Below are 288,358 nucleotides of genomic sequence, written 5' to 3' on the forward strand. Positions count from 1 at the left end.
TCAGACCCCGCGGTGACATAAAATGAAGCAGAGGGATTTCACCGGAAAGATACCGGCTGCGAGAGGGCGCCCCTAAATGACAGCCGGGCGGGCCACGGGCTGGCGGCTCCGCCGCTTGGGGGCGCCCGGCGGCCGGCCCGCAGCACTGGCGGCCAATGGCTGGCGGGGTCGCGGGCGGGGCTGGGCGCGGGGGCCGCTGCGCTCCAGCGGCGGGGCGGAGCCGCGCGGGGAGGCGGGGCGCCGGGCAGCAGCGGCGGCGGCGGCGGCGGCGGCCACAGCAGCCTTGGCGGCGGCCGCGGCAGAACTGGCAGCGTCGGCGGCGGGTGAGGGGCTTGCGGCGGTGGCAGCGGCGGCGCGCGGGCAGCCTCGAGGTGGGGGCGCAAGGCGTCTGCGCGGAGGGCACGGGATTGAGGGGCGGCGCCGACTGCCCGGCTCTGCGGCGCCGAGTAGCGGGAGATCCACCTGCTGGTAACGGAGCCGCCGGCGCCGCGGCCCGGCCGGAGCTCGCGCGCGTCCGGCTGCTGCGGGGCCGGCTCGGGGCGCGGGCTGGCAGGGCCTCGGGGTGGGGCGCGGGCCGGACCGCCCTGGGCGAGCGGTCAGCCCGGCTCTGCCGCCGCCACCGCAGCCGCAGCCCTTCGGTACCGCGCTCTCCCGGTGGCCGGCTGGGCGCCTGGTGCGATCTCGGCGCTCCCCGGCGCGGCGGGGCTCCTCGACTTTGGGGCAAAGTGGAGCAAAGGGGGCAAGGCTTTGGGAGGTTGCAGAGGAGAAGGGAGAGCTGCCCTCGGGACCCGCTGCCCCAGGGCGCACGCCCATTCCTGAGTCCGCGGCGTTCTGGGCCGCGGGGCAGGTGGGGCGGGGGCGAGGCGGAGGGGGCGCAGGGCAGGGGCTGCTCCCAGGGGTCGAGGTGTGCATCGTCCCAGCGAATTTTTCTACCAAGTGGAGACCTGCGGGTCCGCGGTGCAAGTGCACCCCCAATCCTCAGGCCTCAGTTCCCTCTTAACAAGGAAGCTGCAGGCGGGACCCCCGGGTTGAGTCCGGGTGATTGCACCGAGTGTACCAGGTGACATCACGAAGGCGTGTTTTATGAGCTGGCAGTCAGACCACTCGAGCGCCCGCTTTTTTTATGTCTCGCAGCGTGTGTTTTTCAGGAGTCGGTTCATAGCTTTACCATCCAAATTGTGAAATATAAGCCGGCGCGGAGTGTGTTCTCACGGCTTTCCGTATATTTTGCTGTTGTGCTTTTGCTGCCGAGCGACTTCTGATGAAAAGAGAATGACAGCGTCGTTTGTTTGAATTTAGAACCTAAATTTAGAAGTGACTTATACGCGTTTAATGGTTGATATTTATTTTTCTGAACTTTTAAAAAAAATTGTTTCATAAAACAAGTTATCCTAACAAAGGTTTCTTTAGCCCCCAAGTGTAAATCTGAAAACGGACAGGACGATGAAGTTATGTAAGCTGTATTAACGAAAAATATAAATCCTTTTATAAATGTAAAACCAATGAATTTTAATATAATTGAGATGTATAAAGTTACAGGACTAACATCTGGATTTCATGATGGCACCTTCTTCAGGCACCTCCGTCTATAGGATGGTAACTAAGCAATATGTCAAGTGTTTCAGCCAGAGAACATATTGAATATTTCAGCGAACACTTTAAAATCAAAGATTATGTAGGACCGCTGCCCTTAAAGGGCTGTTAGTAAAACAGATTTTTCAGTCTGAGATCTGGAGTTGAAAGTTTTGTTCATCTTTGTCAAGATGGAAAGATGATCGGTAACTTTAGCCACTGCCCTTTTTTGTTGTTAAGGATTCAAATGTGTTAAGTGTTAGTCTCAGAGTGGTAAGGTGGTAGACTAAAAATTTTACAAGTGTGGACACTGATTAAGAAAATACACATGGGTTACTTCTGTTGCTTTAGGTTGTCAGTCAATTTAGAGGGCTCTTGTTTGTCCAGCCTGGGAACACCATCTCCTGGTTTGAGAGCATGGCGATCCTTGGTTTTGCTCATGTCTGGAATCTTCACGTGTATGTGCAGTTAAACTTCATTAGTGTGGAAACCCTAATTAAAAATGTATGATGACATTCTTACCGAGCAAAATGCTGTCATATTTTTCTTGCAGAATTTCAGGTTTTATTGGTTAGTTGAGTTCATTATAAGTATTTTTTTTCAAACCAGAAATGATGAACTTCCTGGATCCAATATTTACTATTCCTTTTGCTTTTCACATGTTATCAGTCGTAATCTAGAGTCTACTTTGATTGTAGAAGAGTTCATTTACTTTTACTTGTTTCTTTCCCCATTTATACTGCATTTTATCTTATGGGACTTATTTGTATTAAATAAACCTATTTCACAATATCCTTTCCTTTATGAGTCTCTGCTTATCTACTTCCCCATGATTATTGATTGACTGTTTACTCTGATAACCCATATACTTGAAGATCTTTTACCAGGACAAAACCCTTCTTGTAGTACAGGTAGGGCTAAGGATAGAGCAACAGAAAGTTATATGCATTGTAATATGATGCCACAACAGGATTAAAATTCTTCGTTACCTAATCCACTGAGTTATCCCTTCTCTTTTTATAATCAGTCATTATTGAGTGCTTATTGAGGTACGACAATACATTAGGCATTTTATGGAATTGAGTTGAAATTCCAGGATTTCGCCATGAAGATGGTAGACACAGGCTTATTAAAAGGTGGATAACTTTGGCTTTAGAAAGCAGTCTTAACTTGAATGTGAGACTGTCTTTGGAGTTCCATGTTTGCGGAGAGTAAGGGGAAGCAAGAAAGTAGGGGGAAGGCCGTGCTTCTAGAATATTCCACAGAGCTGCTGGCCAAGGAAAATTAACAGACTGCCTGGGTAAGAGTGGGGGGAGGGGGTGGCCTAGGCGAGGGTACAGGAAGTGAGAAATCCGTTTAAAGCTTTAAGCTGAAATTTGACATTTCCTGTGCATTTTGCAGTTTATTCTGTCATAGATCCATGTTCGTCGGAAAGTAGAAATTTTTTTTTTGAATTCATACTTAAACTGCTGGGCGAAGGTAGCACCCAGGGAAGGTTCTCTAGTGTAACCTGAGGCTTGGAGCATCCCTGGCCCTTGCTTCTCTTTGTGGGGCCCCCTGCAGGCGGCCTAGTTTAAGAGGCAAAGGATGGGAGATGGGCGCTTGGACTTTAGAGTCATGCAAATCAGGTTTCTGTCTCTGGGTTCATTCACTTCCTTGTGTGTAAAGCAGGGTGAGCAATGCCTGCTTCATGGGAGTTTGTGAAGCTTTAGAACCTGTGAGGGACACAGGAAACGCTCACTGAGTAGGAGTGTCTCTCATGACTATTATGAATCTTATGCCTTGGTGATCTTTTTTCACTAGTGGAGGTTTCTAGCAACGTTCACTTTTACAAACCAGCTGAGAGAGTAGTTTCTGAATTGCCTACAAATGGCCCCTTTAATCAGCCACACTCTTCACCAGTGGGAATTGTCCCTAGGCTTCCCAGCAGGCCATTTTGGAGGTGCATTAAGGCACCCCACCGAAGTGTCACTTAATGTATTGCCAAGTCCATCTCACAGTCCCCCTGAGGCCACCAGGAATCAATGCACATCTCAGAGTGCCTGACTCGCCCCGAGGGAATGAGAATAACTGGGAGTGGCTGTGTACAGAGCCTCCTGAACTGGTAGTGAGTGGCTGGATGCAGGGTTTTTTGGCTTGGTTTGTTTGGTTTGGTTTGTTAATACAGTTCACATTTATTGAGAACCTGTTATGTGCTGGGTGACTGTGTTTAAGTACTGCTAAGAACTTGGTTTCATTCCGTTTTCTGAACAGCTTTGCTGGCTGGGAGGTGATCTCCAGATTTCCTGAGTTAAATCAATGTTAAGTGATATATCCTGGCTTCTAGTGTTGCATTGTTGCATTTTCTAAATGCCTAAATAGTCCCAGTTTACACCCGGGGTGGTGGTGGTGGTAGGGTTAATCATTGGGAAAACTACATCTATTTTATGATGATGACCAATAGGCATCATAACTGTAACTTTTTTTTTTTTGCTTTTTAGGACCGCACCCACTGCATATGGAGGTTCCCAGGCTAGGGGTCGAATCGGAGATACAGCTGCCAGTGTACACCACAACCACAGCAATGCGGGATCTGAGCCTCATCTGTGACCTACATTCCAGCTCAGCAATGCCGGATCCTTAACCTACTGAGCAAGGCCAGGGATCGAGGCCCGTACCGTCATGGTTCTTAATTGGATTTGTTTCCTCTGCTCCACTACGGGAACTCCATAACCATAACCTTTTTATTCATTATGAGAACCAGAGGAGCCAGCACGGGTAATGATGTCATTCCGGGGGCGGGGGGGGTGAAACCACAAGGCTGAGATAAGTGACATGCCCGAAGTCACATAGGTAATGATGGAGCTGCGTCTAGGATCTAGGGCTTTTGACCCTTGAAAATTGTAGTCTGTCAGTTTTCTTGAACAATTTGAAAATATTAACTATTTACTTATTGTGCAGTAAAAGGATTGAGGAAAGTGAAGATGATGTCACAAGGGATCCACTGAGTGATCTTTATAGAGTTCTCAGCTTGGAATCTGTGGCTTATTATTTAATGAGCCTCAGCACTTCCCCCTTTGCATAAATAACGAGACCTTTATCTCCACAGATCAGACCAAGCCAAGGAGAGTGTATAGTTGGAAGCTTTTTGCTCTGGAGGAAAACAACCATATCATTCTCATATATTAAATGAGTCCGTTTCGCCCAGCCAAAAATCTGTTTATTACAGTGACTCATAAATAAAGAAACCAATATTTTGCATCAAGCAAGTTTTTCTTTCTCTCTTCCCCCTGAATAGGAAGAAAGAAGCCTGAGACATCCACCTATGAAGACTGTACGACAATCCTGACTAGTAATTGTGGATGGTGTGGCTGCCAGACTTAATTCTGCCCAGCATCTGAAATGAAGCTCTCCTATTGATGGTTTTGATTGGTCTAGAGCCAGGAGAGCTGGATTTAGTTGACTTCAAGATAAAAAGAAACAGTCTTGGTTATCATCATAAACATTTGAACCAGTGATGGTGAAATGAGATGAGGCTCCGAAATGGAACTGTAGCCACTGTTTTAGCATTTATCACTTCGTTCCTTACTTTATCTTGGTATACCACGTGGCAAAATGGGAAAGGTAAGGAAAATATCTCCAAAAATGTGCCTGGAATGTCCTAGGTTTTTTGCTTTGTCAAGTGTGCACCAGTGCTTAAGTTAAATGCCCCTGCAGTCTGCATGTTGCATGCTATCTGCTGGCAGCCTGCCAGTTTCTTTCTGACACAAAAATGAAACAGTATTCTTGGACAGAGGAGGCAGACTTTCTGATTTGAATGGGCTTTGTTTTGTTGTGGATTTTTTGTAATTGCACTCAGAGAAACATGCTCATCAGTGGTTTATATTATAAGCGGCAGCCAAGTTGAATAATAAAGACTTTTGTTTGGGCATTTTATTTCTTATTATTAAACATCATAAATGTTTAATAAGCTTCCTTGCACCGGATGTTGTACAAAACACTTAAAAGGACACAATCAGTGCCTTCAAGAAATTTACATGCTGATTATACTAATGATTAGGTGCTGTGTAGTTAATGATTTAAACCGCATGTGTTGACAGATTGCTCTTTAGGCAAAGGTATTTATGAAGTGGGTGAGATGGAATTTGGATTTGAAAAATTTTTTTAATTTAAATTAATTTTGTTTAGACTATTAAACTGTTTTTTTTAAAGGAATGTTATTTGTTTAGTGATTGGAACCACATTCAAGAACAATGCAGTTGGCTTTTTTGAAGAGAAAATATTTGCAGTAAATTCCTACCCTTCCTTTTTATGTCTCCTTTCCTTATGTTAATTTAAGGAACATTGTTGGCAGGAAGAATGGAGGTTTATATTTGGTATTTTAGAGTTCTTGTCACCTGGTTATTTGAAGGCGCTATTGCTGGCCTTATTTTATTGACTTGTATGAAGGTAACAAATGATGTATTTATAACAGTTTTTTTCTTTGTGTGTGTGTGTAATATAATCTGATATTGGTAGAAAAACATGCTCTGTGTTTTGAGCAAATACTGTATTCTTTTTCTCTTTTCTCTGAGTCGGGCTCTAATTTTGGAAGGAACTCTTTGGGGAAGAATGAATGAAAAACCTGTTAAAGACTTTCCTTCTTCGCAGACAAATATATACATCTTAGATTTTTTAATTGTTCCAAAAGGGGACAACTTATTTAAGAAGAATTTTGAGTAGTTAATCAAACTATTACTTGTCAGAGTTCCGTGGTAGTGCAATGAATTATGGATCTGGCACTGTCACTGCTGTGGTTCAGGTCGCTGCTGTGGCGCAGGTTCAATCCCTGGCCCAGCTGGGGAACTTCTGCATGCTGTGAGTGTGGCCAAACAACAAAAAATGGAGAACTATTACTTGTCCCTGACATGAACAGAACAGATGACTGGCCTTAAAAGTCTACTTAGGGTATGAGAGAAATGACCATAGAAAGAGTATATGGATTTTTTTCTTATCAGGAAATTTATCTATTCAGAGAGCTATGGTAACAGAGAAACTTGACCCTTTTAAACTGTGTCTTATTTAAAGGATTAAAACTTTTGGAACCTCCCATTCCATTTATCTTTTTTTCTTAGATAAAGACATTATAAGCATTATGTGTGTGTGTGTGTGTGTGTGTGTGGTGTGTGTGTGTGTTGTCTTTAGAATCTTGTGGTATTAGATACACACACAAAAAGCCTCTTTGATTATCACTCTTTGAATGGTTCTGTCATCTTGCGCATACTCTACTGCTCTGTGTTTCTGCTCAGTTTTTTGTCCAGACTCTTTCAGGTATCAACCGAGGTCTCCTGTGGTGCTTATGTAAAATCCCCTGTGCTTTAATGTCATCGTTTATGTAACCACTCTAACGGCTCAGCATTTGGATTCTTTCTAGATCATTCTGGCAGTCAGACAGCCAGGATTTTCCAGAGCCAACCTCATTTCAGATGTTTAATTCTTAGATACTCATAAAGCACATGCTCTGCTTTTTATATTAAAAGTAGGGTTTCCATAATCATGGGCGTTGCTGGACTAATAGTTTATATTTTTCATTCATTCATGAGTCCCTTTCAAGTACTTATCCTGTGCCTAGCACTGTGTTATAGGCTATATATTATATGCTATGAATATAAAAATGAAGAAGAAACTTAATACCTTTAGGAAGCTCAAGAGCCAGCAGGGGAAGGTGCATGTAAAAGCATGTGATACCCTCAGATAGATTAAGATAGACACTACTGCTTTTACATTTAAGTGGCTTTTAGTAGATGTCCTTTTTCAGGTAAAGGAAGTTTCCTTCTATTCCTAGCTTGCTGAGTGTTTTTATAATGAAAGTGTTAGATTCAGTCAAATGTTTTCTCCCATTATTTTTTCCTGTTACTGATTTTTCATTCTATTCCATCGTGCTTAGAAGACACACTTTGCGTCATTTCTATCCCTTTACATTTATTTGTATTTGTTTTATGACTTAGCTCATGGTCCATTCCTGTTGAATGTTCCATGTCCACTTGAAAAGGATGGACATTCTTTTGCTTTTGGGTGGAGTGTCCTATTGATGTCTGTCAGCTCCAGCTAGTTTATGGTGTTATTCAGGTTTCCTATTTCCTTGTCGACTTTTGGTCTAGTTGTTCTATACACTATTGACAGTAGAGTATTTAAGTCGCCAGTTATTATTGTAGAATTGTCTGTTTCTCTCTTCAGCTGTCAGTTGTTGCTTCATGTATTTTGGTGTTCTGTCATTGGTGCATACATGTTTATAATAGTTAAAATTTCCCCTTTTATCTCTAGTTGCATTCTTTTGTTTTAAAGTCTGTTTTGTCTGATATTAGTATAGCTAACTCTAGCTTTCCTGTGGTTTCTAAGACTTGATAGATCTTATTCCATACTTTTCCTTCAGTCTATTCATGTATTTAAGTCGAGTGTGTCTCTTAAAAATAACAAGTAGTTGGATCATGCTTTTTTATGAGACCGATGCATTACCTACTGCGCTAACGAGGCAGCTGGATCATGCTTTTTTAAAATCCAGCCTGACAGTGTCTGCCTTTTGATTGCACTATCTGCTTATGTTTAATGATATTGATATAATTTGATTTACATCTGCCATCTTCCTTTTTGTCTTTCATGTCTCATGCCTTTTTGTTCCTGTATTCTTCCTTTATGTTTTTGCACTGATTATTTTCAGTGTTGCATTTCAATTTCATGAATTACTTTTTTCACTATTTTTTGAGGTTTTCCTTAGTAATTATTCCAGGGTTTACCATGTAAATTTCAGCTTATCAGAATCAGCTTTCAGTTTATACTAGTTAATTCCAGTAATTTGTAGAAATGTTTCTCCTGTAGAGAGCACTGTTCTCTTTCTCCCTTATATTGTGGCACTGCTGTTATTACATGTGACATCTTCTAATGTTACAAACCTAACAATACATTGTTATAATTATTACTCTACCACCTGTTATTATTTCCTTAGTGCACTACAGCTTTATTCCCACCTACCTTTTGGGGGGATGGTATTAGCAAATATATTACATTTCAATGTGTTACAGATTCAACAATATATTTTGTACCTATCATTTTATAAAATTAATTAAATAATTTAATTGTTCTCTCTTGGCCGCACCTGTAGCATATGGAAGTTCCCAGGCCAGGGATTGAATCCAAGTCAAAGCTGCAAGCTCTGCCACAGCTATGGCAATGCTGGATACCTAACCTCCTCTGCCAGGCCGGACATTGAACCTGTGCCAATGTGGAAACAACAGCAGATCCTTAACCTGCTGCACCATAGCAGGAACTCCTAAAATTTATTTTTAAATCAGTTGAAATAAAGGAGAAAAATGTGCATGAATGGCGTCTGTTATAATTATCTAGTTACTGATGCTGTTTGTGTGGATTTGAATCACTAGGGTCACTTGTTTACAGCCTGATGAAATTCCTTTAGTGTTTCTTGTAAGACAAGTCTGCTATTAATGAATTCTGACCATTTTTGTTTATCTTGGAATGTACATATTTTACTGTCATTTTTGAAAAATACCTCTCCTGGATGCAGGATTCCTGCTTGACAGAGTTTGTTTTTTTGGTTTGTTTTTTGTTTTATAGCATTTTGTGTTATCCCATTGCCTCTGGCCTCAGGTATTTCTTTTGAGAAATTGCCTCTTAATCTTATTGGGGTTCCCCTTGTAAATGAAGTGATGCATCATTTTTCTCTTGCTGCTTTCAAGATTTTCTTGCATTTTACTTTCATCCTTTTTATGATGATGTGTCCTTTTGTGGGTCCTGCTTTCTAGACGTGTAGGTTTTTGTTTTTTAGTAATTTGGGGAAGTATTCAGTCCTCGTTTCTTCAAGTATTTTTTTTAACCTTTCTCTCCTCTCCTGCTGGTATTCCCATTTTATGGAGGATGATATTCTTTATGGTAGCCCAAATTTCTCTTAAGAAGAATTTTTTTTTTTCCCTCTGTCATCACTTTATGTAATCTCTATTGATCTGTCTTTAAGTTTGCTTATTCTTTTCTTTTGCCAGTTCAAATTTGTTGAAGCCCTCTAGGGAGTTTTTTAAAATTTCTGTTATTGTCCTTTTCAACTCCATAATTTCTGTTTGGTTCTTTCTTAAAATTTCTGTTTCCTGATAGTCTTTTTTTGTTGGAACATTGCCATACCTTCCTTTACGTCTTCAGTGAAGCTTTTCTTTAGTTCTGTTTCTCATGGCTGCTTTGAAATATTTACCCGTTAAAACCTATGTCTAGTTGTACTCAGAGACAGTTTCTGCTACCTGCTGTTTTTCTGGCGTGTGGGCCCTACTTTCCTTTATCTTTGCATGTCTTACAATATTTTTTTTTGAAACTGGACATTTTAGGTAATGTATTTTAGCAACATTAGGTACTGCCCTCTCTCCTCTCTGGTGCTTGTTTATTTGCTTCCTTATTTGTTTAGTGACAGGCTAGATTATTTTAGTGAGTCTGACCTCCTTCTTACCTCCTCAAGGTTAAGTCTCTATTTTTGCTCCTGGGAGGGGTGGGCACACAGGTGGTTTTTTTTCTCGTTTTTTGTTTTTTTGTCTTTTTGCCATTTCTTGGGCCGCTCCCACGGTATATGGAGGTTCCCAGGCTAGGGGTCGAATCGGAGCTGCAGCCACCGGCCTACGCCAGAGCCACAGCAACGCAGGATCCGAGCCGCATCTGCAACCTACACCACAGCTCACGGCAACGCCGGATCGTTAACCCACTGAGCAAGGGCAGAGATCGAACCCTCAACCTCATGGTTCCTAGTCGGATTTGTTAACCACTGCGCCACCACGGGAACTCCGCACACAGGAGTTTTGGGTATCCCACGTTCATTCTGGGATGGCCATTGTTCCAAGTAAGGTTCTCTTCCACTCTTCCAGTGACCACTACACTAATTGCTGGCTGATTGTTCCTTTGTTTACAACAATGCACTGGAGCATAAATACTGCCACAAACCAATCAAATTGTAGTTCCCCTGAAGAAACTGTTTCTGGCCTCAGTGTTTGATATTTCTCACCCAGGAAGGTTCCTCGGGGCTGTCACTTTCCTTGGTTCACAAACACCTGCAGGGTAAACTGCCTCTTCCTTAGATACATGGTTCTCCCAATTCCCTTCTCTGCAACCTCCACTGTTTTTCAGAGGGCTCTGAGTTTAAACTCCTCCATGCTCTGCTGCAAACAAAGCTGGTTCCCGTGGGAGCTATTTGTTTTATGGCCTGATTTCCTCCCTCAGGCAAAATTTCTGAGCCAGGGCTCTGGGTGTGGGGGAGGAGGGAGATGACAGGTTTCTGCCTGGGTGGTACCCCCAACTCTAGGAGCTGAGCTGAGCTCTGGGTAAGAGGAAGGAGCCATAGCCTTAGGTTCTCTTAGCTTTGCCTCTCTTGGTGTGGAACCACCACCTCACTAGCTGGAGGAAGGGCTGTCAGGGCCCCAGTATTCTCAGTACACTGCACGCAAGGTAGCGCCTCTGTGCCTGAAAAGATCAGATGTCATATCCTGTTTGGTATAAAAATACAGACCCTAAATAAAGCATTTTATTAAAGCTGTGGCTCTTACTGTAAACTCAAACAGGGAACAAAAGCTTGTAGATTTTTAAAAGTTTTTCTTTACGGAAGAAGCAAACTTCCTCTCAAATAGAATGTGAAGAAAGTTAATAGTAAATGCAGGATTTGGGCATGCTGTTGTGGTTCTGGTTCACCAAAATTGTGTAATTATGTTTGAGTGCCTTCTCTGTATCAAGCGCTATTAAAAGTTTGGGTGACGTGAGTGCTGTATCAGAGAAAAATTCCGGCTTTAGTGTTGGGAGGGGGGTGGAGGCAGCTAAAAAAGAATAAATAGGTAAATTTAATAATAATAATATGTTTTTTTAAACTTTTTTTATTTTGAAATAATTTTAGATGTGGAGTAAATTTTCAGAATAGTACACAAAGTTCCCTTATGCCCCCTAATATAAACAGCTTATGTAAGCACAGACTACAATTCTAAACCAAAAATTAACTTTGATACAAGACTGTTAACTAATTTACAAACCCTAGTTGAATTTCACCAGTTTTTTCATTAATGTCCTCCTTCTGTTCTGGGATCTAGTCCAGGATCCCACATTGCATTTAGTTGTCATTTTCCTAGCCTCCTTCATTATGAGAAATTTCCTTACTCTTCCTATGTGCTTTATGTCCTCAGCACTTTTGAGGTTATTTGGTCAGTTATTTTGTAGAATAGCTAATATGAGTTTGTCGGATGGTTCCTTGTGCTTAGACTGGGGTCATGGATTTTTGTTCGGAATACCACAGACATGACATTGTGTTCTTCTTCCTCGAGTATATCAGGAAGTGCAAGATGCTGATGTGTCTTATCACTGGTTCTGTTCACTGATCACTTGGCTAAAGTGCTGTCTGTCAGGTTTCTTCTCTGTAAAGTTTGTTTTTTCCTTTGTAATTAATAAGTGTTTTGTGGAAACATCTTTAAAACTTAGGAGATAGCCTGTTTCTCATCATACTTTTGCTCACAAATTTTCATGTGTATTGATGATTTTTGTCTGCAACAGTTTATTACTGTGCTGTTTGTCAAATACGAAATTCTGTGTCCATCATTTCTTCTCCATTTATTAATCGGAACTTTGCTGAGAGGAAGAGATAGCTCTTCCCCCTCATTTACTGCTTATTTCTTATTTCTTTATATGAGTACAAATTCATGAATATTTACTTTGTTCTGTGAGTTATAATCCTTTGCTCTTGTTCATTATTTTGTTGTTCGAATTGTCCCAGAATGGCTGTTGGGAGCGCTTCAAGTAGGCTTCTGTGCCTTCAACATTGTCCCATCTTTTGTTTTTTTTTTCATATTTTTGGAGGTGAACTTCATGTGCCATAAAATTAGCCATATTAAAGTGACCAGTTTAGTGGCATTTAGTACATTCGTAGTTGTGCAACCACCACTTTTATCTAGTCTCTATTCATTCGTAAGCAATGTTGAATTTCCAGTTGCCCTAAGCTGCTCTAGGTGCATCTTGCATTTTTCTCTACCCCAGCCCTGGAAAGCATCGTTTCTTCAGGGAGCCTCTAGTTCCTTTGAAGAATGGAATCTTGGCAAACTCATTCCTCCTGGGATGGCTACACTTCTTATCCCTCTCAGTGGGGATAGATATCCCTCTCAGGGCAGGGAGGTGTGTGTGTGTGTGTGTGTGTGTGTGTGTGTGTGTGTGTGTGTACACCCACACACATCTGTATCTATTTCTGCGTCCATTTGTATGTATTGAAAAAACCACCATGCGTTCATGCTGGTCCCTCTGACTTTAATTCATTGCTGTAGTGCTCATCCTCCTTTCCACATTTCTCTGTCTCCAAAGAAAGCTTGGCTGTTAGCATCCCAGTATAGTAGTTATTTGCTCAGTTCGTCTGTCTACATACAGCAGTTTCAGAATTGCTAGCCTGTATTCAAGTGAAAAGTAAATGTAAAGGGGGACAGTGTTCGTGCACAGTTCTTTTTGTATTTGCTCTCACAGTCAGGTAGTTAAGTGCTGTTTTACCAAGTTCCTGAGCTTATTCCTTGTCTTAGTCACTTCCTCTTCGGGGTGGTGTACTTTTTATTTATAACCCATATAGGTCCACTTATTACCGTTAGTATTTTGTTTTGGGTTTCCCCCTCTCCTGTGTAATTGCCATAATTTTTATTTTGGGTATGAGAAACATTATCTTGGTTCTGAGATTGACCAGTCAAGAAATAAAAATGTTCTGAGAGAGATGTTCATATTTCTTTTGCCCCATTTCCACTTCTGTCAGCTTTCTCTGCAAGTCCTGTCTATCCCTCATAGGTATTCAATCCCATATTCTGTGTTTTCCTTCCTCTTTGTCTTGTGGCACAAATTGAACAGACATTTTTTCATATCCTTTTCTTTCTTTCATGAAGAATAGCATCCTCTACATACCGTTTTATATGTTTTTTTTTTTTTTTTTTTTTTGCATGGCTGTGTATCCTGGAAATCACTCTGTAGAAATCTTTTTTTTTTTTTTTTTGTCTTTTTGCCATTTCTTGGGCCGCTCCTGCAGCATATGGAGGTTCCCGGGCTAGGGGTCGAATCGGAGCTGTAGCTGCCAGCCTACGCCAGAGCCACAGCAACGCAGGATCTGAGCCGCGTCTGCGACCTACACCACAGCTCACGGCAATGCCAGAACCTTGACCCACTGAGCAAGGGCAGGGATCAAACCCGCAACCTCATGGTTCCTAGTCGGATTCGTTAACCACTGCGCCACGACGGGAACTCCTTTTTTTTTTTTTTTTTACTTTTACAACTTCATAGTACTCCATTGTGTGGATGTACCAACATTTAGCCAGCCACCCTTCTCTCTAGAAGCATTTTGAGTTTATGCATAGCCCATTCATTCAGTATTATTTTGGTACATGTTCTCTGTCAGCCATCGGGCTGGACCTTGAGTATTAAGCAGTGGAAATCTAGTTTACAGGGTTGTGTTTGTTTGTTTCACTTGAGCCTCAATTTTAAGACCCAAACCATGTGAAATCAAGATCTTAATTTTTGGGAAGAAAACTGTAGAAAACATTTATGTTGTAGACATGAAAGTCTGGGAATAGAATTGATGTAATTAACATTTAGTTTGAAATAACTTACTCAGGAAAAGTAGATTCTCTCTCTCTCTCTCTTTTTTTTTTTTTTTTTTTTGCTAAAGTATTTTTTGTTTGCCTATGGAACTTGATATTTAATTTTAGTTTTCAAAACCTAAAGGTAAAAGGTAGGCCAATTTTTTAAAAGCTCTATTCTATACGTTTTCTTTCTTTCTTTCCTTCTTTCTTTCTTCCTTCCTTCCTTCCCTCTTTTTTCCTTCCTACCCTCCCTCCCTCCCTGCCTGCCTTTTCTTTCTTTCTTTCTGGCAGCCTTGCAGCAGATGGAGTTCTCCAGCCAGGGATAAGATCCCAGCCACAGTTGCTACCTAAGCTGCACCTATGGCAACGCCAGATGCTTAACCCATTGTGCCAGGACAGGCATTGAACCTGTGTCCCAAGGGCCCCCAAGATGTTCCTGATCCCATTGCACCATAGTGGGAACTCCTCTGTACATTTTCGGTAGGAACCTAGAAGGTAACTTAAAGCAAATTGCAATCATTATTCATTTTTTTAAAGTTTACTTTAAAAAAAAAAAGGTAACTTAAAGCAAATTGCAATCATTATTCATTTTTTTAAAGTTTACTTTAAAAAAAAAAAGTAGTAAATATTCACAGGCTGAGCATTTTACTTTCTCCACAACTGAGAGGTCATGATATGATTTTCTAGCCAAGAGGACAGGGAGTTGGCATGTATATCCCATCTTTGGTTCAACAGGTTTCATATTTATTGTCTTCAGAGCAGTTTGTTTTTTTTCAAGTAGATGTTTTAAGGTATACATATAAAAAGTTCATAGTTGTCAGTGTGTATCTCTAGGAATTGTCACAAAATGGACACACCTGTAACAAACTCTAGGAGGTGACCATTTCTGGACTACCTGTCTTGCTGTCTTTAGGCATTTGACCTAGAAGTTGCCATATCAGCAACCTCCTTTTAAAAAGGGGTCTTTCTCATGGCACAAAATCTGAAGGAGCCAGATTTTGGATTTTGTTTCTAGCAGTTTGCATTTAACCTTCCTACCTGCCTTTTCCTGGCATTTATAGAATGCTGTGTGTTTGCCTATCTTATACTCAGTAATGGAAAGGCAAGGATGATTAAGACACATGCTTTTTGAAGGAGGTCAGTTTCAGGGGCGAGAGTAGTAATCAGATTCAGCATTCTTGTTCATGCTTTCATGGAAGCGTGGACACAGGGCTCCGATAGCATCACGTAAAAATAATTCATTCTGATATAAGGGGTTCTGTAAAAGATTCTTATGAGAAGTGTCATTTGAGTTGGTCTGGAAGATAAGTAGGACTTTGAGAGGAGAAGTATCCTTTTTTGTTTTGTTTTTTGTTTTTTTTGTTTTTTTTTTGTCTTTTTGCTATTTCTTGGGCCGCCCCTGCGACATATGGAGGTTCCCAGGCTAGGGGTCAAATCGGAGCCATAGCCACCGGCCTACGCCAGAGCCACAGCAACACGGGATCCGAGCCGCATCTGCAACCTACACCACAGCTCACGGCAACGCCGGATCGTTAACCCACTGAGCAAGGGCAGGGACCGAACCCGCAACCTCATGGTTCCTAGTCGGATTCGTTAACCACTGTGCCACAACGGGAACTCCAAGAGGAGAAGTATCCTTTGTGATAATGGAGAGGAGGGTGGGTGTTGGGGTGAACCAAGGTGTATGCAAGCAGTAGAAGCCTTGAAGGGCAGTAGCATTTGACCTGATGGACCAGAAGTTCAGATGCATAGAGGCTGGAAGGGAGGCAGGAAGAGATGTAGGGAGTAAGGAGTCTGGCTGGGACTGGAAGATTCTCTCAGATCGGATGCAGGTGCCTTAGGAAGCGTGATGACAGTCAAGGTGGTGAGGCATCTAAAGGACTAGGGAGCAGTTCCCGCTGTGGCTTAGTGGTAGCGAACCCGACTAGCATCCGTGAGGACGTGGGTTTGGTCCCTGGCCTCACTCAGTGGGTTAAGGATCTGGCGTTGCTGTGAACTGTGGTGTAGGTTGCAGATGCAGCTTGGATCCCACTTTGCTGTGGCTGTGGTGCAGGCTGGCAGCTACAGCACCTTGTTCAGCCGCTGGCCTGGAAACTTCCATATGCTGTGGGTGTGGCCTGAAAAGGGGGGGGAGGGCGGGGCTAGGGAGGAGTTTGTGATGAAGAGTGTTGTTGTCTTAGTACTTTTTCTCAATTGTACTTCCAATAAAATATCCTGTCTCTTTGGATTTGGGTACATTTGAGGGTATAGGTGCTGTCAGGACACTTATGCATGTGCATGCATGCTTTTTTTCCTCATAATTTTGCTTAAAAGTACAATTATTTGGAGTTTCCACTGTGGAACAACAGGATCGGGGGCCTCTCTGGAGTGCTGGGATGCAGGTTCAGTCTCCAGCCTGGCACAGTGGGTTTTTCCAGAGTTGCCACAGCTGTGGCATAGGTTGCAACTGCAGTTCAGCCAGCCCAGAAACTCCATATGCCACTGAACGGCCAGAAAAGGGGGGAAAAATACAGCTGCTTCTGTTGAACTTCAGATACCTCAATCAGTAGACAAAGAAGTTACAAATATTGCAGACCTTACTATCTTGTTTCTATTTAAACTTTTCTGAACTCTCAGTACCATAGAGTTTCATTCACTTCTTTATTTTCTGAACCTTCCTAAGATTACAGTTAATTCTCATTTTGATACCTTTCTGACGTTTTAGAAATCTCACTAGGCTGGGAAAAGAGGTGAATGTCTGCTGAGACTGCTTGTGCCAAACAACGATCAGTGTTATAACCTAGAGAGTTTTAAGTGGGGAGAAGACCTGCTTGCCTCTCCCAAGATGATTTAAATCTGAGCTGCTTCTGATCTAATTAGGTTCTTTTTTTTCTTTTTTGCAGTTCAACTTAACTTGTCAGGTTCATAAAGCCTTTGAAGCACACTTTATTTATACAGATCTTAGTTTTTTCCCATGCTGCTAGTTTCCCTCTGGAACAGGATTCTTGTTTTTTGGTTTTTTGGTTTTTGTTTTTGGCCAATCCATGGCATATGGAGCTCACAGGCCAGGGACCAAATCTGCAGGGAGCTGCAGTTGCGACCTAAGCTGCAGCTGGGCAGCGCCAGATCTTTAATCCACTGTGCCAGGCCAGAGGATCAAACCCATGTCCCAGTGCTCCTAAGACGCTGCCGATCCTGTTGTGCCACAGCTGGAACTCCTCAAATAGGATTCCTTAATTGTCCTCTTGTCATTACCCTGACCTAGCCAATGTATTGCAAACTTAAGCAGGCTTTCTTAGCATCTTCTGATTAGAAGACCATCTAGAGTTTTTTTCCTCTGAGATAAAGGATCTAGTCTAGGAGTGTGATCATTTTAGGACACGTTACTCTTTTCTTACTCGGTTTCTTTGTGTGACCTTGTTCTGATCATCCACGCACCCCCCTCCCATTCTTGTTACACTTCTGACTTTGTTCAGAAGCTTGGGCTTGCACAGAAGGCCCCCCACCCCCACCAGTTTCCTGGTATATACAGACAAATATGCATTTATAGCTAGACTTTATAAGGAGGCAGGCTTATTAGAGGGTACAATTATATTGACAGTCTATTATTTAAATTTTAAAAATTTAACCGCATTCTTTACCTCTTTTTTTTTTGCATTTCAGCTTTTTTCTGGATATTTTTCACTTCTTCAGTACCGTTTCCAAAACAAATTTATATCCACTTACTATAATTTTTTTTCTTCAAATGTCCACACATTGTCACTACTTGTCTATAGGAGGTCCTTATTTTATTTATTTTTAATTTTTTCTCTTTTGCCTGCCCCGTGGCATATGGAGTTCCAGAGCCCAGAATCAAATCCCATCCTTTAACCCACTGTGTCAGGCCAAGGATCGAACCTGCACCCTGGCATTGGAGAGATGCTGCCGATCCATTGTGCCATAGCGCGAACGCCATGGAGGTCCTTTTAAAAAGGCTGTTGTTTATCTCTTTGGAATTCTCCCTGACATTTTTGAAAGCATTCTTGAGTTTTTATGCTATTTCCATGCTTGTAGACTCGTGATTTTTTTTACCCCTCTCAGAAGACATGGAATTAATTATGCCTCAAGAGTCCTAGTTCCTTTCGGTTGGAATTATATTAGAGATCAGAATTTCAGTGCCCATGAAACTCCATGATGGACAGAAGTGTTGATGGTGTTCAGAGGAAATGGTCATTGGCCAGTTTATCCCGTTTTCCCCATGATGTGCTATACCCTCCTTTCCTTTCTTTGTGAGGTTTCGTCCATCATTAAGACTTTGTTCTGTGTTGATGAACTCTGGCTCTCTGAAGAGGCATTCTAGTAGGATTGAAGGGTTTTTTTGGTTTGTTTTTGTTTTTGTTTTTTTGGTGTTTTTAGGACTGCACCTGTGGCATATGGAGGTTCCCAGGCTAGGGGTCAAATCGAAGCTGTAGCCACCAGCCTATGCCACAGCCACAGCAACAAGGGATCCGAACCATGTCTGTGACCTGCACCACAGCTCATGGCAAAGCCGGATCCTCAACCCACTGAGCAAGGCCAGGGATCAAACCCACGTCCTCATGGATGCTAGTCAGGTTCGTTAACTGCTGAGCCAGGAAGGGAACTCCCGGATTGAAGTTTTGTAGGAAATCTGGAAGCCTGGGACTTATTACTTAAAGGAGAATGTGAAAAGTTGTGTGGGATGGGAGAAATTAGCCTACTAGTTTCTCTCTCCCTTCACACAGTGGCAAACGGCCAGATGTTACTTTATCTTTTTGTTAGTCCTGGCAATCCTCGTTGTAGAGAAACTTCTGTTGGCACCTCGATTGCTATTTTACAGTACTAAAAAAAAAAATGCTTTTTAAAAATTTCTTCCCAAATCCTGTGTATGAGTTATGGAAAAAAGGAGGTAAATGTTCCAGGAAATATAATATCCCTAAAATGGATGTCTTTGGGCTTGTGGCCATGATAGAATTTTCCCTGGCACCATGTTGTTTTTTTCATTAAGTCAGTGGAGGTTAAGTTTAAAAACCTGACCTTCGGAGTTCCCGTTGTGGCTCAGCAGTAATGAACCTGACTGGTATCCATGAGGATGCAGGTTCGATCCCTGGCCCTGCCCAGTGGGTTAAGGACCTGCCGTTGCCTTGAGCTGTGATGTAGGTCAAAGATGCGACTCAGATCCTAAGTTGCTGCGGCTGTGGTGTAGGCTGACAGCTGCAGCTCCGAATGGACCCCTAGCCTGGGGACTTCCATAAGCCACAAGTGTGGCCCTAAAAAGACACACACACACACAAAATCCCTGACATTCAAGATTTGTGTTGTAAAGTTTCTTTTTAGTCTCTCATAATCTGGACTTTATCTTGTTGTCGCTTTTGTAACTCTGCAGCATTCCTCCAAATCTTTTGTCCATTCCTCTTTTTACTTTTAATCTGTGTTAAGGTTCTATTAGTTTGCAAACAATTTTGCAGAGAAATATTAAGACCAATTAGACCCTGGCTATTGCTCTATACTTCTGCTGCTCTTTTAGGAGAAATAAGCCTATGGCTTCAAAACTGAAGGTAAGCCTAGGGTTGGTAATTGGAGATGTTGAAAAATACTATTTGATGGTCTCATTTAGTCCTCACAACAGCTCTAGGTCTTACACCCCTGTTTGACATGAAGACACTCAGGCAATTAATAAATTACTTAATCCCACTCTGTTAAATATGACTAGAGAACAGTAGAGTATAAGATCCAAGCCCAGAAGTGTCTGCTGCCATGGCTTGTCTTCCCTGAAGCAGGTCTTATACTGTCACCTGCAGTAGAGTGGTGTGACCTAAACAGGGTCTCCATAGAGGAGCTTCTGGAAGTCCCTTTTTGATGGTCACTTAATGTGATTTCTTCATAATGCCTTTCCTAAAACAGTAGGTTCTTGGATAATATTTAATCATATGTAACCCTATTCATTTATGTTGTTTTCGTTTTTTGTTTTTGGAGTATGAGGTTTCAATTTTTAAGATATTTTGAAAGAGAATCCAGTTTAATTTTACTTAGGTTAAAAAGCCAGTTTGCTCTGCCATTCGTTAAAGGATACTTAAGTCATGCAGATAATCTGTGGCATACTTGATGCAAGTTGCCTTAAAATTGAAATGTCTATATTATTGGTTGCTGATAATTCTGGAAAAAGTGTATACTAACTTGAGTGATAATGGTGGGGCTTTGTTTTGTTACAAAGCACAGCCATGAAAGTGTCTTTCTAGCAGCATGTTGCCATAGTTTAAGATGGATATAACCTTTTCTTTTTCCCAGAAATAACTACACAGAATATTAGACCTTCAGAGTTTAAGTTTATTGCTTTAAGGCAGAGGAGGACACATAAATCTAGTGGCTTTTGATTAAAATAAAACACATAATCAATAGCTATATCAAATTTAGTGTGCTTTCTTTTATTATGGACCTAAAAAGCAGGCTGTTGTCATGCTCTCTGAAATAACCTTGACATTGAGTAAATCACAGAGGAGGATGTCATAGGCTTGACTTATGTATTTTGGTCTGTAACTGAGTTGATTAAGGTAAACCAAAGGCAGCTGGCAAAATATTTATAGGTAGTTAGAAAATGTTAGGTTTGCAGGGTGGAACTTCAGTTAATTTGAAACCATTTTCAGGGAGTGAGTTATAGGGAAGGTCAGGTGTATCGTGGAATGTGTGAAATTTTGACTTCTAACAGATGTTTAAATATTTGGATTAAGTCACAGTGAAGGTCCACAAAGAACTCCAGAGATTACAAATGACCAGCCTTGCTCAGAGAGAGCAGGACTTGATTCCCTCGTAGATGTGAAAGGCAAGGTGCACGTACAGGTTATTAAAGTCTTTAAGATGCCATTGATGGTTTTCTTTTCCTGAGGAGTAATGGCAGAATTATCACTGGAGAAAAATAGGAGCCTAGAGACCTTGGTTCTCTTAGAGTTTGCTCTTGGATTTTGGGAAAGTCACTTCAGTTCTCTGAGGCTGGCTTTGTTAGTTTGCCTTGGGTTTCTGTTTTGCGGCGGGGGGGGGTTTGCTTTCTATTTCCCTTTTTTTTGCTGTGGGTTTTTTTGTTTTGTTTTGTTTTGTTTTTTGGTTTTTTTTTTTTTGGCTTTTTAGGGCCACACCCATGGCATGTGGAAGTTCTCAGGCTAAGGGTTTAATTGGAGCTACAGCTGCCGGCCTACACCATAGCCACAGCAACTCGGGATCCGAGCCATGTCTGTGACCTACAGCACAGCTTCTGGCCACGCCGGATCCTTAACCCACTGAGTGAGGCCAGGGATGGAACCTGCATCCTCATGGATCCTACCTGGGTTTGTTAACCACTGAGCCATGAAGGGAACTCCCCATTTCACTGTTAATGATCATGGAAGAATTTTAAAGATCGGGAAGTGCCTGAAGACAATGTTGGCAAACATAATTTTTTTTTAAGTACATGAAGCTGGACCCTGTGAATTATAGAGCTTGATGTTTAGGGACAGACATTAGTTGGGTACTTGGAGAGCATGAATATTTATAAAAAGAGGCAGTGACTGCTGGCAGTCAGCAAAAATGAACTAGGATTGAGTCTAGACCTTGAGCCTCTTAAGGACAGAGACCATGTCCCTATCCCCACTGTGCCCCATTTTTAGAATTTCAAAGTGTACAGAAAAATATGTGAATGATATAGTATTATTCCCCTTCAATTTTCATATTCATTTCCATTCCTTTCCTTTTTTTTTTTTTTTTTTTTTTTGTCTTTTGTTTTTTAGGGCTGTACCTGTGGCATATGGAGGTTCCCAGGCTAGGGGTCTAATCGGAGCTACAGTTGCTGGCCTACACCACAGCCACAGCCACGTGGGGTCTGAGCCATGTCTGCAACCTACACCACAGCTCACGGCAACGCCGGAGCCTTAACCTGCTGACCGAGGTCAGGGATCGAACCCGCAACCTTGTGGTTCCTAGTCAGATTTGTTTCTGCTGCACCACGACGGGAACACCCCCATTCTTTATATTTTTAACAAATGAAACATGGCAGACCTACTTAAAAATCTCTCACCCATTTTTCACCTTGGCCTCTACTGTGACTGAGGCAAACTATATCGTGTCTGTATGCTCTTCTAGTCTACTTTTTATATGTTGATTTATGCATATAAATATCCATAAATTATATGTATGTAATATATAAACTTCATGTTTTAAAACATTTGCATAAGCTGTATTATGCTCTATGTAATTGTACTATGCAAGTATTTATATATATATAGAACATCTTGCCTTTTTTTAAACATCATTTCACAGAGGTTCTCTTCACACCCTGGAGGTCCCTATTCCACTGTTCCACCGTTCTCACAGATATTACTCTGTGGCCAGTTTATCCTTTTCTCCCCCCTTTTTTCCTCCATTGTCTTAGCAAGATTGGTCCAAGTTCTTCTAAACTGGCTGTATAACATTTTCATCCTTGTTCATTCAACAGCTTGCCTTTTAGGGTTTAGGTAATGTCATGGTCAGCATGACATTTTTGTCCCTACATACGTGATTGATAACATTTAAGGCACAATACTTTGTTATTATTAATTTTATGAGTCTCCTCAACTTCCACGTTGTGTTCCTCATTTTCACTGTTTGAGTACACTTAGTTCTTGGTATTGAGTCATAGGAATTTTATTGCTAGTTGATTTTCATTAAGGTCAGGCTATTCCATGATCACGTAACAGTTTTTTGACTACAGATATTTTTAATGGATGTCATTTATTGCCTCTAAAATTAGGGTGATCATACAATTTATTGGCCAAACTGGAGCACCCAAGGGTAATTATTGCTACTAGTAGCAGTGATGCTGGGGTAACAGTTGTAAATTGGACTGTCCCCTAAGCAAAAGTAAGTATGTAGTCACCCAATCAATGAGCAGAGGACAGTGGTAGATAATGACTGGCCGTGTTGGACAGAATAGAGAAACTGACCTGCTTGTGATGGGAAATGAAACCCTCAGTGATGAGAATTACTGTGAACCCATGTACCTGAGAGAGTGCGTGATGCAGGGCACTAAGGCAATACCTGCAACTGGCCCAGGGTTGCAGTTAATTCCTTAAGAAGGAAATAGAAGCAGCAAAGCGGAGGAGGAGGAGGAGAAAATCATTCCCTGGGTGGTAGCAAGCTTCTGATGAAGCAGTAATGAAAGACAGTTACCTTTTAGTGTGATTAAGATCTAGAAGGTTAATAAACCCTCTTCTCGAGGGAAATAAGCTTTGCCCTTTCTGACCTGATTAGACGAGAGAGGAACGATAACTTGGGTTTCCTTATCAGAAGACTAAGGTTAAAGATAAGGCAGAAATAGGACCCTGAAGGTGTCCCCTGTCACCTTCCTTAAGGAAAGTTTCTTCCTGCATGTGAACTGTGTGTACCTTCTGTGTTCTTCTGACACACTAACCAGAAATTAATACGCAAGTGATAGCAAGGAAATTGAACAATGCCTCCATCAGTCTTACTGCCTCAGCTGCTCAGTGATGAATTCCATCTTGAAGGAAATGTACTAACCCCAGGTATAGGAATTGGTGCTATGATTTGATTTGTAAGTAGCTTTCTTCATGTTGCTCCTTATTTCTCTTTTTGGATCAGTTAATTTATTCAACCTTCTAGTGGTTTTTGAGCATGTTCCAGGCTATGTTCCACTAGGCATCGGCAATAGAGTAGTCACTGAGGCAGGTGACATCCTTGCTGCCATGGAGCCTATTTCTAGAGATGCTAAGTGGTGGTGGTGGGAGGGGTTACACAAGAATAGCTGAGCAAGTGAACAGACGAGACGATTCAGATAGCAGTGCATACTGAGAGTAAAACATGCTGACCTGACAGTGACAGAGGTGTAAATGAAAGCTGTTGAGATACTGGGAGTCAGAGAAGCCTTCTCTGAGGACGTGACAGTTGAATGGAGGCTTCAATGATAAAGCCAGAGAAGCAGGGCAAAGAGGAGCCCCAGCAGTAGAAATAGTAAGTAAGTCAAGAATGAGCTTGGTGTGTTGAAAGAACACCAAGAGAAACATAGTGGGAGAGGGGGGTGTTGGGAACATGGTGGAGGGAGGGCATTGTGAGTTCTGCAGTGAGTGTGGGATGCTTAGACTGGAGAGAGAAGTGTCGGTGTTATTGGCATGTAGACAAAATTGGAAATCATGGGAATGGATGAGAACACTTAGAGGGTTGAACTGCCACACTCCATCACTGAGGTCAAGTAGAGGAAGAGAAACATTAGTGAAGCAGGAAGAGTCTGAGGGCAGTAGGATGCCCGGGAAATCCCTGGAGGAAAGTGTTCCCAGAAGGAGAACTGTGGGTCATGTGGAAGGTTGCATAAGATGAGGACAGACTGGTTTATGGATAGTTCTGAGTTCCTCTTCCTGACATCTCAGTGGTTTCCCGAACCCAGCTCTCTTCATTGTCTAAGTTATCACCGCCCCGAGTACTTAACATTAACCCAACACTGTCAGCTCTTTTTGCTCTTGCGAAAGTTCTCCCCTGACCCTCTCTTCTCCAGCCTTATCTGTTCCATGGGCTCTGGCTTCAATGACTCAGCCCGTCTCTGATTTCTGGCTGTCCCTTTGACCCTCATGGCACGTCCCTGCCAGTGTGTCAACTCACAACATGGTCTTAGAACTCAGTACTCAAGTAGCCTCAGCTTCCTCTCAGGGTCTCCAGGGATGTGGCATCTTGGTCCTTCTTCACCCCCCTCTTCTCATGCGCTCAGTTCCCCTGAGTTCTGCCATCATGACTTTTTCCTCTTTATTTCTTCTGGTACTCCTGTTAGTCAGAGTGGATCGTCTAGTACTGTTTTCTAGGTCCCTTACTTAAAGCACTCTTATTGTTGTATGTTTATATGTTGTGTGCTTTTATTATAATTTTTTTCTATTTCTGGCCACACCTGTGTGGCATATGGAAGTTTCCAGGCTAGGGGTTGAATCAGAGCTGCAGCTGTAGGCCTGCGCCCCAGCCACAGCAATGCAGGATCTGAGTTGCACCTGTGACCTACGTTGCAGCTCATGGCAACACCAGATCCTTAACTCACTGAGTGAGGCCAGGGATTGAACCCTCACTCTCATGGGCATTATGTCAGGTTCTTAATCCACCGAGCCACAATGGGAACTCCTTGTATGCTTTTAGGATAGGATTGCATGTCTTTTTTTTTTTTTTAATTGGTCTTTAAATACCTAATCTTATTTTTAAAATTTTTATTTATTTATGTATGTATTTTGGGCAGCCCACTGCAAATGGAGTTCCTGGGTTCAGAGCCAAGCCTCATTTGGGGCCTGTGCTGGATCCTTAATCCACTGTGCTGGGCCAAGGATGAATCTGCATCCCAGTGCTCCAGAGACATGGCTGATACTGTGGTGCCACAGAAGGAACTACTGCTTTTAAATTAAGTAAAATATCCTCATAGTTTAAAAAAATTTTCTTTTTTTTTTTTTTTTTTTTTTTTTGGCCATGCCCATGGCAAGTGGAAGTTCCTGGGCCAGTAACCCAACCTCAGTCACAGCAGTGATGATGCTGGATACATGACCTGCTGAGCTGCCAGGAAATTCCCTAAAAATTTTTGAGGACACTGAAAGATTATATTGAAAGAATAGTGTCTCTTTGTACATTCCTAATCTCCTGTCCCAGAAGGAGCTGTGTTCCATTCTTTTGACTTTTTCTCTCTCTTTTTTTTTGTTGGTATTTCCATATTTATAAATTATGTCTATATATCTATACTAAGTTTTCCTGACTTTTGCTTCACTTTTCGACATCATCTATGGACTTCCTGTTGTAAATGAAAATGTAGTTCTTATTCCCGATTTCCTTCCCATTCTTCCAATCTAGTTCCATCACCACTTGTAGCTAAGTCATGACTCTGTATTTACGTGGTTGTCACCGAGTAAATACATCTTACTCTTGAGCCAAGTATTGTGCTTGCATCTTTTCTTTCTTCTACAATGTTCTGTTTCCCTAGTATTAACGGTTCTTATTCTCGTATAATTTTCCACATGCCTGTTTCATTCCAGTCGGTTCTCTGTGCCGTTTGTCTACCAGTAGTTCCCTCCAAACACTTTAATGCATCAGATCACCTATCCGTTGTATTTTGTCTCTAGTTTCCTCCTGAGACTCCTGTCCTTGTCCTGGCTGGACTGGTCTCAATCTGGGCCTCTGCAGAGCTGGCTTCTGGGTCTGCAGTTGACTTTATCCTGGGAGTTCCCTTTGTCTCCCTCTTGGGAGTGTTTTCCAGATCCTAAGATTTTCTCCTTCTTGGCTTCTTTTCCTTTATATATTCTCCAGTAGCTTCCTGAAGAGGTACCTGTTTGAATATTTTAAAGTCCTGGTTTCACACTTCACAGATGGCTGGGTAAAGAATTTTTTTTTTTTTTTTTGGTCTTTTTGCTATTTCTTTGGGCCACTCCCGTGGCATATGGAGGTTCCCAGGTTAGGGGTCGAATCGGAGCTGTAGCCACCAGCCTACGCCAGAGCCACAGCAACACGGGATCCGAGCCGTATCTGCAACCTACACCACAGCTCACAGCAACGCCGGATCGTTAACCCACTGAGCAAGGCCAGGGACTGAACCCGCAACCTCATGGTTCCTAGTCGGATTCGTTAACCACTGCGCCACGACGGGAACTCCTGGATAAAGAATTTTAAGTTGAAAATTGTTTCCTCAGAATTTTTTAAAAATGTCTGCACTGTCTGCTGGCAGCCAGTGTGGCTATTGAGTCCTATATTCTCTGTATATTACCTGTTTTCTCTACCCCTTTAGAAACTTTAAAAATTTATTTTGCCTTCCTCTCTCTCTTTTTTCCCTTTCCTTCTCTCTCTTCTCTCCCCGCCCCACCCCTCTTCTTATTGTAACTGGCTAGAAACTCCAGTGCAACACTCAATAAAAGTGATATGAGAAGTTCCTGGTGTGGCTCAGTGGGTTAAAAGTCCGACTAGTATCCATGAGGATGCAGGTTTAACCCCTGGCTTTGCTCAGTGGGTTAAGGATTCAGTGTTGCCCTGAGCTGTGTGTAGGTCACAGATGTGGCGTGGATCCTGTGTTGCTGTGGCTGTGGTGTAGGCCTGCAGTTGGAGCTCCGATTTGACTCCAGCCTGGAAACTTACATATGCCACAGGTGTGGCCATAAAAGGGGGGAAACAAAAAAGGTGACATGACGTGAGTGGACATCCTTCCCTTGTTCCTATGTGAATTACAGGATTTTTAAAATCATAAACGAGTGTTGGATTTTGTTAAATGCTTTTTAATTCATCTCTTGAAAAATAAAGAAAAATCATGTTTTTAAATCCTTTATTCTATTAATATGGTGTATTAACTGATTTATTTGTTGAACCAGACATACATTTATAACCATCTGAGCCTGAGTTTTTTTTTTTTTCCCTTTGGGAGGATTTTTATAAACAACTAACTTTTGGCTTTATTGAATTTTCTCTATAGTTTAAAGTGGGAAGAACTGACATCGTGAAATACCTGTTTAGATCTTTGATTTCTTTCAGCAGAGATTTGTAGTTTTCTGCACCTAGATCCTAGACGTATTTTAGAATTATACCTAACTTTTGGGGAGTGCTTATGTAAATGGTATTGCATTTTGAATTTCAAATTCCAGTTGTTGCTGCTATATAAGAAAGCAATGGATGTTTGTATATTAACCTTATATCTTGAAACCTTGGTATATTTGCTTATTCCAGCGGGTTCTTTTTTTTTTTGGTGGTGGTGTTGACGTTTGCAGTTTTCTACATAGACAGTTGTCATGGTGAGCAAAGACAGTTTTATTTCTTTCTTCTCAATCTGTACATTTTTTATTTCCTTTTCCTGTCTCATTCCAGTATGATGGTGAATAGAAGTGGTGAGAGCAGACATCTTTGGCTTTTTCCCATCTTAGTGGAAAGTATACCATTCCTCTGCAATACATGCAATGTTAGCTGTGGCTTTTTTGTAGATGTTCTTTCTCACATAAGTTCTGTTCCTAGTTTCTGTAAAGCCAATATTTTTTAATACCATAATTCACATATTTTCTCTCTCCTTCTGGGTATTCTTGATGGTAACTCATAGTATGAGGCTCTGTTCAGTTTTCTTTCAGCTCTTTTTCACTCTGTTCTTTAGAGTGGATAACTTCCGGCGCGCTAGCTGCACGTTCACCGATTCTTTTGCCAACCAGAAATCTGCTGTTGAGCCTCTGTAATGAATTTTTCATTTTAGTTACTGTTCAACTCCAGAATATCCATTTTGTTTCATAACTTCTCTCTTTATTTTCTCTATTCACTGAAGCTGTTTCATCACACTTTGCTTCAGTTATTCAAATGTGGTTTTATTTAGTTCTTTGATAGTAGCTGTTTTGAAATCTTCATCTGCTAAATCCAACATCTGGGAACGCTCAGACATTGCCATTGACTGCTTTTAAATTTTTTTTTCCCCTTGAAGTGTGGGTCACACTTTCCTTTTTCTTTGCATGTCTTGTAAATTTTTGTTGACTAGTGTTTTGATGCAGCTCTAGATTCTTGCTTCTTGAAGGTGGTGGTTTCCTGGGCTCATTGGTTTAGTAACTTGATTGGACTGAATCTCTAGAGTCCGTCTCCTCTGTTGTGTATGATTACGAATGCTCTGCATTTTTGTTTTCATTTTTACGCCTGATTATCTCAAGGGGTTGCACCTGTGTCTGCCCAGCACCATGTTCAGCCCTAGGTCGGTCAGAGGTTGTAGTCAAACCCTTGAAGCAGGAAGGCTCCCTCCTTGCTGATGTGCATATGGACCAGGCAGCTGTTGTACTTGAGGTTTTCCTTTCCTCTGGCCTCTTTCAGCTCCTCTGTGTGTGGGCTTGGGTTCTGTTGGCCAGGTGTGTATGGGTGGCTTGGGCCCTCCCTGGTCTCTGCTGGGCATGACCATAGCTCCCAGTCCACCTGGGATGTGCAAAGGGCTTTTTAAGCCCCGTAGCTGTCTCACTCCCTGGAACTCCCAGTCAAGTCTCTGGCTGGTCTGCAGTGACGAAGTCCATTGCGCACCCCACACAGGACAGCATCCTCAGGCTGGCTCAGCCATAGGCCCTCCCTATGCCTTTGCCTCTGGCTTGACCCACAACTCTCAAAGTATGTGAGTCCTGCCTGAGAATCATCTGGATTCGAGACCTGCCTCTGCCTCACTGAACTTCTGATAGAGCTGGGGAGGCTGAGGGCAGCTACTGGTAGGAAGGCTCAGACTTACCCTGTTCTTGGCCAAAGTGCAGTTGTTTTCATAAATAAACACTTCTCACTTTGTCGTATCTCTTTGGTGATTTCCAGAGTACTGAAATAGGTTTTTTTCCCTCTTTTGTCCAGTTTTATAGTTGCTTTTTGGGAAGGGGATTTGAAGGCCTCCTAAAGTCTTTATGTCACAAGTTAGAAGTCCTCTGAACATTTAAACAGTGCTCCCTGGGAGTTTCCCTCATGGCTCAGTGGTAACGAACCCAACTAGTATCCATGAGGTCATGGGTTCAATACTTGCCTTTGCTCAGTGGATTAAGGATCTGGCATTGCCATGAGCTGTAGTATAGGTTGAAGATGCAGCTTGGATTCTGTGTTGCTGTGGCTGTGGTGTAGGCCGGCAGCTGTAGCTCCAATTTGACCCCTAGCCTGGGAATCTCCATATGCTGAGGGTATAGCCATAAAAAGATGAAAAAATAAAAATGCTCCCTCAGGTGATTCTGTTATGCAGCCAGCACTGAGAACCATCCCCCTAGGATTCTTTAAGCTCTAAATACATACACGTAAAAGCATAGTGTAGCCAAATTTTTGCCATACTGAATTTCTAAAAAATACCATCTTGAATTTCTTAAAAAAAATGTCTTTACTGTCTGAGGTTTTCTAAATAAGGGCCTAATTATAAAACAGGACCTAAAGAGGGGCCACAGTATAGACCTATTTTCTGCCAAGTTGGCCAGCAGCCTTTCTTGTTTATGTATTAAAGTTGGCAGGTTTAGCCCTGGACTTGCTATGCTATTATTTTTATGTACAGCTTAGTTGGCTAGCATCCATTTCCTAAAACAGTTTCCTAATCTAATTTTTCCAGGTTGGAAAGCTTTTTAAGCAGTACATGTGCTCTGCTCAGAGGTTGTCTGGAATCTATGCTTGATGTATTCTTAACTCTGAAAGGATATTATTCATGGCTGACATATTAGCAGAGACTAAATCGAGAACATTGGGTTATTACAGAACATTAGCTAACTGAATTGTGTGTGTGTGTGTGTGTGTGTGTGTGTGTGTGTGTATGTGTGTGTGTGTACTGCTTTAGAAATACTGCCAGTCAGATTTTGAGGATAGGAGTAATTGTTCGGCTCTAGACTCCATAGTTTGATGAAGTAAATGGATAAAGGTGCCACTGGATCAGTAGTGGACAAAAGTAGCATAAAAAAAGATTAGTAAATCAGTCTTAATAGAATGTAAATGCATGGAAATCTTAAAGTGCCAGTCAATGGAATCTAGTAGTTAGAGCAATGTTTGGTATATTTTCTTTCATTTTTCTGGACTGGTAGTTCTCAAAGTTTGGCCCAAGGACCCATGAGAATTCCTGGGACCTCTTTAAGAGGTTCACAAAGACTGTAATAATACTGGTATGTTATTTGGTTGTTTTCTTTGTTCACTCTCTTAAATAATAGCAGAAGCAGATAGAATTTAGCTGCATTTTTATTAAGCTAGATATTAAAGACATTTGAGCAGATTTCACGCTACTAAATTTTTTGTTTTAGAAAATAGGTTTTTTTAGGAGTTCCTGTCGTTGTACAGCAGAAATGAATCCGACTAGGAACCATTAGGTGCGGGTTCGATCCTTGACCTTGCTCAGTGGGTTAAGGATCTGGTGTTGCTGTGAGCTGTGGCATAGATCAAAGATGCAGCTCAGATCTGGCATTGCTGTGGCTGCGGCATAGGCCAGTGGCTGCAGCTCCGATTCGACCCCTAGCCTGGGAATCTCCACATGCCGCAAGTACAGCCCAAAAAAAGACCAAAAGACAAATAATAATAATAATAAAATGTGTGTTTTTTTTTTTTTTTTTTGACACGAATGGGTTCTAATTCACATGAGCAAAAGGTCTTTAAGGTCCTTTAATTTTGAAGTTCTGAGACTGAAAAGTTTGAGAACTACTGTATTAAATATAAATGAAATATAATTAACATATTGTACATGTTGAATAATATGTACACAGCATCTGAAGTTGCCCATCAGCTATGAGGAAAACAAAGAACCTGGCTTTTAGAGGGGCAGAAGCGATTCACTTCACTTCACAGGCCTTTTCTGGAGACTGACAGGCCTTGGATCTGGTCTGCAGAACCTGGCCCATCCGGCGCCCCTTCTCTTCCGAAAAGCAGCGGCCACAACCAAGCCTGCCTCAGTGCCCTCAGACCGCGCCCGGCACCGAGCACCGCCCAGCCCACCTTTTTTTTTTTTTTTTTTTTTTTTTTTAAATATCACAATGTTTTAAAATGAATTTTAAATAAATATTTTGAATATTTTTGGTTTTAATTTCTACTATGTTAATATGATAGGTATAATTCACATAAATGATCTTTGTAGTCCTTTAATTTTTCAGCATATAAAAGGATTTTGAGACCAAGAAGTTTAGGAATTCCTGTACTAAATATAAATAAAATATAATTGACACCATATCGTATATGTTGTAAAACATACATTTTTGCTTAATATGTCATAAATGTTTCCCATATCATAATTTTTAGTAGGTCCATAATATTCCATTATATAATTGCCATCTTTAGCTTAACCTTAAATATTGTTATGACAAAATTTTGATCAGTTTCATATGGGTTTTTTTTTTTTTTAAATTTAAAGGGATTTGGAAGTTCCCTCATGGCTCATGGGTTAAGGATCTGGCATGGTCCCTGCCAGCTATAACTCTGGTTATAGCTGTGGCCAGGTTTGATCCCTGGCCTGGGAACTTCTACATGCCTCAGGTGTGGCAAAAAAAAAAAAAAAAAAAGGATTTTCCTTAGTTCACTGGCACTGTTACTTACTACCAGGCATTCTACAAGGCATTGGCAGTTACAGAAAAAAAAAATGAAATGGGATTCCTGCTGTAAAGAAGAGAGTTAACAACAGATCTGAGATGCTTGTTATTAGAAAGATCTGTTTACAAGGTTGGCCGTTGACTGCTTTCTGGGAACTTGGCTGGTAAACACAGATATGAAACTTTCCCACATGGCAGAAGTGGCTCACTGTGCCTAAATTATTTGTACAAGCTATTTGGTTGATGCTAAACACCTGCTTTCCTTCTTAGAGTCTGGAATTTTGGTATGTGCTGAGTAGAGGCTGCTGACATGACCAGCCTAGCCCATGGTGACAGCCTTGGCACTGAATCTCTGAAGCGCTTCCCTGGTCGCAGCACTTTGAATGTGTTGTCGAAACTCATTGCTAGAGGAATTAAGTGTGTCCTGAATCACTCCACAGAGAGACTTGAAAGTTTGTGCCTGGTTTCCTCCAGATTTTGACCCAAGTGCCTTTTCCCTTTGCTGATAGAGCTGTTACTGAGTCCCACGAGTTCTTCTAGTGAATCACTAAACCCGGCTGATCTTGGGAATTCCTGGCACACCTGCTATTGTGGATCACAGAGTTTAGTGGGGAAAAGGAGCCATGTATGTCGTTAGAGTACAGTGTAATTGAAGCAAAATGGGACTGTCTTTAAGATAAAGCCTAAGATAAAGAGGAGCTCAAAGGGAAACAGACATCAAAGAGAGTTTCATAGGGAAGACAACCAAGAGCATTTCGAAGGATGACTGGATTTTTATCAAATGAGGAAAGAGAAGGGTGTGTCTGATAAGCAAACTGCCTGAGCTGTGGGGGATAAAACCCATGGTGTGTGTGGAGAACTCTAAGCAGTTGGGCAGTTGGGTAGCATTGAAGCAAGAACTGCTCCTGCGCAGCAGAAGAAATAATATTGGAGGGTTAAACTGGGAGACACTGAAGGGTTTCTGGTTTCAGAAATGAGCTATGGGATAGTCCAGATAATAGAGGGAATCCAGGCAGTCATGGAAGACAGTTAGGTTCTCATCCAGGTGAAGTATAAAATGAGGGCTTTCTGAAGAAGAGAGGTAAGCAAATGTGCTGAAATTCCAGTGCTTGAAAAGCTTCAACATTCAGAAGGCTGGGTGGGTGGGACCTGAGGAATTTTTGAGAAATGGATTTCATCCTGTAAGTGAGAGCTCCAGGGTGTGTGTGTGTGCGTGTTTGTAGCATTCTGTGCCTCCTATCCATTTGAGGAGGGCCACCCTCTCTGTCCTCCTTAGCTCACCAGATGAAGGAGAATTGGCTTAACATTGTAGGTGACCTTGTAGGAACTGTTAGAATGGACCACATCGTGAGATGCTTGGTGCACTCACTGATCCTTTCTTCCTATGCAGCATGATTCTAAAGACTAGACCCCCAGACAGTGAGGTTTGCTCTAGACAGTGTGGGCAGGGGTGACTGTGGATGGAAGGAGGTAGCAATTTCCCTAAACTCATTCTAAAAGCCTTCATTATACCAGGACAAATAAGACATCAGTGTTTGCCATCTGGGTCCCGTGGACACCTTTTATTTATCTTTATTGTAAGTAATTTGATAAATAATGCAGAAATAAGAATAAAGGAACAGAGGGGGAGGGAGTGAGATGGACTGGGAATTTGAGTTAATGAAAACTAGAGACAGAAAGGGTAAGCAATGAGATCCTACTGTCTAACACTCTATCCAATCCCCTGAGATAGATCGTGATGGAAAATAATATTTTAAAAAAGAATGTAAAAAAGAATAATGGGACAATGAGAAACAACTCTTTTGTAAATTTTAAGAGGAAATTAAATAAAGCAAAGCCAGATTCTTATTTCACATATGTCTGGTTCGGTAGGTATGTCAACTGAAATGGGCCGTGTTCTTTCACTACTACTAACTGTTCACTATCAGGCATGAATTGGGACAAATTCTGCTTATAAATTCTAGTTCCAGATTTCAAGTCCAGGTCTAATGGGTTCTAGTTCATCATTATCTCTAGTTCTTCTGTACCTCTATCATCAAAACACAAAACTTTTGAAAATATTTATAGCTCATAATTTTGTTGAAGCCATCTTCTTTGCTCTTTGACTACAAAACATTTGTTATTGAATCTAAAATGATTGATCCAATGAAGTGTTTTCATTTCTACATCCTTTTTCTAACCACTTTAGTATGCACATGAGCATTTATCATTTGTCTCTTTATGAATCTAGCCAGTTAATCCTGTTGCACAAATACATCTTAGACAAAAGAATACTGTTAGCCACCCTTTTAACAAAACAGGAAGTTCTGAGTTCTTACAGTTCATTGTGATGAAGTCCTTCCAGTCAAATGACTAACTTGACGAAAATGCTGTGTTTCCTTTTGGTCTTTAGAAATTATTATTCATTCATTAATTCTTTTTTGTTTTGCTTGTTCAGAATCATCCATTCTTTTGTTGTTGTTTCTGTTTGTTTTTGTCTTTTTAGGGCCACACCTGCAGCATATGGAGGTTCCAAGGCTAGGGGTCAAATCAGAGCTATAGCCGCTGGCCTACACCACAGCCATAGCAACGCAGGATCCAAGCAGTGTCTGTGACCTACACCACAGCTCACGGCAACGAGGGGGGTCCTTAACCCACTGAGCAAGGTCAGGGATCGACCCTGTGTCCTCATGGATACTAGTCAGACTCATTTCCACTGAACCACGACAGGAATTCCCCATTCTTTTTTATTTTGATTTTTAAAAACTATTTAAAATAATTATAGAATTATAATTAATTCTGTAAAACAGTACAGAGAGATACAGTGTAACTTTCACCCCTTTTCTTCCATTGATTATTGTGGTAAGTTATATCTATCTATTTTCACCACGCCACTAATAAGATGTACAAAAAAAAATTTTATCACCACAAAAATCTCCAGTTGTGTCACCCCTTTATAGTCATACCTGCTCTTCCATCCTCCACTATCCCTCTCTCCTGACAACCATTAATCTCTTATCCATCACCATAAGTTTGTCATTTCAGAAATGTTACATGAAAGGTCCTGACAACCAATAACCTCTTATCCATCACTGTAACTTTGTCATTTCAGAAATGTTACATGAAAGGTATCATAGTATGTGACCAGTTGAATTTGACATTTTTCACTCAGCGTAGTTGAGGTCCATCCAAGTTGTTGGCTGTTCCAGTAGTCCATTCCTTTTTATTGCTGAGTAAGATTCTATGCTATGGATGTCAGCCTTGTAGACAGCATATAATGGGATTATGTATTTTAATCCACTCTACTAATCTCTCTTTTAACTGGTGTATTTAGGCTATTTACATTTAATAGGAGCCATGATGTTACGCTTAATGAAGTCTGTCATTTTATTTCTGTTCACTCTTGTTCCCTCTGTTTTTTGTTTTTGTTGTCTTTTTCATGACTTCTTATGGGTTTTCTGAACATTTTTAAAGAATTCTGGAGTTCCCGTGTGGTGCAATGGAAATGACTCCAACTAGGAACCATGACGTTCTGTATTGTAAAAGATGTTTTTCTTTTGGGTACAAAGCAATACCTTATGGAAAGTGTCTGCTAACGAGTTTAAGTCCTTAAAGAAGATGGTTAATAACCATCTGATAATTTTAACTCCAAGCTTTTTGTGGCTTGTTGAATTTCAAAAGTTCAGGTTGCATAAATTCATTTTTATATTTTTTAGAAGTGAAAAACTGTTCCTATGGCTGAGTAGACTTTCACGAACATTATTCTAGATTATGCAAAGTATTGTTTTTTCTTCTCACTTCACAATGAGAATGGAATTTGGGACTTGATGATAAAATTACTAAAAAGAGATAACCATGTCTTCAAGGGAAATCAAGGAAAATGATTGCAACTCTTTAGATTAAGAAAATATTTCTAAGAGAGGGTATAATAGGTATATGCAGCATTATTTGATAGCTTAAGGTAGTGCACTTTATAAGGTCAGTGGGTAGATTTTAACTTATTAAACCTCTCCCTGGGAAGTTGGTTGTGAATGGCATCGTTAATGATTGTATTACCTAGGGGACAACTTGCAAATTGTGACTGTGTTCCAGAAAACTTTTCAACCGTAGCATATCTGGTATTTATGGCTTAGGGTAAGTATAGTGAAAAATGTCATGTAAAGGAACAAACAGAATTGTATTCTTTGTTTTAATGTAAATAAAGTGTATGATTCTATACATCTATGAGCCCCCATTTCCCCTTTTGAGTTTAGAAGGGTTGTAGTTCTTTTCTTTTCATAATCCATGCTTATATCATGGATCCTGCTTGAAATATTCCAAAAATAGGAAATGAACTTTTTGATTCCACATAACTCTTAAGAGACCTTGGAAATAGCTGTCTACTGGATATTTCAAAACCTTCTCTGGCCCAAGTATAATCTTAAGGGTTATGGACCTAAACATTTTAATGAACCCCTCCTGTTCCTGGACCTGCTAGCCTCCAGTCCAGAGGAGAGAAGGAGGCAGGAGAACAGAACAGCATGTATTTCCAGGCTGCTAGGCTGTAGATTGACATTGAGGATAGTACTGGCTACCTCAGTGCCATTCAGTGAGTGGCTTGGCATCACCTTGGAGTCTGTTAGAAATTCTCAGGCTCCACGTCAGACCTACTGCATCAGAATCCTCAGAGGTGAGGTCCAGAATTTTGTGTTTTAACAAGCTCTTCTTGGGTGTGTGTGTTTTTAGGGCCACACCTTCGCATATGGAGGTTCCCAGGCTAGGGGTCTAATCGGAGCTGTAGCCACCAACCTACGCCACAGCTACAGCAACACCAGATCCGAGCCACATCTTCGACCTACACCACAGCTCATGGCAATGCTGGATCCTTAACCCACTGAGCGAGGCCAGAGATCGAACCCGCAACCTCATGGATACTAGTCAGATTAGTTTCCACTGAGCCATGACAGGAATTCCTGAGCTACCTAGTCTTGTTGCTAATTTATAGCTCCCCATTCTCATTGGAATTGTCTGTTCAGATTCTTTCTTTCAACCTATTTCATTAGGACGTCCGTCTTTTGGCTTTTCTAGGCTGTCATTCTCCGAAACCACCTTCTGAATCCCGTTCTTTTAGTTTATCTTTAAGAGATCTGTAACTGGGAAATTGTCCATAATTTTATCTAGGCCTATTTAAAAATGGTTTCATAAGAATGGTGAATGTGAAACAAAATTTTTTAAAAGGCAGTGACTTCCTGCAGTGTACAGTTTATTAAATTTTGGAATCTATTACTCAAGGAGTTCTTCATATTTAAAAAAATTTTTATCTGGATGAAATAGTTCAATGTAGAACTAAAGAACAGAGGGAGGGATGGACCACATGATTTGTCAACATTCTTTCCAGTGCTAGAATTTTATTTTTTAATGAATACTTAAAGTTAAGAAATTTAAAACTGGACCGCAGTTCCCACGGGTGGTGGCCACATCCGCGTTCCTGGCTGTGGTGTAAGCGCGCTCGATCCTAGCGTTGGTCAGCTCGTTGACCCAGCTGGACTCATATGCAGCGCCAGAATAACGACAAAAGAAAAAAAAAAAAAAAAATTAATAATGATTAGATTCACTGTGCCACAGTGTTAAGACCTAGCTTGTCAAGCCCACGTGGACAGGCTATGAATGGTGTTCCATTGTTCCCTGGCCTTGCTCAGTGGGTTGAGGATCTGGCATTGTCGTGAGCTATGGTGTAGGTCACAGACGTGGATTTCCTAGCAGGACTAGGTATAAAAAGGCTTTTCTGCACAGAGTCTCAGCTTTCTAGGTGGCCTGTGGACTTGCTCTGTTGTCATGGAGAGAGCACTTTTAATAAGGAAAGGTGTAATTTGAAGTCAAGGATGGGTGTGAGAGAGAGATGGGAAGTGGCACATTCTGAGCCCTTCATTAGCTGTGGGCTCGGGATTAAGAGTAGCAGCTAAAAAAAAAAAAAGAGAAAAAGAAAAGGAGCTCCCACTGTGGTGCAACAGATTTGGCGGCGATTTGGGAGCTGCTGGGATGCGGGATGCAGGTTTGATACTTGGCCTGGCCCGGTAGGTTAGGGATCTGGTATTGCCACATCTGTGGCTTAGGTTGTGACTGTGGCTCTGATCCCTGGCCCAGGAGCTCCATATGGCCATGGAGCAGCCAAAAATAACAAAGGAAAAAAAAAAAAAAGTAGCAGTAGCATCTGAGCCTGAAAGAAAATATCTGTGATGTTATCCAGGAGTCCATGGGCCCAAGGGATTTTTTTCAAAAGCATGGCCAGGTCACCTCAAAGCAAGGGGGCAGTTTGGAATTTGGGGTGGGGGCATTTCTCTCCTGGCAGTGGCTGCTCTCCCTGCTGGGTGAGCCTGGCCTCTGGTAAAGTGGTTTCCAAAAGTACCAAGAAAGGGGATGTAGGGCAGAGACTGCCTCCGACCTGTATCCCTCCTGCCGTCCAAGAGCTACTAAAAAACTGAACCTATTGCCATCCCGTCCTGTTTACTTTTAAAAAAACTTTTTATTGTTAAAAAAGTTTCAAATGAAAAAGAGTTATAAGGATGGTACACATAACTTCTCTGCACATTTCACATTTTATGAATATTTTGCCACTGTCATCTTTCCATCTCTAGATATTTCTTTTCAGAACCATTTGAGAGTACATTACAGAAACCATGGCTTTTTACATCTAAATACATTTATTTCCCAAGAACAGAGAATTCTCTTACCTTATGACAATTCAGGTGTCACATTGAGGAAACTCACCATTGGCACAGTGTTCCAGGCCTTGGAGTCTATCTTACGGTACCTTTGTCCAGTGATGCTCTTTGTAGCCTTTATTTTTTTCTGGCCCAGGATCAAAATGAGGATTGTAGTTTGTGTTTAGATGTCATGTCTCCTTTAGTCCCTTAAATCTGGAGCATTTCCTAAGCCTTTGTCTTTGATGACCTTGACATTTTTTGTAGCCCAGGCTTTTTGTTTGGTCCATTGTTGCTCACTTTGGACATGTCTGATGTTTCCTTCAGATTAGGTGCAGATGATGCATTTTTGGCAGGAATTCCACATAAATGAGGTGCGTCCTCTGCGCATCGCATAAGAGGGAGCAGGCGTGTCTGTTCCATTGTTGCTGATGCGAACTCTGATCACTTAAGATGATATCTGCCAGATTTCTCCATGGTAAAGTTAGCATTTTTCCTTTTCTAAATTAATAAGTACTTTGTGGGGAGATACTTTGAGATGATAGACATATTCTGTTCCTCATCGAACTTTCACTTAACTATTTCAGCATCCACTTAAAAAATTGTTTTTGGAGTTCCCTGGTGGCTTAGTGGGTTAAGGATCTGGTGTGGTCACTGCTGTGGCTCTGGTTACTGCTGTGGCACAGGTTCAGTTCCTGGCCATGGGTGTGGCTAAAAATAAATAATTTACTTAAAAAATTTTTATACAATTACAAGGTTACTTTCCTTATAGTTATTTATAGTCATTACAAAATATTGGCTATATTTCCCAGGTAGTAAATATATCCTTGAGCCTTTCTTACACCTAATAGTGTGGAACTCCCACTCTCCCACCCCTTTATTGCCCCTCCCCCTCCCCACGGGAAAGCACTAGTTTGTTCTATGTGTGTGTCTGCGTCTTTTTGGCTATATTCACTAGTTCATTGTATGTTTTAGATTCCACATCTAAGTGATGTCAGATAGTATTTGTCTTTCTCTGCCTTGCATCCATTTTTGATTTTTGCCTGAATCAGTTATTGTTATGACAATTAGCAAAGGGGTGATTTTCTAACAGTCATCATTCTTTCATCATTTGTGGACTGGCATTCTATTATAAGAAACACTTTTCTCTCATCTGTTATTTTTTTTTTTTTTTAGGGCCACACCCATGGCACATGGAAGTTCTCAGGCTAGGGATTGATTTGGAGCCACAGCTGCCAGCCTACACCATAGTCATAGCAATGCCAGATCCAAAGCTGTGTCTGTGACCTATGCCACATCTGCAGCCTACACTGAAGCTCATGGCAACACCAGATCCTTAACCCACTGAGCAAGGCCAGGGATTGAACCTGTGTCTTCATGGAGCCTAGTCTGGTTTGTTACCACTGAGCCACAACCAGAACTCCTCATCTGTTAATTGTTATTTATTATTATGACTCACAGATTCTTATTTATTCAATAAGTTATAATCCGTTACCATCAATATTTCTTGTGGTTCTTAAATTGCCTCAAATTTGGCCAGTGGGAGCCATTCAAGTAGCTTCCTGCATTCTTTTGATACTGCCTTTTTAAAAAATAACATTTTCGGAATTCCCATTGTGGCTCAGTGAGTTAAGAACCCAATAAAGTGTCTGTGAGAATGTGGGTTCAGTCCCTGGCCTCTCTCACTGGGTTAAGGATCTGGCATTGCCACAAGCTGCAGCATAAGTTGCAGATGCAGCTTGGATCCACTCTGGCTGTGGCTGTGGTGTAGGCCAGCAGCTGTGGCTCCTATTCGACCCCTAGCCTGGGAATTTCCATGTGCCGCAGGTGTGGCCCCAAAAGAAAAAAAAATTTTAAATAAAAATAATGTTTTCTTACTTGATACAAAAATGTTCCAGGTTCATCTTAGAGTTATTCCTCCAAAGGGTTCTAATTCTTCTTAGTGGCAGATGTCTGGAAACCACCGCCTTGGCACTGCCTACGTGCTAAGGGGTGAGGAGGGAAAAACTCCAGGACAGTTGACTCATGCTAGCCTTGGACAGTCCACTTGGTGTAATCAGACCCTACCGCCAGTATCTGGACCTGGCAGTCAACATATGTTCATTTCTATAGCCTCATACTATGTTCTTATCTCAGAGAAAGCTTCCTCTTATTATTTGACCCTTTTAAAAAACATTCTCTCTTTTACATGAATTTTAGAATCATGTGTCTAAAGTCCAATTCCAAAAAGAATCCATTTTTGTTTTGTTTTGAAAGGTCTTCAGTTTACTATTTAGCTTAGGACAGGATTTGCCTTAAAGAAATTTTTTTTTTTGTTATACTTTTTACATTGTTCTGTCAATTTCTGCTGTACAGCTAAGTGACCCAGTTTTTCATATATATACATTCTTTTTTTCACATTATCCTCTATCACGTTCCATCACAAGTATCAGATATAGTTCCCTAGGTTATAGAGCAGAATCTCATTGCTGCTTCCCGCCACCCTCCAAGATTGGGTGTTCCCACTTGGAATTAATAAATGACTTCATTTTTTTCTTTTCTCCCAGGCTTCCGGAAAAGGGGTATCACATAAATCTTATGTGTGTCTTATTGTAATTGTTCTAGTATAATTGTGTAGAGTTTTGTGTTTGTGGATGATATCCTTTTAACATTTCTTTTACTGGGAATTGACATGTATGGAAGAGGGCCTAAATTATGGATGTGTAGCAATGCATTTTATTTCACTGCTAACCAGGTAGATAAATAGAACCTTGATTGCACCCTGCCTTTTCCTAATCACAGTCCCTTCCTCCCTCCCTCCTAAAGCCAGGAAATTAAGGGAACTAGAGCTGCTTACGTTATTCAATACAAGGAAACATGAAAGTGCCATAAAATTCTTGAGAGATATTTAAGATAACTTAAATGTCTTAAATAGAGATACTTAAGGGCTTTTAATATATAAGGGACAAGGAATACTGTAATTGACTGTTTTTAAGTCTTGCTTTATGAAACATGAACATTTATTTTGTTCAGTAAGTCTGTTCTTACTGAGTCCATCCTTGAATAATGCAGAGATTACAGTGTAAATTAAAAATAGTCTTGGAGTTCCTGTCATGGCTCAGCAGGAACGAATCTGACTAGGAACCATGAGGTTGTGAAAGTTCGATCCCTGGCCTCGCTCAGTGGGTTAAGGATCTGGTGCTGCCGTGAGCTGTGGTGCAGGTCGAAGATGTGGCTCGGATCTGGTGTGGCTGTGGCTGTGGTGTAGACTAGCAGCAACAGCTCTGATTAAACGCCTAGCCAGGAACCTCCATATGCCTCGGGTATGGCCCTAAAAAAAAAAAAAAAAAAAAAAGAAAGTCTTTCCAAGTTCTGTTTTGTTTAGATGTCAAGATAGTAGCCTTGAGATGAAGTTGAAACTGTTGTTCTGACTTCATTTAATGAGGTTATGGAAATTGCTCAGACCACTTCCCCAGACTCCCTACCTTTCTGAGCTGCAGACCAGGATAAATGAATGGTTTCTTTTCTGCTATCTCTTAGATTTCGGTGTCCAGCTCTGACCTGGCGCCTCTGCTCTCTGTGCGCTTTGTAACTGAGCTATCTCATACCATTGTTCCGGTGCCTACATTTGTCCTCGTCACATCCACATTTATTGCCCAGGTCAGCTTTCCTGACCTGTGATTCTCTCAAATTTGGGTAGTTAACTTTGAGGGTCATCTTCCATCTACCTGGTTCAGTTTTTAGAGATCAGGAAATTTGACCAAAGTCTGGCCTTGGAAGGTTTTTGCAGAATAGGAAGTACAGAGGAAACATTTAGCCTGTGGAAATGAATTGTTACACTATATATTATGTCATATTCATTACATGATTACATATATTACCATCGTATTATCATCAGTACTTCATCTCTCTGTCTTCATACAAGTAGGGTCTTATAGTTGTTTATACTTTTGAGAAATGATGTTGGTATTATGCTTAAAGTGGTAATTCCCAAAACTTGTCTTTTTCTGCTTACCTTTAACTTTCTGAAGTGCTCATCAGAGGTACTGACATGCTTACAGATATCTGTAGCACTAAGGTAGTGGTGGCTTTGTCATGTAACTAATCAGGGCTCTTTCAAATTTTTAATTCTGTAGCAATTCATAAATGAATATCCATTTTTGAAAAATGTGACTTTAAAATAGCTCCCCTTACAGTTCTGTTTTGATTATAGTGTATTTTAAAAATATATATATACACACACACACATATATATATATACACTAATAACTGTTGGTTTTGCCTCTAGAAAAACTGATTGCTTATCAACGAGAATTTCTTGCTTTGAAAGAGCGTCTCCGAATAGCTGAACATAGGATCTCCCAGCGCTCTTCTGAACTAAATGCTATTGTGCAGCAGTTCAAACGCGTAGGAGCAGAAACCAATGGAAGTAAGGCTGCATCGAATAAATTTTCAGGTACGGGTGAGACTTTTGGTTTTATGGAAGGATTATATTTTCAAGGGATGACGTGAATTATCCTATTCGACAGTTGCTAGAGCAGCTTATCAGCCAGTGTCTGTTATCCTTTACAAAGAGAAAAAAATCACCCAGAAAACTTTTTCTGTTACGGCACATTATAAAACAGCTTTATTAATGGCTAAATTTGATGTAAAGAGAGTAATATTCAAATAAATTTCATTGACAATAGTGAAGAACCAGCATCTTTAAAAAACATTCCAGGAGTTCCCTGGTAGTCTGTCAGTTAAGGATCCCATGTTGTCACTGCTGGGGCATGGGCTTGATCCCTGGCCCAGGAACTTCTGCATGCCACAGGTGTGGCGGCGGGGGTGGGGGGGGATTCCGAATGATACTGATATTTAACTTGGTGTTTATACATGTTTCTGTTGTCATTTGTGCAGACTTCAGATGGACTCGGGGGGATTTTTGAGGTATCTGAAGTAGTTAATGCTCTTAAATATGACTTTTAAGACAAAAAAAGACTGTTTCATCATGGATACTTTTGGGAGTGTCTGAGCTGTTCCCTCTCTGAGAAATTCAAGTGAAATGAATGCCAATCATCTTCTGTTTCTTTGCTGTTCTTCTTCTAATGATAAACTTGATATATGTAGGTAATTGTCTGAAAATCTGTGTAATCTTCCAAGATGAATACACTTTTTCATGTAGCATTAGCTGTTATAATCCTTCACCATTAATTCCTCTCATCTTGGGATTCGCAACCTTCCCTTCCTTTATTTTTAAGGATTCATGTTCCTTTCTTCCCCTCCTGATTATAAAATTTGTATTATGGCACAGTAACATTTAAAATTATGGAGTGATTAACATTCCTGGTTTTCTTCTAGTCTTTTTCCCATGCATATTCTTCTTCAAAATTGTGATTGTGTGTTTTATGGCCTTATTTTCACTCTTAAAATTATTAGAGCAGTTTGCTATGCCATTGAATATTCTTTAAAAATACCATTTTTAACTGGCTATATAAATATGTCAGCTAATCATAGACCATAATAGGTTAAATATTTTTCTACATTTAGGAGAATAAGATTTTTCTGGATGGCTTTTGTCCCCCAGTTTATAACTGTGAAAAATATCTCTCTATATAAATCAATTAAATTTATGGTAGGCTTTGAGTTATTTTCATTAGATTATAACGTTCTTAAAAACATAATCTATGTTATGATGCCTGCTGATTTCTAAACACATGGTACAGTTGCTGGAACAAAATAGGTAATCACTAAATAATTATTGGATGCATAAAATTTAAATTCCTAAAAGGAAAGTTACTTAATAATAGGTGAGGATTTTCAATGTTGTTCTGAATAGCTGAAACATCGATCGCATTATCACCCAAATTTAATATGATCATTTAATCTGCTAGTTTAATTTGATAGGTGGGCGTTGGCTTGTAATTTGTAGTTGTTTCTTTAACATAAGAGTAAACTTTAATTTCATGTGTGGTCATTATTTTCCTTTCACTTGAGAACTTTCAGATCTGAATTTTTGGAATATTTTAGTGGAGTTTTCATATTGTTCTGTATGAAATTGTTGAAGCTACAAGTCCTTACTGCTAACCTCTTTATTTAAAGGTTTCAGTTCTGGTTCAGTGGAATTTTAAAACAGCATTGCTTATCCTATCAAGGTTTTATTTTATATTAAATGGTTCATTGGTCCCTCTCATAAAAACTGAAAAATGATTTGAAAGTTATGAACTGTACCAAACATTCTCTACTTGTGCTCTTTAACTTACTGTACTTGAATTTTAAAAAATCTTCTACGTGAAATTTTGGTAAAATTTGATAGCATCAAAAAGTGCTGCCAGTCATTGTAGTTGTTGTTATCGCAATTTCATGAATGGATAGTGTATTTGGAGTCTGTTCCGTCGGGCTTGAGTTCTGACACATTATACAAGAGTGATTCATACCCCACCTTCTCCTGGTACTTTGGCTGACCTTTTAACTTCATTCAGACTGTTCTCAACATTATGACTCTGTGAGACGCTGGTTGCACAAGTGTCAGTGGAAATCCCATTCATCAAAGCATGAAAAGAAAATTCTTTCAGTTCTCATACATTTTTACTGCTGTGTTTGTGAAACCAGCAATTTCTACAAGTAAAATATTACCGTGGGTTGATGGATGTTTCTGTGTTTCAGATGATACCCTAAAGCTATTAAAGGAGTTAACAAGCAAAAAACCTCTTCAAGTGCCAAGTATTTATTATCATTTGCCTCATTTATTACAAAATGAAGGGAGCCTTCAACCTGCTGTGCAAATTGGTAATGGACGAACAGGAGGTAGGTTTATTTTATTTCTTGTTGTGGTGGCATTCCTGGTCTCAATTGGGTCTTGGGAGTATTACATTGACCATTAGAAGTCTGGCAGGTCAAATAATAAAAATTCTTGACCTGTGCCTAGTAACTTGAAAGGAGTTGGACAGTTTTCTCTAAAGACCAGAGTAATAGTGCTGAAAAGGCTCAGGAGACATCTAGTTCAAGCTGTATCACTAGCAAAACAATGTTTAACCTTTCTATTTAAAAAATGGGTAAGGAGTTCCTGCTATGGCGCAGTGGGTTAAGAATCTGAATGCAGTGGCTGGGGTTGCTGTGGAGGTGCAGGTTTGATCCCCTGCCCAGCCAGTGGATTAAAGGATCTGGTATGTTGCAGCTGTGGCTTAGATTTAGGCACTGGCCTGGGAACTTCCTTATGCCGTGGGTGTGGCCATCAAATAAATAAATAAATAATAGGGAGGTAGAGAAATGATTTTTTTCTCCCTCTCTCTCTCTCTCTTTTTTTTTTTTTTTGCTTTTTAGGGCTGCCGCCTCAGCATGTAGAGGTTCTCAGGCTAGGGGTTGAATCCGAGCTATAGCTGCCGGCCTATACCATAGAGCCGAGTCTTCGACCTACACCATAGCTCATGGCAATGCCGGATGCTTAACCCACTGAGTGAGGCCAGGGATCAAACGTGCGTCCCCATGGATGCTAGTCAGATTCATTTCAGCTGAGCCACGACGGGAACTCTGACGGTTTTTTTTCTTATATCTTATTTCAATATTAATAGCTCTTACAGTCATCTCAAGAAAGTTTTTCATGCATCTGCCTCTACTTTTTCTTACAGAAATAAAGATATATCATCACTTACATTTAACCTTTCATGGAATAATACAAGTACTTTGGTTTGCTTCTTTTTTCTAAAATACCAAAAAGATAATTTATAGCATATGTTTTCTTCCTCTTGTTAGAGCCGCCAGAGCTTCTAGAGTTTTTCTTGTGGGACTTGTTTACAATTCCTTTGTACTTTTTATTTCTTTCTTCATTTTGTCTTTGTTAATCTTTTATTTGTAGATTTTAGGATGTAGAGATGAAAATATTTTCGTCCCCTCTAACAAATGACAAACTGACTACTTCATAGATATTGAAATACATCTTTATGTTAGTATTTTTGAAAAGTTGATTTAATCTGTTATCTAATTCAATAGGATTCTTGGGTACGCTACTGTTTTGGGAGGGGGTAAAACATTTTCTAAGTTTAAGTTAAGGCCAGATCCTTAACCCACTACACCACAAGGGAACTCCTCAGCCTTCTACTTGGAAAAAATGCACATAGAAAAAGTAATTTTGTATGTAATGTCTGCAATTTTTGTGGAGCCCTAAAACCCACCTGGGCACTTTATATTAAGAACTTTTATTTTTTTTAGATCGGAGAAAACTGCTTTTTGCTAAAAATTCTGTCCTTCAGTGGTCAGGCTGGCTAAGGAACAGCACTCAGACCACCTAAGCCTTCCTAAGAGTAAGGAGGGAGAATAGTGCTTAGGGCAGCTACTGACCCTCCAGAGAGGGGCTGGGATTCTCACATGCAGAACAAAAGGTTCCCACCTACATTATATCTGAATCCTCCTACGCATTTACAGAGGCAGGCTGCAGCAAATAGAGCAACTATGGATGGGTAAAAGGCCATCTTGTCCAACTGGGGTTCTCAGGTATTTAAGAAAGCCAGCACCACAAGTGATGTAATGATTTATAGAGCAAGCAGAATATAAAATAAAAATAAAACAATACACTTTTAGAAGGATGAGAATGGAAAACTCGTAGGTACCTATTTTATTTATTTATTTATTGCTTTTTAGGGCCACACCCACGGCACATGGAGGTTCCCAGGCTAGGGGTCGAATCAGAGCTGCAGCTGCTGGCCTACACCACAGCCACAGCAACATGGGATCCAAGCTATATCTTCGACCTACACACCACAGCCCATAGCAATGCTGGATCCTTTAACCCACCGAGCGGGACCAGGGATCAAACCCGTGTCCTCATGGATACTAATCGGGTTTGTTTCCCCTGAGTCACAATAAGAACTCCCTGAAGGTACCTCTTTTAAAAGCATGAGTTAGAAATCTTTGTGTTTTTATTTCAATGATTATATTTAAAGTGAGCATATAAATGGACTGATAAGCAGAATAGACATGGCTGAAGATCAAATTAGTGATCAGAAAGGTAGTTCTTCCAGAATGCCACATAAACGGCGTAAAGAACAGGGGTAGACACAAATTTTAACATCTTCCTAATAGGAATTTCAGAGGAGAGAACAAAGATAATAAAGGGAAGAAATAATCACATAAGTAATAGAAGAAAATTTCTTTGAGTTGAGGAAACATGAAGGCTCTTCAGTTTAAGTGCTGAGCAGGATGGCTGAGAAAAGGCCCACCGCAGGTTATCTACCAAAGTGGTATTACTGCACAGTAGAAGATAGCAGGTAATTCTTTAATATTTACTGAAGTGAAAAAAGAAATTGGAGTTCCCGTTGTGGCTCAGTGGGTTAAGAACCTGACGTAGTGTCTGTGAGGATGCCTTGCTCAGTGGGTTAAGGATCCACTGCTGTGTGAGCTGTGATGTAGGTCACAGATGTGGCTTGGATCTGTTGTGGCTGTGGTGTGGGCCTGCAGCTGCAGCTCTGATTCAACCCCTAGCCTGGGAACTTGCATATGCTGCAGGTGTGGCTGTGAAAAAAAAAGAGGAGGGAAGTACTTTAGTTTTAACCAAAGGTCAAACAGTTGAAGACTGAGAATGCCAAATGAAAAATTTTCCTAAATTGTTCATGATTTTAAAGGAAATAAGTACTAGACTTTGAAACCTTCCTAGGAAAGTTGAAGAAAACTGAGATAACAGTTGATAGCTCTGTCAAATTATAAACAGCAGAAGGGCGTGGCCTTACTTATCTTACAACTGTAATTTAGATGATCTAGTGCAGAGGAGAGTAATTACAGATGCCCAATTAATGCTTGAAAACCTTGGACAGTTAATCAGTGGAACAAAGTACTTTACCCTTTGGCTCTGTTGTTTGGGCCCTTCATCTACCTGTTCTTCCTAAAGGGATGACATAGCCATATTGTCCACGTTGCCAATGTATGTCTTCCAAACTCCAACCCTTTAGGGTGCCTACATTTTCTAGGTTGTAAGCCATAGAAGAGGACAGGCTGGGTTAGGCAGTGGTAACTAAAAAGCCCCGAATCTCAGTAATCAAAGTAATTTCAGGTTGTCTTATTTATTTCTGCTCAAAGGATGTGTTCATCAGGGTCAGCAGTGGGCTTTGTACACCACTGACCACCCAGAGATCCAGGCTGACAGAGCAGCCACCACCTCAGATGTCTGCTCTGTTCTGCTGAGGAGGAAGGATTTCATAATTCCATATGCTCAAGCACATGAATTACACGTGATGGTGACTCACTGCCTGTTACGAGTCACATCCCCTCCCCAAGGGGACCTTACCATGTGCCCCAGAGGCAGGAAGAACTGTCTTTTTTGTGGCATTTTGTGAATTACCGAAAAGATGGATATTCTAATTCTGTAGATCTAGCTGAAATTAGTACTTTCCTTTTTAGTGCTTTTGGAATTCTTGAGTGCCTGGTTTAAACTAAAGAATTTGAATTTCAGCTCCAAAACAGTCTATTTGGGGGGAAAAAGGCGTCTTCTCTGAAACATGCTATCTAAATGTGACAAAACAGAAACAGAACAACCTAAGACTGTGATAGGAAATAAGGAATTTGCATCATGACCTCATGCCATTTTTCTTTTCATATGCTGGTGTCAGCAGGTCTGCAGGTATTTTGCATTTTCTGTAAACAAAGTTTTTCTTTTCTTTTTTTTTCTCTTTTTTTTTTAGGGCCTCACATGCACATATGGAGATTCCCAGGCTAGGGGTCAAATCAGAGCTGCATCTGCCGGCCTACACCACAGCCACAGCCTCAGAAGGGCTGAGGACGTGGCCAGATCTGAGCCACGTCCTCGGCCTACACCACAGCTCTGGGCAATGCCAGATCCTTTAACCCACTGAGTAGTGCCAGGGATCCAACGTATGTTCTCGTGGATGCTAGTTGGATTCATTTCTGCAGAGCCACTATGGGAACTCCTAAACAAAGTTTTAAAATTTCTTATGTGTTAGCATTTCATAGGAATACTTTATGTCATAGTTCTTACTCTTTTAATCTATACTGTAAATATTTTTTAAAAAATTAAAATTCCAAGGTGCATTAAAGTAAATGGAAATTTGCTTCTGGGGTAACTCATCCTGACTCGTGGCACCTCAGAATGATCAAAACATAAATCTTGATCTGGAGCCCTTTCCTCTGAAAGTCTGGTGTGCTCAGTAAAAGATTGCCCATCCAAAAAAAAAAAAAAAAGACGAAAACAGAACGAAAGAAAAACAACCACCTATAACTGTAATAAAATTCATTGAGTAAAAAAAAAAAAAAAAGATTCCCATCCTCCTTCTCAATCCCCCTCTTCCCTTGTCTGCCCCATCATCAGCCCCCTTGGTGGGGGTCTCCACCGTGTATCCCAGATCTGCTCACTCATCTCCGTCCTCAAACATCCTCATTCAGACCACCACCTTTTCCTTTAATTACTGCAGTAACTTGCTTGCAGATCGCTCCAAAATACTTTTATGCTTTTAACACTTTTGTGTCGATTCTCCACAAAATTGGGTTATTTTTAAAAATTACAAATATGAGGTGTTCCCTGGTGGCCTAGCAGATAAGGATTTGATGTTGGCATTGCAGAGGCTCAGGTCACTGCTGTGGCATGGTTCGATCCCTGGCCCAGGAACTTCCACATGCCTCGATCTCAGCAAAATAAAAAAACAAAATAAAATAATAAAATAAAATGACAAATTGCAAATTTTCACTCCCTCACTTACAGCCTTACAATGGCTTTCTCTTCTGCTCAGGAATAAAACTAAACTTAAGGTGCTATGTGATCTGATCCTGCACTAATTCCTCTGAATCTAGGTTTGTTCCACCTTAGATAGGTCTTATTCTTGCTGCTGTTTGGTTGTATTAAGATCCTTCCTCTTCAGGGCCTAGCTGCTTCCTCCTGTTTTTCCTTGGCTCTTTCTCAGCTTTAATTCCCATCTTAGTTGATATCTAAGTCCTTCCATGACTGTAGTATCTATAGTTACCGTTCCTTCCCCATCCCCCACTCACTCTTTGTAATATTGCCACCTTTTAATTTGTATAGTGCACATCACCCTCTGAGATGATTTATCTTTTCCCTGTTGGAGGATGTAAGAAAGTTCTCATGAAGACAGGGACCTTATCTATGTTGTTCTCTATTATATCCCTAACACCTAGAATAGTGCCTCACATTTCATAGAGGTTCATTACATCTGTTCAGAACAAATATAGCATGTCCCTTTTTGAGCCCTTGAAAACTCCTCATTCCAGAATGGAAGAGGGGAATGTGGCATGGAAACTTGGGGAAATCCATTATGCTGTTTGGACCTTTGTATTCTGAACCCCAGGGTCAATGGTGGTAGCTTCATGGATCCACAATCTTTAAACTTCCTTCTAACTTTAGAATTCTATGACCCCTAAGTATTTTGTCATATCTCCAATAAATTGTCACATAATTAAGACATTTTTAACATTTGCAAAATGCTTCTTGATTAACATATAACACATAGGATACTTGATTTTTCTAAGATGTTATTTTTAAAAACTTACTGTGAGGAGTTCCCGTCGTGGTACAGCGGTTAACGAATCCGACTAGGAACCATGAGGTTGCGGGTTCAATCCCTGGCCTTGCTCAGTGGGTTAAGGATCTGGCATTGCCGTGAGCTGTGGTGTAGGTTGCAAACGCGGCTCAGATCCTGTACTGCTGTGGCTGTGGCGTAGGCTGGTGGCTACAGCTCTGATTAGACCCCTAGCCTGAGAACCTCCATATGCCTGGAGAGCGGCCCAAGAAATGGCAAAGAGACAAAAAAACAAACAAACAAAAAACCAACCAAACAAAAAAACTTACTGTGAAATACAGTCCTAGGAGTTCCCGTCATGGCTCAGTGGGTTAAGAACCCAACATAGTGTTCATGAGGATGCAGGTTCAATCTCTGGCCCCACTCAGGAGGTTAAGGATCTGGTGTTGCCACAAGCTGCATTGTTGGGCACAGATGCAAATAACTACTATACTGGGATGCTCAGATCCAGTGTTGCTGTGGCTGTGGTGCAGGTCTGCAGGTGCAGCTCTGATTCAACCCTTAGCCTGGAAACTTCCATATGCCACACAGCTGTAGCCAGAAAAAGAAAAAAAGAAGAAATACAGACCTACTGTAATGTAATATTTGTTCCTAAAAATTACCATGTGATGTAAAATTGTGCAATAAAATGAGAAAAATGGGGTTGGGATCACAGCAGTCAAAAACTTTGTCAGACATTAAAAAAAAGATGAGCTAATAAAAACAGTGGCACAGTTTTGCATGTATTAAATGATTGAGAACTGCATAAATACTACAATAAATATATGGTAGTCTACTTTGAAAAAGACTAAAAGTTTGCTTGTTCAAGTGGGCTTCAGGGGGACTGCCTCTTGGAAACTTTCTGTGAAGTGGTACAAAGTGGGTTATCTGAAATCTGGCAGAGAGTCATCACCAAATGTGGATAAATGTTGTTACAATGTGCAGGGAACTGAGGCGGCTGGTCAGTGTGGGGGATGTGTGTGCATTTGGGGTATTTCTACATGGCTTGGTTCAGTTTTCTGAACTCACTTCATTTTTTTTTTTTTTTTTTTGGCTTTTTGTCTTTTAGGGCCGTACCTGTGGCATATGGAGGTTTCCAGGCAAGGGGTCCAACTGGAGCTGTAGCCGCTGGTCTACGCCAGAGCCACAGCAATGTGGGATCTGTGCCATGTCTCTGACGCCACAGCTCATGGCAGCACCGGATCCTTAACCCACTGAGTGAGGCAGGGATCGAACCTGCGTCCTCATGGATGTTAGTCGGGTTCGTTAACTACTGAGCCACGACGGGAACTCCTGAACTCACTTCAGATGGGTGCAGTTTTTTATGTTCACCTAGTGAGTGAATGTTCCAGGGGCAAGACGGTAGGAGAGCAAATGCGAAGTCCATGTTATGCTCAAGTTGTTCTCTAATGTATTAATTATGAATGAACTATTTGCATTTCAAAATAGGCTTTATGGTAGAACTGACTGAAATTGGGGGCTTAAAAAAAGTTGCATGAGCCATACAGTTTCCATATAATTCCTCAGTTTCATAAATGTGCACAATTCCTGTAGCTTTAGTACAATGATCAAAACCAGGAACTTAACACTGAGGCTATGCTTTTAACCTTAGATATTATTCAGATTTTGTCATTTTATTATTATTATTGTTATTCTGTTCTTGGATCTTTTGTTTTCCCCAGTCAGGGACAGTCCCTCATCCTTTCTTTCTTTCTGTCTGTCTGTCTCTCTCTCTCTTTATTTTTAATGGCCACACCTGCGGCACATGGAAGTTCCTGGGCCAGGGATTGAATCTGAGCCATAGCTGCAGCAACACTCGATCCTTTAACCCACTGTGCTGGGCTGGGGATCAAACCCACACCTCTGCAGCAACCCAAGCCACTGCAGTTGGATTCTTAACCCACTGTGCCACAGTGGGAACTCCTTCTTATTCTTTCTTTGTCCTTCCTGATCTTTGTGGAGTATCCCCCTAATTTGGATTTGTCTGACACTTCTTCATGGTTAAATTGAAGTTATGAATTTGGGAAGAAAACAGCCACAGAAGTGATATGTCCTTCTTAGGTTACCTTACACGATGTGTAAGATGTTCATTTTGAGATGTGTTCTAAGTTTTTACTCGTATAATAAAATCTGTTGTTTATACTTTAGCATCGTTTGTTTTTAACATGCAGTTTAGTGTCTTTCATCTTTATCAGTTGGTTGACATTATTTCTTATGGGTAAGCCAAGTGGAAAAGAATTACGATATGATCACTATGCCCATATCTTTGATTACATTTCTTTCTGAAACGTACAGTAGTCTGTTTTGACCCCCCCTCCCCAATTATTTCTGTCAATTTGAGAGGGTATAATATGTTTGAAGTATTTTTCTGTTTTTCTGTATTGTCTTTGTAAAATCTTTTTATATAGTTGCTATCATTATTTTGTTTCAGTTTCGATAGTAATGGGAATTCCCACAGTGAAGAGAGAAGTTAAATCTTACCTCATGGAAACTCTTCATTCTGTTATTGATAATCTGTATCCTGAAGAGAAGTTGGACTGTGTTATAGTAGTCTTCATAGGAGAGGTAATTATTTAACTGTTACTATTTTCTACCACTTGTCATTGCTAACAGTTGAAACTATATTTTGAATATATTATTAGAAACCTTTTTTATAAAATGCGTGATGAGCAAAGTTAGATAATATATTCTACCTGATAGTTAAATGTAAGTCTAACTTGTCATGTTTGCGTTAATTTTTCTCCTGCAGTTACAATCCAGGAATGGTAGTATCTGTTGTCAGTAGGATAATGTTATGTACTTAAAGCTTTACAATGAGTCCCCATTTCTAGCTCTTTGACCTGAATCTGAAGATTTGCAGTGATGATATTTGGAGGTTTTTGGTTCATTTTTCTTTTTAATGGCTGCATCCATGGCATCTGGAATTCCCGGGCCAGAGACTGAATCTGAGCCACTGCTGTGGCCTATATGACAGGTGCGGCAACACCAGATTCTTTAACCCACTGCACTGGACTGGGGATCAAACCCACACCTCCACGGCGATTCCAGCCACTGCAATTTTCTTTCTTTTTTTTTTTTTTTTTTTTTTTTTTTGTCTTTTTAGGGCTGCACCCTTGGCATATGGAGGTTCCCAGGCTAGGAGTCCAATCAGAGCTATAGCCACCAGTCTATGACACAGTCACAACAACATGGGATCTGAGCTGCATCTTTGACCTACACCACAGCTCACGGCAACACCAGATCCTTAACCCACTGAGCGAGGCCAGGGATCAAACCCACAACCTCTTGGCTACTAGTCGGGTTCGTTAACCACTGATCCACGACCAGAACTCCTTTTTTTTTTTTTTAATAATGATTTTTATTTTTTCCATTATAGCTGGTTTACAGTGTTTTGTCAATTTTCTACTGTACAACAAGGTGACCCTGTCACACATACTTGTATACATTCTTTTTTTCTCACATTATCCTTCATCATAAGTGACTAGATATAGTTCTCTGTGCTATACAGCAGGATCCCATTGCTTATCAATTCCAAAGGCAATAGTTTGCATCTATTAACCCCAAATTCCTAGTCCATCCCACTCCCTCCCCCTCCCCCTTGGCAACCCCAAGTCTGTTGTCCATGTTCTTTTCTTAATTCAGTGAATTGTATTATCTTTATAGTTGTACAACCATCAGCACAACCTAATTTTAGAACATTTCCATCCCAAACCCACAGATTTTTAATCCACTGCACCATGGCAGGAACTCCATCTTTGGGAGTTTCAAAACCTGAGAAAGGTTTAGACTCTGTTGGGGTTTCATCGTCTCTTTATTCTCTCTACCCCTTCTCCGCACTTCCAAGATGCAACCACATTATTATTTTAAAAGTTAAGGTGCTACCTGGTGGCTTAGCAGGTTAAGGATCCACCGTTGTCACTGCTGTGGTGTGGGTTCGATCCCTGGCCCCAGAACTTATGCATGCTGTGGATGTGGCCAAAAAAACAGTCAAAGTATCATGTGAATAAGAAATATTACCTTTCTTTATTGTATTTGCTTCTTTTAATCTCCTCAAAAGATATAAGGAAAGAGTAAATTTTTTTTTTTTGGTCTTTTTAGGACCATACCTGTGGCATTTGGAAATTTCCAGGCCAGGGGTTGAATTGGAGCTGCAGCTGCCGGCCTACACCACAACCACAGCAACACCAGATCTGAGCTGCGTCTTCGACCTATACCACGGCTCATGGCAACACCAAATCCTTAACCCACTGAACAAGGCTAGGGATCCAACCCATGTCCTCATGGATAGCAGTCGGGTTTGTACTGCTACTCCACCGGGGGAATTCCTGGAAAGAGTAACTCTTGAGCAAGGAGCTTTTTTTTTTTTTTTTTTTAAACAATAGGAAAATATATATTTATATATATATATATATTTCCTTAATTATTATAAAGCATTTCATAATGGGATGGGATTTAGAACCTCCTCTGGTTCTGATCCACCGATTCCCAACTTTTCAGTGTTTGTTGTCTCTTTTTAAATAAAAATATTCGTATGTTTTCTTTTGTAGACAGGTAAACAGATGTATATTGTTCCAAACAATTATAGAAATATATATTGGAAAATTACATGTAATTCCTCTCTATAGATATAATACTATTGCTATTCTGAAATACATATATCCTAGGAAATTTTTCCTATGGCTTGTATCCATATATGTAGATGGAGTTGTTTTGTATATTTCTTAGTAGCATGGACATTTCTCCATGCTAAGATGAGTAGCTATCAGAGCATCATTGTTACCACCACAAAACATTCCATTGTATGGTTTTAACATCCTTTATTTAATTTCTGATTGACAGGCTGATTCAGGCTGTTTCCATACTTCTGCTGCTCTTGTCACACTGCATTGAACACTGCTGTAAATAAGTGATGGTGCATATGTGTAGTTCCTGATGTGGGATCAGTTTCTAAATGTGGGATGGCTAGTAGAACCCACCCACATGAAGTGTTCACACCTGGGCAAGATGCCTGCATGTTGGACCAGTTAATACCCCCTCTTCCAGCAGGGCCCTGCCCCGTGCTCTGTAAGATATTTGCTTTGGCCGATTTTATGAGTAAAAAAATAATACCTTGCTTTAGTTTAATTTGGGTTTCTTTATTGAATAGAATTAGATGTCGGTTTATATGTATTTTGGCCATTTGTATTTATTTTTATAGCCTCAGCTCATTTTTCATTTGTCATTTTTGAATTTGAGAAATTTTTGTATATGAGAGGAATGAACTCTTTGTCATTAACTCTTTTTTTTCAGTTGAACTTTTTTTTGTTTTTCAAGTATAGTTGGTCTACAGCCTTGTGTCAATTTTTGATGTACAGCAAAGGGACCCAGTCATTCATACATATACATTCCCTTGCTTATTTTATCTTCTGGCATGCACTATAGAGTGGGACCTCATTTCTTATCCATTCTAAATGTAATAGTTTGCATCTACTAACCCCGAACTCCTCGTCCTTCCCACTCCTTCTGTCTTCCCCCTTGGCAACCACAGTCTGTTCTCTATGATGTTAACTCTTTAATTAACTCTTTTGTCCAGTTTGTCTTTTGTATGAACTTCTTTTATGATGTTTTTTGTCTTTTATAGACATTTTACATTTTAAGTAATCCCCAGTTTGTCAATCACATAATTGTATGTCAGTAGAAATTGGTACAGCCTCTTTGGAAAGCGGTTTGGCAATAGCTGTTGAAATGTAAAGTTTACTCTGTGATCCCACATCCTGCTTCTAAAAATTGATCCAGTAGAAACATTTGCAAGTATGTAAATATATTCAAGCACCTCACACATTTATATAGCTCCTAATGTGCATAATGAGATGAAAAGAGAAAATGGTCTTGTGGGTTAAACTCAAGACTATTAGTAGCAGATACCTTGAGAGTTGGGGTTATGAGGGAGATACCACTTTCCATTCCATGCAGTTTTGTAAAATTAGATTTTTTTTTTTGCAATAAGAGTGTATTGATTTTCATCAGAAAAAAAAAAAGCCTTAAAATTTTTAAATTACAAATAAAAAAAAATATCCTTATGGGTGTTCCCATTGTGGTTCAGTGGGTTAAGGACCTGATGTGGTCTCCTTGAGGATGTGGGTTTGATCCCTGGCCTCGATCAGTGGATTAAGGATCTAGCATTGCTGAAAGCCACAGCATAGTTCAAGATGTGGCTCGGATCCAGTGTTGCCGTGGCTGTAGCATAGGCCTCAGCTGCAGCTCTTATTCAACCTGTAGCTTGGGAACTTCCATGTGCTCATGAAGATTCAAGATCGTCTTGCTGAAGCCATTTATCTGATCACTAAGATGTAATAAACACTGAGTTTGGAGTCACATGATCTGTATTTAGGGTGTGGATTCTGCCACTAGAGCAGGTCATTTTCTCTTTCTGCCTCAGTTTCTTCATCTCTAAAATGAGAACAATGCGACTGAGACTTTTGAGTTCAACACTGTTGTGTGAAATGTGGTGAGACCACACTTAGATGGATTTTCGTTGACTCTAGTACCAGCTATTGAAATCTTTCCTGGAGAGTTCCCTTTGTGGCTCAGCAGTTAACAAACCCTACTAGGATCCATGAGGATGTGGGTTTGATCCCTGGCCTTGCTCAATGGATTGAGGATCTGTCGTTGCCATGAGCTGTGGTGTAGGTCACAGATGTGGCTTGGATCCCACATTGCTGTGGCTGTGCTGTAGGCCAGCAGCTGCAGCTCCGATTCAACCCCTAGCCCGGGAACCTCCTATACGCCAAGGGTACAGCCCTAAAAAGCAAACAAACAAACAAAAAAAGAGAAACTTTTCTGTTTTGTGGCTGTCAATGTCGTTTTTTGTTTTTGTTCATAGGTTTTGTTGTATCTCTCCCTTTTTTCTTGTTTTTGTGTACTTCTGTGGTGGTTGCTTCCTTATGAATCATCATTGAAGGAAATGGCTTTTTTTCCCCTAGGCAGCTGGTTTACAGGGGAGGAGGAACTGCAGAGTGTTTCACACTCTTAGGGTTTTTTTGATCAAAGATTATGTCTTTGTAGCTTCAAAGACTCTGGCTGCTTCCTGCAAATAGAGCTAGTCTGCACGATCCTACGCATTAGTTTGGGTTATTGGAACCAAACTGGATTCCTTTTGAGCTTGAGAATTTTGGTTAGTAATACTTGTCTTACTGAAAATAGAGTTTTCAGTTTTTTATCTGTTTCTCTTTGATGGTTATCCATAATGTCAGTGCTGTGTCCTGGGAGGAACTCTGTATGTGGGGTTTCATCTTTTCTGGTTAGACACTGTAGTGTACTTCCTTCCAGCCAGGTGTTAGTTAGCTGTGTTTTGGACCTTGTTCCACCCCAAGGCACCTGAGTAGTAGACTGACTTCGGAAACAGTAGCCCTCTCTATATATACTGATGTTTTCTTCAACTCTCATAATTACCTGTTCATCATCTGTTTAAATAGAGGCAAGAGAACAGATTTCAGATTTCATTCTAAGTGTTCTTTCACTCACTGAACTAGCATTTATTGAAGTGCTAAAATGAGGAAGGTACTGGAGGAGATTAAACATCTTAAAAAAAAATCCTATTAGATACTAGGTCATGCCCATAACTTGTAGTCTGTCATTACATAGGAATATGTTTTTCTATATTTGTCTCTTTTTTTTCCCTCCTTTTTGAAAAAAATATTTCTTAGTTATATATGCACATGGCTAAGAGTCTAATAGTTCAGCAAGGTTTATGATGCTAAACAGCAGTCTCCTGTCTTCATTCTTCCTACTCCACCCCCATTTCCCTTTCTTTTTCTTCCACAATTTCTTCCCCCTCTGAGATTTTTTAGGTCTTTCAGCTCCAGCTCTCTGGCCATCAGATAAAGTAGAAAAAATTCATCGTGATGCTATTTAATTGATGATCATTTTTTGATCTTTTCACAGAACCAACTTTGTTGACTTTATCACTTCTCTCTTTTTCTATTTCATGAACTTCCACACTAAGTACTACTTTGGCTGCTTCACATAAATTTTGACATGTCAAGTTTTAATTTTTATTCAGATCAAAATACTTTCTAAGTGCTTTTTTCACTCATGGTTTATTTTGAAATGTGTTGTTTAATTTATACCCATTTGTGTGTTTCCCAAATTTCCTTCTCTTGTTTGAGTTCTAATTCAGCTCCATGGTAGTTAGAGAACAGACTTTGCATAATGTCAGACCTTTTAAATTCATAAATACTTATTTATGGACTCGTATATGTTCTATCCTGAATGAGGGTCCATGTGGCTTAAAAAGAATGGATTCTGCTGTTGACAAGAGGAGTGTTTTAGGAATTCCCACTGTGGCACAATATGACAGGCGGCATCTTGGGAATGCTGGGACACAAGTTTGATCCCCAGCCTGGCGCAACAGGTTAAGGAAGGGTCCAGTGTGGCCACAGCTACACCATAGGCTGCAGTTGTGACTTGGATCTGATCCCTGTCCTGGGAACTCCATATGCCGCAAATGCAGGGTAGCCAAAAATAGAGGGAAAAAAAAAAAAAAAGGGAGGAGTATTTTATAGATGTCCGCTAGGTCAAGTTGGTTGATAGACTTGTACAAGTCTTCTACAGACTTGCTGATTATCTGCCAAGTTGTTAGTTATTTCTGTTCTTTATTTTAAATTACAGATTACTGTCTGGTGTTTCAGTAGTATTTTTGGCCTACAACTTTTTTAGCAGCTAAATTTTTAAGATGTTTGCTTATGCATTGGTTATCAATGACACAAATGCCAATCAGGAATAAATTTTATACTTATAACATCTTATGAAATTTGCTTGTAATTCAACAAATATTTACTGAAACAGTGGTAAGTATTAGACTGTCACTGAATAAAACAAAATCTCTGCCAAATGAGACTTACTTTACAGAGATGGACAGATTAAAAAATTTATATATGGGAGTTCCTGTTGTGGTGCAATGGAAACAAATCCGACTAGGAACCATGAGGTTGTGGGTTCGATCGCTGGCCTCGCTCAGTGGGTTAAAGATCCAGTGTTGCCATCAGCTGTGGTATAGGTCGCAGATGTGGCTTGATCATGCATTGCCGTGGCTGTGGTGTAGGCTGGCAGCTGTAGCTCCAATTAGACCCCTAGCCTAGGAACCTCCATATGCCCCAGGTGTGGCTCTAAAAAGCAAAAAAAATAAAAATAAATAAAATAAATAAAAAACAAATATATGTTGGATGGTAATGAGTGCTGTGGAGAATAAATCAGAGTAAATAAGGAAGAGGGAACAGGAGTTCCCATCGTGGTGCAGCGGAAAAGAGTACAACTGGGAAACCATGAGGTTGTGGGTTCAATCCCTGGCCTTGCTCAGTGGGTTGAGGCCCTGGTGTTGCCATGAACTGTGGGGTAGGTAGCAGATGTGACTAGGATCTGGCGTTGCTGTGGCTGTGGTGTAGGCTGGCAGCTGTAGCTCCAATTAGACCCCTAGCCTGGGAACCTCCATATGCCATGGGTGTGGCCCTAAAAAAAAAAAAAAAAAAAAAAGAAAGAAAGAAAGAAAGGGAGAACAGTATTGCCAAGGGGTGGTTTATTAGATACTTGGACAAAGCCCTGCAGGATGCAAGAGTTGGACAGTCTAAGCAGAGTCACAGTGTGTGCAAAGGCCCTATGGCGACAGCATGGCTTGGCACATTTTGTGAAACAGCGAGTAGAGGCCAGAGTAGCTGAAGCAGAAAAGGTGAGGGCCACAGCAGTAGGAGACTTGCAGAGAAGGAGTGGGTTGGGCCCGATCACTTCGGCACCGAAGGCCATTGTGAGAACTTTGCCTTTGCCCTCAGTCAGGGGACTGGCAAAGGCTTTTGTTTTTGGGTTTTTTGTAAAGGGCCACATGACACATATTTTACCCTTTGCAGGCCATGCAGTCTCTGTTGTAGCTGTTCAGCTCTGCTGTTGTAGCCCCCAAACAGCCAGAAACAATATGTAAATGAAAGGATGGGATTGTGTTCCAGGAAAATTTTACTTTTTAAGAGGAAATAGGTCTGTTTGGAAACTGTGATCTAATTAAGATGGAAAGAAAGCCAGGTGAGGGTTTCAAGTAGAAAAGACACTCACTTGACTTATGTTTTTCTTTCTTTTGAGGTACTTTAAAACACTATATTTTGAAATCCCACCCTGTTTTTCTGTTTCGGCATACAACCCAAAATATCACATTGCGTTTCGTTGTTCTCCTTAGTTTCCTCCTGTCCATGACAGTTCTGCAGTCTTTTCTTGTGTTCCCTGAAATCATTGACTTTTCATGAGTACTAATCTGTTACTTTGTAGGGGGTCTCAATTTGGACTTGGATGATTATTTTTCTCTTGGTTAGATTGCAGTTATACATTTTCGGCAAGGATAACATGAATTACTGTTTAAAAGGATCAGAGTGGCTGCTTTGGAAAAGGTATAAGCTAAGGGAGTACTTAGAAAACTGGTGTCATAATTCATATGTGGCTTGGACTAGGATATTCATGAAGGTGGTAAAAAGTATTCAAATTATGAACATATTTGGATGGTGCTCTAATCACAAAAACTTGAGAACTGTTGCTGTAGCATCAACAAACTGTTTAGGAGAAGGAAAGGAAGAAAGGCTATGATAGATGTATTGCAAATGATGGAGTTCCTGTCGTGGCTCAGTGGTTAATGAACCTGACTAGTATCCATGAGGATGCAGGTTCGACACCTGGCCTTGCTCAGTGGGATAAGGATCTGGCACTGCTGTGAGCTGTGGTGTAGATCACAGATGAGGTTCAGATCCCAAGGTGCTGTGGCTGTGGTGTAGGCGGGCAGCTACAGCTCTGATTCTACCCCTAGCCTGGAAACCTCCATATGTTTCGGACATGGCCCTAAAAAGATAAAAAAAGAAAAAAAGAAAAGAAAATGAAAAACTAGCCCCTTTTTTCCACCATACCTATCCTCTTAACTTCCTCTTTCTTACTCTCTTCTTTCAACACCTTGACTACTTTAGAAACTGAGAGCTAACGGTGGCATGTGTTAGCTTTTTTTGGTACATCTGCATTGAATTTAAAGTCTCATAAAATTGGAGTTCCCGTCGTGATGCAGTAGAAACGAATCCTTCTAGGAACCATGAGGTTTTGGGTTTGATCCCTGGAGTCGCTCAGTGGGTTAAGGATCCGGCGTTGCCAGGAGCTGTGGTGTAGGTCACAGATGTGGCTCGGATCTGACGTTGTTGTGGCTGTGGTGTAGGCCGGCAGTTACAGCTTGGAAAAGACCCCATCCTGGGAACCTCTGTATGCTGCCAGTGTGGCCCTAAAGGACAAAAGACAAAAATAAATAAATAAAGTATCATAAAACCAAACAAGAGGTGGATAGGAGTAGCTTTTCCTTGGACCCTAGGGAAATAAAATTTATTATGAGCTGCCAGGCCCATTCTGGCACATGCCTGTCATTTTAGCCCTTTGATTTGTCACTGGTACACATAATCTCTCTGGAATTCTCTTTGGTTCTTTATCATAAAAAGTGGCATCTGTTTCCATCCCTGATGGAGTTAATAAGGACCAGGCAGATTTTTCTGCTATAAGCAGTGAAAAAGCTAGATCAAATATATGATGCAGTTGTTCGCAGACATTGGACAGCAGACCAGGCAAGATGTGATTCCTTGAGGGAGTGAAATAAATGGAGTGGGCAGTGCAGTTGCTCCAACTTTCTTTCTGCCTGGAGCTGTATTCCAGATCACGTTGCAGGAATCCCAAAGACAGCAGCTGGAAATTGCACCACAGAGTTCCAGAAAGAAGACTCCTATACAGGGAACGATGGTGCCTTTGAGTCTTTGTTGTACTGGATCACATACACTCAGGGTGAAGTGCCACAGCTCTGGGAAAAGAATGATCAGGGAGCTATAACCTGAACGAAATCCCGTTGCTCACATAGGATGAGGGTCACTAGCCAAAATGGTAAGTCCATGGTGATCATGCCAGGTATTCGACAAAGACTCCAGAGGAGCTGAACTATCCTTGAAGTGGTTACTCTAGACCCACCCCAGCTAAGCTTAGAAAGAGGCTGATAGGAACCAACTGATCCACAGAAAGCTACCTGCTGGAATAAAGCTCAGCAGTGTCTAAAAGAAGACAGCAGAATCATGACACTCAACAGTGTCCACATTAGGAGTTCCTGTTGTAGCTCAGTGGCAACAAATCTGACTAGTATCTATGAGGACTCGGATTTGATCCTTGCCTCACTTGGTGGGTTGAGGATCCTATGTGGTTTTTTTGTTTGTTTGTTTTTTGATTTGCCAGTATTTTATTGATGAGTTTATATCTGCATTTACAACTCAGGTTAATCTATAGATTTCTTTTTGTGCTAGTTTTTTTTTCCCTCAATGAACTTTATTTTAATTTTTGAAATTACTCAATGAATTTTATTATATTTATAGTTGTACAATGAACATCACAACCCAATTTTATAGCATTTCCATCCCAATCCCCCAAGCCACCCCCCAACCCCCAACCTGTCTCCTTTGGAAACCATAAGTTTTTCAAAGTCTGTGAGTCAGTATCTGTTATGCAAAGAAGTTCATTGTGTCCTTTTTTTAGATTCCGCATGTAAGTAATAGCATATGGGGTTGGTGTCTCACTGACTGACTTCATGTAGCATGATAATTTCTAGGTCATCCACGTTGCTGCACATTCCACTGTTTCTTTCCTTTTAATGGCTGAGTAATAGTCCATTGTGTATATGTACCACATCTTCTTTATTCACTCCTCTTTCGATGGGCATTTAGGTTGTTTCCATGTCTTGGCTATTGTATATAGTGCTGCAGTGAACATTGGAGTACGTGTATCTTTTTGAGTCATGGTTTTCTCTGGATAGATACCCAGGAGTGGGAAGGATCCAGTGTTGCTGTGAGCTGTGGTGTAGGTTGAAGCTGTGGCTCGGATCTGGCATTGCTGTGGCTATGTCGTAGGCTGGCAGCTGTAGCTCTGATTCGACCCCTAGCCTGGAAACTTCCATATGCTGTGGGTGTGACCCTAAAAAAAACAAAAGAAAAAAAAAAGTCCATATATAATGTCCAGTATCAAATAAAAAACCATTAGTATTCCAAGGAGCAAAAACCAAACCAAAACAAAAAAAGTGACTCATAACCAGAAGAAAACTTAGCCATTAGGAGCAAATCTATAAATGACAGAGGTGATAGAACTGACAGATAAGGACAATAAAACAACTATTATGCACATTTCAAGTACTTGAAAGAAATAACACAAAGAGGAATAGAATGGAAGACACAGGTTTCCCCTGCTATCTGAAAGTGGAGCATTCCTATGAAACTTTTGTACACCAAAAATGGCTTAAAGTGAAGCAATTACCTGTTTTTTGTAAAAGCAAAAATCCCCTTCAGATTTCTTTTGCTTAGCAAAAGCGAGTACTAATATAGGTCTTTCATCTAAGTGAAATGACATAAACCAAACTTTTGAAAAGGGAGGGATATCTGTGTATAAGAGAATTAAATGAAACATATAGCAGTGAACAGTGCAATATCTGAAATTAAAAATTTACTCTAAAGGCTTAACAGCAGATTACCTGCTGCAGAAGAAAAGGTCAGTGAATTAAAGAAAAACAATAGAATTTATCCAAAATTAAGTATATAGTGAAAAAGACTGAAAAAATAAAAGTACATCAGCAACTTATAATTAACTTGTCTGTAATATGCAAAATTGGAGTTCCAGATGAGCAGAGAAAGAAGGGATAATGGCTGAAACTTTTCCATGTTATATTTATTTATTTTTATTTTTTGTCTTTTTAGGGCTACACCCACAGCATATGGAGGTTCCCAGGCTAGGGGTCTAATTGGAGCTGCAGCAAAGGCCTACACCAGAGCCACAGCAATGCTAGATCCAAGCTGTGTCTGTGACGAACACCACAGCTCATGGCAACACTGGATGCTTAACCCACTGAGCAAGGCCAGGGATTGAACCCACAACCTTATGGTTCCTAGTAGGATTCATTTCTGCTGCGCCATGATGGGAACTCCCGTTTTCCATATTTAAAAAAAAATATAATACCTCGGATTCAAGAAGCTCACAAACCCTAAGCAGAATAAACATACAGAAAACCACTTCATAGTGTGTCCTAATCAGATTGCTGAAAACCAGAGTTAAAGAGAAGATCTTAAAAGAAGCCAAAAAAAGACACACTATGTTCAAAAAAAGAAAGTGGAGCTTCCTCTGTGGTGCAACAGGGTCAGTGGTGTCTTGGGAGCCAAGGACGGGGGTCTGTCCCCAGCCCGGCACAGTGTGTTAGGGATCCTGTGTTGCTGCGGCTGTGGCTTTGGTCAGGACTGTGGCTCTGATCCCCGGCCTGGGAGCTCCATATGTCATATGCCATGGGGCAGCCAAAAATGACCAAAAAAAAAAAAAAAAGAAAGTACGAATACTACATATTTTCAAAAAGAATGCAAACCAGAGACAATAGCATGTCTTTAAATAGCTTGGGAAAACTGCTTTTGGGTCTTTTTTTCAGATGAACTGTCTTACACTTAACATTACAACTTTTCTTTTTTTTTTTTTTTGTCTTTTTGCTATTTCTTTGGGCCACTCCCGCGGCACATGGAGGTTCCCAGGCTAGGGGTCGAATCGGAGTTGTAGCCACTGGCCTACGCCAGAGCCACAGCAACGAGGGATCCGAGCCGAATCTGCAACCTACACCACAGCTCACGGCAGCACCAGATCCTTAACCCACTGAGCGAGGCCAGGGATCCAACCCGCAACCTCATGGTTCCTGTCGGATTCGTTAACCACTGCGCCATGACGGGAACCCAGCAATACAAACTTTTCATGCTGCCTAGAACTTTATACCACCTGGGTGTGTGGGTGTCAAAGGCAGGTACTCCAAACTCTGTCCTTGTATCAGTGGGCAGCCCAAAGGCCCATTAACAGTGCTGCTTCCCTGGCCTCCTGCTACTTCGTAGGCTGAGGACCATTGACCAGTGGGCTTCTGAGTCCTAAGCAAGTCCTTTCACAGCCTTAAGATTTCAAGTGTAATTTTTTCCAAGAATGGGTAGAAGGAAGATGAGCAAACATAGGGACACCTTGAATAATGTTATCAAGCCTAAGCCAGAAACCACCTTCTGGCCTCTTGGGCCAGTTCAACCTTTCTGTCTCACCAGGACTTGTCCAGGACTGCAGTGCGAGCCAGACTTTCCTGCCCAGCCTCCCACTGGTCATGTCTTTCCCATCTGTACATATGCGTTCGAGTAATAGCATATTATACCCCTAAAGTAGATCCAAAATAGAAAATTTTGCAGTATGATCTAGTCCAGTGGATCATCTTGCATATACCCTAAGGGCAGAGACAAAGCCCTAATTAACATATCCATTAACTTAAAATATTCCTTTTAGTATTTTCTGTTGATTTTTATAGATGTGACTAGAAATATGTGTCATATTTGAGTCCAAATGTCAAGTCTCCAGAGACTTTGACTCTCCTTTTATTAGGTTACTTCTTTTCCTTCATTATATGCTAATTATACAGCACTTAACAAATATTTATATACGTATATGTTTATAGATATTATTTTAGGGTTTTTTGTTTGTTGGTTTTTGGCCATGGTATGCAGCAGCTTGTTCTGGAATCTCAGTTTCCAGACCAGGAATTGAACCTGGACCACAGAGGTGAAAGCCAAATCCTAACTATTAAGCCACCAGGAAACTCCTAGTGTTGGTTTTTGTGTTTAAAAATTTTTTTTAAGTTTTATTGATGTGTAGTTGATTTATAATGTTGTAATAATTTCTGCTGTACAAGAAAGTGATGTAGTTATACATGTACACACATCCATTCTTTTACAGATTCTTTTCCCACACAGATTATCACAGAATATTGGATAGAGTTCCCTATGCTCTACAGCAGGTCCCATTGGCCAGTCATTCCATATACCTTGGTGTGCATATACTAATCCAATACCATTTTTTGTTTGTTTGATTTTTGTCTTTTGTCTTTTTAGGGCCACACTTGTGGCATATGGAGGTTCCCAGGCTAGGGGTCAAATCAGAGCTGTAGCTGCCAGCCTATGCCACAGCCATAGCAATGTGGGATCCTTAACTCACGGAGTGAGGCCAAGGATGGAACTCGTGTCCTTATGGATGCTAGTCAGGTTCATTAACCACTGAGCCACGATGGAACTCCCCAATGCTGTTTTTTTTTAATGGATTGACTCTTCCACGAATTTTAAATTCCACAAGACAAAGATCTTGTCTATTTTATTTACTAATCTGTACTCAGAGCTTGATGATAATAGATATGATACATACATCCCAGTTTATGGTGTAGACACCAAGTGAATATTCGTAGAATGAAATGATTAGTAAACTTACATATAAATGGTGTTTTTTTTTTTTTGTTTTTTTTGTCTTTTTGCCATTTCTTGGGCCGCTCCTGTGGCATATGGAGGTTCCCAGGCTAGGGGTTGAATCGGAGCTGTTGCTTCCGGCCTACACCAGGCCACAGCAACGCAGGATACAAGCTGCGTCTGCAACCTACACCACAGCTCACAGCAACGCCGGATCCTTAACCCACTGAGCAAGGCCGGGGATCCAACCCGCAACCTCATGGTTCCTAGTCGGATTCGTTAACCACTGAGCCATGACGGGAACTCCGATTTTAACTTATTTTTTAAATTGAAGTATAGTTGATTTACGATGTTGTGTTAATTTCTGCTGTACAGAAAAGTGATTCAATTATATATATGTGTGTGTGTACACACACATATACACACACGCTCTTTTTAAAAAAATTCTTTTCCATTATGGTTTATCATAGAACATTGAAGAGAGTTCTCTGTGCTATGCAGTAGGACTTTTTCTTTATCCCCTCCAAATATAATAGCTTCTATCTGCTAACCCAGCCTTCTCCCCCTTGGAACCACAAGTCTGTTCTCTGAAGGATATGGTCTTAATAAGAGGTCTCACTCCTAAGTCTTTAACAATAAAAAATAGAAATTACTTTGAGGTAACAGAAATTAAAATTTAAATACTTTTCCAAAAAAAAAAAACCTCCTCTAAAACAACTTTTTATGATTCAGTACTTTTGTAATTTCCAGGGTTAAGCTTTATCTTTGTTGGTTTGTTTTAGTTTCCTCAGGTATGAGGTATTTTGGTAGTCTTTACAGCATATATCATACTAGATATATCATTGATTCCTTTTAACAGTTGGACATTTTAAGTCATCACTGTATTTAAAATTGGTGGGGAGTTCCCTTGTGGTACAGCAGATTAAGGGTCTGGCCTTGTCACTGCAGCAGCTCCGTTGGCTGCTGTGGTGCAGACTCAGTCTCTGGCCCAGGAGCTTCCACATGCTGTAAGGGCAACCAAAGATTTTTTTAAAATGGTAGGAAGCATTGGCTATTCACTTGTATATAATTTTAAAATTCATGGGTTCCATAGAGGTTTATTTCTGGCTGATTAATGTGCTCTTGACTTGGATTCTCATTAACAGCCTAGTGATAATAATAACAATAGTAATAATAATAATACAGAATAATAGAGCTTTTTATTACATAGCTTCATCATCTAATGTCATAATATCTGAGGTATTATTTCCTTCCATCTTTTTTTTTTTAATTAGATAGGAAACTGAAGCTTAAAGAAGTGATTTGATTTAAATTATATAGGCCAGTAGCTAGAGAGGCAAATCTGGAACCTAGGTTTATTTTTTAATTTTTTTATTATTATTTTTTTCTTTTGGGGCCGCACCCACGGCATATGGAGGTTCCCAGGCTAGGGGTCCAATCGGAGCTGTAGCTGCCAGCCTACACCACAGCGGCAGCAACGCAGATCTGAGGCACGTCTCCATCCTACATCACAGCACATGGCAATGCCGGATCCCTAACCCACTGAGCGAGGACAGGGATCAAACCCGCATCCTCATGGCTCCTAGTTGGCTTATTAACTGCTGAGCCAGGAAGGGAACTCTCTGAACTAGGTTTTTGATTCAAAGTAGAAAAATTTTCCCCTGTAGCATGCTGCATCTGTTACTTCGTCACTACCTACAGTTTGGATATTGCAGAAGTAGAAATAGTTTCCATGCTTAGTTTTTTTTCTATTGAATTGAACATAGACAATTGAAAACCATAAAACTCATGGATCTGCTTATTGTATTGGTAAGTACTCAGTGAAATATAGCTGTGCAATAAAGTAAAATACAGAACTCTGATCCCCATAAGTTGTCTGAAAAGTCAATATGTTTTCAGTGAATGTTTTCATCATTTACTTAATTTTGAGTTCAGAATTAAAAGTTAAATAAAAATACAACATGAATGTGGGTACAATTTTTTTTTTCTTTCCCAGACAGATATTGATTATGTACATGGTGTTGTAGCCAACCTCGAGAAAGAGTAAGTTCTTAATTATGCAAATTTGTTTCTTGGCTCTTTTGCCGAAAGAAAATGCCTTCTTTTATGGTTCATTTTTCTGTGGAGTTCAGTGTTCACTGGAACACCTGTCATTGGTCTTTTACCTTATCATAAAGTTTTCATGTATATTTCAAATTATCTGAAAGGACTCATTGGTGTATTTCATTATAGAAAAGACTTGAGTGTCATATATATGTAAAACTATCAGACAGCAGTTTTAAATCTTGAAGACAGTGAATAGAGGTTCATATGAGCTCACTTAAATCTTTTACCCTCTGTTTATCAAGAAAAAACTTTTACTCTGTCAGGGCAGATAGGTTTCAGTTTCAAACCTCAGTTCTAAACTATGTCTAAAATCTGCCAAGGTTTATTAGCAATTAACTGTGAACTGGGCATATAGCAGGTAACAGATGGAAATCTTAGTAAGTTGCAGGTACTATTTGTTTTTATAAGATTGCCTTTGTAATTTTAATAGTGATATCATGAAACTTAATCCTGATAGGAGTTTGTTCATTGGAATGCTAACTGTTTTTGCTTCCCAAAGGCATATCTTCTACTTAAAAGACAAAAGAAAAGCAACAGTTATTTGCCAGCTCTAGGTCAAAGATAAAATGGCTCTATCTTTGTCGATCAGAGTGCTAAACCCAGAAATTTTTAAAAATGTGTGCATACTTCAGGATGAAATTGTGCATTTGTTAGATTTTTTTCCTCAAGTGCTCAATTTCTTGGCAGCCTTGATGCAAACACAAATTGGTAGAGAATCCTTAAATATAGAAAGGAGGCAATGATTACTAGACTCTCTTCCCCCAAACCTATGGGCAGGTCCATGGGGCTCCTGCTGTTATTCTGTTAATTCTCTTTGTCCTCAAAGTGCAGGAAAACAAAGCCACCCGCCCCTGCCCCCGCCCCACCCCGCCCCGCCCCCAAGTACAATGAAGCACTAGAAACATTTGTGCACAAGCAGTTAATTGCACAAGCATTTTTTTTGGAGATTTGCAAACATGAGCTAAGGGAGAATACATATGTGAAACAAAGTACATTTAAATCAGCTAAGATTGATTTTAAAAGCTTGACAACAGTTTTTCAACCTTGGCACAAACGTTGCTCAATGTCCTCAGGGGACAAGATTGCCCCCAGTTAAGAAATACTAGCTTAGAATGACAGATGGTCTATACCTCACAACTAAGCCTTCCTGAAAATTGAAGAACTTTTATTTTTGCATATATATGTATATAGATATAAACATAGTTCATTAGTTTGTTTTTCTTCCTATTTTCTTTGACCCCTTGATTGTTCTTTTTTAAAATTCTGATACTTTTTAGAAATTTAATACTGCTATTGGCCTAGGATTTCTAAACTACTCTAAGGTTTTAGTATTTTACAATGTTTTTAAGCGTTATTTAAAAAAAAAAAAAAAAAAAAACCTGTGCTATTGGGGAAAAAAAATCTGTATTTTCTGGCAGATAAAATCAATGATGAGCTGCTTCACGTAAGACATTGTGACAATAGCGTATACCTTACAGATTTTTTTTTTTTTTTTTTTTTTTTTTAGGGTTGTACCCACAGCATATGGAAGTTCCCAGGCTGGAGGTCAAATCAGAGCTGCAGCTGTGAGCCTACACCACACCCACAGCAACGTGGGATCCAAGCCATGTCTGTGACCTACACCACAACTCATGGCAACAACAGATCCTTAACCCATTGAGTGAGGCCAAGGATTGAACCTGCATCCTCATGGATACTAGTTGGGCTTGTTGTCACTGAGCCACAATGGGAACTCCCAGTATTTTTATGTTAAACACAGTAGTTGATCATTAAGATATAAAATCTCACAGGACTTAATTTAAGTAATTCCGCAAACTTTTTTAATGATAGGTTTTCTAAAGAAATATCTTCTGGCTTGTTGGAAATAATTTCGCCTCCTGAAAGCTATTATCCTGACCTGACAAACTTAAAGGAGACATTTGGAGATTCTAAAGAAAGAGTAAGGTGAGCCTGTGGTGTTTAGAATGCCACATCCTTGTCAGTATATGTATCATATAAATGTCCTTCTTATTTAGTGAAGCTCAACTAACTCATTTGAAGTTTGTGCTGAGTAGTAAGAGCTAAGGATTTTTTGGTTATTTTATTGGAAATTCTGTGATGTTTCTGATGAGATGATGAGTTTGAATTTGGGAAACCTAATGATTATTACAGCTATGCTGCTCTGTGATGTTATACCTTTTCTTGAGAGTGTATTAATATAACCCAAAAGTTAGTCCAGAGAGATACCGCACATCTGTATATGACATAAAGGAGAACTGATTTAATAAAAGTGATAGAAACAATAATACTCTTCTGCACAACTACACTGCAATAAATAATTGGTTGGATTAATTCTCTCTAAATCTCTAAAATTAAGGAGTTAGAAACTTTCATTGTGTTATTAAATCAGAGTAATCTAAGAGATATTGAATGGAATCATTTTTGAATTTTTGTCTATAAGCAGAAAAAAAATTGGGGGAAGATATTTATTACATTTCTTTTTTTCTTTTTTTTTCTTTTTTTGTGTCTTTTTGCCTTTTCTAGGGCCGCTCTCTCAGCATATGGAGGTTCCCAGGCTAGGGGTTGAATCGGAGCTCTTGCTTCTGGCTACACCAGAGCCACAGCAATATGGGATCCAAGTCGCATCTGTGACCCACACCACAGCTCACAGCAACGCCGGATCCTCAACCCACTGAGCAAGGCCAGGGATCGAACCCACAACCTCATGGTTCCTAGTCAGATTCGTTAACCACTGAGCTACAACGGGAACTCCAGATTTATTACATTTCTTGAATTTTAATTTGTCACAAAGACAGGTATGTCCATATTTGGTTAATTATCTCTCAATAAATATAACTTTATTTAAAAAATTTAGGGTTGAATTTCATTAAAACAGACTAACAAAAAGCAATCTCTAGATAAACTCATTAAATTCAGAACAACTTGTAAGGTATTTTCTGGAGAAGTTTAGTTAGTCATTCAAAACTTTCATTTTGTTGTTTTATTTTTAAACTGGCTTTTGGAAAAACCACTTCTCAGAGTTCTCTTGCTGTGGTACAGTGGGTTAAGAATCCGATTGCAGGAGTTCCTGTCATGGCGCAGCGGAAACAAATCCGACTGGGAACCATGAGGATTCGGGTTCGATCCCTGGCCTCACTTAGTGGGTTAAGGATCCGGCATTGCCATGAGCTGTGGTGTAAGTCAAAGACTCGGTTCGGATCTGGCATTGCTACGGCTCTGGTGTAGGCCAGGAGCTACAGCTCTGATTAGACCCCTAGCCTGGGAACCTCCATATGCTGCAGGTGCAGTCCTAAAAAGACAAAAAGAATCCAACTGCAGCATCTGGGGTCCCTGCAGAGGCACAGATTTGGTCCCTAGCCCAGAGTAGTGGGTTAAACGATCTGGCATAAGACACAGCTGTGGCTCAGGTTCAGTCCCTACCCTGGAAACTTCTATATGCCATGAGTGCAGCCCTTAAAAAAAAAGACAAACCACTTGTCTTATTTATCATTGGTCAGTATGTTTCTGTAGGCTAGTAAGAATTCACCAAAAGGACTTAATATTGTAAATTTTAATATGATATTTTGGATTTTTTTAAGCATTCTATACATATTAATTTTTTACCTGTCTGGAAAGTACTAGTTCCCAGAGATATTAAGATGTTACTGAAAAAAAGGGCTGTTGATCAAGAAAATTTGGAAAACATGAAATTAAAAAACTTTTTTCAACAAATCTATTTACTGCTGAATTTTCAGTGCCTATAATATCCTAATATATCTCTAGAAGGAGTGTCCTTCCCATAGACTCCTACATATATATATATATTTTTTTTTTTCTTTCTTTTTAAGGCCATACCTGCCACATATGAAAGTTCCCAGGCTAGGGGTTGAATCAGAACTGCAATTGCCAGCTTAGGCCACAGCCATAGCAACATGGGAACCAAGCCTTGTTTGTGATTCACACTGCAGCTCACAGCAACACTGGATCCTTTAACGCACTGAATGAGACCAGGGATCAAACCCACATCCTCATGGATACTAGTTGGGCTCGTTACTGCTGAGCCACAATGGGAACTCTGAGAATATATTTTGATAAAGTCCTTGTTAGAGACAAGTAAATTTTTTTTCACTCTTTCCTAAGTGGTTGTATCACATTTGTCTCCCTGTCTATCTTTCTGATGTATAATACACACATTGAGAATATGTAATATATCTCATATCTATGTATATATTATAAACTATTATTATATATTATAAACTATTATACATTTACCCTTAGTTTGCTCAATTTGAGTCTCATTCCCAATTTAATTTTGAAAATTTGTATTTCAGATGGAGAACAAAACAAAACCTAGATTATTGTTTTCTAATGATGTATGCCCAGGAAAAGGGCATATATTACATCCAGGTAAGTGTGGGTTTTCCTTTAATGTTTTTCACACTTTTAAAGAAGTAATATCAAGGTTATATTTTCTTTTTTTATACTGATTTTTAATTTTTCCATTATAGCTGGTTTACAGTGTTCTGTCAATTTTCTGCTATACAGCAAGGTGACCCTGTCACACATACATGTATACATTCTTTTTTTCTCACATTATCATGCTCCATCGTAAGTGACCAGACATAGTTCCCAGTGCTATACAGCAGGATCATCAGAGGTATATTTTCATTAAAAAAAAGGTTTAAAAGCATAAACTCTCTAAGATGTATAGGATCATAACAGTGTACCAGAGAGCAGAAGGTCCTGTCACATCGCTGAGAATGTGGGCACTGTGGCTCCACTCAATAGTGGAGCTCAGACACTAGGGCTCCGCTTAGGGGGCCAGTGATGGATGGGTCACTTATCTTCTTCCTTTGCTCCATCCCTCCATCTTCTCTCATCCTCCCATTCTCCACTGTTAATAAGAACTAAGATTTAATTACTTGGAGGATTTTAGGGGTTCCCATTGTGGCTCAGCAGTTAACAAACCTGACTCACATCCATGAGGATGCAGATTTGATCCCTGGCCTCTGCCAGTGGGTTAAGGATCTGGCATTGCCGTGAGCTATGGTGTAGGTCGCAGAGTCAGCTGGGATCTGGCGTTGCTGTGGCTGTGGTGTAAGCCTGCAGCTACAGCTCTGATTCACCCCCTAGCCTGGGAACCTCTATATGCCTCGGGTACAGCCCTAAATAGACAAAAAAAAAAAAAAAAAAAAAAATTTGGCAAATTTTAACGAAGAATTTCCTCATAGCTATTTTAGTGGTCTCATGGTAGATAGTTTTTGTGTGTGTGCTGCAATACATTTACATTTATATTGAAGATAGTAAAGCTATCCTGTAGTTCTAATGCTTCAACTTTTCTCAGCATGGCTCCAAGAATAAGTCCATAGTGATACAGGTTAAGGTAGCCAGGTAGGCAACAACTTAAATCATTCCAGGAAGCTCTTATTTCTTCCAGATCTTATTTTCCTTAATACTCAAGCTTCAATTTCACCATTGGAATGTCACTTCTTTAACCAAAGGATTTTATCCCTTGCTCAGAATGTAATTCCCGGAGAGCTAGAACCCACAAAGTCTGTCAGCTGTTTTTTTTTTTTCCCCTGTATAAAAGTTTATTAGATCCTTTCCAGGGAGGTGCTTTGGATGAGAGTGGCAAGAAGCAGCCCTGGATCTGCTTGAAAAGGAAGGGAAGGAAATGGTTTGGAAGAGCTCCCGGGTGTGGGGGGAGGGGGGAGAAAGAAGAGACGCCATCACATGGAAAGGCGACTTCTTGACGAATATTGTCACCTTTGACATTGTACTCTGGGCCATCTGCACTCATGTGTGCCTGAACCTGTCCTTGGTTCACAGGATGGAAAATGTAAATGATGACGAGTCAAAACATGACCTTTTCTATAACAGGATGCACCACCCTAGATTTTGATAGTAGATTTCCTTTATTTTTTTATTTTTTATTTTTATTTATATTTTATTTTTTTGTCTTTTTGCATTTTAGAGCCGCCCCCGGGGGCGTATGGAGGTTCCCAGGCTAGGGATCCATTGGGAGCTGCAACTGCCAGCCTACACCACAGCCACAGCAACTCGGGATCTGAGCTGCATCTGCTACCTACATTACAGCTCACAGCAGTGCCAGATCCTTAACCCCCTGGGCGAGGCCAGAGATCCTTGAACTGCGTCCTCATGGATACTAGTCAGGTTCGTTAACTGCTGAGCCATGACGGGAATTCCCTATTTTCCCTATTTTTTTTTTTTTTATTTAAAAAAAAATGTTATTGAAGTATAGTTGATTTACAATATTGTGTTAATTTCTGCTGTATAGCTAAGTCATATTTCAAAATATCAATACACTACTAACAATGAAACTACTAAATGCAATTAAAAATTATTTTGTCCTTTTCCCCCCAAGAGTATATTCTGATATGGATATATAGTCAAAATTCCATGTTTGAAAGTCACTGGATGAAATTCTTCCTGTGTGACTACACTGCCAACTTGATATGAAACTAGGTTCATTCGTTTCCATTTTTTTTTTCCCATTTGTTTTTTTTTTTAGGATTTGTTTTTCCTTTTTAGTTGTAAAAAAACATAACATTCCCAGGAGTTCCCGTCATGGCACAGCGGAAACGAATCCTTCTAGGAACCATGAGGTTGTGGGTTCCTTCCCTGGCCTCGCTCAGTGGATTAAGGATCCGGCGTTGCTGTGAGCTGTGGTGTAGATCACAGACATGGCTCGGCTCTGGCATTGCTGTGGCTGTGGTGCGGGCTGGGGGCTACAGCTCCAATTGGACCCCCCCAGCCCGGGAACTCCCATATGCCGTGGGTGCGGCCCTAGAAATACAAAAGACAAGACAAAAAACACAAAACAAAACAAAAACTTAACATTCCCAAATCAAAACTTATGTAAAATAAAGCATATTTACAGGAGTCTCCTTTTTAGCCTTGTCCTTCTTCCTGCGTTTCCTCCTTCCCCCAGGGGTAACCACCGTTTTGATCTCTCCTTGTATGTTTTACAAATTGAAACGAAAATGCAAATATAATATTCTGCTTCTTTCTGATACTATGGTTGCATACCACGAAAGCAGTATTTTACACCTTGTCTTCTAGCTTCCTTCTATAAACTAGTTTTCACTAATGAGAGATATGTTAGATTTTTCAAAGAGTGGCCCTTTGTCCTGACAGAATGCTGATGTCAGAGAAGCACCTATGTTTACTCAAAGACCAGTACATGAGGGCTCATAGCAGCTTCATGCATAAAAGCAAAACCTGGGAACCACCCATATGTTCTTCAGCAGGTGCCTGGTTAAGCAACCTGTGATGTATCCATACCCTGGAGTACTCAAACATGAAAAGATTCGAACTATGATATGCACCATCTTGGATCTCAGAGGAATTATGCTCAGCTTAAAAAGGTGTTCTTAAAAGGTTACATGTAGGAAGTTCCCATTGTGGTGCAGTGGAAACAAATCTGACTAGTAACCATGAGGATGCGGGTTCAATTCCTGGCTAGTGGGTTAAGGATCTGTCATTGCCATGAGCTGTGGTGTAGGTCACAGACATAGCTTGGATCTGGTGTTGCTGTGGCTGTGGTGTAAGCCTGCATGTGGTCTAAGCCTGCAGCTGCATCTCTGATTCAACCCCTAGCCTGGGAACTTCTACATGCTAAAAAAGAGGTTACATGTAGATTCCATTTCTATAGAATTCTTTTTTTTTTTAATTTTTTGGGGGTTGCACCTGTGGCATATGGAAGTTCATGGGCCAGGGATTGAATCCAGTCTGCAGCTGTGACCTACACCATAGCTGCAGCAACACTGGATCCTTTAACCCACTGCATTGGGCCAGGGATCAAACTTGTACCTCTGCAGCTACCTGAGCCAACGTGATAACATTGCATGAAACTAAACACACACACACACACACACACACACACACACACACACACACACACACACACACATGACTGAGTGCATGTAAAACTGGTGAAGTTTGAATAAGATGGATGAAATATGTCAAAATCCATTGCTACTAGTGATATTGTACTGTAGTTATATTGGAGGATGTCTATTGGGGAACACTGAATTGAGGGTATTTGTGATCTGTGTTATTTTTTACAATTGCGTATATGAGTCTACAATTCTCTAAAATGGTCTTTTTTTTAAAAAAAAAAAAAGCAAAATTGTTTTGTGTGATGAGATGTGAGACTGGAGCAAAGCAGTTGTTCTAACAATATAAAAATGTGAATTTTCAGTGGTAACCAAAATTAGTGTACCGAATTTTAAGTAGGCATTTGCTTATTTCCTGTACACTTGTGTATATTTAAATTGGCTCCAAGCTTGGTTTTTAATCTACTTATTGCAAACACTTGGAATTGCCTGGTACTGGGATCGTCTTTCCTTTGGGCATCCACAGTCAAGGTCTGGGTTTAAGTGTGAGCATCTCTTCTTTGAAAAAGCAAGGTCAGGTGACTGTGTAGCCCTGTGCTTTGTCTGGTTTTCCTTCCAGCTTCCCTATGAGCTCTCAGGGCATGAAACATGTTTTTTCTGAAATTCCCATTATGGGACAGTGGTTAACGAATCCGACTGGGAACCATGAGGTTTCGGATTCGATCCCTGGCCTCGCTCAGTGGGTTAAGGATCCGGCATTGCCGTGAGCTGTGGTGTGGGTTGCATAGGCGGCTCGGATCCCATGTTGCTGTGGCTCTGGAGTAGGCCGGTGGCTACAGCTCCGATTTGACCCCTAGCCTGGGAACCTCCATATGCCACAGCAGTGGCCCTAGGAAAGGCAAAAAGACAAAAAAAAAAAAAAAATGTTTTTTCTGTTCACTGATGGGCTCGCAAGGTTTAGTACTGTGTCTGGAACATAATGAGAGCTCCATAAATATTTGACCAGTCAAAAACCATACCTTTCCAAATACTACTACTGTTTCTGCACAGGTAGAACTTCACAGATTGGAAAAAAGCTTATAGAACTTAAATACATGAAAATTTTAAACACTAAAGCAAGTGAACATTATTTAGTAGATAACAGAAATGATCATGTGTAATTAAGAAGTAGAATATTATGCTGTATAACACAGGGAACTGTACCTGGTATTCTGTGATAATCTTCGAGGAAGAAGAATCTGAAAGAGAATGGATGTGTGTACAGGTATGACTGAATCACTTTGTTGCACAGCAGAGATTACCACAACATGGTAAATCAACTATACTTCAATAAAACTTTCAAGGGTAGTTCCCGTCATGGCCCAGTGGAAACCAATCCAACTAGGAACCATGAGGTTGCTGGTTGGATCCCTGGCCTCGTTCAGTGGGTTAAGGATCTGGCGTTGCTGTGGCTGTGGCGTAGGTCAGCAGCTGTAGCTCCGATTAGACCCCTAGCCTGGGAACCTCCATATGCCACGGGTGCAGCCCTAAAAAATAAAAAGCAAATAAAATAAAATAAAACTTTCAAAAATGAAAAAAAAAGGTAGGCTGTTAAAATCATCTTGTGACTTTACAATGTTTTAAAAGGAGATGGGGGAAGAAGTCTGATCCTTGGTCTGTGTGGAACTGGGAAACATCCCAGTAACATGAGGGGTTAGCAAAGCACCTGGGATTAACTGGCTCTCTGAGTTGCTACAGCTTCCTAAGTATTTTGAAAATGTCTTTTAAAATATAAAAAGAGAACTTTTAGAGAAGTTCCCGTCATGGCTTAGCGGTATGAACCCAATTAGGATCCATAAGGATGTGGGTTCAATCCCTGGCCTCCATCAGTGGGTTAAGGATCCATCATTGCCATGAGCTGTGGTGTAGGTTGCTGATGTGGCTCAGATCCCTCGTTTCTGTGGCTGTGGTGTAGGCTGGCAGCTACAGCTTTGAATCAGTCCCTGGCCTGGAACTTCCATATGCCACAGGTGCAGCCCTAGAAAAGCCAAAAAAAAAAAAACTTTCAGGAACCTATCCTACAGAAATGAAATAACACTGCTACAAAGTATAAACATATCTATAGCAGCATTGTTTGCATTGACAAAGAATGAGAAACAACCAGGATATCTGCCTAGGAACAGTTGAATGATTTGTCCATCAATCCCAAGAAATATTATGCCTCTATTAAAGACAGGTTTTTTTAGAGCCACGCTCACAGCATATGGACGTTCCCAGGCTAGGGGTCAAATCACAGCTGCAGCTACCAGCCTATACCACAGCCACAGCAACATGGGATCTCAGTTCCATCTGTAACCTATACCACAGCTCACGGCAACGCCCTATCCTTAACCCACTGAGGGGGCCAGGGATCGAACCTGCATCCTCATGGATACTGGTTGGGTTCGTTACCACTGAGCTACAACAGGAGCTCCCTTAAAGAGAATACATTAAATATATGCTTATTAACTAGGAAAGGTGTTCATAATATATTAAGAGAAAAAAGCCGGTTTCGTTAATAGGGTCCCTTTTTTATGAAGATGTAAAGGTGAGTGGGAGCCTTCAGGTAGGTCTGGGTCTACCTGTGCTGTGTGTTCACAGAGAAGGTGTCAAGGTGCTCACCCAGCCTTTGACATCAGGCACCTCCGCCCACAGGGTGGAGGGCAGAGAAAGAAAGCGGCTAGCTTTTTTTTCTTTTGAAAAGAAACCAGGATATAGTATGAAATCATATTGGGCACCATGAAAAGACCAGAAGTCATGACTCATGGGTAGTATTGTTATTTCTCACACTAAGGATACGGTTTCGTGGACGTGCTGTCTGCATCTGCCATTTTATTTTCCTTGTTTTATTTTAATGAGGTTTATTTTTTATATTTTTATCATTTTCACCATTGTTTTCTTGATTTTCATTATAAAAGTGTGTTTGTGCCTTTCTATAATAAATCCTGTCCTGTCTAAATCTTCTTTTCTCTTTCTGATTTATTGATGTAATTATTCACCTTTTTTTGGTAGCTTGAAGATGATATTATTGTCAAACAGAATTATTTTAATACCATAAAGAATTTTGCACTTCAGCTTTCTTCTGAGGAATGGATGATACTTGAGTTCTCCCAGCTGGGCTTCATTGGTAAGAAAAGTATCAGATTTATCTATTTTTCTTAACTAACTGCGACTCTTAGAATCTTAAACTCTTTTTTTTTTTTTTTTTTTTTTTTTTTTTTTTTGGTTTTGACCTAAAGTTGTCTTTTAAAAAAAGGAAACCTCTGGAAATGGATTGCTTTTGAGGAAACTTGACTTAGGTAAACTTCCATGTATAGAGTGTTGAAAATTAACCCAAAATAGTATTTGGAGAGCTCTAAGATGGTAAGATGTACTCTGGAGCTCTGAAAGGCAGCCTGCTGGCTTTTGTTAAGTCTGCATAGAGCCAGCCCTAGTCCTGGGAAGCACATCTGGTTCCTTCTTCTCTGACACCTCCAATTTCTGTTTTAGAGCCCAGTGCTTCTATAAGATTGGGGTTCTTTTGTTTTCATTTTATTGTCTTTTTTAGGGCCACACCCATGGCACATGAATGTTCCCTGGCTAGGGCTCAAATTTGAGCTGTAGCTGCCCCCCATGCCATGGCCACAGCAATGCCAGATTCGGGCCTCATCTGTGACCTCCACCACAGCTCACCTCAGCACTCGATCCCTAACCCAGGATCGAATCTGACATCTTCATGGATGCTAGTCCTATTTGTTTACACTGAGCCACAACAGGAACTCTGATCGGGGTTCTTTTTAAATGAATGCCACACCATGGTTTTCCAATAGAAATTCCTTGTATTTGATGTAGAACACGAAGTTCTTGTTCAGTGATTAATTTGTATTCATGTGTTGCTTTCATGGATAAATCTGGGTGCTTAAGGTTTTTATTATTATTAATATTTTTTTGCCACTCCACGGCATGTGGAGTTCCCAGGCCAGGGATCAGATCTGAGCCACACTTGTGACACCACAGCTGTAGCAACACCCGATCCTTAACCACCTGTGCTGGGCTGGGATCGAACCTGCATCTCAGCGCTGCAGAGATGCTGCCCACCCCCTCACACCACAGCAGGAACTCCGGGGTGCTTGTTCTTAAAGTTTTTTTTTCCATTAAAATTCCTAAATTACCCAACTGAAGAGTATATTTAAAGTTGAAGAGTATATTTAAAGTTGAAGAGTGAACAAAATTTACTGGTGTTAAGAAACTCAGAATTGGCTCAGTGGTAACAAACCCAACTAGTATGATTGAGGACACGGGTTCAATCCTTGGCCTTATACAGTGGGTTAAAGATCTGGCGTTGCCATGAGCTGCAGTGTAGGTCATAGACTTGCCTCATATTCCAAGTTGCTGTGGCTGTGGTATAGGCCGGCAGCTGTAGCTCCAATTCTACCCCTAGCCTGGGAACCTCTGTATGCTGCACGTGCAGCCCTAAAAAGCCAAAAAAAAAGAGAAGGGATTCAAAAAGCATCTGTGACGTTTCAACGAGGAGAGAATTAGGAGTCCTTGGTTTTTGCTTTTATTGATTAAAAAGCTTTTTTTTTTTTTTTTACTTACACCTCTTAAGTTTCCATTTTTGTGGGAAGAATTTTAATAAGACATGAAGGAAAAACCTGTGGCTTGCTTCTTGAATCCTTTCAGCCAGTAGTTGTGTGATAGGTTTTGTAACGGAGAAAGTTGGGCATTCAGTCAGTACTTCCATTTACACCCAGCCAACGACTAAAAATGTTTAGCTCAATAAAGTAAGTTTGTTTGTGATAAGACAGATGGGGAAATCATTCACAATGATTTGTAGTTGAAACACAAGCTTAAGTGTATTTGTTGTATATTTAAGCTGTTTTGATGCTTGGTTTCTTCTTCACAGTTATTGACGAGGAATATCTTTTCAGGTAAAATGTTTCAAGCAACAGACCTAACCCTGTTTGTACAGTTCATATTTATGTTCTATAAGGAGAAACCTATTGATTGGCTCTTGGACCATATTCTCTGGGTGAAAGTCTGCAACCCTGAAAAAGATGCAGTAAGTTAATTTTCTGTACTTAGTAAACATGATGACTTTTAGGGAACCAGATTTTGAATGAACAGTTTAGTAGGTAGCTGAAAGAAAACAGGGTTTCCACTTAAGGGTTCAAGTCCTTGCCTTCTTTCTCGAACTGCAAGAAGTTCCTGGTTCAGAGGGACTTTGACATCAGGGAAGCTCACCTTTCTTGACTTGGGTGATGAATATTGATTGAGTTTTTCAGCTCAGATATTTCCATGCTATTGGCCATATCTGTCCTAGATTGGGGGTGGCGAGGGGGGGTCAGCGTCCTTCTGATTTTCTTAATATCCTCTGTCAGCTTGCTTTGTTCAAATATTTTGGGCACAATATCAGATCCCATCACACCTGGGTATAAGGAATAAAATTGAAGTCATATTTTATACCAAAACAATGACAAGTTTGCAAGAGACCTTATTTGTATGTTATCATGTGTAAGAAACCAGTATTCCTACCAGTCTGCTGACCTTTGGAATGTTGGTGGCAGCTGAGTAAACAGTGATTTTTGGCTTTCACTGTTCAAATACTAAGTTGACAGAAATCTTACAGTGAAAGGTAATTTGCACGTTTTCCATGTCCAAGCTGAATTGTTCCTCTGGAAAAAGTGTTTTTTATTTATTGGGTATAAGTGTAAATGGAATACGAATGAACACATTCTTAAAAATGAGTAGGTCAAGTTTGACACTTAATAATAAGAACATCTTTATTATAAGTGTATGTCCTTCTAGGGTTGGCATAACATTCATTCTCACACATAAACACTGAATTTGACTTCTTGACCTCTGTTCCTTAGAATAATGTGATCATCCTAGCTGCCAATACATTTTTAGGATACTATCTTCTGGTGTCTCTAAGGTCTTGTAGCATTCTCTTTGTGTGTGTGTGTGTGTGTGTGTGTGTGTGTTTAACCACTTTTTTTTTTTCTTTTAGGGCTGCATGTGTAGCATATGGAAGTTCCCAGGCTAGGGGTCGAATCGGAGCTACAGCTGCCAGCCTACACCACAGCCACAGCAACGCTAGATCCAAACCTCATTTGCAACCTACACCACAGATCAGGGCAATACCGGATCATTAATCCACTGAGCAGGCCAGGGATTGAACCTGCATCTTCATGGATCCTAGTCAGATTCATTACCACTGAGCCACGGCGGGAACTACCAGTAACCACTTCCTTGAAGCAAATCACGGAATATAATGAAATACGTTATCTACTTTCCAACAACAACCGAACACATAGATGGATTTGAACAGCTTATTTTTATGACGTAAGCCCTTGCATTTTCTTCGCAATTTACAGGAATTTTTATTGTAAGACTGAACAATTAATGTCGTCTTCACACTTCTACAACACACTTGCGTTTAATTGGTCTTGTGTAGTGTTGGCTAATGTATAGTTAGGTTCTAAAATGAACTTGTGAGGTGAAAATCTGTGATAGTAAAAATTGAAATCATGAAAACCCTTTAAATCATCTATAAGTTATAGTACATAACCCTTTGGAGAGTTTCACATATTCCTTTACACTCCTTCAGGCCACTTCACTCTTCTTATTTCTGTGGCCTGTAATTCTTCAGTTGTTTCCACTAGGATGTCAGGGAAGTTGTCCCCACACATTTCCTGGCCCCTAGAATAACATCCCTTTGACAGTGGTCTAGGAAACCCTTCCAAGCATTCTCACTTATTTCATTTAGCATAATATCCTCAAGGCCCATCCATGTTGTGGCAGATGGCATGATGTCATCTTTTGTATGTCTGAGTAGTATTCCATTGTGTGTATATGTGTGTGGGTGTGTTTGCAGACACACACCCCACATCTTTATCCATTCATCCATGGTGGGCACTTAGGTTGCTGTATCTTGGCTATTGTAAGTAATGTTGGGATGAACATAGGAGTGCGTGTGTCTTTTAAAATTAGTGTTTTCGGAGTTCTTGTCATGGCTCAGCAGTAATGAACCCGACTGGTGTTTCTGGTTTGATTCCTGGCCTCGCTCAGTGGGTTAAGGATCCAGCATTGCTGTGAGCTGTGGTGTAGATCACAGACGTGGCTTGGATCCTGTGTTGCTGTGGCTGTGGCTTAGGCCGGCAGCTGTAGCTCTGATTCAACCCCTAGCCTGGGAACTACCATATGCCACAGGTGCGGCCAGAAAAAGAGGGAAAAAAAAAGTCATTGAAAGTGGGAAGAGTTTATAAAAGCATGACACGGTGGTAGCCACGGCTGTCTTGAAGCACTTAGCTAGTGAATGCACACAAGAGTCCTGGCAGCACTGGTCCCAAAGGCTATGATCAAGTGAGAGGGCAGGTTGTCATCTGAAGTCTGGACCATGGTGCACTTAGAGTTGAACCACCGGCGTTCCTCAGCTCTGTTGAGATGGATTTGTCTGTTTTGATGTTGTTTACTTGCTTATCTTCAACTCATTGCCTCACATTTCCAGGTTACTTTCATGCAACAAAAGATGCCTTTTCTGATCTGTAAATTCTTCGTTATATTATTTACTTAAAGCTATTCTGCATATTTGAACCAAACCTTTAGTTTGTGCATTTTAATATAAAAAGTCATAGCTACAGTGACATATTTTGAAAGGTGGTTGAAATTAAACCTTTAACTCTCCACTTAGAATGTTTATTTTTCATTTCTGCATCATGTCTGTTTATCAGGTTGGTAGCAAATCTGTTTAATGCCTCAAGGGGACCCTAAAACACACATGACTTGGAATTATGAGATGAAGTTGGATTTACTTTTCAATATTTATTCTTATAAGAGGCTTCTGAGGACAAGATTTCACTTTGTAATGTACCACTAATTTTTTTTTTTAATGTTTAGAAACATTGTGATAGACAGAAAGCAAATCTGCGAATTCGCTTCAGACCTTCCCTTTTCCAGCATGTTGGTCTGCATTCTTCATTAACAGGAAAAATTCAGAAGCTTACGGTGGGTGATTTAATGTTATCTTTTCTCATGCACATACCATTTGTTATTTAGTGTATAATCATTGTTCTTCTTAAGTATAAATAAGCCATATGTGGTTAATATATTTTTCCTCCTAGGATAAAGATTACATGAAACCATTACTTCTTAAAATCCATGTAAACCCCCCCGCAGAAGTATCTACTTCTTTGAAGGTCTACCAAGGACATACACTGGAGAAAACTTATATGGGAGAGGATTTCTTCTGGGCTATAACTCCAGTGGCTGGAGACTACATCCTGTTTAAATTTGACAAGCCAGTCAGTGTGGAAAGGTTGGTCATTGTCAAAGCATATCTGGTCTTACAATTCAAAGAGATTATTCATAATGTGATTTACATTGGAATTTTTTTGTGTGTATAAAAAATGGGAGGAGTCAGCAGGTTCCAAATGATGGATTATAAAACACATTTCCTGCAACTCGGTAATAAAATGGGTGTGTTGCTTTCAGATATGATATCAGCATTTAGCATGTTTGATAAATTCTCTTGGTGTTCTGAATGTATATTTCATATAGGGTTTTTTGTTTTTTTTTTTTTAACACTTTGAGGTGAAATTCTCCCTCAAAATCTCAAATTAGTTTTCGTGTCTTTATTCTAGAATATCCCTTACAATTGGACTGAGAGCTCATGGGTGACCCAGCAGTTGGGTTGAAACGATACACTTGGCCACTGTGACAATTCCTAGTCAGTGGTTTTGCGAGAGCTGGATGATTTGTAGAACACCAGGGAGGAGTTTGCAGCCCTTCTTTTTTTTCAGCATTTCTGTCCACTTTAAAAAATTGGGGACTTTTTCTGCCCATTTTTTTACTTCATAGTCAGGATTTCTTCCATCTTTGCTCAGGGTTGGGTATGTCCCCCAGGCTGTCTGGGGCATACTTACTTAAATGTAATCCCCGTAACAGAAGCTAGTTCCCTAGCCTGTGGCATGTGACCTTATGCCTTCTTGTGTGAAGTCCATTTGTTTTGTTTTTCCACTTTTTAGGGCTGCACCTGTGGCATATGGAGGTTCCCAGGCTACCGGTCGAATCAGAGCTGCAGCTGCCAGCCTACGCCACAGCCACAGCAATGTAGGATCCAAGCCTCATCTGCGACCTACACCAACAGTTCATGACAACGCCGGATCCTTAACCCACTGAGCAAGGCCAGGGATCGAACCTGCATCCTCATGGATACTAGTCGGATTCGTTTTTGCTGTGCCACAAGGAACTTGCCCATTTGGTTTTTAGAATCCACCAAAAATCCTGGTGGAATAATTCTGTTTGAGGTGGTCAAAAGCAAAGCAGTTAATTTTAATTAATTACTTTTCTTTTGTTATTCTAAATGGATTCTAAAGAGGAATTTTAGTGTAAAAATGTTTTAAGCAATGAGAATATCACTGGAAAAACATTAAAATACTTTTGAGTAATATTTTGCACTTGAGTATATATTATTGGCTTTGTTATTACTTCATGTTCATTTTTATACTATATAGTGGTACTCTGCACTTGGAGGTGTTGTCTGTTACCCTTAAATAATCATTGTAGAGTTAGAAACAACAGTTTTCTTCACCTCAAGGACAGCCTCAAACCATGTTTACTGGTTTATTTTATTTTTTTAGATTAATTATTTTAAGTTTTACTGAAGTATAGTTGATTTACAAGGCTGTGATCATTTCTGCTGTGCAGCAAAGTGATTTAGTCATACATAGGCATACATATAGCCACATCCATTGTCTTTCAAATTCTTTCCCACATAGATGATCATAGATTATTGGGTAGAGTTCTCTATGCTATAGAGCAGGTCCCTGCTGGCCAGTCATACCACATACCTCAGTGTGCATATGCCAGTCCCAAAGCCCCAGTCTAGCCCTCCTGCCCCACTCCACCTATACCATTTGGTAACCATAATTCCATCAAAGAGTCTGCTAAAGAGCTCATATATTGGAGATCAAATTTATTAACAAGAAATACATTTACAGTACACCTCTGCAAAGTAACATTCACCCCACTGAGGGCACTTTGCTAGTAAAATGCAGTTCTTCTAAAATCCTAATGTCTGTGAATTTTCTTGGAGTCCATGGATAGAACGAACCTTCCTAGGACAGAGAAAAGAGATTATTTGATTTCCATCATAACTTATTTTCCAAGAGTGGAAAATGCAAAAGCGTTTTAATGCACAATGTGTTAATACAGAAGTGGTATTAGAATATTCTCTTATAACACGTGTGTTCATTATATGAAAATTTTAAAGTATGAAGAATGAGGAGGAGTTCCCCTTGTGGCTCAGCAGTTAATGAACCAAACTAGCATCCATGAGATGTGGGTTTGATCCTTGGCCTCACTCAGTGGGTTAAGGATCCGGCATTGCCATGAGCTGTGCTGTAGGTCACAGACATGGCTTAGATCTTGCATTGCTATGGCTGTGGTATAGGCCAGTGGCTACAGCTCCAATTAGACTCTTAGCCTGGAAACCTCTATATGCCATGGGCACAGCCCTAGAAAAGACAAAAAAAAAAAAAAAAAAAAAAGGAAAAACATCACAACCCCAAGGATGTCATTATGACCATATTGGCCCTTTTTTTCTTGGTAATTCTGTGTACTTTCTACCTTGAGATCATGGTCTACATGTAATTTTATATTTTATATTTTCCTCTATATTCGGTCATAAGTGATTCAAAAGCATTTTAATGGCTGCACAATATCTGGTTGCATGGCTCCACCATTAATGCATGTCTTCTAATATTAAACTTTTTAGGCGATATTGGGTTTTTCACTATAAATAATTACATAGTGAACACCTCTGAATCAGGTCTAAACTCAAGACTACATCCATGGGCTCTTTTCTTAAAAGTGTCTTTCCCTGTCCCATAATTTTGCATCTATTGCTGAGGGATTGAATGCTCATGGTTACATGGCTTTCCAAGTCAAAGATGCCTTTTTAAAAAAGTATATCTCAGAGTTCCTGTTGTGGCTCAGGGAAAACGAATCTGACTAGCATCCATGAGGATGCAGGTTTGATCCCTGGTCTCGTTTGCTGGGTTAAGTATCTGGTATTGCAGTGAACTGTGGCGTAGGTCGCAGACACAGCTTGGATCTGGTGTTGCTGTGGCTGTGGTGTAGGCCGGCAGCTGCAGCTCCGATTCGACCCCTAGCCTGCAAACCTCCATATGCTATGGGTACAGCCCTGAAATTAAAAAAAAAAAAAAAGCATATCGTATCTGAAAATGCTGGGAGTAATGTTTGGTGTAGTTTAGAAGAAGCTTCTTACTAGGGTCCCCTGACCTGTGCAACATTTGCAAATGAAGGTGACTTCTACCCAGAAACACCTTAAAGGTGACTTCTGTCCAAAAACACCTTTCACACTGTAACTGTATCATAACTATACCTTAACAATGTCTTGCTGAATATTGTTCACATGCAGGGTATTCTCAGTCAAATCTTACAGACTTTCTGTTACAACCATGTGAGGTAGGTGGGAATATCTACCTTGTATAGAGGAAACTCAGGCCCAGAAAGCTTAATGAAACTTGCTAAACAGGTGAAAATTCTAGTTAATGAGATGTAGAATTTGGATATGGGTCTCTCTGACTCCTGATCGTAAGCATTTAACCATTGAACTTCACTAAACTCAAGTTTTAGGTTTAGATTGAGATGGGCTTTGTCCCTCATCTACTTCCCACCCTCCCCCAAGTACTGTGCACATGCACACCAGGTTGCAGACTCTCAAAACATTAGAACATTATACTCATATCCAGAGAGTATTTTAGATTCATCACATATTATATACTCAATCATTATTCAACTTGTTAATATTGACAAATGGAATTATTCACGTGTTTGGCACTGGTTAATTCATTTTTCATTTACTAGCACTAAAATTAATTGTACTGGCTGAAACCAGCCATTGACCTGGCTGTGCCACATTGCTGTCCTAGTGAAAATTTTTTCTGCTATAAGATACAATAGTATTATATAATTGCTACAGTTATTCCTGTCACAGCTTCATATATTTAAAGCAGTATAAATAGCAATAAAAACCTCTCATCTTTGTCTTTGTGTGTGAAGTATGTTATTATGTTAGGCTGCATTACCTCTTCTGATAGGAGTTAATACATCACCCTTCGATTTTTTTTGGTTTTTGGTGCTGTTAGTTTTTGTTGTTGTTGTTTGGTTGCACCCCGGGCAGGTAGAAGTTCCTGGGCCAGGGATCAAACCCAGGCTCCTTAACCCACTGTGCCACAAGTGAAATCCATCCTTAGGTTTTTAATTTCCCTGTAGCTATTCAGATCTCATGATGCACAGTCATTGCAAACTCTAGTGTTGTTGACCTTATTCTGAGGTAAGGCCATCTTCTTGAATCTTTGTCAGGTGTAGCTTGACTCATATTATTCTTTTTATGCTTGTATTTTCAGTTATTTGTTTCATAGTGGCAATCAGGAACATCCAGGAGATATTCTGTTCAACACAACTGTAGAAGTTTTGCCTTTTAAGGTATGACTGTTTTTTTCCCCTTAATTTTTCTTGAGAACCAATATGAATAGACCTGATTTGAGGATCTTATTTATGAAAGAAAATTCTCATGATGGCAGGACCTCAGTGGTGAGGTGGTGAGTAATATTAACTTTTTTTGGAAATATGGAACACCTCATGTATTGTCCCATTTGCCTGATTCATCGAAAGAGCCTTTATTTTGCTTCCTGTTGGAAAATAACTTAAGAGTTTGTCCTGGGAAAAGAAATGAATCATTATTTTTACTTAAATTTTTACCTGCTGTTTGTATTTGGAGTCCCTGAATAACATATAGTTTTTTTTGTTGTTGTTGTTTTTGGTCTCTTGTCTTTTTAGGGCCGAACCCGTGGCATGTGGAGGTTCCCAGACTATGGGTCTAATCGGAGATGTAGCTGCCAGCCTACACCACAGCCACAGCAACGCGGGATCCGAGTCGCCTGTGTGACCCACACCACAGCTCACCGCAACGCCAGATCCTTAACCCACTGAGCGAGGCCAGAGATTGAACCTGCAACCTCATGGTTACCAGTCAGATTCATTTTTGCTGCGCCACAGCGGGAACTCCACCATATAGTTTTAATGCCTCTTGACTAACACACAAAATGAATGTATTGGTCTCTGAGGAATGCTTAATTTCTTTCAAGTTACTTCTCTCTATTTTTAATAGAAAACAGCATTCTGTTAAATTGATTTAAATGGAAATTGATTAAAATTTAAAATTTATAGCCACCCATATATTATATACAGATTCAGATGATGTTTTTTAAAAAAAAGCACTTATATTGATAAGCATTTTAAGGTTCAAGACTGACAAGGCATTTTCTCTTTTCAAAAATAGCTTTGCCACAGATGCCACTCGTCTATTTGTTAAGACATGCTTGGGAGTTTCCATTATGACTCAGCAGGTTAAGAATCCAACTAGTATCCACAAGGATGCGGGTTTGATCCCTGGCCTCACTCAGTGGGTTAAAGGATCTGGTGTTGCCATGAACTGCAGTGTGGATTGCAAATGCAGCTTGGATCTGGCGTTGCTGTGGCTGTGGCGTAGGCCGGCAGCTGTAGCTCCAATTCAACCCCTAGCCTGGGAACTTCCATATGCCACATGTGCGGCACTAAAAAAAAAAAATTCATAACCTAGATTTGTTTAAAGTAGGAATACTCATTTATAAGATGTTTTTGTTCTATTTTAGAGTGAAGGTTTGGAAATAAGCAAAGAAACCAAAGACAAACGATTAGAAGATGGTTATTTCAGAATAGGTAATACCTACTTTAACTTTTTTTTTTGAACTGCTTAAGGGCTATTTACACACTATTTATTATATTTAGTGTGAGTATTCATATGCTTCATTATACAAACGTAAACATGTTTGATGACAAGCAGCTGCCCTTAGACCTTGGAGAGAGAGTTATATAATAGGCAGTAATTGCACCATATTGCCCTTCCGAAATTTAAAAAACGATGAATTGTGAAACAGTAGGTATTAAAGTAATACCTACTTTAAACCCGTAAAATGTCCTTTTCTGGACTGAAGCCTGAAGTAATTTTAAGTTCTTTGCACATGTTAATCAGCATTAGGATTATAAATGCCAGTAGACTCTTAATTTGTTCTCATGTTCTGGTATAGACTTTTGTTATCTGGACCCAACTAGGATTTCGGGTCAAGGGCACCTTTGCTAGTTCCTTTTTCTTCTGCCATCTGCTCTTTTGTCCTTGTCACTGGAAGAGTGTCTGCTTCCAGCCACCTCCTGCAGCCTTGTGCTGGGGGCCCTTAGCTGGTTACCCTTGTTGTCTCAGCACCATCCATGTGACAGGGTCTGTGCCTTGAACTTCTGCCTCCCTCCTGAGCCGTCAATCTGTACTGAGATGACCACCAACAGGCTCCCAGAGGCCATGTAGCCATCTCGCCCAAGGGCCTGCAATATGGACATCTCTTTATTGGTGGCCACAGGTTGTGCTGTCACTGTTTATCTGGCTGTCTGACGTGGGGAGACACCCTGAACCTGCCGCTCTTTACTATCCATTAGCATAAACTAAGTCTCTTTGTGTCTGGGTGTGCAGTCACCCTCCTGCTGCTGTGGGACCTCTGCCTCTGCTCCCCGGCCCGTCCCTTAACCAGATGAGTTACCTTCTCCTCTGTTCTTCTTACCAAACTGTGTGTACCTTTTCTGTCTAATCACATCTCGTGGCTCAGTTCCACGCGCTCAACATTGGGGCAGGGGTTGCTGGTCAGGCATGTCCTGCAATTAACACAGGTCCTTGATAGATCTCAGCTAGTGAAGGGTTATGTATTTTCTTTTGTCTCTCTTGCTCTTTTTTTTTTTTTTGTCTTTTTAGGGCTGCTCCTGCGCATATGGAGGTTCCTGGGCTACAGATCGAATTGGAGCTATAGCCGCCAGCCTACACCACAGGCCACAGCAACTCAGGATCCAAGCCATGTCTGCAACCTACACCGCAACTCATGGCAACACCAGATCCTTAACCCCCTCAGTGAGGCCAGGGATCAAACCCACATCCTTGAGGATACTAGTTGGGTTCATTAATTGCTGAGCCACAGTAGGAGCTCCTATGTTTTCTTTTACTTAAATTGGAGTTTCCATTGTGGCTCAGTGGTTAATGAATCTGACTAGGAACCATGAGGTTGCGGGTTCGATCCCTGGCCTTGCTCAGTGGGTTAAGGATCTGGTGTTGCCATGAGCTGTGGTGTAGGTCGCAGACGTGGCTCGGATCCAGTGTTACTATGGCTGTGGTGTAGGCCGGTGGCTACAGCTCCAATTGGATCCCTAGCCTGGGGTCCTCCATATGCCATGGGTGCACCCCTAGAAAAAGACAAAAAAAAAAAAAAAACAACTAATGTTTTTCCTAGTGGTAGGCAGAAAAGACTATTGGTCATTAATTTTGTAGGTATATGGGCTAGATAGATTCTTATAACTCTCTCTATAGCAGTTTTATATTAGTTTTTGCTACCAGGCTTGTATAATCACCCTGCCTAATTCCTATGGAGTTTTAGTGGATAGATGACTTTAATTATTTTCTTATTTGGGTTCTGTCTTAGCCTGCTCAAGAAATGTACATAAAATTAGCTGAGAGTACAAGAAAGACATTTATTAACCCTGTTGCCTGGCAGTTACTTAATTTCTGAGAATGCTGTGTTCTGGGTTATGAAAGTAGCATAGGAAATATAGGTATTTATATGATTAAGTATCTCTGAAGTAATTTGAAAATAATGATCATCTAAAACATCAATTCATATGTACTTAGCACCACAAGAGACCTGGTGGGTGTTCAAACCTGGGTCCATGTGTAGTGGAAATGTACATCTGAAACAAGAGCAGCTGATCTGTTTTCAACTGAATGTTAAAAATGCAGCTTGCTTAAGTTTGCTTTAGTGAGAGCTCCCATTGGGCCTCATTTGTAATGAACCTGACTAGTATCCATGAGGACACAGGTTTGATCCCTGGCCCCAATCAGTGGGTTAAGGATCTGGCGTTGCTGTGAGCTGTAGTGTAGATTGCAGACATGGCTCAGATCCTGCATGGCTGTGTCTCTGGTATAGGCCGGCAGCTGTAGCTCTGATCCGACCCCTAGCCTGGGAACTTCCATATGCTATGGGTGCAGCCCTAAAATTAAAACGAAACAAAACAAAACAAAGTATGCTTTAGTGGAATGGCATGGAGGGGCTTCACAGACCTCCTAGTTAAACAGCCATTACTGGTGGAAGTTAATATTTTTTTTTAATAGCAAATGGAGAAACATTTACTCCTAAAGTCTGCATCTCAGAACATTAAGAGTCTGTGCCATTGGCTCCCTAACCCACTCCATTCCCCACAATGGCCAAGCTCAGTGAGATGGAAGCAGGTGCAGTCTAGAACCCCGAGTTCCTCTCCTACCAGCTCCCACTCCAGGGCTGTGGTGTCTCCACCAGGAAGGGCAGGCCACCAGCCCCTGTCATCCTCCCCCCCCTCCTTGGTGCAGAAGCTCTGTTTGAGACTGGAGCAGCTAAGAGACCTGAGGCCCCTTCCTCCACTTAACCCCCATTCATAGGGCAGAGCCTACTGCAGGCACAGCTGAGCACGAATCATCAGACATTCGCCTCCTCCAGGACAGACTGGGCTGCTGTTGCACCCCAGTGCTCTGCTTATAAGGCAAGGATTCCACTTTTGCAAGGAGGTTGGGCTGCTGTCCCTGCCCAAGGTCCTGAGCCTGAGTGGTGGTGCAGAGATTGTCTCCTGGGGAGAGGAAGCCTTTGGACTAGAGAGCCCTGTAGATTGCCGGAAGGGGACTGACTGACTGGAAACAGAACCTGGGGAAGTTTAAGCCTAAGGGCACCATGGACTATGATGGAGATTTTGGTGGTAGACAATGAAGAGGAGACTGGTAGCTATATTCAAGCTAAATTGTGGCCCATTCAGAAGTTTGACAGAAAGAACCAGAGAGAGAGAGAGAGAACGCGCTAACAGGAGTCCTCTTGGTGGAACGAGCCCTACAAAGGGGCTGGATTTAATTGGATCAGACTCAGCATCAATTTATGTCCCAATGCATGCTTGGAAACAATAGAAAACCAGCTGGGAATGGATGAAGACCTGATGGGTGAAGGTGGGGGAGGTTGGATTGGTTTGGAATGAGAGCTAAGGCCAGTCTTGTGGAAGAAATACTAGATTTATTCATAGGTTAAAGTTATGAGAAGGCAGGAGATGCCCTGGAAGAAGGAAGGGACTGCCGGCAGGGTGGCAGAAGGGGGTCCGTGGAGGGCAGGATCTTGGAAGTCCCTCCCAATGCCAGGGTTTGGGGATTCTAGTTGCCTTTTAGTCGTTTTCTCCTTCGTTTTCCTCTTTTTTCTTAAGTCCTTCCCCCGCCAACCCAGTGCTTCCCAGAGGCAGAGGCTATAATGATTCATATCCTTCTAGAAGTATCTATTCATAAATACAAATATGTGAGTATGTTCTTTAAATCACAGCCACACACAAATGATGACATACTGACATATCCCACACAAGATGTTTGTTTTACATCTTGTTTTTTTCACTGAACAAAATATATATGTTCATATGGAAGACAAACGTTTTGTTGGAGCAGAAAATCAAAGAAGAGGCAGGAGGCTGGAGTGCCGAGATGTCACGGGGTTTTATTGACCCACAGACTGGCCAGGAGCCCTGAGAGAGAACTCAGGCTCCCCGCCCCCTCCACTTAGGGAGCATTAGTTATATAGGAAAAGGGGTAGTTTCTGGGGTTTTTTTAAAATTTATTTTTTTATTAATGATTTTTAATTTTTTTCCATGTTAGCTGGTTTACAGTGTTCTGTCAATTTTTTACTGTACAACAAGGTGACCCAGTCACAGATATATACGTATACTCTTTTTTTCTCACATTATCATGCTCCATCATAAGTAATTAGATGTAGTTCCCAGTGCTATACAGCAGCATCTCATTGCTTATCCATTCCTAAGGCAACAGTTTGCATCTGTTAACCCCAAATTCCCAGTCCATCCCACTCCCCCCCCCACCCCCCGCATAGTTTCTGTTTTTAACACAGGTTTGTTCTTGGGCTAAGTCAGTATTCAAAGCTTAGGAGGAAGCAGTCTCCTTAGGATTGCGGGTAATGGATTGGGGTAGGGGGTGGAGAGCTGTTGTAAGGGAACATCCCATGAGGACTGTTTACGTTTAACTGGTCTCCAAGACACCTCTTTGTTCTGGGGGGATCAGCCGTCTTGGTTGTAGGTCTGATTAGAGTTTGGGTGGCACCTAGCAAGTTGTGTCTGATTCCCCACCTAGGACATTTTAAAAAATTGTAAATATTTCAAATGCACAAAAAGATACGACTGATACTATAATGAGTATTGGTGTATCCAGCTTAAGATTTGCCAATTCAGTCATTCCCTAATTATCTCCTTTTCCCCTTCCACCCAAGGGTAAGTACTGTCATAAATTTTGCGGTTACATTTCCATATGTGCTTTTACTACATATGCGTAACCCATAACCCTGAATAATGCATAGTCTTACTTTTGTTGTCTTTGAAGTTGATATAAAGGTTGTCATTCTGTAGTCTACAGCTTGACCTACTGTTTGAGATTCAGGCACATGGATGCATGTGTCTGTGGCTCATCCATTTTCATTGCTGTATAGATCTCCATGGATGAATGTATCACTGTCTAGTTGTGTTTGGTCACAAAGTCTGTTTCCATCTTTTTGTTACTGTAAACAATGCTGGTCTGAACACTTCCACACGCACGTGTAGGAGAGTTTCTCTCCAGTGTATGCTTTGGAGTGAAGTAAGTTACAACTGGATTGTCTGAAGCTTTATTACTTCATTCTTTTTTTTTCTTCATCTTTTTAACTGGCTGCCTAGTATCCCCTTATATCATCCTGATTTCATTAGCCAGTCTCCTGTTCATGGGCACTTAAAATTGTTTGAAATTTTTGCTGCCATCTATATAATCTTCTGGCACATGTGAGAGTATTGCTGCAGGATAAACTTGCTGGGTAAAAGTGTTTCAGTGAGGCCAGTTATATCATCTGCTAATTATTTGTCCGGTTAAATGAGCTCATCGATGACAGACTCAGATATAAGTTAAAATGTTTTAAGTTCCGCAGTATTCTTCAGCCCTGAATCCACTTCCTAACTCAGTATTAAATAATGCCTGTCTTGTAGCATGCACTCCTCTCCCCCAAGTCCAGCGCCAAATATGGACACACTTTTATGTCTCAAGAATTTTTTAATGAAAACGTTACAGTAAAAGTTCAAAAGCTGAATGTTTCCTATGCAGATGACTACAAGTCTTCTGCAGTATGGTTTTCAATGTGGATGTGCGTGATCTTACTTTGAGCTTAGTCAGTATATTGTGGGACTCTAGAATTGTTGCTTAATTTAACAGCACAAGGGTTAGCTAGCAAGAGCCCATGGGCTAAATCTTGTTTTTGATTGGAACTATGAGCACAAAATGTTGAAGTTTTTCCTTGTTTATTTTCATTTTTAAATGGTTAAAAAATTAAAAAGAATAGTAATATATCGTGACACGTAAAAATTAGAAAATATTCAGATGTCAGTGTCCATGAATAAAGTTTGTTTGGAGCACAGCCATGGAATTACATTTATATGTTGTCTGTGCGCTTTTACGATACAACAGCGGAGGTGAACGAGCAGTTGCAGTAGCGATGGAGGTGGTGTTCTCGTTGCTTTGAATTGCTATTCTGGGCACTGCAAATGACAGTGGTGCATTTATAATTGGACAGTGTTTAAAGTGCCACGCACTCACTCTACTGTGACATTGAAAAAAAGATTGCCAGTGCTTACCCTTCATGTCAAAAAAGAAAAGTGAACTTTGAATGTTGTGCTTTTTTAAAAACACAGTAGAATATGGATTGTTTTACACAATTAGATGGCACATCACCATGGTTATTGTGCAGTGACATGGGAGATGTGCTAAAGAATACCTTACTAGGGAGTTCCCATCGTGGCTCAGCAGTTAATGACCCTGACTAGCATCCATGAGGATGCAGGTTCGATCCCTGACCTCGCTCAGTGGGTTAAGGATCCAGAGTTGCCATGAGCTATGGTGTGTAGGTCACAGATGTGGTTCGGATCCCACGTTGCTGTGGCTGTGATGTAGGCCAGAAGCTGCAGCTCCGATTCGACTCCTGGCTGGGAACCTCCGTAAGCCGTGGGTTTGGCCCTAAAAAGACAGAAAAAACAAAAACAAAAACAAAAACCCAATACCTTATTATACTAAGAACTCACAGCAATATTCCCAACTCTCAGGGATGGAAGGATCAGAAAAATTAGATTTAAAATACAATATGTGGAGTTCCCGTCATGGCTCAGTGGTTAACAAATCTGACTAGGAACTATGAGGTTGTGGGTTCGGTCCCTGCCCTTGCTCAGTGGGTTAAGGATCCGGCGTTGCCATGAGCTGTGGTGTAGGTTGCAGACGCGGCTCGGATCCCGCGTTGCTATGGCTCTAGTGTAGGCCAGTGAATACAGCTCCAATTAGACCCCTAGCCTGGGAACCTCCGTATGCCACAGGAGAAAAGGCAAAAAGACAAAAACAAACAAACTAAAATACAATATGTCACTGCAGCAGAATTTCTTCACTAAAAAAAAAAGATTCACATGAGACTGTAACCAAAAAGAGTTGGTTTTTTTTTTTTTTGTCATGCCCATGGCATGCAAAAGTTCCCGGGTCAGTGATCCAACCCGAACCACAACGGCAACCCAACCTGCTACAGTGACAATACCGGATCCTTAATCCACTGAGCCATAGGGAACTCCCAGAATAAGTTTTAAAGTGGCTCATGTGGTATGCCAGGCAAGAATACCATTTACCAATTATGAGTTAATTAAATCATGTCTAACTGCAGCTTACATGTGTGCCCAGAAGATAAACTTATTTAAGACAATTGGGCTTCAGGCAATAACTCTTGCTTGAGGAGTTGGAGACTTTGGAAACAATATCAGTAGTCAAAAAGTAAAGCCAACTGTTTGAGCAGTTTCCTGGCCTCTTCTAGACAGGTTGATGGGTTATTAGTAAAACCAATCGTTTGAGTAGTTTCCTGGCCTCTTCTAGACAGGTTGACGGGTTATTAGTAAAACCAATCGTTTGAGTAGTTTCCTTGCCTCTTCTAGACAAGTTGACGGGTTATTAGTAAAGCCAACGGTTTGAGCAGTTTCCTGGCCTCTTCTAGACAGGTTGACGGGTTATTAGTAAAACCAATTGTTTGAGTAGTTTCCTTGCCTCTTCTAGACAAGTTGACAGGTTATTAGTAAACCTATTGTTTGAGTAGTTTCTTTGCCTTTTCTAGACAGGTTGACCGGTTATTACTGATACTGCCCAGCTATTCTTTAGAGTCCATGCCAGGTTTCATGTGATTGAAGAATTGGCCTCTGAACAGGCTGTAGTGTGATCGAAGAACTAGCCTTTGTAGTCTGAATAGTGCAGATAATGTTTTCAAACACGTTGAGAAAACGCAAAATCAGTACAACCTGAAGTGGAATCTGCTAGGATGTGTTACAATGAATGTGGTAAAAATATGTGTGGAGAAGGCCCCCTAGGTGGATAAATTCACAAAGCCTGCAAAAATGTAAGATGTAGGCTCGGATATGGTGTGGCTGTGGCTGTGGCATTGGCCAGTGGCTATAGCTCCATTTAGAGCCTGGTTACCTCCATCTGCCATGGGTGTGGCCCTAGAAAGACACACACACACACAAATATGTGCTTGTGGATTGATAACAGTAATTGGCAGAATCTAGGCAGTGTGGAAGAAAACATTCAAGATGAAAATATATCAAATCTCTTTATAGATCCACATTAACAGATGAACATTGGCAATGGATTTTGATAATAAGGAATACTAACTTTGAATCCCGGTTAATTTAAATGTTATCCTCCAAAAGGAATTACATTCTCCTTAGTACCCTTGTATTATTAGCAAGAGCACAACTTACTTAGTTGTTATTATATTTTGAATTTCACCCATTAAAATTTTGTGGAAATTAGTTTTCTCTTTTTTGATATACAAGTACCAACGTGATATCCTCAATTGCCCTCTTGACCCACAAAGCCCAGAGTATTTACTCTGTGCCCTTTTTAGGAAAAGTTTGCTGATCCCTAGCTTAGTGAAATGTGGCTTAGAGTAAACCATTTTCCTGTCACCTTTTTCTTTTTGTTCTTTTTTTTTTTTTTTTTCCTTCTGTCTTTTTAGGGCCGCACCTGCAGTGTATGGAGGTTCCCAGGCTAGGGGTCCAATTAGAGCTTCAGCTGCCAGCCTACACCGGATCCTTTAACCCACTGAGGGACCAGGGATGGAACCCACGTCCTCCTAGATCCTAGTCGGGTTCATTACCTTTGAGCCACAATGGGAACTCCTGTCACTGTTTTCAACAGCATTTTTGTTTTGTTTTCTCTTTCCTCACAGCAAGAAAAATTGAGTACAGAGCACATTATCTTTTATAGAAGTTCTTAGTCCTTATCCTTTACAGGAGGGATTTTTAAACTTGTCATTTCTACTGGAGTTTTTACTTTGGAACTGCCTTGAGAAAGAATCATTTCTAATTCCTTTTAGATGTGACTTTGGAAAGAAGACACTTAGGTTGAGCCCTTGCTCAAGGCCAGTCATTGTTATCGTGTCTAACTAAAGCACTGAGGTGTGTTGCTCTCAAAGTGGTTAGGCTGAGTGATGGTAGAGTATATTTTCTAAGATTTGTAAATTACACTTGGCTAAAAACTTGTATATCAGTTGATATAAGAACAAATATATTTGCTTTTTTTTTTTTTAATTTGCAATAAGAAAATGTATAACTACCTCTTTAAATAGGTTCCTTTTTTTTTTTTTTTTTTTCTTTTCAGTACCACACCCGTGGCATATGAAGGTTCCCAGGCTAGGGATCTAATCGGACCTACAGCTGCTGGCCTGCTTCACAGCCACAGCAATGGCTAGATCTGAACTGTGTCTGCAGCCTACACCATAGCTCAAGGCAATGCCAGATCCTTAACCCACTGAGGGAGGCCAGAGATCGAACCCATGTCCTCCTGGATCCCAGTCAGGTATACTTCCACCACACCACAATGGGAACTCCTGTTCCAACTGTTTTTAAGCATGCACTACTTCATGAAAAATTTAAGAGCTGAATAGGAGGGAGAAAAAAAAAAAAATCACCCATGCCCTCTGTATGAAAACAGCCACTAGAAATACTTTGGTGTTGTCTTTCCCTGTTCTAAGTCATTGGTATTTTATGTGTGTGTGTTTGAGTCCAACCAATAAGTATTGGTTTTTATTTTGAAGGGAAATTTGAGAATGGTGTTGCAGAAGGAATGGTGGATCCCAAGCTAAACCCCATTTCAGCCTTCCGACTTTCAGTTATTCAGAATTCTGCTGTTTGGGCCATTCTTAATGAGGTAAGACAACATATCAAACCAGTGACACATGAGCTTCTACATTTTTTTACAACATTTGGATGTCCTTTTTGGAAAGAAAATTGATTGCCATTTCATGCTCCTTACTGTCTTGTGTTTCAGATTCATATTAAAAAAGTCACAAACTGACCATCTCCTAAGAAACCAACACCTTATTTTCCCTTGTGAATTTGTTAAACACAGTTGAGCATGTACCTTTTTTTTTTTTTTTTTTTTGTAACTTGAATTCTACCTCTTGTGAAATCTACTGTAAATAAGATGATTGTCATTTCCACTTGGAAAGTGAATCTCCCATGGATAATTGTATTCATTCAACCTAAGCTGTCCTCCAGTTTTAACTTGACTCAAGCATTTTACAGTTACGACAGCCTGTTAATATGACTTGTACTATTTGGTATTATACTAATACCTAAGAGTTGTACATATTGTTACATTCCTTAAATTTGAGAAAAATTAATGTCAGATACATTTTATGAAGGGGGTACTTTTGAAGTTCATTTATTTTACTATTATAGACCCTCTTTTATAGATTATCAGGGATTCTATATATATATATATATATACATAAAATGTTATGGAGTTAATTTATTAGAAACACTTAAGAAGTACATATTTTTGTGCAGTAAATTTTTGAATCAATACTTTTTTTGAAAACCAGTTACCTTGCTTTTTTAAGTTCTTTCTAAATCTTTTCTTTGGAAATGCAGACATTAACAAATTAATGCCATTTTTCAAATGCACTGCCATTTAAGAATGAATATAGATTGATTTCCTAACTGAAGTACTTTTATAATCAGTGATTCTGAACAAAATCTTTTCAAAGGCATTTGTCATTCCTTAAAGCCAAGATTTTAAAGACCAATGTCCTTCTTGAGGGTTATTTTAGTATACTGTGTATGGTGTGTAGCCACAAAAAAATCAGTCTGATAAATTTTAATGTGCAGGGGTGAGGCCTTCAACCCGAATTATCACAGACTGAAGTCCTTATATTTCCTCTGAGATGTAAAAATGACAAACTTTTCTTTCCTGTTTTAATCTTTGTCTTTAATCCATGAATGAGAAGCATTTTCTCTTTTCTTGATGCTTTTCTTCTCTCTGTACTCATTCTGTGAGTCCTGACAATGTGTTTTCTAGGTAATGCTGTTGTATGAGACATGATTGGTTTAATTTTAAAGAAAAACAAAATTGTAATACTGGTTTTGGGTGAAAGGTATTGTAACAGTTGTATGTCTTTCCAAAATAATTTATTTTATTGATTCAGTGAATGAATATCTGAAGAGGACTTAATTTCAAATGGTATCACTACTGTAGACAAAAATATTGTCAGCCTTAGCAATCAGTGGTCTTCTAAAACTTTTTTACTTTTATGAGATTATGAATTCTCAACATCAGTTCCCAACCAGTCTGGTGTCCTCAGGTGGATGCAGGTGGGTTACAGGTGTGCTGTGCTTGAATCCTCTGAGCTTTCAGAATAGCCAGGGGCTGAGGCCGCAGGCAGCTAGAGGCTGGAGGCATGTCACTTTGTTATCCAGTAGGCTGAACAGATAGCTTCCAAACAGCCTCATTTTCTGTGCAGTTACACAGTGAGAAAGATAGGAGACACTGATAAGGTACAGTTATTTCTTTTACTCCATATCTGAATAATTCTTAGTTACTTCTCTTGATTACAAAGTTACATGTTGCTGGAGTTCCTGTTGTAGCTCAGGCTGCTAAGACATCTGACTAACAAAAGCAAGCAAACAAACAAATCTGACTAACATCCATGAGGATCCGGGTTCAATCCCTGGCGTTGCTCAGTGGCTTAAGGATCTGGTGTTGCCCCAAGCTGCAGTGTAGGTTGCAGATGTGGCTCAGATTCAGTGTTGCTGTGGCTGTGGTATAGGCTGGAGCTGCAGCTCCATTCACTCCCTAGCCTGGGAAACTCCATGTGCCATGGATATGGCCCTAAAAAGAAAGAAAAAGAAAGTTAGTTGTTGCCAATAATGATTTTTATGTCAAAGTTCAATTAAATTTTTTTGTTGGTTTTTGTTGTTGTTGTTTGTGGTTTTGTTTATTTTTAGTCACACCCATGGCATGTGGAAGTTCCCAGGCTAAGGGTCAGTTCGGAGCTGCAGCTGCTGCCTATGCCACAGCCACAGCAACACCAGCTTCAAGCCGCATCTGTGACCTGTGCCACAGCTTGAGTGTTTTGTTGATTTTTTTTTAAATTTCCTTATTATTTTAATTTGTTTTATTTTCTTCTGAAGTCTCATTGGCCTAGAGCCCAACAGGCAAATTTCACTGGAAAAGTATAACCTGATAAAATTTTGGCACCAGCTTCACCCACTAAAGTACTGCTATAAAGACTAAGGATCAGGAGGTAAAACCTGGAGGTGGGTTTAGAATTCCCCTTGTTTGCCCTGCTTTCCAAGTAGCCAGCTCTGAGTTGAGGAAGAAAGACCATGCCCTGAGAGTCTAGGGAGGTGACAGTTACTGAGGCCCTTTGCCATGTGTTTGGAGCATCTCAGTCTTTAGACCGAGCCTCATCCAGACAGCTTTTTCTGTTTTCATGCTCAGTCGCCCTTCCCATGCTTAGCTTATCCCTCCTGTTCCCGAGAATACTTTTAGCTGAATCTTATCCATCTTGCAAGGACTCTCCTGTGTTCACCTCCCTCCCCATAAATTTGCTACCAGTGCCTCCTCGAGCCTGGGATAGTGCCTGACATGTGGCAGGTGCCCAGGCAGAGTCTGGATGAGGGGACAAACTGTGCTAGCCTACTCACCTCTTTTTCTTGACTCTCTTTGCCTACTTTCCTCACTGCACACTTACACACACACTCAGCTGCCCAGTGTTTGACTATGGGGCGTGTGTGTGAGTGCATACATCTGTTCCCTCTGGCCAAACATACAGCTCCCAAGAGCAAGCCTGTGAGTGATGCTTCCTGTCTGTCCTCTGCCACATGCTTGCTCACACACTAGCCTCCTGTCAGCTGTGCTCTCCTTTCCCCCACTTTCCACTGGACAGTTGGAAGTGGCCATGCTTCCCTCAAGCAGGCAATTATAGTGGTTGCCCTTAAGTCATGTTAGGGTGTTAAGTATTGGGACAGAAGATTAGGGGACCCAGAACAGAGAGTTGCTAAGTACTTGACCTTGAGTGGACACTGAACCACTTTTATCCATTTGAAAAGTGTCAAATGGTGGGACGAATTTTATATATATATATATGGACTATATGACATGATGTCTCTGGAGCTGTGCTGTTCTATACAGTCGCCATTAGACACATGGTGTTCACTCCAATTAATAAAATACAATATTCAGCTCCACAGTCATGCTGGCTGCATGTGGCCAGTGGCTTGGATGGCACAGATGTACGACATCTCCATTACAGAAAATTATGTAGGACAGCACCATGTCAGGAGTGCTCATGTGAACATTTTAGAAGCCAGGATCATGAATTCCAATTATGAGCCTAAAAGCAGACATGTAGACTATATCATAATGATGACTATTTCAGGTGGGAAGAGGAAGTTGAGGACCTGTTTCCAAGAGTCTAAGATCCAATTTCTAAGTTCTTTGTTTTCAGTCTTAGGTGCCCTTCACAACATTCACTGTCCCTACGAGGTAATCAAAAAAGAGCACAACTCGAGGTTAAGGTCCCAAAGCTTGTGATGGATGAGCTTTGGAAAAAGTGAATGCGCATGGATTTTTTAGCACACAGGCTCTAGACATGTATGTGTAGGTTAACTCAACCACTGGAGATGTCTTCGAACAAAGGTATAGCTTTTCAGATTAATGATTGCATCAGGAAATAATTAGAAGGTGATATTTTTAAAATTTTAGCAATGCTCTGAAGGATTCTTCTAAATCTGTCATCATAATGAAAAAAAAGTCATTCCCCACAGTGCTGTCCTCAAGGACAAGTGTGGTTATAAGGGAACAGCATGTTTGGAGAGATTGCTCTAATTCATAGTCATGTGTAATTCTAACAGCCAGAATTCCACAAGTGACCCTCGATGACTTTGTATATCCTACCCCTATGAGTGTGTGTAGAACCTGTGATTATGACCCATAATTATGTTATGTTATACATTAAAAGACAGATTATCCGGGGATGGCTAATCTGACCATGTGAGCTCTGTATAAGCAGAGAGTTTTCTCAGGCTGTTTAGCAGAAGTCAGAGATTCAAAGCAGGACTTAAGGCACCAAGGCTGGTTTAAAATGAGGGTGGCCACATGAGAAGAAATGCAGTTCTTAAGGAAGTGAGAGGCCCCAGCTGGCAGCCAAGGGGATGGAAATGGCAGTCCTGCAGCCACAGGAACTGAATTCAGCCAACAACCAGAAGAAGTTTGCAGGTGGACCCTCTGGAGCAGCTAAGAGCCCCAGCCCTGCTAGCACCTGGATTCCAGCCTCGTGAGAGCTCGGTCATGCCTGCCTGGACTCCTGGCCTACAGAGCTGTCAAATAATAAATGGGTGTTGTTTTAAGCTTTTAAATTTTGCCGTGATTTTATGCAGCAATATAAAATGAATACATTAAAGCAGTGACGAGGAGAAGTCTTGGTACTTGATTCCCTCTGGCATGCTGGGTATTCCTTGATAAACACATGTCTTACACTAGCACATCATATACCCAGGCCACATCTGGCATTCTCTGCTGGAGATCTTGACTGATTATTACTGGAAGGTTTTTGGCAAAGACTTGCAGTGTCTTAGTAGCATTTCATGAGGGAACTACTAGCACAAGATTCAGTGGGTAGGGTCCAGAGTGTAAGGAATTGTTTTCCTGGAATGGGTGTCACTTTATGTTGATCTAGGCTGTTGCAAGCCTGTCACTGTATTATTTAAGAATGATGAACAGTGTTATTTTAAATTAGATATTAAGAGGAAAAAAAGTATGTCTTTATGGAGAGATCAAATAATCTATTCTGTGTTGAAGGACCTGATTTTTTTTTTTTTACCAAAAGCTTACTTTATTATCTAAGCACAGATCAAATCCTATACATGCTAACCAAATTTTTGTACCTTGGATATATTTTCCAAAATACTTCTCTGCTTCCAAGCTATTAATTGCTAATGAAGTTTTAATTTTGGTTTTTCCATTACTTTATGTGCTTTTAACCACATAGCCTTGATGAAAGAAAGGTTGAGCTAAAAGAAGGAAAATGAGAGGCTAAGACTGTCAAAAGGCCATAAATTGAAGTCATAATCAAATCTGAGGGTCCTAAGGGAACTCAGACATCTGATCTCTTTTCTTTAAAGAGGAAACTTTTCCCAGCTATGTAGCAGTGTTTGTAGCATGTAGAATTCAGTTTGATAGTTGTAAACTTTTAATTATTAATCTTAACAGATATGTGCCATGATAATATGCTTACTTTATTTCTTCAATGCATGTGAACCTACAGTGCTGAAGAGACCCCACCACAGTATTACTTAAAGAAAAAAAAAAAAAAAGAATCTATTACATGTATCCCCATATCATCAGTACCTATATAGAATCTCTTTTCTTACCTGAAACTTTCACCCACTGGACGCTAGCTAGAGCACATCCAAAAGAACAAGCCAGAAAGAGCAGCACTCTATAGTGTGTGCATGAGCTGAGAATTTAGAATGTTTTGATAAGTAAACTGAATGTTGACTGGCAAACACTTTGTGTGGAAGAGTATAAGAATGTTAGGAACAGTGGTGCTGAAATTGTTCTAAAATGAGGATTGTCTGTTGTGGGAAACATTCAATGCTCTTGGACGCTAGGGAGGCTGTTGAATGTGTCACTTGGTCTGAGTGGCTTCCCAGTATTCATAATTAGCAAACTGCCCTAGAATCAAAGGTTTGGTTCTTTAGTTTGATTAGCTTTTTCATTATTTATTCAAAATGCTCGTGTCTGCTGCAATTGGGGGAAAATGCCTTTTGAAGACACAGTCTCTGAGCCTTAAAAAATGGCTGATGTTAATGGTACCGTAAAATGCACTGCCAGCAGATTTGATAACTTTTCACTTCACTGTAGATGGTAACGTTTTCTAAGAAAGATTTAGAGCCCAGCTGATTAAACATTAACGATTGTTTCGTTTACGGAATGGAAATCTAAAGCGTTTCTCCTTGAGAACACAGTGCTTTGGGTGTTTGTGGAAGCACCTTTTGGAGAAGCTGCTTGAGGAGCTGATTTTCTGGGTTGTGCCAGATGCTCTTTTCTCCTTAAATGCATTGTACATATTTTCCTTACAGTGTCTTCATTGATTGAATGGGTAGTATCTGTAGTAATATTTTAGGTACCTGTTGGATTTTTAAAGGCAGGTTATTTATTTTCCAATGTGCTGCTGTAACTGAAAACCTGATAACTGGTCCAGCTGACTGTGCCTTCCATTGCTGTTGCTCTGTGCCACAACCGTTCATGTGTATTTGAAATAAAGAAGTTTAAGAAGCCATGTTGAATTCAAGACTCCTTCTAATAAAAATAGGTAAAACTTCATGAGTGCCAAGTTTTTTTTTTAGTAGTAGTTTTAACACTGATATAATAGTTGAATTATTTTCAGTTAGAAAATAGGAATGGATTTTTACATGTAGGTTTCAGAAAGTCTTTAAAGAATGAAAAAAGCTTTAGTGCTAAGACTAATTATCAATGCTATGCAGGTGGTTGCTGCTATGTATGCTGTATGGTCCCCAGAATAAGAGTGGCCACCAGGGGCCTCTTCAATCTTGTGTATTTTGTTTGTTGGGGTTTCCTTTTTTTTATGCAGATAGTACTATTAATGATATTTAGAGCCTGAAGTACAGTGATTCCTACTTGGGTTCCAAGTTAAGGAGACTTTTGAAGATGAGACAAGGATCCTATGGCTTATTTGAGAGTTTAAGATGCAGCTGCTAGAAATGGGGGTGGACCCTGTACCTTGTCAGTAACAGAGGGAGAGGGAAGGCAGATGATAAGGACCAGTTTCTCGTGTTCTCCAAATGGATGCTCTTTCAAAAGTAATACATATTAAAAAAGTATTACCTTTCTATTTGCCTCATGCCCTTAGTACACTGTATATCATAATGTGTGCAAATACTGAGTGAATAAAATACATGTTTTAGTTTGAAAAATATTTATTATAGAAATGTACATTTGTTTTAAGGAATGTACTCAACACAGTGTTAACATATGTATTTCTTCAAATCTTTAAACTTTACACCTTTAAGATATCTACAATGATCATTTATTTACATGTTGCACAAGAAATCATCACCCCCCCCAATACTGCTGATGCAGGGAAGGTGTAAGCAGCTCACGGTTTCACTTCACTCTGTACTTGTAGAAGGAGCACAGCATGTGGGTGAAATTCCAGCCCAGTGCTAGTGACAGTCCATAGAGCAGGATGAGAGGTGCAAATGGGTAGAGAAGAATCACTGTGTTTTTCAAAAATGGCAGTGCTGGAAAAGGAGCAGACCCATGTCAATTGGTGAGGAAAGTAATGGGCTGCTCAGTGAGCATCCTGTAAGACAGCCCCACCGCACAATGAGCGGCTGGGAAGGCACCCTGCTGTGAATCTCACTGACACTGCTGGACCTGTCTCAAGGACCCTACCATTACCAGTCTTCTGCGTTAGTTCCTTCTCATTCATGGTCATGAAGAAACTGAGCAGAGGTTTCTCAGCACAAAGGCTGAGTGAGACACAAATCCAGGGCTAAGGGTAAGAGTGAGGGACAAACATCACCAACATTAACGCACGCAGTAGTGAGTTTAAACCTGTGATGCTTCAGCAGACTCTTGTCTTAACATATGGATGATGTTATAGGAAAAAGCAGCTTGCAGCTATCTGAGATTTCCCGATGCAGAAAGCGTTACACCTCCACCTTGAGAATGTGAGAGCTCAACTAGTGCCCCAGGCTTTAGGGAAGGGAAGAACTGAAACTCTATAATATAAAATAGATAGCCACGTTTCTTTTTGCTCATGGCTTAGTGGGTCCCTATCCCATGCATTCTAGCCTAAATATTTCCTATACCAGTAGTCTTCCAACTGAAATTGGGCTGGGCTCAAAGAAACGTCTAAATTGTGGGGAGTTCCCAGGAGAGTGATCCAAAATCCACTTAAAGAAACCATCAACTGGCAGTGTGCTGATGACATCTGCAGACTGTCTCAAAGTGTGAAAATTCATTAGAAGCCTGAATACAACATGTTGCAAACATCTCCCCTGAACTAGAGAAAAGGACTCCCAATGCCCAAAACAAGGTATTACAATCTGGGGTGGGGAGGGAGTTTAAGTGGCCTCTGGCAGAGCAGCCAAGGGGGTGATGGGGTCACACATGAGTGTAAGGGGCTTGTACTTACAGTAAGAACCTAATCATCTAGAGTGACAGGAAAGGAAGGGCTAAAAAATATATATAATACTTATAAATCATAATTAAGATCTAGATTACACTTAGCTCTAGTTAATAAAGATTTCTTTATATCAAAAATAATGTAAATATGTTTCTCATCCATATGATGAAAAAATGAACTGACAGAAGGATTTAACAATAACCTCACATACCCTGACCTCAAAGCTGGCCCTGATCTTCTGTGATTATCTACAGAACCTCTCACCCCTACACTTCTCCAGTCCAGGAGCTGGCCTGGGACCTGGCAGTGGGCCTGTGGATGCCTCCCCATCTCTGCACCTCCAGTCCTGAGACTCAGTGCAGCCCAGGAGCCCCGCCTGCTCCTGAGCTCCACTATCTGCCTGTGGCCACTGAAGCCTGGGTGCTGTGTCTTAGGTCCAGTGTATGAATTGTGAGCAGGGTTCATCTGTTTTAAACACAGATGTTTACATAATGAAGAATATTTCAAACTGAAAAAAAAAAAAAAATCATGAAAATGGAAAATGAGCCAAGCTTTTAAACATGCTCATCTGCTGGACCCAAGGCTTTCATCACTCTGACTGCTGGTAACCCAGAACCCAAAAGCCTTTGAGAAAAGGAAGATAAAGCTGGTTGTGGGTTCCTGCAAGTAACCTGGAGAGCATCAATATGGTTTAACATGGTTCCTTGAAATTATTTAATCTGTTATATACCAGCTCTGTCACTTTCTAACTGCATGACCATGGGCAGGTTACTTCATCTGTCTGTGCTGTTTCCTCATTGGAAAAATGGGGAGAAGTAAACCTGTATCATAATAATCAGAGGTTAAACAAGAGATTTCATAAACAACCCTCAGGACAGTACCTGCAAGAACTCCACAAAGTAACTGTAAAATAACTGTATCACTGTTACAACAACTTTTCCCCTCCCTGTTGTGTTGTCAGTCACCCAAAAAAAGTGATTACTTACCACTGTATCCTAGGAAAGTCACATAGATATAATAGCCAACTGCAACCAGCCATAAGGTATTTCCAACTAAATAGCCAATGAACGTGTCTGTTAGGATAACATCTGCAGAAGAGATGCATGAAATGAATCTCCTTTCAGTGAATAGTATGAAGACTTTATGATAATAGGTTGAGAAGTAACTGCTACTTACGGTTGATGAAAAAAAGCTGGATAAAATGAAGAATGACGAGGAGAGGATAAAAAGCATTCAGATGCACATCGAAGGCATAGCCCCACTCCACATCATAGTCTCTGCTCTGCCGTTTCACTAAATACTTGTTAGAGATAAACCTGAAGAGCAAAGTTAAAATTTCTTTCATAATACAATACAATTCCTTCTGTGGATATTTATGGACTCCCTTCTACGTCCAAGCATTATTCCAGACACTGGAGATACAGTGGCAAACAAAACAGACATTTTGGCCTTCAATCCAGTGGGAATAGACAGACAATATAAACAGATGTCAGACGGTCCTGAGGAGAAAAGCAGAGCAGGTCAGAAGGATGGCAAATACAAGGCTGAATTGTTAAATATGGCAACAGTCCCAAGAGAGTAGCATCTGGGCAGGGACCCAGCAAGGGCAGTGATGGGGCTCCCAGGGCACAGCATTCCAGGTGGGAGGTGGAGCATGGGGAGGTATCAGGGCCACCCAGAGTGCCTGACATAAGTGAGAAGAGCAAGAAATGAAAGCAGAAAAGAAACGGGAGCTAGATCTGATAGAGCCTGTGGCCAGTGGCAAGTCTCTGGCTTTCGCTCTTGGTGAAATCTTATTCTTGGTGAAATCCAAGGTCAGCGTGGAGTTCCCAGGAGAACGTTTGACTCAGAGTTCTGACAGGGTTCTTCTGGCTGGTGGTCTGAAAAGAGACTCTAGGACAAGAGTGGAAGTCAAGAGCCCAGGAGGGGGCTGCTGCGAGTGGGAGGTAACAGGTAGCAGTGGAGGTGCTGACTTGGGGACCTGCTACAGCTGGAAGGCAGAGCAAGAAGAGTTAAGTACTAGACGTGGGTCCCAAGAGAAAAGATGCATCAGGGACTACTGAGAGATTTCTGCCTTAAACAAAAGGAAACTTGAGGCACCACTAACCAAAGTGGAAGAGAGAGGTCTGGGGGCAAGAAGAGAGTGCAGGGGTTTGGGTTTGGCCTAGTCATGCTGAAGAAGCCCTCTGGTCTGAGGGAAGAAGTGCAGGAGCCTGAAGTTTAGAGGAGAGGTGCAAACTGGAGATGTAAACCCACTGGTGTGTAGATGCTATTAAGTACCATGAATCTGAACAGGATCACCCAAAGAGTGAACAGAGACAGAGAACAGGGCAAATCTTAGACCTGGCTCACCCCCCCTCTCCAGCCCAGAAAAGGTCATGGAATCAGAAGGAACCAATAAGGAGAGAGTGGCCAGTGGCATCTCTAGCCACAAGATCACTCGAGCTCATGTCACTGTTCCACAGGCCTACTTGTTCCATAAAATGATGAATGGATGAAAAGATAGACATGTAGGTAATAGAACAAAGGATCTTCGAAGGAAAAGAACAGAAAGGATTATTTGTATTATAAACCCAGTTGTGGAAATTCAACGGATTTTCCAATGTGTGATTTCATTTCAGGATACTGTTAAAAAAATGCTATGCCTACAGTGGAAATAAAAAGAGAACAACTCCAGTGACAGGGGGAGAAGGTGATACAGTACGAAACAGTCTTGTGCTCAGTTATCTGAGGATGTCAAGATAATACTGCTCTGCTCGAACTTAACCAGTACACCTTCCACCGTAGCCAAGAACAGGTGCTGTGAGAATGAGTGCAACAAGCGTCTTGGTCCACTGCCCAAGTTCCCATCCTGTGGTCCTGCTGCCACTCCTACCCCTCTGCTTAGCCCTTAAACAGATGCTTTCTGGGCTTCCGGCTTCTGACTGAGTCTTCTAGAACACAGACACTCCTCCCGAGAGAGCTCAGAGACAGCTATGGTCTTCACCTCCCACCTCTGTATTAATGATGTGTGTCATGTCCTCATCTTGGCCAGATGTTGGAGCTTTACAAAGTTAACCACCCCAGTGTCTGCAGCACCTTTATTCCCACCAAACTTCAACAAGCCTCCTGAACTCCACGTGGCCAGCACAGGATGCTGTTTCTGCACCCGCCACTTGCTCCTACACCAGAGGTTTGGGCCATCCCAGGGGCCAGGGCTCCTCCTCTTCCACCTGCATCCATCCCCTCATCGGCTGTGACAACAGCACCAGCCTGGCTGCTTCTGCTACAATACGCACCCCACCATCGCATTCAGCCTCACCACCCTCTCTGGCTCCTCCTCCGCTGCTTCAGAGAAGATTTATCCTGAAGTGTGAATGTCACGGTACTTCTTACATTAAAGCCTCCAAGCCCCCCTCCTCTCTACCCCCTGCCCCTGCCCCCCAAGTGCAGCCCATGAGATCAAGTCCAACTCTTTTCTCTGAATTGCATTTAGGGCCAATTTCTCTAGTCCCATCTCCTTCATAGTCATCCAGTACCACCTGTATTCCCAGACCCTTCAAGCTGCCCACTTCTCTGCCTCTGCACATGGTTCCAGGAATCATCCCCCCCATCTGCCTAGACACCGCCTCATGCTGGCTTCTGTGATGCCTCTGGGATGACTGAAATTACTAAGTATTACTTCTATTTCTACTTCCTCACACAATTCACAGCATAATGTAGTTTCTCAAAAATATACTGAGTCCTTTTCCATTTAATTCAAATTATGGTGCAGATTCATACTAAAGGCACTAAACTCCCGGTTTCTGTGGCCCTGCAGATTCAATGCATTCAGGGCAGAATGCCAGCAACAGGCTATTTGTTTGAAAGCTTTATTGAAATTTTTCATATACCTTGTTTTTCACGAATATTTTGATAATGAATATATGACCTACATTAGTTAGTAGTATTCCTTTTTTATTTTGGTCACACCTGTGGCATGCAGAAGACAGAAGTTCCTGGGCTAGGATCAAGCCCAAGCCACAGCACTGACAAATTCTTAAGCCCTAGGCCACGGGAGAGCTCTAGCAGTGTTCTCTTGAGGCCAGATTTTAGAATTTCAGATCAATGATGTGCTGGATGCACTTACCACGTATAAAACCTATACTCTACTAGTCAGGTTATAAAGCAAAGTCAGAGGTTGGTATCGTCAGAGGTTAGTGTCTCAGAATCCTGCTTAAAATAATGACAGCTATCATTTACTGAGCGCATACTATCTGCCAAGGTGCTTTTCAGACCACAGTCATCTCAAATACCTTACAAATAGATGATTAGTGCCATCCCCCAAGACAGGAAATGGGGACTAAGGAGCTCACAGTAAGTGACTCAGCTGGCACTGGAACCCAGGTCTACGACCCCGGGTTCTAGCATTTTCTCTGATATACAGGCACCACCACTGGCCCCCTGCTGAGCTGGCTGGCACATCCACACCCTAAGCCCAGCATGCCAACCACACAGGAGCACTGCCCAGGGAGCAGACTGAAGAAACCAAACACTAGCTGTATACTCAGCATACTACCATTTTCACAGCAAACCTGAAGTCTGACAGAGAACCCGGTCAGTAAAACCTGCATGTGTGTCTCAGCAGGAAGGCACTGAAAGTTTAATAATAATTTAAAAAAAAAGGGAGTTCCCGTTGTGGCGCAGTGGTTAACGAATCCGACTAGGAACCATGAGGTTTCGGGTCTGATCCCTGCCCTTGCTCAGTGGGTTAACGATCCGGCGTTGCCGTGAGCTGTGGTGTAGGTTGCAGACGCGGCTCGGATCCCGCGTTGCTGTGGCTCTGGCGTAGGCCAGTGGCTACAGCTCCGATTGGACCCCTAGCCTGGGAACCTCCATATGCCGCGGGATCGGCCCAAGAAATAGCAACAACAACAACAAAAAAAGACAAAAAAAAAAAAAAAAGTCCTTTTTCAAGTGCACTTCACTTAATGTCCAAGGTTCAAAGTCAGATGCCATGACACAACCCTCATCTTACACATCTAGAAGTGACCCATGGACAAACGCAGCAGGAAATTGTGCCATCATCCAGACAACTTAAGCAGAACTGGCTAACTGCGTCTTATTTTTACAAAATCAGGGATTGTGTTAATATGACACAATCATTAGTTTGATTCACTTATTTGCTGCACTTTGACAAGGCAGATCCTTAGAGAACTTTCTGATGTAGGAACTGACACAGGAGGACAAGTTATAATGACCTTGGCTGCCAAAATGAGTGCTTTCAGTTCATCTATCTTGTTTCAATTTCCATTGGTTACTCTCTGAGGCGAGCCAACAGAGGCTCTACAGCAGCATCTGAAAAACCGAAGTTATGGTACTCACCACATTAACGTTGATATGAGCAGACCGACGCCTACGCAGTCTATGAACACAACCCAAAGGAGCAGCTTTATTGTCTCAAAAAATCCCATGTCCAGCACAAAGCCAAATCCTATAGTGGACACTGCAAGAAAGATTTATGAAATTCATTCAGGCACTGTGCTAGGTTCTGTGGATACAGGGCTTGTCTCTGCCTTTCAGATCCCAAAAGTATGTAATCAAAACCCCAAAAGTGTGTTTGATGTAACTGATTAAGAAATGCAGATCATCTGGGAACACAGAAGGGCCAACTGAGATATGTGAATTTTACCGAGGCCGCCCCCATCTGTCTATGGTTCACCAGAGTAGCCCCAATATACAGAACACCACCAGTGCTGAAAAGGCATGCATATACTCAAGTCCAGTTAGAGGTGAAAAAAATCCAACACCCCAAAGGTGGTTCAGACCCTTCCACTGTACCACAAGAGAACTTAAAAGTAGTTTCTCGAGTTCCCATCAGTGCTTTTACAACTCCCACTCTGCACTGGGCTGACCGCAAAATGCAATCTCTAAGCTCAATAGTCCTTTTTCACAGGAAGTTTGCATTTGGGTACCAGTTTCTTTATCATGGTAGTTGAAAGACATGGAACGGAGTGCCCGTTGTGGCGCAGTGGAAACAAATCCGACTAGTATCCATGAGAATTCGGGTTCAATCCCTGGCCTCACTCAGTGGGTTAAGGATCTGGCATTGCCATGAGCTGTGGTATACGTCACAGACGTGGCTCGGATTCTGTGTTGCTGTGGCTGTGGTGTAGGCCAGCAGCTGTAGCTCGGATTTGACCTCTGGCCTGAGAACTTATGTATGCCTCAGGTGCAGCCTTAAGAAAAAAAAAAAAGACATGGGGTGACTCTGTCCTCTGCTTTTCAAAGTTCTGAGGAAACAGGTTACTCTGGCATCTGCTTGGGACCTTCAGAACCAGGAAGAATACCACTTTCCGTCTTGTGAGATTTGTGAGGCTCCAGAAAGGCAGAAACAGTTTCAGAGATCCTCAAATTGTGACCTGTGACATGATGATAACAAAAGACTCTCGAAATGACAAGTCCGACCTGAAAGACTCAATTTATTCTTTAACTTTATTGCAAAAAAACTAACACTTACCACAGAGCCAGACACTTAATAGGACCAAGAAAGCAGGGTCATCTCTGGCCCACTGATCCTTTGTCTGCTTTCGGTAATGGAAGTTTCTGTAAACTCTCTGTGGGGACGTGAACAGGTAGAGCATTTGCCAGGCTGCAAACTCAAAGTCCATTTGCCGAAAACGAAAAAGCCTGCGCAGGTATTTGTAGCGTTTTGCTCCAGCTGTGTGCCTCGCTGCATCCCTGGAATTCAGTGCTCCATTCCCCTGGGATAGGGAATTCACTGAAGTACTTGGTAACATCTTCCTAGATGGAAGAGAAAAAACTCTTTTACAAGTTATCCGAAGGAATGGCTGGCTAGCACCCCTCTTCTGAATTATTTAGGTGGGAGATCACTTTACATTTGGGCTCGGATCCTTAAGAAGAGGGCTTAAAAGGGGATGCAGGTGGTTTTGAGGCCGGTTTGGGGGCTGGAGAACTGATTACACTTCAGGCAAGGGCTGCCCCACGCCCTTCTGAACTGTTACACGGTCCATCCATTCCCCACACTTCGCTTCCCTAGATCCTCAACCACGGTCCCAGCGAGCTACTGCTGAGAGCGACAACGGAGGCGCTGGAGGATGAAGTGACCCTCTTAAGAGCAGAGCTAGTGTTGGAAACAAACTTCCAACTCACGTACTCTGGCTCAAAATTCCACCCTTCAATTTTTGCTCTTAACCAACTAAGGCTTTTAGGGGAAAGCCTTTGCTTAAGCCAAACAGAAACCATGTTATGGACGAGGTAAAATAAATGCCCTATCAGACAGGTCCATCAGTGTATAACCAGCACGTAATTCATTCCCTAGAATGTGATGTCAAAACAAACCAAAACTCCAAAGTAAGTGGTTTAGGTGGGGAATGACAGCGTGGGAGTCCAGCCCCCACGCTCCGTGCCAGCAGCTCAGTGCCCAGTTTCACGCCCCAGGCCACCGGGACGCCAGCAGCGCCTTCCAGGCCCAGCTGCTTCCCGCTGACCCGGGCCGCGGATAGAACGGCCAGATTAAGCATAAAAACACTGGGCGCCCAGTTACATCTGGATTTCAAATACAGGAGTAATTTTTAGTATAAGCAGGTCCCAAACACTACGTGGCACATACGCATAGCAAAACATTACTGAATTATCTGAAATTCAACTGTAACTGGCCTCCTTGATTTTGCCTGGCAGTCCTACCACAGGCCGAGCAGCCGGACCTGGGCGCGGTCACTCTAGGGCCAGGTGACCCAGGGCAGTGAGACGGCAGAGGAAAAGGCCCGGGGCGAGCCCAAGACGTGCGCGGAACCGACGATCGGCAGGTCTCACCTAGAGCCCCGCGGCGACCTCCACCCGCTCCAAACTGACCCAGCACATCCGCGCAGCAGCCGAGCTCAGCAGCCGCTGGACCAACTTCCCTTTCAGCAACGTCGGCGACGCTGGAGGCGCACCACGTCACGTGACCCAGTTTCGCCGCGCGTGCGCAAGCGCGGCCTCTGGGTCTCGCCCTCCAAAGCGCGCTCGCCGGAAGTGGTTGCTGCCGGCTTCCGGTTCCGCCCTGTGCGGGGTCGCTGGCGTCTTACCGTGTCGGGCTCGGTTGCAGACTCGTGTGTGTCCCGGCCGCGGCGGGCGGGAGGCGCGGTCATGCCTCGGTATTACGAGGACAAGCCGGAGGGCGGCGCGTGCGCGGGCGTGAAGGAGGACCTGGGCGCGTGTCTGTTGCAGTCGGACTGCGTGCTCCAGGTAGCGCGGCCGGGGGCTCGGGGTGACCGAAGCCCGAAGCGGGAGGCGGGGCCGGCGAAGGGCCCCGCTCAGGCCGCTGGCGGTTAAAAGACGTGCCTCTGAGTTCTCCGACCTGGGTATTGAGCGCCGCAACAACTTAATGAATTTGGGCAAATCCGCTGTCTAAGCCTCACTTTCCAACGGTGTGAAATTGGAGATAAAGATACCTCCCTATTGGTTTTTGTAAAAGGGAAACCGTTTCAGTTGCGAAAATAGGCATTGAATGCTGCCACTCTGCTAGGTTTTGGAGGCATGAAGGAGAATAGACAGGTTTCCTATTCAACTGATAAGAATCAGTAAGTTAGAGCTTGGCACACTGTGTTGGCTAGTAGCTTCGTTTTTCTCTGTTCAGTTGTGGCTGAAAAGATACTATGTTTTGCCTTGTGTTGGTTAGAATTTGTTGTTGAGCTGGAGTTCCGTGCACTCCTGGGTAAGTTGTAAGCGCCTTTTCTCCACTTTGTATCTTAGAGCTCCCCCTACTGCTGGTTTTGTGCGGTAATGGAAGGTTATTCTCAGGTTTTTCCGTCACTACAGCCACAGCTCTTCTCAGGAGCCAATTTGAATGCAGTGGGTTTCAGAGCTGACGGGGGAGCTGGGTTCTGGCCTGAAAACCAATTAAAGCACAAAAACATTTTCCAATTAAAACAGCCTGGTGAGAGGGTAGTCAGTAATTATTTTTGCATTTGGAGATATGATTTCAGAAAGTTGCCCTCGGAGTTCCCATTGTGGCTCAGCGGGTAACAAACCCGACAAGTATCCTTGAGGCTCGGGTTCCATCCCTGGCCTTGCTCATTGGGTTAGGTATCCGGCGTTGCTCTGAGCTGTGGTGTTGGTCCCGGACTCGCCTCGGATCCTGTGTGGCTCTTGATTCGACTCCTACCCTGGGAACTTAAGTGTGCCACTCGTGGGGCCCTTAAAAAAAAAAAGAAGAAGAAAAAGGTTGCCCTTATTTCAAAGAAAAAAATAACTACCCCCAGAGGTTATATCAGGTGTTTCTACTGATTTCTGCTTTACGTTTGGTTCCCTGATTGGGGCGGTTGGCCAGACTGGCCTCCCGGTGTCTGGTAAAACTTCAGAGCAGATATGAATGTAAGAGATTATCTGTACAACTTGGTCATTCAGCTGAGGAGACTGAGGTGCCCTGTCCCCGGCTGTTTCCTTCCTGCTGCTTCATTGGTGCATGTATTCAGGCAGCTCCTAGTAAATACCTACTAAGTGGCAGCAATTATACCAGGCACAGGTGATGCAGAGATGAATTAGTTACAATCACTACCTGCATCGGCTTGGTCTGATGGGAAGAACAGATGTGTAAGGGGCTAACTTCCTGTGATAAGGGTAATGTAAGCAATTAGGAAATCTTGTTTAATGGGTAGGGGAGGAAAATGCCTTGGGCACCCAATGGAGAGCAACTTACTTGGAATTTGGAAACTTGTCACGGATGAGGTGATATTTGATCTGAGCCTTAAAGATTGAGTAGTGGTTTATTAAGTAAAGGAGTGGGGGCTGTGGAGGTTGTGGGGAGAATCTGAGAGAACAGCATTGCAGAAACAGGGAGGTGTGGGGGCGCTATGGGGAGCTGGCGCCATGCTGGCCTGTAGCCTGGGCAACGTGACCTGAGGCTTGAGTGGAAGGTCACCATGTGTGAAGGCTCTTGTGTGTCAGAGTGAGGAGCTCGGGCACAGAGCAGGACTGAGGAAGGAAACTCTGGAAGTGGCAGAGGAATACTGGTGGCTAGGAGAATAGGAAGTTGGTTTTTTGCCGTGACTGGTTGATTTAGCAAACATTTGAGTGACAAGTCTAATTCAGAGGGCACACAGCTGAATGGGACACATTTGCCTCTATGTAGTAATGGGATCTCTGGGAAGCTTGAAAGCTGTAGGCAGAGATAAGGACCAGGACACATGGCACAGACATTACTTTCCCCCATTGAGTGTGTGGCCTTTTTGTTGCTGAATTGGGTTGACTAGGAGAATGTGATGTTTAAAACAGTCTCTTAAATGGAAATGCATTTATAGTTTGTTAAATTCATCCTGAATGGTCACTTCAGCTGGACTATAAAAGGGCAATACTGAGGCAGTTCTTGTTATGCAAATCCAGGTTGATAGCCTGCCTTCTTGGATGGTGTCACTGGCAGCTCCAGCCCAGCACTTCCTACTAAGGATACATGACCAAGGGAGGTTCTGCTGAGGTTTGTGCCTGCTCTTGTATGGCCACCTAATTTATGATACATACGGTTTTTCGATTCTTCAGCTCCCTGAATAAAGAATTACTGTGATCTCTCGGCAGATGATACCAAAGTCTCTCCTGGACAGTCTATCCCACCTGAAAAGCTGCTGGACCATGTGTTAGGGAGGAATTCAATATAAACTGTTTAGTTCGAGGGCTGCAGTGAGAGATAGTCAAGGAAATAAAGGGGCTCAGAGAAACTCAGGGTAATGGTGATAGGGATGTAAACTCCAGTGGGGCTGGAGAAGAGAAGCAAGGAAAAAGCAGGTTCAAAAGGCATCTCTTGGAAAAACGTCTTTGATCTCACAGGATTTTATGACTCCTGGGAGATCAAACAAGTTAAACTATGCCCAAGGAACTCAGTTACAAGTTAACTCCTTTCTGTCTCCATTAACAGCTTCCAGACCTTTGGCTTTTCATCACAATCACCTGTAGATGGGGGTGGAGCACTTAAAAGTACAAATTCCTGGAGTTCCCATTGTGGCTCAGCGGTAACAACCCAACTGGTGTCCATGAGGATTCAGGTTCGATCTCTGGCCATGCTCAGTGGGTTGAGGATCTGGTGTTGCTGTGAGCTGTGGTGTATGTCACACGGCTCAGATTCTGTGTTACTAAGGCTGTGGTGTAGGCCAGCAGCTACAGCTCTGATTAGACCCCTAGCCTGGGAACTTCCATATGCCATGGGTGCAGTCCTAAAAAAAATACAAATTCCAACTATTCTCATCTCTCTTACAAATTAAAAAGTGGCCCAGGTTGACTTTGGGCACAGCCATGTTTGGGAACCACTGAGCTTGACCACACAAGCTTGGAAGTGTGTTAGTTAGGTTATAGGTTCAGATAAATGTTACAGAGACCCAGAATAACAGTGGTTTAAACAAGATAGAGAATTCTCTCTTTTGCTCCTGTGCCTATAAGCAGGATCTAGTCTAATCCATGGACACTGTTGATCTGTGGTCTCAGGGGCTACAATGGGAGGCAAGATGTTACTCTCACACCCATGGTCAAGATTGCCTTGCTTCCTCATCATCAGACCTAATAACAGGATGGAGGAAAGTGGGGCAAGCCACTTTCTATTAAGTACCAACCCAGAAGTTTTACATGTCAGTAAATATAAGGACTATTTTATTGGCTAGAACTTAGTCACATGACTACCCAGCTTCGAGGTGGCTGGGAAATCTAGCCCTGCCATATGCCCCACTAAAAGGGAAGCGTGAATACTAAAGGACAGTTAGCAGTCTGCCATCAGAAGTGGAGGTGAAGGAAGATGAAGTAACCTTTCTCTTAAGTTTGGTATCTAGATGGATCTTCCCACTAGGCAGTTGGCAGTATACCCTGAAAGCCTGTGAAAAAGAAACAGTCTTGGATATAGTTTGGGAAGCCTTAGTTTATAAATTACAGTCTTTTGTGTAGTTGTAGTCTTTTATCTGTCTCCACATTGTTCATATGGGCCACCCCCTTACAGAGTTTAAGGGAGGAACCTAATAATGCAAAGAAGCTTGCTACTGTTTTGTCCTGGTTCACTTTTGAGATTCCCTTGATGTGGATGACAATTCAGATCTAGGACCCAAGCAGACGTAAAAACTAGAACCAAGATTACCGGGGATCAGGAATGCCATAGATGTGGTACCCTCCAGCTTTTTTTCACGGTAAAAACTAGGAGTGTGGCACTTGCAAAATAAAAGTTTGGGGGAGCACTGCAGTGATAGAGTTGGGGTGTCAAAAACCTCCCTGAGGGGAAATTCCTGGAGCGGGGGTTGTGAGTTACATTTTTCCTGGTGCATAATTGCACCAGGTGTTTCTGCTTAGGTAGTACTCTAGCCAACCTCATTAGCATCTTTCTAAAGTGTTGAGAACCAGCACTAAATCTGTTGAGGTTTTAGAGCACCTGATTGTGGTTGTTTGAGCGTTTAAAGTTAACGGAACAGGGTTTTTATTCTCAAAATTGCTTGACTCTTTTGCACTGGAACTTAGCTTGAGTAGGAAGATTTTGTGGTCTTTTATATTGTCCAGCACTGCATAAAGCTAATATTTATAAGCAGTGTATGTTTTATTATTTCTTTAATAGGAATAAAAGGTTTTGATTTTTTCCCCTCATGAATTCCAAATCGGTTTAATGTCATTAAACCTCAGATGATTCAGAAGATTCAAGTTCATTCTCCTTTATCCAGATGTTGTTTTATAAGTTTACATTCCTGGGAAATAGAACCCCTTGAAGACCATTCCCTGTTCTCCCTCGTACCTCCTCCTCTGCTTTGTGACTTGCTCACATTGCCAGTGAACTTGGCAAGTGTACAACTTCTCCTGCTTGCTAGTTAAGTTCTGTGATGGCAGGAATATCTTGTATTGACTTTATAACTTCCCACTAAACTGATCTAGGACAGTTCTGAATTTTTTTTAAATCTTGTGAATAGAACATGAAACAATAAAGTCATCGACAATATGGATCGAAGATGTATATAAAAAGAAATACTCAGCATAAAAAAAAAATGCATTGCAGCAACATGATGAACTAGAGAATCTAACGAGAAAACAAAAAAAAGAAAATAATATGAATACTTATATGAATCTATATCCAGCACATAACATCTCAGAAAGATCATGGACTTAGAAGAGACTTGTGGTTGCCTGATGGGAGGGGGAGGGAGTGGGAGGGATCGGGAGCTTGGGCTTATCAGACACAACCTAGAATAGATTTATAAGGAGATCCTGCTGAATAGCATTGAGAACTATGTCTAGATACTCATGTCGCAACAGAAGAAAGGGTGGGGGAAAAAACTGTAACTGCAATGTATACATCTAAGGATGACCTGACCCCCTTGCTGTACAGTGGGAAAATAATAAAAAAAAAAAAAAAAAAAAAAACATAAACGGTGGCAACGAATTGGGCCAGTCAGAATTTCGGGGAAGCACACCAGATATCTGGTCAAAAATAGGAAGGACAAGCAGTTCCTGCTGCGGTGCGTGGATTAAGAATCCGACTGCAGTGACTGCAGCTGTGGCCTAGGCTACAGCTGTGGCTTGGATTCAATCCCTGGACCGTGAATTTCCATATGCCACAGGTGCGGCCATAAAAAATTTTTTAAATTAAAAAATAAGGGAAATGTTAAAAAAAAATAAAAAAATATAAAGCCTTGTAGTGTTTAGTTACTAGACAAGTAGGGTAGGGCTTTCAAAAAGAAATTTTCCAGCAGTTAATTTTTAATCTTGGCTCTTTGGTTTTTTTGGTTTTTTGTTTTTTAATCTTGGCTCTTTGAATTTTGAAATACACTTTCTGTAGATACTTCCATGTGTCTAGTATAGTTAAGTGCCTTTGTGTTAAGTTAAATTTATGGCAGTATATTTGTTCAAAATATTTTACAATAATGAAGAGGTAGTATTAGGATTTTTATCCCATGTTTCTCTACTAAATACTAAAATTTTAGCTCTTATTTTGCAGCTGTACTTTGTCTAGTCTGACATTTAAATAAGTGTTAAGTCAGAAATAAGCATTTCCCCCGGGGAACATTGTTGTGGCAATAGCCTGTCCCGATGGCAGAAAACGAATGGTTTAATCCAATTTTCTAAAGCTCTTGTGAGCTTTCACTGCTTAAAGATGATTTCATTTCACATTGGACCCAGGCACATCTTCCCGCGCCAGTATATGTAAGTTCTGTTCAAATCTTGCTTTCCTCTTCCAGTTCTTACTCAGTTAAGCTTCTCGATATAGTCCTTGACAGTGGTGGACAGGGTAAGAAAATGCAGAAATGTGTTGAGGTAAAATTGCTTGCATTAAAACAGTGTTATAATTGGAGACTTTAAAGCCACTTGATACCACCTTCCAGAACCAAACTTCCCATTCACCCCAGCGTGCCTGATCGCTCATGGGCACGTCCTCTCTTTCCCTCTCTGTCTGTCTCTGACACACACGCCTTTCTTCTCTGTCTTGAGGACTTTTTTTTTTTGCTTTTTTGGACTGCACCTGCAGCATATGGAAGTTCCCAGGCTAGAGGTCCAATTGGAGCTATAGCTGCCAGCCTACACCACACCACAGCCACAGCAATGCCAGATCCAAGCCGAATCTATGACCTACGCCACAGCTTATGGCAATGCTAGATCCTAAACCCACTGAACGAGGCCAGGGATCGAACCTACATCTTTGCGGATACTAATCAGATTTGTTTCTGCTGAGCCTCCACCGAAACTCCTAGATTTTTATATAACATTTTAAAGAAAAGTATCCCATGAAAGCCAGTGTTTTCAAGAATTCAGGGGCACCCTTAAGTGCCCCCAAATGATTTTTTTCATTCTGCCCCTTTCTTCTTAAGTACCAACAGTCAAAATGAATTACAAATTACATTTTATGTAATATACTATTTTCTTTTGTATAACTTTTTAAAAAAGAACTATTTCCAGAGGACAGTTATCTTGTACTTTGTCAATACACAAAGTACAAAGATTTCCCAGTTATTTATATTGTTTTATGTGTTGTAGGAAGGAAAATCCCCTCGACAGTGTCTGAAGGAAGGAAGCTGCAAAGCTTTGCAATACTCATTTTTTGAGTGTAAAAGATCAATGGTAAGTGGTTAACGATTTTTAAAAGCTTATACTAAAACATTAACTCTGGAGTGAAATATGTGACTTAGTAATTATAAATAGCTTGCAGTGATACCATTTGGAAAAAAGGATATATTTCTTTTTTCTTACCTAGTGAATTACTATTAGGTAATGTTCATGAACACCCACACTGATTAATTATTCTGTTACTTTGTCATTACGCTAACTATAGCTGCTAAAGTTCATGAATTTCTGAAAGAGTGAGCGTGCAGTCTTGGTGAGTGTAATAGGGAAGAGCTTCTGTCAGTCACTGTATTTGGGCCACTTGGTGGGTTACACACAGACCTGTGATGTGGGGCTCAGGGTGTATGCACTAGGTCTTACATGCTGCTGTGACTAGGAGAAAATGTGGGTGTCTGTTTGAATTTTTATTTTTATATTTTGCTTTTTAGGGCCACACCTGTGGCATGTGGAGGTTCCCAGGCTAGGAGTCAAAGCGGAGCTGCAGGTGCCTGCCTACACCACAGCCACAGCAACGGTGGATCCAAGTGCATCTGGGACCTACACCACCGCTCATAGCAATGCCAGATCCTTAACCCACTGAGCGAGGCCAGGGATCAAATCCAAGTCCTCATGGATACTAATCAGGTTCATTTCCACTGAGCTACAGTGGGAACTCCTGTTTGAATTTTTAAAGGGAGGATTGTGGAAAGAGAGCCTAAGAGAATGTTAATTAATGTTCTTTAATTTCAAAGATCCACAGAGATCTTTGGAATAGAGACTGAGAGCCTTCTCTTTGTGAATAGAAGATATGAAATCAGAAAAATGGAGATCCATTAAAGACGGCAGTAATTTGGACTGAAGCTGTTTTGTTTGTTGAGAAACAGCACTCAAGTCTCTTCCCTTTTTGGAGAGGAGCAGCAGAGAGCACAGGATATTGAGACCTGGGAGGCCAGACAAGAACTTGAGCTTGTTTGCTAACTAATCGGATCCAGGGAGGTGTAAATTCAGATTAAATTTGGCCATGTTCTCTTTCCCTTCTCAACTGACACAGTTCTCTGCCATACTTACCTGTCATTTAATGTAGGAAAGGAGGATTTTCTTGCCTTCTCTCGCATAGTTTTGTTATCCATGTGAAATGAAAGCCTTTAAATCTTCCAAGAATGTTAACTTATGTTTAATAATTGAGACGTCATAAAGTTATGAGGGAAGTGATGAGTTGTCCTTTTTAATCTAATGACTGAATTTGTAATAAACTCTCTGTAATTCCCTGCCTGAAGCTCAGTCTTTGATCTCCAAAGACCTTGAATAAATTAGAACATGTAAACATTTTCCACAGTTGATCTACCTTCTGCAGAAACTTGTAACAATCTTGAGTAAAAAGTAAAAATGCTTCTGACCATTTCTAAATATCAGTACAAGGTAGAGCTTCACTCATACTTTGACACCAGAGGGAGCAGTGCAGGGAACTTTTCAGCAGACTTAGAGGTTCTTGGAGCCAGGAATCCCCAAGACTGATTCACTGTCAGTCCTGTAGGAAGGTGGAGTCATGTCACACTTAACCAGTGCAACTTCAATTATGCACTCTTGGCAAAAACCTGAAACAAAGCAATTTAAATTGTGCTGGTGATTCTGCTTCATATTTCAAACAGCATATAACCCAGTGAAAGTGAGATGGTGAGTTGGAATCCGCTGTGCCCTCGTAGATAAGCATCTCACATTCTGCTCATGATTCTTGTGTTTGAATCTTACTTATTTATTTTTTGAAAATGTGGCTCTTAGCTACTTTATCTAGTGCTCAGGTGAAGAAATAGCCATCTGTCCGGAACTGGCTGTGTTGTTCTCATTAATGGCGTTTAGTTCTAAAATAGTCCCTGGGGAATGGTATGGACTGTCTGCAGTTTTGCCCTCTCTACTATACCACCCTTAAGAAGTGGCTGCACTGTGAGGCTTAAGTCAGAGGACATGCACCTGACCTAGGAATAGTAATTTAAGGATTTTTAACCCCTGGATGTCTGTGTGTTTTCTTAACATTTTTCAGGGTTCTTTCTTCTTTTCTCAGTTGCTGTTTAAAGATTTTAAATACACTTGAATATTAACACAAACGAAACAATTCGAAAGTCAAGTTTGTTGAAAGAACAGCATATATTATACTTCAGAGAAAAATGATGAATGTAATTTGGACTCTTTTTGAGAAGAAACTCCTTATTGTGACCTTAAAATGACTTTTGTTTTTAGTGCCATCTTTGTTATTTTTTTTTCCCTTGGTAGCTGAGATAAGTGAAACTAGGTTACTTCTCTCATGTAGTAACACCCCTCCAAAACATGACTTATTTGTATATTTATTTTCAGTTAGATGCCAGATCAAGATTCAGAGGAAGAAAAGGATATTGATACTGCTGTGTTGAAACCAAGATGAAAACAACAGAGAATTTCTTCTGGCCTTTGAAACAGAGAAGCCAAAATAAGAAACAGACTTTTCGTCACATCTGTTCTATTGAACCAGTTTTTCCCTCCTCGGAACACTAAAGAAAATGAATGAGTTCTGGTTTTCAGTATGTATAAAGTAAATGATTCTCTCTCTCTTTTTTTTTTTTAAATTTTAATTTTTTCCAATTCTCTTGTTCTAAATAATTTTTAGGAGAATTAATTGAACAGTTGTGGGCTGGGAACATCATAGATGTGTTTTAAGAATTGTTCTGAAGCACAGAAGATGGAAAGACTTTATTTTCAAACTTGACTCTTCAACCAGTTGATACAGTTTGTACATCCTTTGGGAATGCTGTGAAGGCTACTGAGGGGACTATTAAAATCAACATGGAGTCTGGTGAGATGTCTGTCTGGAAAGTTTAGGATAAAGCTTTTTTAGTCAGTCTGTACTATTTAGTTCTAAAATAAATTGTGTTTGATTTCTTGGAGACGAAATGCTTCATTTGCATTAATTCACTGAAGTACCTCAAAGTATTACTATCACGCATTAGGCATAGCTGGATGCAAAGCCTGGGATTATGATGTCAGGGCTCCCTGCCTCCATCTCTTGACTATTTTTGTTTCCTGGCCTTGTTTTCAGGCAGGCCTGCTGTACATAAAGGGAAAGAGGCCAGTGTTCTACAAAAGTACACATCCTTTAGATCTGTGATCCAAGAGGAGGAGAGATTGCCTCCTTCTCTAGGGTCCATGGGTCAAATCTACAAAAGGACTCTTGTCTTGCCTGGATCATCTGCTCTTATATTAGACCAATCTCTGTGGAAAAAGGGATGAGAACCTGATCTTGGCCAGGTCTGGGCCTTACGCCCTATATTTTGTAACTCTTGTCGGAATCACATTGGATGAATAACGCACCTGATCCTCAGAAGGATTCAGAGCAAACTGAAACAGTAGTTATTGACTGTAGAAGGCAAGACTGAAAATCATGAAATGCTTGAAAAAGTTTAGAATCATTTTATTCTGATCACATAGTACAGTAGAGAGCCAGATATGAAACTGAGTTTCCAGTTTTATTTTCAGTATTGAAGAATAATGGACGAGCCATAGCTGCTTCTTTAGTTCATTGGAGTTAAAGCAATCAAGTATTCCGTAGTTCACTTGCTTTCTTAAAGATTCACCTAAAGTTGTGAGAATTCGACTTCAGCACTGGTCATCATTGCAGAAAATCACTGAGGTTCACTGTACAGCTTTTTACTGGGAAAGGGGAAATGATGGATTTTTTTTCACTAACTTGTATATCTGTTTAAGTGGTACAATTTTTATTAAAAATAAAATTTGATAAATTATTGTATAGAACCTGATCCTTTTCTTGATTTCAGCTTTATCGAGAGCTCAATTTGGAGGACTTCAGGTACTGTAAAATTCACCCTTAAAGTATACAATTCAGTTTTTGGTTTTGTTTTGATTTGAGTAGAATCACAGAGTTATGAAACCATCACCACTGTCTAATTTCAGAACATTTAAATCACCCCAAAGAGAAGTCCCGTCTCCATTAGCAGTTACTTGCCTTCTCTCTACCCCCCTCCCAGCTTCTAGCAACTGCTGATATACTTTCTATGTCTCTAGATTGGCCTCATGTGGACATTTGATAAAAACAGAATTATGTAATATGTGTGGCCTTTTGTTTTTGGCTTCTTTCATCACATTTTCAAGGTTCATTGGTTTGTAGCACATATTTGTACTTGATTCCTTTTTATTGCTGAATAATATTCTGTAGCACAGATATACCACGTTTTATTTATCCATTTATCATTTGATGATCTTTTGGGTTGTTTGCACTTTGGGGCTATTATGGCTAACAATATGAACATTCATACATGAGTTTTATGTGGACATGTTTTATTTCTTTGGGGGTATATTCCTAGGAGTGGTATTACTAGGTCATATGATAACTCCAACTTCAACTGATAAACTGCCAGACTTTCCCACATCATTTTACATTGCCACCAGCAATTTATGAGGATTTCAATTTCTCCATATCACCAATAGTTATTATTTTTCATCTTCTTGATTACAACCATTCTGGATATGAAGGTATCGAGTGGTATCTGACTAGGATTTTGGTTGGCATTTCCCTAATTGCTAATGATTTTGAGCAGGTTTTCGTGTGCTTATAAGCCATTTACATATCTTTGGGAAAATATTCAGATATTTTGTCCATTTTTCAATTAAGTTGTCTTTTTATTGTTGAGTTATAAAGAGGTTTTTTGTGTATTATACTTACCTGCTCCTTCAAGACAGATGATTGGCCTTTGAAAACATGTTTTCTTTCAATCTGTGGTTGACTCTTTACATTATTGATGCTGTCTTTTGAAGCACAGTTGTTAATTTTGATGAATTCAGTTCTTCCTTTTGGTGTTATCTAATGGAAACCACTGACTATTCCAGGCTTATGGAAATTTATTCCTCTGTTTTCATCTGAGAGTTTTATGGTTTGAGTTTACATGTAGGTTTGTGATCCATTTTAAAAATAATTTCTGATACCTTTATTAGTAATTCAATTTTTGGTTGTGGTAAAATATACATAATGGAAAATTTACCTTCTTAACCATTTTTAACTACATAGTTCAGCAGTGTTAGGTAATTGACTTTGTTATGCAACCAGTCACCAGAACTCTCCTCTCATCTTGCAAACCTGAAACTCTCTACCGGTAAAACAACACCCACTACCCTGTTCTCCACCCCCTCGCAACCACTAGTTCTACTGATGCTGACCACCATTTTATCATCCCATGTGCTTGTTAGCCACTTGTGAATCTTCTTGGAGAAATGTTTATTCAAGTTCTTAGGCCATCTTTAAAAAAGATTTTTTGCTTTTTTGTTGTTAAGTTCTAGGAGGTCTTTTTATATTCTAGATATTAATCCCTTATCGCATATATGATTTGGAAGTATTTTCTTTTCACTCTGTTGATTGCAGTCTTTTGATATGTATTTGCAATTTTTTTTTTCTTTTTCTTTTTGGGCTGCCCTTCAGCATACAGGGTTCCAGCCAGGGATCAGATCCAAGCCACAGTTGCAACTTAAGCCAAAGCTGCAGCAACGCCAGCTCCTTAACCGGCTTTGCTGGGCTGGGGATTGAACCTGTGTCCCAGTGCTCCCAAGATGTTGCATGTCCTGTTGCACCACAGCGGAAACTCCTCAGATTTTGACGTAGTCAAAATATATCTGTTTTTCTTTTGTGGTTTTGGTGTCATCGCCAAGAAATCATTGTCCAATCCAAGAAAACTCTCCCCCTGAGTTTTCTCCTAGGAGTTGTATAGTTTTACTTCCATTTAGGTCTTTGTTCTAGTTTGAGTTGATGTGTATAAGATACCAGTCCGATTTCAGTTTTTTGCATGTGGATATCCAGTTTTCTTAACACTGTTGAGAAGATTATCCTTTCTTCACTGAAAGGTCTTATACCTTGTTGAAAATCATTTGACCATCTATGCTAGAGTTTATTTCTGGGCTCTTTATTGTATTCAGCTGCTCTATCTGTCTTTATGCCAGTGCCACACTGTGAAGTTTTTTTTTTTTTTTTTTGTCTTTTGTTGTTGTTATTGTTGTTGCTATTTCTTGGGCCGCTCCCCGCGGCATATGGAGTTTCCCAGGCTAGGGGTTGAATCGGAGCTGTAGCCACCAGCCTATGCCAGAGCCACAGCAACGCAGGATCCGAGCCGCGTCTGCAACCTACACCACAGCTCACGGCAACGCCGGATCGTTAACCCACTGAGCAAGGGCAGGGACCGAACCCGCAACCTCATGGTTCCTAGTCGGATTCGTTAACCGCTGCGCCACGACGGGAACTCCATACTGTGAAGTTTTGAAATCAGGAAGTGTGAGGCCTCCAACTTTGTTCTTTTCCAAGATTCTTTTGTCTTTGAGATCCCATGAGAACTGTCGAATGGATTTTTCTATTTCTGCAAAAAACATCAATGGATTTTGATAGGGAGTACCTTAAATGTGTACACATTGGATAGTACTGGCATCTTAATATAAAATCTTCTGATCCAGGAGTTCCTGCTGTGGCGCAGTGGGTTAAGAATCTGATTGCAGCAGCTCAGGTCTCTGCAGAGCTGTGGGTTTGATCCCCAGCCCAGCACAATGGGTTATAGATCTTGTATTGCCACAGCTGTGGTGTAGGTTGCAGCTGCAGCTTGGATTCAGTCCCTGGCCCAGGAACTCCCATGTGCCACTGTGCAGCCATAAAAACAAAAACAATCCATGTAAATGGGATGTCTTTCCATTTATTGGTGTTTTCCTTAACTTCTTGCAGCAATATTTTGTAGTTTTCAGTATACAAGATTTGTGTATCCTTGGTTAGGTTTATTCCTAAGTATCTTATTCTTTTTGATGGCCATGGTATGTGCAATTGTTTTTTTAAGTTTTCAGATTTTTTTTTAAGAAAAGATTAGCATGATGTTTATTGTTAAGTATCATAAATTACATAGGGTGTTTTTTAATTGAGGCATAGTTGATTTACAATGTTTGATTAGTTTCAGGTATACAACAGTGATTCAGAATTGTTATGGATTATAATACATTTAAAATTATTATATTGGGAGTTGCCATTGTGGCTCCACGGAAATGAATCTGACAAGTATCCATGAGGACACAGGTTCGATCCTTCGCCTCGCTCTGTGGGTTAAAGATCTGGCGTTGCTGGGAGCTGTGGTATAGGTCCTAAAAAGACTGAATAAATAAAACTATTATATTGGAGTTCCTGTTGTGGCTCAGTGGTTAAACCCAGCTAGTATCTATGAGGATGTGAGTTTGATCTGTGGCCTCACTCTGGATTAAGGATCTGACATTGTCGGGGCTGTAGTGTAGGCCAGGCAGCTGCAGCTCTGATTTGACCCCTAGCCTGGGAACTTCCATATGCTAGGAAAGAAAATTATTATAATTATAGGAGTTCCCATCGTGGCTCAGTGGGTTAAGGATCGGATGTTGCTGTTGAGCTGTGGTGTAGGTCAAAGACATGGCTTGGATCCCGTGTTGCTGTGGCTATGGTGTAGGCTGGCGGCTACAGCTTCTATTGGACCCCTAGCCTGGGAACAGCCCTAAAAGAAAAAAAAATTATTATAAATGTAAAATATTGGCTATATTCCCTGTGCTGTACAATATATCTTTGTAGCTTATTTATATGTAGTAGTTTGTACCTCTTAATCTCTACCCCTGTCTTGCCTCTACCCCCTCTCTTCACCCCACTGGTAACCCTAGTTCTCTATTTTTTTTTTTTTTTTTTTTTTTTTTTTTGTCTTTTTGTCTTTCTAGGGCTGCACGTGCAGTTCCCAGGCTAGGGATCCAGTTGGAGCCTTAGCTGCCGGCCTACACCACAGCCACAACAACACTGGATCCGAGCTATGTCTGCAGGCTACACCACAGCTCATGGCAGTGCCAGATCCTTAACCCACTGAACAAGGCCAGGGATCGAACCTGTGTCCTCATGGATGCTACTCAGGTTCATTAACCCCTGAGCCACAGCAGGAACTCCTCTATCGTATCTTTGAATCTAATTGTTTTGATATATTCATTTTTATTATTTGCATATAAGTAATAACATATTGTCTTTGTCTGACTTATTTCACCAAGCATAATACTGTCCAGGCCTATTCACTTTATTGCAAATGGCAGAGTTTCATTCTTTTTTATAGCAGAGTAGTACCCCATTGTGTATATATACCACATCTTTATATATATGTTAATGGACAATAGCCACATCTTGGGCTATTGTAAATGATACTGTGATGAACATAGGGGTGCATATATCTTTTTTAATCAGTGTTTTCGTTTCCTTTGGATATATACCCAGGAGTGGAATTGCTAGGTCTTATGGTAGTTTTATTTTTAGTTTTTTGAGGAGCCTCCATACTGTTTTCCACAGTGGCTGTACCAATTTACATTCTCACCAACAGTGAAAGAGAGTTCCTTTTTTTTTTTCCACATCTTTACCAACATTTCTTATTTGTATTTTTTTTTTTTAATGATAGCCATTTGTCAAGTGCGAAGTGATAGTTCATTGTGGTTTTGATTTGGTATTACTCTGATGATTAGCAATGTTGAGCATCTTTTCATGTGCCTGTTGACCATCTGTATATCTTTGGAAATATCTATTCAAGTCTTCTCACTTTTAAATCAGGTTTTGTTGTTGCAGCAGATTTTAAATTTTATGGCTGCTTCTGCAGCATATTGAAGTTTCCAGTCCAGGAACTGAATCCAAGCTGCAGCTGCAACCTATACCACAGCTGCAGCAATGCCAGATCCTTTTTTAATCCACTGCTCCTGGCCAGGGATCAAACGCTTGCCTCCGAAGCATTCTGAGTCACTGTAGTGGGGTTCTTAATCCACTGTGCCATAGAAGGAACTCCAATTAGGTGGTGTTTTTGATACTGAGTTGTATGAGCTGTTTTTAGATATTTAGATATTTTAGATATCAGCCCCGTATTGGTCATATCATTTGCAAATATTTTCTCTCATTCAGTGGGTTGTCTTTTCATTTTGTTAATGGTTTCCTTTGCTGTGCAAAAGCTTTTAAGTTTAGTAAGGTTCCATTTGGTTGTTTTTTGCTTGTTTCCTTTGCCTTAGGAGACAGATCCAAAACAAATATTGCTGTCTTGAGTTTTATGGTTTCCAGTCTTACATTTAGGTCTTTAATCCATTTTGAGTTTATTTTTGTATATGATGTGAGAAAATATTCTTTTCTTTTTTGCTTTTTAGGGCCGCACCCACGGCATATGGAGGTTCCCAGGCTAGGGGTCTAATCAGAGCTACAGCTGTTGGCCTACACCACCTCCACAGCAACGCAGGGTCTGAGCCGCATCTGCGAACTGCACCACAGCTCAGGGCAACGCCAGATCTTTAACCCACTGAGTAGGGCTAGGGATTGAACCTGTAACCTCGTGGTTCCTAGTTGGATTTGATTCTGCCACACCACAACAGAAACTCCATGATGTGAGAAAATACTCTGATTTCACTCTTTTACATGTAGCTGTCCAGTTTTTCAGCAGCTCTTATTGAGACCATTTTCCTTTCTCCATTATATATTCTTTCTCCTACTGTATATTTTTGCCTCCTCTCTCATAAATTAATTGACCATAAGTGCATGGGTTTATTTCTGGGCTCTCTGTTCTGCTTTATTGTGTTATTTGTCTGTTTGGGGGGGCAATACCATGCTACTTTAGTGATGAGCTGGGTAGTATAGTCTAAAATCAGAGAGCACAGTAACTCCAGCTCGCTTGATCTTTCTCAAGGTTCCTTGGGCTATTCAGGGTCTTTTGTATTTATACGGATTTTAAAATTATTTGTTATAGTTCTGTGAAACATGCTATTGGTATTTTGATAAGGATTGAATTAAATCTGTAGATTGCTTTGGGTAGTATGGTCATTTTAACAGTATTAATTGCTCCAGTCTATGCTCATGGTGTGTGTCTATATATGTATTTATCTTCCATCATGTTCTAACCCAAGAGACTGTACACAGTTCCCTGTGCTGTGGAGTAGAAGCCCATTACTTATCCGTTCTAAACTTAATGGTTTGCATCTGCCAACTCCAAACTCCCCATCCATCCCCTTCTCTCCCCACTAGCCCCTGGCAAACACAAGTCTGTTCTCAGTGTCCATGATCTGTTTCTGTTTTGTGTCATATTTTAGATTCCACATATAAGTGATATCATACATTATTTGTCTTTCTCTTTGTGACTTAGTATGAGAATCTCTAGTTCTATCCATGTTGCTACAAATGGCATTATTTTATCCCTTGTTATGGCTGAGTAGTATTCCATTGCATATATGTACCACATCTTCTTAATCCATCATCTGTAGATGGACATTTGGGTTGTTTCCATATCGTGTCTATTGTGAGTAGCGTTGCAGTGAACATAGGGGTGCATGTATCTTTGTGAATGAAAGTTTTGTCCAGATATATGCCCAGGAATGGGATTGCTGGATCAAATTGTTGTTGTATATTTGGTTTTTTGAGTTACCTCTATACTGTTTTCCATAGTGGTTGTACCAATTTACATTCCCAGTGCAGGAGGGTTCCCTTTTCTCCACATCCTCTGCAGCATTTGTTATTTGTTGACCTGTTAATGATGGCCGTTCTGACAGGTGTCAAGTGGTATTACCTCATTGTAGTTTTGATTCACATTTCTCTAATAATTAGTGATGTTGAGCATATTTTCATGCTGGCCATCTGTGTATCTTCTTTGGAGAAATGTCTATTTCAGTCTTCTGCCAAGTTTTCAATTGGGTTGGTATTTTTGCTGTTGAGTTGGAGGAGTTTGGAGATTTTGTATATTTTGTTTGTATATTTTGGAGAGTAAGCCCTTGTTGGTTGCATCATTTGCAAAGATTTTCCCCCATTCTATGGGTTATCATTGTCTTTTTTTTTTTTCAATAATAGTTTCCTTTGCCATGTAAAAGCTTTTGAGTTTAATTAGATCTGATTAGTTTATTTTTGTAATTATTTTCATTATTCTAGGAGATGGCTCATATAAGACGTTGCTGTGATTTATATCAAAGAGCATTCTGCCTATGTTTTTCTCTAGAAGTTTTATAGTATCTGTCCTTACATTTGTCTTTAACGCATGTTGAGTTTATTTTTGTTCATGGTGTTAAAGAATGTTCTCCTTTTATGTGAAGCTGTCCAGTTTTCCCAGCACAATTTTTTGAAGAGATTACCTTTCCTCTACTGTTTGTCCTTGCCTCCTTTGTCATAGACTAGTTGACCATAGATGCTTGGGTTTATTTCTGGGCTTTCTATCCTGTTCCATTGATCCCATGTTTCTGTTTCTGTGCTAGTACCATACTGTTTTGATGACTGTAGTTTTGTAGTATAGTATGAAGTCAGGTAGCCCGATTCCTCCAGTTCTGTTATTTTCTTTTCAATATTGCTGTGGCTATTCGGGGTCTTTTTTGTTTATATACAAATTTTAAAATACTTTGCTCTAGTTCTGTGAAGAATGTCATTGGTAGTTTGATAGGGATTGTAAAATCTGTACATTGCCTTGGGTAGTATAGTGATTTTTGACAATATCAATTTTTCCAATCCAAGAGCGTAATATATCTCTCCATCTGTTTGTGTCATCTTTGATTTCTTTTATCAGCATCTTACAGTTTTCAGAGATACCACCTCACACCCGTCAGAATGGCCATCATTAATAAATCGACAAATAACAAGTGCTAGAGGGGCTGTGGAGAAAAGGGAACCCTCCTGCACTGTTGGTGGTAATGTAAACTGGTACAGCCACTATGGAGAACAGTTTGGAGATACCTTAGAAATCTATACATAGAACTTCCATATGATCCCGCAATCCCGCTTTTGGGCATCTATCTGGACAAAACTCTACTTAAAAGAGACACGTGCACCTGCATGTTCATTGTAGCACTATTCATAATAGCCAAGACATGGAAACAACCCAAATGTCCATCGACAGATGATTGGATTTGGAAGATGTGGTATATATACACAATGGAATACTACTCAGCCATAAAAAGAATGACATAATGCCATTTGCAGCAACATGGATGGAACTAGAGAATCTCATCCTGAGTGAAATGAGCCAGAAAGACAAAGACAAATACCATATGATAGCACTTATAACTGGAATCTAATATCCAGCACAAATGAACATCTCCTCAGAAAAGAAAATCATGGACTTGGAGAAGAGACTTGTGGTTGCCTGATGGGAGGGGGAGGGAGTGGGAGGGATCGGGAGCTTGGGCTTATCAGACACAACTTAGAATAGATTTACAAGGAGATCCTGCTGAATAGCATTGAGAACTATGTCTAGATACTCATGTTGCAACAGAAGAAAGGGTGGGGGAAAAACTGTAATTGTAATGTATACATGTAAGGATAACCTGACCCCCGCGTCTTTAGGGTAATTCCTAGGTATTTTATTTGTTTTGGTGTGATGGTAAATGGGATGGTTTCCCTAATTTCTCTTGCTGATCTTTCATTGTTAGTGTATAGAAATGCAATCAATTTCAGAATATTAATTTTGTATCCTGCAGTTTTTCACCATTGAGAATGATGTTAGTGGTGGGTTTGTCATATATGGCTTTTATTACATTGAGGTAGTTTCCTTCTATGCCCACTTTCTGGAGAGTTTTTATCAGAAATGGGTGTTGAATTTTGTCAAAAGCTTTTTCTGCATCTATTGAGATGATCATATGGTTTTTATTTTTCAGTTTGTTGATGTGGTGTATCACAGTGACTGATTTGCAGATAGTGAAGAATCCTTGCCTCTGGGATAAATTCCACTCGATCATGATGTATGATCTTTTAAATATATATTTGGATGTGGTTTGCTAATATTTTGTTGAGGATTTTTGTATTTATATTCATCAGTGATACTGGCCTGTAGTTTTCTTTTTTTATGTTATCTTTGTCTGGTTTTGGTACCAGGGTGATTGATGGTGGCTTCATAAAATGAGCTACAACTCCAATTTGACCCCTAGCCTGGGACTTCCATATGCCACAGGTGCAGCCCTAAGAAGACATCCCCCCCCCCAAAAAAAAAAGAATCTGTCCATTTCTTCAGGGTTGTCCATTATTTTGGCATACAGTTGCTCATAGTAGTTTCACAATCCTTTGTATTTCTGTGGTGTCAGCTGTAATTTCTCCTTTTTCATTTCTAATTTTACTCCTTTTTTCTTGATGAGTCTGGCTAAAGGTTTATCAATTTTGTTGATCTTTTCCAAAGAACTAACTTTTGGTTTCATTGATCTTCTCTATTGTTTTCTTTGTCTCTATGTCATTAATTTCTGCTCTAATCTTTGTGATTTCTTTCCTTCTACTAATTTTGGGCTTTGTTTTTCCATCTCTAGATGCTTTAGATGAGGGGTTAGGTTTTTTGAGGTTTTTCTTCTTTCCTAGGATAAAACTGTATTGCTATAAACTCCCCTCTCAGAACTGCTTTTGCTGTGTCCCATATGTTTTGTATCTTCATTGTCATTTGTCTTTATCTTTTGATTTCGTCTTTGATTTCTTCAATGATCTCTTGGTTGTTTAGTAGTATATTATTTTCCAGAAGTTTGTGCTTTTTGATGTTTTTGTTTGTTTGTTTTCTTGTAGTTGATTTCTAGTCTCAGCATTGTGGTCCGAAAAAAAAATTTTTTTTTTTCCTTTAAATTTACCAAGGTGTGATCTGTGGCTCAAGATGTGATCTATCCTGGAGACTGTTCCATGTGCATTTGATAAGAATGTATATTCTTGTGCTTCGGGGTGGAGTGTTCTATAAATATCAGTTAGTCTGTTGATCTAGTGTGTCATTTAAGGCCTATGTTTCCTTATTGATTTTTTGTGTGGATGATCTGTCATTGGTGTAAGTGTGATGTTAAATTCCCCCACTATTATTGTTTTTCTCTTGAGTTCTCCTTTTATGGCTGTTAGAAGTTTTGCCTTATATATTGCAATGCTCCTATATTCAGTGCATATATATTTACAATTGTTACATTTTCTTGGATTCATCCTTTGATGATTATGTAATGTTCTTTGTCTCTTCTTGACCTTCTTTATTTTAAAATCTATTTTGTGTGATATGAGTATTGCTACTCCCACTTTTTTATGATTTCCATTTGCATGTAATCTTTATCACCACACTTTAAATCTGTATGTATCTTTAGATCTGAAGTGGGTCTCTTGTAAAGAGCATATATATTGATCTTGTTTTTATATCCATTCAGCCAGTCTGTATATTTTAGTTGGAGCAGCGTTTAATACATTTACATTCAATTTAACTATGGATCAGTATGTACTTATTGCCATTTTCTTAATTTTTTTGGATTGTTACTTTGTGTGGTTTTTGTTTGCTTCCTCTTTTGTTGTCTTTTGTGATTTGCTGACCATCTTTAGTGTTATGTTTGGATTGCTCTTTCTTTTTTACGTGTGTGTCCATTATAGGTTTTTTTGATTTGTGGTTCCCATTATATTTTGATATAACTGTCTTTATGTGTGCAGAATTGTTTCTGGTTGCTGGTTTCTTAATTTCAAATGCATTTTCAATGTTCTGCACTTGTCAGTGGGTGATTTCCTTCTTTTATGTTACCTTTGCTTTTACCAGTGAGCTTTTATTTGTAATATTCTTGTTTCTAATTGTGGCTTTTCCTTTTCTTCTTAGAGGAGTTGCCAAGCTTTTGATCTTGTCATCAAATATGCATAAGAGCTTTGCTGGGTAGAGTATTCTTGGTTCTCCTAGCTGGTGGGGGAAATTACCAAGATGCAGGGGCTTTTCCTCTACCCCTTAGCGGTGAAGGTCCCATCTTGCTTCTTTTCTGTTTCTTCTTTCTTTTGTCCTATCCAGTTTTGTGAAGTTTTTCCTGCTCTTTCATAGTCATTCATTTTATCAATGTTCAGCAATTTTTGTGTGTGAATAGTTCCACGTGGAGATGCATTCTCAGTGTATTTGGGGGAGTAGGTGAGTACTGTGCCATCTTCCTCTTCCTTCTGTTTTCTTAATTTCTCATTCTAAAAGTTTGTTGTTAGTGAATAGAAATGCAACATATTTGGCTGTTAATTTACTGAATTCATTGATGAACTGTAGTGGTTTTTTGGTGGCATCTTTAGAATTTTCTATGTATAGTATCATGTCATCTGCAAATAATGACAGTTTTACCTCTTCTTTTCCAACTTTATCTTTTTTTCTGTTTCTTGTCTGATTGCTGTGGCTAGAATTTCTAATACTGTTTTGAATAAAAGTGGCAAGAGTGGGCATTCTAGTTTTGTTCCTGATCTTTTAGCTTTTCACTGTTGAGTATGATATTAGCTGTGGGCTTATCATATATAGTGAGGTATGTTCCCTTGATAGCCACTTTCTGGAGAGTTTTTAATCATAAATGGTTTGGATTTTGTCAAAAGCTGCTTATGTATGTATTGACATGATCATAATGATTTTTATCCTTCTGTTTGTAAATGTGCTGTATCATACTGATTTGCAGATGATAAACCATCCTTGCCTCCTAGAGATAAAACATACTTGATCGTGGTGTATGATCCTTTTAATATATTGTTGAATTTGATTTGCTGGTATTTGTTGAGGATTTTTCCATCTGTTTTTATCAATGATACTGGCCTGTAGTTTTCTTTTTTGTGATATCTTTGCCTGGTTTTGGTATCAGAGTGATGATGGCTTTCTAGAATGAGTTTAGAAGCATTCGTTCTTTTTGGAATAGTGAATGATGTTAACGCTTCTCTAAATATTTGGTAGAGTTCACCTGTGAAGCCATCTGTTCCTGGACTTTTGTTGATTTTTTGGGGGGGTTTGTTTTGTTTTTTCCCCCTCTGTCTTTTGAGGGCCACACCTATGGCATATGAAAGTTCACAGGCTGGGGGTCAAATCAAAGCTGCAGTTGCTGGCCTATGCCCACAGCAATGCCAGATCCAAGCCACACTGGTGACCTTCACCACAGCTTACAATGCCACGTCCTTAACCCATTGAGAGAAGCTAGGGATCAAACCTGCATCCTCATGGATCCTAGTCAGGTACATTATTGCTGAGCCACAACGGGAACTCCTTTGTTGAGATTTTTTTTTTATTATTGTAATTAGTCTATTACTTTCTATTCTTGGAGGAAGTCTGAGGAGACTGTACATTTCTAGGAATTTGTCCCTTCTAGGTGGTCCCTGTCACTTGATGAGTCTGGTGAAAGGCTTATCAGTTTTCAAAGAACTGGTTTCATTGATCTTTTCTATCTTTCTGAAGTCTCTATTTCATTTATTTCTGCTTTGATCTTTATAGTTTCTTTTGCTAACTTTGGGTTTTGTCTGTTCTTTTCCTAATTCCTTTAGGTGTAAGGATAGGTTGCTAATTTTTAATTTTTCTTATTTCCTGAGGTAAACTATAAAGGTCCCTCATAGAACTTTTACTGGGTTCCACAGATTTTGGATTGTTATAGTTTTTTTTTTCTTTGTCTCCAGGTATTTTTTATTTCCTCTTTGATTTCTTCAGTGTCCATTGGCTGTTTAGTAGCATACTGTTTAGCTTCCAGGTGTTTGTTTTTTTGCAGTTTTTTTTTTTTGTAGTTGATTTGTCTCATAGCATGGTGATCAGAAAAGATGTTTGATGATTTTATTCTTAAATTTATTGAGGCTTCTTTTGTGGCCTAGCATGTGATATATCCTGAACAGTGTTCTGTGTGCAGTTGCAAAGAATGTTTATCCTCCTCTTCTTCAATGGAGTGTCATTGTATAAAGTCCAACTGGTCTAATGTGTCATTTAAAGCCACAGTGTTTCCTTATGGATTTTCTGTCTGGATGATCTGCCCATGGGTATAAATGGGGTGTTAAAGTCCCCTACTATTGTTGTTAATGATGTACCTTGTACCTTGATGTCTGTTAGTATTTACTCTTTTGTATTTAGGCACTCCTATGTTGAGTGCATTATATATTTACAATTATATGTCTTCTTGGATTGATCCCTTGGGCATTATATAATGTCCTTCTTTGTCATTTGTTACAGTTTAAAAAATTTTTTTGTTAGGTTTTTTGTTTTGTTTTGTTTTGGTCTTAAGTATTACTACCTCAACTTTCTTTGTATTTACATTTGCGTGGATACCTTTTCCATCCCCTTTCAGTCTGTGTTTATGTGTATCTTTAGATCTGACGTGAGTCTCTTGTAGGCAGCATATAAATGGGTCTTGTTTTTCAATCCATTCAGCCACTCTTTTGATCAGAGCATCTAGCTCATTTAAAGATTTTTTTTTTTTTTTTTTTTTTTTGCTTTTTAGGTCTGCCACATCTGTAGCATTTGGAAATTCCCAGGCTAGGGGTCGAATTGGGCTCAGCTGCAGGCCTACACCACAGCAACTCCAGATCCTTAACCCACTAAGTGAGGCCAGGGATTGAGCCCTTATCCTCGTGAATACTAGTTGGGTTTATAACCCACTGAACCACAGTCAGAACACTCTAAAGTAATTATTGATAGGTATATACGTATTTCCATTTTGTTAATTGCTTGGGGTTTTTTGGATTTTTTTTGTTCCTTTTGTTCTCTTCCCTCGATGGACTATTTTTAGTTATGTTTGGATTCCTTTCTCTTTTTTGTATGTATACTCCTTATTGATTTTTGATTTATACATAGCTATGTATCTATATACATACACACACACACATATGATTAAGTTGCTAACATCTTAATTTCAAATGTATGTAACAACCCTGCATTTTTTTGTTCCCCTCCCTCAATAATTATTGGTTTTGATATCATATCTTATGTCTGTTTTGTGAATCCCTTAACTATAGCTCCCCTTAACTGTGGATATAGATGATTATACACTTTTTTCTTTTAATCTCCTACTAGCTTTGTACATGATTTACTGCCTTTGCAATATATGTATTTTTGAGGGGAGCATGTGGACTTTCTCAGGCCAGGAATTAGACCTGTGCCACCGCAATGACGTTGCTAGATCCTTAACCACTAGGCCACCAGGGAACTCCTGTGTATTTATTTTTAGTAATGAGCTTTTATCTTTTCATAACTCTCATGTTTCTAGTAATGGTTTTGTCTCTTCTTAGAGAAGTTCCTTTAACGTTTCTTGTAAAACTGATTTTGTGGTGCTAAACTCTTAGCTTGTGTGTAAAACTTTTGATCCCTCCATCAAATCAGAAGGAAAGTTGCTGCATAGATTATTACTGGTTGTGTATTTACTTTTGGCTGGTAGAATTTCTGTGAAAAAGTCAGCTGATAGCCTTCTGGGAGTTCCCCTTTATGTAACATGTTGCTTTTCCTTTGCTACTTTTAATATTTTCCTTTTAATCTTGATATGTCTTGGGTGGCTTCTTTGGGTTGATCCTATTTGGGACCTATGGGCTTTCTGGACCTAGATGTCTGCTTCCTTTCAAGATGAGGTAATTTCTTTTCAGCTACTATGTCTTTACCTGTGTTCTCTGCCCCTTTCTCTTCTCCCTCTAGGACCTTTATAATGTGAATATTAGTACACTTGATTTTTTCCCTGAGGTCTCTGAAATTGTCCTTATTTCTTTTTACTCTCTTGTCTGTTCCATTTCAGTGATTTCCACTACTCTGTCTTCCAGCTTGCTGATCTGGTGCTCTGTTATATAATCTACTTTTGATTCCTTCTAGGCTGTTTTTTATTTGTTATTCTTCATCTCTTTGGTTCTTCTTATTTTCTTTGTTAACAACTACTCTGTTCATTGATTCTTCTCCCAAGTTCTCGGATCATTTATGATCGATTATTACCTTCCTCTCTCTTACGGAGACTGCCTACCACCACCTCACTTAGTTTTTCCAGAGTTTTATTTTGCTCCTTGGTTTGGAGCATGTTCCTTTGTTGCCTCATTTTTCTTAACTTGCTGTTTTTATTTCTCTGTATGTAGCAGGTCTTTTGTTTCCCGACCTGGCAAAGTGGCCTTTTGTAGGAGGCATCCTGTGCACCCTAGCAACATACTTCCTTTTCCTGGGCGAGGAATGTCCTCTAGGTGGGCCACAACTTCTCTGGGCTGTCTGATAGGTGTGGCTCCTCCCCGCAACCCAGCCTGCTTGGATGCTGGTACCTGTCTGGTGTGGAGGCTGCCCTGATCCTGGTAGGTGGGGCCAGGTCACAAGGTAGCTGGATGTGAAACCCGAGGGGTCTTGGAGCTACTGCTGGGTTCTGGGGTGGGTGGTTGCAGTGCTGAGGCTTCCTGGCAGGGAAGCTGGATCCTGACATGGCTGGCTCTGAGTTCGAGGGTGTCCCAAAGTTGGTGCTGGCCTGCTGGTGAGTAGGACTGGATTCTGTGGTAGCTGACTGAGGAGTCCAAGGTTATCCTAGCTGGTTCTGGCCTGCTGGTGTGTTGGCAGGGTTCTGATGAGGCAGGCTGTAGGGTGCCTTGGGGCATGGAGATAGGTGGTCCTGAGGCTGGTGCCCTCCACGGTGGGGGTGGAGCAGGGTCTTTGGGGCTATTGCTGGCTCACTGGTAGGCAGAGCCTGGTTGCAAGGCCCCAGGTCCCAGAGTTGATGTTCAACTGCTGGTGGGTGGGGCCGTTGTCCAGGGGTCCCAGTGCTTGGGCTGGCTTACTGGTGGGTGGAGCTAGGCTCTGGGCTTCTGTCCTGTAGCTGGTGTTGGTCTGCTGGTAGGTAAAGTCAGTTGCTGACACAACTGGCTATGGGTCTGGGGTGTCCCAAAGCTTGTGTCAGCCTTCTGGTGGGTGGGGCTGGTCTTCATGGCAGAGGTGAGGGGCCCAAGGTGTCTCAGACCTGCTGTTGGCCTGCTGGTTGGTGGGCCAGAGACCAGGGCTGGTGTCAGCCTGCTGATGGGCCTGCCCACTGGTGCGTGAGGCTGATCCCAGTATAGGGTGTTTCTGTAATGTTACCAATTCTCTGTAGAGTAGATCATCATGTAACTATCATCCATATCAAAAGAACACGGTCAGAACCCTCTGTAATGCTTGATAGTCCTCACAGGCCCTCCTGCTCACCCTGAAGAAAAAAACCGCTGTCCTGGCTTTGATATACTATGCTCTTAAGTTTGTCTTCTCCCTTGAGCATGTTGAATTTGGCTTCTTGTAATGTGTTTATTAAATGTGTGTATGTAATTATATAAAGAGAAACGCAATACTCTATTGCTGAAACAGGTAAGATTTCAACTTAATATAAAAACATCTTTGAAGTAAACTTTTTTGAGCAGCTTCTCTTTGACAGGCATTATTTACACTTGCTTTGTGAACTCGGTAACATGCTGGACAAAATAAAAGGCAAGTAAAATGACGAACAAGATAGATATCAAATATGACAGGCATATATCCAGAATGCATTAGGGGACATTTTTGCTTGTTTGTAAAGGGCTGGCTCGTTCTGTGGAGACTCTTCACCGCAGAGGAGGGCACACCTGAGACGGGCCTTGGAAGAGTAGGCTGAAGGCAGGTGGTCCCCATCTGAAGGACCATGGGCTGGGCCAGGGCTGTAAATGTGTGGGTGGGGAAGAGGGGAGAGGTGGGAGAAAAGAGACAGAGGCTGTCTTCGGAGCTGATGGGATTTGGGGCAGGAAAGTGACCCTGTGGTGGAAGGTGAGCTCTCCAAGAGGAGAGCTCGGCCAGCTTGGAGGAGGGAATGTGTGCCTGTGGTATGGACATGCTGCGCTGGAGACGCTGCCAGGAGAGTGAGTAGGATGTGGCTGGACTTTGAGATGGACCTGGACTGAGACAGTCATTAGCAATTAAGTGGTAATTGATTCTGTACGGATGATGTAAGCTTTTGCAGGAAGAGCATGTGAAGTATGATAAAGGAAGTCATGGACCGAAGGACCACCCTACAGCGTTAGTGCCAGGTGGAGGACAACCAGTCCAAGTGGGGAGGGGTGGCCAGCAGGAGGGTGAGCCTCTGACACCATGGGCGAGGAGCAGCAGCGTAAGTGATAAAGGGCCGATTTCTCACACGTCCCTCTGGCTAATAGAGATGTGTTCTTCCTAGCTCTGTAAACAGGCTCATTTCCTACCCTCTGCAGTCTGTCTCAGTTTTTGGTCTGGTAAAGGTATGGCAGAGTATGATAGTGACGTAACAGTTTACAACTGAATGCAGACCGGCCTGGACTGGTCAAAAAGGACCCTGGAAGCCTGGTGCAGGAGTCATTGCAGAGTAGTACTGAGGCACAGAGGGGCACAAGGGGGATTTGGAGTGTGACTACCCTGGGCTCACCAGGAGTCCGTGTCAGAGCTTGGGCAGAGTTAGCTATAATAAAGACAACAAAGTTTTTACCCCTTTGCCAGATCTTGCAGAGACTGGAGAGTGTGTCCTCCCGTGGGCGGCACAGGCTTGGGGGCTATGTAACTTGGGGCTGGAGTGGGCTCCTTGGTGGCCACAGCAGGCAGGAGAGGGCACCAGTGCAGGCAGGCCACAGGGCCCGGCTGTGGTTCAGAGCATGGCGAAGCCCCCACCTGTGCTCTCCACCTCAGAATCACCTTTGGGCTTCCACACACGTTGCAGGCTGTCCAGTGCCTTGTTACATGTGTTCTGCTGGAAGCAAGGCACTGGGCATTTAGTCCTGGCAATGCTGCTCTGCTTCCAGACCATGCTGGGAGAATGGAGTGTGCCAAGCAGCGGTTTCTGTCTCTCCCTCTGCCAGTGCCTGAGCTGTTTGGTGCTTATGGCATGAAACACTTTTTGGGGTGACAGAAACCTCCCAGGTATTTCATTTTGCTTTTTTCTTTCTTCCTTACTGCTCTCATATACTGGATTTTATCCACTGTCAATTCAGTAACTTTTTACTTTTGTAAAGGGCCTCTGAGAGGAAGGTATGTTTAAGACTAAAAATGATTATCAGTGCCTTTAAGGCACTTATGCCCCCCACGTAGTGGGCTGAGGTCAGGCAGTCAGAGCTGCCCCTCCCAGGGAACTTTTACTGTTGGACTAGGGTTTCATAAACACAGTGCACGCCTACACTACAGCTTAGTGACAGGGGCTCATTAGGGAAGACTTTTTTGGGAGGAAAAAAAAGTGTCCATCTCCAAAAGGCTTCACCAGGGCTTGTTAAAAGGGTGCCCAGAGCACAACAGGAGGTCCAGATTTGCCAGGCTCCCGGCACTCCCCAGACCCAAATAGGTGGCAGTGTTGGAAGCTCTGCCATGTGACTGAGGGGCCACCCTCTGCCTGGTGTGCCAAGGCTAAGGAAGCTCTAACAAGAAACCTTTAAAAACAGTTCTTGGAGTTCCCATCATGGCTCAGTGATTAACTAGCATCCATGAGGACACGAGTTCGATCCCTGGCCTCATTCAATGGATTAAGGATCCGGCATTGCCGTGAGCTGGGGTGTGGGTTATAGACTTGGTTCAGATCCTGTGTTGCTGTGGCTGTGGTGGAGGCTGGCAGCTACAGCTCCAATTTGATCCCTAGCCTGGGAACCTCCATATGTCATGGGTGTGGCCCTAAATACACACAAAAATGGTTCTTGGTTCCTTTTGCGGTGCAGTGGGTTAATAATCTAACTGCAGTGGCTCAGGTTTGAGCCCTGGCCCAGCACAGTGAATGGAAAGGATCCAGCATTGTCATAGGTCTCTGTTGAGGCTGGAATTCAGTCCCTGGCCTGGGAACCTCCATATGCCATGAGTGCAGCCGAAAAAATAAAAGTAAAATAAAAATGTCTTCCACCTGTTGTTTGATATTGTCATTAAAGAACAGAGGGAAATGTAAATTGTTACAGCAATTATGGAAAACAGTATGGAGGTTCTTTAAAGAACTGAAGTTACAATATAATCCAGCAATCCCACTCCTGGGCATACCTTTGGAGGAAACCATAATTCAAAAAGATACATGTACCCCAGCGTTCATAGCACCAGTTATACTATCCAAGACATGGAGGCAACCTAAACATCCATCAACAGGGGAATGGATCAGTATGTGTGTACACACACACTGGGATGTTAGCCATAGAAAAGAATGAAATAATGCCATCTGCAGCAACACGAATGGACCTAGAGATGATCATACTAAGGGAAGTAAGTCAGACAAATACTATATCATTTACATGTGGAATCTAAAAAGTGACACAATTGAAGTTAGTCACAAAACAAACTCAGATATAGAAAACCACCCTCTGATTAAACCAAGAGGGGAGGGCACAGGAGGGGTGAAGTCAGTCTCAGATTTGTAGACACTACTATGTAGAAAATAAATAATAGCGTCCTACTGTATAGCACAGGAAACTCTATTCAATAACTCACCTATAATGAACATATACAAGTAACTAAGTCACTTTATAAGCACCAGAAATCAACACAACATTGTAAATCAATTATATGTCAATTAAAAAATTATGAAACTGGGAGTTCCCGTCGTGGCGCAGTGGTTAATGAATCCGACTAGGAACCATGAGGTTGCGGGTTCGATCCCTGCTCTTGCTCAGTGGGTTAACAATCCGGCATTGCCGTGAGCTGTGGTGTAGGTCGCAGACGCAGCCCGGATCCCGCGTTGCTGTGGCTCTGGCGTAGGTTGGTGTCAACAGCTCCGATTGGACCCCTAGCCTGGGAACCTCCATATGCTTTGAGAAGCGGCCCTCGAAAACACAGACAATTAAAAAAAAAAATTAAACAAAACAGAGAGGAGAACTGTTAGAACAGTCTGTAAGAAAGTGATGGCCCTTTCAATAGCTGATCATTTTAAAGTCAACTATACTCTGATAAAATGCTTAAAAAAACCTGATCATTTCTGTCCTCAGCAAAATTACAAATAGGGAACTCCAACTGCCAGCACCTTACCTTCCTCCAATCCGAACCTCCCAGTCGCTGCCCCTAGAACCAAGCTGCCAGGCTGGATGGAGTCCCCCACAAGCAGAGGCTGGAAACCAGGATGGTGTTGAGGAGCTGTAGGAAGCACGTGGTGACCCTGTCTGGTGTTCGGGCATGTCTCCTCTTGCTTATCTTCAGAGAAGCACCACTCAGGCACGCTCAGAGAGTCACACCCCCAGAGCAGATTCTAAATACAACACGTACCTCATGCAAGATGATTCCAGGTGAATTGCTTTAAATGAAAAACTGATACCATAAAAGTACTAGAAATAAAACAATTTTTTTTTTTGTTTTTTTAGGGCCGCACCTGCGGCATATGGGGGTTCCTAAGCCAGAGGTCGAATCGGAGCTGTAGCTGCTGGCTGTGACCTACACCACAGCTGAAGGCAATGCTGGCTCCTCAACCCACTGAGTGAGGCCAGGGATCAAACTTGAGTCTTCATGGATACTAGTCAGGTTCATTTCTGCTGAGCCACAAGGACAACTGCAAGAGATGAGTATCTTTAAAATAACCCCCCAGTGTGAGAGCAAAGGCAGGAACCCAGTGTGTGCAAAGTGCCAGGCCTGCTGGTGGGTGCCCTAGTGCAGCCCCTCAGCAAGGGCACAGCATGACACTCTATCGTGAGCAAGGATGAGGGCAGCTTTGTCACCTCCACTGGGGAAGCCAGGACTCAATTTCAGAACAAGCAGCAAAAAGAAAAAAGGCAAGTAGATTTCACTACGTAAGATTTTTTAACTTCTGTAGACCCCCTACCTACTAAAAATGAAACCAAAGGACTACTGCATTTTTTTTTTCAAAAAAACCCTGCAAGATATGAGTTAAAATAAATTGTATATTAAAAACACTTAGTCCATCCAGCATTTGAAGTCACAGAAGTAGAAGCATGAATTAACGTATAAAAATGCAAGGCCAGATACTATAAAACTCATAAATAGCAGCACTGTTCTTCCTGATCTACCGTCAAGTGTAATGAAAATAAAGACAAAAATAAACAAAGGAACCTAATTAAAAGCTTTTTAAACAGCAAAGGAAATCGAGAAGCAATGAAAAGACAGCTCACAGAATGGGAGAAAATACTTGCAAACAAAGTGACTCAAGGGATTAATCTCCAAAATACACAAACAGCTCATGCAGCTCAGTATGAGAAAAAAACAACCAACCCAATCAAAAAATGGGCAGAAGATCTAGACATTTCCTCGAAGACAGACAGATGGCCAAAAAGTACATGAAATGATACTCAGCATCATTAATTATTAGAGAAATGCAAATCAAAACTACAGTGAGGAATCACCTCGCACTGGGTCAGAATGGCCATCATCAAAAAGTCTAGAAACAAATGCTGGAGAGGGTGTGGAGAAGAGGGAACCCTCCTATACCATTGCTGGGAATGTGAAATAGTTCAAATCACCCTGGAGAACAATGTGGAGGTTCCTTAAAAAACTAAAAGTAGTTAGCATGTGATCCAGTCATCCCACTCTGGGCATATGTCTGGAGAAAACCCTAATCCGAAATGAAACAGGCACCCCAGTGTTCACTGCGGCAGTGTTTATGATAGCTGAGACGTGGAAACAACCTGAATGTCCTGAGAAAACAGAGGGATAAGATGTGGTACAGGAGTTCCTGCTATGGCACAGTGGGTTAATTAAGAATCCAACTGCCACACCTCAGCTTGTTGTGGAGGCTTGGGTTTCATTCCCAGCCCTGCTCAGTGGGTTAAAGGAATCTGTGTTACCACAGCTGTGGTGTAGGTTGCACTGTGGCTCAGATTCAGTCCCTGGCCTGGGAACTTCCATATGCCGTGGCCAGAGCCATTGGGGCGGGGCCGGGGGGGGAAGATGTGGCACATTTGTACAATGGACTATTACTCAGCCATTAAACAGAACAAAATACCAGTTACGGCAACATGAACAGACCTAGAGATTATCACACTGTGTGAGATCAGAGAAAGACAAACATGATATCACGTAAATGTTAAATCTAATTTTCAAATGCTAAAAGTGAACTCATTTACAAAACAGTTCCCATTGTAGCACAGCAGCAATGAACCTGACTAGTACCCATGAGGATGTGCATTCAATCCCTGGCCCTACTCAGTGGGTTAAGGATCTAGCATTGCTGTGAGCTGTGGTGTAGGTCGCAGACGAGGCTCAGATCCTGTGTGGCTGCTGTGGCTGTGGCTGTGGCATGGGCCGGCAGCTGCAGCTTCGATTCAGCCCCTAGCCTGGGAACTTCCATATGCTGCTGCTACAACCCTAAAAAGAAAAACAAAACAGAAACAGACTCAATAGACCTCAAAATCAAACTTCTTGTTATCAAAGGGGAAAGATAGCAAGGGAGGAGTCAATGAGGAGGTTGGGATTAACATATACACACTACTGCATACAAAACAGGCAACTAACAAGGGCCTCCTGATGGCACAGAAACTCAATATTCCGTAATAACCTATATGGGCAAAGAATCTGAAAAAAGAACGGATACATATATATGTATAACTGAGTCACTCTGCTGTACACCTGAAACAACACTGGAAAGCAACTATACTCCAGTATAATATAAAATTTTAAAAATTCAAAAAATTAAAAGTATACAAGATGTTCAGCTTTAGAATAATCAAAAGAATAAAAGTGGAACAAGGCACCTTCAACAGGTCTGAGCATAAAGGGAAAGGCAGGTGCTCTGGGTGGTAGCTTACCTTTCTGGAAGTACTCTGGTAATTAAAAGTTCACACATTTCAAAACATTTTAATTATCCTTTAGTTGTACATTTCTACTGCTAGGAATTTATCCATGGGAGATCCCTGGGCACGTGCGCCTAGCACAAGATGCAGCATTGCGATCAGACCATCACTGGAGTGACATTTCAGTGAGCATGCACGATGGCCACACCACCCGCAGAGACATGCGTCCACGCTCACAGACTGGGAAGGCAGGAGCACCGGCTACTGCCTGGGGACGCCTCACACCAGTCCGCTCACCACTGCCTCGTGAAGAAGGGACTGCCGTGTCCACACTTAGCACGTGGAGCCTCCGCCAGGGCAAGCAACTTGCTTGGTCACCAGCCGGGGAGAAGCAGAACAGGACTGGGATCTGGATCTGTCTGAAGCTGACTCCCACACTCCAGTGCCCTCCACTTCCAGCTAAGTGTAAACAAGGTTATAAAATGAATTTCTCATGTTTATAAGAACCAAGCGCTCAGTGCAGTGTCCATCAGTGATGGTCCAGCCATATGCCAGCCAGAGAACCAGCTCTCCTAGAGTAACAGAATGAAGCAGGCAGACCAGGTTTAATGTTCTTGTCAGTTGTTTATTATTTGTCATTCTAAAGACTAGCACATTTACAGCATACATGGCTTTGAATGACCTAAGAATATATAAAACAGTAACTATCTGTTTATTTATATTAATACTGCCCCAAACAAATAAATAAAAGGACCTTACTGCACTAAGCTTGGCAAATACAACTGTGGAGGAATAAAACTGTATTATACAATATTTGTACATTTTTAAAGGAAACCAAAGGCAACTGTGCTGCAGGCGCTTTGACAGAATCCACATCGCATCCGAGTTGTCCATGTGTCTCCATGGTTCTTTTTAAATGGGGGCCTCATAAGCAACACTGGATGGAACCTTTGTTTTATGGGAACCTGTCAAAGTGCCCTCCTCCTGCAACTGAAAACTCAAAGCTCCCACGTGAGCTGAGGGTCTGTGGCCACCAAAATGGGGCAATGTGGCCTGCTCAGCAAGCTCGGTGAGTGTGTGGTGGTGCCCTGAGACTCACACAAGAGCCCAGGAGTAATGGCCGGTGAAATACTGGAACCTGAACATTCTCTACGTGATTAGCCAAGCCTTCGACTTTTCTGATGATCCATAATACGAAGCCAAAATTAGGAACATAATTCACATAAAGGAGCCACATGCAAAACTGATGATTCAACATTTGCTATATTCCCTTTTGATAAATGCAGATATTTAATGCTGTTCAGGCCAAAAGAAAAAAGAAAACAAAAAACTCTGAAAGCTGTATGGGTAACATTTAGTTAAAAATACAAGGGTATTTTTAAAGGTAGTGATGTTAAAATGAGTAAAGATGGAAATACATAGGTAGTGGAAACTTACAAATTAGCTGAACCGGTGGAGAGGTGAGAGACTGAATCGGCCATAGTGGAAACTGTCTTTGCACAGGGACAGACACAAAAGGGCAATCTGACACCAGCTGCTGCCACCTGCGCTGCGGTCTGGTGGACGACAACTGCTGTGCAGGGGCCCGCAAGCGCCAGCCGGGCCTCACTGATGCGCCCTCCACACCAGCTCACACCCCCAGTGGGGTCTCAGGAGAGGGCAGGCTCCATCTACGCACTGATTTCTGAGGAAGGATCTGGAAGGTCATCCAGTCCCACCCTTAACCTGCTGCCCTCTCTTTCTCTGCCCAGGGGTGGTCCTGCCTGTGCATCAGCTCCCAAGTTTGTTACATGTTTCCAAGTGGCATTTCTAGAGGAGCCCCAAGAGCCGCATTAGAATTCCAGACAGAGGAACTTCCTACCGGTTCACAAATCATGAGGATTGGGATCATGAAGAGGTGCCATGTGTATTTCTTTTACAGCCTTTTAAATAACATATAAACATAATAATGATAAAACAATTGATAAAACATAAACAGAGAAAAAAAAACTCTGCCATGTGCAGATAAGACTCATCATCATCTTATAATAGATGACCAGACATAATTTTCTATGCAATTCATAAGTTTTATGGCCCATGAATCCCTTTTTCAAAATCTCATTTTAGGAGATTCAGCTTTCTCAAGAGCCATCTTACATAACAGAATGAGTAGAATAACAGTTATTGCAAACCTAAAAAGACACTTTCATCGGACATTCAAACATGATTGTATTGTCTTAGAGGACGAAACATTGGGAAACCCACCAAAGACATCTATTCTGAAAATATTTAGGCTTCCACTATCTATACCCCAAATCCCCACTGTGGACTGAGGCATCAGACATGCCACATGCGAGGTCCAGACCCGGAGGAGAAGGGGATGCGTGCCCTGGGCCTGGGGGACTAGACATGAGGCGTTGGGCAACAGGAGACAGCTGGCCTCGCGTCCTCAAGCAGACACCCGTTCCCTAGCTTGTAAGGGACCAAGTGGCCCCCACTGTGTGGGCGGCTCTGCAGGTGTGCCTTCTGATAAAGCCCTGGCTCAGGCTGACTTAGCAGCCTTCACCTCAAGTCCTGGTTTCACCTGCGCACCACAGACAGGCTACTGCATCAGAAGCACCTGCCTCGCTGCGTAAGGCACAGCGAGCTTCTGTCCCCAGAACCTCCGTTAACATTTAACACATTCAGTGGTCTGCCCAGGATCCAATCACTTCAACTATCAGTTCCTGTTTTACACTGAGATTTTTAAAAAGTAGACTGTAAATCAATGCTCAATTTTGAGTTACTTGGTAGAAAAATAAGTTAGGTGAGCAGCTGCCTAAGTGGGCATTTTAAAAAGTCTTCTAGCATTTCAGAAGTACCTAGTTTGATTTATATAGGTAACTACTGGTAATCCACGTGGTTACGGCTGAAGGCTAGTCAAATGGGCAGTTGTTACTGTTCACACTATCAAGCCCAACATTACCTGCTATGGATTCCAACACCAAAAACATGCTCCATAGACTCTTGAGTGAAATAGTTAGAAAAACAAAAATAAAAACCAATCCTTCAGATCTTCTTGAAGAATTCATATATGACACTAGAGGGTACCCACATTTATTACGTGACAGCTAATGAGAGGAAACCGTGTGTTCATGTTTCAACTTTTCCGTAAGTCCCTTCAGGAGGCCTGTAATGCTTGGGGAAAGCCTTCAGCTGCAGGGAATTAAATGCATATTTGCGACTTCCAACATTCTTCATTGTATTTTCTCTTCGACAACCCTCACTGGGGAGAAAACAAGCACAAGAAATGACAGCAGTAAAAAAGGAAAAAAGAAAAGACTTAAACTCAGATGAAATGAACTGGTTATTTTCATAGCATTAAAAAAAAAGTTGATTAATTTAAATGGGTGCCAGACTCATTTACAACAATACACATGTAAGATGGAGGGTTTCTGAACGAGCAATTAAGAAGCACAGAGATGGACACATGCTTGTGAAAAGCAGTACTGGGTAGAGGTGGAGGGCGACTTTTTAAGTTCATGATTTCATGTATTTCATGTCAGGTTATTGGTGGGGTCTACCTTAACTAGTGCTTCAAAGGTTCTGTCACATAGCAAATTCATTGGAAAAAGTGCTACTCTTACAAACAAAACCTTTAAAAACCTACATTCTTCTATATCAGCAACAGCTGTTACCATCTCAAATTCAAAATGCTGATTTTCCTTGCAGACTTCAACATGTAGCTAAACCATCTGGCTCAGAAGGCGGCTCTAACTTGCTGTCTCCACCCAGGAGACAGCTGTCTTGGGTGCAGGGCAATCCCGTGGGCCTGTGTGACGGCTGCATGGTTCCCAGCGTCATGAAGGGGAGACCCCGCCAAAGTCACCTTCTCCAAGTGAGCCACCCTCACTGCAGTCACCTAGCACAAAGAGACCACCGAGCCAGTGAGAGCCCACAGGTACCCTTCCCTAGAGAACCTGCTACCAGCATCTTCCCTGCTGCATTGACCGAGGGTTGTCATGGCAACCCCGTGTGGAAAGCAAATGCTGAACAGGAGGATAAGCCATCAGGCAGACCTCACATTCCCAAATGGGAGCATCTGACGAGCTCTCTGGGAAATGTTCTTGGTAGACATCAAATCAACAGGCAAAAGCAATTTTAAATAGAAATGATTTCCTTTAGCATAGTGTAACTGTATAGTTTTATTCTAAGACTAGCAATTAAATCAACTAGTTCTTAAATTTAGTATAAAAATTCCCTTTATGAGATGTAAAATTTGCAGTTACCAAGAAACAGTGATTAGAAAAAATATTCCAAGTAGTATGAAGACCATTCTGTCATGCACTTTAAAAAAATATCAGCGGCAATTGCTCAAGCCTTTTAAAGTGAAAATGACAATCTCATTATCAAGAACATGTAAAATATTTTTGGTAAGACAGTCATTTTATTCAAAAGATAAACTCCAATATTTTAGAAAAGTAGCCACCTGCTTGTTATTAAGTAATTTCATAACACAGATATGCGTTCCTGTCACCAGAGCCTCAAAGCCCTCAGCTAGAGGTGTGTCATCTAAGCAGAACACCTAGGCCACGTGAGCAGGGAGCCCCTCGGGTGAGGAAAGATCACGTTGGTTTAACATCCAATAATCAGGAAAAAATACTCCATTTAGAGCAGAAGCTATAGAGGTTCTTCTTAATCTTTGGAAGCTCTTACAGTACAGGACTATTTCAGATATGGCTTCTCCACTTACAAAGAAACATACACACGTCTCAAAAACCACCTCTCACACTAGTGAGTGTTCAACTGCTTTGAAGAACAAAGAAGAATAACTTGTGAACTTCAACATTATTTTTTTATTTACATGTTAAAGAGGCTAATTACTGGTTTAGCTGGCTGAATAAACTATACATGAAGTTATACACTTTTGTTTCAGTTTTTTAAAACCAAATTGTGCTTACTTTCTTTCCAAAGTCTGAATTTGGTTTGAATTTACAGGATCTAATAATGAGGCTGCGTGCATGCTGGCTCTTATCACCCCATGTCTGAACAAGCTCTGGCTTGGTGCGTGGGACTCGGGTGTGGACAGAAGAGAGGCTGGGCTGGGGGACCTGGCATTTCCTGCCACAGAGACCAGCTCCACCCTAAGGTAGAACAGCTCCACCCATCACACGCTGGCTGCATAATTTTTAGGAGTCACCATAATGAACCCTGAGAAGGTCTTGGATAGATTTGAGAAAGAGGGATTTAATTATTCTAAAGCTATATGATTTTTAATATAGATAAATTATTTCAAGGACATCTTTTTTTTTGAAATAAAAAATTAGAACTGAAACCCCAAATGACACCTTTGATTTCCTCTTTCTGGTAGGGATCTTCCTCTGTAGAACTCCTGGACACAGCAATGCCTTAGTGACCCTGAACTAGGACGTCTCGGTACTAGTATTAGCTTAGAAGAAACCTGAAAACCCTCACCAGGTATCCATGGCTCCCCTTTCTTGAATCATCTCCCCATCTTTGTTTTATACTGCCTGTTTCTTACTAAAGCAAAAAAGATTTCAAATGCATACTTAGCTTGATTTCCTAAGGCCTTAGTGACATTAAAACTCAGCTCAAAGGGCAAGCATGCCGAGCTGCCTTTCTCAGACAAGAACCACCCCACACACAGCCTCGGCAGATCTCCCAGTGTCTCTCTACCTGGCCTTGTGATTGCAGAGTGAGACTATACCGTCTTTTGACCCTGAAGAGAAAAACCCAGAACCTTATCCTCTCTACTTCCATCTATTTCTCTCCCATCTTAGGAGCCACACCTGTGAGGGGCAGGAAACCCTGCTGACACCTGGGCAGCTGCGGCCGGGGTGGGAAGGAGAAGGCCATGTGGGGCCCCTGGGCAGGGCTTGTCTAGCTGGCCACGGCCCCTGTGCTGGGAGGTAGGCCCAGAAAGAGGAGGGCGTGTGGTCAGAAGGGCCCCCCTCATCTGCACATGCTCTCTGCCTGCCTGGAGGTGGGCATGGAGCCGGGGAGTTTCTCCTCCCGCCTCCTCGAAAGGGCAGATGGAGGGCTTGACCCAGAGCAGGGCTGGGAGCTGTAGAACACGAACGGTGGACCCTGCTTGCCCTCCTTCCAGTACAAGGACGTCTCAGAGAGTCAGTGTGTACACCTCCAGGTAGACAAGGACAATGGTGGACACAGTTCTCCAAGAGTCACAGGCAGGATGGGACCTCACCTCTGACTACTGCCATGTGGCTACAACCTGCCACCACCTATTACATGGCATTTGGTGAGTCTCCCCCTGAAGGATGGCCGAGAGCAGGGCTTCCACCTGACTTATTCAAGAAAAGACAGTGACCACACTGCACTTGTGAGGAGAAGGGGCCTCGGCTTCAGGTGACACCTGCCAGAGGCTCCTGCAGTGCCCAGGGTGCCCAGGACAAGGGCTGTGAGGAGGACCACCTTCTATCTCAGAATTTAAAGCCTGCTAACTGCTCCTACGACTTTCAGAACCCAGACTCAGATCTGAGGCCAAACCAGAGAAACCCCAGAGGAAGTTCTTCGAGCCTGGGGGTGAGAATGGAGAGGCCAGATTTTGCAGTGGACTGGGTTTGGGCGCATGCTTGGGCGTCAAGTTTCTGGAAAAGACATGCTTCTCTAAATTCACTCCAGTGTTTCTAGACTGGGGAAGGAAAATCCACTTCCATAACAGAAGCACAAGGAGATGTGAATAGGAACACAAGCCGCCTCCCTTTTCCGTACAGGATCCGTGGGGTTTCCCAGCTTTTGCTGCTGCTCTGAGAGGCCGCGCCTTGGCCTCCTTCCCCACGGGATGCCAGGTTTACAGGTGCCCCCGTTTTAGACCCGGCTATGTTAAATGCAGGGTGATAAGAGCAGAACCCAAAGCAACCTTTTCTCTCTCACAGCTCCATCAGGCACGACTGCCCCAAAAGTTAGGCCGCATTTTTGGGGGAAATTTTGATATACTCTTTTTGTTGTTATTATTAACCACATTTGATTTGTAAGAGAGGTGTGTTTGTTTTTTAATGAAAAGTGCTATTTCAAAAAAAATAAATGTATATAACTTTAATCCATTAGTTCCTGGATCAGTGTAATGAACCTTAGAGATTTAAAAGAGGAGTTTTAAAGTCACATGCAGTATGTTATTTTTTGTGCCTGATTTGGTACAGTGAGCTACTGTAGTCACAGCTTTGTGTCATCTCAACTTGGAAATAATAACATAAGCAAGGAAATGTAATGATTCTGCAAACTGTTTGCTACTGTAATTTCAGGGACTACGCTTTGAAATGAAAGCAGAAAGTACATGTCCTATTAAATAGGTTTATCTAGATGAGCCAGTTAGAAAAGCCATCTATCCTTTTCATTTCTCTTCCAAAGGAAAGGAAAGGTTAGCAGTACATTTAAAGGATAGTATCAAATATACAAATTCTTTTCAGACAGATTTCCTTTCTCTAGGAAACAGGGCACATGAGATATACAGGTAATAAATAGTTTCACATCAGAAGGTAAGAGATTTGGTACAAGTAATTCTAGGCCAGCTAAACAACGCAGTAACAGGGCTCTGTAAGAACATGGTACAAGCACTGAAAACTCGACAGAATTTAAACGAACACGTCCTCTTGGTGAGATAATCTGGCAGGTATTTACAGTTCAGAACAACAAAATGTCAAACTGTAAGGCATGAAATATCTCGTGGCAGACCATGCTCTGACACATTCCTTCTGTCCAGTTAGGTACTCGGTGGCTGGACATGTTCTGGCACTTTTGTTTTTCTTGTGACTTTATTAATTTTCATAATGATACTCATTTGCAACGCAATTTGGCCACCAGGTATGCTATGCTCAGAAAGAGCCACACAATCAGTAGATTGGGGCTCAGAGCCAGTAAAGGGATGGAACAGAGGAGGCTGGGGTCTAGCCTTAAGTCTCGGATGGGCACCAGGCCGCTCAAGTTCTTCTGGGTGACTACCTCCCGTGTTCCAATGCTGTGAAAAGGAAGAAGGGTGGGAGAGAGGAAAAGAAAACAGGAAAGAAAATAAAGGGGGAAAAAAAAAGACACATGCAATGGATTTTATCAAAAGTATGGAAAAAAAGAGGAGAACAAAAAAATACGATTTCAAAAAAAAAAAAAAAAAAGGAATGAAGCCACAACAGAAAGAAAAGATGGTGTGTGGAAAAGGGTGTGGAAGGGAAACAAAACGAGCACAGTTACAAGAAAAGAGGAGAGAAAGAGAAGTGAAAATAAGAAAAAAATACTGTAGTCTACTGAAAACAAACACGTGTAGGCTGACTAAATGGTTTTCCATGTTCGCTCTTGACTGCCAAGCGACGCCATGCTGCCCCGCCATGCGCCCATGCGCCCACACGTGGACTCCGAAAAGCTGGCTGAACATGAAGAACCATCGGGGGTTTGACCTTCTCACAGATGCCCAAGCAGCCGGGGGTGTGACCTCTTTTCACCAAAGCAGCCTCCTGACTCAGGTATCGGCCAGAGGCAGAGCCCTCCCCAGACTGACCTTGGCCTTCAGGCTGAGCAGCAGCAGGGTGTGGGCTACTCCCCCTGTTCCACTTCCAAGAGGGGAATCCAGCCCAGTTCACTGGAAATTTGGGGTCTGTTTCCCTTTGGTGAGACATGAGAAATGTACTGAAGTAAGGGCCCCAGAGGAACATGGACGCCCTGGGAACATGACACATCTCCTGCTGTGCACACTGGCTATCATGTTCCTGGCCAGGGCAGTCCCAGGGGTCACTCTGGGTGTCAGCCCCTGGAGTGGGGCTGAAGGGGCCACAAACACTGCACTGGGATCGGCTCAGATGGCTGGAGCCAAGCGTCCACATCACTTCCCCACTCCAGTCCATCATGGCACATGTCAGCCTGTAACAGGCTCGGGGTGGGGCGGGATATTTATTTTATGCCACAGAAGTTGGTTGGCAAACATGACAGATCAGAGAGTTTTTTTGTTTTTGAGAGAGAGCTGGTTGTCAAAATGCTAGCACAGCACTGGCTACTGCTCACCCCGGGGCCTCCAGGACAAGGACAGCCTGAGTGTCAGCTCTGCCCCTCCCCAGTCCCCTTCCTCCACCCAGCCATGGCTACTGCCTGCAAGCTCTACTCTCCAAGCTAGAAAGCATGAGAACCATAACGCCCTCCCCTCAAGGGCCACATCCGCTGCCGCCTCCTCAGGGCCCTGGGCTGAACCACGGGTCCTGGCCTCACTGCAGCCAGAAACACCAGCTCCCAGCCCAGCCACCTCAGGCTTGCAGCCTATGAACTGACACGTCAAACCCACATGGGATACCCCAGGAAACAGAGATGTCAGGGGAACAGTGTCACATGAAAACAAAAGCACGTGGCCAGGGCCTGCGAGCTGCGAGGTTGGGGGGCTGGAGCTACCAGGATCCTGGGGGCAGCAGAGGGAAATGGGACCTTCTTTGTGTTTTTAATAACTTCCTAAAAGAGGATTAAGGTAACACATGTTCAGTGTAGAGATTTTAGAAAATTCAGGAAAGCATAAACTTTAAAAAGACATCCTTAACTGGAGGCAGGTGGGGGGTCTTAGAGAAGCGGAGGAAGGTCAGGGGAACGGACTCTGGTCCCTCGGCTGTAAGGGAAGACAAGCTGGCTTTCCAGGCTTGGGAGTGCTCAGAGCAGTGACAGGAATGGCCCCCCTGGGGGCAGATGAGTAACCGGGATGGGAACAGCCTATCGCCTTGTGTTAAAAGCCTTACCAAGGTGTGCCTGTTTAACCTGAGGAAGCACCAGGCAGAGGCAGGCAGAAGACCCAAGGGTACATACGACTGCACCCTGTTTGCTGGGCTGACACATCCAGCACAGCCTCGATAGCCAGTGACAGCAAACCGGATGAAGTACAGTGTGCTAAAGATGCTAAGGCCTCCTTTATTACCCTGACAGAGCTGCTCACAAGGCAGCTAAGCAAGGACAGCAGGCTAAAACAACACGGAGAGTTACATGTGTAACTGCAGCTGTCTGTGCATGTGTTCTGTTTGGTGTGTTACTCAGGGGCTGGCTAACCGCCGTGGGGATTAAGCAATTCACACTCACGTGTGTACGTGTGAACCCATCTCTGAAAGCACGTGTGTCAAGAGTGTGAGCCCCATTCCTCCTCAACGACCACCTTGTGGGCTGTGAACACACTGTGTTCAAGAAGCCAAGACTGGAGCCTAGATGGAGGGGTATCAACTGCACACCTGACTTGGGGGCCTGGTCTACTGAGGGACCTAACATCTGCTCTGACAACCCCAGGTGCGCCCCTCCATTTGTCCCGTGCCTGCGGGGGAACATTTCTCAGGGGTTTGTGTTCCACCCCCGCCTCGCAGCAAACAGGGCATAGACCCTGCTACCCCCACGGCGCCAGGGCCGCCCAGCCCCCGCTGTCTCCCTTAGGCTAAGGCAGGGAGGATGAGAACTTGCTCAAAGGGTGCAAATAGGCGGCCCTGAGGTCATGAGGTCTGAATGAACTTGGAAAGACAAAACAGGACAAAACGGTTCTGTTTTTACATATGCTACGGTCAAGAGGCAGGAGCTAGGGCATTGCTTTGTGCACAATCGTGAGAAGGTCAAACGACAGAAACATACAGAAAGGATAAGAGAATTGGACGCTTTGAAGAATTTGGTGAGAGGACAAATGATACAGAACATTCAGTAGAAGTGACTTGGAAACGAGACTTGAACAGCATTGGTGGCTACACTGAAGAGGACAGGGAAGCGGGTTTCTTATCCTTTCTTTGGTATGTGAGGTGAGGTGCTCCCCAGCGGGGCTGGAAACAAGGCAGCGCTCAACAGCGGACAGAGTTTTAATCCCAGGTTTCGATCTGCACACACACCTGCTGCCTCGGAATCAGAACATCATTAGGGCGAGGTGGCCACACACAGGGACGGGGACGGGCTGCTGCTGGGAACACCCACTGGACACTCAGCTCAGGAAAGCAAACTGCGCAGCCTGCACACGCGTCTCCCCTCAAGTTTGGAAAGAGATCTATGCGCGATGGGAACAGCAGGCACCGGCTGAAGGCTTGGGCCCTGAATGGCCCCCACAACGAGGTGTGTGGCTGAGACACCGGGCGCCAAGCGGCAGCCATGTGGCCACCTCTCTTCCCGCCACCTCGCCTGGCTCAGGCTCCTGTTTCAGTGCGGTTCTGTTCTGAGACCCCACTAGCTCACTTCCCCCACTTGACAAAACTGACAAGAGACCACTGTCTGCACGTGACAGTGCCAGCAGTTTGACTTTGCAGCCGAGAGGGAATGTTTCAAAGTCAAACCAGGCGGGGCCCGCGGACTCAGGGGCTGAGCACGGAGGTGGCAGCGGCTGGGACTCACCTGCGCATGCACTCCAGGGCCTGGGTGAAGACCTGTGGGGCCATGCCGTGCTCGTGCTGCAGTATCAGGCACTGCTCCAGCGTCACCGACATGGCCGTGCGGTCCTTGGCGCTCTTGCAGCTGGTGAACCGGACCCCATTAAGGCGGCGGCAGATCTGCCAATGGGAACAAGGGTGGGGCTTAGACAGGAGGCCCTGCGCAGCAGGTGGTGGAAATGGACCTCTGCCCTGGGCCTGCCTCTCGGGGGCCTCTGCTGCCCTCCAATCACGGACCTGACCAACTGCCCCCTCTAAGCTCTGCCAGGACCAGCCCTGTGCTGCAGGCTCCCTGGGGAAGGAGAGCAGCACAGACCAGCTCGGGGAGGTCAGGCCGCTCCCAGGATGCCCAGCCCCCAACCAGGTCTCTAGGCCTTTCTGGATGGCACAGCACTGACCCACTGGTCTCCTCTCTCCTCATTCCCACTGGTGGGAACTGCTCAGCAGGCCCATTTCCCTGTACCTCCTACCCACAGGCAATGTGCCAGTTGGCCCCGGGGCCATGGTACAGGATCAGGCAGGGACTCGCTTGGAGAGGCAGCTCCCCCCCCCACCCCTCGAAAAGGCTACCTTGGGGCACCTGCTCTCCCAGAGGAAGGACACCTGGGAGCATTTCCTCTGCACCATGAGGTTTGACAAGCCTAGCTATACCATCCCCACTCCAGAAAGCCCTAGAACAAAAGACTTTTTGGGGGTAAGTCTGTGGCAGCCTATTTGGCAGCATGACCAGATCTGAGCAGATGTCAAGATTATTTCTAATTTTTACTTATTCCATTTTGCATAAATATTCATGCTTCTCAGGGAAGCAATGGTCATGAGTTTGACTCCAGAGAGCTGCCCTGAGTCCCCGAGATGTGAAATCGTCCACATGCACCAGCTCACTTGGGTGATGTGCATCCTGTCACATACCCGTGTGCCACCTGTGCACCGTGTCACCTTCCTGAAATACAGAATGCTGTGACTTTCAAAGCACCTGGCACGCAAGAGCTTCAGGTAGGGCCTGTGCCCCGAGAGACAACCCTGGTGCCAGAGGCCACTGGGCTCCGGGACCTGCTGTCCTCAGAAAACCCCGACGCTGCAGGCTGCCCTGCAGACAGCACCACAGCTGCTTCCCAGGCAAGTTGAGACCCCTGGCCTCCACCAGGGGGACCACTTGGCAGGGGACACTGGGTTGTCCTAAGCACTGTGTCTAGAGGACAAAATAGCAAAGACCCAAACAAGTTCAGCCAAGATCACCGGATCAGCGCAAGGATGGGCTTCTTGTGAGAACAGACAAAAATTGAAGGAAAAAAAAAAAAAAAAAAAAGATCCTAAGCAGCCTCTCCTAAGGGGGAATTAACCCAAATCTGTAAAACAACTGATGAAGGGTGGACATGCTGTACTTGCTGAGTCCCACAAGCCAGAGAAGGCACAAGCCAGACATGCAGCATAAGCCACCACTACAAATGAGAAGTCAAAGAGAGCTACATTAGGAGAGGATGGATCCAGAGTTACCTGAGGTTCTGGAAGCTGCAGTAGGGAGGCCAGAGGGGCGTCTCTGCCCAGGAGGACAGGCTGCAGCTCCAGGCTCCAGTCTCTGGGGGACATCAGCCACTTCGGGACACTGGCAGGTCTCCCCATGCATGAAACGAGGGTCAGGCCTGACTGATAACATTCACCCTCTGTGCGTGGGTCCCACTGTGGCCAGGTCCCCTCGTCAGGGTTTTTGAGTGACTAGCTATGGAGCTGCTCTGCCACCTGGGCTCAGAGCGGGGACTTGGAACTTCGCAAATTCATGGCAGTATCTCAAGTAGAAGATCCCAACAGCCGTGGACAAGAAATCCAGTGTAAACATGCGGCCCCTCCGGATCTACTAATGCTACAGCGGGTAGTGAGTTCTAGTTGGTGTCAGCCTCACAGGCCTCTGGAGGGGACACTGTTGTTGGCCTGGTTATGAAATAAGCACCCCCCCCCAGGGGGGAGGTCCTGTGCAAAGCTTTACAGGTTGAAGGTAGCCTAGAGAAAGAGCCCTCCCGCATCTCCCTGCGTGGGGAACACACTCAGTGCTGGTCCATGTGGAGAGACCTGTTCCCTCCACTCCTGGCCGAGATTTTGATTTGTTCCTGTTGCTGGCATTACCATTATTTTTATTACTGCCCCTTCCCCTCACTACAGCAAGTACCTCGGCAGCCTGCCAGAGGATGTCGACGTTCTTGTTCTTCCTGGCGTGCACGTTCTGACCCAGGAAACGCAGCAGCTCTGGCAGGCACGTCTGGCTCCGAGATCGAGGTAGGCCTGGAAGGGAAAGGGGCCCATGGAGCTGAAGCCACACTCAGGGATGCATCCACATGAGCCACCACCCACATGAGCCACCACCCACATGAACCGCTACCCATATGAGCCACCAAAGGACGAGTCCAGCCAGAGCCAGAGGGTCAGGTGACTTAAACTAGAAGGGAGGCCTGTGTCCAAGGCCTGGGCTGGTCAACAGCTCAGTTAGCAATTTGCTACTTTCACTGTCATTTCAGTGCCACCTATCACCTCCTTTCATGGGGCTGGAGAGGGAGCAGGAATCACAGAATGGGAGGGAGCTCAGGTCTTCAAAGCCCGCGTGAGGGATGAGGGTACCTGAGGCCAGGGTCTCACACTTGGCTCCCTTGTTGGGGGGGGGGACAACCTCCTCCACCAGCACAGTGTCCAGGCCCTTCCAGGACACCGAGACTTGAAGCTCAGTCAGATCACCTCGCCTCCAACACCTGGGGGTTTCAAACTCCAGGACAGGGAGTTCCTGTTGTGCCTCAACAGTAACGAACCCGACTAGTGTCCACGAGGATGTGGGTTCCATCCCTGGCCTCGATCAGTGGGTTAAGGGTCTGGCATTGCCGTGAGCCGTGGTATAGGTTGCAGACATGGCTCAGATCCCCACATTGCTGTAGCTGTGGCATAGGCGGGCAACTGTAGCTTCAATTTGACCCCTAGCCTGGGAACTTCCATATTCTGCGAGTGCAGCCATAAAAAGACAAAAAAAATTTACAAATTCCAGGACCATCAGAGAAGAGCCTCAAGGTCATGTCTACAGAAAACAGCCAGGGGGTTTGAATCCACAGATCGAAACCAATGACTGGGCACCATGGGCTCTAACGCAGGTCTGCTTCCCCCACACACCCTCCCTGTGCACACTGGAGCAGTCCAGCTACCGCCCACCCCTACTGTTGGGGACCAGGGAGAAGCTCCTGGCCGGAAGGGGCTTGTCTGTGCCCATGGCTGTGGGGAGCCAGGACAGGAAGCCCAGCTGCGGGGGAGAGTGCAAGCCTGCCTCCCAGGACCAGCTGCAGCTCCTCCCCAGCCACCCTGAAGAGCAGATGCGCCCAACTCACCCGCCTGCTCGTCTCCCCGGCCCCACAGGCCAGCTCCCAGTGCTAGGGCCATGTGACTGAGGCTCCCTCAGGGGCGTGCTTCGTGGGCAGTGCTGCTGGCCCACCCAGGTTGGGCTCTTGTCTGTGCTGTTTTTGCCCCCCAGGCCTTGCCCCTCCCTCCTGGACCTCCTCCCGGGGCCTCTGCACATCTCCCAGGGCCTGGCCTCAGTGGACATGGGCCGCCCCCGAAAACGTGGAGCACAGACCTCCCCCTTCCTGACCACAAGGCTCCTGGGTTGGCTCATCCTTGCTCCCCTACTCCTGCCAACCTTCGAGGGTAGGGGTGGGGGGCCGGCCCTGTAGATGTGTCGTCCCCTCAGCCCCAGCCGTGGGGGCAGGGAAGCAGGGGTGCAAGAACAGCGGCACCTGCAGGGCACTAGGCAAACCCCAAACCCCCCAAGGGTCAAAAGACAACAGGTTAAACCTGCTGGGAGTGAAGAAATACTTACAATCCTCAGGCAAAACTTCCTTGAACTGCTCGAAGTAAGAATTTAACCGCACCAAACTCTCCACGTTGATAACTTCTTGTAAAGACGTGTCACCAAACCTTCAGAGGTCACAACAGACACCATGAGTAGGGTAACGTCGCTTTCTCCTAGCACCCACGTGACTGCATCAGAGGCAGCGATGCAGAGTCTCTCCATGCTTCTCTGTATGCACCTCAACCCCAGGCCACACTCCTCCTCCCAAGCTTGTCATCTCCCCCCATGCTGGTGGCAGGTCTGACTACGTTTCCTGAGCGGGAGCCCTGCTGATCTGTCACAGATGTGCCTAAGAGACAGCCAGGACCTCGAGTAGCCCAGCCCTGCAGCCCAGCTCTGGAGGCACCCAGGAGTAGGGCCAGCAGTGGGCCTCTGGCTGGGGCACGAAGACAATAAGCCTGTCCTCGGATCTGAGGTTGCCCTGCAGCTGAATGACCAGACCCACCTGCCTGACAGGTGACCCTGGAGGAGTATACTGGGCACAGGCTTTTAGGATCCAGGCTTGGCCCTTGGCCTGGCACACAGGCCGCTCCACCCTCACCACTGCCCATCCCTCCTGGGACCTGAGCCTTTGGCCTCATGTGCTTTCTCCCTACCTGCCTCTGGCTCCTTGGCTTGGGACGCCAAGTCTCTCCTCTACCTCATATAAGACCAACTCCTACTTAAGTCTCCAAAATCCACTTCAGCCATCACCCCTACCAGGAAGCCCTCCCAAACCCTCCCAGACCTCTCTAGGGCACATTTATTTTCACTCTGCACCCACATCTCTCTGCCACCAGGCTGTCTCCAGAGGATCTCTGTATCCCAGCCCCAGCGACAGGGCAAGGAGGTGGCTGAACTTGAAGGAGAGGTGACAAAGTCCCCCCAGCTCTGGGAGCCTGAAGAGGACTAAGCAGACTTTGCGTGTCATCCTGATGACCCTTCCAGCCCAGCCCACAGGGTGGCATGTACCTCTCGGCCAGCGTCTGCTGCTCATTGATGCCCACATTGAAGAGCACAGGCTGGACCCGCAGCAGCATCCCGCTCTGGAGCTCCCGCGGCAGGGCATCGAACAAGGGCCCCGGCAGGGGGATCCGCACATTGAAGCCGTCCCTGGAGAGAGGGCGGGGGGGGGAGGGGAGGAACAGGAAATGGGCACACCACACAGGAGCACCTGCTCGCCTCTGCTGGGGAGAGTGGCCTGGCCCTGTTCCGTGACTTCCTAACTGCCAGTCACAGACCCGAAAGGGGTGTGAAATTATGTTACAGGCTGCAATTAGCGTTTCTAATGGAATGCAACACGGCAAAGCAAGAACGAAGGGTGTGTGCACATGATGAGCATCAATTAAAATTCTGGGCTAGTTCTGAGAACCAGAAAAATGTTTCTACCGATTTCCTGTGATGACGGGCAGCATGTCGGTGGACGCGTTAGAAGTGGCCTGAGTGACTTTGAAGGTCACGTTCCTCAAGTCCATGATCCCGAGGCTCATGTCCTCCAGCATGGCCAGCTCCTCCCCTGGAGGCAAGAGAGGGAGGGGCTGTCAGGCAGAGGGCACCCACAGTCTCCCCTAGGACTCAGCACAGTGCAGAAGGCAGGTGACGGAAGGCAGGCAACGGGAACAGGGTGACTGTGACAGGGATGAGGGCTGGGGGGTGTCTTCCAAGTGACTCACTTCTCTAGGAGTAAGCCCCGCTATTCAAATCCCACAGTCCCCTTCAAAAGCACAGCTGGTGGGCTCTTTCCTGGCGAAGGAAGTGTGGGGGTGCGGGGGAGACCCCGACACACAGGAACCTTGGAAGGCAAAGCTGGCTCTTTAGGTACTGCGATCTCGTGGTATGCTTTAGATCTTTTGGTATTTCTTCAATGTCTTATAACTCCAAAGATTAACAGATCCTTTTTTAAAAAGTATCTATTTTTATCTTCTAAGAAGAAATTAACAGAAAATTTGGAATATCAATACATTTTTAAATATTCTGCTTTTCGACCCGGCAAGTTGCCTTCGAATAATTTGGTGGGTGCAGAAATGGGCCACAAGCACACAAAAACTTACGAGCAGAGATGTTTTAATAGGAACAATTCAGAAACGGCCCAGATGTCTTACGGGAAGTGAATGTGTTCATAATTATCACCCATCCTTCACCAGAAAGATCTTCGTGATGGGTAACAAAGAAACCAAGGGGGCTGTGTGTGTGTATCTGTGTGTGTAACAACAGAACTTTTTTTTTTTTTTTTTTTTTTTTTTTTTGTCTTTTTGCCATTTTCTCTCGTGGCATATGGAGGTTCCCAGGCTAGGGGTCGTGTCGGAGCTGTAGCTGCCGGCCTGCACCACAGTCACAGCAATGAGGGATCTGAACCATGTCTGTGACCTACACCATAGCTCATGGCAATACCAGATCGTTAACCCACTGAGCAAGGCCAGGGATCGAACCTGCAACCTCATGGTTCCTAGTCGGATTTGTTAACCACTCCACCACGACGGGAACTCCATACACAGAACTTTTACTTGTTCCTTGTTATGTATTTGGGGGATGTTTGGATATATTTTAATCAGCAAATGTTACCTGTGTAATCAGAAAAAGACTCGGGGAGAGAGGCCAGCTCACACACAAGGTGCTGACGGCTCTGGGGCCCTGGGATCTCACCGTAGGTGCTCAGCAGGCTCTCGAACTGGGCAAGCAGCCCGATGGTGTAGAGCTGCCGCAGGAAGCCATCGTCATGCAGGCAGTTCCTCAGCTTGATGATGAAGCCACAGATGAGCGCAGTCAGCTATGGGGGACAGACACCACCTCACCTCGCACTCCTCCCGGATCCAGGTCCCTCTGCCCACACTGCTCATCCTGCTGCAGCCCCTCCTCGGATCCTGAGGTGGGAAGCGCCTGGCTCTGGGACCCTGAGGGGGGAGGCCACAGGGAGGCAGTGGCCATGGCGGGGAGGCAGAAGCCACGGTCGGGGGGTGGTGGCAGAGGCCACAGGAAGGCAGTGGCCACAGGGGCTATGAGTTGGGGGGGTGGCTAGACTCGCTGCTCCTGGGGCTCCCAAACGTGAGTCTGGTTTGGACTCTGCTTCGGGCCTGAACTTAGGGTCACTCCTGGGCCAGAACCTACTGGAAGCCCAGAATTATTTCCCCACAGTAAAAGGAAGGGCCTTAATGCCCACAGATTCAGACCAGCTCTGGCTGGAAACCAAGGTGCTCAGGGAGGAACAGACGTGGAGAAAGATCCCTCCACAAGCAGAAGGCTTCCTGGGCACATCCTGGGCCTCGCGGGATGGGAGAGGACTGCCGAGAACCCGAGCCTGCGCTGCCCTTAACTGCTAATCAGATTCCTGGCATCTGTCAACTGACACTCATTGAAGGCCTTCCCTCTGCTGAGAGAAATCACGAGAACAGAGCTGTGGGAGCCGCCCTGACATCTGCTGTTTTATAAACAAGAAAACAGATTGCATGTCTCCCTTAACACACCTCTTCATAGGGAAAAGGCGCAGGTGGCACAGGGCCACAAACCCTAGGCTCCTCTCTCTGCGCCCAAGGGCAAGGCTGGCCACCGAGTCAGGACTCACCGTCTGGCAGAAGACCACGTCACGGCGGTACTGCAGGCTCAGGAAGGTGGCGATGGTGGGCGCGCTGTCCTGCATGAGCAGGAAGACCATGGCCTTCTTGGCCTTGTCGCTCATCATGGCCACGCAGTCTGTGAGGGTGGTCAGCAGCGGGTACAGGGCCTCGCTCCACTCACCTGGCACGAGGAAGGGTCAGCTCAGAAGGAAGGGCCTGCAAGGCCCCCGGCCCCCACCCGCACTCCGCCCCTGCCTCCACCCCACTAGCCGGAAGCTTCTCAGCAAACTCAGCATCAGCCCAACCCAGGGTGTGGTGACGCCCGTCTGCTCTCCCCACCCCCTGGGACACAGTGGCACTTGTGACTAGTCCCGAGCAAAGTGATAGGCTTCTGGGAGTTAGGACTGAGCGAGGAAACATGCTGTCTGCAGAGGCCAGGCCTCTCCCATGACACCACCACTCCTGTGTGGGGCGAGACCTGTCCTCTTGCTCCTCTGGATCCAGCAGCAAGGAGCGCAGCTGGGCTTGGTCTGGGTCCAGGGAAGGGCCCGGCCCCGCAGCGTCCGCGTGTCCAGTCCTCGGCGTCCCCTCCTCCCCACCCCACCTTCCTGCCCCGTGCCATCTATTTCAAGCTGAAGTTTTTGGGTTTTGGAACATAAGGAAACTCTGACCCCATCGCAACAACTTTTTAAAAATAGAACCTAGGGGAAGAAAACACGGTGAAAGGCTTTTTTGGTTTTGGCTCTTTTCCCCCTTCCTATTGAGAAGACATTTAAAAGAGAAGATATGCCCCATCATTTTATTGTTACCAGCAAGGGGCACTGGGTCATTACCTCTGGCTGAGCGCCCCCAAAACCGGGGGCAGCAGCCCGTGCAGCATGCCCTCTGAGGGTAGGGCACTGCACACCCGGGCTGTCGCTCATCTCAGATAAACAGAAACTTGGAGAGAGAGAAGGGAGCCGTGGCTCTGCTCTCTCAACCCAGGTGCCTCACTCTTTGTTTAAAAAAGCTTTCCAAGGACCTCCCTGTATTCAGTGTTTGGTTAACGCAGATTTTCAAGTCTATGTAGCAACTCAAAATGTGGAAATGATCTAAGTGTATATGCAGGCTTGCTGTATGTGGACAAGGATTCAGATCTTTAATGGAAACAAGCAGGCTTAAATTTAGAAAGGTCTTTGAAAATAAATCATGGTGACAAAGAACCCTGGATGGAGGAGTGGAAAATGTGAGTCCCAGGCCCCAGCCACCACTGAGCCGTGCTGGGCCCTAGCTGCTCCCCAGCCATAGGGTCCTTCTCAGTCAAACAGGGTGGCTGTAACTGACCACACCCATGTCTCTTTCTTCCTCTAATATTCTCAGAGACCATGTTTTTGTCTCTTTGAAGGACTCGGTTGAACCCATGTCAATTATATTCAGCAAATAAAAAGGCCAATGACCATTAAGTTTTAGTAACTAAAAAGTTTGGGGAAAGGGAGGCAGTCCTTAAGAATACTCTTTACCTAAGAAGTACCTGCTCTTAGAGCAAAGCTGCCAATTTCACTTTGCTTTTCTACTTCACCTGAATATCTGTGTAATTTATAGGCAAACTGTGATCATTTAAACCTGCAAATGATCAGGGTATACAAGGAGACCTATCTGACTAAGCAAGCTCTCTATGCAAAAAATTTTTGACTTTGCCAATTTCTGTTTAGACAAAACCCATGTAAGAATGATTCAGTTTTGCTACCTAGAGGAAGGAAAAACCAACCAAACAAACAAACAAAAAATCCACTGGAAAAAACCATCATATTGGAAGAATGTTTAAAGGCACCAGAGAAGAGGTGCAACCCTGGGCCAGAGGGAACAGCTGGATGGCTGCAGGGTTCAATGAGAGCAGGAACCACCACGTCCACAATACCAGACAGTGCTTCCCTCCCTGATCGGTTTCTCATTTAATCTACAGAGACAAGGTTGTTAACGTGGGAAGAGAACGGGCTCAGTGTCTGTGCAGACACGCAAAAAGAAGTGCTGTTTGGGTGCATGTCTGACTATGTAGCGAGGAGTGGTTGGAGAGAGAACATTTTAGGTCAACATGAAGAAAAACCAAAATGTAAAACTTCCAAACAAAATAAACTTCAGTGACAGTGATGAGACGCTACCGGAAGTGAGTTAAGGACAGATGTCTGGGATGTTAAGGCTGGTGAAGGGAGAGGTTTACTCTGCCTCTTGCGTCAAGAACGTCTTCCTATTCAACCATGCTCCAATAAAATTAAAAAAATAAAAAAGTCTTGCTATTAAAAAAAAAAAAACGAAAAAAAAAAAAAAAAAAAACACAGTGATTAAGCAGTCTCCTCTGTGACACAGCTGGTTCCCCTTTGGGGTGAGCGCCTCGGCCAGCTGCTCTCCTGGAACATTCACTGGCTGGTAGCCATGCCAGGACCATGTACTTCAGATAACTTCTATCTGGGATTTTTTTTTTTTTTTTAACTATATTAACAGGAGAGAGAGGAAGGAAGTAGGGAGACAGAGGAAATGTGTGTGTCTTCACTCTGACTCAATACAGCTCTGTGGGAAGAGCTAAAGGAACTCTTGGCAGGGTCCATTTTCATCCATCTGACATCAACTGTGGACAAGCCACCAGAGCTGGAAATGGCCCAGCTGACAAAATGAGCAGAGTTACACAAGCCAGGCCCTGTCTGCGCATGGGCTGGGGACCCACCCGACTTCCCGCCAATTCTGCAAACTGCAGGACACCCAGGGCTGAGTGTGCCCCCACCCACTACGGGGCAGGCACGGGCGGCCCCCAGCCCTTCCCTTAACTGCCAGGGATGGTCCCTGATGTCCCTGCCATGGGCTCAGGGGAGATGGAGCAGGGTGCAGGCACTGGCCTGCTATGGAGGTAAGCTGATGGGGAACAGAGGAGGCAGACAACAAGGAGGAGGAGGCCCAGACCAGGAGAGGCACTGGAAGGGGAGGCACCAGCTAACTGCCTGTGCAGGGACCAGGCCTCAGAGATCCAGAAGGTCCAGCCCTGGAACTGGAGACCCGCTCAGGGCCAGACTGACTTCTAGGAAGAGAGAAACTGAGGCGCTGAAAGCAAACAGTGGGGTTTATGAGGTAGCAGATTGCCCAGCGATGAGCCAACTCCGAATGGGGCTCTGGGGTCAGCGCAGCAAGCCAAGCTGAGGTCACAGCTGCCGGGCAGAGTGTGGAAAATCACACAATTGCAGCTTACTGCACTCTAACTGTAAAGCAGGTATCCTGCTAAGTTAGATTTACATCCAGTCAAGAACATGTAATCCTCAGGCTGACTGGGTAGCTGCTTTTCTGGAGTTTAAGGGGAAAAAAAAAGGCAGCACTATATTTGGGGGGGTGTCTCATGCTCACCCTGGGAAAACCACAGGTCACATCCAGGGAATAAAATATGAATTAGAGCAGGGGTCGGCACATTTGTTCTGTAAAGGGCTAGACAGTACATCTTTTAGGCTTTGGAGGCCACGGGGTCTCTGTTGCAACACTGGCATTGCCTTGCAAAAGCAGCCATGGACGGATGTGAATGAATGGGCCTGACTCATTTCCAGGAAAAAGGTATTTACAGGAGCAGGCAGTGGATGGGATCTGGCCTGAGCTGAGCCATAAACGTTGATTTCTACATGCAAACGCAGCAGGAAGATGCCACGGTGAGTGTTAATGGCACCTGCAGCCCACGGCAGTGCCTGACAGGAATTCTAAGGCTGCAGCCAGACTCAGCGGAGCAGATGCGGTGTGATTCCAGAGTTGCAGTATCTGCAAGGGTGCAACTTTTTTGGTGACCCCTCCCCTTGTAACGCTTGCAAGTTCAGGGGAAACCATAGGAAGCCTCGTTTACAAACATGGACCTCTCCTAACAGGCCACCCTCTTTCCGAAGCCCAATGCGCTCACGGACACTAGTCGTCTGAGAAGGTTTTAGGATGGGAAAGTGAGAAAAGGCATGAGCCCCCATATGACTTCCAGCCTTGGCCCCCAGCCCGACTGGCCAGCCTCTCACCAAACCTAGCAAGAGTTGCTACATGAAGCAACTCCTAAAATATTTTCCTAACACTCAGAGTACAAGATCATCTTTGACAATTTGCTACAGACACAACCTGAGTATTAAAAAGGCATCTGCAGAAGCCTTGAACGGAAACCACGTACCTGGGCTGGCCTCTTCAGGAGGGGGACTGCAATCTGCACAGAAATGGAGGGTGACATGGATGATTAAGGAGCAGCACACAGTTCAAACACCAACAACTCAATGCTTAGTGCAACTGCAGCAGCAGCTGGCAGTAAGCTGGCCCGACTGACTGGAGAAGAGGTTGGGGCCAGCCTGCCTCTTCCCAAGAAGTCACACGACGGTGGCTGGGCTTCCTGGGGCTCACTGCCCAATTCACTGCCATAAACACTCATGTTGCTGATACGGCAACATAAAATGCTGACACGTCACAATGCGATAGAGCCCCACGTCCATCACACTGTATGTGCCAGAGCCCATGGTGGCTCATGACAGCTGGAAGCAAAACTTGCAGTGAGAGAGAATGACTAGTGAATGGAGTGTCCAGTTCAGAGCGCACTGCCCTGACTGCGGAACCTGGGCCAAAGGTCAACTGCTGAGATCCTAAAGGTTAGGATCCAGTCATGAAATCCATATACCAAACACATCCCTGCCAATCTTTCATGTGGAAAACAAATGCAGAACCTTTGGGATGGACAAAAGCCTAGAATCAGAATGTCCCTCCAGGTCCCTCGAAGAATCCCAAGTTTAATTCGCTTCACCTCTGCTGAGTCACTTTGGGAAGTACTCGTTTTAGTCTCCCTCCTTCTCTTAAAAATCCTACAATTTCTAGTTAACTGGGTGTGCCACCTCAAAGAAAAAGGTTTCGAAAGGGATCCCTGTGAGTAAACGTTTATTTTATGTCTCAAGTTTTATTTCATGTCTCAAGAAGAATGTGTTAGGGTATTGATATGGGTGGGTTTCAGGTCCCCAAGAATAGCCAGAACCAGCTGAATGAAGACTTTACAACCTGGATTGTCCGGAAGGGCAGTGGCAAGGGATCTTCTCTCTAATCGTCTTTGGCAATGACTTCTTAACTGGCCAAGGGGACAGAAATAGAGCAAAATGAAAGGCCTCTGTGAACAGAAGACTCCAGCTTCTACATCAGAGCTCAGATATCCTGAGATCATCTACTTAACAAAGAGGGGGACCACTATGGGGTGGCATGTGGCAGAGAAGTGACTCTTGAACATCTGTCTGGCTAAAATCACAATTACCCCAGGCCTTGGAAAAAATACAGATCTCTGCCTCACCATAACCCTTCCTCCAAGAGTCTCTATGAGGAGAAGGGTTGCAAAGCCTGTTTTCATGATCCGTGGTGATCCCTAACAGCTGGGCTGGGACCACGCCTGAGAAGGTATCCAGGGTTCAACCCTCTGGGTAAATTCATCTTTCAATCAAACGGGAGGGGGAGCGGTCTCCTCTGGTGGTCCTAGGTCACAGAGTCCCTTGAGATTTGATGACAGTATGGACTGCTCCAAGCACTGGAGATTTCAGCACTAATGCAGGGTACACCCACCCGGGGTACAACCCAAACTTCGAGTTGAGAGAAACCTGGTCTGGGGCTTGAATAGCTCTTAGAGGATGATGAGCGCAGGAGAAGGGAATGGAAATTACCCAATTCTGGTGGGGTGGGGTGCCAAGGGACTGGTCAGGGGGTCCTGCAGAGCCCTGGCCCTGGGTGATCCCCGCCCATCAGGCAAGGCTGAGGTGGGGTGGCTCCTTGATGAAAGATGAAAACCAAGGGCCCAGGACAAGGTAGAGAACTGGAATGAAGAGCACCAACACCTTCCCAAGAGGCCCAGGGTTGTTCACAACCTGCTCACTAGGCCAAAGCAAGTGCCCCAGGGACCAGGAAGGGCGTCCTGGCAGAGCCCCGTGTGGCCTTAGAGGACAAGACTGAGTAGAACAAGTGGCTCCCAGTCTGGCTCTTTCTGAGCCTCTGATCACCCTGAGGTCTGAACGGCTTCCTGGCTGTGCTCAGATGTTTAAATTAAGGATCATCTGCAAGTAATTTAGAGGCATATGATTTCATATGTTTTTGAGGGCTGATAAGCAGAGTCAGACTCTCTCAAACATGCTTCCTATTAACCCACGAGCACGGACTGGCATGGCACACACAGGTAACAAGTTAAGCCCTAAATGTCAGAAACTGATGCTCATTTAAATAACTTTAAAGCTGCACTTAAATCTGTCCACATATTTGAATACAGGATTTGCCTAGAAAAAGAGGACATTTAGGTTATGAATACAACAGTATATCTGATTAAATAAACTATCTCCTGAATTCTTAAATGTCCAATCAATTACTCTTTTAGCACCTGCAGATAAATGTTTAAATGAGAAGCAAGACAATATTAAAGAGACATGAGCAATGAACTTTCTTGAATTTTTTAGAAGCAACACAATTTACAGTAAAACATGAGAACACGAACAAAGACAAAACAGCTCCATGAACCGATCACAGGTCTGGGGAACCGGAGGTCGAACCCCTCACAGATGGAAGCGTGGAAGACGCAGACACTGTGGAAACACAGGCTCAGTGAGCACGCGCCCTGGGCACAGACTGCAGGCAGACTGAAGATAATCCGAGAAGGACTGATCAAGGGGCTCTGAGAGAGGGGTGTAACTTGGCCCTGACTGCAAGTTGCCCAGTTCTGAAATCCCAAGTCCTGGGCAGGAGGCCCAACCCTTACGTCCTCCACTGAACCCCCAAAGGGGAGCAAGGAGGAGGCAGCTGCCAGGTCTCAGCTGCCTGGCCACGGCCCCGCCAGCTCCTCCCGGGAAAGGCCAGAGCTCCAGGCACCTGGGGCCAGCTTGCTGGGAAGCACACAGCCCCAGCTTTGAAGCAACAATGGGCCAGGGTACCTGGTCACACTCCTATCTCCACGGACAGCAGGCTGCCCCACAGCAATGCCCTGCCATCTCCCTGGGAGGTGGCACTGAGCAAAGGAACCTAACTCAGCCCCCAGGCATGGGTGCAGGAGCCACCCACGGACTGAGGCACCAAGGCCCAGGGCAGCAGCCTCTGCCAGACACGAGTGCGCCCAGCCAGGACAGGCGGGCTTCAGATAGCTCTGCGGGGCCTGTGACCAGCTCTCCCGCTGGCCCTGCTCGACTCGCCTTCTCCTGATGCCACAAGCCACCTCCTATCATCTAGCTCTCAGCCCTCTTCAGGTTCTCAGACTGGTTTCCAGACCAGAACAGCTAGGAGCCCAATGCTTCCAGACGCCAGCGTGACCCAGGAGGCTGGAGGTCCAGCTTTGGCCAGACTTGCAGGTCCACACATGGGCTGCAGGGCCCTGAAGACCCAGGGCCCCCTCTGCTGCCAGCCCTCCCTGCAGTCTGTGTGGGTGTCATGGAGTTAGACACACAGACGGACGGACAGACTGACGCGGCGAGGCGGCGGGAGGGTGGATGCATACGCACGTGTGGTTGGGTGAGGGCGGCATGCAGTGGAGGGCGTGGTGGAGGGGCACGGCGAGGAAGGGAGGTCGCAGAAGGGGTCCTCCGGTCGGATCCAGTAGGCCCGGCTGCCCCGGTTACCTTTCTTGCCGGTGCAGCTGCCGGCACAGGGGAAGCCATCCTCACAGCCCCCGCTCTGCAGGCGCTCCCTCTGTAGCAGCTTGTCCACCCGCTGGATGATGCACTCCAGGCTCTTGTCCACGTTCAGCCACACCTTCTCCTTCCAGACCGAAAGGGCATGGGGGTCAGCTCGCCCTGAACGGGAGCCCACTACCCCCGCCCCACCCCGGCCACTATGACAAAACACCATGCCGTTTAGAAAGAGCAAGATAATTAAGTCCCCTCTGAAGATGTATTTGCCTTTCCAAAGACCAATCGGTATCCTAGGGTCATTTGTAAAGTTTGGGAGATGTCGCCTGGCAGCTGGCGCAGAGGCCAGATAGGATGTCCCAGTGCTGGAGGGGCCACAGGGAGCCAGTCTCGCTCCCTCCCCTCCACCACAGACCCCTTACAGCAGCCACACACAGAGGGGACTGAGGTCTTCGGGATAGAAGAGAATGGAAACACCTGATCACCTAGGATGAGGGTGGGGGCAAAACCCGCACAGAAGCCAAGAGCCAGGGCAGGGCTGGAGGGGCACAGTGTTGCTGGCTGATAATTCATGCCTCCCAGGACGATGCCTCTAAAGAGCAGTTCCAACAAATGACAAAAATGAGGCTGTGATGTGTCACTCCCTCAAGGGACAGACCCTGCTGAAGCAACAGCGTGATCCATGTCAGGGGTGGCACCTCTCGAGGCCTCAGCGAGCGCCCAGCACCTCGGCGCCCACATCTCCAAAAACACAGGCCTGGAAGGCTGAGGCCAGCGGACACGGCAGAAGCAGGGCCCGCAGAGGAGAGGTCTCAGGCATGGCCCGGGCGCCATGGGAAAAGTGCCCCCTGCACAACCAGTTCTGACCGGCCCGCCCACAGCAGCCCTGCTCCCCAGATGGTGTGAACACGATACTGGTGAGGAGACCTAGAGCTTGCATGCTAAGGGGCCAAGCCTCTGGGCCCCTGTGAGGTGATGAGGCCTCAGCTTCCAGCCCAGCGCAGCAGCAGGGCCAGGAGGGTGGGGGCAGACTCACCCACTCCTCCTCATGCCAATCCACCTGCAGAGACGACCGGCTGTTCCTGCCTGTCCACCTGGCCATGAGGGTGTCCTGGTCATTCCTCAGCATCACCTGCTCCTCCTCAGTTGAGGTGGGCGAGGCCTTGGAGGCGATGTAGTCAGGCCGGGCGGCGTTCAGACCATGGATGGAGGTGGCGAGCAGCTTGCAGTCACACACGGTGACCAGCTGCCGGGTCTGCGAGGACGCACATAGAGGCACCAGGCACCCTGAGTGCCAAGGCCCAGCTCAGCCCCCGCCCTCCAGAGCACAAACAACCCAAGAGCTGCAGCCCTCAGGATGTCCAAGCTGCCACACGCCAGGCCCAGGTGCATCTTAGCAAGACTTTCCCCCAGAAGACTGGGGACACAAGGAGGACGAAGGGCAGTGGAGCAACCCCTGCGCTCTTCCACTCCTGCCAGCCTCCACTGCATCGCCAGAGGGAGAGCCTGCAGGGAGCCTGGTGCCTGCCTTCACTACCTGCCTGGCTGTCCCTCTAACTCCAGGGTACAGGCCTCACTTGGGTTGGTTGCTCACTGAAGCCTTCTCTTTCACACCTAAGACCTGAGCCCTGGTCCCCGGGCAGTGAAGCAGGATTCCTGGAGCTCCGCTTCTGGTTCTAGGGAATTCTGTGTGCAAAGGGGTTCTGTGGCTCATACAAGTACTTCTGACAACATCGCCTTTATCAGTGGTGATGATAATCCCCAGCTCCAGGCTTTTTACTGGGTAAACACACGAGAAGGATACAGGATGTGTGGGTCAGTGACGCAGCGAGAGTGGGAAAATCACACAGAATCTCTGAGTGTGTATGGGAGCCAGTGGGTATGCTGAGAAAGACCCATGACACATTCAAAAGATCTGAGGCATCCACTCCCCTAGTACACAACAATATCCATCTTTTAATCAGGATCAAATGATAGTTAATTAGAGGCTGGTTTACAGATTATATATAACCCAATAAAATTATACTGTTCTTATGTCTGTATAATAACTCAGTTTCTCTTTGCAAACTTCAAATACAACAGACACGGCCCCAAGTGTGCTGAGGAGGCAATTACTAAGGCAGCTGTGGACCTTTCCTAGCTTTACCAGGACCCCATGCACTTGCTGGAGAGCCCAGGGCATGGCGCCACGGCTGAGGGTCCTGGGTGAATTGCCAACCCCTGCCCTGGCCTTTAGGGGAAGTGGATCTGAAGCCAGACCTTCAAGGCCACTCCAACGTCACCATCTGTGTGGACAACTCCAGGCACACATGAGGTGTCCAAGGGTTTAGAGAAACCCAAGGGCCCCCACCCCACCCCCAACCTGCAGCAGGGAAGGCCCCCTACCTTGTCGGCCAAGATGGCGAGGGTTCTTTCGAGGCCGGTGGCAGACCTGTCCTTGGCTGCCCTTGAGAGCCGCTCTGCGTAGTAACTCACTTGGGTTTTCAGTGTGTTGATCTGGGCGATGATCTCCTTGGCCCTGACAATGTCCTGTGGTATGTAGATGATGGACTGGCAGCTGGATGATGTGCTAAAGGACCAGAACATATTCTCAGGGGTTCCCTCAAGCCACTGAGGAAGGAGCACCCTTCCACCCCTTATTGATGGGCAAGGGTGGACCTCAGGAGATCATTCTGTCTATACAGTAGAGGCTTGAAATGTTACAAGAGAATTCAGCCTTTTATCTCTATTTGTGTGTAGCTGTATTTTCACTGTTTATACACGCGTATAGGTATTGAACGACTGCCAAAATACTCATTATCTTTCACCTAAGAACCTCTTCTGTTAACTAAGCAGTACTTAAGTAGAGACATGGGGTCCACTGGAAGGGAAGGGAGACTGTGACAGGGGCTGAACTGTGCCCAAAGAAACCTGTAGCATCTGGCCAGCCAGAACATCACCCTTTCTGCACACTCCTCCCTTGTGTGTCACCCCTACTAAGTCACCTGAAGACTGGCCTTCTGTCCTCCCTCCCCTGCTCCAGGACTCCCCTGACTAAAGAATAACCTTCCATCCCACGAAGGGGAGCTGGAGAAGGTGCCAAGCCAGCGGCCTGGCCTGGACACCTCAAAGGCGTTGAAAACTGGTCCTCACTCCTTCCCTCCTCCCTGCCATCAAGCAGTGAGTGTATCTTGGGGTCTGACAAGCACAAACTCCAGCCTCAGGAGAACCAACTCCATGTCCATGGCTGCCTGGGACCTTCTAGCTGGAGATGATAAACTGCATGTCTCTCTGCTAAGATCCCAAATTAATCCAATATGATAAATGATGTCTCAGACCCCCAGAGGGAGCCAAGAAGAGCAGGAGGAGACACATAAGGCACCAACGAGGGGTCCCCTACAAGATGAAGTTGCCAGCTCTGGCTGGAATGGGTGTCCCAGCCTCTGCAGAATGAAGGGACCTGACTGGCCCCCTCAAAGAGCTGCCATTTGAGTTTGGGGGATGAGGGAGAGGCTGGAGGACCACTCCGTCCATCTCTCCCACTAGTGATGAGGGTTTCCAGGTCAGGGTTGAGACCCTTCTCTGCTGAGCTCTTCCTAGAGTAACCCCTAGGTGGGTCACCAAGAAACTGCCCTGCCCTTTCCCGACGGACTACGGAGGGAGGGGAACATGCAGAAATGAAAACTGAAGCACTGTCGAAAGAAACAGCACCCCAGGCCCACACAGCACGAGAGACGATGGAGTTGCCAGAAGCCCATGCAGCAGACCGTCAAGCCCGCGCGCGCACGGTCTGGCTGATCATTCCACAGCCCGGGGCGGACACCACTGCTTTCCAACCTGCAATCACTCTGCCGAATGAACAGCCGCCACGCAAGACAATGGGTCTTAAGGATACAATCTCAAAACAGAATTTTTAAATCTATGCTTCCCAGGCCCCAGAACTTAGAGAACATACGGAATGTGTGCTGCACGTGTGCATGGAGACGTGTCCACTCTGGGAAACACAAAGCCTCCGTCAAGCCAGAGAGGAAGCACAGGCCCCCATGCACACTCACGGTGTGTTCTCACTGGTCACGTTCTAACAGAAACCTGGGACTTGGGTCCGGGAAGACTATGTCAGGAGTGAGAGCTCTGTTCAAGGGTGACCATGAACACAGGAGCATGTGAGCTCAACTACCTAAGTCTAAAGAAGGGCGAGGCTGATGAGGTCTCAGCTGTGGGGCGGGGGCCCTCAGGATGCCCCCCACAGATGTCCCCAGCAGAGCCCTGGCATCTGCTGCAGGGCCTGCCCAGCCATGACTCTGAGGCCTCACCAGCTCCTCAACGGAAGCAGTTCTGACATATGCCCCCTACACCCCAGGGCAGAGCCCCACGCTGGGCCAGGCTGAGGAGGCGTGGAGCAGCAGTGAGGGCCCCTGGGCTGCAGGTGTGGTAGTTTCCGGCTGCCATCTAATTCTCTGGTAGAAAAAGTCACTTGATTATACTAATTCTTGGTTTGCTCTCCAGGGGTAAAACTAACCCTAGTGTTTTTTTTGTTTTTTTTCTTTTTTTGGTTGCCCCTCAGCATACGGAGTTCCCGGGCCAGGGATCAGATCCAAGCAGTAGTTGCAAACTAACCTGCGGTTGCAGCAACACCGGATCCTTAACCCACTGCGCTGGGCCAGGGATCGAACCTGAGTCCCAGCAGCTCCTAAGATGCTGCTGATCCCATTGCGCTACAGCGGGAACTCCAAAACTGACCCTAGTTTTAAAAATCTGCATTAGCTATGTAATATCATAAAAATGTAAGCTGGCTTCATTCCCACAAGAGATGAAGGTGAAGTGAAAACTTTAAAAGCCCTGGATTCTTGTAAAAGAAGCCGGAAACAGACTGCCAAACGCACCAGTGGGTTGACTTGAAACCCCAGCACCTGGGGACCTGCCCAGCCTGGGCTCTTCCTCACCCTGGGAACAAAACTGGGTCTCCTCCCAGAGTGAGCCCAGCAATGACCTGCTGCCAGACTGTTAAGGTTCTGAGTTAACAGGTGGGAACAGCAGCCTGGAGAAGGGCTGTTCATTCTCAAGAACATTGCAGTTGGAAGGGAGAAGTCTGTCTGCTGGATGTCACTAGGAGCCCATGGTGGCACGGAGGGCGAGGCACCTCACAAAGGGGACAGCACAGGTTTCTCTGCATGAGAGCAAGACCCACACACACACTCTCCACAGACAGAGAACTCACCAACACTCTTCAAAACTGCTAAAGAAAAGAACCAAAACGCAGTATTAGCAGCTTGTTAGCAAACGCCAAGTGCAAAACAAAACACTTAAAAACCAAGTTATCTGGTGTGGAAATTCTTGAAACAGGGACGATTAAACTTTGCAGCCCCAGGTGCTCCTTCATCAGAGCCATGTCTGTCTGTGTGTGTGCCTGAGGCCCGGGGAGGAATGTCCCATTGTGGGCAAGTGACACCTGCACGGAAAGGAAGTTCCTGTGGTGCAAACCATCCCTGCGGACAGTTTTCTGACACTGGCAGTAAATTACATTAAAATGTATATACTGGAAAAATACTACAGAAACATTTTGGGAATAAGGGGTTCTGAAGTGAACGTTCAGAACATTTAGGCATCAACGCCCTGACCTTCCTGGGGTAGGAACAGCCAGGGGCACTTCTCCTGATTGGCCTTCTCCTCCAGGGTCCCCACGCCAGCCTCAAGTCACACGCTCACACCCCCACACGGCCACATGCCATGCAGCGACAGACACGAGACCCTGGCTGGCTGTGCAGAGCTGTGGTGGCGCAGAAAGCTGTGTCCCGGTTCCCCGGGGAGCACCTGCTGGGGGAATATGGAGGTGGTCACGTGGGCTGCGTGGTCTGGTCAGCGAGGAGCCCTTGGTAGGGATGAGTCAAGGTCGAGGAGGCTACAGGGCCTCCCAGAGATGCTGCCCAGCCTGCGGCTGCAACCCTGTCTCCTGTCTCCAGGACTCCCGGGCTCTGAACCCCGACTCCCCCAGGAGCTCCCTCCACCCACCTGCTCACCCCTCGGGCCACAGACCCCTGCACCTGACCTTCCTCACCAGCCCCATGAAGTCCCAGGTCAGCTTGCTCAAGTCCTATCCCAACTCCCGCCTGGGCCTGGCCAGCACTAAGCCTTGGCTGACTGTCCTTGGGTCCCCCCAAGGCTCCGGGGCACTGGCGTGACTGGCCCTCAGAGCACTCTGTCCTAGCCCCTCACACCCACGCTCCAAGGCTGCTCTGCCACATCCCCAGCTTATTCTTTCCCGCCTTGAAATCCCTTTGTGACCCCACCTTCTTCCCTTGCCCCTTCCAAGATCACCTGCCTGTCCTGCCCACATTCCCCCATCTTTCTCCAGACTCCTCTTGGGGGAGGGAGGTCTGGGCGGGGGACATTTTGGAAGATCACAGCCTCCCACGTGTCCAACACAACAGCTGGGTTTACAGCTCTCTCCCCCGCACCCCGACTCGCTTGTTTCCAGCAGCCTCCAAGTGCCAGTGTCACCTTGTCTGCTCCTGGGTCAAGCCCAGACCTGTCAGCTCTGTGTCACCAGCACAGGCCCCCACAGAGCTCCCCCCAGGCTCCCACTCCTCAGGCCTGAGGCTCCTGCTCCCTTCCCTGCCCACCTGGCAATGTCACTGTGCAGCCAGCCCCTGGAGCTTTTCTGACACTGGGAATGTTGAGAGGGAGCAACCGCCCCAGGCTACAGACTCCGTGACCTTCAACTGATTGATCAAGGGCTCTAAAGGGCAGCTGGGCCATCAGGGTCCGCGCCAGCCTCAGGGTGATTTCAACCTGCTGCTCATTCTGCTAGGACAGGACCACAGATCGGTACCTTGTCACCCACCCAGCCCAGTACAAAGAGCAGCACAGGGTCACAAGACAGCTCCTCCCAACACGCAGAAGCAGGTCAGATACCAGGTGTTTCCGAGGTCTATTTAGATTTTTCCTTTCTTAAACACAGGAACCGTCCAACAGTTGTACACAGATGACACACACCCTCCAAGGACTTACTGTTTCTTGGTCTCTTCAAATTTGTGCAGCTTTTTGCGGAGACCCCCTGACTTGAAGCCTTGGCAGTGTGCGGCCGGTGCTCCGATGGTGACGATGTCGTAGTTCTGATCTGAATGACAGAAAGCTCTCCTCTGTTACTCTGGGCTCAGGCCTGTGGACCAGCCGGCGACAGGGATGCATACAAAGCTCTGGGATCCCCTGCCGGCCCGTTTCGGAGCAGCCCATGCCTCCCTCCACCCACAGCCCACGCTGCCCAGGGCCTCGGGAGCCCAGCACCAATGTCTCAGCCAAGACGGTCCTATGTGCCTCAGGGGGAGCCCTGCAGGGTGGGGCAGGTCCCCAGCCAGCGACACTTAGCTTGCATCCCTCCTCCAGAAGGAGGGCCTCTGGGTGCTCTTCTGCCACAGAAGCACCCAAGGAAGCTGGAAGGAGGGTGGATGAGAGCACGGGGTTTGAGCCCCTGCAAAGGCCTCGGGAGGTCCTGCACTGAGCTCTTAGCTGAGTGCTGGGAGCAGGAATCACGGGCAGCCTGGGGCAGATGGGGGGCAGCTCAGGGACCAGACATACAGGGAGCAAAGAAGCGAGATGTGATTCAGCAAGACACTTACCTGATCCTCCATCGTCTTGAACTCTCATCCGCTGTATGTGTAAGTTTGTGGGAACAAATTCTAGCTTTTTATCTGCTTTCAAACTGCTCGCTTTGAACGAGGGACCTAAGAAACAAAATAAAAGAAAACAAAGATTGGCACCCCATCTCCCACACTCATGAATTAGAAACGGGGGAGCTTGGAGGCTCCTACTGTGTGTGGTAAACAGGTCTGTGCTGGCGGTGGCTTCAGAAATTCTGAGGTGGCCACAGTGCCTTTTGATCCCAGAGGGGGTGTGTGTGGGGGTGAAACATTGAAGGGAGCGCAGCTCTTGGCCACTACGCAGGTTCGGGGGAGCCACCCCAGAAAGTGAAGGAACAACACTGGGCCTTCCCATGGCTCGGCTCTCAACCGAGTCTGCCACGGGGATGTGAGGCTGTGCGGCCCGTTGGCAGTGCCACTAGGAAAAGCTAACAGGTCTGAGCCAAGGACGGCCTGCTCCAGCACCAGAGACTGCCAGCCTCCAATATCTAAGAAACTGGCTCACTGAGAGCAACATGTCTCAACTCTGAAAAGCGATGAGAAGGTCTGCTCATCACAGGCCCGCAGGATGAGCAAGCGCTCAGGAGCTCGGCGCCCCATACACTCGGGGCGGCCAGGCGTTTGGAGCATGTTTTCTAACAGGTACTCACAGTCTTATTTCTGTAATCAGAATGCTTAATTAAGTGAAAAACTACATGCCTGGGAAAAACAGGGATTATAAATGACACTGCCAACCAGGAGATATCCACACTCTCTCTAGTGAAAGAAAGCAACTCTATTTGCCAGAATACAAAATGCAGACCAGCCACAGTCTGTTTTGCAGTTTGTCCCAGGACCCTGCTCTCTATGTCCTGATGAGGTGGCCCACGGACCAGCGGCACTGGGATCCCAGAGGCTGTGAGAAACACACAACCCCAGATCTGCAGTTAACGAGTCTTGGGAACCTGGATGCACACTGACGTCTCAGAAGCTCTGCTCTAGAAAAACCAAGGTGCGTGGGTTTCAGACTTTCCCAGGTAACAAGCATCGAGCACAGGCAGGTCCCTAACTCCCTCAGGCAAATGCTGCCATTTCTCTTAAAATACATTTCAATCCGTCCTTCAGATTCAAACTAAATCCAGGGCACCGTTATCTTGTCATTCCTGTATTTGGCTTCTTCTCAGCCAAGATCATGGACAGGTTCCCATGTTCTGTGTCAAAACGGTAGTAAGGGCTTATGATATTCCTTAAAACCTGAAATTCCGTTATAAAGAGGGAAAGGAGGGAAAAATCTGAAGATAAAAGATAAAATAACAGAAAACCAAAAAGCCATTCCATTTGTAATAAAAGGGAATGGGTTAAGAATAGTCTTCTATATCTACTCTGGAAATGTTCTGAAAACCAAACAGCATCTTTCAAGAAGAAAAGATGTGTCTATGTTTCACTTTCTCTTGGGAGCCATAAATGGAGAGCAGCACTCAGACAATCTACATGTCAATACAAGGACTGCTAAGCAGTTGACTAGGAAACTGGGAAACCCTGCCTCACTCTGCCTCAAGGCAAAGATCCTGGATCTTCTGGCCCTTCACTGATACTGGATCAACATGAAGAAGTAGCATGAAGCCACGACCTGTGGCTTTGTCTCTCCTAAATTCCACCCTACAGGGGTTGCTTCAGCAGAGGACACCACAGAAGGAATTTTCAATGCAATTCACAGATATGTCTTCCTAATTAAGATCTGAAACCTCCAGATTTGAAAGAACTCACACCTACATGAGACTCTATTTTTAAAAATCCATTAGAGTGTCTGTCAGTGGGAATGTGTGAGCCAACTTGGGTTCCAGATTCCTGGCTAAGAGGATGAGAGGGTGCAAGCCATGGCAGGGATGGGGCGGTGCCCACCTTTGTACTGATGGAGGTCGGTCAGGTTCTCCTGGTATGTGAGAATGACGGTCTGGTACTGAGTGACGATTTGGCGCCGCAGGCTCTCCCAGCAAGGGGACAGCTCCCCCAACTCCTCCAGTTCACACACCCTGCAAACAAGGCACACACATCAGGCCATGGGACTGGCTCCCTCCAGCAGAGGCTCAGGAGTCCTGACCAACCAGGAGGACAGATGGACATGGACATGTCACCAACACCCAGGGAAGGTCCTGCAAGTCTGGAGGACCAGCTATGGGCAGGATGGCTTTAGGAGCACCTGTATAAAGGCAGACCACTGGAGTTCCCTGGTGGCCTAGCCGTTAAGGTCTCAGCATTGTCATTGCTGTGGTTTGGGTTTGATCCCTGGCCCGGGAACTTTTGCATGCCTTGGGCATGGTCAAAAAATAAATAAGTTTTTAAAAATAACCAAGGCGGAGCACTGATTCTGTGTGGAAACTGCACAGACAAGCTTTTTATAGGAACTTAGACAAATGTTCAAGGAAAACTGAGCGGAGAGGTAGAGGGGGAAGTGGCTTCACCAGGTATGTCAGCAACCTGGCGCCCATCACAGGCCACGGGGCCAAGGCCTGAACTGCAGCCCCTCTGTCCCCTCTCTGCTCCCTCTCCAAGGGGCTGTCACTGCCACCTGGGTTCTGCAAGGCCTGGGGCTTTCTGTCCTCCCCAGAACAGAGCTGCAGAAGATAAAGCTGTCCTTTGAGCCTGTGGCTGGCCACTCAGCCATGGAGGGCCCCTGTGTTTCTCTGTTGTCCTTTTCAGGTCCGGGACAAGGACCTATGGGAAGCTGGCAACTTTGTCTATTGTTCCTTTCATTTTCTGTGTCAGTCATGATCTGTCTAAATCTAAAAGTACATGGGGGAGAGGGAGGAGAAGAGGACAAGAAAAAAAAATAGGATTTGTCTGAGGTCCCACTATAGCACAATGGGACTGGTGGCATCTTGGGAGCCCTGGGCCGCAGGTTCGATCCCCAGCCCAGCACTGTGGGTTAAGGATCCAGCACTGCCACAGCTGCAGCCTAGGTGGCAATTGTGGCTAGGATCTGATTGAACTCCATGTGCTGTGGGGCAATTAAAAAAGAAAAAAAAAAAAAAGGACTTGTCATCTCCACACAAATGAAAGCTGTTTAAGAAATGAAATATACACTCAGCAGGAACATTAACAGCTACATAATCAGAATAATGAACACACACAAAATGGATTTTAAAAAAAAGATAGCTATTTTAGGAAACTGGGGAGGGTGAAGTATAAAAGATCTAAAATCCTCATCACAGGAAAACAGTTAATCTCTGAAACTGATGAATTACGAGAATACTCTATATATTTAGAAATGTAATAGAAAACACTAAAATGGCTAAAAGTGATTGCTTCTTGGGAAGCAGATCAGAAAGTAGAGTGTCCCAAGACTTAGGTTTTTTGTTAAAAAGTCTTTTTGCAGTCTTTGGCTTTTTATACTGTGCATGTTTTCCTCTGAGAGTTGGGGGGTGGGGGAAGCTAATTTTTTTTTTTTTTTTTTGGCCACTCCCAGGGTATGTGGAAGTTCTCAAGCCAGGGATCAAACCTGCGCCACAGCAGGAGCTGGGCTGCTACAGTGACCACAATGGATCCTTTACCTACTGTGCCACAAAGGAACTCCAAAAAAAGCTAATCTGATCAAAAGTTTTTAGGAACCTACTAAATTACATAAAGTTTGAAAAAAGGTGTACCATTTTATTATCAAATCAGCAAAATGAATGTAAAAGAACCCCCGGTGCCAGCAAGGCTGGGGTGGAAATGACGTCCCCGCAGGCCTGAGGTCTGTGCAGAAGCCATCTGTCACAACCGCTGCTGGCCCTTCTCTCTCTGCGTCTCCGCCCATGTGTCATGTGCCTCCTTCTTATGCTTGGAGTGTCAGCTCAATGTCATGGTCTCTCAGAGGCCTACCAAGGCCACTCTTGCTTCCTGTGATCCCTTTAAGTTCTGCCCGGTGTGTGGCCCCAGTCCTCTGTGCCTGGCTGTCTCCCTCCCGCATCTGCCTTGCTCATGGAGAAGCCCCAGACCCACATCTCCTCTCCCCCTCCCCACAACAAGCACGGCAAAACCATAAGACCCTCCAAACTACAACAATGAATGGATGCTTCCAAGAGTCCAGCAAACAATGGGAGAGTACGCAAAACTAAAAATTATAACATGAAAAGTGAAGATACAGGCAAAGGGAGATGTGGTGGTTTTATAAATATACACAAATATGGAAAAGCTGAGAGGAAGTTTTTTACAACTAACTCTACAAAATATACACCTATAGGTGGGATAAAGTAGCTCATTGCATTATTCTTGCCATTTTTCTCCGTGTTTGAATTTTTCTCAAGATAAAGTAACAACAACGCCGCAGTATTAGACCAGTAGGACATGGATGCAGTTTCCCGCTCCGGCTGTACAGCGTCTGTGATTAAACGGGGCTTCGGGGCAAGGAGCACAGGTGTCTCTGAGGCCGATGGCCTCACCTCTGGACAGTGGAACGTGCTGAGACACAGAGGAATGGCGTGTCTGGCCTCCCTCAGCCCTCTGGAGCCTGGACGCTAGGAAACCACCACTGAGGCAGCCCCAAGATAAGAGGAACTGGCTGTTCTCCCTTCTCCAGCCCAGGTGCAGGGGAGTCTGGGGGCGAGGCCGGGGCATCAGGCGTGCAGTCTGGGGACACGGCTTTGTGGGCTGGGCCCCCAGCTCTCCACCCACCACGTCTGAGAGCTTTCCAGAAAGGAAGGGGTGGCAGCTGACAGGCGAGACGGGCCTCGGGCCCCCACTCGGCCTCACCTGGCCGCATCCTCCTCCAGCAGGAGCTTCACGAACTGCCGGGGGACATGCAGCGACAGCACGCTCTCCGCCATCTGCTCCAGGATCCGCAGGTGGTTGCCCTCAGTGGTCGGGAACCGGTACATGCGGCAGATGGCGCCGCCGAACACTGGGGGGTGGGGGGACAGGCCATGAGTGAGCCCTCCCCACTGCCCCACCCCCACCCTCAGTGCTGCTGTCACCCCAAGTCCTCTTACTGTGCATCTCAGGGAATCACAGCACTTAAACCCACACCCACCTGGTGATGGAGCCTGATGGTGACAAGAGGTCCTGTCAGCCCAGAACATGTCACCAGCTTTCAGGTGCCGGCACCGGGTGGTGTGGGGGGGTGCTGTCAGTCCCTGAGCCCAAGCCAAGGAGACAGAGTGAAAAGGAGAAGGAACCCTCCCCTCTCAGAGAATCACCATGTCCCAACAGGCTGACAAAAAGAACAGCTCACTGATATGCAGAGAGAGGGTAACACTTGGGGTGCACGGCTGTAGCAATCACAGAGGGTGAGGGAAGGGGGACCGAAAGGACACTCACAAGGGGGGCAAAAGCCAGACGGAGGAAGCTGTTTACCCGATTTCAGTAAAGTGTCTTTTCGCAAGGAAGCATATTTGGATCGGATTCCCAAGGCCTCGGTCAAGCTCTCGTCACAGGCAGAACCATCTAGAAATGCATACAGAGAAGCGTGGGAAAACTGACCAGATGACTCCAGAGCACATCAAACTCCACAGAACTCTTCAAATGCCATGGCCCAAACTCTCCAGTGACAGCCAGCCCCAAACAAGGGAACCCAGGCCCAGGACATGGAACACACTCCACCCAGTTTCTAGAAACGCCTATCTTTCGGCCAAGTCGCCTCCCCTGGTCTTTTGAGTGTTCTGATGTGGAGGATGAAAGGGCAGAGGAAGAGGTGCTTCCACAGCTGACATTCGGGCTGATTTTGGATAAAATGAGAGATCTCTGTGTTTATGAGGACTGCTTGTGAGTGCCTGGGCTCTTGTCTGAGAGTGAGAGTGCCTGTGGGCGGCCCGGCAGGAAGGCAGGCGGTCGGGGGTGCAGGTGTGAGCTGCGCAGGTGGCGGCTGTGGGACACGACAGTGTCTGGGAGAGGAAGACATTAACCAATGCTCAGAGGTCCCCTGCATCTCACTCCATGCCCACAGGCCCTGTCACCTCCCCACTGCAGCCCCCTCTCCCTAAAGGGCCCAAGGCTGAAGCAGAGGCAGGGGATGCCCTTCTCTCTAGGGAGATGTGCTGGGGCGGGGCTGCACTGGCAGCAGGCTCTGCTCCCCTCCCTGAGCTTGGAGACCAAGTCCGCTGGCATGGCCATCTGACTCCCAAAGGAGAGAAGGGATGCGGCACACTCACCCTCCCGTTGACAGTGTCCAGAGACCGGGTCACGGGCGGACGCTGGTCTGACTTCTCCTCCATCTGCCAGCCCATCACAGTGATGTTACCCACGCGGTCACTCTCTGCTGACCTGCAACCAGCAATGTGCTTGGGTAAGCGGCACCCAGACTGCCCTTCATTGTCCACTTGAGCGCAAGGCTCAGCATCCTCCATGGTCAAGGGGTCCTGGGGGTGCCAGGATCCGGCCAGCTGGTCAGCCAGGCGGCATCGATAGTGTGCACAGGTTCTGGGGCAGCAGATAACCAAACAAGCAGGCCCAGACGACGGTTGTGTGTGAGGGGGATGAGCCCCACAGAGAAGAGAGGTGGCGTCTGTGCCCCCCGGGAGGAGATGACCTGCCCCAGACGTGACGGGACACCTCTCTGAATTGAGATGGGAGAGCACCTTCCAGCAGTGGAGCCTTCTGCTCCTTCCCACCCACCTTCAAGCTTATTAGCCTCAAGGCCTGGACCCCAAGGAAGCTTAGGCCACCAGGGATTTCCCAAAGCCTCTGAGTCCTGACGTCACACAGCTGATGCCACTCTAGCCCCTGTCAGCATCATCCATAAAGCCCCTCAGGGTTGCTGCTAGCTGCCCAGGCCCATCTCCTTCTTCCAGGGAAGCCCCAGTGAATCCTGGATTCATTCAGAAATACCTGAGGCCTCAGACTTTTATCTGAGGTATGGGATGTGGCCAGGTTCAAAACTGTTATGTAGTCACATCCACTGACCACACTCACAGTTCTCATACTTAAAAAACTCCCTCCCTGGGCTCTCTGTTTGACGGTCATCTCTAGCTCCTTTTAAAAGGGATGATGTCAGAGTTCCCATTGTGGCTCAGTGATAATGAACCTGACTGGTCTCCATGAGGTTGCGGGTTCAATCCCTGGCCTCGCTCAGTGGGTTAAGGACCCAGCGTTGCCATGAGCTGTGGTGTAAGTCGCAGACGCAGCTTGGATCCTGTGTTGCTGTGGTGTAGACCAGCGCTACAGCTCTGATTCAACCCCTAGCCTGGGAACTTCCATATACCACAGGCATAGCCCTAAAAAAAATAATAATAACAAAAATAATACAATAAAAGGAACGACGTCCATTTCCTACATTTAACTCCAATCCCACTAGAATCAGCTCCAGCATAAGATGCACCTGAGCATTTTTCTCTAACTGCCCTTCCCCACACAATCTCACTCATTTTCCCTGAGACTCTGCCTTCATCCTGAGTCAGGCTCTCCACATACACTGGGATCACAGTCAGGCTCGCCCTGCCCATGCCTGCAACACCATCAACTCCGTATCTTCAAAATGTCACACTACTAGCAGGGAATTCATCTTCTATGTCAACATTTCCTTTGCTATTTTGGACTATTTTCCTAATTTTTATGTTACTGAGGGTGGCAGGGGGTGGGGGTGGGGAGAGACAAGTCAAGGTGGGAAATGCCCCTAAAAGGAATTTGGAAAATGCTCACATCTTTTTATTTTTTTTTAGTTCCAGGCTGGGGTTTGAATCGGAGCTGCAGCTGCCGGCCTACACCACAGCCACAGCAGTATCAGATCTGAGCCACATTTTGACCTACACTGCAGCTCCTGGTAATGCCGGATCCTTAACCCACTGAGTGAGGCCAAGGCTCAACCTGCATCTTCGTGGATACGAGTCAGGTTTTTAAACCACTGAGCCACAATGGGAACTCCAGGAAGGGCTGACATCATGACCCCCACATAGTGGAGGTGGGCACTGCCTCCTACAAATATTTATTGAACACCTGGCACCATTCTAGGTACTTGGGATATAGGCAAAAACCATTAATTGCCCTGCTCAGCAGGAGACTACACCCTACAAGGTAGGGGACAGGTAACAGACAAATACATTCCCTATCGCTAGACATGTACACAGGCTTTCCCTTAGGTCTGAGTACTTCCTAGGAACACTGCACATTTCTATTCCATCATAGGCCCTCTGAGAGGCTGAAGTTTTTCTCTCTCCTCAGTGACAACCAGCTGCCCAATAAGAACAGCCTCTGGGGGTAGGAGGTGGGGACAGGGCGCTTGTCCAGTGTCCGAAGTTGGGCCTTTCTCCAACCCCGGACCTCATAATTCCAGATCCTCAAAAAGTAACAAACGAAATACCAACCTTAGTGTTAAATACAACCTATGACGCCTGTCCTGGAGCAGGTCTTTGACAATGAATGTGCCAGAGCCCAGTAAATACATCTGAGGAAGAGCGGGAGAGACAGCGTTAGTGCCCTTGCTTTGCCTCTGTCCTCTCAGCCCAGCCCTGGGGAGTTGGGCTAGCTGGTTCCAGGGCATCTCAGGAGCCTAACAGGGAGGCTCAGAAGGAAATTCCCAAAGACAATATGTCTGGACATTAATCTGTGAGCCAGGAGTGAAGTCAACCTGGGTCACCTCTCAAACAATTACGTAACTTTTTAAAAAGGGAAGAATATCCCAGGAACCACAACACAGTACTTAACTGTTCCCTGAGATCTATCCTTGACATCGTACACGGAGAGTTTGATCTGTGTCATCTGATTGATAAGAGAGTCTTGAAAAAAGGCAATGCTGCTTAGAAATATAGGATCGTTGGTTCCCTGGAATAGAAAAGAATCAGAACACAGAGTGGGATTTTTTTTAACATAGTTGCCTTTGAAATACACCAACATTTTCAGAAGGAGAAACTACCACTCTTACCAACATGGATCAACACAAATGCTACTGGGACCTGAGTGGATGCACAACCAAAAACGGCTTTGTGAAAAGGACAGAGTTTTCTAGGTCTGGATACACCCAACGGGCCACCACGCAAGGTATGCCCAAGTGCTCGGTCTTCCTCTCTCAGTAGGAAGGATTTTCTAAAATGAAAATGAGTTGAATATCCACATGTATTAGTCTTACAACTTTAGATGAGTTATTTATTTGAATCTACTACTGCGGATGGAAGAGGAAATGAATGGCCACAGTCGTTCCTTACTTCTAGAATCCCGAGTTTGGAATAATCAAGGCTGCCCTTTCCTGAGGACTAGCTGATAGTTTCTGGGCCACAGGTAGCTTCTTCCTGTCAAAGCCAGGCCCCTTCCCTCAAAGCCCCCTTATATCATATTCTCTTCCACAGGCAGTGGTTCACCAGCTCAGCCAAACAGTCAACAGTGTCTGCTTGTATGTGCAGCCCCAGATCCACCATCTTAGTGCCCAGGCAGCCCCTCCTGGGTGGCCCCCTGGAGCCAGAACCCCACCCCACCTCTCCCTCCACTGCTGGGCCAGACCCTCTCTGATTCTTTTTCCAGGGAGGCTGCAAACTGAGCATCTGCTCTGGTGCCTTCTTCTCTGTTGTTCTCAACCACCCAGTGACGATGAAGTCCTGCAACGCCCACCTCCAGAGCCTCCCCCACAGGCCTCCTCCCTGCTGCCAGGGGGCCCCACACCACTGCCACTCCTCCAGTGACCTCTGACTCATCCTGGAACCTCCCTGAAGCAGACCTGGCCGGTGACACCCCTGCGGGAGGGCCGGCACCTGCAGCTATAAGCTCCCGGCCCCAAAGACTCCTGCTGCGTCTTCTGCACACACCAAACAGGCTGAAGCCTGGTAAGACCAGGTCCTACGGCCACGCCCTTCACAGCCACCACAGCACCCCACGTGTGCCTCTCGGCAGCGCACGCATCCCGAGAGCCTGTGAGAAATGCAGAACTTGGGCCCCACCCCAGGCCCACTTAGCCAGAATTTCACTCAGCGCCATCCGAGGAAGCAGGCTCTGGTCCCCGGAACTGGAGGGGACCCGTCACCCCTGTACTCTCACTCCTACTCTCGGCTCTGTGTGATGTAGCCATGTTCATTCCGCCTCCTCACCCCCAGGATGGAAGACTACTTAAAGGCAGGGACAGGACTCGAGGGTTTTCGTATCATCCACAGACAGTCTGCTTTCTACGTAGGCAGTCCTCACCAAGTGCTTAGAAAACAGAACAGTGGGCTTGAACTTGGAAATTTATTTCCCAGAAAATGAAAAAGGGTCTACCTTCCAAAATGTGAAAATGGGAAAGAGGAAGAAATGCAGTTTGTTTGTTTGAGATTGCCAGGGAGGCAACAATGTTGAAAGAGGCTCATGTCACCAACAAAATCCTGCAGAAGCTCACAGCCGCCAACTCCTACACTTCATTTCTTTACTTACATAATGTGCGAAATGACCGACAGACATTCTATAGAATTCCCAAGGTGAATGCATATCCTTTCCTTTAATGTACAAAATAAATATATAACACATTGCAAATGGACATAAAAATAAAAACCAATAAAAATAAAGATATGTCCAGTAAGAGGGTTGGTTAACATTAACACTCTCCAAGCTATGATTAATGAGTTCTCCATAAGTAGCTGCCTACTGGGGGTGACAAGGAAAAATTGGGTCTTACCTCTTAAGAGGCAACCAACCTTGGAAGATAACTGTTCAAAAAGAGTCAGCCAATAGATAATCAAGAATTGTAAAGAATGTGGCACATCTAAGTACCACATCCAGATGAGAAAGTGTGATGAAAACCAGCAATGTACTGAAAACCCAATGCAAGAACAGTGACAATTCACAGGAATGCAGCTGCAGCTACAGGTGCTCAGGCCACTGAAAACAGTCTTCCCACTGGGGCAGAAACACCTGTCGCAGAGCTGCGGGAGGCCAGGGGCCAGCAGCACCCACCTCGATTATCTCCGTCTGTGCGTGCTTCGTCCAGAACGCCTGAGGTGGGGTGGTCACACTCACTGCCACAAAACTATTTGGTTTTCGATCTAGCGATGGCGTATGCAGCTCACTGCAAGCTGCAAAATGAAAACAGAAAAGAAATGATTATTATTATTTTTTTTTTTTGTAATGGCCATACCCAAGGCATAGGAATGACTCCAAGCCGCAGCTGCAACCTGCACCACAGCTGCAGCAATGCCGGATCCTTTAACCTACTGTGCCAGGCTGGGGAAGGAACCTGTGCCTCCAGTGATCCAAGCTGCTGCAGTCTTAGCCCACTGCTCCATGGCAGAACTCCCAAGATAACTCTTTTACCAGTTCTACTGTTAATAAACATTTGGGTTGCTTCTAGTTTGAACCAGTTTAAATAAAGGTGCTGTAAATATTCTTGCTTGCATCTTTTTGTGAACGTGTTTTCACTTCTTTTGCATAAGCACCAAAGAGTGGAATACTAGGTTATAGTAGAGGATATGCTTGGCTTTGTAAAAAGCTGACAGTTTTCTAAACTGATGGCATCATTTTACAATCCCACGAGCAAGTCACATGACTTCCAGTTGCTCTGCATCCCACTAACATTTGGTGGGTTGATCTTTATTTTTGTTCTAATGGATGTGTTTTATTTTGCACTCCAGTGACGACTATGTGAAGCATCTTTTCACCATGTGTTTACTGTTAATTTCTGTAACTTCTTTTGTCAAGTGTCTGCTCAAGTCTTCTGCTCACTTTTAAACTGGATTGTTGCGGGGGGGGGGGTTGGTTTATCTTACTGTTTGTTTCGAAAGCATTTTATTCTGAAATCTGTCCTTTGTCAAGTATATGTGTTGTGAATTTTTTTTTGCCCCCAGTCTGGGGTTGATTCATTCATTTAATTAAAGATTTTTTTAGTTTTGGATTTTTGAGTTTTATTTTATTTTAGAGTTTTGATTTTGGGGATTGACAGGCAGAGAAATGTCCCTCCCTCTAAAAAAAAGCATCCACATCCTAACCCCTGGAACTTGTAAACATTTTGCAATCAGGCAAAAAGGATTTTATAGGTATGATTAAGGTCATGCAATCTTGACATTGAAAAATTATTCTGGATTATATGACTGGGCTTAATCTAATCATACGAACTCTTAAAAATGGAAGAGTAATGTGGAAGGGTGAGTTAGAAAGATGTGACACGAACTGTGGTGTAGGCTGCAGATGTGGCTTGGATCCTGCTTTGCTGTGGCTGTGGTGTAGGCTGGCAGCTGTTGCTCTGATTGGACCCCAGCCTGGGAACTTCCACATGCTGCACGAGCAGCCCTAAAAAGCCACAGCAAAAACAAAAACAAAAACAAACAAATAAACAAAACAAGAAAAAAAAGAAAAAGAAAAAAGAAAGATGTGACAATTTTAGAAAGGGGCAGGAGCGATTCTAAGCACAAAAGGCACTTGACCTGCCGTGGCCGGCTCTGAAGGCAGAGGAAGGGGCCACAAGCCACAGAATGGGAGTGGCCTTTACAAGCTGAGAACAGGCCTCAACAGGCAGCTAGCTAAGAAACAGACCTCGGTCCTGAAACCACAAGGAACTCTTTCTGCCAATGATCTGAATGAGCAAGGACATGGATTCTCCGCCAGAGCCCTCAGAACAGACTACAGCCCTGCTGCCACTTTGGTTCTGGTGACAGGAGACTCTGAGTTCCAGCTGGGCCCTTTCAGCTTCTGTCCTAAAGGCACTATAAGGTAATAGTGGAGTTGCTGTGAGGTGTTTATATTGTGGTATTTCCTTACGGCAGTAATAGCAAAAAGCACAGAGTCAGTGCTTCCAGCCAAGGAATCTTTGCCAACCCTCAAAAGTTGTGGTTATGAGTTATCCTTTGTTCTCTTCCAGAAGCTTTTTTGTTTTTGTTGTTGTCAAAGTTCTCCTCCATTTCTTTTGCTACGTCTGCCTCGGCAGGAAGCAGAGATGTGACTGTCCATGTGCTCCCCCTCCTCTGCGCTACGCCCTTCGGTGGCCCCTTGTCTTGTCTCCTGGCTGCCATCTTGCCCCCTCCAGAGTTAGAGTATCCGGGGCCTCACATGCACAGATGACGGCAAATAGGCTGACACCTAGCAGGAAAGACTCATTATCAGTTTAAGGGCTGGTGGGCCAAGTGTCACCTTCAGAACACATGCCCTACAAGTGACATGCTCCCTGACCTCACCCCACCCAGCCTATCTAACTCTCACCCAAAGTTGAATTTCTAGCTCTGTTCCCTCGCTTCCATGAAGCTTTCTCTCAGCGGCCCGCTGTCACTGCCATCACTCTGCTGGCACATTTCCATAGAAACCATTAATCTCTGATATGCATGCTTCATCTCTCCAGCCAGATCATCTGTAGTCCCAGCTGAATAAATGCTAGTGGGGTAAGCCAGTAAAACATATTTCAAACGGATCTCATCCGACTCAGCAATTCTTTACCCTAAGGAAAAATCAGCAAAGTATGTGAAAGATCTATGCATTAGTATATTCACTGTAGCAGTGCTTATAAAGGCAAATTGGAAAGACCCTAAACAGCGACAATAGGAGGCTGGTTAAAATAGATATGGTGCAGCCATACAATACATTCTGTGTAGGCGTCCCAAAGGATGAGACAGCAGATCCATGTTTATTAAAATGAAAAGATGCCAGTGACAGTTTGCTACAAGGAAAAAAAAAAAAAGCATGCTAAGAACACTAGGATGACATTTTTATAAATACTTCCATTACATCCGCAACCAAAAATCATAAAAAATTTCTGTACAACACTGTGCAGGTATTAAATAAAATATATATATATACCAAATGGAAGGATATATACCAAAATGTCAACTGTGATTATTTCTCTCTGATAGGGTTTTCTTTCCCTCAAATGTTTTCTGTATTAAACCTTTTTTATTTACTTATTTTTTTTAGGGCCACACCTGCTGCATATGGAAATTTCCAGGCTAGGGGTCAAATCAGAGCTGCAGCTGCTGGCCTACACCACAGCCACAGCAACACCTCATCTGAGCCACATCTGTGATCTATGCTGAAGCTTGCGGCAAGGCCATATCCTTAACCTACCAAGCGAGGCCAGGGATCGAACCTGCGTCCTCATGGACACTAGTCAGATTCTTAATCCACTGAGCCACAAGAGGAATTCCTTTCTCCCATTTTGTTTTGCTCTTAAATTTTTACTTTCTAGGATAATTATTCAAATATATTCCAACTTCTACTGAATTTTAAAATACTTCCTATTATATTTTAAATTTCTAAGACCACACATGTTCATTTTTTTCTTCATAGTCTCCTGCTCTTGTTTTATGGACACACCATCTTCTCTTGAGGATACATGTCATCATCTCTTTGACAGTTTCTTCCACTTTCCTTAGTGTCTCTGTTTCTTCCAAGGTCTATTTTTTTTTTCTTTCTCTTTCATGTGGTGGGTGGGCCCTTCACAAAGGTCTACTGATCTACTCCGCCATTTTGTTTTAAATCAACTTTGAGGCATAATTCATATGGAATTACAGCCCCTGTTACGGCTTCTTTCACTTTGCACAATGCTTCTGAGATGCTCCCATGGGTGTGTATCATTCGTCAGTCTTTTCCCTGGCATCCACTGCTTGAAAGTAACACAGTTAATTTTCCCGCTGATGGAGGAGCAGTTGTTTCCAGTACTGGCTGCTACGAATAAAGCTGCAATCAACATGCATGCACCAATCTTTGCAAGCACAAATCAAGGTCCACTGGTTTCTAAGCATGTGCTATCAGAAGGCTGAGGCATAGGGTGGCCAGGCCAGCTCCACGACAGCAGCCAAGTGGCCAGCCGGCCTGCTTTGGCTGGCTTCCAGAAGGCCGCGCCTCTGCATCTCTGGGGGAAGTGAATGTGGGTGGTTTAGTACTCCAGAGACAGCCTGGAGGAAAGAGCCTGGCTAAGTTAGGATTCGAGGAAGAGGGAGGGCAGGGCAAGAGCAGCGGGGAGGGAAGGGGAGAGGCAGGCAGAGAGCCTCAGTGGGGCACAGCTATGACAGTGGCTGATGTGTTCTCTCCTCTGATGCCCCTAAGAGGGGAGCACACAGGGGGTCTCAGCTCTGCTCACAGAGCACACCCATGGGGCCTCATGGCCAGAGGTGGCCCTTAGCCCCATCCCTCTGCCCTCCCTCCCCATCCCTGCTCACCTCCTGCCCCTCCCCACTGCTAGCCTGGAGGGGCACATGCTGAGCAGATGGTAGCCCCCTCCCACCCAGTTGCTCCCACCCACAGGGAGTTCACCGCAGCCTCAGGGCTTCATTTTCTCAGAAGCACTTCAGCAGCAAGATCTTGGAGACAAACTCATGCCATATTGTCAGTGGTGTTTTTGTTTTTGTCCATAAGCAACATGTATTTTAAGACCAAAAAAAAAAAAAAAAAAAAAAGACACCTACCTAAGCTGAATTCTAAAATAGGCTCATCTGGATCTTGTATATTTCCTGGATAAAAAAAGAAATGACAGAGAAAAAAAATTACCCCTAATAAACGTTTCCTGCTCTCAGATTATATGCAAAAAATCCAATGCACTGGTGGTAATGACTTCACAAGAGATGGGAATCAAACCATATATAAGCTGTCCACCTTGAACTTACAGTGAGGAGTGTCAATACTGCTCAGTAAAACTAGGAAAACAATCCAACCCTCTCTTTTCCTTCTGAAACTGTTACATGAGATGATTTCTTCATTTGCTAGAGATTTTGTTTTGAGAGTCCTAAGAAGTCTCAGACCCTGAGCCCAAACCCCTCCCCTCGGGTCTGCACACCCACAACACAAAGGGCTTTTATGGTCTGGGCACTTGCCAGATGGCACTGTGGACATTACCAAGTTATCGACTGGCAGATGAGCCTGCAGGTGCCCATGTGAACTGGGAAACTGGTGGTGGGTGCAGGAGTCCAGCAGAAGCAGTGTACAGGAAGAGAGAGGACTTTCTCTCTATGTTGGCCCTCCCAGCACTGCCACAGTATGGGACCTGCACACTGAGAGCAGTCCCCACCACCCCCACCCCCAAGACCAAGGCAGCCCTGTGAGGCTCACCTGCCAGGGAGAGGCCAAGCATGTCGGCTGCCACATCGATGGTGGAAGCCCGCTGCATCGCACGGGCCCTGGCGCCATGGCGAGGGCTGTGCTCTCTTGCTGTCATGATGTCATTGGTGATGATGTGCTTCCTGCTCTTGGGTCAGACCACGCCTGATGCCCCTGGAAGCGCTGTCACCAAGCCCTAGTCCCCTAAGGTGGCAGTAATTCTGAGAAATAGGAACACAGAGATTTAAACCAAACAAAACAAAAAACCAGGCTCAGTGGAAACAAATCCAACTAGTATCCATGAGCATGCGGGTTCAATCCCTGGCCCCGCTCAGTGGGTTAAAGATGTGGCCTTGCCATGAGCTGTGGCGTAGGTTGCACACGTGGCTCAGATCACATGTTGCTGTGGCTGTGGTGTAGGCCAGCAGCTGTAGCTCCAATTAGACGCCTCGCCTGGGAACCTCTATATGCTATGGGTGCAGCCCTAAAAAAAAGAGAAAGAAAACCCCCACCCGCAAGACTAAGGCAGCCCTGTGAGGCTCACCTGGAGATCATGTGACCTACCCATGCAAGAGACAGTGAAGCAGGTGCTCTGGCAGGTGAGGAGCCAGGGCAGAGTGGGGATCTTAGGTCTAGTCGCCCCCTCTGCACTCACACATCCCAGCATGGCCCGCCTACAGGATCTCTAGAGGAATCACCATGCTCCCTTTATCAGAAACATGCGGCAGTAAAGAACAGCTTAAATGTAATCCTAAACTAAGGTTCCGTTTTTTTGGTTTGTTTGTTTTTGTCTTTTTGTCATTTCTAGGGCCGCTTCCCACAGCATATGGAGGTTCCCAGGCTGGGGGTCTAATTGGAGCTGTAGCCACTGGCCTGCACCATAGTCACAGCAATGAGGGATCTATACCGTGTCTGTGACCTACACCACAGCTCACGGCAACGCCAGATCCTTAACCCACTGAGTGAGGCCAGGAATCAAACCTGCATCCTCATGGATACTAGTCGGGTTTGTTACCACTGAGCCACAATAGGAACTCCCTCAGTTTGCTTTATTATGCTTTTCCCTGGGTGAGTCTCAGACAATCTTTCACTCAGGTCACTACCATCTCTGTTAGGACAAGAGATGCAGGAAGAGGTGTGCTGTCCACTGACCAGGACAGCACACAACAGTGGAGACCAAAGGCACGTGTGCATCTGCGCTCTGTCCCTCCCAGAGCTACAGAAACTTCACCTGTGTCAGCCTCAGGCTTTTGTTCCCACAAGACACAACAATCTACACCTCACTAAACTGGAGAGGGTTGTTTGCACAGAGGTCTCTGGGCAAAGGGCCACTGCAGGCTGAGCCACAGGGACACTCCAGGCCAGCCCAGAACTCACAATCTGCTCTGAGTGTGGGAAGGCAGCAAGGATTAAGTTTCACGTGCTTCCCATCCTACTTGCTACAGTTCCTACTGCCTCTAGAAGAAACCAACCTTTAAAAGTTAAGATAATCAGACTGGGCAACAACCCCTCTCAAAGGTCCCAACATATCCAGACACACTGTCTTCTCAAAGTGTGTCATCACCTTTGCATCTGAAGGGTCTGTGTTCCTGCTCTTGAGTTAATTCACCCAGCAACTTACTGGACATGTTTGTTCTTGCGCCCGGAGAGACACGTGGCATTTCTTCATAGAAGGACATCCAAATCCATCATCTGAAAATAGAAAATTAAAAATCTGACAAGCTGGTCAAACATGAAGTTCTCGAGAATGCTTATTATACTGTATATGCTATCATTTCAGCAGTGCCTAGAGACCTGTGGAAGCCAGGAGCTATTACACATACCTTGAGTGCCACGCACCAAGCTAACCTGGCTCAAAAACAAAGGTTCTGCACGAAGCCCAAAAGAATGAGAAACAGCAAGTGCACGATCCCATCCCCCTCCTGGGGCAGTACAGGGGGACAGCGGCCAGCTGGGCAGCAGGATGAGGCTTAGGGAAAGAGGAGATAAGAGTCTGAGGCCCAGGCTTCCTGCTCACAGATACTGGGCTCTGGGAGAAGCTGCTGGGCACCTCTGAGGCTCTGCTTTCCGGTGACTAAGATGAGGGAGATTGTACCATCTCATGGGGCTGCAGTGAGAAATAAACGTGCCACACAGTGGTGGGGGGAGTTCTCTGCAAACCCCACTGGGCTTCCACCCCACTGCTGCTGCCTGGCCTCCAGTGCCTTCCTGCAGAGCAGAGCCCCCAGGCTCCTGGGGCCCAGCACTGCAGGGCTGCAGGGCAGACCTCAGGGCCTAGCGCCGAGTCATCTGAAACAGGGGGATCAGGGCGTGAGGGCCTCAGGCAAACCCAGCATCCCCTGCAGGTGCTCACTTCCCTTGGGACACCCAGGGACCTCAGGCCTGGGCACCTCAGCAGAGAGGGCCTGGCTGGGGGTCCCAGGAGGAGTCACCCAGGGGAAGTCGACAGTTTGCACATCAAAATGCATACCAGTCAAAAACTGGCAATGACAGTGAGCAAAGTGGGAAAGTACTTGCAATACTAACATCCCTATCTTACAGTAATGCTTACAGAAATTGAAAAGAAGTCTCACTAAAAATGAAAGTGGTGAGAGGTACGAACCCATAAAAGAGGAATACACATAGAAACATTCTGAAAAAGTGACTAAATTTAATCATAACAATGAAAGCAAAGCCAACCCCACCTAAAGTCCCCTAAAGTGTCTTCCAAAAAAGGTTTATTCTTTTTTTTTTTTTTTCTTTCTTTCTTTCCTTTTAGGGCCTTACCTGCAGCATATGGAGGTTCCCAGGCTAAAGGTCAAATTGGAGCTGCAGCTGCCGGCCTACACCACAACCACAGCAGGATCAGAGCCACGACTGCGACCTACACCACAGCTCACAGCAATGCTGGACCTCTGACCCACTGAGAAAGATCAGGGATCGAACCCACATCCTCATGGATACTACTCGCATGCATTTCCACTGTGCCACAATGGGAACTCCTGGTTTATTTGTTCCTCAAATAAGAATATGCTTTGCTGGCAGACCTAAGGGAAATGACAGGGCTGCCTTATACTGTTGATGACGTTTTACTGAGAGGTTGGAGCATTTCAGAAAGCAATCTGACATTATTTATCAAAAATCTGTAAACAGTAACGATATTCTTGCCGACGGTCAGAGATGCTAGCTGTGACATTACTGATAAGGAGGAACAGTGGAACCAATCAAAATGCCCAGCTACAGAGGAGTACGTTCTGGAACATCTATGAGACACACTACTCTACGGCTGTTAAAACAATCATAAAAAGGCAATTCACACATAAAAAAATTTAGTCATCAGGAAAATGCTTGCTATAACTGAGGTACACCCACTAGAAGAGCTCAAATGAAAAAGGCAGACAATACCAAGTGCTGGCAAGGATGCAGAATGGACGGGACCCTGACATGACTGGTGGAGGGTAAGCTGGCACGGCCACGTGGGGAAACTGGTGGCATCTGCTCACGCTGAACGTGACCTGGTACCTAAGTCAGAGGGGCCTTGCTAACAGAAATGCATTCTTTTGTGTTCACCCAAAAAAGGCGGGGGGGGGGGGTAAAGAATACTTAAAGCAGTAACATTGATAATATTCAAAAACTAGGAATGATCCAAGTGTCTATCAACAGGAGAATGGACAAAACACAGGCGACTCTTGGGAATACGGTCAAGGGGGAAGCTGGACCCACGGGAGCATATTCTAGGCAAGTGCATTTGATAACATTCCAGCACTGGCCGAAAAAGCCTATGGTGTCAGAAGTCAACATGGTGGTTGGTACCTTTGGGGTTGGGGGGGCAGTACTGACTGGGGAGGGGGCCAGGTGTCTTGTGGGGCTGGTGTGCTATGTGTGCAGATGTAGGTGCTGGTTCCACGAGAGAATTTACTGTGGGAAAATTAACTGAGCTGTACCCAAAACAAGTTTGGTTCTTTGAATGACTGTAATAAAGACAATATAGCATGAAAAAAGTTTTGATGCCAATTCTGCATCTGGTGTGTTTTTACTGAGACGCTCTAGCCCAGCTCTGGTTCAGGCTGCTTTAAAAGACGGAGAGACAGAGGCGGCAGGAGACCATGTCAAGACCACGGCCACAATTGGGGCATGAACATGGGGAAGCTTGCTGCCATCCTCCTGCATCACCCTGGGTATGAACTGGAAGGAGGTCTTCTCCCCTGACCGTTCCCCGTGTGTCCCCAGAGTGCCCTCGCCCAGCCTGGCTGCCCTGCTCAGCTTGCCGTGAGCCAGTCACCCCCTTCACTAGGGACAGTAGAGACCTGCCACTTAACAAAGAACAATATCTGTACCCTGACATCCCATCAGCCCAAGGGAGGCTCCCCAAACCCTCCTCTTCCCCTGGCAGTGTCCCCACACCCCCCACTTACCTGCCTCTTCCCCTAGAGAGTGGCTGGTACTCGAGGCACCTTGAGACTAGGGGAATATCTATAGTTTTATAAACGCTTAAAGGGGAATATCTATAGTTTTACACTTGATGGAATTCACAGATCAGAGAAGATTTTAGGTCAAAAGGACATTAGAAGCCACTTCATGGTTATTTGCGGGCATCTAATTAGGATCCGCAATTTAAGTCATCAAAACCCAGAACACGAAGCTAATTTGCACAGCTAAACTCGGCTTCTCTTATTAGCCTCATTAATTTAAGGTAATTCACCAAGGATTCTGATATTCCCAAGATCCCAGTTTTTCTAGCCCCATTTGAAGACCTGAGCTCATTAGTCGGAACAATTACACTGAAATCAAGAGGACAGAGAGGTGTGGGAGTTGTGTGGGGACTGGGATATTTTTCTTCGGGGCAAGAAAGGAGCAGTAACTCATGAAACTAACTACTCTGACGTGTGACCTCCTTCCATCAAATCCACCACAAACCCAGTGATGTCCCTTCCACCCTATGGGATTTACACAGCCTCGGGGGACCCCTGAGGGCCAGCAACAACTGCCCAAAGCTTCTCAAAGAAGCGGCCATGGGAAAGGCCTGCCTCCCCCTGCACAGAGCAAGGAGTCTCAGGCCTGGGAGGGGTCTGGAGGCCCCTCTGACTCCATGGCTCTGCTGAGCTGGAGTTGAGGTGGGGACCACTGGGCAGCTCCACCTGCAGCTGTCAGAACACTGGGGATCTTCTGCACATCATCTTTACAAGGAGAGGCACAGATAAGGTCATAGAAATTCAGACTGGGTGATTTCCTCAAGGTCACATGGAGGCGAAGGCCAAGGCCAGGTGATGGGCATCAACCCAAAGCAAGAACACCCAGTACAGCTGTGCTGCTCTCTCTCTAGAGAGGAGAGAAGGGGGCAGGGAACGGACTTTACAAGAGGGACAAAGCCTTTGAGCAGACCCAGCTAGGTCCAAGACAGTGGAAGGCTGGACGCCCAGAGGACCCTGAGCCTCTAAGTGACACGCCCACAGGCGCCGTGACAGTTCTGAGGCCACCGGTAAAAGGGCAAAAAGTGGGTGGTGGCCCAATCCCTGGAAATCTCTGCCTCTTCCAAAAATACTTGGAATAATCCTCCCACCCCGTAGCCTATGAAATTGCCCAGCCCATAAACACTCGCCACCTCACAGGCCAGGCTGCTCCCACTTTTGCAGAGAACCCTGTGCCCTGGGGCCACCTCTTTCACCTTCTGAGAGGCCAGCACTCTGCCTATGTCACTAAACATACCTCTTTTCCCTTTACTCTTCAACTCTTTCCTGAGCAAAACCAAGGATACCCACTCGGGGGCCCATCTCAGGGACTCACTGGAGACCTGGGCCACCCTCTCTCACCCCAATTTCCCCGCAACATCCCTGCCGTCCCAGTGTCCAGCAGACCATGGTGCTCTGCCCTCTAAGAGGGAAAGTCAGATGAAAGCTGGATGCGTCAGAGCAGCCCCTGAGGAGGAGGCTCCTTCAGGAGTCTGAAAGAGGAAGCGTTTTCTCTCAAAACCCCCAGTCCAGGATGGCCACAGTCACTGACGGGTGGGGTGTCACACTGCTCAGTGGTACCGAAAAGCACTACTAGCCATAACCTAAGAGAGACAACTGTCCCTTCCCTGCAGCCAACAGCCCTTCTGAAAGGGAGCAGGACCCCGTGGGGCCCTCAGGTAAGAATCCTTTCCGTGTCCCCCCCTTTCTTCTTTACAGTCTTCATTCAGCCTCTGTGACCTTCGCCGGGCTCCTAAGGGCAGATGCTAACAGGTGCTTTTTAGGGAAGGGAGGGGATGCAGGGAACAGGAGGAACAGTCAGGAAACCCCAGTGCAGCCATGGGTCAGGGCCCTGGTCCCCCTTGAGAAAGATACAGAACAAGACCTTCCAGCTCTTCTGCAGGAACTAGGGCTCCCCCCAGGGGGAGGATGCTAACTTCAGGCCGCACCAGGTTCCTGGAACGCACCATCCTGTTCCCTCACCACCAACCAATCAGGAGAAAGTCTACACACAGTGGATGACAACCAAGACTCTGAGGCCCTCCCTTTAAATACTTTCCTGAAACATTTCTGTAGTGGCTCAGCGGTAATGAACCCAGCTAGTATCCGTGAGGATGTGGGTTCGATCTCTGGCCCTGCTCAGGGGGTTAAGGATCTGGCGTTCCCGTGAGCTGCCGTGTGGGTGTAGGTGGTAGATGCAGCTCGGATCCCGTGTTGCTGTGGCTGTGGCTGGAAGCTTCAGCTCCATATGTGATGGGTGCAGCTCTAAAAAAAGAAAAACAAAAACCAACCAAACAAACAAAAACAACTTTCATGGATCTTGAGAGTTGGTTTTTGGACACGAGTCCGCCACCTCCCCAGGTTGCCAGCCTTCTGAATGAAGCAATTTCCATTCCTACCAGCACTTGTCTCTAGAGCACTGGCTTTGAAGCTTCAAGCAGCCAAACCTGAGTTCAGTAACACTTCCTCACAGAGGTTCCCAAACCCGCCAGCCGTGTGCATCTCAGGACGTCTTCTACGGTGGTGGGAGAACCAGTTAGGTGCCTGTGTCTCATGGACACCAGACCCAAAGCCTCTGCTCCCTGCAGATCCTCCTGGGCACCCAGCTCAAGTCTCAACATGGACCAGGGGCCTAACACCTACTAAGTAAGAAACTGTTCAGGTCTGTGGAGACTGTCCCTACCCAGTGGGATCACTGTCTGCCTGGTTCCTCCAGTCCAGAGGACTGGTGGGTAATTCTGAAACTGACAGCAATATTGGCCTGAACCCAGCCAGAACCCAGATTGGGACTTGAACCCATGGTTTTAAATTAGAATCACTTACCCTCTGTCTGGACTCACAGAGGTTCAGGTTCTTCATGCCTCTGCGCAGAAGGAATTCAGTGAGAGAAAATGTGATAGGCAAGAAATAGATTTATTAGGATAGGACACTTGTGAGAGACGCAAGCAGGCAGGCAAGGAAGCTCTGCCCCGAGGATACGGTGGGCTACAGCTTTATCATCCTAGCAGGGTGGGGGTCGGAAAAGACTGCCTCTACCTTCCTGGGAGTAGTAGCTCCTCCTTGGTATCTGGTAAGGGGTGTATTCAAATCAGCAGAAGGGCGGTCCTCAGATTCCTGCCCTTAGTCTGAATCTGAATGCAGGCTTCATCCCACCCCCACCCAACGACCTGAGGCAATTCTTGTACCTCCACTAGTCAAGCAAGGCTGCCTTATTCTGATGGCTTTTTTGAGCAATTTATTAACTTACAGAGATCTCCCAAAGTCCCCTAGGGAGATCCTCTCTATCTATGATCCTTTTCTGGGACTTCTACAATCACCTATGCCTACTCTATCCCTATCAATTCCACGGCCCCAGGGGAAGACTGGAGTCACTCTGTGGAAGGAATCAAGCTCCCCCCAGACTATGGAGCAGGAGGAGAGCCCCCACTGCCCCCCTTCCCCACACGAGCTTAACTTGAAATAGAAAGAAACCTCTGCTGTGGGAGGCCTGGGAGGTAGGTGGGGGTTGCTGGGCTTCAAGGTCCCTTCAAGGAGCTAGAACTCAAAGCCTCTGGTCAAGACAAGAGCTACCAGATCCTTATCATCGCCTCACCCATCTCCTTGTAATGCCCCCTCACCTCACTGTAATGCTCCTCCCCCACCTGGAGCAACCTGTCCTACTCCTTCCTGCCCCTACTAGGAAAGGATTGTGGCCCACTTCTCACCCCACCCCTACAGGGGCCTTAAATGCCCCCAAACATCCAGCAAATGTATCCTAAGACCCCTCTTTCCCCAACCCATCAGCAAGTCAGCAAGTGTATCACGAGACCTCTTCTCTCCCTGGACTGTAAAAACGGATGCAACCATGCACAGTGGTCGGCTCTCCCTGATCAACAGGAAGTCGTCCAGCTGTGCCTGCAGTGTCTCTCTTCTCAAGAAACTCTACTTTCTCTCCACTTCGCATGCTCAATAAACTCTTCCTCCCCAATATGACTCCAGAAATTCTTTTCCAAACCATGTGCACAGACCACAACAGCGATTACAGCAGCTGATGACTAAAGTCTGGCACATTCCAGGGATTCAATAAATGGCTAGGATGAAAATAAAAATTACAACCACCAGTTAAAACTTAACTGCATGAGGCCTGAGGAAGAAGGCCACTCTGTGGTCTGGATGGGGTGCGCCCATGCCTGAGAAATGCACCCACAGGTGGCAGGAAAAGCACCCCAGGCTCCAAGAAACATGAAATGTGAAGAATCCACATTGGCAGGAGGTCAACCAGACAAACCCGCACCCCCTCTAATTGGAGGTCAGGCTCAGGACACCCTGATGTGTCTCTGCCCCTCCTGCACCTGAGACCCCCTGGCTGGGCCTGCACCTCACCACACTCTGATGGAAGCTGGCTTTAATATCAGTCTAGGAAGCAGAGCTGCTAATCCAACCAAGAGAGCAAAAGGACCCATCCATAACTCTGGCACCAGAAGCAGCCTCTGGCCCCATCAGGTCCCTGGAGTCAGCTGGGAACTGAGGCCACCCAGGGCTCCACCAGACCTGGTCTACACCCAAGAGGAAACATGGGTGGCCCTTGGGACTTCAGGGCCACCAATTCCTTAAAGCCCAGCAACTGAGAGAATGACAACAGCGTGGGCACAAACCTGGGGGTGGGGGCAGGGGGCAGGCAGCTGCTAATGACAAACTGAACAGGTAGAGTCATGGTGGCTGGGATGACAGGTGTGGGCAAGGCCAACACTGAGGGACAGAAGCAGTGTCTCTAGAAGAGCGAAGGGCAAGGGTAAAGCAAACTGGAGCCTCCACTCCAAGGAAAAGGCAGCGCTGGCCCAAGTCCATGCTCAGCTCAGAGCCCCCGATGTCTAACAGCCCTCATTCTGCTCCCAGGCATCTGCCCTGTCAGTCACCAGAAAGGAAGAGATGGCAAAGGACCAGGAAGGCCTGGATTCTGAATGTTTCAGAACAGCCACCAAGGGCAGCAGAAAATTCCTCCGGCTTTTACTGGAATGGATCAATGAATGTGTGTTTCTACGTAAGACTCAGAAATTAAAATCTGTGAATCAAAATCTCATGCAAAGAAAATGACAGACAGTGGTGAGGGCAGCGCATCCAAAGTCACTCTTCCTGAAACAGACAAACATGAGCCATCGGCTGAGAAAGGTTAAAGAAGAGACTGTAAAACAATGCAGGACACCACCACCTGATGCCTGCCAGGGTGCTGTGTGGTGGGGAAGGGCCACCAAAAGCTGAGCAAAGGGACAGGTCCTGGGAGGCAGGGCAGGGGGAGGGGCCCTGCGGCCCACCTGAGGGTTTCCCTTCCTACCGGATGCCCCCCACCCCCTACTGCCCTGGTCAAAGAGTAGTGGAAGAAAGCTAATCTTCCTTTTTTTTTTTTTTTCAGGTTTAACCAAGCCAACCACCTAGGAAAGATCTTAATCTTTTAAACAAAGTCAAATACGCTCTTGCCATAAAAAGCAAGGAATGCTGCCTGAAGCAAAGGCTCAGGTACTAACTGGGCAGGAAGGGCAGAAGCCCCAGGACAAGGACAGGGCAGAGGGTGCCTGGGAGGACTCTGAGGGGCACAGGCAGACTGGTCTCGGCCCCCTATACTCTGGCCCAAGCCCACCAGGCTGTAGATAAGGGCTCTTGACACCCACCATTCTGTGACCTGGACACCCAGGTCAACCCGTGAGGGCCTAGACTCTAAGCACCTGCCCAGTTAACGTCACCTCAGACCCCTCCTCCTGCCAAGGGTACAGAGCTGCTGAGATTCTCGCAGCCTCAGTTTCACAACCTGGAAGACAGGAATAGCAGCACCTGCCTCTGTGGGATGCCGCAAGGGGCACGCACACATGTGATACAATAGAAAGAAACATGGGAAGGCCACAGAGTGGTGCGCAGAGGCACCTATGTGACACGCGAGTTTCTCTCTGCGGCTCTGCTACCCTCCTCCGTGTCTAGTCCATACTGCATGCTTCCTGGAGCACCTCTGGGCCTGGGAGGCCTTCCCTCCAGCTCACAGCCCCCAGCCGCCCTGGATTCTCCAGCCAGAGCTCTTCCCCCAGGGCGAGGGCCTCTGCTGTGCTTCCATCTGTAAGGACCCCACTCTAATAACCCCCCAATAGAGGTTGCTGTCAGGAAGAAGCAGGTGAGTGGAAGAGGAGGTGCGGGGAGCCAGAGCACTGGTCTCAGACCTGGTCAGTCGCTGGGAACCATGTCACCGTTGCAAGGCACCTTCTCTGCGCCTGGGTCCCACCCACCCCTACCCCGTAAGGTGAGGGGAGAAGAAGGCAGGTGGAGTCATCACGGCAGGGTTCCCGGTGGGCAGGGAGTGTGCAAGGAGACCCCAGTCCAGCCCCAAGGGCTGAGCCTTCAGCTGGAACTCCTGCGGTCCTGTTCTCCAGAGGGTCACGCCTCAGGCCAGCACTGGAGAAAGCCTGGAGGGAGGCCGCATCCTCCTCCCCTTCTGAGGGGACCCTGCTCTCTCCTACTTCCTGCTCCAGCCCCTGTGCAGGGAGGGGGCGCTGAGTCAGGCTGGACTCAAAGAACAAGGCCTGGCTCCAGCGGCAGGACATCGGTCTGGCACTGCTGGTATTTAAATGCAGGAAAATGACAGGCAAGCACAGGAACACGAGCAGTGCCTTGCCCTTGGTGCGTGTTCCCACCTGTGGACACAGGCCAACCTGGGCCCACAGGACTGTGCTGAGTGAGGAGACGCACCATCTTTCACAGCTCCAGCTCTGCTTCTGCTTAACTGATTTCACTGACTCCAGAATAAGGCAGCCGAGAAAACTGAGGGCCTTAGCCCAGCTTCAAACACATTTCCCTGGACTCCAAGGGGAGGAGTCGGTCACTAAGTGGCATGGCTGTTCCTCTAAAGGACAGCTGAGTTGGGACAACAGGCAGGGCGGTGTCCCTGAGGAGGACAAGCCCAGACGGTTCCCATTCTCCCATCTCCCAGCCCCTCAGCTCCTGCCTCAGTCAGTGGCGGTTGCATCTTTCCCCATTGCTGCAGCCCAGAAATGCGATCAGCACAGGCTCCAGCGCTCCACTCACACCCATGCCTGAAACTGAGCAGGGCCCCTGGGGCTCCGGGCACGAAAGCCTTTCTGGGTCCCCCACTTCTAGCTTTCAGGAAATAGGCCTCATTCAGCCTCCATGGCCTTTCCTGGGCTCCAAGGGGAAGGTTCAGACAGTTGCTTATCAGGGAAGGGAGAGGATGCAGAGACCAGCCAGGAACAGTCAGGAATAGGGCGGCCCTGGGGCAGGTCCTGGTTCCCCCTCAAGGAAGACATATCTCTGAGCTCATCTGCAGAAGTAAAACCCCCAACAAATGATGCACACCTCTTCATTCCAAGACCACCAGGCCCAGTCCCGGGGCCACTAAACACCAGCTCTGAAGAAGAATGCAAGCTTGCCTCCACCCTGATCCTTAGCTGTGGCCCTATTTTCCACTCTCCCAACTATAAAACCACCTCCTATTCTCTCCCAAAGGAGGCACACAGTCTTTAGGGCATTAGCTTGCTGCAGCCTCCTTTGCCTGGCAAAGCAATAAAGCAATGTTTCTCTCCGAAAACTGTCTCCAAGTTTTTTTTTTTGCCACCAGTGGACAGAGTTTCAGCAACAGACCCAATCCACCAGCGATTCTGCCTGCTATATCCTCCCCATAAATCCAGGAGGCTTCAGCCTGCCTCAGCGGGGCTGCCCCACTGCCCCGGCTTCAGAGAGTCCCTCCACAGGCCCCCATCTGTCCCCACACAGCACTAGTGAGGCCCGTGACCCTTCCTCTCCTGTCCTGCCAGCTGCCCGTGACCCTTCCTCTCCTGTCCTGCCAGCTGCCCTCTGGACAGGGCAGTACCCTCACCTCCTGTGTGTCCTCAGGGGACACACCCCTCACCCCTCCTCACCCATCAGCTCCTTAGGGGTCTTGGGGCTCGACCCCTGTGTCTTGATTACAAACCACGTGCCTTTGGGGGAATTCTTGCAGGAACCAGACTGAAACCAAGTCGCCCTGGACAAACTGCTGAGCAACGTGGATCTGGGCGCTCACACCAGGGCAAGGAGACACGTGTAATAAGAAGCGCGTGTGATGCTGGGGAAGCATCAGTAGCAGGTGCAGGCTGGTGGGTCCGCTGTCCCCTCTGTCCTAAGAAGCCCTCCCACACCCACACTCCAGCCGCTCTCCTTAGGCACCCACCCTTTCCCGCTTCTACACCCAGGTGGCTTCTTCTCTATAAACTGATCATCTTGTCAACAGCAGGGAGGGTCTCTCATGGCCTAGGTCTCAGGAACGCCAGTTTGAAAAGGAAGGCTGTTCAGGGAACACACCACAGGACACCCAGCAGAAACTCAGATGGTAGAATGGTGGACCACTGGAGGGCTGTACACTAGAGAAGTGTATGCACAACCTAAAAGCTGAGAGTTCTGTTTTATCCAGTGGACAAAACTGGGGACATGCTCCTGGGAGGCAGCGCCTCAAGTTATCCTGAGAACACTGCTCCGAGGAAGCCAGGGGGCAGCAAGGGGACATAGAAATTTGACCACAAAGGGTCAAAAGATTACCACTAAGAACAGGAAAGCCAGATATTTAAGTGAAGGAACTGGGCACTTTCTACACAAGGAGAGGCATGAGGGCCAGGGCTCACCAACAGGGGTCCTAGGGCCTGCACCTCAGCTCCCTGGGGCCAGCACCTCGGGTTTCACACCCTGGGGGCTCCCCATGGGAGTGGCTGCAGTCTGATGGCTGCTAGGTGGCAGGTGTTCTTTGTTTCCTTCCCGAGTTCCCTCCAGCTCAGCAAGGTGGCACAATGGCCGATGCCTGTGACATCCCTCATTTACTGACTTGGCAGGCTGTACTTTATTTCTCATGGCCACCCTGGTGCTGGTAAAGCCTCTCCTGAGACTCCCCTGTGCTAAGGGTTGGCCTGCACTGCTCCCCATTCCATCAGGGGTGCCCCGGTTACTGGAACCCCGGATTCTAAAGGCTCCTGCTCAGGCTGAATGGGCCCAGTGTCCTGGGTGTCATTCCTCTCACTCCCACGCCCCATGCTTCAACTGTCACAGGGTGACCGACCACACGCATCCTCAGAGCACCACAAACAAGGACCCTGCAGGCCCTGAGCAGCACAGTCCATTGTCAGAGCTGCCCCTGAGCGCTGGAGACAATGCCCTCCAGTGCCAATGCCCGTCCCCTCTCCCAGAAGGGCCATGACTGTGACAAACCTCCTGTCTTGCTCCTTTGTCAACTCGGCCACTTGTCCCCCTCATGTAATTAACTGAGAGTTCTCTGTGTGCTGGCCCCTCAGCAGCACCAGCGTATACCAACCCCCACTGCCAATAAAGACTGGCAGTGGAGAGCCAGAGGGGAGGGCAGGGCTTCCCTGGGCCTGTGGGTCCGCTTATCTCTGGGTGGGGCTCCACTGAAGGCCCCACTAGCCAAGGAAGGAAGGAATCTTCCAGACCCAGAAGCCACACCCCCAGAGCACTCACTCCAAGCTCCATTCCAGCCAGAAGAGAAGCCTGGCTCCTCCGGGAGGGGCAGGCAGACTAAGCCCCAGCCCTGGGCTACCTGAGACTCTACTCTTTTCCCACCCAAACCAAGGCTGCAGGGCCCCCCCACCAGTGACTGTTTCCACCTCCCCCACCCAGAGGCGGCCCCCTGGAAGCTGGGCCCTGTGCTTCTCTAGCCTGCAGGGCCAAAGTCCCACTCCCCACTGCTTCGGTTCTTCTCCCTCTGGGGAGGGGTCTGTCCTTTCAGGGAAGGGAATGGCCAGTGTGGGTGCGGTCTTTAGCTGCTCAAGGCTCCTCAGGATCACAGTGCAGAGAGGGGATGCCCACCTCCCCGGGAGGCAGGCTACCCCAGTCCTTGGGGGTGGGTGACAGGGCTGTCACGGTGAGAGCAGGTTCTGGGCACTCCCACCCTGGCCAAAATACCGTGCCTGACAGACAGGACCTTGTGCTACAGGGTGGAGAACCCAATTAAGGCAAGTTTAACTAGAAAGGAATGTTCTTTTTTCCTTTTTTTACCTTTTTAGGGCCACACCTATGGCATATGGAAGTTCCCAGGCTAAAGTGGATCACAGCTGCGGCTGCGGGCCTTCAACCACAGCCACAGCAATGCCAGATCCTTAACCCACTGAGCGAGGCCAGGGATGGAACCTGCATCCTTGTGGATGCTAGTCGGGTTCGTAACCCACTGAGCTGTGATGGGAACGCCCAGAAAGGTTCATCTTCATAAAGCCGCTTGGCTGACTTACAAAACCCGGGCAGGAAAATGGCTGAGTCCATGTCAGCAGGATAAACAACACTTCTCTGCTCCCTCTGCTCCCCCCATGTCACTCCCTCACATCACAAAGGACCCTGTGCACATGGTGGAGGCCATAGCTCCCACTCTCAACTCTCCAGCTACAGGCACTGAAGCCGAATGCATGGAGCCCCGGTTCCAGCCCAGCTCTCTCCAGGGCCCTGGCTGGGCTGGGCACCCGTGGGCAGCCTGGGTGCCGCCCTAAGCCCCAAGCTTGGTGGGGAGAGTTCCCAGGAAGCGCGGGGAGGGGAGGCTGGACAGAGTTATCTTAACTCACAACTTGCAGCAGCCAATGCAGAGACCCTATCACAAGTGTTTCCGAAACTCCAAAGAGAAAAGTTACAGAACACCCAGTGTTGTTCTGGGTAACATAAACATTAAATTAGGTAAAAAATCTTCTCTTAGAGCTCTTAAACTACTAAAATTAAGAGAGATCTACAAATTAATGACAAAGAGAACCCACCAAAAATGAACTCAGGTTTTATCTTAATTTAAGATGACAGATGAGGCTGCAGTATAGGAACCACCACACAGACGTGACCTTGGGAGACTCTCCTGCCACAACTGCCACGCCACCTTTTTCTGGCCTGAGGCCAGGATCGCCTGCAGTGGCCCCTGAGGTCTACACTGCAGCTAGATTGCCAAAACAATGGTGACCACCACCATTCCCCCATTAGGGAGCAGTCTAGCCAGGCAGATGACTGGGGTGCAGTGGCCCTCCCTGGACTGTGAGTGGGGATCTAGGGATCCCTGAGAGCAGAGCACCCCTACATGTTGTTTGCTCTTATACACAAAATCAAGAGAAGTCAGAGGGAAAAAGCACAAAGCATGGCTCTGGGGTTTGCTGTGTAAACGGCCAGGCTGGAAACATACACAGTTACCATCTTGAGGCCCGGGCGGTACTGGCACTGTGGCCTCGGGACATGGCACACTCGGGGTGCTGCCCATGATACCTCTGCCAACAAGAGCCAGTCTGTTTACAACATGATGCTCCCCTGGACTTTGTACCTGCTGCCCATTCACAGAAAGGATCATGTTTCTCATAACATTTCCAAAGCTTTCGAGGAGGTCAAGAGAGGAGGAGACGTGAACCGCCAGCCCAAGCTGCCCTCTGGCTGCCGACCCACCTCACCTGATCTCCACGGAAAGAAAGCACCTGCCCAGAGATTGTCTCGGGTGACTGGGCTGCTGGGCAGCATCTGATATACGGGACCCAGGCTCACAGGGCTGGAGAGGCTCTGCCAAGGTCATGAGCTAAGGAGGGAGCTCAGGGCCAGAAGATGGACCTTACTAGCCAAGGTGCTCTTTCCCAAACACAAACCGAGCTCCAGGCACAGTAATTCAGGCTACAAACACACGCTGTGGCTCAGCAGGTTAAGAACCCAACTAGTATCCATGAGGACGTGGATTCAATCTCTGGCCTCGCTCAGTGGGTTAAGGATCTGGCATTGTGGCAGCTGCGGCTCTGATTCAACCCTTAGCCTGAGAACATCCACATGCCACAGGTGCAGCCCTAAAAATCAAAAAACAAAAATAAGGCACACTCTTTTCCACCTGTTGAGTTCCTTAAATTTTAAATACTTTCACAAATATTATTACTATTATTATTATTTTTTTTTTTGTCTTTTTGCCTTTTCTAGGGCCGCTCCCTTGGCATATGGAGGTTCCCAGGCTAGGGGTCTAATCGGAGCTGTAGCTGCTGGCCTATGCCAGAGCCACAGCAACTCAGGATCCAAGCCACGTCTGCAACCTACACCACAGCTCACTGCAACGCTGGATTCCTAACCCACAACCTCATGGTTCCTAGTCGGATTCGTTAACCACTGAGCCATGATGCGAACACCACAAATATTATTTTAAAATTACAATCTTCATTAGAATATTAACTTCCTTCCCTCCATGTCTTCTCAGGACCCCTTGGAAGAAAATATTTAAGATGCAAGACACATAGTATTTCCTTGTCACCACCCACAATCTTTTTTGTCTTTTTAGGGCTGAACCCACCCTAAAAGGAGATTCCTAGGCTAGGGGTCGAATAGGAGCTACAGCTGCTGGCCCGCACCACAGACATAGCAACGCTGGATTCTGAACCCACTGGGCAAGCCAGGGATGGAACCTGTGTCCTCGTGGATGCTAGTCAGATTCGTTTCTGCTGAGCCAGGGTGGGAACTCCATCCACCCACAGTCTTTACAAGTGTCCCCTCTGGTCACCCATATTTGCTTTTCACAATCGGCACCACAGACCCAAGTCAGGCCTCCCTAGAGAAGGCAAAAGAAACAAACTTGGGAGAAGGGCAGCTTCTTTTTTTGCATCATCTCATGTTCAATTTCCTTTTCCTAAGCTGAGATTAAGGTCCTTGACAGAAATAGTCAATATTTTTATCAAAATATTTCAAAATAAAGTTTTTAAAAAGATGAAAATTTGTGAACAGGATAAACAGACAAAAACCCTACTAAAGAGAAAGAAAAGATATATAATGTTCTGCATTTCACATGGTGGAAACAGGTCTTACAGACCATGCCACAGACGTGTTATATTTCAGTGGGAAAACAGGATGGGAGATACTCTGACCCCCAAACCAGCAAAGTGTCCCTCGAGACCTAGTTTTGGTGCTGACACGTGAACCCAATGAGCAGGGGTTCTTTCACATGACCACTGTGGCTTGTCGTTTCCTTCTCTGTACTGTCCCCAACAGGTCTGATTCATTCACTGTAGGATATCCCGGTTTAGTGAGTGAGAATGTGTCGAGGAGCTCATGGGAACCATCACCGCAGCATCCCCAGCTCACGCAGTGACGCACACTCCAAGATTCAAGAAGAACGCAGGCATCCCCCGCTCTACGCGATGCCGCATCCTCCTTCAGGTCTGTCTGGGGATGCGCGCAGGGCACGTGAGCCAGCTCGCCATTCAGGCGGCGGCTGGACACATAAAAGCGGCAAAGTGGGGGCCCGCCGTGGGGACACTGGCTTTGACCAAGGTTAGCCTGCCTGGGGACACTAGGGCCCCGAAGACCTGCCTAGTATTTTTCCGCAAGCCTAATGGCAAATGCACGCTAGACAGGAAGCTGAGCATCCACACCAGCCCCCAGAGGGTACGTCAGACCCTGCTGGACACAGCTACAAGAAGCCGAGCTTTGGTTCTAGTTTCCAGAAAACAAGTCATCAGTGCAGTACGTTAACTTTCCAGACTCTAAGCTAATGAAGTTGGGAGAAGAAAACACAGCAAGAGCCGGCTCCGGGGCCTCATCCCAAAAGAAGCCTCAGGCTCACCCCAGTTCTGGCGACATACCACTCAGAGCTCCCAACCAGCTGGCTCCTGCTGGCCCTCGGCCCCCACCCCTACCCTGCTCCAGCACCTTCTGCATGATGGTTCGGGGGCTGAGTGAGGCATGGCCAAGTCCACTCCACCGCCACTGTCCATTCCATTTCCTTCCAGACTGCCATGGCCGCAGCGGACTGACAGTCGCTGGAAAGTTCTGCGTGCCTCGGATGACAGGAACAAAGTGGGCCCGGCTTCTCCTTATAACCACTACGAGAGCTTGTTTTCTGATGCAGAGGCGTCAAAGTTGACTGTATAGTCATGAGAGAATATAAAACTTTCTGAGAAGAAACAAAATTCCATAAAGGGCTATAAATGCGAAGCAGCAACCGATGAGTGAAGTGCCGGGAAGACCAAGCTATTTCTGGAACAAGGCAGTGAGCCAGGAGACGGGGGCAGCCTGTCCCAGGCCTCCCAGTGGGCAGCACCCAACCAGGCAGAGTTTAGCCCCTGTACCAACAACCCAAATCGGGGAGAGAAGTCTCTGTCTTCTACGTACCCTGGAACGTAAAGTGGGGCGAAACCTGCGAGCTTTACAAGTAAATCTCTAGTAACATTGGGTGTTATCTGCTGCTTTAGCTGTTAAAATGGAACACTGTGTTTTTTGTTTTTTGTGTTTTTTTTGGCCACGCAAAAGTTCCCAGGCCAAGGATCAAACCCACGCCATAGCAGTGACGATGCTGGATCCTTAACCCGGTGAGCCACTGGGGAGCTCTGGAACACTGTTGGTAGAACAGGCAAAGAAGACACTAAAAGGACCTCAGTGCCCCATGTTCCCACAGGGAAATAACAGGCAGGCAGTCCTGACTTCACACGTGACCTCTCTGAAAAGAGGGGTCACCAGTTTCAGCTACTGGATTGTAATGTGATGGAGCTGAGACGGGGAACCCGCTCTGTGGCTGCTGGGCTGGGAGGTGGGCCTGGCAGCAAAGAGCATGTCCTTTCTTGCCACATTCCATCCAGGAGGAGTGGGTGCAGCCAAATCAAGAAGTCAGCACCCTGCCAGGGTCCCAGCCAGTCAGCCTCTTCCACTCCGCCCCTCCTAGAGCCGTGGGGGAGGGTGGGGCTGAAGCTCCCCCATCAGCCAGTGTTTCCGCTTCACAGCCACCCCTCAGAGGGTGGCCTGGACCAAGACAAAGAGGACCCTCCCAGGCAGCCTGGCCACAGCTGTTAGTGCAAAGCCAATGGTGGCAGGGATGGTGAGAACCCAAGAAAAGCAATTTTACAAAGAGGCCCCAGCATTCCTTAGGACAGGGCTCAAAGCTGCCCACCTGGGTCACCTGAGCAGCACACCTGTCCTGGACCCTCACCCCAAGCACAGGTGAAGATCCGGCCAGCAGGGGCAGACCAGGCGGGGGTGGGCAGCTCTGCCGGCCTTCCTGTCCTTAGCCAGGCAGCCTGGCCCACTGGCCTGTGACCCTCTGAGTGTTCAGAGGAGCCTGCAACCTGGAACCAGAGGTGTTCGTTCCCTTGTCCAACAGGTGCCAAGCCAGGTACTCTGAAGTGGTGCAAGTGAGCCCGAGGTGTCCCTGCCTGCAAGAACCCAACAGGGTAACGGGGGAGTAAGACCTTCAGACAGGATGGCACCAAGACAGAGTGAAACACACGGCACAGGCTGGGGGAGGTGAGAAGAACCTCAATCTGGACAAAGGTGGTCCAGATGCAGTGTGGACAGAGATGACCTCCAAGGTACGGGTTCGCTCAGGGACAGTTAATTCAGGGAACAGGGAGGCCTAGTACGGCAGGGGACGGAGAGAGCAGACCAGAGGGTCAGGACAGGGTCAGACCTGGGAGCTGCTAAGCCTGGAGCACGGCACTGGGCTCCAGCTCAGAGGTGCTACAGAGCTCTCTCAGGTGCTCCTGAAGCTTCGTCCCGGCTCCTGAAGACAGACCTCTTGTCCACTTGGGACAAACCAGCTGGGGCCTCGTCAGGCTGGGCCAAGGTGGCCCCCGCCCCAGAACAGACAGGCTCCATCTGCAACCAACGCAGAAAGGGCAGTCTCTTGTCCTGGCAGGTCTCTAGGGGATAAAGGCCATTCTGTCACCAGCACAATTAAAGTCAGGACAGGCCCACTAGCTCTGAAGGAAACACTACTCAATTCTGCAAATAAAGTGAAACCCAACAAGGCAACAACCACAGAAGGAACTAAAACCGCTTAGTAATGGAAGAGGACAAGCAATTTCAGGTCGATTAGCAAACATCTTACCCCAGGGCCATCTTTGCCTTTGAGAGGCTCTCCCAGACCCAGGAAGAGACCACTCAAGGAAGTTGCCAGAACCATCTTCCCCTTCTTTCACTGTCCCCTAGTTCCAGAAAGAGTCCTTGGCTGGTTGTACCTTTGTTTGGAGAAAGAATGCTAAGGAAAGAATGCTGTGTAACAGTAAGAAAAATGTCAAGAGATACCTGTATCGTTATTTTTCTCTGAAACTCACAGTGAGTTCTACAGCGCAGAGAACACAGTGCGAAAAAAGGCCCCCTTAAAAGTGTCTCCCAGTCTCATATCTTATGTAAAATTATCGTCACCAAGAGCAGTGACAGTGAAAACTAATTAAAATCTCTATTTGAAAGCTCACTTTTTTTTTTTTCAACATTCTTGGCAGTTGGGTAACAAAGAGATCAGAGAAAAATGTGCCTTCGAAATTCATTTTTTAGATTTGCTCCCACCTCCCACTAGAAGAAATCTGTAGGAAAACTTAAAACTGGAAGCTGGCCTGAAGCAGGCACACCCTCCAAGCCACCCAAGGCCTGCCTTGTCAGCCCACTGCAGGCCCTGGACCCTTCTGAGCTGTCCAGGACACTGATGAGAGCCAGAGAGGCAGGCTCCCACCAGTTGGAACGTTCTCCTCCACTGGGTGACTTGGCCGGCCCCACGCAGGATCACCTACCCACCCCCAGGACTGTCATCCAGTCCCGTCACTGGGGTTCAGTGAGGACCAACTGTGAAGGTGCCACAGGCATGGCCATCAAGAGGTGGAAACACACTCACATCTTTCCAGCCCTGGCCAGCAGGCAGCCAGCACCAACGTACCCAATTGTAGTCCCGGGTCCATCAGACGCCCTGAGCTGGGCTGAAAGCTCTCCTGGCAGGGCCCGGCCTGCCAGTGGCACCTCTGGTGGCTCTGTCAGGCCCATGGTAGGCATGGTGACACCCTTCTGGGCGCAAGGTCTAACGAAGTTCATTCAAGCCACAGATGGAGATAGGTGTCAGATACTCACCCTCCACCTGATCACTAAAGGTCATCAATCTAGCCAAGGAACAAAAGACTTCTCTGAAAAGGCGACTCTGTCCCTTCTGACTGCGAAAAGTTAACAAAAGCCAAAACCTTTCCGTGTGGGGTTGGGGCATATATGGGAACTCTGTATTTTCTGAATCGAAAACTGCTCAAAAATATAAAATTAATTATACAAAGGCCTTCTGACATTAATTCCAAGGGTTTTTTTTTAAGCTGCCCTGCCCTAGATGGTTTAAAAAAACCTACAAACATATCAGTAGCTTAAGCCTTTTAAGGCATAAATTCTAGAGTTTCATATTCATCAGATTTCTTGGAGCAACATTCTGAAAAGCCCTGAAATTTCAAATAAAGTCAAATAAATATAGCCCTCTGTAGATCTTAAACAAGGCTGGATGAGAGGATTAAGCCATGTACCCAAGGAGAGGTTTGCACAGAGAAACTGCAAAGCAGCTCTAAAAATACTGGATGATTATCCACCACCATGGTTTTAGGGGGGAAATCGGGAGGGGATCAGAATCCAGGGCCAACCTGGCACTTCAGGGGTGACTGCTGTCAGACGGCCCCGTTCCTGTGCGTCACCGTGCACACCAGACCCCCAGCGCCTTGGGCAGGCTGACAGCACCACTCAGATGGCTTCTCCTGAAATAGATCTGAAGGAGAACAGAGAGAAGACGACCTCCAAAACAGCTTGCCTGTAACTACCTTGCACGGCTGTGACGCGGAGTGGGACAGCTCTCCCAGCTCCTCGTGGGCCAACCTGGATATCAAGAAAGAACACTGAGGGAGTTCCCTGGTGGCTCAGTGGGTTAAGGATCCAGCACTGTTACTGCTGTGAAACAGGTTCGATCTCTGGGCCAGGAACTTCCACCGCTGTGGGTGCAGTCAAAAATAGTACATTTAAAAAAGAAGAAAAGAAAAATCACGGAGACCCACAGCAGCCATGTATCAGCCTGCTGGGGCTGCCGTAACAAAACCACAGACTGGGAGGCTTAATACAACACAGATCTGTTTTCTCACAGTTCTACAGACCAGAAGACCCAGGCTGAGGTGCCAGCAGGCTGGGTTCTCCTGAAGCCTCTCCTCAGCGTGCACATGGCCAGCTCTCCCGGTCCTCAAGTGGACTGTTCTCTGGGCACCCTCTCTGGTCTCTTGCTTGTCTTCTAAGGACACCACTAGGACCCGCTCTTAGGACCTCATTCAAACTTACTTAACTCTAGAGATGCTCCAAGTACAGTCACCTTGGGGATTAGGACTTCAACACATGAAGGAGATTGTGGGGGCTGGGGGGGGGGGAGACACAATCCAGTCCGTAAGGACACGCCTTGAGCACAACGGCCTGTGCCTGGTGCCCTCTAAGCTACTATGCAGCACAAGTCCAGAGTGTGCACCAGTGGGTGCAGCCAAGAGGAGGTCTAGGACCAGAGGAGGTAAAGCAGCCCGGCCTTTCTGCTTCCAAAGGGCTCTGTCTCACACTGAGGCACAGAGCCTGAATCCCCCCTCGGCCCTCCCACTTCTGATCTCCTAGGATGGGGGCGGGTGGGGGAAGCTGTAGCCAAGCACTTCCCCATCATAATCTGAGTGCTCAAGGTGACCTCTGAACGTTTGGACCCAGTGTTAGAGGTGGAAAAGTGACCAGTTCAAGGTCACAAGAGGGGCAATAGAGAGTTTACCCCAGGTTGTAAATGCAGGGCCCCAAGTGTCTCCCTCACCCCACAGCCCCTCCTTTTATCCTTATAATTTCCTGGCCAGGCAAGCACATGCTCTGGGTACATTTAAATACACCTTCGACAAAAAGACCCAGAGTAAATGGGAGACGATGAGGACTCTGTTCAGAGAAAGCTAATAAATTTCTTTTCATGCAGAATTAAAGAAACTCCAACTCTAATACTGAGTTTATCCTTAGTATAATAAACACCATGTGAAGGTGGCAGGGGCATCTAGGTCTGCCCTTTTTTGTTCCTCTCTGCCTCATTTGCTGCTTACTTCTGCAGTAAGCGAACATTCTCTAGTGTAATATTCCTTTACCCACTCAATCCCCTCGAGGTATGGAAACACTTCTCCTATAGAGATCGATCCTTTCTCCCTCCTTTTTGTTCAGTTATTGGGTTGTTTGTTTGTTTGTTTACTTGGCCATGCCCACAACATGCAGCAATTCCCAGGGCAGCGATTGAAACTGTGCCACATCAGTAACCAGAACCATGGCAGAGACAATGTGGATCCTTAGCCCACTGAGCCATGAGGGAACTCCTCGATTATTATTACATTTATTATACCTATATGTATTATAACCCCCAAATACATTGTTGTTATTTATTTTTGTCTTTTTAGGGCCGCACCTATGACATAGGGTGGTTCCCAGGCTAGGGTCGAATTGGAGCTGCAGCCTCTGGCCTCTATCACAGCCACAGAAACTCAGGATCCAAGTCGAGTCTGCTACCTACTCACAGCTCACAGCAATGCTGGATCCTTAACCCACTGAGCGAGGCCAGGGATTGAACCTTCTTCCTCATGGATACTAGTCAGATTCGTTTCCACTGAGCCACGACGGGCGCTCCCATTGTTGTTATTTCTTTGTATAACTTCATGTTTTTAAAGACTCGAGAGAGGGAAGAAAGTACATATTTAGAGTTTGTCACGTTTACCCTCTTCTTCACCACTTCTGGTTCTCTTCATCCTGTCCTGTGGACTATGGCTACCTCATTAATGCAGAGTAATTCCCTTATTCCAATACAATTTTGCTCCATTTGCCTCTTTTATGCTGTTACTAACACATTACTTTCCTAAATGTCCTAGACCCCAAAACATGATTATAGATATATTTTATAAAGCTCCTTTTTAAATCTGTTAAAGGGAGAAATATGCATTTATACTGCCTCTTATAATTATATAACAAACTTCCCTGGCATTCTTTTTCTTCCCAAATGGATTTGAATAATGGTCTGTGGTCATTTACTTTCAGCCCCAAAGAAACTTCCTTCAGATTTTCTCCAAGGTAGCCTGTTAACCACAAATTCTGGGGATTTTTTTGTCTATTTTTTAATCTGCGAATACCTTCATTTTACCTTCCTTTTTGACAGTTTGCCAGATATAAAATCCTTGGCTGATGGTGTTTTTTTTTTTTTTAATCTTTCAGGACTTTGAATATGCCATCCATTCCTCTGCCTTTTGGCCTCCACTGTTTCTAGTAAGAAGACAGCTGTCAATCTTACTAAGATCCTGTTACAATCAGAGTCATTTTTCTCTTGCTGCTTTCAGAGTTTTCTGATGTGCCTAGGTGTTTATGCTTTCTGGTTAGGCTACTTGGGAGTTTATCGTGTTTTTTTGGATGTGGAGACTGTTTTTCATCAAACCTGGGACATTTTCAACATTATTTCTTCCAATATTTCTCCAGTTCCTCTCTCTCCCTGTCCTCATAGCACCTGCGTACCTCGAGGTGTTTAATGGTGCCCACCTTTCCCTGAGGCCTGTTCGTTCTCTTCACTTCTTCCTCCTGTCATCTGAACTCCATAACCTCCACCACTCTATCATCAAGTGTACCTGTTCCATCTTCCAGTTAACATCTACTGTTGTGGTCCTCCAGTGAATGCTTAACGCCAGTGATTTGACATTTCAGCTCCAGGATGTCCCTTTGGTTCCTTTTACACTTCCTATTTATCTGTATTCCCTAGTTGCTCAGACATTGTCCTCAGATCTTTCTTTACTTCCTTAAGCCTGATTTCCTGGAGTTCCCGTCGTGGCGCAGCAGAAATGAATCTGACTAGTATCCGTGAGGATACAGGTTCAATCCTTGGCCTCACTCAGAGGATTAAGGATCCGGCGTTGCCGTGAGCTGTGGTGCAGACAGGGCTCGGATCCCACATTGCTGTGGCTGTGGTGTAGGCCGGTAGCTGGAGCTCCCATTCAACCCCTAGCCTGGGAATCTCCATATGCTGTGAGTGCAGCCTTAAAAAGACCAAAAAAAAAAAAAAGGCATGATTTCCTTTAGTTCTTTGAATATATTTATAATGGCTGCTTTAAAGTTTTTGTTCAATCTAACATCTGGGCCCTCTTTCAGGCAGTTTTTTGTTTGTTTTTTTGTTTTTAATCCCATCACACGTACCTATTTCTTCGCATGTTTCTTTCCTCTTGAAAACTAGACCTTTTAGGTAATATATTGTAGCAGTTCTGAATAATGATCCTCTCCCTACAAGGGCTTGTTTTTGTCTGCTCATTTCAGTAAATTGGCTTGACTAGTTTTCTTAAGTCTATTCCCCACCACATGCAGCCTGTGATGTCGGTCCTCAAAAGACACTGCCTTGGGTGTGTGCAGTCGTGCTGGGCTGACAATGGCTTTATTAGGGCTTTTTCTCTTCCCCAATCTCTCTCTAAAGCTGCCTGCCTCTGATATTATCACACCCAGCTCGTAGGCTCCATGAGTTGCTGCCAATCCTCTTTTGTTTCTGACAATATCCTGGGGCATCAATTGCAGCACAGCCTGATCAATTAATTGCAGGCTTTCTTGCAGGAATAGTTTTTGATTTCAACGTCTGAGGTTTGTTCTGACCCCAGGAGGGCTCTTCTTAGCTGTCTCTTTCCTAGATTTTCACAGGCCTAAAGTTCCAACTGTTGCCCTCGTAGAGCTACTAGCCTCTTGTTCTCTGCTTACTACTGAAATCTTCTTGTCTCGTTATTGACAACATGCTTAGGTCTGAACTTCCCCTTGCTCTGTTATAAATAAATTTAGTACCTCTGGGTGAGCCTCAGAGCTTTATGTTATGGCCTACCTCGCCTCCTAAGCAAAATCTCTGAGTCACTGCTCTGCAGCTGGCGTCAAGGACAGGCTCGCTTCTCTCAGAGTGACACCCCCACTTTACAAGCAGAGTGCTGGTTGGTGGCAGTAACCTTTAACCTTAACTCCGCTGGAATTAAACCTCCATGCTACCAGCATGACAGAGGGCAACTGGGCCCCAGGTTTCTCAGCCTAGAGCAGAGCCTCCACCCATGAGTAGAAGTTGGCTGCACTTCCCTGGAATTTGGCCTCTACGAAATGGAGCTTCAGGGGAATGAGGAATGCTGGCAGCCTGCCCCCCCAAGGGAGACGCTGTAGCCCTTGATGGAAACCTGGGTGAGAGAAGCGGGGGGAACCTTAGGCTCTTGGCCACACCTGGCCAGAGTATAGCTTCCGTCATACTAAGCTTCCTAGGAGTGAGCCATGGCTCAAGTTCCACAGACTCTTGATATTGTTACTGATATATAGATTTCCTTGAATAAATGTTTCTTTCTTTGATGCATACCCTTAGGACAATGCCTGAATATTTTAATTGTTTTCTTTCTTCCTTCCTTTTTTTTTTTAGGGCTGCACCTGCTGCGTATGGAAGTTCCCAGGCTAGGATCTATTCAGAGCAGTAGCTGCTGGCCTACACCACAGCCACAATAACACCAGATCCAAGCTGCATCTCTGACCTACACCACAGCTCATGGCAATCCTGGATCCTCAACCCACTGAGCGAGGCCAGGGATCAAACTGCATCCTCATGGATGCTAGTCAGATTCTTTCCTGCTGAGCCATGACAAGAATTCCAGATCCCAATATAATTAATTTATACTTAATTGCTCACAATCAACAAAATACTATGCACCAGTTCCTTTCTATCTAATACTTCATGTTAGGGAAGCTGGCATTAACCAGCAGAATATAAATTCTATACATTATGAGGAAGTCATGTCTTTAAAAACATAAAAACATATTTTTGTCAAAAAGAAGTCACCCAGATGTATATACTAAATAGCAAGTCAGCTGTAAAGTGTGGTGAAGTGTTACCATGTGTGAGAGGGGTGTGATCACAGAAAGATCAGGGCAGGGTATGCAGACAAGCCACACACACCCCTCCTAACGAATCCCTCTCGAATAGCCCTTTCTGACAAAGGGAGCTCATTTCATTCTAGGCCACTCAGCTGAGAAGGCCAAAAGGGTGCCAACCAGCATCCAAAGAAATGAGGTGCTCACCCCTCCCCAAAACCAGTTGGCTTGGGGTGACAGGCAAGGGAGAGAAAAGAGCGGCCAGCACATTCTTGGAAGCCACCAGGTGCTGCCCACTCCCCAGGGGCAGCAGAGAGCAATCTCAGAATCCAAACTGGGGTTGGGGGGAGGGGGGTGACTGGAATGTGAAGACACCAGCTAAGCGTCTCCACCTGTTGGGCAGTGAAGGGGGGCGCCGGGGAAGCGGGCAGGATGGTTCCAGTGCTGGCTCTGTCATGCAGGAGCTGAGAACATGACTGGACACTGGACCCCCTTCAGCTGGACTCCTCATCCACAACCTGTGAAGCCCAAAGTCAGTATTTAGCAAACAGATGTTATTCTGGACAAGGGTCATCCTGGGGTCTGCTTCCCCCACAGGTCTCTCCAGACATCAAACAGATGCCAAAAGGTCCAAGATGCCATGTGCTTCCAGTACGAGCCCCAAGGGCACCCTTTCCAGAGAAGCTCCAGCTTTAACCTTCCCTGGGCCCCAACCATGGTCACCCTCATGAACGCACCCACCGAGTCATCCCTGAAGGCCTCCTGGCATCACAGGGACTCGCCCCTCTGAGTTCTCCCAGACAGCTGAGGACAGGTCAGGCTCTAGAAGCCCATGGGAAACAGTGATGCAGGACATGGAGTACCAGTCCCCAGGACAGCCTACCGACATGGCCTGCCCCTCCTGCCCCACATTCCAGGATGGGACGTCTGGAAACTGATCCTGACCAGTAAGAGCTCTCCTGGTGGGCAATTTTTTAAAAAGCAACCCACACCAAAAGAAAGCCGTACATTCTTTCCTGATTTTAAGGGTGATTCTGAACAAGAGACCCATCACCCAGCTCCAGTCTGGTCCCCGACTTGTGAGCCCTGGGGCTGCCTTTCTGCCCTGCGTGGGGAAGAGGATGAAAACCCCTCAGGATGGCTGGGATTGGGTACAGAGCTGCCTCCCAACTGGGGCACAGGGCGGCCTGTTTCCACGTGAAACACACACGGCCCATTGCTCCTTTTCCATCGACTTCTACCCAAGGTGCCAGCTTTGCGCCCTTCACCTGCAGTCGGACGAGCAGCTTTTGGAGTTCTTGGCAACTGAAATTTTGCTGCTGGGTTTGGAAACTAAAGTGTCCAGATGAGATCACTCATGAGTGTGTGTGAACACCTGAAAGGGAGCACCCCTGGGTGAGGCCTTAAGGGCTCCAGGACCCTCGGCTCACCTGCTGCTGCACAGGCCCTGCCCATGATGGACCTGCCCCTCCCTGCATCAGGGAGCCTGGTGCCAAAAACAGAGAGGCCTGCCCGCAAACATAAAGGCCCCATCCTCCACATGTTGCTACCCGCCGCTATGTGGACGTCCTCTCTCTGGAGGTGCTCAAAGTTCACCTCCCACACCCTCCTGCAAACACAGCTGGTTTTGGATTAACTGCGTCTCAGCGGCAATCAGATCCAGATGGAACTCATGGTTCCTACTGTTGTCTATGCACCCAATTCGGTTCTGACTTTTTTCCCCATCACCATAAAGAAATGCAACTTCATTTTCTTTTCCCCCTTGTAATTTTTTTTTAATTAAGAAGTTAGAATTAAAACGCTTCTCTTCTTTGTAAAGTGTTTTGTTTTAGCCTAAGCAAGAGTTCATGTATTGTAAAAGAATAATTTTTGGGAAAAAAAAAAAACCTTTCATGACCTGTTTGGACACCCCAAGGACCCACCACCTCACCTGAACATGCTCTGTGGCCAGGGGCAGGCACAGCCCCGCCACCCTCACCTAGTTGTCGCCGCCCACAGCCCAGCGGTGGGGCGCCCCTGCTCCCCATGGTGTCTATGAGGACGCACTGGTGCCACAGGTTTCTGGTGATCCCAGGGCAAGAAGAGGTGGAATCCTAGTTCTAGACAGAAGGAGAGGAAGGCAGGTGCCCCCCCTGTGGGGACAACAAAGGGGTCAGGACTCACCAGACGCAAATACCTCCGGAAGACCTCACATGAAACCAGTGAGGCGAGGCATCCAACTCCCTCACCCGAAACCCACATTCTTCCTCCGTTTCACCATGACATCACAGACCAGCGACCTGGGGCACCTCAGTGAGGCCCCTCCCACGTGGGCCTCCTCACCTCACAGGGGCTCCATCTCCAAAGCCAGGTACCGTCTCTGACACCATCTTCACCTCTCCTTTTAGGGGTTCCCAGGTGAAAAGGAGCACAGTCAGGAAAAGAAAACCAGCAGAATAACCCGGCCTTCAAGGGACATCCTCACCCCCTGGGACCATCAGTGCCACCCTGCCCCATCCCAGCCAAGGGCATCACCATCCTGTGGGTAGTCCATGCCAGAAAGAGGGACTCGTCCTCACCTCCTCTCTCAGTCCCCACCCCCACAAGGCCAGCCCAGTGACAGGTCCTGTGACACACCCTGAATCGGAGCACTTCCCACCACCACCACAGTCCCCACCTGGGTCGCGGCCACCACCCCGTAAAGTCATAGAGTTCTGGGTAAGCCCTGGGACCCTAGCCCCTTCTGGACTGTCCACATGACTCCACAGGCACGTGGACCCCAGGAAGATGTTAATTCCATACAGAAGGAGCTGGAAAAGGCAGTCACTACTTCATGGCTGCACAGAAGGATGACAAGAGAACCCTACACAAAATATCATGTCACCCAAGGACCGACACTCAGACTAGAGAATTAAAGATGCCCCACACCGGTTACACTCATAGCTGGGGGGTATCCTCACGCCTCCTCTCAGGCTCAGGAAGGGGAGGAGCAGCTTAAAGATGCCTCACACCAGAAACCAGTTATACCCATAATGGAGTGCGGAGAGTAGCTTCATGAATCCTCTCAGGCTTGGGAAGGGGAGGAGCAGGTCGCTCTACCAAGAAAAAACATTAGGGTTAACTTTCCTTTGGAATGAGATTGTCAGAGGAGCTGGCACCTCAGAGTTCCAGCAGAGAGTCCCCAAAAGAGAGGACCTTAAACCACCAGGTATTATGGCATCAGTGAGTGATATGTAAGCGCAGACCCCCACCCCCATCCCTGCCGGGCTTCAGCATCCCTCAGTTCATCCTTCATTCAGCCACTCCCTCTGCCAACAGCCAGGACAACTGCCAGGACAGGCTGCAGGCCAGGCTCCTGCGCCGTGATGGGAGATAACACCCAAATCCCTCTCCCTCAGCCCTAAGGCCTCTCTTAAGGCTGGAGCCAGCTGTGCTACCTCAGCGAGTCACCAGCCCTGGACTCCTGGCACCTGCTGAAGCCTGAACCCTCGCCCCCTGCAGAAGTGGCTTCCCCTGGATCCTCTGCCCTGGGGCCCACCCTTCTCGGGAGCTCAGACGCGCCACCCCTTCCTAGCTACCAACCACACTGGGCAGTGGCTGGGTTCCTCTGAAAACTCTTGGCTTTCATCACCCTCTTCCCTCTCTTCCCACTGTCCCCCAACCCCCACCCCATGGGGCTAAGGCAACAAGTCCGACCTGGCCTCCAAGTAAGGCTCAGAGGCAAAGACATCACTTATACACACGCACACAAGCACATGAACACACGCATACAGGCACACGCACGCACTCAGCCTGGAGTGTGCAGGCTGGGGTACAAGACTTCCATTCAGCACCCCACACTTGCAGCTTCTATATTGTAATTGCCATGGTGCTCCCGACCCCACCCCTCCCAGCCTGCCTGCAGGTCCAGCTCCAAGCCAAGCTCTTAGTCCTCTCCCTGGACCCCAGTCTCAAGCAGCCCCCTTCAGGGGCCCTGGGGCACTCTCTGCCCACATAATTCATCGTGTGTCTAAAACTCTTCCATCAAGTTTCTTTCTCAGATGGAGACTTTACTGCTTTTGACTGAGAGCCACCACTGGACTCAGGGAGCAGGAATCATTCACTCCAGATCCACTGACTGCAGCTCCACCATGAACCACTAAGACTGTGTGGCTGCAGGGTCAGAGTGAGGGCCTGTGACACGGGCATCAGCACTACAGAGACAGTTCCAGAGTCAGAACTCAGAGGGAGGTGCACGGCAGGTGTATGACCACATCTGTGAGCAGCCGGAGAAGGGGCAGCAGTGCTGGTCATGGAGCCTCTATTTCTCACTAGTATTGCTACTTATGTGTTTTGCTTTTATTGCTCTGTTGAGTACATATGAACTGAAATTACAGTAACCATAACCATTCAGTGCTCAGGTCTTGGTTTCAAATGCAAAAAGGATGAGGGCTATTTGGAGAAATGGCCAATTCTAGGGCTGGGGCAGGAAATGTACAAGATGCAGCTGGGATGCTGGGCAGCGCGCCAAAGGAAAGGTGTGATCAAAAAAAAAAAAAAAAAAAAAGAGAGGGGGGAGTTCCCGTCATGGCTCAGTGGAAACGAATCTGACTAGCATCCATGAGGATGCAGTTCTATCCCTGGTCTCACTCAGTGGTTTAAGGATCCAGCACTGCCGTGATATAGGTCGCAGACACAGCTCGGGTCCTGTGTTGCTATAGCTGTGGTGTAGACTGGCAGCTACAGCTCTGATTCAACCCGGTAGCTGGGAACCTCCCTATGCCTCAGGTGCAGTCCCTAAAAAGACAACAGACAGGAAAACAAAACAAAACAATAAAAAACCCTAACAATAAGGGTATGTCAAAGGACTACAGGAGCCAACCGAGAGAGTCCCATAGCCAAAGCTGGAGTATCAGAATAAATAACCTAGTACTGATTATAACCCAAAGTAGAAAAAATCCAAGAGTCCACACGGATATAAATGACTGAATAAATAAACGAAGAGACAAATCTCCCACCAAGAATTCCAAGCCATTTATATAAGTAACTCTGTCCCCTCAAAGGGTTGGAGCCTAACTCCCACCCCTTACCTGTGGGCTGCACAGTGACTGCTTCCAAAGACAACAGAGGGGGAGTGTAACTTTACTGTGGGTGAACCTGATGAATGCCACCCCAGCCAGGGGATTGAGTCATGCTGACAGCATGGACCCTGCTGGGATGTGACCAGAAGGCACTCCTCTGAGGTCTTCCTCCTTAAAACTGATAACCCCAGTGTAATCACAAGAGAAACGTCAGACAAACCCACAATGAAGGGCATTCTACAAATATCACAACACTACTCTTTTAAAAGTGTCAAGGTCATCCAAAACAAGGCAAGTCTGCAGAAGTACCACAACCAAGAGAACTCCGAGGAAATAAGACAAGTGTAACATGGTGTCCTGGATAGGATTCTGGGACAGGGACAGAAAAAGGACATCTGGTAAAAAAAAAAAAAAAAAAACAAATTCTAGGGAAATCTAAGAAAGTATGGACTTCAGTTAAGAAAAATGTATCAGTACTGATTCAATACTGTGACTCATGTACCACAATGCACCATGACAACATAAGACGTCAACGCTATGGGGAACTGGGCAAGGTGGGGGTTGTAGAGGAACTTTCTATATTTGCAAATTTTCTGTAAATCTAAGACTAGTCCAAAATGTCAAAGCTCATTTAGGGAGTTCCCACTGTGGTGCAGTGGAAACAAACCCAAATAGGATCCATGAGGATGTGGGTTTAACCCCTGGCCTCACTCAGTGGGTTGGCGATCCAGCATTGCCATGGCCTGTGGTGTAGGTTGAAGATGCAGCTCAGATTCTGAGTTGCTGTGGCTGTGGTGTAGGTCAGCGGCTGCAGCTCCGAGTCAACCCCTAGCCTGGGAACTTCCATGTGCCGCAGATGCAGCTCCCCCGCCTCCCAAAAAAAAAGGAAAGGAAAAAAGTGAAAAAATAAACACATAAAGTGGATTTAAAAAAAAAACAAAACAAACCTCTGGATCAATTAGCCTTTTTTGTTTGTTTGTTTGTTTTTTAAGGGCAAAGAATGGAAAGTTATACTTTGTGTACTTTCCCAGATAGGAGCCTACCTCCTGCCATGGCCCGAGGTCATGGGTGAAGGCTCATCATAGTACAGAACCCTGTCCCCAGGTGAAAAGGGAAACCTCCTACACTGTTGGGGGGAACGTAAATTGGTGCAACCACTGTGGAAAACAGTATGGAGATTCCTCAAAAAACTAAAAATAGAATTACCATTTGATCCAGTGATTGCACTCCTGGACATCTATCCAGAGAAAACCAGGACTCAAAAAGATACATGTACCCCAATATACAATAGCCAAGACATGGAAACAACCTAAATGTCCATTGACAGAGAAGTGGATAAAGAAGATATGGTACATATACACAATGGAATATTGCCAGCCATGAAAAGGGATGAAATAATGGCATTTGCAGCAACATGCATGGACCTAGAGATTCTCACACTAAGTGAAGTTAGTGAGACACAAACATCATATGCTATCACTCATATGTAGAATCTAAAAAAAGGACACAATGACCATCTTTGCAGAACAGAAACTGACTCACAGACTTTCAAAAACTTATAGTTTACCAAAGGAGACAGGTTGGGGCAGGGGATGGGGGTTTGAGATGGAAATGTAAAATTGGGTTGTGATGATGGCTATACAACTAAATATAATAATAATAAAAAAAAGAAGTAGAGCAATCAGACATTGAGAAGCAGCTGCCCTGCCCTCCATGCAACCCCGCCTTCTAAGAATGGACTGCCATGCCTAGGCTCCTCTAAGGGACCTGCGGGAATCTAGGGATCTAAGAGCTCAGTGGCCTGGGCCTGCTTTGCCTGCCTGCGCTGCAGGCATCTGGGCAGTTCTGGGAGCCCTGCCTGCCTCATCTGGCCTCCCCTCTGCAGGCCCACTCGCGGCTCCGGAGGTCCACATTGCTGCAGGCCATGGAGGCACTCCTGCCAGGGCAATGGATGCAGGGGCTGATGAGAAAGGAGGGAAAGGAGGAGGGTCTCCTCTTCCAGAAGATGACCAAGGGCAAGGAAACGAGCAGGAGCAGGGGCCAGAGGAGAGAAGACACATTGGGAGAGGTGTCAGACCTCTAGACTTTCAGGAGCCTGGAGGGTTCACGGCACCTCCGCTGTTTCACAAACATCACAGGGTCTGATTCTTAGACGGTCTTGCCAGAGTGCCCTCCATGTCTGTGCATTTCTGTGCATTTCCATTTAACTCTACCTTATTAAACAGACTCCAGGAAACAATGTTAACCCATGAATGCAATTACAGCACCCCCACGAAGATACCCAGAGAAAAAGAGAGAAAGCTGGAAATTGAGCCGTCTGTAGAGGAAGGAGAGAGGGAATAGCAACCACCTGCCAGGAACCCTGGAGAGCTGTCCTGGTCCCCAGAGTGAGGCTGTGGCTAATCTCCCACTGAAGGCTGATTCAACACTGTTTTGTTTTGTTTTGGGTTTTTGTTTGTTTTTTTTTTTTTTTGTCTTTTTAGGGTCACACCCACAGCACATGGAAGTTCCCAGGCTAGGGGTCGAATCAGAGCTCTAACTGCCAGCCTACACCATAGCTCAAGGCAACTTCAGATCTTTAACCCACTGAGGAATGCCAGGGATCGAACCCGAGTCCTTATGGATACTTGGCAGGTTTGTTACTGTTAAGCCACAGCAGGAACTCCTGATTCAACACTTTTAAACAGTCCTGCTTCGAGTTTAACTTTTTCTTCAAGAGGCCTCCCTCCCCTCCTTGTTTTAGTAAGCAGTAATCCTATCAATAAAACTTAATTTTTTTAATGGCAGCACCCCCCCCCCCCCCACGTATGGAAGTTCCCCAGTCAGGGACTGAATGTGAACCACAGCTGTGGCAATGCTGGATGCTTTACCCCACTGCTCCGGGTCAGGGATCAAACCAGAGCCTTCACAGCAACTTGAGCCACTGCAGTGGGATTCTAAATCCACTGCAACCATAGCGCGAACTCTGATAAAACTTAAATTTTTGGAGTTGCCTTTGTGGCACAGTGGAAACAAATCCAACTAGGAACCATGAGGTTGCAGGTTCAATCCCTGGCCTCGCTCAGTGTTTTAAGGATCCAGCATTGCCGTGAGGTGTGGTGTAGGTCACAGACACAGCTCAGATCTGGTGTTGCTGTGGCTGTGGTGTAGGCCATCAGCTGTAGCTCCGATTGGACCCCTAGCCTGAGAACCTCCATATGCCATGGGTGCAGCCCTAAAAAGCCAAAAAAAAAAAAAAAAAAAAAAACAAAAAAAAAACCTAAATTTTTATGAAGATAAATATTTCATGCAGGTGGTTAGCAAACAGCATGTTAGAGTTACTTCAGACAGAGTGTTTCCAATAGATTTCCATTTTCGCTGTCACAGATTTAGCTCAGGAAAAGTGTATTCTACCACAACAAAACTCTGGACTAAACTATTCAGAGGATGATGAGCAAAAAAGTCCCCAAAGTCTCACTTGAAAAATCAAAATACTTTCAAATTAATAAGACACCAATACTCTAAAATCAACAGAATCAAGGAGCCCACAGTGGGTTCCCATGAGCACAAGAGCTGCAGCAGTGGCCCCCAGGGACGGCTGGCCTGAAGTGCAAGGGGACAACCAAACACATCTGCCTGCCTGGCAGCCAAGTCACCCCAAGACCTGCCCTGGGGGCTTTCAAGGAATCTGACCACGTCATCACAAGCCAAAAATAAGAGAGCACAGAAACTTGAAAAAGAAAAATTAGCATCATAGTTCCCGTGCTACAAGTTTGGAAAGTAAAGGGGAAACCCCACCCATAATCATGCTAACTAAAGTCAGGGCTTCTATTTGCCTAATTTGACACAGATGAGTTCAGTGCATGCAAAAGTGGAGTGTCGTGCTTTTTCACTTCAACGTTAAATTGTAAACATAGTTCCTCTGCGGCCACGCTGCATGACTGTCATATTGTCAACATCTTCACACACACTAAAAAAATTTAAACTAAAATATGTCTTACAAACAAGATAACATGTGGCTATTTTCTGCAGCTCCTTGGAGCTCACAGACCGACCTCTTAGTGGAATGAGGTCACGGCCGCTCAGGCCTGGTCGCCCACCCACAGGATAGATGTGCAGCAGCTGGAGTTTACTCAGTCACTGGGTGGGGGAAGAGGAGGTAGGGTGTTGGCTGAAATGTCAGATTTGAAGACTGGTCTTAGACAAGGATGCTCACTGCAGCTTTTTTTTTTTTTTTTTTTGGTCTTTTTTAGGGCTGCAGCCACAGCATATGGAGGTTCCCAGGCTAGGGGACCAATCGGAGCTATAGCTGACAGCCTATGCCACAGCCATAGCAACACCAGATCTGAGCCATGTGTGCGACCTGCACCACAGCTTACAGCAACGCCAGATCCTTAACCCACTGAGCAAGGCCAGGGATCGAACCTTTATCCCCATGGATGCTAGTCAGGTTTCCACTGATCCATGATGGGAACACTGCTAAAGCATTGTCTTTGCCCTAACATACCTTACACCTGTACACCACAGACTGCAAGATTTTTTGTTTGTTTGTTTGTTTTTTGTTTTTTAGAGCCGCACCATGGCATATGGAGGTTCCCAGCCAAGATTCCCAGGCTAGGGAATTACACCATAGTTACAGCAATGCCAGATCCTTAACCCACTGAGTGAGGCCAGGGATCGAACCTGCAACTTCATGGTTCCTAGTTGGATTTGTTTCTGCTGCGCCATGACAGGAACTCCCTCAAAACTGCAAGATTTAATAGCAGCCTAAATGCTTGTCAGGGCATATCATTGTTCAGTCATATGGTGAAATACTATGTAGACACCTGAAATGGAAATTACTGAGTTTAAAACAACTTGACGGGAGTTCCTGTTATGGCTCAGCAGTTACCAAGCCCAGCTAGAATCCAAGAGGACACGGGTTTGATCCCTGGCCTCGCTCAGTGGGTTAAGGATCCAGCATTGCCGTGAGCTGTGGTGCAGTTCGCACACATGGCTCAGATCTGGTGTTGCTTTGGCTGTGGTGTAGGCCAGCAGCTTCAGCTCCGTTATGCCACATATGTGGGAAACTCCATGTGTCACAGGTACACCCCTAAAAAAAAAAAAAATTGACAAACAAAACCCACTAAGATCTACTGATATAAACCCAAAGAAGTGTGCACACACAATGGAAGAGATTAGAAGAAAATATATTAAAATGTTAACACTGGTAGTAGGTGTACCTTGATATTTTTATCACCTGGACCATGTTTCTCTAGGGTGTTTACAATAAGCATGCATGTAAAATTTTATTTATTCTTGCTGTTTAGGGCCACACCTGCGGCATATGGAAGGCCCCAGGCTAGGGGTCGAATCGCAGCTGCAGCCGCCGGCCTACACTACAGCCACAGCAACACAGGATCCTTAACCCACTGATCTGATGCCAGGGATAGAACCCACATCCTCGTGGATACTAGTCGGGTTTGTTACCCCTGAGCCCCAACGGGAACTCCCAGAAACAGCTGTTTCTGACCATAAGAATCACAAGGCCGAAACTGAGAATTAACAAGCAGTGCTTGCTTCCCATCCACCAGTACAAAAAATATGTAGAGACTGGGTCGCAAAATACAGAGTTACATGGGTGTAAATAATAAAACACCAACTGAGGAGGACAGTAACCTGAGGGTAAAGGTGTATCGTCTGAAATGTATTAGTGATGAAAAGGTCTGGGGCCAAATGCACAGTCACTGTGTTATTTATTGTTCCTATGGTTCTTCATATAAAGTCCACCTCCTAAATATTGTATTATAATCTAATAAAGTGTAACCAAAAATCGCTGTCTGCATTATAGTCTGACTTTCTAGTTTTCTTTTCAAAAAAGCAATGTAAGCATAATATAAAATCTTTTTAAAGCTTAGACCAGAGGTCACAAGTTCCTCTTAAACGCGAGGGCTTGCACCTATCACTTTCCATCACGTCCCTGGATGTCACCCATACCCGCCCACTGTCAGCACTGACTAGCAGGCTGCTGGCCTCCATCCCCCATGACAGGCCCACCAGGGAGACCACTCCATCTCGGCAGGATGGCAGGTGGGGGCCACCTCACAGCTGCCCACAGCCTGCCCCTCCTCCCTTCCAGGAGAGGTGGTTATTCACCTCTCATATTTTCCCCAGTGGCCCATCAAGGGCCATCAGGACCCTCCCAGGACTTGTGCTGTTAAGCTAAATCATACCTGTCCAAGAGGGTCAAAGGAATAATTTAACCTGCAGTCCCTGGGGGGTAAGGGAGGCTGTCTCTGAGCCCTTCCAAGTCTTGGCCCCAAATTGTGATAATGTAGTAGCAGGCGTAAAGGCAGAGAAGAAAGGGACCAGGGCCCCTCACATCACCTGTTATGCCACTTTAACACTGAATCTGCTCATTTACACTTTCTAAGCATTTGAAGTTTACAACATTTAAACACAATGTTGAGCTATAAAGCTGGGAAGGACATCAGCACCCTACTCCAATGTGGCAGTCCCCTAATAAAGGGAAAAAGAAAAGCAAAATGGCTTGATGATGAGACCTTCCACCAAAGAACAGAGAGCCCAGTGAGGGGAGGCACAGGCGGGGGAGGGGCATGCCCCTGGACCAGCCAAGCAACTTCCTGGGACTCCTTAAGGCACAGTTTGGCCAGGGGTAGGGTGGTGGGGGTGGGGTGGTCAAGTGCTGAGCATCTCCCCACACACAAGCCTGCTTACACTGCATCACTTGCAGATACAGCAAAGCCTCCCCACAAGTGTTTCTGAGGCTCAGTGTAGCAAGATCATTTGGTACAGAGAACTGTGGCATTAAATCATATGGGGAATCACGTCACTCAACCCTTCTACTTAAACCCCAAAATACACCAACCTTAAGCCAAACGCAGCTCCCTAAAGAAAGCAGCACCCTCAATAGGCCACTGGCGACCAGAATAAATGACTGAAGTGAAGTCAGAAAGAGAAAGACAGATACCATATGAGATCACTTATATCTGGAATCCAATATACAGCACAAATGAAACTTTCCACAGAAAAGAAACTCATGGACTTGGAGAACAGACTTGTGGTCGCCAAGGGGGAGGAGGATGGAGTGGGATGGACTGGGAGTCTGGGGTTAATAGACGCAAACCATTGCCTCTGGAGTGGATAAGCGATGCGATCCTGCTGTATAGCACAGGGAACTACATATATAGTCACTTGTGACAGAACATGATGGAGGATAATCAGAAAAAGAATGTATATATATGTGCGGCTGGGTCACTTAGCTGGCTGTACAGTAGAAAGTGACAGAACATTATAAACCAACTACAAGGGAAAAAATAAAAATCATTAAAAAATAAAATAAATAGACTGAGTCAAAAAAAAGAATATATGATCGAACAAACAAGGTTCCACTTGCCTAAAGTGGTATGTTTCAGATATACTGAGTGACCAAGCTGGCACTAGTACATATGAAGCCTTGAGGCTCTGGGGAAAGACAGGCAGCTTCCCTCCCTCCAGACCATTTCAGAGGAAGATGTCTCCCCCACACACAGAAGGTCCCACCAGGCGCCCAGAGGCCCCTCTGGCCCCTCTCTTCACGACCCCCAACCTCCCCACAGGGCGAGGGCTCACACAGTGACACCCAGTGACACCCACAGCTTTGGCACCAGACAGAGAAAATCTCACTAGTTAAATTCTGTTTTGTGAGGACATCCACCACCAAAAGTTGGGGGTTAAAAGGTAACTAACAGGTTACCTAGCAACATACCTGTGCTACTCAGCTGAGTCCATGTCAATTCCCAGGCCCTCTTTTCCTCTCTCTGGCCTCAGTCTCCTCTACTGCATGCTTCCAGGGAGGTAAGGGTGCTGCCTCCTGCAGGGGGCTCCCCACGCAGCTTCGGCTGACCGGCATGAGGATGAGGCTCAGGTCGCACCAGTCCTCCTTCCCAGAGCTGCTGGGTGTCCCCGGCACGTGGTGGCCCTGCCCGACATTCAACCTCCACAGCCCAAGCAGGGGAGCTGAGATGGGGAGACAGACTCATGGGCTCCACCGGTCAAAACTGGTGGCAGGCCCTGAGGCTGCCACCACTCTGGGGGCAATCTGCTGGCCAGGAGCTGGCTGGCCGCCTGGGGCATTAACCCTCCAGAACACGGACAGCCCACCAAGGCTGGGGACCACGTGTGAGGGCAGAGCCACAGGAGAGCTGGCCCAGACTTGGGCCCTGCTCCCCAGAAGTGACAGAGCAGGGGAGCCCGGTCAGCAATGACACTCCCCAGGGGACAAATTAGATGCAAGAGCCACACTGAGCCACAGGAAAACAGGAAAAGACCCCTGATCAGATCTGGGTGAGTCACTGGACCCCTCTCTGATCTTCCCTTCTTCCTCTGCGGCTAGAAGTGAGAAGTAACTCCTTGGTCTGCTCAATGGGGAGTCAACACTGCTCCTAAAAACACCTGACACACTGCCGGGCACGAGAACCCACCTGTGGGGGCGAGCTCCACTCCTACCCGAGCCAATGAGAGGCCCGCGGTCCCTTGGGGGCTCCACCAGTGCCCTGCAGAGACAGGAATAAGGGCTATCTGTTCCAGTGGAGGCTGAGAGGGGAGTCAAGGTAATGCCTGTGTCGGGGGCCAGCAGGGCCTCCTGCCCCATGGGACTGTTTGGGGCAATTCTAAGGCCTCAAGAAAGTCACACTCTGGGGCCTTGGGACAGTTTCAGATCCAGATCCAGCCTGGAAGACCCTGAGGAGGTGGCCCAGCCCAGGCTCAGGGTATATGGCTCCAATAGTCATTCTGTGGAAATAGCTCAACCCACTTGGCCAACCAGGAGCCAAGGAGACTAGGCTGGGTACACTTTTCTAAGTAACTGTCCCTTGGGGAAGAGGGGAGAATAGGTCTGTTACCCTTTGTCCCCAGATTCCATTGGCAACTGTTACCTGTTTCAGAGAAGCTGGTGCACGATGATGTTTTATGTACCAGGCAGGGTGAACCCACTGGGACCTCATCCTCAGACGCCATCCATCCTATGCAATCCTGCCATCAGCCACACTGCCCAGTCACAGACACTGCAGACAACCGGCTACACATGGGTAATGTGCCTCCTGGAGCACCTGAGAAGATTCTAACTCATCAACAGAAGGGTCACAGCTCTGGTCCCCGTGATTGGGACAAACTGGTTCAGTGGCAGTGATGCCACCAGATATTCACTGACTCTGAGGCCCCATACACTAGACCTGCTGTGTAATGACTTTAACTCCTGGACTTGCTTACTCACTGATGGGGGAACCCTGGGGTGTCACACGAGGTACACACACGAGCGCCTAGCAGGAGCACAGCAGATTTTGTCCCCCCATCAGATCTGCTGCCAGTTAGAGCAGGGACAGGAAGCCCTCCCCAAGCTCTTGGAATTAGGGGTGCTATCAATTAGCACTAAAAGAATTAGCCCAGCTGAGGGAAGGTGAAAAAAATAAGCTAATACCTTGAGTGGGGATGGAACAGGACCAGGGGCTGCAGGACAGCCTGAAGTGTGGTCCACAGACAGGCAGAGTCGGCATCTGCCAGGAGTTCCTGGACGCTCCCCGCCTGTCACAGCTCCCTGAGGGTGGGGCCCAGGGAAGGGCCTTCGGGAGCCTGCAGGTGATTCCCGGGCGCTCAAGCTGGAGGAGCTGCGTCCAGTCCGCTGCCTTACAAAGAGGCCCGAGGCTTTACACAACTGTCTCCAATTAAGTCCTAAAGAGAGATGGAAGATTAGGCCCCCCTCTTCAATAAATGAAAACCAGCTCCACAACAGAAAGATGTGGGCTGTGGTCCTGTTCAGTGACAGCAGAAGTGAATGCAGAGTGAGCCTGGCAGAGCTGGACAGTCGGCGCCCTCCTCAGCAGCACCAACCACCTCCCCACAACCCTGCTCTAGGTCACAGCCACACAGGTGACCATCAAAAAGGCCACGTCTGGTGTACCTAGCAGCCTGCCCCCACATGGACTCTAACTGCAGCCCAGCCCAAAGGGAAAGCACCCAGCAGCTCGGCAGGTGCTCACACCCTAGACTCCCTCAGGGTTCTGGGCAAATGACCTGGTCCTCAGGTCAGTGGACAAGAAGAGACATTGTAAAAGCCCCTCGGACATGCAGGAGTCCCGGGTCATGAGCCTCCTCTCTTGCCCTGAGGAGGGAGGCCGTCCATCACCTGGTCTGTGGGTTCAGGCCAGCCTGACACTGTCCTCGGGTGGGAGAGAGGACACTGTGACTTAAACGCAGTGTGGTTGACACAGAAAAAGAAAACGCCCTCAAATTAAAAGGTACAGCCTACTTTAGCTTTAAACACATCCCTCTCTCAGACAGCAATGTCCAAAATAGCACATCCTTTTTTGGGAAGATCAAAGGCAGCTCCTAAATGGGCCACAAAATAGACCCAGCGTCTGGAAGATCAGGACTGCTAATGACAGAGGGTGAGAAGCTGTAGGGCGTGTGGATGCTGTTTAACCACCCCCTACTCCAGCCCCATTTTAAGGACCAGGAAACTGAGGCCCAAAAGCTAAAACTGAGCCCAAGTCCTCCTGACTGGTTCCACCCTCTGCTTCCAATTCTCCACTGTGGGGCCCTGGCCGCCAGCTCAGAGCGGCCCTCGGCCTCTCTCTCTCCCTCTTCCAACTGTGGTCTCAGCAGGACAGGCACTGGATGAGATGGGCACCAGGTGGGGAGAGAGCCGCATCTCTGTGGGCTGGGGAGAAAGGCATCACTCGGCTGACTCCAAAGCTCTAGGCTGAAGACAGACCCTGACAAGGGCTTGGGCTCTGTGGTCCCTCGCTCACCGAGGGAGGGACTTTCCACGAGACCCAAGTGATGTCCTGGAGGAACTGGCCAGGCACAGTCCGCTGAGATCCAGGCTTGAGCCCTCGCTTGTGGGCTGTGCTGTGGGATGGAGGGGTGTGTGTGTGGGGGGGGGGGGTTCCAGCATCTCAGACAAAGAAAGGCCACAGCCAAAATGCCCCAAGAATCTGAATTTGGAAATGGGGCCTGAAGGAGTTCCCGCTGAGAACTGGGACGCTGGGGGCGTCACCACACCTGCTCAGGACAGAGGTCAAGGAGGCGCAGATGGGGCAGGTCAGGGGGTTGGGGTCGACAGGAGGAGCAGTGCAGCCTGCCTCCTGTCCCTGGAAGGGGTCCCAGCCTCACAAGGGGGGCAGGGCCTGGGGCCAGACCACCCACATTCCGCATAAGGGGAGTGACTTTTTTGACCTTACCCCCTGAAATGGGCATGATGAGCATCCCTTTCAAGCTGCTGCAAACACTAGATGGTTCCAGCCCTGCAAACGGTATAGGCACAGAGAAATAAATGCTGCCTAAGTGTCTGCTGCACTATCACCAACACCACTGCCCAGGCCAGCCAAGCGCCCGGGCCCTGCGACTCCCATCCATTCAGAAAATAGGGCTCCGAAGCACTCAGGCCGGCCAGGCCGCTGGATCAAGGACCACACGGAAGGCGCTCTAAGTACCAGAGAACACGGAAGCTTAGGACAGGAAATCAGGCCTTGACGAAGGTCAATAAATCTATTACAAGTACCCATTAAAAACTCGGCAAGGAGAAGAAGGGGCCAGGGCACTCTGAAGGAATCTGAGGGAGGCAGGAAGGGAGGCAGGGCAATTCTGACTAGGCCTGGCGATGGCCCACCAAGCAAATGACCTAGGAAACCACGAACTCCATGGAGGTGGGCCCCATCCCCTCTGGACAGGGAGAGGCCACCAGGACCCACCCCAGCTCCTGCTGCAGCATCTCCTCCCTGCCCTCAACACACACACCTGGAGCAGGGCCACAGCACCACAGGGACAGCCAGACTGACTCCCGGGTCGGGGCTGGACACCTGGAAAGGATGTGAAAGGAGGCCTGCCCCAGAGCACAGGGTCTGGTCCAGCTGGAGAGGGTCCCTGCTTCGAAGGGCGCCAGGTGCAGGCAAGCAGCGCCCCCTCAAGTCACCTGGGAGCTGTACAGATGGACTGAGGCCAGCCAAGGTCAGGTCACACAGAACTGCGGAGTGCAGTGGGTCACGCCGCATGTGTGTCCCACCCAGACCCGACCTGAAACCTGGGGCACAAAACTCAAGCTCTAGAAACCATGGAAACTCACATCTTTAAAAAAAGTTTCTACACTATGAATCCTCATTATCCTATGCGCCCATTCTAATTAAATGCTCCAAAAAGTTTTGAGATTAAAAATATCTCAAGTGGCAAGTCTGACTCATTAAAGAGAGAAACGTGGGCAGAATCACAGGGCCAAGAAAGCTGGTTACCACAAAAGCTATTTGGAGTTTGTGTGAGTAAGATTCTGCCTCAAATCTTGACTACCTGTGGGTGGATTAAACGTGGGATTAGCCTTGGTAAACAATGAGAAGATAGTGCATTTGTGGAAAACAATAAAAACCATTAGAATTGCCCTCCATTCTGTTATTCGGAACTACTGTCAGCCAACGGGGACACCCAGGGTCCCCTCCAGAGGCCCATCCTTCCCCACCAGTCGGGGGAGTGCTGCTCCCCTACCCCCAGCCCAGCTAGGAGGGGGCTGCAGAGTTCCCGCCCACACATCCAAGGTCTGCCAGAGCCAAGGACGGGCCATCACAACCATTTTCAGTGATGCCATGTGACACTGAGGCTTAGTGTATGCAAACAATGTAACTGTAAAAGTTCAACTCACTTTGTACTTTGTTTTGACTTCCCTGTTAACCCGTGATTTTATTTTGTCCTGGGCCCAGCCTCCCTCTCCCATCTCATCTGTCATACTGGATGAACAAGAGTTGAGTTTAAACGGCTGGGAGAGAGAGGTGAGTTTGGGACTTGAACCATGGGCTTTAGGGGGCTCTCTGTAAGCCAAGAATCTGATGGCTTAAACCCCTTCCCCGGCTCTCTCAGCACACAGGATGCAGTCCAAGGCCCTCACCTGAGGGGGCCTACTGGCCTACCCAGCTGCCACAAGGTTTCTGGGCACCACACCCACAGGCTGGTTCTTTAAGGCTCTCAAACCTGTGCTCCCCAGGCCTTTGCTCAGGCTGCCCCTCCCGGATGCCCTCTGTTTCCTGTCCTGTGGGCAATTCCTACTGACACTTCAGGACCAGTTTAAATAGCAATTCCTCTGGGGAGCGTCTTCCAGCCAGAAATACACACCCTCTGCTCTTTATGACACAGTCCTTGCTAAAACGCCAAGAAAACACCTTTAATACACGGTAAATCCCTGTCTCCCCTGAGCTCCTTAGAACAAGGGACTGAGTCATCTTCATCTTTAACCCTTTGGAGCTGAGCACAAAGCTCAGCCCCTTGAAGGAGGCCCCAGCAAGCTTTTCTTAATGATTAAATGACAGAAAAACATGTATTTTATATCCCCAGTGCCCCAAGATAAATTCAGTACATAAAAAAATTATTTGGGGAGTTTCCTGCTGGCTCAGTGGGTTAAGGATCTGGCATTGTCACTGCTGCGGCATGGGTTCAACCCCTGGCCCAGGAACTTCTGCAAGCTATGGGCATGGCCAAAATAAAACAAGAGAAATTATTTGGAAATGCTTTCTTTCTTTCTTTCTTTTTTTTTTTTTTTTGCTTGCTTTTTAGGGCCATACCTGCAGCATATGGAAGTTCCCAAGCTAGGGATCAAATCAGAGCTGTAGCTGCCAGCCTACACCACAGCCACAGCTATGCCAAATTCTAGCCACATCTGGGACCTATACCACAGCTCATGGTAATGCTGGATCCTTAACCTACTAAGCAGGGCCAGGGGTCAAACCCACATTCTCATGGATACTAGTCAGGTTTGTCACTGCTGAGCCACAATGGGAACTCCTGGAAATGCTTTTTATCAAGGAAACAGGCTGCTTAAAAACAAACAAACAAACAAACAAACCCTGGCTATTCAATAATGAAGCTGATTTCCCTACACTTCACTTAGACTGATGCTGATGGCAACATGCAAAGAAGGGTTGCGAACTGTCGGGGTGACGGCAGCCTGGCAGAACTGGGTCTACAGCCTCTTGGGGCCTTGCTGTGCATGAGAGGGCCAAGCCTGGGACAGGCCTGGTTTAGTCTTGTCTGTCACTCAACAGTCAGGGGACCCTGGGCAGGCCAATGATCCACCCTGGTCCTCAAGGTGATGCCTATGGCACGAAGGGTCAGGCAGCACAGTCAGGGCTTACTGTACCTCAGGGTCCTTCAGAGGCGCCTAGAGCTCTACAGAGAACACACGTTACAGAGAACACAATATAACACACCTCTGACTCTAAGTACGTTGGAGGATACCCTTTTGTGTAGGTGAAACACAAAATGTGAAATCTGCTGCAGACCTCAGTCAGCACCCGAAGGCTGGGAGGGCCCAGAGGGCCCTCCCCCTCTCCACAGCACCAGGGACTCCCGGCCACAGGCTGATCTCGAGGCTAACGAGGTGCTATCAGACACGATTAAATACCAAGGGGAAACAATAGGAGACTGAAGTAAAAACCACAAGAGATTTCCTAACCCTGTGTGTACGCCTTTCCAAACAAGCCTTGTTAAACGAATGCACCCGTAGAGATACACGTCCGGATGGGACAGACAGCACCTCCAGCCCAGAGGAGAGTGCCAGGCCTGCCAGCATTCTCAGCACAGGGAGCAGACCAGAGCAGAGCCAGGATTTTCCCTCTGTTCCTGGGGTGTTCGAACGAAACACAGGTAAGTGCCCCCTCCCCACCCCCAGTGTGTGACTGTGGAAGGTTTGTAGCCTCAAGAATCAAGGCTCTACCTGTGTGATGCTCTCACCTTTCCACTTGGAGGGAGCTGTCAGGGATGCCAGGGTCAAACCTGGCCTCATACTGCGCGCCCACCTCCCTCACCAAGTCCACCAAGGATTCCAACAACTTGGAGGCTCATGCTCATGCCCACAAGCCCCCTAGTTCTTCACCAGTGTGGACAGTGCTGATGGCCTGGGGGAGCATAAATAAGCCTGGCCAAAGGAACAAGGAGAAAATGGACTTACACAGGAGATGGAGAAGGGGCCTTGCTGGAGCTGCCCATCACCCAGTGAATGCTCCAGGTGCCCACACACTCCTTGTAGGGCGGGGGGGCAGGGGATAGGCAAGCACAACTGCTCCCCAGACAGCAGCCCAGCACCAAGGCCATGGTCAACAGGGCCCCAGGGCTTTCAAAGTCCTGCACAGTGTTTCCTTCCTCAATCCTCCACGCTGGGAGCTCCCACTGTGGTACAACAGGATCAGCAGTGGCTTGGGAGCACTGGGACTGGGGTTCAATCCCCAGCCTGGCACAGTGGATCTGGCATTGCTGCAGCTTAGTTCGAGGCCTGTGAACTCCACATGCCGAGGGCCGGCCAAAAAAAAAAAAAAATCCCGCACACTGGGCTGGATGCTATAGCACAGTTTCCCGGCATGGGGTGGAATCCCAGACCTGTATCCTGATCGCCACAGGCCGCCAGGGGTTCCTGGGTGCTCCTGGAGGCCGGGGCCAGGGCCAAATGCACCAATAGGGACATCATCTTGGGGAGTTTCAACATTTATGGGATTTTTTTTTTAAAAGCTTGTGGGCCACTGGACTAAGTATTCAGGTCTGCCCAGTTCACTTAGCAAACGAACACTGAGTCCTGCTCCTCCCCATAGCCTCGGAGAAGCCACAGCATGAAGGGCTTCTGTGAAAAAGCAGCTCGCCTTCCTCAACTTTCTTCTCAGACAGCCTAACAGAAAGATTGCACACTAAGATACCACAGATATCTCAAACGTAATTAAAAACAAAAAAACACTCTCACCTCTTCTATATTTTAATTCCATATTTTCCCCAGATAGCTTAATGAGATCGCCAAGCTTCAAGGAAAAAAAGGCTTTTCAAAACTCAAGTATTTTTGAGCCCCACGAGGTCATCTGTTCCTCTCGCCTACACGCAGTGACTGCAGAAAAACGAAGCGGTGTTTCCACGGGACTGGGGTCAGCAGCGTTCCTGCTGGCCGTCCAGGAGGAGCCGCAGACACAGGCACACTCATGGCCACATACACACCTCTAACGCCCATGGGCACGGCTGCTTTGGTGTGACCTCAAATCAAGTCTGCCCAAATCTTTCTCATTTCTGAGACTACAGATCGAGTGAACTGCGGCAAAAACAAAACCCATATTGAAACCTATTCAAAGGCGGCAGTGGAGGATCCCCTGGAGACTCCCAGCTTCTCTCGCAGCATGGCCCTGCTGCACACTCACCAGAGGCAACCCCCTGTGTGCAGGGGCTAGGGCTCTGGGCTTCAGTTCCAGCCAGGCCTCCATTCAGGGACAGAGACTCACCAGGCATGCCCTCAGTCCCCTCATCGCTCAGAACCAGTGGTCAGTGGGCCTCACCACCCCCGCTCCATGCAGTGGGAGCTCTGGTTGGAAGGGGCCCAGGGTGGGGGTCAGGAGGTCAGGGACCAGCCCATCCAGGCCAGCTCTCCACACCGCTATTAACTGGCCAAGAGCTGGGCTTCTTAAAATCCAAGGACGTGACAAAGCAACAAGCAGTACTCTGAAAGCTCAAGTGGGGAGAGTTGGGGAAGTCTTCATGGCAGGGCAGCTGGCCTGGCACTGACCCTACCAGATGGGTTAACACCTCGCAGCTTCAGCCCACATGTCACCTGTTACATGCCTCAGATGAAGAGGACTTTAACAAGCCATATCATTAAGGAGGCTTTGTGGCTAAAAATCCTAAGCTCTTAATGAACAATAAAGTAGCCTTTGTTCTTAGGAAGAAAGCGGGGCTTCCCTGCAGCTGTCCCCACCCATGCCGTGGGACACACATACCCAGGCCACTCACAGGACTCCTGCTGCAAACATGGCCATGCCCTAACAAAGGGGATCTGGAACCAGCCACCTGGGCCTAGGGCCTCATGTAGGGTCCATCCTGTGCCAACGTCATGGTCCTCAGGCACCCACGGAGGGGTCCAGGCCACTGGGCAGAGGTGGCTGGGCAAGGCGGGGGAGGGGCAGGGGAGTGATTTTAATACAGTTGTTGGGATGGGCCTTCTTAGAAGTGGACATTTGAACAGAGACCCAAAGAAGCTACATGAGCAGGTCAGCCACGAGGGTGTCTGAGGGAAGAGATGCCAGGCAGACGGGCAAGCAGCCTGAGGCAGGAGCAGGGAGAGCAGATGGCGGGGGGCACGCGAAGTGGCCTCGTGACACTGGCTTTACTCAAGTGAGAAGCCTCTGGAGGGTTCTGAGCAGAGGCATGAGCTTGTCTGACTTTGCTCCTCAAAGCCCCTCAGGGGTTCTGCTAGAAACAGATGGAGCAGGAAGACTGTAGACGGACAACCTGACAACAGAGGCAAAGGTGGGACCCAAAGCAGGAGCAGTGCGTGTGCCCTGAAGCAGCAGCAGGACTTCCTACAGAGATGATGCACGGACAAAGAGGCTTCACAGAACCCCTGAGCACCCGGAGCCTGTGGTCACTCGGAGGCAAGGAAGGAGGCACAGGCATGAGTCTGGTTAAGTCTGAGCTGCTTCCTGTCAGAAGGGCCTGGTGTCCGGGAAAGACATCTGGACCAGGTGAGTCGGTTTAGGAGTCATCAGCCTATAAACGGTGACTAAAACCCCAGAATGGATGAGATGCCGGGGGGGGCCGGGAAGGACAGGTCCCGGACAGGGCCCTGGGCAACACTGGGGTGCAGGAATAGTGGGCCAAGGAGACTGCGTGTGACAGGAGGGCAAGCTGGAGGGAGGGGTCCCGGGAACTGGGAGGAGAAGGCTTCCAGGATGTGGGAGTGATGTGATGACACTGACAGGCCCCTGAGAACAAAGTCTAGGGACTGACCACGGAGAGGGGACGGGAGGCTGGGAGGCCGAGCCCGTGGTGCAGATGCTGGTCAGTGCACAGAGCTGCCTGCTTTCTCCGGCAACTGGAAGCAAGGCCAGCATGGTGGGGGGAGGAGAAAGTATGAGTTCATGGTCTAGGACAGGGATCAGCAGGCTGCGGTCCAAGGGCTAAAGCCCGCCCACTGTTTGCTTTTTGAAAATTACATTTATTGGACACAGTCAGGTCCATTTGTCTATCTACTGCCCTCTGCCACTTTCGTGCTACAACAGCAGAGTTCAGTGGTGCTGTGACAGGGCTTGCAAGGCCCACCAAGCCCCAAATATTAAATCTCCAGCCCTTTCCATAAAAAACTGGCTGCTCCCTCATCCAGGAGGGTGGGGAAATAAGCTCTGAGAGCCAGGCGGCCACGCCCTGTGGTCATAAACTCCGAGACCCACCAATGTGGCTGTGGGTTCTCCAGCACAGCGCACTGGTCGAGAAGCAGCTATTACAGGGTTGTGGTTTCACCAGGTGAGACCTGGAAGGGAGAGGGGACAGGGAGGCCCTCTGCCACCTGCCCCTTCATATTAGAGCATCAGCCACCCCAGCCTCAGAGGCCCTGGCACCCAGAACAGCACTCTGCACTCAGCCATCATCACCCAGCTCTTGCCTGTGACAGGTGGGGATGCTGAGCTTCAAAACAGGCTGATCCAGGTCATAGGCCCAAGTTCTAAACTTCTAGGGCTCAGCGCTCTCTGCTCCAGGTGCACCTTATGACCAACTCCATGTCTGCTCCAGATGCACCCCAAGAAAAAGGTGACAAGTGCCAATGCCCTCATGACTTCAGTACTTTCAAGACCAGCCCCCACCAGTAAACGTAACGTGCTGCCAGGGTGGGTGTCTCCCATCACCACTCTGCTTCCCTCTCTAACCCCCACACCCCAGCTCCTTTTCCTGGGAATTCCCACATCTGGCCTGTCATGCTGGCTCCTTCTCTGCCATCTCAGCAACAGGCCTCCCAGGTTGGGCGTCCCCAGTGACAGGGTTTGCAGTAGTGAGATCTCCAGGCCCTTGATGTCCAGCCATGAGCTGAACTATGTCCCCTCGTGAACCCACAAAGCTTCAATCCTCCACCATCTTAACCATGCCACTCTGCCTCCAAACTGAAGCCTCATTGGATTCATGATCAAGACGGTCCAGAAGGAAATGCCGCAGGTCTCAGGGGTAGAAATGTGACCTGCCACCCTCTCACAACACAGAACTGAGTCTGGTTTGGGTTTTATTCCCCTTCCTTCCTTCGTTACCCCTCCCTGGTGGCGCCTTTAACTTTTCTATTTTCTTTACTGAGACCTCAAAACTGGGGTACCAAAGGCTTTCAGCTCCTTACTGTCAAACCTTAGAATTTCACTATTATCCCACTTAGTGCTATCACATGTTAAACTAGCTCATGGTCTCATTGCATTAGAAAGTAATAAACAAAGCACTTTCAGTGATGAGTAATTTTAAAACTCCATTCTAGAATTCCACAAAGGTGAAAGTGAACTTGGGGCAGTTCAACCAACAGCCTGCTTTCCAAAAGCCCATTTATAAATTATCTGGAACCTAGATTATATTTTTTCCATATAAAATCACCACAAAGACAGGACTTAAGCTTCCAAGCTATGAACCAAATGCCTATTTAACTCATTTGTCCTTTTGCTGACTTAAATAAGAAAAATGCTATTGTAATACAAGAACATCAAACATGGGTTTGCATAGCATCTAAATACAAAAAAAAAATCAAATGTGAGGGTATGAGTAGGGACGTATGCAGAAATTCTGTTCCTTAAGGGAGAGAAGCTTTACATCAAGCACACAGAATTGACTCCCTGAGGCTGAGAAAAGCCTTTCTGCTCACTTCCAAGCTGGTGGTGCTTGATCTCCACGCCACCCACTGCCCCAAGTGGGGGTGTCTCCAGCACTGCCGGCAGGACTCAGTCGCAACTGGTAACACAGGGAAGGGAGAGGATAAAGGGGTTAAACATACCAGGTTTACAGAGTGGGGAACAGTAAACAGACGTGGGGGTGGCGGTGCGGTACAGGCACAAGGTGTCCAAGGGAAGTGAGGCAACCCCCTCCCCAACTCTGCTCAGAAACCAGCAGCCCAGCACTCCCTAAGAACAGTCAGAATATCCACAAGCTGAGACAAGAGTTAGAGAGAGAAAAGGGAATACAGCAGTGGGTCCCTGTCACAAAGGACACAGGCGGACACTGTCACCCGCTGGCACCCTGTCTCCCTGTGACCTTGGGGGCTGGTCTATCCCCAGTTCTCCCACCTGCCAAACGGGAAGACGCAGATGTGTCCTCAGGGGAGCCATGCAGAGGGACAGAGCACTGCAGCCAGCACTCAGCAAGGCTCCGGGGCGCGGGCAATTCACGATGCCTGGAGCAGGGGATGCGCACAGCAAGCGCTCAGGAGGGGAAACTGCACTACACGGGGTCTCTTCAGGCAGCTGAAGGGCGAGACATGTGGGAGACAAAGTGAGGACTCAGCTAGGTGGGAAGGGCCAGCCAGGGCATGGAGCAGAGGGTCAGAGCAAGACCAGAGCCCCGAGGCCAGGCTGCTTTCCACCCAAGGGCTGGGGAGAGGCTAGGGCCATACCAGGAGGAGCCCCACCTGAACAGGGGCTCAGCACAGACAGGTGAAGAAGCAGGCCACTCCCTGGGGAAAGAGATAACTGGGCCTAAGTGGTTATCAGGGACCCAAGAGCCAGCATCTGGGAGGCTTCAGGGACCCAGGACCAGACACTGAGGGGACCTAAGGGGACCCCAGGGGGCCCACAACCAGCCACTAAGGGGACTTCAGGTGACTTACAACCAGCCACTGAGGGGACCTCAGGTAATCCAAAACCAGTCACTGAGGGGACTTCAGGGGACCCACAACCAGTCACTGAGGGGACCTGAGGTGACTTACAACCAGCCACTGAGGGGACCATGACCAGCTACTGAGGGGACCTCAGGTGACCCAAAACCAGTCGCTGATGGGAATTTAGGGGATCCACAACCAGTCACTGAGGGGACCTGAGCTAACTTACAACCAGCTACTGAGGGGACCTCAGGTGACACACAACCAGCCACTAAGGGGACTTCCAGGAACCTGCAACCAACCACTGAGGGGACCTCAGGTGACTTATAACCATCTACTGAGGGAACCTCAGGTGTCACACAATCAGCCACTGAGGGGACCTCATGTGACCCATGAGTCACTGAGGGGACTTCAGGGGACCTAAGACCAGACACTGAAGAGACTTCAGAGGACCCACGGTCAGACATTGAGGGGACCTCAGGTGACCCACAACCAGTCACCAAGGGAACTTCAGGAGACCCTCAACCAGCCACTGAGGGGACCATGACCACTGAGGGGACTTTAGAGGACCCACAACTAGTCACTGAGGGGCCTCAGGGCCCCAGGACCAGTCGCCAAGGAGAGAAGAAAAGGAAGATGAACTGAGGACACAGAACAGATTCAGGAACGTGGATCACCATGAATTTTCATCACCATATTTATAATATATAAATATAAATATACATGTAGTAGAGGCATATCTATCCATCTTCATATCAAAGACAACGCCTCTGGTCCCCAACTGGGAGAGGACCTTACAGACGCCGATGCCCTAGCTCCCCTCCCCCAGGGCCGGAATTGTGTGCTTTGTCTACAATTCTTGCCCTTTTTCCACCTGACTTCCCTGCTCAGGCAGACATCCAACAAACATTTGTCATGTCAACAAGTCACCTCTCTGCACACCTGGCAGTGCACTATTTCTTTCGGGTGTTAACATAACCCATCCTCACGTCACCCAGCCTTGCTCCCGTGACGTCTCCTTGCCGGGACCAGGAACTCACACTGAGTGAGGACTCCACACCTGGATCCCTGCTAGACTACTTCACCCAGCTGATGTCCAGGTGTCCACATTCTAACCCCTGCATCCTGTGGGTATTATTTACATGGCACAGACTCTACAGATGTGATTAAGCTGAGGATGTGAGGTACAGAAACCATCCTGGTAACTATACGGTGGGCCCTCAATCCATCACAGATGTCCTGAGAAAAGGAAGCTACAGGAGATTTCAGACAGAAGAGCAGAGAGCTCTGTGACAGGCTCAGAGAAGATGTCCCATAGCCAGCGCTGGATGGAGAAGGGGCCACGAGCCAAGGAATGCCAGCCACTCTGCACCAGGCAGGAATGGATCCCCCTTCTGCAGCTACTGCGGCCCTGCTGACACCCTGATTTTGGCCCTGATGCTAATTTGGGCTTCTAGCCTCCAGAACTTAAGAGAATAAATTTCTGGAGTTCCCGCTATGGCTCAGCGAAAACGAATTTGACTAGTAACTATGAGGTTGCAGGTTCGATCCCTGGCTTCACTAAGTGGGCTAAGGATCTGGCATTGCCCTGAGCTGTGGCGTAGGTCACAGATGTGACTTGGATCTGGCATTGCTGTGGTTGTGGTGTAGGCCAGCAGCTACAGCTCTAATTAGACCCCTAGCCTGGGAACTTCCATATGCCACAGGTGCAGCCCTAAAAAGAAAACTAAAAAATACAGAGAATAAATTTCTGTTATTTTAAGCCACCAAGTCTGTAAGAACTTGTGACCACAGCCCTAGGAGAGTGATAGGGGATTAAGTGGGAAGCATGAGTCAAGCCACCAGGACAGTGCCTGGCACTGGGTGGGAATTCAAAAACCACAGTCAGTGAAGAACGGTTCCTGTCACCTCCCTGGACCACTAGCCAGTCCTTCAAGCTATGCAAAGGGCTACAGCCTGATGCTACAATCCCCCTGCTGACATTCAAAAGCCTCCTTCATGGACACTGTCTCTCTTGATTCTGACCCCAGGGGGAGTTTCCAAGACTGCCCAAACTCTCTCATCCCGCATAAAAATACAATTTGGCCACAGGCATAGTGTTAAACACCCACTATAATAACTCATCTATTTCACAGGTGACCTGTGCTGACCTCTCAGAGGAGGTGCTCCTGACCCAGAGCTGTAATCAAGGCCCCCTTACCTTGAATAAATGCAGCAAGAGCACCTGCCTCAGCCATGGGCCCTGCGGCTACCAGAGGAGGAGCAGGAGGCAGGTTCCTGATGTGGGGCCTGAGAGCCCTGCCCTGACACTTGGGGAAAAGAGCCAGCAAAAGACAGGGTGCTTAAAGTCTGGCTCTCTGTCCCCTTCTTTTCATTTCTTCAGCCCCGGCTCCACTGCCCTGCTCTCCGTTTTCCTTCTCGAAGGCTGGGTTCCAATGTTGAAATGCATGACGTGCAACCAACCCACTTCCTCCACTGCTGGGCTCCACGCGGACGAGGCCCCATCCTGGTAGCCGTTCTGCCCCCACCCTCATTCAGTTTCAGAGCCGGTGGGCAGGCTGCCAGGGCCCCACCACCCTGACTCAAGACTGCACGAGATGTGGGGACCATCCCTTTCTCAGGCCAAGCAGCCTTCAGCCACAAAGAGCTCAGGGCAGAGCCTCAAAACCTCAGCAGTATTTTAAAGAAAAAATGAACAGAAAGAGGAAGCCCATTCACTTCCTGAAAGCAGCCATCTGCAGGCCTCGGAAATGTCTTCTTTGCACCCATTCTTCTCTGACCTTTTGCAGGGGTTCGAGGGCTGGGCTCACTCAGGGGAGCCTGGTGCCTGGGGCTAGCTGACAAGCCACTAGCAGGGCAGAGAGTGGACAGCAGTGTGCTGGACAGAGCCACGGTCAGGAGGAGCCACCTCGGCACTCAGCAATCCTCAGCCCGGGCACTGCACACCCTGGGGGATCCTATCTAACATCACCTGCCCACCACTCCCACGGGGGCCTCGCACCTTGGACTTGTCCTTCGAGATCCTGCCCAGGGGCCTATGTGCAGCCTCCCACCACACATCTGTGAGCACTGTGGGGTCATCACCACACCCTGCTCTCTGGAGCAGCCCCGGGTCCCTGGCCCTGGGTCTGAGCCCCCCCAGAAGAGGGAATGCCAGCAGCAGGCATGGCCCAGGAGCCTCCACTACCCTGCCTCCCAGGCCTTTGGGGCCTTGCAGACATCCCCTCCTGCACAAGGCTGCTGTGTGATATCACTACACATCCAGTATGGGGGTAAACTACCCAGGCCACCTCAGAGACTTAGAAGCTAACGACAAGCATCCAACATGACTCTGAAACACTGTATTTACAGGGCCCGTTTCAGACACATGGTGAGATGGTGGGTGCAGCTGCTGTGCCAGATACCATCACAGCAAGAGCTCAGCTCCATTCCTCAGACACTGTGCCTTCCTGGGCCTGGCTGTCAGAGATGTCCCTACAGAACCTCCTGCGGCACCTGCTACTCAACCCTGTGGCGGGCCAGGCAGGAGAGCCCCTCAGAGCCACTCTTCTTGAAGCTGAGGTCAAGGTGGCCTTGACAAGGTTATTTGGGATGTTCTGGGTTAGTCTGAAAGGTTGCTGTTGAGTTCCTACTGTGGCTCAGCAGTAATGAACCCAACTAGTATCCATGAGGATGAGGGTTTGATTCCTGGTCTAGCGCAGTGGGTTAAGGATCCTGTGTTGCCACAAGCTACGGCAAAGGTCACAGATGCAGCTTAGATCGGGCGTTGCTCTGGCTGTGGCGTAGGCCAGTAGCTGCTGCTCCAATTTGATCCCTAGCCTGGGAACTTCCAATATGCTGCAGGTGCAGCCCTAAAAAGACCAAAAAAGAAAAAGAAAAATGTCAGTTTATAATCAGAAGGTGTATCCTACAAATAATAATACCTACCCAAGAAAAAGCTACAAGCCAGGTGAGAAGTGCAGGAAATGAGGAACATCACCCCAACATCAACTACCCCAACATGCCCTCCAGCTAGGGTAACAACTCGGTCCACACCTCGGAACAAAATGGAGCAGCCGGAGTTCCCGCTGCGGCGCAATGGGATCAGCAACATCTCTGGAGAGCTGGGACGCAGGTTTGCTCTCTGGCCCAGCATAGTGGGTTAAGGATCCGGCATTGCTGCATCTGCAGCTTAGCTCACAACTGAGGCTCGGATTTGATCCCTGGCCTGGGAACTCCTTATGCCGCAGGGGTAGCCAGAAAAGAAAGAAAAAAAGATGGTGCAGTTAATACATTTGTGCCAACCTCAGGCTGGAAAGAGCCCACCACTCATCGAAAGAGCTCTGCTTAGAGAGCTCCCTTGGGGGTCCAGTGGTTAGGATTTGGAGCTTGCACTGCTGTAGTCCGGGTTCAATCCCTGCTCTGGGAACTGAGATCCCACATCAACCCACAGCCAAGTCAACCACGCTGCGGCCAAAAACAGAGAGAGCTCTGCTTACAGAACCTACAGCACCACCTGGCAGGGGTCACTATGCAGCTGGGCCAAACAAAGAGGAACTATGCTTCCATGTGCAGAGGTACAGGCAGGGGAGAAGGGGAGGGCCCGGTGAACGTGGAGCAGATACCATGGATGCAGGGAAAAGGTCAACGTGAACATACTGACACATACAATGGACACACACTTGCTGACTTAGGCACAGAAGCCCTGCAGAAGGACACATGAGAAGCACATGGCACTGTGTCTCCAGGGAGGGACCTGGGTGGCCAGGGGGTGGAGCAGCAGGTAGACTTTACCATATAGCCTGCGGTGCCTCATAATTTTTGAACCATGGAAACAAACGCCTATTGTGAAACATAACCTAAAATGCCATCCAAGTTGTCAAATCAAGCTAAGTATGGGCAGGTTTTGAGCACTCCAGCCAAGCAACACTTCTACAAGGGCAGGGGACTTGAGGGGGCCCTACTCTGGGGTGGTGTCACCCCAGTAGGTGAGAGGTGGAGGAGGGCAGGGCTGCACCTGCTGCTGCCAACGGTTTCCATCGCCCTCCAGCACCAGTGCCCCTGGCGCTCTGCCTTCTCTTCCCTCTTCCCCACCTGGGCACCTCCTGCTCCGGCTTCCTCCCTGATGACATCACCACATCGCATGACACAAGGACCTTTGTGCTCCAAGTCCTGGAATCTCAGAGACGCCCTAGGGCACGATCCAAGCCCTGTCCCCATTACTGCTCATGACCAAATCCCCATCCCCAGCCACTGGCCAATGGGCTTGATTATGTTTTATGTCAGCACAGCATCCACTGCGCAGAGAGCCCGCAAGGTCACAGGAGAACACGGGGCCACCAAAGCTGCCACCCAGCTGTTTCATCTCAGGGCGAGAACCCCGAGACTCTATATCCATGTCTAGGAACCCATATCTCTGGGGGTCTTCACACCCCAGTGCTTCCTCTTGCTCACAGCCCAGTTATCACACGAAGTTAGGAATATTCTTCCCCAGGACAGGTTTCTTACTATCATTTCAGAGCCATGGCTTCACAGCCACTCCCGCAGGCTCTGGGGGCAACCTGCCTATGGCTGGGCATGCTGGCCAGCACCAGGCCCACTGTCAACTCAGTCTTGGTGAACTGTGGGGCCCATGCCTGCTGTTCCAACCCCAAGTAGAGACCAGGAGGCCAATTTCAGCCCATGAACCTGGTTAGAGCATAGGGGTGGTCATCAGAACCACTGCTGTCCAAGGGGCTCCTTGAACCACTGAGAAGACTAGGGAGCTGATTGTCATTTAAAACAACAACGACATTCAACTATGTTTAAGTTAAAATAAAATAACAAGCAAAACAGAATTTACAAGTCTGAACAAATCCCAAATCTCGAGCCAGGCCCACCTCTCCTGAGCCTCCTTCCCCACCTGTACCCCCACTCCTGCCCACACTTGTCTCTTGAACGCCCAGCTCCAGCCACCACCCCTGCCCTGGACACACACCTCCTCTCTCCCTGAAGCCTGTTGAGGCCCAGGGCAGAGATGCCCCATTGCCCTGCACCTCACCCTCCTGGCTTCTCCCAGTCTTCTAGTTCCTGTGACCGCACTCAGGACCCTGCGCAGATGGAAACACACCTCCTCCTTGAAGCTGAGTAAATGGAGCAAGAAAACATGCAGGCTGACAAGGCTGGAGGAGCAGAAGCAGCCCCAGATTCTGGCCAGTGGGTGAGAGCACTGTGTGCCGCAGACACGAAATGTCACTGCACCGCAGGGACACATCAGGGACGGGGGACAACTGACAGGTTCAGTTTCACCTAGAGAACTTACTTGGGGGACCACGGGCTCCGGTCTCACTTCACTCTCCCAAGTTAGACTGGACCCCAACTTCACCTCTGGGAAACGGGCCCTCTTCCCAGGAGAGACAGGCTTTTCCTGCACTTTTAACAGTGACCTCTGATCACTGTTCTTTCATTCACTCCACAGACGCTGATTATACACCTATTCTGTGCCAGGCACAGTAGGACACTCTGGGGATTCGAGGGAAACTGAACTACTGTTCCTGCCCTAAAGGACACTTACGTCTTAGGACACCCCAGATCTATTATGACCACTAGGCATGTCCCCTGAGAACAAATGTCACTCTTGCAGATGCCACGTGGGCCACAACGTCCCCGTAAGATGCAGTAAAGCAGAAGAGAAGGTCTTTGGCAATTCCTCCAGACCCTTAAGGAGTCACTGTTAAGGACCACAAACCAAGGAGGAGAGGGTGAGAGGGCCTCCCCAGCAGCGTGGGGCATGGGAGATGCAGCTGCTCCGCACTCCACACACCAGCCTTCAGGGTGCCTGTAGTAGGTTAGTTTACTAGGTGCTGCTTCTCCTCTCAGCTGCCCGGCACTCACCCCCTCCCTCCCAACAACAGCTGCCTGCAGGCCACTGAAGTCACCACACCACCCACCCTCTCCAGCCACTCTGTTGATGGGCAACGTGGTACAGAGACCCACGCCAGGCAATAATGCTGTCTAATTCCCCAGCATCAAGAGTGAGCCCTTGCAAGTTCCCTGGTGGCCTAGCAGTTAAGGATCTGGTGTTGTCATTGCTGTGGTTTGGGTCACTGCTGTGGTTCAGGTGTGATCCCTGGCCTGGGAACTTATGAATACCATGGGTGCAGCCAAAAAATTTTAAGAAAGGGTGAGCTCCTGACCCAGGCCCTCTCAGTCAGTGTAACTCCCTCCCCTGGGCAGTCTGGACCTGCCCACCATCATGCCCCACACTGGGTATCATTTGCAGAGGGCACGGCTCTGCCGAGCACCACGCGATCCCAGCCAAGGACCACATTCTGCACCCCTGGAAGCCCCCTTCACATTGTGGGTGACTCTGGGCCTGTAATGTCATACTCTTGAACACAGATGTTGCCTGGGTTCCCGCTAGGTCCCCAGCAAGGGTTACCAGGCTAGGGGCCACACAACGTGTGCTTCCCCTTTAAGAGTGGGAGACACAACGTGGAAATCAGAACCACTTCCCTCCTGGCCGGGGCCTCACTTTCTGCAGTCACACTTGAGGTGTCCCAATAGTCTGGTTCCTCTGAAAAACATGTGCAGCATCTGGTCACTGGGGCCAGACGTCCACCCGCAGCCCCTAAGGATAGGGAAGGCAAGTCCCAAATAACATAGGGAGAGGCACACTGTGAGGCTGAGAGAAGGCAGTTCTATGAAGTCTGATGGCCACCTCCTTTCAGCAAAACATTCACCCTCAATATGAAAAAAAAAAAATTGTTTTTACTGAGATAGAGCTGGACAGCAGGACGATCTGGAAGAAGAGCACCAGCCTAGAGTGGCAATGCGTGCCAGAGAAAAATGGGGAAAGATGCCACGTACATCCACAACCTGCCAGCACCACCCAGGTAGACAAAGCGAGAGAGGGCCACTAGATGAGGCCTGCCTTTCTAAACATGAAATTAAAATGTCTTTCAAACCTACGAAAAACTTGTTACAGATGAGCAAAATTTCATCATCAGTTTCGGAAACATAAAACCAAGTTCCTGGTTTCGGAAGCAGGAATTCAGGGAGTGTTTCTCTGTAAAGACTTGAACACAGGAATTCCTGTCATGGCGCAGCACAAATGAATCTGACTAGGAACCATGAGGTTGCTGGTTCGATCCCTGGCCTCACTCGGTGGGTTAAGGATCCGGCATTGCCATGAGCTGTGGTGTAGGTCGCAGATGTGGCTTGGATCCCGAGTTGCTGTGGCTGTGGCTGTGGCATAGGCCGGTGGCTACAGCTCCAGTTTGACCCCTAGTCTGGGAACCTCCACATGCTGTGGGTACGGCCCTAAAAAGAAAAAAAAAAAAAAAAAAAAAGGCCTGAACACAGGCACAGCCAGCCCCAACTGCCAGGGAGTCTGGTCAGCCAGAGAGCGGCATGTAGCCCCTCCAAGAGCTCAACTTCTGGGGGCTACCACCTCCTTTGGAGTGTGTGGGTGTGGGTGCGTACACAAAAGGTGCGTGTGCACAAGTGTAAGTGCAGGCAGAGCTGGTGCAGAGCCAGTGTGGGAGCACAGGAGAGGCTCACACACCTGGGGCTGGGGCGGAGGGATGGTGACAGGGGTGGCAGGCGTGGCCGGCTTTACCCAGCTATTCAGCAGATAGGTGCTTATGCCCAGTGGCTAGTGGCACAAGCAGGCTCAGGCTTCCCTAACTGTGCCTGCGCGTGGGCCTGCCATTTTAGCACAGGCACTGCTGGCACATTGATCCTTCTTAGAACGCCAAGGCCTCAAAAAGTAGAAGAGGCAATTTCACTAACACCTCGAGTAAACTGGTTATCAGACTCCTTCAGCAGGGAGAGCACCAGCCCTTGGGATCACCCTCCTGAAAGGAAAGGCAGGATGAGGAGGGAGAGAGGCTAGAGAGATACAACAGACCCGGGTAATGCCTCTCAACTCAGCCAGCAAGGCCAGCCCTCCCCCAAGCCCAAGGGAGGGGCCCCATCTGGGGTGGGCTCAGGGCCAGGCTGGACACGCCAGGCCTGGAGGCTCCAGTGGGAGAGACCTGCCGCCCCTCCCGGGCTCCTTCCCATGCAGGGCATCTGGCCCGCGGGCCCTCACCTGGATCTCGCACTCTCCCGAAATCCCCCACCCAGGCAGCCCTTGCCTTTGGGACGCACCCACGGGTCCAGCCACCCTAGGGGGACTCCTGGGGGATGGCAACACGGTCGGCAAGCCTCAGCACTGGCCCTGAGAACTCGGCTCCGCTGCCACCACTTCTATTCTCTAAATGAGGAAATTAAGGCACAAGGGGACGAGGGACCTTTTTCAGGCTCGAGTAAGAAGGCCCATGTGGAAGTGAGAAAGGTCACAAGCCCTCAAGTTTTTGGATAGCTGACACCCGGCTTCCCCACAGGAAGTTCCCCACAGAAATTTTCCCAACAATCTGCCAACACTTTCCCAACAAGCACAAAACTTCATCTTCCAAAAAAAGATAACAACTTGCAGGCAAGACACAGCTGGCGGCTTCCAATGTCCATTCTTCCCTTCCTCCTTGGTAGCAGGCCCAGGGCTCCGGCTTCGGCTGGCGTGGGGCTGCCCGCTTCCCTCTCGGGTGTGGCCAACAAGATACAAGGACAGGGCTTCTAGGAAGCCCGCCCTCCTGCAGCCTGGTGCCCTCCTGCAGCCTGGTGCCCTCCTGCAGCCTGGTGTCCATGAGCTGGGTGTGCCTCTAGCCGCTGTCCCAGACACAAGGCCTGGGCTCAGGGATGAAAGGGATCACCTCCAGACCTCAGTACACGAAAGAGAGATAAAATGCCTGCCCTGACTGAGCCTCTGTTCCTTCAGATCTGTTCTGTTACACAGCCAGATGTTAATCCTAACAAGCTGACCATTCCCCACTTATATCGGAGGGTGGAAAATGTCACCATCCCGGAGTGCTGAGGGCTGGGATAAGGAAGGGTACCGCTTTAGATTTAAGTTCGTTTACATTAAGTCCACTCCCATTTTCTCAGAATGAGACCTTTAAACAAAGCATTCTCAAATTTACCCTGGGCTCCAGGCACGGGTCAGAACATCCTCACAAGACCTTGTAAGCATAAGATTCATTTCGCTGTAGAGTTATTTTATAAAACAGTTTCTCCCTAGTATAATCAGCCCTTACAATCCAAAAAAGTCAACCAATCCTATTTCCAGGCCTTTTTTCTTTTTAATCAGTTTATGCTTTAACTGATAACTTTATTTACTTATTCATTCATTCATTCATTTTTAGGGCCATACCTGTGGCATGTGGAAGTTCCCAGGCTAGGGGTCAAATCAGAGCTGCAGCTAAGGCCTAGACCACAGCCACAGCCACACCTGATCTTAGCCACAGCCACATCCTCGACCTACACTGCAGCTTGCGGCAACGCCAGATCCTCAACGTGCTGAGCGAGGCCAGGGATCAAACCTGCATCCTCACAGAGACAACATTAGGTCTGTAACCTGCTGAGCCACAATGGGAACTCCTTAACCAATAACTTTAAATCTATGTACCCTTTATGTAAACAGGAACGGCTAATAGGAAATGAAATAGGTCAAAAAACAGAGTAAAAGGAGGTCAGTGAGAGGGAGGTGGAGAAGTCAGGGAAGGAGGCCAAGCTGCCGGAAAGAGAGAATCCAGAAGTGAGCCAGATGACCACTGTACACAATTGACCAGGGAAAAGAGCCGGGAGTGGAGTGATCTCCGGCAGGCCAGGCGGAACAACACAGGTTTGGGCTTAAACATACACACTGGCCCAACTTTCTGCAAAGAGCCTCAGAGTAGAGGTGTGGGGAGGGACAGAAGAGGGGAAGACACTAGATGCCCTCCTTAGGACAAGAGAAGTTCGGTCAGCATGATGTACGGGCAGCTTCCATCTCCATGGACCCCGCATCCTCCAGCGTCTCTGACACAAGGCTGCTCCATTCTAGGAGGCCGAGCTGCATCTCTGCAGAGGGAGGCTGGGCGAAAGAACACAAAAGCAGGAGGCGGTGGACCTCCAAGGCCATGGGCTCGGGAAGCACTTCCCTTAAACAGACTCTGCACACCTGCGTCAGAGCCCAACGACAACCACATCAAGTGCACACCAGAGTGCCCTTCATGGCTCAGTAGTTAATGAAGCTGACTGAAGAAACCATGAGGATGCAGGCTTGATATGGCATTGCCAAAAGTGGTGTAATTCACAGATGCGGCTCGGATCCCAGGTGGCTGTGGCTGTGGTGTAGGCTGGCAGCTGTAGCTCCAATCAGACCCCTCGCCTGGGAACCTCCATAGGCCACAAGTGCAGCCCTAAAAAGACACAAAAAAAAACTGAGCACACACAACACTTCACCCCTGCAGCCCTCAGGCTCCACCACAACTTCACTGCTAGGCAGGACCAGGGGCCAAGGGGGAGGAACACAGGGGCTGACCTTCCTTAGACCAACAAGGAAGGAGTAGGAAAACTCAGGCTGACCTCCCCAAGTCACCAGGCACCAGCAAAGCCCAAGGCGCCCTCCTCCTCACGCCAAGTGGGCACAGCCAGCAAGGTGCCTCCCCAAGGCCAACCACCCCCCCAGTGCTCCTCCACCAACCCAGGGGAGTAGCAACGTTTGAAAGGGTCTGGGGCATCTTGGTATTTCTTGGCACACAGCCCGTCCTAACTAGGCTCCATCAATTGCACCACTTTATCCGCCATTAGATTATGACCCAATTACACAGTGTGATCACTTTGTTGACCATGTGTTTATGCAGAACACAGTCAACATAATAAATAAGAAGTGTGAAGATACTTCACATCCCCTGCTCACAATCATGTTTCTACATGCTTTTGAAAAACACCAAAGTGTCAGTAGAAGACAGCTGGGTCCGTGGCCACCTGACTAAAAATCTAGGTGCCCAGGCCCCTCCCACTTCCCTCTTCCCTTCTGCCCACATCCTTCTCCTCTGACCTTTGCTGGAGGTCCCCTGCGTCTCAAAAACCTCCTTCTTCTGCAACATTTCCCCTCAGAGGTGCCCTGGGCAGGTCTCAGAGATGGGTGCACTCCACTCTTTGAAGACATTTTTTAAATTCAGGGCACTGCAGGAGAAAGTTAGCAAGGATGCAAAGCTGATGGGGAGACCCTGGGGCCTCTTGGAAGACAGTGACTTCCCACCAGCCCTGGTTCAGAGCACAGCACTCAGATCTCCTGCTTGTGCTATTTAACCCCAGCCCACCCCCCACACCCCCTGCTGGGCACCTCCCATTTCACAGGGGAGAAAGCTGACTCCGGTTCTCGTCCAGCACTTTTCTTCCCACAATCCACCTTGCCCCCCCTCAAAAAACAGCCACAAACACTTGAAGACATTACTGCATATGCTGTGATGCAAACCAGATGAACCCCTGCATTAAATAATGCATATCACACCGTCTCACAGGCAGCCAAGGTGATGGAGGAGTTGTCCTGTTATTGTTAAGGCACAGAGGAAAAAAGGGGGGCCGGCCTCAAAACAAGGCAGATCCAGATACCTAGCCACACCTATCTCCACCTGTCTCCCTCCCTCCCCCCTCCCCCACAGGTAGCCACATGCTATAGAAGGATAGCTCAGGGTCCAGAGACAAACTATAAACCTCTGACAAGTTGACACACTCCCTGCCCCTGCCTCTCTGTCTCTCAGTGGCCGTGTGAGGATCCCCAATACCATCAGGAGGATCTGGCCCAGCTGGACAAGCACCACCACCAACAGACCAGAGCAAGACCAGAAGTTCTGAGCTTTGCCCTCTTCTCTTCATGGGCCCAGCCCCCACTCCCCGGGCCCACATCTGTAAAAGGTCCCTCTGGTTTCCTAGGGTGAGCCGCCAAGCCCCCAGGCCACAGCCCGTGGGTGAATACGTCCAGGAGGGCACCCCCCCTCCGGGGCCTGACCCGTGGATCTGACACATTTTTACAAAAACCCATAGTGAGAAACAATCACATTGTGACAATGCCCAACACACACCAAATGCAAATAACTATGTGTTTTATCCAAAATGCTTACCCTCCCTGTGGGAAATCTACTTGGATATTTCCTATTATTTCAAAAACTGTTTGGATGCTGGTTATAACCTCACACTGAACCGCTGCTGTCTGAAACATGGTTATGGACCCTCCCCAGCCAGTGTGCTGCTTAGCTGCTCCTTCTTCCTCAGCAATTAGCACCCATGTGGTGGTGCAGGTGTGTGAGACGGTTCCTACACCATTTTTATGTAGTGAGGTGAACCTTAACCCTTGCAAAGTCAAGAAAATCTGGAAATACTGCAGCTCACTAGTTCCAGGAAAAATCTGGAACGGTGGGCTATTCTGATCTCACAAACTACCTGGGGAGGCGGCTGTCTTACTTCACCCAAACGTGAAGCTGGAGCTGTGTCTGCGAGAGGGGGTCGGGCACACAGGTCACAGCAGCAGTGCCAGAGAGAGTGATGCGCTGCCACTAAAAGTAGTCCCGGAGGCCACTGTCCCTCAGGCCAGTTCCCTAAACATTTCCCAGCCCTGACTATCCACTGCTTTCTAGTCTCCCCAGTGAGTGAGAAGCAGCAGGGTGAGCAAACGCTACACCCCTGAATGGCCTCGGGAAGTGAGTCAGCAGGGCTTCCATCCCCCCAGTGGGGCCAGAGAGAAGCGGGGCTGGCGGGTCACCAGCACGCTTCCCTCAGTGCCCAGCCCTGCAGGGAAGACTTGGGCCATGCTCCGGAGCTGGGACACTGAGCTGGACCAATACCCCGGGGCACAGGGAGCACAGTGCCCTTGGCCTCCTGAAATGCTTGGTGATGCTGTGGGCTGATCACCAACTTGGCTCTCCCTTCAGCCTATCTTGGGAGCTTGGGGACAGGGGGTGGGGCTCAGGGGTGGTCTTGATTAGACAGAGCCATTCTCCAACTTGACCTCAGAAGGCCATCAGAATTACCTGCAAGGCTTGTTGAAAAACACTGCTGGGCCCTATCTCAGAGTTTCTGATTCAGCGGGTTGGGGTGGGGCCTGAGACCACGCTTCTGCCACATCTCAGGTGATGCTGATGACTATGGCCTGGGAACCACATTGTGAGGAGTGCCTCCACATCAGCTGCCCCCAGCCCTCTCCAGCGTCAGCTCCTAAGTGCTCCCACTTCGGAGGAAGACAGGCAGACACTGGCTGGCACTGCTCATTCACGCAGGCCCACTGATGCTAAGGATCATCTCACAGCCACGAGCAGGCGGACTCTCAGATGCAGAATCTAGGTGCCTGATGAAATTCCAAAACTGCTGCCAGAGCAGGACTCTGGTTCAGAGAGACAATAAAGGTCCTCACCATTTACGTGGAAGCCAGAAGCACCCCAAGAGACACACGCCATAATCCATAACCCCAGAGAGACTCTTGAACTAACTGGGCATCCTCACCTCCTACGGGACCTGTCCTCTACAAACACACACCTCCCTAAGTCTATTTCCTTCCCACTCCCAGCAGTTGCACACTAGGCCACCCTTCCTGAAAACTCTGACTCAAGTGTTAGAGGATGCACCACTTGAAATGCAAGCAACACACAGGACAGGGATGGAATGGAGTTCCATGTTCTGGAGTGAGCTGATTTTATCAGACAGCTACTGGAACAGCAGCCATACAAGGGCAAAGACAGAGGCCCGAGGGCAGAGAGCAGGAAGAGGGGTGGGTTCAGGAGACCTCAGGATCCTGCCTGTAAGTGTAAGAGAAGGGGTGCTGCAGGGACTCAAGGTCGGAAAGGAGGGGAAGGCTTGGCCCCTCCAGCGGCCCCCACCCCACCTCCTGGAGGCCAAAGGACACCCCCCTCTTTACCTGACCCCACTGCAGAAAACAGACACCTCCTCTTCATCCCCAGGACATGGCCCTCCCCCACCGGATACTGCCTGCTTGAGACCTTTGCCAGGTGACCCCACTGAACTGATTCCACGTGAAAGGCCCACAGGGTCTCAGCTGCCCTGGGTTAGGGACTGACTGGTGGGCACGTGACAGGGCACAAGCAAGGTCCAGACAGTGAGCAGACAAGCAGCCAGCACCCAGGGGCCCTCGGTTCTCATTTCCCAACCAGGTTACGAGGGAGAAGGACACACCCCAGGGAGATTTTTTTTTTTTTTTTTTTTTTTTTGTCTTTTTAGGGCTACACCCAAGGCATATGGAGGTTCCCAGGCTAGGGGTCTAATCAGAGCTATAGCTGCCAGCCTACACCACAGCCACAGCAATGCCAGATCCGAGCCACATCTGCAACCTACACCACAGCTCATGGCAACATCGGATCCTTAACCCACTTAGCGAGGCCAGGGATCAAACCTGCAACCTCATGGTTCCTAGTCAGAATGGATTTCGCTGCGCCAAAAAAGGAACTCCCCAGCGAGACTCTTGAACTGAAAGGGACTGTTGAGAAATTAAACCCGAAGAGAAAAGGCTGCGCTAATTCCAGGTTCTACATGGGCTGCTGCTCATGCTCCCCATACAAATTCATCCTAAAGGTTCAGTCCCTGGGTGCTGATGGGGTCAGGTGCCTGGTCCAAACTCTTGATGAGCATTAACTCAACCCCCAGCAAGCCTCTGGGGTTGCTACTACCCTTAGCCCAGTTTGGCAGTGAGAAAACACAGGGCACAGAAAGATTAAGCTACTTGCCTGAGGTCACACAGCTGATTGGAGGCTCTCGGGAAGTTTGGCACCAGGGTCCACAATAGTTCCAGGAATAAAACAGATACATCAAGATATTAAAAACAGAAATTGTTGATATTGGGGACTCCAGGTGATTCATGTTCATCCCCATACTGACACAGAAAGTATTCGTTTTAAAATCCTGGGAAGGAAGCTACGTAACTTGATGAAAATGGTACTAGCTCCAGACAGACCTGGGTTTGAACCCCAGTTCAACCACTTATAACTACCCTCAGGTAGGTGCCTTAGCCACGCCTCACCTCAGCTTCATTCTCAACACCCCACACACCTTCTCCCAGGATGCATGTGGACACTTGGCCCAGAGCCTGGTATGTACAGGTGCTCAGAAAATGTCCGTTTCCTTCTCCTGTAGCTTGAAAAATGCATCCTAAAAGGAGATGTCTAAGGCCGAAAAAGAATAAAGCCCAAAATTACACTAGCTTCCACAACCCAATAAGATAAACCATCTAATAAGAAAAAATGGGTGAAGGATATGAACAAGTAATTTACAGAAGCTATAATATAAACTAGCAAGAAAAGGTTTTCAATATTTTTGGTAAGTTAGGAAATGTAATTAAAACAGCAATGTCTTCTTTATCCATTAAATTTGCAAAACTAACAAGAGTCATATTCTTCAGTACAGTGTTGGCCAAGTTAAAGGCAAAAAGGCAATTTCACTTACTGATGAAAAGAGCACAGAGTGATATAGCCTCTTGGAAGTGGGGAGCAATTTGGCAAAGATGGCCATTAATACTATGCTTTAACCCAGAAATTCTGCCTCTAGGGAATCTAGAAAACAGAGATATTTGTGTTGACAATGATGTGTCTCACAGATTCCCCACTATTTTTAGAGCAGAAAATTGGAAACAGCCAGCAATAAAGGACAGTCAAGTAATTTATGGTACACCCACACTCTGGAATACAGACCCAACTTTTCTTGTCAGGACACAGAGATCTTCAGGACATAGCATTAAATTCAAAAAGCAAATCAGAGAAAATTTGATATAATATGCCTCTATTTATGTTCATGATAAGAACATTTGTCCACTGAAGCGGCAAGAAGCAGCAAGGAACACACAGATCTAGGTTTGGTTTTTCGTGGGGGGTTTTCTGGTTTGGTTTTTTTTTTTTTTTTTTTTTTTGCTTTTTAGGGCCGCACCCACAGCATATGAAAGTTCCCAGGCTAGGGGTCAAATCAGAGATGCAGCTGCCAGCCTACACCACAGCTCACGACAACCCCAGATCCTTAAGACACTGAGCAAGGCCGGGTTCAAACCTGAGTCCTCACAGATTCTAGTTGGGTTCCTTACCACTGAGCCACAACAGGAACTCCCAGATCTGGGTTTTAATTTTTTTTTTCTTTTTTTAGCGCCACACCCATGGCATATGGAGGTTTCCAGGCTAGAGTTGGAATCGGAGCTGTAGCTTCTGGCCTACACCATAGCCACAGCAACTCGGGACCTGATCCACATCTGCGACCTACACCACAACTCAGGGCAACGCAGGATCCTTAACCCACTGAGCAAGGCCAGAGATCGAAACTGCATCCTCATGGATACAGTCAGATTCATTTCCACTGATCCATGATGGGAACTCTCCAGATCTGGGTTTGTAAATGTCATTCTCCACTGAAATGAACCTGGACTCTGGAGAAATGTCTGCAAGTACAAGCTGAGTCCTGAAGGTTTTGCCCCAGAAAGCAAAGAAGTTCATGGAGAATGATAAGGACATGTCAAAAGGACGTAAGAGCCAGCTGGAAGGGGATCCTGAAGGCCAAGTCTGGGACAACTGAAGCAACAAAATGAATAATGAGCATACCAAACCATAATCTATTGCATAAAGCAGGAATTCATGAGTACAGTGACATAAATCAAAGGGGAAATGAGGGAGAAAGTAAAGTTCTTCCTTTTAGTACAATTCCAACCACTAAGTGTAGACAGAAATGTGGAATTAGAAAATCACCATCTGTCACCTATCATAACTATCTGGGGAAGAATCATCAATGGATTCTGAAACTAGTCCGTGAAAAGTATGAGGAGGAGCAGTATAGTTACACAGTCTCAAGTGCTCTTACTATGAGATACATATTATTGACAAAGGGAAAAAAGGTAACTTTCCCTGAGGGAGCCTGGCAGACATCACCTTAATCATGTGATCAAAGTTAGGCCAGTGAATGGACTCATTGACAGTCTGTGCCCCACTGTGGGACAGCCTGGGACAGCTGCGGTATCATCCTGTGCTAGACCTGCCAAAAGTGCATAATGCGAAACTGAGCAGGAGGAAACCGCAGGCACACCCAAGGAGAGAGACATTATCCAAAACACAGGCAGCTGTCTTCAAAAATGTCAATGCCAAAGTCATGAGATACATAGGCTGACCCTCAAGAATTGTTCCAGAATAAAGGAGACTCAAGAGACAGTTTGATTCTAATGCAACACATAATCTTGGATTTCCTTTTGCTCTGAAGGGGCTACAGGTAAGATGTGAAAAAGACCTGCAGATTAGAGTGTTGTATCAACATTTCCTGTTCCTGATTTTTAATAATCATACTGCTGTTGTGTAAGAAAATGTCCTGGTTTTCATGAAATATACAACAAAGTATTTAGAGGTCAAAGTGTATCAAGTCTGCAACCTACCATTAACCTTTGCAGAGAAAAGTCATCACACACACAAATAGGAGCGAGGATAAAGCAAATGTCAACATGTGGGTAAAGACTATCTGGAAACTCTTTGGATTATTCTTGCAACTTTTCAATGAATCTGAAATAGTATCAAAAAATATTTTGAGAGCTAGGTATGCATATCCATAGAAATAGAGGTAAATTCCTATAGATTAAGTTCACAATGGCACTTTCCTTAAAAGCACAGAGACAAAATGAAGCAGGTCTGCCCTGCCTGGTATTAATACTGGTTTCCCCTGAATTTGCTCTCCTCACAGAGCTTCTGTTCCAGCACCCTGAAAAAGGCTGTTTTGCGGGATCTCTCAAGACTAGCTCATCAATCAAGCTTCACAGAAGAAGCAAAGACATAATCAAGCCTTCTTCACTGCAGATTTGTGCAGTTCTTCCCTTGGTGAAAGCCAAAGCATCCTGACACACTGAGTAGCTGATGATGGAATACATAATCCATACAGGAGTTTTTCACAAGAAACTAGGATAATATGGCCTTGGTCCAAAGTCTCCCCCCTAGTCTGTCTTACTATGGGTGGTGGGGGTCAGCTGGTCCCACACGTTTTCGTAACATTCCTCTGGTGCATTTGTAGATTTGCTTGGCTGAGGAGAATGCTCCCAGGTAGGTAGCTGGCTAAAGGGACTTGAAGGGTCAATAATTTCGTCATACACATCCTGTCTCTCTCTGGCTTTACAGCTTACAACTTCTCACGTATATTATTTTATTTCATCCTTTCCTTTAAAGTGATTTATAGAAAAAATATTAATGGCAGGGAGTTCCCATCATGGCTCAGTGGAAACGAATCAAACTAGCATTCATGAGGATGCAGGTTCGATCCCTGGCCTTGCTCAGTGCGTTAAATGATCCAGTGTTGCCCATGAGCTGTGGTGTAGGTCACAGATGAGGCTCAAGTTGCTGTGGCTGTGGTGTAGGCCGGCAGCTGTAGCTCTGATTCGACCCCCACCAGGGAACTTCCATATGTCTCAGGTGAGGCCTTAAAGCAAAACAAAACTAATGGCGGGAGTTCTCTGGTAGCCTAGCAGCCAAGGATCTGGTATGTCATTGCTGTGGCTCAGGTCACTGCTGTGGTGCAGGTTCAATCCCTGGCCAGGAACTCCTGTATCCCACAGGTGCAATAAAACAAAATATAAAACAAAAAATTAATGGCATTCAGTTTAACAGCAATACAAGAAAATATCCAGTTTCCAAAAGCAATGAGATATACTGTCTACTCCTGACTTTGAATCTAGCTGGGAGAAAGGACTTGTACCTGAGCAGATAAACACACTGAGATATCATAAGCCTTATGAAAAATAGGTAAGTAGCCTGTAGAATTAGCACAACTAATTCTACCACTGAACTCAATAGAAACAAAGGCTCTGCTTCCTCTTTGAATTTGTCCAGCATTCATTCCTTTAAGCCTTGTCCTCAGAGCAAACCCTCCCTGTAGCTGTAACTTTGGCTTATTACTTCAGAGGCTTGCTGACAAGACACCACAGAAACAAGGCCTTGTGGGCTCCATGGAAATGCCACATCACCCCTGGGACAGCTTCATGGTCTTCTGACACCAACCCTCCTACAGACCAATCACACTGATCTTCCCACGTGGGACCAACTTCCTTCAAAGAAACCAGTGAACTGAATCTTCCAGGAGTAAACATTTCAGCAAAGAACCCCCAAAACAAAGGCCCTAGCCTACATCCAAAGACAAAAAGTCCTGTTAGCCTGTTTTCCCAAAGACAAATTGGGTTTCATCCAAGGACAACCTATAGCTATTCTATGTTACCAACGCCAATCGCATCTAGATTCCAAAACAAACTCTGGAAAGCAAGTTCAGTTCTCACCTGCCAGAGATGAGAAAATAGAGAGCCAAAGTTAGCAACTGGCAGATGCAGAATTCACATCCTAGTCAGCCTGTTCAGTCTCCAACCCCACGGCCTGCCCTCAGTCCACACAATCTACTGAACAGAGATGAATCAGGCAGAATTTCACCGCAAAATTCAAACCACCTCCCCATCCCCTATTCCTTTGGTTTAGAGGCCCTAAGGGGCAGGTGGGAAATCAAATTCGCCTCTAATGCACTGCCCCAACCCAAAACACATTCAGTGGCAAAGCCAAAGACAAGAAGATGGGCTTTACAACTGCCCATACTTTTTTCTTACCCAGAGGACTATTTTCATGATCTGTCATTATGGATAAACTCGGAGCAGGAGGAACACATCATTATGTAATGTCAGAGGGCAGGCGACAAGGGGAGGGAGAGCAAAGCTCATCACCACTCCCTTCGCCCACAAAGACATAAATTAACCGTTGACGTTTTAAGTGTTTCAATCTTCTATGGCCTGCACATTCATGACTAGCTTTGCAAGAGAGGGTCTCAGATCCCTGAGGTTTCTCAGGCCTCAATTCCTTGACTAGCAAAGCCATAAAGAAACAAAATGTCAACAGCAAAGATGGCAGAAATGTTGTCAGGGGCTGTGGGCCGGCATTAAAGGGAAGAGTTTGAAGCATGGGGACCCAGGTGCATGTTTATTTTTACCCGGTTCTGTTTACACTCGAAACACCGCGAGGCCTTCAGCGTCTGGAGTCACTAGATCCAGCCCTGGAGACGCACCAAGACCAGCGCTGCGTCCCGCATCCCGGCTCCCCGCCGCCCGCGCCAGCACCGCACTCCCCTCAGCCCGAGGCGCCCGGGGCGTCATCCAGCTAGGGATCGCCAGGGTCGGGCTGTTCCCCGAGACGCCACCACCGGGGAACCGCTAGGCTGCACGATTTCCATGACAACCGCGGCGCCGTCCGCGTCCCGCGCGCCGGGTGTCTGGATGCGCGCCGCGCCCCGTTCCGCCCGAGAAGCATCCCGGTCCCCGGAGGCTCGTAGCCGCCGGTTCGGCCCCCCTCCCTCGCACCCGGCCCGGCCCGGTCCGGAGCACCTACCTGGCGCGTCCCGGCCCGCGGCGCCCACGCCCTGCCGCCCCGCCGTTCTCGGTCCCGCCGGGCCGCGCGCTCGAGTCCCGCAGCAGCAGCGCCGTCGCTCGGTCGCCACGTCGTGGACGGCGGCCTGGCTCCAAATACTGGTCCTCCTACCCCAGCCCGCGGCGCCCAGCCTAGCCGCGAACCCGTCGCCCGCGCTGCAGCCCCAGAGCCGCTGCTGCCGCCCCAGACCCGCTGCTGCCGCCGCCGCCACCGCCGCTGCTACCGCTCTGGAGGCCACGCCAGCCCCGCCCCGGCCCCGCCCCCTCACCGCGCATGCGCGTTCCTTGGGCCGCCCCCACGCCCGATCCCGGCCACCCCCACCCAGCTGGTCCTCCTCCGCGGCGGCTCACGCTGACTTCTCCCGCGTTCCTCTAACACCCACTTTCAGCTGTGACCGAATCGCCTGCAAAGAGTTCTTGAACTTCTGACTTAATAAGATCGTGGCATTTTCGCCATCACATATACTGAGGCTTCTAAGGCCCGGATGCATCCCCGAGGAAGAAGGCTGCTGGGAAAAGCGGCGAACAGGGAACTGCTCTGGCCATGTGTACCGGTGTCTGCGCGACTCCCTTGGGGCGGTCTTACACACTACCTTGGCAATGTTTAGGGGAACTAAACATTCAACCCAGAAACAAGCAAAAATTAAAATCGTACTTTAAAGATACAGATGAACAAAAAGAAGAGAGAAACCGCTACCCTCTCAGGCTGTCCTGGCATATTGTATAAAATCTACTTTGATAGACTCTCAAATATCAGCTCCTTAAACTTCCCTCCCAAAGTCCTATTTTTCCATAGAGGGGGAGAAACAGAATAGTCAGAAGTTTTGGAAGAAAAACTTCACTTTAATATGAAGGTTTAATAAACCTTAATATTTGTGCTTGAGCAAGGGTAAATACTGGGCTGAATATAACATTTACCTTCAGGTCTTTAAACTTTATCAGAAAAAAAAGTTCTCAAAATTTTTTAAATGTAAACGATTTTAATTGAGTAAACCAGAACATTTCTCAGTCGGACCTTACATCCTTCAGGTATAAAAACAGGCATTTATGATTTACTTTAAGAAGAAAAGACATTCACTAGTTAGAAATGAAACTTAAAAATTCTCTAATATCATAGAAATAAATTCGAGCTTCCCCACGTCATCAAAAACCAACAACGGTCTGCAATAAAAACAAGTAAATATAAAACTTTTTAAACTTTAATTTTTTTTTCTGACTTTTTATTTTATTCCTATGAGAAGTAATTTACTAACGGAACCATTTTTATTATTTCCTCAGATAAATGGAAAGAAATATTAACAGAAATAAGCCCAGTATAAAATTAAAGCCAAGAAAATCAAACTGGAAATGTGGAAATGTTTTTATAGTTTATTTTCTAAAATTAGAATGACCAACATACCTGGTTTAGCTGGGGCAAGCCCAGTTTACATCTTTTACTCAGCAAAATTATCAGTAGGGTCCCCTTCCAGTCTCAAAAGTGTTTTCAGAAATATTCAGACAATACATTTTATGGCCATGCTAACTTTAATCAAGCCATGAGAATTTTTAAATCATTAGTTTTAAATTTAAATTCACAAACATTTAAAAATAGGCAGTCTAAGTTCAACTGTTCATTTAGCATAGTAACAAACAGTGAATTAAGATCAGGCTTCCAATAACATTTGTACTTTACTGCTGTGTGATTCAGGATAATCTTACAAAGATTAATCATATTTTCAGTGTGACAAGGAACAAGCCCCAATTTCACCGCAGAGTGAACATTATCAAGAGAAAAAGGAGCAAATTTTGTTAGTAAATATGGTGCTATGCATTCCCCAGGCATCACAACATGAAAGAAGAAAGTATCCTAGAGGTGTGCCTGTGGGAAAATATATGCATCCTTTAGCTACTCTCAACATGTGGTACCCGAATAGCAGCACTAATGTCCTTTCAGAACTTGCTAGAAAAGCAAATTCCCCAAATGTTGACTTACTAGATGTGCTGAATCAGACACTCAAAGTGGGCCCAAGCAATTTGTATTTTAATAAGCCCTCCGGGGATTCTGATAAACCTGTGAAACTAGATAACCTATATACAATAAGTAAGCTGATTGAGATAAGCTATATTTTGATAATTAAGAGCTGAGTGCTATTTTGGGGACTAGAACCAACAAACATGAGAATTTCTTTTGGGGGCCATCAAATACGACATATTTATGTTTACATGTGTTTTCACTAGAGAATATATGGAGTCTTGAAAATCAACAGCCCTGCTGCCACAGCAGCTGTAAAAACCATAGCCTCACAGCCACTGCAAGGGCAAAAAAGGATTTGGAGTACTTCATAAAGCCCTATCCCCAGAGAATTGTCACTATTTGACTGGTCTGGCAGCTTGCTAGAAAAGCTCCATTCTCAGGGCTTGTCTTTAATTGACCTGACTCAGTGCTTATTTTGGTGCACATGGCCCTATCCACAGGGCATTTGCTGAAAGCAATCAGTAGTAATTATTAGTAGTGCAGGTGCCTAAGGTGGTAATATGAGGTGGAGCTAGAAAGAAGTGAGCCAATTAACCTGAAAGAATGAGGAAGATGTACATGGGGGAACTTTGGAAAGATTTGACACATTTCTGGGACTCTAAAGGGTTACACACATGTACAACTGCGCATATGTACAAGAAAGACTTAAGAAGGCCATACTCTCACTTCTGACTGACCTTGAGGCTTTGAGCAAACAAGAAATGAAGGCTAAGGCAGAGTTTTAAATTGCTTGCCTGAGTAATGCAGACATGCCTCAACACACATACAGAGACCCTCCATAAAGACATATTGGTCCCAGCATTTTGAGAATAATCTTTGTATAATAATTAGCAAATTTACACAAAGAATATCAATAAAAAGATAAGAATTAAGCTAACCAAGCAAGGACTTCAGTAGCTACAATGACAAAGAATACAGACTTTATAGAATTATCCCAAGGGAGTCACTAAACAAACAAAAAGCAACAACAAATCCTCGGGTAAAGGGAAATATGATTTCCAGAATTGTGACATTATATAATTTAAAATGTCCAGTTTTAAACAAAAAGTTATGAGACACGTAAAGAAAGAGGAAAGGACACAGGTTAAAAGGTAGTCAAGAGAACGTCCATGAGAAAACACAAATGTTGGACTTACTAGACAAAGACTTTAAACCAGTTATTATAAACATGTTCAAATAACTAAAGGAAACAATATCTCAAAAGTTAAAGGAAGGTATGAGAGTAACAAAAAGAGATTATTAGGAGTTCCCATTGTGGCTCAGCAGAAACAAATCTGATTAGTATTCTTGAAGATGCAGGTTCAATCTCTGGCCTCGCTCAGTGGGTTAAGGATCCAACGTTGCTGTGAGCTGCGGTGTAGGTCACAGACATGGCTCAGATCTGGCATTGTTGTGGCTGTGGCATAGGCCAGTGCCTACAGCTCAAATTTTACCCCTAGCCTGGGAACCTCCATATGCCACTGGTGCAGTCCTAAAAAGACACACACACACACACACACACACACCACACACGAAAGAGAGAGCGAGAGAGAATATCAAAAAGACATAGGAATTATAAAAAAGAACTAAACAGAAATCCTTTTTGGAAAGCTGTAATAACTGAAATGAAAAATTTGTTAGAGGGGTACACCCCAGTACTGGGCTGACAGAAGGAAGAATTACATTTGAAAATAGGTCAATTGATATTGCCTGGTCCGAGGAACACGGAGAAAAAAGAATGAAAAAACATGAACAGAAACTTCTGAGATTTGTGGGGCACCATACCAACACAGTAGGAATCCCAGAAGGAGAGGAAACAGAAAGGAACAGAAAGAATATTTGAAGAAGTAATGGCTAAAACCTTCTCATTTTGATGAAAAACACTAATTTACACATCCAAGAAGTTTAATAAACTCCAACTAGGATAAACTCAAATAGATTCACCCTAGACACATCATCATCAAACTATCAAAGGCCAAAGATGGAGGGACTCCTGAAAGTACACAGACAGAAGCAATTCATCAGGTATAAGGGATCCTCACTAAAATTAATATCATGGAAGTCAGAAGGCAATAAGATGATATAGTCAAAGTACTGAAAGGAAAAGGCTATAAACCTAGAATTCTATATTCAGAAAAAAACCTATCTTTCAAAAATGAAGGAAAAAAAGACTAAGAAAAAGAACAAGAAAAAAAAAGTGTGTGTGTGTGTGTGTGTGTGTGTGTGTATAACTGGGTCACTATGCTGTACAGCAGAAATTGACACAACACTGTAAATCAACTATAATTTAAAATTTTAAATAAATTAATACATTAATAAAAAATTAAGAAAGAAGGGAATTAAAATATACTTGAACATATCTATTTACTACAAAAGAAGGCAGTAATAGAAGAAGCAATAGAGGAAGAGAGGAACAAAAAAAGATATAGGATATATAGATACCAAATACTCTTTTTTGTTTGTTTGTTTTACTTTTTTGGCCACACCTGTGACATCTGTAAGTTCCCAGGCCAGAGACTGAATCTGACCCGCATCCTTAAACCAATGTGCTGGGCCGGGGATTGAACCCTCAATGCCACAGAGACAAGGCAGATCACTAACTCACTGTGCCACGGCAGGAAGTCCAGATACATAGAAAACAAATAACAAAAGGCAGATTATATCCTACCTTGTCACATTATATTAAATGTAAATAAATTAAATGCTCCAATTAAAAGGCAGAGATTATCAGATGGATTTTTAAAAAAGAAGAACATGGACCAACTATGTGCTCTATAGAAACAAAATTCAAAGGCATAAATAGGTTGATGGTAAGTCTACCATGTAAACAGTAACCAACAGAGTGCTACAGTGGTTATATTAATAGCAGACCAAAACAAAACAAAACAGAAACAACAAAAAACAAAAACAAAAAGCAAAAACCCCTTAAAACAAAAACTATTACTACAAAGACAAAGAGGGACATTTTTTTAAGAGGGTCAGTTCATCAGGAAGATATAATAATTACAAAGATAACGCTTCCAAAAAAGAGACCCAAAATACACTAGGCAAAACAGACAGCATTTAAGTAAGTAGTGACAATATATAATAGTAACAGTTAAGGATGTCAATACTCCACTCTAAATAATGGATAGAGGCAGAAGATCAACAAGGAAATAGAAGACTTGAACAACACTATAAACCAACCAGACAGATATTTATAGAATACTCCACCCAACAATATCAGAACACACACACATACTGCTCAACTATACATCAAAAATTTTCCAGGACAGGCTGTTTAGAAGGCCATAAAAAAAGCCTGAATAAATTAAAAAGGATTGAAATCATACGAAATAACTTCTCTGATCCCAATGGCATTAAAATGGAAATCACCAACAGAAGGAAATTAAACATAGCCCACAATAACCAAGAGGTTAAAAAGAACTCAAGAGGGAAGTAAGAGAACATTTTGAGAAAAATTAAAAACTCAGTGTACCAAAACTTTTAGAATGCAGCTAGAGCAGTACTTAGAGGAAAATTTATGACTAGAAACACCTATATTTAAAAAGAACAAAGATCTGAAATCAATAACGTAGTCTCTCTCCTTAAGTAACTAGAAAAATAGCAATTAAAACCAAAGAAGCATGAGAAAGGAAATAATAATGATTAGAATTGAAACAAATCAAATACAGAATAGAAAAGGAGTAGACAAAAGTAAATAAAACCAAAAGTTGGTTCTTTGAAAACATTAACAATTTTGACAATCCTTTAGCTAGATTGGCCAAGAAGAAGGGAGAGAGAAGACTCAAGTTACTAGAATTAGGAATGAGAAAAGAGACATCACTGACCATATATCAATAACAAAGATTATAAAGGAAAATGCTAAATAATTTTATTTTTGCAAATCACAAAACCTAGACAAAATGGAGAAATTCCTAGAAAGAAACAAATGAAACAAACTCGAAAGAAATAGAAAATCTGCATAGATCTATAATAAGAAGAAATTTTGCATTAATAACTTTAAAGCAACTGTACTTCCATACAACTTTAAAAAATGAAAAAAAAAAGAAAAGAAAGTGAAGACAACTGACAGATTGGGAGGACATATTTCAAAATCATATATATTTAAGGGATTTGTATCTACAATACATAAAGGACATGTACAACTCAGCAATAAAAAGACAAATAACCAAATGAAAATGGTCAAAGAATCTAAACAGACGTTTTCCTATTTAGATGAATGTCCAATAAGTATGTAAAAATATGCTCAACCTCATTAGTCATCAGAGAAATGCAAACCAAAGCTACAATGGGATATCTCTTCACAGCCTCTAAGATGACTAAGACTGAAAAACTAAAACAGGAGCTCCCAGTATAGCACAATGGGGATTGGTGGCGTCTTAGGAGTTACTGGGATGAGGGTTCAACCCCCAGCCCAGCACAGTGGGTTAGGGATCTGGCATTGCCACAGCTGTGGCTTAGGTCATGACTGTGGCTCCAATCTGATCCCTGGCCTGGAAGCTCCATAACCTGTGGGGCAGCCAAAAATGATCCAAAAAACCCAAAAAAAAAAAAAAAAAAAAAAAAAAACCTTTAAACAATAATAAGTGTTGGCAAAGGAGTTCCCATCATGGCTCCGTGGAACCAAACCTGACTAGTATCCATGAGAATGCACTGGCCCCAGTCAGTGGGTTAAGGATCTGGTATTGCCTGTGAGCTATAGTGTAGGTTGCAGGTGTGGCTCAGATCTGGCATTGCTGTGGCTGTGGTGTAGGCCAGTGCCTGCAGCTCCAATTTGATCTCTAGCCTGGGAACTTCCATATGCCACAGGTGAGGCCACAAATAATAACAATAAATGTTGGCAAATATGTGGTAAATTGGAACACCCATATATTGCTGGTAGTACTGTAAAATGGATTAGCCACTTTAACAATTTTTAAGACTGTTAAACATAGATTTACCATACGCCCCATCAATTGAACTCCTAGGTATGTAATGAAGAGAATTTAAAACATGTCCATGAAAAAAACATTTACATGATTGTTCATTACAGCATTATTCATAACAGCCAAAAGATAGAAACAACCTAAAGTTCTTCAATTAATGAATGAATAAATTAAATGTGGAATATAATTTACAATAAAATGAAAAGATATCATATGATATCATATGTGGAATCTAAAATATGATACAAATGAACCTATTTACAAAACAGAAATAGACTCACAGACAAAGGAAACAAATATGTGGTTACCAAAGAGGAAATGGAGGCATAAATTGGGAATCTGGGATTAGCAGATACACACTACCATATACAAAATAACTAAACAAGGTTCTACTGCACAGCACAGGGAACTATATTCAATATCCTATAGTAAACCATAATGGAAAAGAATATATATATGTAACTGAATAACTTTGCTATACACCAGAAACTGACACACCATTGTAAACTAACTATACTTCAATTTAAAATAAATGAATAGGAGTTCCCGTCATGGCACAGTGGAAACAAATCCAACTAGGAACCATGAAGTTGTGGGTTCAATCCCTGGCCTTGCTCAGTGGGTTAAGGATCTGGCATAGGCCGGCAGCTATAGCTCTGATTAGACTCCTAGCCTGGGAACCTCCATATGTTGTGGGTGCTGTCCTAAAAAGACAAAAACAAAACAAAACAAAACAAAACAAAAACGTACCCACACAAAAATAAATAAAATTCCATTTCTTTAAAAAAAATAAAATAAATGAATAATAGCTAAAATACAAACAAACCCCCACAAAAGGCCATACGTTGCATGACTCCATTTATGCAACATGTCCAGAATAGGCAAATCCATAGAGACAAAGGTAAATAAGCAGTTTCCAGGGGCTGGGAGGAGGGGAGGATAGGGACTATCTGTTAATAGGTAGAGGGGTCTTCCAGGGATGATTAAAATATTCTGGATGTAGGAGGTCCCTGGTGGCCTAGCAATTAAGGATCTGGGAACTTCCACATGCTGTAGGCATGGCCAAAAACAAACAAACAAACAAACAAAAAAATGAAACAAAACAAAACAAAACCACCAAAGGAAAAAACATAAAATATTTGGAATTTAGATAATGGTGATGGTTGTACTATTCTGTGCCTCTACTAAAATCTGTCGAATTATACACTCTAAAGGGTAATTTTTATGGTATATGAATTTATATCTCAAAAAATGTTACTGTAAAAAGCTAATTGGGTATTACATTGTGTTGAGGATCTCTAAGACCATTCCAAAACTCAATAATTTGCTAGAAGAAACCACAGGACCCAGCAGTTGTTATACTCAAGGTTACAGTTCATTGCAATGAAGGGATACAGAACAAAACAAGCAAAGGGAAAAGGCATATGGGACCACGTTCAGAGGAAATCAGGCACAAGTGGACTGTCTCAATGGCATGGCACACAGTGCACTTAATTCTTCCAGCCATGACATGGGTGAAGTGTTGCCGACTAGGACCTGCATGTCGAGGGTGTGTATCGGAGGTCAGTGCCACAGGCATACAGTGCCAGCATGACTAGCCTTTGTCACTGAAGCCCAGACTCCTAGAGGGAAAACACATAGGCACTTTATTTTTTTCTTTCTATGGCTATCCTGCAGCATATGGAAATTCCCAGGCTAGGGGTCAAATCAGAGCTGCAGCTGGAGCCTACGCCACAGCCACACCAGATCTGAGCTGCATCTGTGACCTATGCCGCAGCTTGCAGCAACATCAGATCCTGAGCAACATTAACCCAGGGATTAAACCTGCATTCTCACAGACACCATGTCGAGTCTTAAGTCATTGAGTCACAGCGGGAACTCCAGGAGGCGTGCACTTTTAATCACATTGTTAGTATAAAATATTTGCGCCAAAAAAACCCCAAATAAAATAAAGTATTTGCACAAACCTTTCCCAGTGAAAACAACACATAGTAGGCCTCAGTGATCTTCTTACAACAATGACCAGTGCAGGTGTGGTTGAAGTACAGTTGATTTAAATGATCACAGCAGGGTTGTGATCATTGCTGCTGTACAACAAAGTGATTCAGTTATACATATACAGACATTCACTCTCTTTCAGGTTCTTTTCCCACAAAGATTATCGCAGAATATTGGGTAGAGTTCTCTGTGTCTCTCTTCTTTTTGCACAGATCTTGAGGATGTGTGCTTTTGGCAGACAATGGCCTCTTTCCCACTATGTAGAGAGGGCCAACCTGAAAACAACACCAGGAAGCAGAAAAAGTCAAGAGATGGAGGCAAGTAGCCCTGACAGCATAATCCCAGGCTTTGTATCCAGCTACGCCTAATGAGGAATATTAATATTTTGAGGTTGTTATTTAAGTGAATCAATGCAAATGAAGCATTTCTTCTCCAAGAAATCAAACACAATTTATTTTGTTTTATTTTTATGTATTTGTTTTGGCTGTGCCCACAGCATGTGGAAGTTCCCAAGCCAAGGGCCAAACCTGTGCCACAACTGTAACCAGGCCACAGCATTAACAACACTGGATCCTTAACCTGCTGAGCCACGTGGGAACTCCAAACAGTTTATTTTAAAACCATATAGGAAAAATTGAACAAAATAAGTGAGTGTTTTAATCTAGACTTTCCAGATTTAAATTTTTCTCACCAAGATCTGTGTCATTGGCTGTATTTGTCCCATCAATGGTCATCATAATATTCTCAAAGGATCTAGCAATTGTGCCATTTGGTGAAAGAGTTGAGTTTGAAACTAACAATATTTCCAATCTTTGCTTTCAGAACAATTTTTTAAAACACAAATTATCTATTTTCCCTTTTGTTGGTTATGCTTTTGGTTTTTTAGTTTTTTTTTTTTTTTTTTTTTGGTCTTTTTTGTCATTTTAGGGCTGCACTTGCAGCATATGGAGGTTCCCAGGCTAGGGGTCTAATCGGAGCTGTAGCGGCTGGTCTACGCCAGAGCCACAGCAATGCCAGATCTGAGCCATGTCTGCAACCTACAGCACAGCTCACGGCAATGCCAGATCCTTAACCCACTGAGCAGGGCCAGGGATTGAACCCACAACCTCATGGTTCCTAGTTGGATACGTTTCCGCTGTGCCACGACGGGAACACCATTCTTTTTTTTTTTTTTTTGGCTTTTGGTTTCATATCTATAAGACCACTGCCTATTCCAAGATCACCAAAAGGTTTGCCTATTTTTTCCTAAGAATTTTATAATTTTAACTTACATTGAGATATCTGATCCATCTTGAATTAATTTGATATATAGTATGAGGTAAGGGTACAACTGCATTCTTTTTCTTCTAAATAGCCAGTTGTCCAGTACCATTTGTTTAACAGACTCTCTCCCATTGAATTGCCTTGACATCCTTGCCAAAAATCAATGTGTGGGTTTATTTCTGGACTCTAGTTCTGTTCCATTGATCTATATGTCTATCCTTATTGTAGTGCCACATTGCCTTGATTACTATCTTTGTAGTAAATTTTGAAATCAGGAAGTATGAGTCCTCCAACTTTGTTCTTCTTTTTCAAGATTTCATTGACCTGTCTGAGTTCCTTGAATTTCCAAATGAACTTTAGGATCCACTTATTAACGTCTTCAAAAGCTCCAACTGGAATTTCATTACAGAGTGGTGTGTTTTTTTTTTTTTTCATTTTTTTTTAAAGTTTTATTGAAGTATAGTTGATTTACAGTGTTGTGCATTAGGGAGTATGTTGAATCTGTAAATAAAGCCAAGGGAAATTACTATCTTAAAATATTAAGTCTTCTGATCCATGAACATGGGATATCTTTCCATTTACTTAGGTCTTTTAAAATTTCTTTTAACAATGTTTTCTAGTTGTGAGAGAATGAGTTTTGCACTTTTTGGTTACATTTATTCCTTTTTTACTCTTTCTATAATATTGTAAATGTAAGAGTTTTCTTAATTTCATTTGTGTGTGTGTGTGTTTTGGGAGGGGGGGTGCCACACCTATGGTATATGGGAGTTCTCTGGCTACAGCTCAAATCAGAGCAGCAGCCACAGCATTAATTCATCTCTGGTTTGTTCATCCCTAACGTATGGAAATACAGTATCTTTTTGTATATTGATCTTATACCCTGCAACATTGCTGAATCCATTCGTTACCTCTTATAGATTTTTATTAGATCCCTTAGAGTTTTCTATATACAAAAGTTTATCATCTCTCTACAGAGACATCTTCCTTTCTTTCAAATCTGAATGCCATTTATTTATTTATTTATTTATTTATTTTTGTTTGTTTGTTGCCTAATTGTACTGGCTAGACTCACCAGCAGCAGTGTTGAATAGAAGTGGAGCACTTTGAATATGCTACTCTACTGTTTCCATTATATATTATAAGGAGTCAGCTATTTGTCTTATTGGGGTTCCCTTGCATGCAACAGGTCATATTCTCCCTCTGGTTTCAAGATTTTCCCTTTGTCTTTTATTTTTAGTAATTTTACTATGATGTATTCGTGTATGGATCTCCTTGTATGTATCCTGCTTGAGTTGGTTAATCTCCTTTAATGTATAGATTCCTTTCTGTTCCTTTCTCACTCTCCTGTCCTTCTATTACTGAAATTAATCCATATTTCTCAGTGGGGCTGTTTATTTTTCTTCATTCTTTATTCCCTCTGTTCTTTGGATTGCATAATCTCTATTGATCTACCTTCAAATTTGCTAATTCTTTCTTTCTTCTGCCAGTTCATATTTACAGTCAAGTCCCTCTAGTGATTCTTTCATGTCAATTACTATACTTTTCAACCTCACAATTTTTTTTTTTTTTCCCTCTCCCACAGCATGTGGAAGTTCTTGGGCCAGGGCTCAAACCCATGTCACAGGTGTGACCTGAGCCAGAGCACTAACAACACAGGGCCCTTAACTCATTGCACCACCAGAGAATTCCCCACAGTTTTTATTTAATTATTTTTAAATAATTTCTGTCTTGGAGTTCAGGTCGTGGCTCAATGGTTAACGAATCTGACTAGGAACCATGAGGTTGCAGGTTCGATCTCTGGCCTTGCTCAGTGAGTTAAGGATCTGGCGTTGCTGTGAGCTGTGGTGTAGGTTGCAGAAGTGGCTCAGATCCTGCATTGTTGTGGCTCTGGTATAGGCCAGTGGCTACAGCTCTGATTCGACCCCTAGCCTGGGAACCTCTATATACTGAGGAAGAGGCCCAAGAAAAGGCAGAAAGACCAAAAAAAAAAAAAAAAAAAATTCTGTCTTTATTGATTTTTGGTTTTTTTTTTTGTTTTTTGTCTTTTCTAGGGCCACACCTACAGCATATGGAAGTTCCCAGGCTAGGGGTCTAATCAGAGCTGTAGCCACTGGCCTAGGCCAGAGCCACAGCAACACAGGATCCGAGGCATGTCTGTGACCCACACCACAGCTCACGGCAACGCCGGATCCTTAACCACTGAGTGAGGTCAGGGATCGAACCCGCAGCCTCATGGTTCCTTTTCGGATTCATTAACCACTGAGCCACAACGGGAACTCCTATTGATATTGTTTATGTCATGAAACATTGTCATAATCTTTTTTCACTTCTTCAAGCATGATTTCCTTTCATTCTTTGAATATGTTTATAATAATAGCTCTGAAGACTTTGTCTGTTAAATACCATCTGAGCTCTCTCCCAGGCAATTTCCATTGTTTGGTATGTTTGTTTCCCATATATGGGTCACATTTCCCTCTTTCTTTACATATAGAACTGAGAGGAACAGCTGCTTAAGATGTAGAACATTCTCTAGTATCCTGTCACTTTTTTCAAAACTTGAGACTGGAGAACTTTTGGTTTCATTTGAAGTCTTCTGTCTTCAAGATTCTGCAAAAAGAGTGGATTTTGATCATATTTCTCCTCTGGTTCTGCTGCACCATGATAGGAACTCCGACAAGGAGGCTTCTTAGTCTGATTTTGGTGTAAGCCTTGGGCCAGAAGTCCAGAATGTATCAATTAAATCTGTCAGCATCCAGATTGATTTTCTACCCTTCAGGGGCTGACTGCTAAAAATGACATTTCCTAGGTTCCTTTGCCAACTGACTTCTGGCCGGGTTTCCCCAGTGGCATGCACTGTCAGGAGATTGGGGAGCAAGAGGAAGGGAAAATCTGAGCACCCCCTATCGCCTGGGACCAATGGGTGTCATCTTTGCATCATTGGCAGTGGCTGCATCTCCTTGGTCAGCCCAGCTCCCTCTGTGCAGCCCTTGCTGTGTTTCCAGCTCCCATTAGGCAACTATGACTCCTGCGTTCTGGTCATTCCAACACCCCCTGACATCCCTTCAGCTTTTGGGCTCCCTGCTAATCTCTGGCTTCCCATATGGTTCCCTGTTTGGATTTTCAGCAACTCTGTCACATAACTAGTTCCTCTATCACATTTACTCTACTGAGTATCTGGTGTGAGCTGTTTTCCGGACTACACTCTGCTGATATAAGGTCTTCCAAATACTCCTGACTGGTAAAAAGGAAGAAGACACATTGATTGACCTTCCCTGCACATGGATCTTCCTCATAAATCTCACAAGCAGCAGTAGGCAGCTGGTCTAGAATTTGGGATCCCGGGTCCTGGCCAAACACCATCTCCCTATGGCCAATAATGAGGAAGAACAGAGGTTTGGGACAGCTTGTCTGCCTGACAATCCCCTACTCATTCTTTAAGGTCCAGATATTACTACCTTTTGGGCAGTTATTTTTTCCTCCCAATTCCTCAAGACTGAATCAGTTCCTCTCTCATCTGTATTCCCAAAACAAGTATACATAAATGTACTACAGCACTTTTCGGCATTATAAATCACACAGAGACCTATTTCCCCTATTAGCTAACAAGTTAATTGGGGGCAGGGACCTGGTCTTTCTCAACTACATCAGTGGCTCACTCAGCACACAAGGCCTGGCACATAGCATGCATTCAACGAGGTTTTCTCTCCAGAAATTCTTTAACTTGGCTGCATGTTAGGACCATCTGGAGAGCTTTTAAAAATTGTAGTTGTCCAGGCTCCACCCCAAGACAATTAAATCAGAATCTCAGAGGATGGAGTCTAAACACTGGGATTTTTAAAGGTCTTCCTGGGTGATTTTAATGCTCAGTCAGGGTTGCAAACCACTGGTG

At 45.3% G+C, this 288,358-nt stretch overlaps 4 protein-coding genes across 12 annotated transcripts; 2 read left to right on the forward strand and 2 right to left on the reverse strand.

Annotated features, from left to right (window-relative positions):
• On the forward strand, positions 223 to 107,368 carry MGAT4A (mannosyl (alpha-1,3-)-glycoprotein beta-1,4-N-acetylglucosaminyltransferase, isozyme A). Of its 4 annotated transcripts, none has more exons than XM_013987863.2 (16): positions 223 to 323; positions 4,850 to 5,175; positions 43,040 to 43,207; positions 45,397 to 45,537; positions 53,677 to 53,810; positions 69,546 to 69,592; positions 71,486 to 71,599; positions 73,966 to 74,041; positions 80,524 to 80,638; positions 82,422 to 82,552; positions 85,390 to 85,497; positions 85,614 to 85,807; positions 89,925 to 90,003; positions 91,212 to 91,278; positions 100,797 to 100,909; positions 101,030 to 105,462. In XM_013987863.2, the coding sequence occupies exons 2-16, from the start codon at positions 5,082 to 5,084 to the stop codon at positions 101,054 to 101,056; spliced, it is 1,608 nt and encodes a 535-aa protein (XP_013843317.1). In that variant the 5' UTR covers positions 223 to 323; positions 4,850 to 5,081; the 3' UTR covers positions 101,057 to 105,462.
• On the reverse strand, positions 107,968 to 117,142 carry UNC50 (unc-50 inner nuclear membrane RNA binding protein). Of its 4 annotated transcripts, none has more exons than XM_013987864.2 (7): positions 116,994 to 117,142; positions 115,678 to 115,961; positions 115,508 to 115,579; positions 114,543 to 114,663; positions 110,376 to 110,515; positions 110,186 to 110,287; positions 107,968 to 108,309 (listed from the first exon to the last, which is right to left on the reverse strand). In XM_013987864.2, the coding sequence occupies exons 2-7, from the start codon at positions 115,955 to 115,957 to the stop codon at positions 108,173 to 108,175; spliced, it is 852 nt and encodes a 283-aa protein (XP_013843318.1). In that variant the 5' UTR covers positions 115,958 to 115,961; positions 116,994 to 117,142; the 3' UTR covers positions 107,968 to 108,172. The 4 variants fall into 4 exon arrangements, with proteins under 4 accessions (XP_013843318.1, XP_013843319.1, XP_003124956.1 ...); XM_013987865.2 differs by having other exon boundaries at positions 117,033 to 117,128; XM_003124908.3 differs by lacking the exon at positions 115,508 to 115,579 and having other exon boundaries at positions 116,994 to 117,140.
• LOC100524554 (cytochrome c oxidase assembly factor 5) lies at positions 117,189 to 127,975 on the forward strand. 2 transcript variants are annotated; one of them, XM_005655200.3, is made up of 3 exons: positions 117,189 to 117,407; positions 124,143 to 124,226; positions 126,558 to 127,975. In XM_005655200.3, the coding sequence occupies exons 1-3, from the start codon at positions 117,309 to 117,311 to the stop codon at positions 126,597 to 126,599; spliced, it is 225 nt and encodes a 74-aa protein (XP_005655257.1). In that variant the 5' UTR covers positions 117,189 to 117,308; the 3' UTR covers positions 126,600 to 127,975. The 2 variants fall into 2 exon arrangements, with proteins under 2 accessions (XP_005655257.1, XP_003124958.1); XM_003124910.4 differs by having other exon boundaries at positions 117,208 to 117,407; positions 126,562 to 127,125.
• On the reverse strand, positions 151,172 to 219,726 carry INPP4A (inositol polyphosphate-4-phosphatase type I A). Of its 2 annotated transcripts, XM_021085602.1 has the most exons (27): positions 218,469 to 219,726; positions 202,016 to 202,086; positions 200,407 to 200,615; positions 199,767 to 199,811; positions 195,337 to 195,455; positions 193,129 to 193,245; positions 192,789 to 192,868; positions 190,641 to 190,752; positions 190,582 to 190,602; positions 189,847 to 189,916; positions 189,247 to 189,394; positions 186,418 to 186,548; positions 184,516 to 184,620; positions 183,908 to 184,016; positions 182,118 to 182,132; positions 179,306 to 179,489; positions 177,957 to 178,175; positions 176,912 to 177,050; positions 173,470 to 173,502; positions 169,325 to 169,497; positions 168,409 to 168,532; positions 167,155 to 167,281; positions 166,738 to 166,878; positions 165,754 to 165,851; positions 164,071 to 164,183; positions 161,875 to 162,029; positions 151,172 to 158,521 (listed from the first exon to the last, which is right to left on the reverse strand). In XM_021085602.1, exons 3-27 carry the CDS (start codon positions 200,510 to 200,512, stop codon positions 158,341 to 158,343), a joined length of 2,865 nt encoding a protein of 954 aa, XP_020941261.1. In that variant the 5' UTR covers positions 200,513 to 200,615; positions 202,016 to 202,086; positions 218,469 to 219,726; the 3' UTR covers positions 151,172 to 158,340.

Source organism: Sus scrofa, chromosome 3, assembly GCF_000003025.6.
Source record: "Sus scrofa isolate TJ Tabasco breed Duroc chromosome 3, Sscrofa11.1, whole genome shotgun sequence".
In the NCBI taxonomy this organism is placed as follows: domain Eukaryota; kingdom Metazoa; phylum Chordata; class Mammalia; order Artiodactyla; family Suidae; genus Sus; species Sus scrofa.

What these genes read in the sequence shown, in the direction of transcription:
- MGAT4A (XM_013987863.2), top strand. Translation starts at nt 5,082, where the DNA reads ATGAGGCTCCGAAATGGAACTGTAGCCACTGTTTTAGCATTTATCACT. An exon ending in GTAGCCAACCTCGAGAAAGA is followed by an intron (nt 69,593 to 71,485) that starts GTAAGTTCTTAA and finishes TTTTAATGATAG; the next exon opens with GTTTTCTAAAGAAATATCTT. An exon ending in GATTCTAAAGAAAGAGTAAG is followed by an intron (nt 71,600 to 73,965) that starts GTGAGCCTGTGG and finishes TTTGTATTTCAG; the next exon opens with ATGGAGAACAAAACAAAACC.
- UNC50 (XM_013987864.2), bottom strand. Translation starts at nt 115,957, where the DNA reads ATGTTACCAAGTACTTCAGTGAATTCCCTATCCCAGGGGAATGGAGCA. An exon ending in ATCTCACAAGACGGAAAGTG is followed by an intron (nt 114,664 to 115,507) that starts GTATTCTTCCTG and finishes TCTTTCTTGCAG; the next exon opens with TGTCCACTATAGGATTTGGC. An exon ending in CCAGCTTTTTTTCATCAACC is followed by an intron (nt 110,288 to 110,375) that starts GTAAGTAGCAGT and finishes TCTCTTCTGCAG; the next exon opens with ATGTTATCCTAACAGACACG.
- LOC100524554 (XM_003124910.4), top strand. Translation starts at nt 117,309, where the DNA reads ATGCCTCGGTATTACGAGGACAAGCCGGAGGGCGGCGCGTGCGCGGGC. An exon ending in AGTCGGACTGCGTGCTCCAG is followed by an intron (nt 117,408 to 124,142) that starts GTAGCGCGGCCG and finishes TATGTGTTGTAG; the next exon opens with GAAGGAAAATCCCCTCGACA. An exon ending in TTGAGTGTAAAAGATCAATG is followed by an intron (nt 124,227 to 126,561) that starts GTAAGTGGTTAA and finishes ATTTTCAGTTAG; the next exon opens with ATGCCAGATCAAGATTCAGA.
- INPP4A (XM_021085602.1), bottom strand. Translation starts at nt 200,512, where the DNA reads ATGACAGCAAGAGAGCACAGCCCTCGCCATGGCGCCAGGGCCCGTGCG. An exon ending in CGACCTCCATCAGTACAAAG is followed by an intron (nt 184,621 to 186,417) that starts GTGGGCACCGCC and finishes TTTGTTTCTTAG; the next exon opens with GTCCCTCGTTCAAAGCGAGC. An exon ending in TCGCCATCTTGGCCGACAAG is followed by an intron (nt 178,176 to 179,305) that starts GTAGGGGGCCTT and finishes GCGTCCTCGCAG; the next exon opens with ACCCGGCAGCTGGTCACCGT.